The 242,480-nt window shown below is 45.0% G+C and overlaps 1 protein-coding gene across 2 annotated transcripts; it reads left to right on the forward strand.

Annotated features, from left to right (window-relative positions):
• Window positions 1-17,852: 17,852 nt before the first annotated feature.
• On the forward strand, window positions 17,853-138,327 carry LOC143927364 (ninjurin-2-like). Of its 2 annotated transcripts, none has more exons than XM_077451408.1 (5): window positions 17,853-17,903; window positions 18,066-18,190; window positions 47,889-48,041; window positions 82,432-82,532; window positions 135,342-138,327. In XM_077451408.1, exons 2-5 carry the CDS (start codon window positions 18,074-18,076, stop codon window positions 135,478-135,480), a joined length of 510 nt encoding a protein of 169 aa, XP_077307534.1. In that variant the 5' UTR covers window positions 17,853-17,903; window positions 18,066-18,073; the 3' UTR covers window positions 135,481-138,327. The 2 variants fall into 2 exon arrangements, with proteins under 2 accessions (XP_077307534.1, XP_077307527.1); XM_077451401.1 differs by having other exon boundaries at window positions 17,886-17,950.
• Window positions 138,328-242,480: the final 104,153 nt, after the last annotated feature.

Below are 242,480 nucleotides of genomic sequence, written 5' to 3' on the forward strand. Positions count from 1 at the left end.
GACACAACAAAAGCCAATAAAGGGAAAGGAAAACTCTGAGCAAATGTCGGAATTAAGTAAGCCTTTGAAACACTTGATTGTTCTGTGCATTTACCAAGGTTGGTGACCAGGCTTTGTATAAAAATATGCCAGTAAAATCCCCTCGTGAGCCCAACGTTCCATCTAATGAACGTATCCTTTATTGCCACGCCGCTCGTGGTCTGACACTTTGTAGAGGAAGTGTGAGGATAGCACGCTGATTGCTCTAATATGCGGAAACAATATCTCCTGACGCTTTCTCTGTCACTCCGAGTTTTACACTCTCAGCTTTCCCATCACCTCTCAGCCGCATTACTTTTTTAGACATGGAGATTAGAGCGAGAGTTCTGCAATCATTTCTGTTGTGTGATAAGAGATGGAAGTCCTCGGGAAGCCGAGTTTTCCATTGTTAGTCACCACGGAACTCTGAGACAGACGCCAAAAAAGTAGAACTTTCTCTTCCAGCAGCCAATCAAAGAGAATGAAAGACGAAGCTGCATTAGTCATTTCGGGGATTGTCTACCTTCTTGAATCCCACTTTAAAGGGACCTTGTCGCCAACTTCAAAAATCGCAGGTAAAAGCTAAGAAAAATTACTTGTAGCGTTTTGTTTTTTTTCCTTTCCCTAAAGCAGAACTTCAGTTAAAGACAGAAGCTCTGCTATTCTTATTACTCCACCCCCCCCCCTTCTCTGCCACTAATTAATGGAAACTTTTTTTTATGGGGGGATGGGGGTGGGGTGGCAGCGGGTACCTAGTTTGAGCGGTACCCACTCCCACTTCTGCTCAGATTGCTTTGGCCCCTGGTGCCCAACCTGCAGCCCATGTAACACATTCCCTGTTTTATATTGTCTTCTGCTGCATGTCACCAGTAGGGATGAGCCGAACACCCCCCGGTTCGGTTCGCACCAGAACCTTCGAACGGACCAAAGATTCATACGAACTTTAGAACCCTATTAAAGTCTATGGGAATTGAACGTTCGAAATCAAAAGTGCTAATTTTAAAGGCTAATATGCAAGATATGCAACAGACAACACCAGCAATAAGGGGTATCTTCAGGTGTATACTGTGCTGGAGGCACACAACACCCACTTTAACTCCTGCAGATGCCTGTATTAGAGAACATCAGCAAAAAAGGTTAGATACAGGTGTATACTGTGCTGTGCTGGAGGCACACAGCACCCACTAACTCCTGCAGATGCCTGTATTAGAGAACACCAGCATAAAAGAGTAGATACAGGTGTATACTGTGCTGGAGGCACACAACACCCACTTTAACTCCTGCAGATGCCTGTATTAGAGAACACCAGCATAAAATGGTAGATACAGGTGTATACTGTGCTGGAGGCACACAACACCCACTTTAACTCCTGCAGATGCCTGTATTAGAGAACATCAGCAAAAAAGGTTAGATACAGGTGTATACTGTGCTGTGCTGGAGGCACACAGCACCCACTAACTCCTGCAGATGCCTGTATTAGAGAACACCAGCATAAAAGAGTAGATACAGGTGTATACTGTGCTGGAGGCACACAACACCCACTTTAACTCCTGCAGATGCCTGTATTAGAGAACACCAGCATAAAATGGTAGATACAGGTGTATACTGTGCTGGAGGCTCAGAACACCCTCTAAATCCTGCAGATTCCTGTATTAGAGAACACCAGCAAAAAAGGGTAGATACAGGTGTATACTGTGCTGTGCTGGAGGCACACAACACCCACTAACTCCTGCAGATGCCTGTATTAGAGAACACCAGCATAAAAGAGTAGATACAGGTGTATACTGTGCTGGAGGCACACAACACCCACTTTAACTCCTGCAGATGCCTGTATTAGAGAACACCAGCAAAAAAGGGTAGATACAGGTGTATACTGTGCTGGAGGCTCAGAACACCCTCTAAATCCTGAAAATGCCTGTATTAGAGAACACCAGCAAAAAGGGTAGATACAGGTGTATACTGTGCTGGAGGCACACAACACCCACTTTAACTCCTGCAGATGCCTGTATTAGAGAACACCAGCAATAAAGGGTAGATACAGGTGTATACTGTGCTGGAGGCTCAGAACACCCTTTAAATCCTGCAGATGCCTGTATTAGAGAACACCAGCAAAAAAGGTTAGATACAGGTGTATACTGTGCTGTGCTGGAGGCACACAGCACCCACTAACTCCTGCAGATGCCTGTATTAGAGAACACCAGCATAAAAGAGTAGATACAGGTGTATACTGTGCTGGAGGCACAGAACACCCACTTTAGCTCCTGCAGATGCCTGTATTAGAGAACACCAGCATAAAATGGTAGATACAGGTGTATACTGTGCTGGAGGCTCAGAACACCCTCTAAATCCTGCAGATTCCTGTATTAGAGAACACCAGCAAAAAAGGGTAGATACAGGTGTATACTGTGCTGTGCTGTGCTGGAGGCACATAGCACCCACTAACTCCTGCAGATGCCTGTATTAGAGAACACCAGCATAAAAGAGTAGATACAGGTGTATACTGTGCTGGAGGCACACAACACCCACTTTATCTCCTGCAGATGCCTGTATTAGAGAACACCAGGATAAAAAGGTAGATACAGATGTATACTGCGCTGTGCTGGAGGCTCAGAACACCCACTAACTCCTGCAGATGCCTGTATTAGAGAACACCAGCAAAAAAGGGTAGATACAGGTGTTTACTGTGCTGGAGGCACACAACATCCACTTTAACTTCTGCAGATGCCTGTATTAGAGAACACCAGCATAAAATGGTAAATACAGATGTATACTGTGCTGGAGGCTCAGAACACCCACTTTAACTCCTGCAGATGCCTGTATTAGAGAACACCAGCAAAAAAAAGGATAGATACAGGTGTATACTGTGCTGGAGGCACACAACACCCACTTTAACTCCTGCAGATGCCTGAGAAAAGAACACACTGTCCCTGCCTATCTTGCTCTTTCCCTGCACGCCGGAACACATTACACAAGGCCACCGTGGTGGCGGCCTTATATAGTATGTATGGCGTGTACTGAACCCCCTGAGCTATAATTGGCCACAGGCCAAAAAAACCTGGAAGCTGATTGGTTTCTATGCAGAGCTGCACTCCGGAGCATTCTCCAGATTTAGTAAATCAATCCCATTGTGTTTCTGTGTACTGAAATGAACCTTAGTGTATTTATTTTACTAAAAATAAGGGTTGCAACTGTAACTAATTTATTCTCTGGGGTCTCTGGTTTAAAAAATATATATATAATATTTGGGTGTTTTAACATTTAATCTTCAGGAAAAAATTGCGTTTTATTATATGCAAAATATATATGCAAAAAAAAAAAAATGAAAAATTAGGTTAAAAAAGGGGTAAGTGTTTTTGCAATCCAGTAACTGTCGCCTTCTGCTGGACAGCTTGGTCTGCTTGTAAATATGGAGACAAATAGAAATAAAGGCATTTGAAATAATAAAAAAATAATATTTATAAACTCACTACTTCTATTACAGGTGTTAATCCCACAAAGTTAGTAAAAATTATTTAGTATTTTAGTAGTTAGTAATAATTTTTCAATATAAAGGGCCTTAAATAGTAATAAAGTGAATACTAGATACCAGTTTTATACGCTGACGTATTTTTTATTACATTGGAAAATTAATGTGATGGTTAATTTACTGTAAGCCGGACCAAGTTCAACTAAAAGGGGCCCCCGCCATTAATTAAGGCTTAGGTCTCAGAAATGTGTCTTAAATTGTTCTCAATGTTATTATTAGTCTCCCCCCTACTAAATGGATCTCAGACATTTTTCTTGCACGTCTCCGCTTCACTTTATCCGTCCGACTTGAATTACGGAACATGTTTCCTCCCCAGACTCCAAAGCAGATACTTATAAAAATTAAAATCAAATTAATTTGTCTACATTAATCTTGGTAATGACTGTCTAGCAGCCACTGAGGCGCACGTTCGGAATGCACTTTACATATTATTGAGGACAGGAAGCGTTTGGTTCACCCTTTGCTGGTGACAAATGTTTGGCTGGGTGGTAAACGACCGTCTGACAAAACACATTCTCGTTAGCATAAACATGTCAGCTTCACTTTTTTGCTCTATTTTTAGATGGCGGAATTGTCAGGTTTAGGACAAATACTCAGCTGGATGTTCCAACTGCTTCTTGAATATGCATTAACAGGCACGGAACACAGAAGATGGGACAAGGCCAACTGTAAGATTAGAAGACAGGTCAATGCTCCCGAGCTGAGCTAAATGCTTGCACATTTTTGTTCAAGACCATCTTCCAAACCAACCATTCCCAATCATTCCCACCTTATCTACCCATACCCATCCCTACAGTTAAAAACAAAAACACTTAACACATGTATTAACTCAATGGCGTCTACTGCCATACGATCTTCTACAATTAACTCAATGGAGTACACTTTCCTATGACCTTCTACAATTAACTCAATGGAGTCCACTTTCCTATGACCTTCCACAAATAACTCAATAGAGTCCACTGCTATATGACCTGCCACAATTAACTTAATGGGATCCACTTTAATATGAGCTTACACAATGGAGTCCACAATGGAGTCCACATGGAGTCCATTTTCCTATGAGCTTACACAATGAACTCAATGGAGTTCCACTGTCAAATGACATTCCACAATTAACACAATAGAGTCCACTGTTATATGGCCTTCCACAATTAACTTAATGGAGTCCACTTTCCTGAGCTTACACAATTAACCCAATGGAGTCCACTGTCATTTGACCTTCCACAATTAACTCAATGGAGTCCACTGTCATATGACCTTCCACAATTAACTTAATGGAGTCCACTGTTATATGAGCTTACACAATAAGGTCCACATGGAATCCACTTTACTATGAGCTTGCACAATTAACTCAATTGAGTCCACTGTCATATGACCTTCCACAATTAACTCAATGGAGTCCACTGTCCTATGACCTTCCACAATTAACTCAGTCTAGTCCACTGTCTTATGACCTTCCACAAATAACTCAATAGAGTGCACCCACTGCTATATGAAATTAACTTAATGGGGTCCACTTTAATATGAGCTTACACAATGGAGTCCACATGGAGTCCACTTTCCTATGAGCTTACACAATTAACTCAATGGAGTCCACTGTCATATGACCTTCCACAATTAACTCAATGGAGTACACTTTCCTATGACCTTCCACAATTAACTCAATAGAGTCCACTGTTATATGACCTTCCACAATTAACTTAATGGAGTCCACTTTCCTATGAGCTTACACAATTAACCCAATGGAGTCCACTGTCATTTGACCTTCCACAATTAACTCAATGGAGTTTGATGTCATATGACCTTCCATAATTAACTCAATGGAGTCCACTGTCATATGACCTTCCACAATTAACTCAATAGAGTCCACTGTTATATGACCTTCCACAATTAACTTAATGGAATCCACTTTCCTATGAGATTAGACAATTAACTCAATGGAGTCCACTGTCATTTGACCTTCCACAATTAACTCAATGGTGTCCACTGTCATATGACCTTTTCGAGCAATGGAGTCCACTGTTATATGACCTTCCACAATTAACTCAGTAGAGTTCACAGCTATATGACCTGCCACAATTGACTTAATGGAGTCCACTTTAATATGAGCTTACACAATGGAGTCACAATGGAGTCCACATGGAGTCCACTTTCCTATGAGCTTACACAATTAACTCAATGGAGTCCACTGTCATTTGACCTTCCACAATTAACTCAATGGAGTCCACTTTCCTATGACCTTCCACAATTAACTCAATAGGGTCCACTGTTAATTGACCTTCCACAATTAACTTAATGGAGTGCACTTTCCTATGAGCTTACACAATTAACCCAATGGAGTCCACTGTCATTTGACCTTCCACAATAAACTCAATGGAGTCCAATGTCAAACGACTTTCCGCAAAGGCCTCTTCGACTAGTGAAGAATTTTGATTCACTGCTGTAGTCTAGGTCTACAACCAATTGGTTTTGTTGACACCCCTTGCCATAATGTCACCGCAACACAATGGGAAGTGTACACGTTAGCAGGTGAGTAACATGGTGGCCAGCTAAGCTGCCCCACTTTAAAACCTATTTCAGATTCACAATATTGATACAAAATACACAGCAGACACAGGTTTGAGGCTGGGTTACACATATGTCAATTGGATGTGGGTTTCCCCGCATCCAGTTTGCATGACAGGAGAGTGTGTCGGGCTCCCAATGGAGCCGATTCACATAACTCCAGGGCTGCCATGGTCCGCACTAGAAAAGGGTCCTGTGCGTCTTTGGCTCCGTTTTAGGTCCAAACTCAGGCTAAAATTGGGACCTGATTTGCACCTGAAATGGTGTACAGGGATGCACCGGACCCCTGCTGCGAGTCTCGCCCTCAGCTAGTGTGAACCCAGCCTTAAGCTATTTATAATGCACATATATAACTTTTTTGTTGTGTTTTGGATTATTTAATATCTGATTCTTCCATGCTTATTTCTGAGTCCCTACATCTGACTTGACACCTATTCTTAGTCAACAGCAGTTCTCAGCAATCCCGTACAGGACATCTTTGCATAGCCAACAATAATAGGATGTCCAACTTTGCATTCCCATGTCAGGATATTGTCATTTGCCGCTGTCCTCCAAACTCCTAGAGCTGAAAACAATTATGAGAACGTCAATAAATGTCACCTTATGACTCAGATCACACTTGGAGTCAGCGGGGAGTGGAATTTATCAGAGAGAGAACTCATAAAGCCAGTGAGAGTGGTGCCAATATCCCTGTTTTCATCAGGGAATAATGTCACTATAATGGGTGTCTATTTGTAGTCACATTGCTCCAGGGCTGGTCTACATTAGGATTTTTTTTTTTATTAGGAGCAGCCAATTTGGCCAAACGTGATTTAGAAAATATTGATTTTGCCTTCCTTGAAATTTTATTAGTTAGGAAGTTAGCCTTAAAGACCAATTCTGTGCTCCTTGCACCCAATCCTCCCTCTCCTGATCCACTTTGAGGCCTCAACTGGCAACGTTTCCAACTTTTTTGACTTTGTCTTACTTTTTCCGTTGTCTTTTGGGGCTGAGCCTTCTTGGGTGACCAATACCGCATACACACGATTGGAATTTCGTCCAGCAAAAGACCGATGAGAGCTTTTCATCGGAAAATGCGACCATGTTTACGCTCCATCGGAAATTTAGCTGGCCGAATTCCCGCCAGCAAAAATTTGATAGTATGTTCTCAATTTTCCCGATGGAAAAACGGAAATTCCGACCGTGTGTATGCAATTCCGACGCGCAAAAACTCAGGCATGCTCAGATTCAACTACGAGATGGAAGCTATTGGCTACTAGGTATTGAACTTTCTTTTTCTAGTCCCGTCGTACGTGTTGTACGTCACTGCGTTCTTGGCGGTCGGAATTTGGTGTGACCGTGTGTAGGCAAGACAGTTTGAGCGGAATTCCGACGGGAAAACCATCAGAGCTATTTCAGACGAGAATTCCGATCGTGTGTACACGGCATTAGAGATCGGTGGTGTCACAATGACATCAGCGCTTTTACCTGCACCCACACTGTTAGTGCAGGGTGCCATGTTTAGAGGGTGGATCCATGACGTCCTGCACTCACAGAGTTGTTCCTCAGCCCTCCAGGTTGAGTGACATTGGATGTTATTCAACCCAGAAGACTAAGGACATCTCCCGGCAAAGAAGAGGTAGTGCCAGGACATCTCTGGATTGAAGGTCAATATTGCAGACAGAACTGCTATTATTTAACCGCTGTTACATTACAGACATTACAGTCTGTAGTTTCACTTTAAAGTTCATCATTGCAGACTGCTTAGATGAAATTTTCATTCACTATTGCCACACAAGTAGGTGTGCTCGGGGCGCAGCCCACCCTTTCTTTGAAGCCCCAGGCTTTAATCACGTGCTTAAACCTCTCCCCCCGTCCCCATTGGAATTCATGGCCTAGCACCCTGTATGTAGATCAGGGGGCGGGACGCATGGATAGGGAGGGGGGCGGCGCCCCTGTGCCTCTTATGGACAAACAAAACGGAAATCAGCTTTGATTGGTTCTCAGATATGGTAAGCCACATCATGATATCACTTCCTGTGTACTCCGTAACCGACCGCGCCAGTTTTTCGAAAATCGAAAGTATTCAAAAACGCTGATCTTGGCGTTTTGAATGCTTTCAAGTGCAAAGGAGGGGTTTGGGGTCTTATAGAACCCAGATCTCTCCATAAAGAGTACCTGTCACTTGACAGCAATAAAAGTGACCAAGAAACAAAATTTAAGGAACAGTGTAAAAAAAAAAAAAAAAAAAAAAAAAAATAAGGATAAAAAAATTAAAGCACCCCCATCCCTCCTTGCTCGTGTGCAGAAGTGAACACATACGTAATTCACGTCCACATATGTAAACAGTGTTCAAACCACACATGTGAGGTATCGCTGCGATCGTTAGAGCGAGAGCAATAATTCTAGCACTCATCTCTAACTCTAAACAGGTAACCTGTAAAAACTTTTAAACTGTTGCCTGAAGATTTTTAATTACCGTAGTTTGTCGTCATTCTACGAATGTGCGCAGTTTTAAAGCGTGACATGTTGGGTATCTATTTACTCGGCATAACATCATCTTTCACATTATGTGAAAAAAATTGGCCTAACTTTACTGTTTTGCTATTTTTTGAATTCACTAAAGTGTATTTTTTCTCAAAAAATTGCATTTGAAAGACAACTGCGCAAATACAGTGTGACATAAAATATTGCACTGACCACCATTTTATTCTCTAGGATCTCTGCTAAAAAATATATATAATGTTTGGGTGTTCTAAGTAATTTTCTAGCAAAAAAAATACTGATTTTAACTTATAAGCAACAAATGTCAGAAAAGGGCCTAGTCCTCAATCCTGACATGGTGATCAATGGCCTTGTTGATTAATAAACTCAATCCTAATTCTAACTCTTAGCCCTTGTGCACGCGGTTGGACATTCCGACAACAAAATCCGTCAGATTTTGTCCGAAATTGGTGTTGCATACATACGGTCGGACAAAGTTGTCAGAAAATCCGATCGTTCTGAACGTGGTGGCGTTATTTAGTTACGACGGGACTACGTTGAGGCTAGTAGCCAATAGCTTTGGAATTTGATCTGATTATGCGTGGCACTTTGTCCGATCGGAATTCTCTACAAACGATTGGACAAAGTCCCATGGGATCATGTTGTCGGAAAATTTTATAGCCCAGCTCTAAAACTTTGTCGGTCGGATATTCTGACGGAAACAGTCTGATGGAGCCCACACATGGTCGGATTATCCGACAACACGGTCCGATCGGACATTTTCCGTCGGAATGTCCGACCGTGTGTACAAGGGCTAACACTGATATTAACTCTCACCCTAAAGCCTCATACACACGATAGGACTTTGTACAAACTTTCCCTTGGATTTTTATGCTCTTTACCGCCACCTTTGGTCAACTTCTGTATTGTTGTCTGATCTTTTGCATTGGTTCTGAGCATGCCTGTTTGTACTTTGTACAAAAGTCCGATGGTTTTCTGTACACACGATCGGACTTTGCTCCATCAGACTTTTGTTGCCAGAAAGTTTGTCCATTCGCACAGCCAACAAAAGTCAGATGAAAACCGAAAAAAGTTTGTCCGATGGAGCGTACACACGGTCGGATGTTGCTCCAAAACAGCTCATTTGCATGTTTGTTGTCAAAAAGTCTGATTGTGTGTATGGGCCTTTACACTGTCCCTAACCCCATCCACATGACTGTACTGGTAATGAATTGATCTGTTTATCAACAAAGCCATTTCTCAATGTGTCAGTGCTGATATTGAGATCACATGGCTTTGTTCATAAATAAAGAGCCTTGTCTGTAACAAGTGTGACTGTATTTCTCAAGTACACAATAATTGCACCTAGGAAATAGACTTCGTTTTAAAGTAAAACAAAATATATATTAACATTAAGTTAGTAGAGTAGATTTCTCGGCAGGTGGGTGGAGCCTATTGCGCCCCTCCTGCAGTTCTGCTCTCTCTACTTGTGCAGGGTGACTGGTCTTGTCTCCGCCCCCTCCTGTAGTTCACTGCAGGCCGACTATAGTGGGTGGAGCCTACTGCGCCCCTCCCGCAGCTCTGCTCTCTCTAATTGTGCAGGGTGACTGGTCTTGTCTCCGCCCCCTCCTGTAGTTCACTGCAGGCAGCCTGTAGAGGGAGGAGCCTACTGCTCCCCTCCCGCAACTCTGCTCTCTCTACTTGTGCAGGGTGACTGGTCTTGTCTCCGCCCCCCCCTCCTGCAGTTTTCTGCAGGCAACCTGCAGTGGGTGGAACTGCTGGGCCCCTCCCACAGCTCTGCTCTCTGCACAGGCTATGTATAGTACAGTGATGATGTCACAGCTACTTATACAATGTAATAGCTGTATTTGCAAAAGCATTTGGGGCACAGAAAGGGGATTTATATCCATTGTGGCTATTAAGGAATGTATTTAAATGAAAGTCTCTGTGCCCCGAGTTCCCGCATTAATTCCTCATTTATGGCTATCATAACAGCTCGAAACTTCCTGAGCTTCTTCATCCATCCCAGCTCCGCTGTGTTCCTCATTTCCAGCACCACCCCGGTAAAAGTAAAGCAACTTCCTACATTGCAATAATTTGCCTAAACGAGCTCTCTGCAGAAGTCGTTTGAGTTTTTATAGGATTACTGAATAATTCATAGTGTTTGACAAGGGATTATTCCAGATAAGAAAATATTATTGTGTAATCTCCCCATTTGCGTTAGTGTTTCCGTTCACCCTACGCCGTTATTGTTTCATAAGCGCCGCGACATGTCACTGCGTCCAAGCAGAACCCCACGCGGCATACGACGCCTGTCCGTTTCCATTGTAGTGGGGGAGATTTTTATCTCGTATTGATTCTGCTCGATGGCGTGAGGAGCCGTCTGTTTACAAAAGGTAATGATGTATCTGCTCAGTCATGACCGGACCTGTCTCGGCAGCAAAAATTGCAACAAGCCACATTACCATAAGCTTGTGCAGAAAGACGTTTTGTTCCAATCTGTTTCATTGCTCATGTTCGCCGCGTCGCCCAGGAAAATGCTAAGAACATAATATTCAGCTATTGCTGGGAAAAGCAAATAGGGAAAAGGACACGAGGAGTTCAAGGATTATGTCGATTGAGCTTTTAAATGTAATCTACAGTATTAAAGATAATTATCCGATAGGTCCATTATATATTTGGACCCAGACACAATTTTTGATTTTTTTCAGGTATTTCCCAAAACATATTCAAGCTATAGTTATATAATGGATATAGACTGAAAGTGCACACTCTCGGGTTTAATTTGAGGGTATGCACATCCAAATTGGAGGAAGGGTTTGGGAATTACAGCTCTTAAGAATAGACATCCTCTCTTTTTTTCAAGGGACCAAAAGTAATTGGACAATTGAATCAAAAGCTGTTTCATGGCCAGGTGTGGGCTACTCTATCTCTTCAACAATCAAGCAGGTAAAAGGTCTAGAGTTGATTCTAAAGCCTCATACACACGATAGGACTTTGTACAAACTTTCCCTTGGATTTTTGTACAAAGGGCGTCGGCCGTGAACTTGTATTGCATACACACAGCAGGACTTTTTCAGCCAACTTTCACCAAATTATGTGGTTTTTCTGCTCTTTACCGCCACCTTTGGTCAACTTCTGTATTGTTGTCTGATCTTTTGCATTGGTTCTGAGCATGCCTGTTTGTACTTTGTACAAAAGTCCTATGGTTTTCTGTACACATGATCAGACTTTGCTCCATCGGACTTTTGTTCCCAGAAAGTTTGTCCATTCGCACAGTCAACAAAAGTCAGATGAAAACCAAAAAAGTTTGTCCGATGGAGCGTGCACACGGGCGGATGTTGCTCCAAAACAGCTAATTTGCATGTTTGTTGTCAAAAAGTCTGATCGTGTGTACGGGCCTAAAGTGGTATTTGCATTTGGAATCTATTGCTGTGAACCTACATCACACGTTCAAAGGAGCTGTCCATGCAAGTGAAACGGGCAATCGTAAGGTTGCAAAACAGAACCCAATCCACCAGAGAGATAGTAGCAATATTAAAGAGGAAATAAACTCTCCCACTCTGATGCTTCTTTTCATTTAGTCCATTATAATAAGTAATTATTAGACTATAGCCACTGTAATCGAGCCCAAATCGCATATTACTTACCGTTTAAAGAAACTTTAAAAAACTTGTTTCCAGGGGTTAGGCAGCACCATCTTAAGTATTGTTTTCCACAGTCCACAGTGGAGTGAATTTCCGCCCCTTACATTGAGCACTTCCTGTACTGTTAACCAAGCCTCCTTCTCAGTCCAACGTTTCTATGGCAACCCTGCTTCCCTGTTCATAGCTTACTTGTTTATTTCATAGTATTTACTTGTGCCGATGTCTAATGTTTCCCTTTGTCAGACTTATCAGCTTCAGCTGATAAGACTGCAGTAATGGCCAAGTTTAGACTGTATGTCATGTCACATGGTCACATGGTGTGTAGGAGGAAGCTCTGAGTGATTAGCAGAGTTCAGTGTTGTGCCGTAGGAAGTCCCGATAACAGATAGATAAGACATAGAGAGTGTGCCTTAAATCAGGGGAGATCTGGGCATGCTCAGTGACTTCATTCTACAGAACAACAAGGATTACAACAATACTAAGCAAGTAAGGAGATATCTACAAGCAATGTTCATTAGGGTTTTTATGCTGATTTACATGGGACAAAGTTGTGGGGTAGGGTTTACAACCACTTTAAGAGTGGCCAAATCAACAGTTTAGTACATTCTGGAGGAAACAAGAACGCACTGGTGAGCTCAGCAACATAAAAAGGCCTGGACATCCACGGAAGACAACAGCGGTGAATGATCACAGGATCCTCTCTATGGTAACGGAAAACCCATTCATAAGATCCAGACAAGTGAAGGACACTCTCCAGGAGATGGGCGTATCATTGTCAAAGTCTACAATCAAGAGAAGACTCCATGAAAGCAAATACAAAGGGTTTCGCTATAAGGTGCAAACCTATTCATAAGCCTGAAGAATACAAAAGCCAGCTTAGACTTTGCCAAAAAAGCAACTAAAAAAGCCAGACCAGTTCTGGAAAACAATTATTTGGGCGGATGAAACTAAGATTATTCTGTACCAGAATGATGGGTAGAAAAAAGTGTGGAGAAGGCTTGGAACAGCTCATGATCCAAAGCACAGAACGTCATCTGTGGTCACATGGTAGAGCTTGCAGTGTGATGACATGGGCATGCATGGCTTCCAGTGGCACTGGGTCACTGGTGTTTATTGATGATGTGACAGAAGACAGAAGCAGCCGGATGAATTCTGCAATGTTACTATGATATACTGTCAGCCCAGATTCAGCCAAATTCAGCAAAGTTGATTGGACGGTGCTTCACAGTACAGATGGACAATGATCCAAAACACACTACAAAAGCAACCCAGGAGCTTTTGAAGGAAAAGAAGTGGAGTATTCTGCAATGGCCAAGTCAATCATCTGATCTCAACCCAGTTGAGCATTTCACTTGCTGAAGGCAAAACTAAAGGCAGAAAGACCCACAAAGAACAACTGAAGACAGCTGCAGTTAGAGACTGGCAAAGCATCAGAAAGGAGAAAGCACAGTCTTTGGTAATGTTCATGGGTTCCAGACTTCAGGCAGTCATTGCCAGTAAAGGATTCTCAAAAAATATTAAGAATTAATATTTCATTTATAATTATATATTAATTTGTCCAATTAGATTTGAGCCCCTGAAAATGGGGGGACTGTGTAAAAAAAAAATGGTTGCAAAATTGGTACTTGATATTTATGTTCAACCCCTTGAATTAAAGCTGAAAGTCTGCCCTTCAAATTCATTCGGATTGTTTTGTTTTAATTTTATTCTGGTGGCATACAGAGCCAAACGTATGAAAATTGTGCCTGTGCCAAAATATATATGGACCTAACTGTATATACACTCACCGTCTACTTTATTAGGCACACCTGTTCAATCGCTTGGTAACACAATTGCTAATCACATGGTGGCAAGTCAATGCATTTAGGCATCTAGGGATGGTGAAGATGACTTGCTGAAGTTCAAACCGAGCACCAGAATATGAAAGAAAGTGGATATCAAGAGGAGCTGCACCTTTAAAAAAAATCTTAAAAGTCAGCAGCTACAAATACTGCAGCAGCTGACTTTTAATAAATGGGCACTTACCTGTCCCAGGGTACAGCGATGTTGGCAGCAGATGGCGAGCGATCTCTCGGCTGCCCCCACCGCCATCCTCTGTCAGGGAATCGGGAAGTGAAGCATTGCGGCTTCACTGCCCGGTTCCCTACTGCGCATGCGCGAGTCGCGCTGCGCGTCTCCACTGGTCCCCGCTGTGTCCTGGGAACTATGTGTTTCCCAGAACACAACGGAGGGGGGGGGGGGGGGGGCAGGGCATCTGCGGCTAGCTTGTCCTGGAAGTGAGTGCAGATACCTGGATTATACAGGTATCTGCACCCCCCTCCCCCCTGAAAGGTGCCGATTGTGGCACCGGAGGGGGGGAGGGTTCCAGTGAGAAGACCTTACACTTTAGGGTGGAGGTCCGCTTTAAGTGTCTTTGAACGTGGCATGGTTGTTGGAGCCAGATGGGTTGGTCTGAGTATTTCAAAAACTGTTGATATACTGGGATTTTCACACACAACCATCCCTCGGGTTTACAGAGAATGGTCCGAAAAAGAGAAAATATTGAGTGAGCGGCAGTTGTGTGGAGGAAAATGCCTTGTTGTGAACATAGGCCATTGAAATTAATGGGATTTGGCTTGTTGAGTGTTTTAGAGCTATAAGCTTCAAGCGGAAAATCACTCAGGTGTGAACGGGGTTCCTCCACCCCAAACTCGCTCCTCCAAGTCTTTATGGACCTTGCTTTTTGCACTGGTGCAAATAATGTGGTGGAGGGGGGATTATGGTGTGGGGTTGTTTTTCAGGGGTTGGGCTTGGCCCCTTAGTTCCTGTGAAGGGAACTCTTAAGGCGTCAGCATACCAAGACATTTTGGACAATTTCATGCTCCCAACTTTGTGGGAACAGTTTGGGGACGGCCCCTTCCTGTTCCAACATGACTGCGCACGAGTGCACAAAGCAAGGTCCATAAAGACTTTAGGAGCAAGTTTGGGGTGGAGTAACCTGACTGGCCTGCACAGAGTCCTAAACTCAACCCGATAGAACACCTTTGGGATGAGTTAGAGGGAAGACTGCTAGCCAGGCCTGTCATCACAAATGTGCTTCTGGAAGAATTGTCAAACATTCAGATAGACACTAGGGATGAGCTTCGAGTTCAAGTCGAACTCATGTTCAACTCGAACATTGCCTTGAACAGTGAACAATTTGGGGTGTTCGCGGCAAATTCGAAAAGCCACGGAACACCCTGTACAAGTCTATGGGAGAAATCGAAAGTGCTAATTTTAAAGGCTAATATGCAAGTTATTGTCCTAAAAAGTGTTTGAGGACCTGGGTCCTGCCCCAGGGAACATGGATCAAAGCAAAAAAATATATAAAAAATGGCCGTTTTTTTCAGGAGCAGTGATTTTAATAATGCTTAAAGTGAAACAATAAAAGTGTAATATTCCTTTAAATTTCGTACCTGAGGGGTGTCTATAGTATGCCTGTAAAGGGGCGCATGTTTCCCGTGCTTAGAACTGTCCCTGCACAAAGTGTAATTTCTGCAGGAAAAAAAGTCATTTCAAATCACTCGCGGCTATAATGAATTGTCGGCTCCCCGTAATACAGAGAACAGTCATTGAAAGTCATTGATAAAAAAAAGCGTGGGGTTCCCCCAAATTCAATTACCAAGCCCTTCAGGTTTGGTATGGATAGTAAGGGGAACCCCGTGTCAAATTTTAAAAAAATGACGTGGGGGTTTCCCCTAAATATCCATACCAGACTCTTCAGGTTTGGTATGGATTTTAAGGGGAAATCGATGCCAATTTTTTTTTTTTATGGCGTGAAGTTCCCCCTAAAAATCCATACCAGACCCTTTAAATTGAGCATGCAACCTGGCAGGCTGCAGGGAAAGAGGGGGGGATGAGAGAGCACCCCCCCCCCGAACCGTACCAGGCCACATGCCCTCAACATTGGGAGGATGCTTTGGGGGTCTGGGACCCCTCAAAGCACCTTGTCCCCATGTTGATGAGGACAAGGGCCTCATCCCCACAACCCTGGCCAGTGGTTGTGGGGGTCTGCGGGCGGGGGGCTTATCAGAATCTGGAAGCCTCCTTTAATAAGGGGACCCTCAGATCCCGGCTCCCCCCCTGTTTGAAATGGCAAGAGGGTACAAAAGTACCCCTACCATTTCACAAAGAAAGTGTAAAAGAATGTTAAAAAAGACACACACACACCGTTGAAAGAGCCCTTTATTAAAAATAAAAAATATTTAAAAAAGATTCCAGCGGTGGTAATCCACTCTTGCTATCCAGCGACAGATGATCATCTCTCTGGGGTCCAGCGATGGCTGATCTGATCCAGCGACGGGTGATCTCTCCCTCCAGCACAGCGAATCCATCCATCCTCTGTCTCCACTGGCGGAGACACTGCAGGGATCCCGGCAGCCTGACATTTCTTATATGAGGACGGCGGGGCCACCCGTCACCTGACCCCACCCCCCTCTGACGCAAGTCGGAAAGCCTGGCTTCCCCAATGACGTGTGGGTGACCCCATCCCCCCTCTGATGTAATGCACTTTTACACTTTTATTGTTTCACTTTAAGCATTATTAAAATCACTGCTCCCGAAAAAACTTCAGTTTTTTAAAACTTTTTTTTGCATTTATACATGTGCCCTGGGGCAGGACCCGGGTCCCCAAACACTTTTTAGGACAGTAACTTGCATATTAGCCTTTAAAATGAGCACTTTAGATTTTTTTTAACGTTCAAGTCCCATAGACTTTAATAGGGTTCTAAAGTTCACATGAAGTTTAGGTCTGTTTGCAGGTTCCCTTCCTTGAAGAGTTGAAGCTGTTATAGCTGCAAAGGGCGGAGCCAACTCAATATTGAACCCTACAGACTAAGCCCTTGTACACACGGTCGGAGATTTCCACAACCAAATCCGTCGGATTTTGCCCGTCGGATTTTGTCCGTCGGATCTTGTCCAAAACTGTTGCATACACACGGTCGGACAAAGTTGTCGAAAAATCCGATCTTTCAGAACGTGATGACGTAATTTCGTTTCGATGGGACTACATTCAGGCTAGTAGCCAATAGCTTTGATGTAGGAATTTGATCTGAGCATGCATGGCACTTGGTCCGAATCAAAATTCTCTACACATGATCGGAGTATGTCCGATCGGCCCAGTTGGTCGGGAAATATTTCCAACATGTTGGAAAATTGGGTCGGACGGATATTCGGACGGAATTAGTCCGATGCATACCACACACAGTCGGATTATCTGACGACACGGTCCGATAGGACACATTCCGACGGATTCTCAGAGGGCTAAGACTGGGATGCCATAAAAGTTCATGTGCGTGTAAAGGCAGGGCGTCCCAATACTTTTGGCTATATAGTATAACAGAAAAAAGAAAACTCACAAAAGAAAATTACAATAAAATGAATTAAATGTAACACACTAAGCTAAATGTTTTGGCGTCTACTATACAGTAGTGTAGGACTGCTTTGACCCCCTTCAGAGATCGGTAAACAAAACCCTTAATAGTTTTTTTTGGTCTTTTTTTCTGTAAGTTGAAATGTACTATACAGCTAAAAGCTTTGAAACAGCCAGAACATGACAGCATCAGCACGCAGTCACTGTGAATAAAGCCCCAAAAAAAAAAAGGTGGAATCACACAGCCGATACAACGAGAAGGCAGAATTCAGCTGAAACAGAGCTGAAAGGCAAGGTGAGAGATCGTGGGTGTAATACTGAGTGCGAATCGACCTAGATTGAGTATGTTTTATTACTCTGCGCATCCAGCACAACAAACAGCTACCTGCTGAACTTCCCAAGACTTTATTTTTTTTAGTTCTCATCTTTTTTTGTATTCTCTTTTTTTTTTTGGCAGCCGTAGCCATGACCTCAATTTTTCACCGAGCGATGCACAGGAGACTTTCCGAAGAAGACAGCCGCGAGTCCAGCGACGAAGATCCACTTTTCCAACCAGGCCGTCACGATGAAAGCCCTATTAATGTAAGTGGAAACTTCCTAACTTGTATTTTTTTAATGAACAGTGATGGGATTTGAAAAGGAGAGTCCCCGGTTTGTTATCCTATAGCAGGAATAGGCAATTAGCGGACCTCCAGCTGTTGCAAAACTACAAGTCCCATCATGCCCCTGCTTCTGGGTGTCATGCTTGTTGCTGTCAGAGTCTTGCTATGCCTCATGGGACTTGTAGTTCTGCAACAGCTGGAGGTCCGCTAATTGCATATCCCTGTCCTATAGTATATAGTAGAAAAAATATTTGGTTGTGCGCCGTTAAAATATTCTGATTTGGCTACAAGAAAAAGTGGCACCCTAACCACGGGCTGGATCTGGACCGCCAGGTCTTGTCATGTGGCTGTGTTTACAAGGGACGGCTTTGCTCTCTGTGGCTCCCAGATGTAACAGATCCCTGTACGCACTCACGGCAGGGCACAATGGGGACAGATCTCCAGAGAAAACTATCTCCCCTCAAGGTGAGGCAGAGCCGCCTACACAGGGAGGTACTAGAGCCGGGCTAGATCAGAGAGAGTAAAGATATGAGGAAGCACTATGCATAGCGCACCCCTAAACCCTGCACTCTATACACAGTACACAGATCTGTATGAAACGCACTCCGGAACTCTGTAATCTATACGTTACTAACTCTTGAACTCTGTACTCTGTACGTAGTGCACCCCTAAACCCTGCACTCAGTATGTAGCACACTCCTAAACCCTGCACTCAGTATGTAGCACACTCCTAAACCCTGCACTCAGTATGTAGGGCACCCCCTGCAACTGCACTCTATACATCGTACACCCCTAAATTCCACACTCTGTATGTAGTGTACTCCTGAATGCTGCACTCTGTACGTAGCATAATTCTGAACTCTGCACTCTATACATAGCGCACTCCAGAGCCCTTAACTCTGTCCATAGTGTAATCCTAAACTCTTTACGTGGCGTAATTCTGAACTCTGCAATCTGTATGTAGCGCACTCCTGAGCCCTTAACTCTGTACATAGTGTAATCCTGAACTCTGTATGTAGCGTAATTCTGAACTCTGCACTCTGTACATAGCGCACTCCTGAACTCTGCACTCTGTACATAGCGCACTCCTCAACTCTGCACTCTGTACGTAGCCCACTCTTGAACTCTGCACTCTGTACGTAGCCCACTCTTGAACTCTGCACTCTGTACGTAGCCCACTCTTGAATTCTGCACTCTGTACGTAGCATACTCCTGAACTCTGCACTCTGTACATAGCACACTCCTGAACTCTGCACTCTGTATGTAGTGCACTCCTGAACTCTGAACTCTGTATGTAGCCCACTCTTGAACTCTGCACTCTGTACGTAGCCCACTCTTGAATTCTGCAATCTGTACGTAGCATACTCCTGAACTCTGCACTCTGTACATAGCACACTCCTGAACTCTGTATGTTGCGCACTCCTGAACTCTGCACTCTGTACGTTGCCCACTCTTGAATTCTGCACTCTGTACGTAGCACACTCCTGAACTCTGTACTCTGTATATAGCACACTCCTGAACTCTGCACTCTGTATGTAGTGCACTCCTGAACTCTGCACTCTGTACGTAGCCCACTCTTGAACTCTACACTCTGTACATAGCCCACTCTTGAACTCTGCACTCTGTACATAGTGCACTCCTGAGCTCTGCACTCTGTATGTGGCGCTCTCCTTAAAGGAGAAGTACAGCCAACGCTTGTTTTGCTCTACTTCTCCTGTGCATCACAGGAGTTTGTTCTGCACTAGTGTGACCCGTTTTCAGCAGAGCACGTCCAGGCTCGGGAAGTATCGTGAACATATGGTAGGGATCTGCCCACATGCACACTGGGCCTCTGTCTTACTCCACCAGTCCAGCATTTCTCTGCCATCTAACTCCCAGTGATAGAAATAAACTTAAATAGCCCCTCCCCTCCCCCATTTAAGCCTAGCTGGGACCATGGTGTCTTCACAATGGCTGCTCTAGCATTCTTGCCCTAGGAGCAGAGCCCCTGTGTAGGGGTCTCCTCCTGTAGGACATGACCCTGTAGGTACATTGAATAACCCCTAAACTTGCATAGTTTAGAAAATATTCACACTGCATGCAGCTGGTGAGGTCAATGGTGCATGCACTCTTAAGGGACAGCATACTCGTGCTGTCCTTTCAGAGCCCGGTGCCGTGGCTGTGACTTCCTCATGCATGCACCGGAGTGATGTTATCACTGCTCAGCCAATCAGACGGCTACAGCACTTGAACCCGGAAGGAAGACCGGGTGAAGATGGAAGACCTGTCAGTGGTGACAGCGTGCTGCGGGAGGGATTCATTCTAAGGTAAGTATTTCATAATGTGCTAGTATGCGATACATACTAGCACGTTATTGCATTGTCTTGCAGGGCTTTTAAAAGTGCAGTTCACTTATACTTTAAGGGCTCTCCCTCCACCTTCTTTGCATCACCCTCCCCTCCCTGGGATTGACTGGAGTTCCATAGATATTCAGGCTGCCTGTTCTGCTCTTCCTCCCACTGTTATTCTAGAATCCTCTAGAAGACAGGGAAAAGCAGCAGAGCAGCAGCCTGTGAAACACTCAGCAGCCCTAAACAATCAACCGCTTCTCTACTGAGTAAACTAGGAGGGTGCTACAAATTCAAAAAACGGTGGGCTTCGGGGGGCAGAGCACTGCGCCCCGAGTCCACCCAGTTGTGTGACAATAGTTAATTCACATCCGCTATCATTTTCCTGATTCTCCTCCCAGCCAATCAGAAAGCGGGTCCTGAGACCCGATTGGCCGAGAGGAGAAGCGACCATATTGGCCACTGAGGAAGAGACGCAGTGGGAAGCTGCCGAGGAGACACACGGGGGGTGGGTGCATCTTGGGTGGTTTGTTTTCAGCACCCCCATAAAAAATGAAGCACCAGCCACCACAGATAGATAGATAGATAGATGGATAGATGGATAGATGGATAGATGGATAGATGGATAATTGGATAGATGGATAGTGTATAATGGAAATAGCAAATAGGAATCAGTTGGAAAAATTTTTAATTAACAAATTAAAAAGGAATATTTCCTATGGAAGGATCAGATGAGTTGTAGCGGAAAGGAAACCCGTCACTCTGTAGATGCATCAGTGACCCTCAGAGAAGTGAATTAGCAAAGATTTGAGATAATTCCATGTGACAGGAAAGGTCTATGAAAAGCTTTAACCTTGTCGCTTTCATCAAAGTTTAATCTACAATAGACCTAATTGTTCCGATGTGTCATCGGGTCAGCGGTCCAAGAGCTGTTCATCTGTACTACTGATAGAAGCTCCTATAGTGGCATTTCATTAATACGACTCAAATGAGGATCTGCAAAATATGAAATGATCATTAATGATTTAAAACTAAAGTTTAATCTGCTTATACTCTATTTATCCTTCTGTGGCTCCTCCCTTCATCAACCTGTTCGTGACATTTTTCGACTAAGACATTTCTGTTTTCATTATACACCTTGTTGTAGACTCACTGATGTCAGCGATAGGTCTCTGTGCTTCCATATGCAATGCAGGCAGATCACAGCTGGTGGAAGGGACTGCCGGGGTGCTTTCCATAGATACCTGAAAACATCACAGCACCCTGTGCCGGCTCTTATGCAAAAATCAATATCCTTCAAGGGGTGGATGTCAGTCTAGAGGGGTAGGAGTTCACAGAAAGGATGTATTTGCATACAGGCCATATTTACATAGTTAGTAAGGCTGAATAAAGACACCAGTCCATCCAGTTGAACATGAGTGAGTGTCTACAATTGTCCCTACCCCTGTACATTGCACTCTCACATTGGTCCCTACCCTCAAGGTGCTCACAGTCCAAGGTCCCCATTCATATACTAGGGCCAATTCTGGACAGAAGCCAATTAACCTACCAGCATGTCTTTGGAGTGTAGGAGGAAACCGGAGTACCTGGAGGAAACCCACACAGGCAGAACATGCAAACTCTGGGCAGGTACCAGGTAGTGTCGTGGTTGGGATTTGAACTAGCGACCCTTCTTACTGCGAGGTGAGAGTGCTAAACACTACACCACCATGCCACCTATTTGATGCTTAGCCTCCGTGATTGACAGAACAGAAATCCCACGAATGAAAGGGGTGGGATAGGGATAGTCAGGCCGGGGAGGAAAGAGCTAGATGATGCTAGACTTTCTCCATCCAGAAAATGAGGCAGCTCCAGCTGCCCTCCCCTCTTCGTGCAAGATGACTGTATATCTCCCCCTCCAGCCTCCAATGCTTGAAAACATGCATGCAATGATTACCCCTGCTGCCCAGGCCCTTCCCTCCCCCCTATGTTCCCCCCTCCCCGCAGTGCTGCCGGCTTCGCTCCTCCACTCACTAACTAGATGCTGCAGGCAACACCAGGGGATGTTTCAGGATGGAGAGTGGGAGGAAGGGGCTGGTAAATATGTAATTTCCTTTTCTCAATGTACACAGTGAGTGATTGGTACAGATTTCTCTTGTATCCACTGTGCTAACTATGCTTCAGTTTGTAAATGAACAGGAAGCCGAGTAGCACAGAGACTTCCCATTCATTCACTGTGTCCAGTGCAGCAGAGGCTGCAGAGAAAGGGACTGGGGAAATCTCTGTCCTCAGTCTCTTTCTATGTCCCAAAAGGGAGACATATGGGGTCTGTTTAGACCCCTGATATTTGACCAAAGCCCCTCAAAGGAGCTCCTATAAAATTGTAAAAAAGTAATACAAATAATATTGTAAAAAATGTCTTAAAAATAAAATAATAAAAGTAAAAAACTACTGACACCTTCCTCTGCCCAACTAACACCATTCACTGCTCTACTGACACCAACTTCTGCCCCGCTGGCACCGTCCACTGCCCTACTGGCACCATCCACTGCTCTACTGACACCGTCCACTGCTCTACTGACACCGTCCACTGCCCTACTGACACCGTCCACTGCTCTACTGACACCGTCCACTGCTCTACTGACACCGTCCACTGCCCTACTGACACCATCCACTGATCTACTGACATCGTCCTCTTCTCTACTGATATGTTCACTGCTCTACTGACACCGTCCACTGCTCTACTGACACCGTCCACTGCTCTACTGACACCGTCCACTGCTCTACTGTCACCATCCACTGATCTACTGACATCGTCCTCTTCTCTACTGATATGTTCACTGCTCTACTGACACTGTCCACTGCTCTATTGACACCATCCACTGCTCTACTGACACCATCCACTGATCTACTGCCACCATCCACTGCTCTACTGACACCATCCACTGATCTACTGACACCATCCACTGATCTACTGACACCATCCACTGATCTACTGACACCATCTACTGATCTACTGACATCGTCCTCTGCTCTACTGATATGTTCACTGCCCTACTGACGCCATCCACTGATCTACTGACATCGTCCTCTTCTCTACTGATATGTTCACTGCTCTATTGACACCGTCCACTGCTCTACTGACACCATCCACTGATCTACTGACACCATCCACTGCTCTACTGACACCATCCACTGATCTACTGACACCATCTACTGCTCTACTGACACCGTCCACTACCCTACTAACACCTTACACTTCCCAACTGACACTGTTCACTACTCTACTGACACCATCCACTGCTCTACTGAAACCATCCTCTGTCCTAGTAACAAAGTCCACTGCTCTACTGACTAACACCATCAGCTGTGCTACTAACACAAACCTCTGCCCTACTGACATGTCCACTGCTTTACTGACACTATTACTGCTTTACTGACACCATCCACTGTCCTACAGACACCGTCCACTGCAATACAAGCACTCCGACTGCTAGCCTTAGCTGATATTTCAGCTGGTGTGCAGGGAACCATGTGCAGGTCGATTCACACTTCAGACTTCCACCGGTCGAGTTTGGAAAGCCTTGCACCTGAGGAGTAAGCGGGTCACATGACCGTGTCACTGGACAGCAGTGTGCAGAGATCTCTGGAAAGGCCGCTATGCGGTGTAATGACACTTTGCAGTACATAAAGTGCAGTGTACACTCCGGTAATCGGCTCATTGTGCATTAGCGCTCTTCTCCCTGCCGGTTAGTTTACATTAAACAAAGAACAGATTGTAGTCGGGTTTATTGGTATATAAATATCTCTGCCCCCGGGCCTGCTTCCATCATCTCATCCCAGGCACAGTTCAGTGGAGATGATAGACTGCCCCAGGCCCCAGGCCAGCAGCGTAAATACGCCGTTAGCATCGAGGCGACCACAGGCTTTTCCCGTAACGCACCACCCTGTGCTTCATGAGGACCTGTCACACACAGCCACACATTACCATTGCTGTTTTCAAGCAATTGAAAAGTGTCGGGATTATCACTTCTGTAATGTGTTGTTAAATAAATGAAGCTTGAATGAGATACAGAATGAATTAGAAAATTTTATTGTTGTCTGCAACGTTAGAAAAGTCCCCAGCAGCATAAGACCGTTATATGACCTTCTGCATCATTTAGAGGAAGTTTTAACAATAATACGTAAGCCAAAAAATTCAGTACTCGGTAGATCAACCGTTCTCAATCTGTTTACCCCAGAGGAACTTTTGAAAGAACTTTCAGGTCTCTGGGAACCATTACATAAACCAATTCAATAGTGGTCAATAGGAAGAATGCTCCTTATATTAGTGGTCAGTGAGAAGAAGGCTCCTTAACATAGAGGTGAGTGGGAAGAGTGCTCCTTACATTGGTGATCAGTGAGAAGAATGTTCCTTACATTGGTGATCAGTGAGAAGAATGTTCCTTACATTGGTGATCAGTGAGAAGAATGTTCCTTACATTGGTGATCAGTGAGAAGAATGTTCCTTACATTGGTGATCAGTGGGAAGAATGTTCCTTACATTAGTGATCAGTGAGAAGAATGTTCCTTACATTGGTGATCAGTGGGAAGAATGTTCCTTACATTGGTGATCAGTGAGAAGAATGTTCCTTACATTGGTGATCAGTGAGAAGAATGTTCCTTACATTGGTGATCAGTGGGAAGAATGTTCCTTACATTAGTGATCAGTGAGAAGAATGTTCCTTACATTGGTGATCAGTGGGAAGAATGTTCCTTACATTGGTGATCAGTGAGAAGAATGTTCCTTACATTGGTGATCAGTGAGAAGAATGTTCCTTACATTGGTGATCAGTGGGAAGAATGTTCCTTACATTGGTGATCAGTGAGAAGAATGTTCCTTACATTGGTGATCAGTGAGAAGAATGTTCCTTACATTGGTGATCAGTGGGAAGAATGTTCCTTACATTGGTGATCAGTGGGGAAGAATGTTCCTTACATTAGTGATCAGTGAGAAGAATGCCCCTTACATTGGTGATCAGTGAGAAGAATGCCCCTTACATTGGTGATCAGTGGGAAGAATGTTCCTTACATTGGTGATCAGTGGGAAGAATGTTCCTTACATTAGTGATCAGTGGGGAAGAATGTTCCTTACATTAGTGATCAGTGAGAAGAATGCTCCTTAAATTGGTGATCAGTGGGAAGAATGTTCCTTACATTGGTGATCAGTGGGAAGAATGTCCCTTACATTGGTGATCAGTGGGAAGAATGTTCCTTACATTGGTGATCAGTGAGAAGAATGTTCCTTACATTGGTGATCAGTGGGAAGAATGTTCCTTACATTGGTGATCAGTGGGGAAGAATGTTCCTTACATTAGTGATCAGTGAGAAGAATGCCCCTTACATTGGTGATCAGTGATAAGAATGTTCCTTACATTGGTGATCAGTGAGAAGAATGTCCATTACATTGGTGGTCAGTGGGAAGAATGTTCCTTACATTGGTGATCAGTGGGAAGAATGTTCCTTACATTGGTGATCAGTGAGAAGAATGTCCCTTACATTGGTGGTCAGTGGGAAGAATGTTCCTTACATTGGTGATCAGTGAGAAGAATGTCCCTTACATTGGTGATCAGTGGGAAGAATGTTCCTTACATTGGTGATCAGTGGGAAGAATGTTCCTTACATTGGTGATCGGTGAGAAGAATGTTCCTTACATTGGTGATCAGTGAGAAGAATGTTCCTTACATTGGTGATCAGTGAGAAGAATGTTCCTTACATTGGGGATCAGTGAGAAGAATGTTCCTTACATTGGTGATCAGTGAGAAGAATGTTCCTTACATTGGTGATCAGTGAGAAGAATGTCCCTTACATTGGTGATCAGTGGGAAGAATGTTCCTTACATTGGTGATCAGTGGGAAGAATGTTCCTTACATTGGTGATCAGTGAGAAGAATGTTCCTTACATTGGTGATCAGTGAGAAGAATGTTCCTTACATTGGTGATCGGTGAGAAGAATGTTCCTTACATTGGTGATCAGTGAGAAGAATGTTCCTTACATTGGTGATCAGTGAGAAGAATGTTCCTTACATTGGTGATCAGTGAGAAGAATGTCCCTTACATTGGTGATCAGTGGGAAGAATGTTCCTTACATTGGTGATCAGTGGGAAGAATGTTCCTTACATTGGTGATCAGTGAGAAGAATGTTCCTTACATTGGTGATCAGTGAGAAGAATGTTCCTTACATTGGTGATCGGTGAGAAGAATGTTCCTTACATTGGTGATCAGTGGGAAGAATGTTCCTTACATTGGTGATCGGTGAGAAGAATGTTCCTTACATTGGTGATCAGTGGGAAGAATGTCCCTTACATTGGTGATCAGTGAGAAGAATGTTCCTTACATTGGTGATCAGTGGGAAGAATGTTCCTTACATTGGTGATCAGTGAGAAGAATGTTCCTTACATTGGTGATCAGTGAGAAGAATGTTCCTTACATTGGGGATCAGTGAGAAGAATGTTCCTTTCATTGGTGATCAGTGGGAAGAATGTTCCTTACATTGGTGATCAGTGAGAAGAATGCTCCTTACATTGGTGATCAGTGAGAAGAATGTTCCTTACATTGGTGATCAGTGGGAAGAATGTTCCTTACATTGGTGATCAGTGAGAAGAATGTTCCTTACATTGGTGATCAGTGAGAAGAATGTTCCTTACATTGGTGATCAGTGAGAAGAATGTTCCTTACATTGGTGATCAGTGAGAAGAATGTTCCTTACATTGGTGATCAGTGAGAAGAATGTTCCTTTCATTGGTGATCAGTGGGAAGAATGTTCCTTTCATTGGTGATCAGTGAGAAGAATGTTCCTTACATTGGTGGTCAGTGAGAAGAATGCTCCTTACATTGGTGATCAGTGAGAAGAATGTTCCTTACATTGGTGATCAGTGGGAAGAATGTTCCTTACATTGGTGATCAGTGAGAAGAATGTTCCTTACATTGGTGATCAGTGAGAAGAATGTTCCTTACATTGGTGATCAGTGAGAAGAATGTTCCTTACATTGGTGATCAGTGGGAAGAATGTTCCTTACATTGGTGATCAGTGAGAAGAATGTTCCTTACATTGGTGATCAGTGAGAAGAATGTTCCTTACATTGGTGATCATCATAATGCCAATGGTCCCAAAAATGTGTAAAAATTTTCCGATCTGTCCGCCATAATGTCGCAGTCTCGATAAATATCGCTGATCGCTGCCATTACTATTAAAAAAAAAAATCATTAAAAACGGCATAACACTATCCCCTATTTTGTAAACGCTATTGCCTTGTACACACGGTTGGTCATTCCGACAACAAAATCCTTTGGATTTTGTCCTAAACTGGTGTTGCATACACACGGTCGGACAAAGCTGTCGGAAAATTTGATCGTTCGGAACATGGTGACGTTGGTTGCGTATAACGGGACTACGTTGAGGCTAGTAGCCAATAGCTTTTTGGTCTCGTAATTTGATCTGCGCATGCGTGACACTTTGTCCGATTGGAATTCTCTACAAACGATCGGAAAAAGTCTGATCTGACTTTTTTTTCTGAAAATTTGAGGTCTTGTTCTCACATTTTTTCCATCGGAGTTTCTGACGGAAAAAGTCTGATAGAGCCCGCACCCGATCGGATGTTCCGACAATATAATCCGATCGGACCTTTTCCGTTGGAATTTCCGACCGTGTGTTCAAGGCATATAACTTTTGTGCAAACCAATCAATAAACTTATTTTTTTTTTTACCAGAAATATGGAGAAGAATACGTATCGGCCTAAACTGAGGGAAAAAATAAAAATTTTTTAAAATGTTTAATTTTTGGGGGATATTTATTATAGCAAAATGTAACAAAATAATGCGATTTATTTCAAAATTGTTGCTATTTTTTTGTTTATAGCGCAAAAAATAAAAACCGCAAGGGGTGATCAAATACCACCAAAAAGAAAGCTTTTGTTTGGGAGCCACGTCGCATGACCGCGCAATTGTCAGTTAAAGCGGCGCAGTGCCGAATTCGCAAAAAGTGCTCTGGTCAGGAAGGGGGTAAATCCTTCCGGGGCTGAAGTGGTTAACATATGTTTACAAATTTCACATTGAAAAAAGCGCAAGATAAAAAAAATTAAAAAAAATATTTCATTTATAAATAACTTTTCAGTGCCTTGACAGCTGAAGTGTAATTAAAACAGTTGCAGGAAGTAACGGTAATTGGTATCGGTAAATAAAAAAGTATGTGGCGCTACCTCACCGACCCAAAAAAACTATATATAATTAGACAATAAATAATAATAAATAATTAGTGAAAAATCAATTATAAATAAGTGCAAAAAAGGCAAGAATAAATACAATAATAACCATGTGCAAATAGCTGTAGTGCAAACAACGCCTCAAGTGCAATAAAAAAAACACACTTAAAAATGCAGTGTGCAATCCAAACAGCAATAAAAGTGCAAAAACAGTGCAAAAAAAAAATTACATATATCCATATAGCACAAATATATATGGATATGGATATGGATATATATATATATATATATGGATATATGTAATTTATTTTTTGCACTGTTTTTGCACTTTTATTGCTGTTTGGATTGCACACTGCATTTTTAAGTGTGTTTTTTTTATTGCACTTGAGCCGTTGTTTGCACTACAGCTATTTGCACATGGTTATTATTGTATTTATTCTTGCCTTTTTTGCACTAACTTATAATTGATTTTTCACTAATTATTTATTATTATTATTATTATTTATTTATAGTTTTTTTTGGGTCGGTGAGGTAGCGCCACATACTTTTTTATTTTATTTTTAATTTTTTTTGGTGTAGAAGTCACTATTTATGTTGGCAGCTCCCCTTTTTATTTATTTCATTAATAGGCATTTATCAGGGCTTTTAGTTGTGTGGAGCACAATGCAAGAAACCATGAAGGGCCCCCCTGAACCCCAGCCAGGGCCCTTCCCTCCGAGTCCGGCAGTGGAACTCCAGGGCGTGGTCACAGGTATGACCTTTGTGAGCCCTGTAGTTCCACCACTGGCATCAGTAGTTTTTTTTTATTTTTTATTTTTTTTATTTTTAGGTGCCCCATTGGGGGACTGTTCCTAGGCAGGATGGGGTCCCTGTCCCCAGAAGAGATGAGGTCCTTTTCTCCAGGGCAGATGAAGTTACTGCCCCCAGGTGAGAAGGGGTCCCTGTTCCCAGAAGAGATGAGGTCCTTTTCTCCAGGGCAGATGAAGTTACTGCCCCCAGGTGAGAAGGGGTCCCTGTCCCCAGGGGAGATGGGGGTCCCTGTCCCCACGTGAGAAGGGGTCCCTGTCCCCAGGGGGAGATGGAGGGGGTATGTAATGGTGTGTGGGGGATGGGGTCCTCTCACTCACCACGACCAAGCTGCAGGCCGCGCACTCATCCATGTTGGCCTGGGCTCCATCCAGTGTGCTGGACGGACGATCAGCATATCTCCCAGAAAGACCTTTCATCATCTGTGTATGACGGGGGAGGAGGGGGGCTAGCAGACAAGCCTGCAGTGTCCTCCGGGGGGCTCTCATAGGGCTACACTGCATCTGTGTGCTTAAAGTTTGTTTACCCGGGAGAAGTATGCAGTGCAGTGTGGACCGGACTCGAGGGGGGGGCAGGACTCTGGCTGGGGAGAACAGACATCAGACTGAGCGGCAATGCATGGAGCAGGAGAGGGGTACTCTGAGGAGCCGGCCGAGGACACAGGTCATGCAGGGAATGCACAACTAAAGAGCAGCCAGTGCGATAGTCGAGCATGGAGCTCTGCTAGTCACCCTCCACCTCCAGCCACCCGCGTGCATGGTGCACTGGTACCCCTAGCTGCCTATGCTGCTGCCGGCCATATGTAGAGGGCGCTGCATGGGCCCCCTGCAGCACAGGGCCCAGTTGCGGTCACAACTGCTGCACCCCCTATAGATACGCCCCTGGCACTAGTACCTTTGTTTGTAATTGGTATTGGTAATTACACAAAAAAATTTAAAAAATGGTATCACTACATCCCTAGTTCGAACATCAGTACCATGTGTAAGGCTGAATGTTCAGATCGTGACTGTCTCTCTTTAACGCCTTGTAATCTGTCACCATATAAAGCTATCATTCTTTAATAATCCAGACTATAATGAAGGGTAGCAGGCAGTCTCCGGGATACAAAATTGCCTGCCGCAATCCCTTTTAATAAATGACGCCGGGATCACATTAAATACAACCCGGCGCGTTTTCATAAAGCTCCGCGACCGCGGCTTCATCTTTCTTACAGGAGTGATTCGACGTATATACGTTCAGCGGCTCCCTGCGATTACATCTTTTCGGCCCCCCCTTTTCAATCCCGGCAGTAAATGACGGCGGGGGGAAGAAAATACATTATGCAAAATGATCGTAATCACTTAGAAGCCGGAGCCATTTTTAATGCTTATTTATGATGCAGGTATCTTTGTGTTGTGCATAACAATAGCTTCAAATAATTATTTTGTCACATTCGTCGGATTTATTTGGGGAGAAAAGTCACTTCCAAGCGAAACTTTTTGATGCAAAGCGTCGCGCGACACGCTCGCCTCTTGCTCTTGAAATGGAAATTTGAAAAAAAATAAATGTATAGTGGAGTGACATAGAATTTATTTAAAGTGTGGGGTAAATTAAAGGGAAAAAAAAAAAAAAAAGAAGAGGTTTAGCCGGCAACAGATATGAATTTAATTTTCCATATAAATATGGCTGATGGGGCTTTGATGTAAATTTTAAAGAGAGCGACAAAGCCGGTAGAGAAAGCTGAATTGGGCTGTGAAATGAGCAGCTGAAGAAGCTGGAAGTGTCACCCTCGCTGTTCACAAATAATTTACTCTTTTAGCAAAAATTGGAAACTTTGGAGTTTCAGGTTTGAGGATTATTATTACTATTGCTATTAGACCCCTTTCACACCACACCGTCCATAGCGTGGGCGGTAAAACGCCGATATTATTAGCAGCGTTTTATCGACGGATTTGCGGCGCATTTCGGCCGCTAGCTTTTACCCCCCGCTAGCGGCCGAGAAAGGGTTAAAACCGCCAGCAATACGCCGCAATATTACAGTATTACAGCGCTGCCCCATTGATTTCAATGGGGAGCAGCAGTGGAGGAGCGCACCGCTGTAGTGTGAAAGCCCTCGGGCTTTCACACTACATACAATGGTGCAGCTTCTTTAGGGCAGATTGCAGGCACTATTTCTAACGCTATAGCGCCTGCAAAACGCCCTGGTGTGAAAGGGGTCTAAGACCCCTTTCACACCACACCGCCCACAACGTGGGCGGTAAAACGCCACTATTTTTAGCGGCGTTTTACCACCGGATTTGCAGTGCATTTCGGCCACTAGCGGGGAGCTTTTACCTCTGCTAGCGGCCGAGAAAGGGTTAAATAGCAATAGCGGCGTTTTGCCGGCGGTATTACAGCACTGCCCCATTGATTTCAATGGGGAACAGCGGTGGAGGAGCGCACCGCTGTAGTGTGAAAGCCCTCGGGCTTTCACACTACATACAATGGTGCAGCTTCTTTAGGGCAGATTGCAGGCGCTATTTCTAACGCTATAGAGCTTGCAAAACGCCCTGGTGTGAAAGGGGTCTAAGACCCCTTTCACACCACACCGTCCATAGCGTGGGCGGTAAAACGCCACTATTTTTAGCGGCGTTTTACCACCGGATTTGCAGTGCATTTCGGCCACTAGCGGGGAGAAAGGGTTAAATAGCAATAGCGGCGTTTTGCCGGCGGTATTACAGCACTGCCCCATTGATTTCAATGGGGAGCAGCGGTGGAGGAGCGGTAAACACACGGCTCCTTCACCGCTCCAAAGAAGCTGCTGGCAGGACTTTTCCCTGACGTCCTGCCAGCGCATCGCTGTAGTGTGAAAGCCCTCAGGGCTTTCACACTACAAACAATGGTGCAGCTTCTTTAGGGCGGATTGCAGGCGCTATTTCTAATGCTATAGCGCCTGCAAAACACCCTGGTGTGAAAGGGGTCTAATAGTTATTAGTGTTGTTATTTATTACAGTTATTTATATAGCGCCATCAATTTACACTGCGCTTTCCATACATATTATGCCTTCCCTGAAGGAACTTATTCAACCTAAGGTCCCTAATGTCGCGCACACGCGACCGGACTTTCCGGCAGACTAGGTCCGACGGTCTTCCCAACAGACTTTAAGAACGAACAGACTTGGCCACACACAGCAATCACACCAAAGTCTAATGGATTCTAACGTGATGATGTACGACTAGAATAAGGAAGTTCATAGCCAGTAGCCAATAGCGGTTTTCATCCGTCGGACTAGCATACAGACGAATGGATTGTTTGACCGGACTCAAATCTGTCAGAAAGATTTGAAACATTCTAAATCTAAAGTCCGTCTGATTTTTGGACAGCAAAGGTCCAATGAAGCCCACACAGGGTCGATTTGTCCGATGGATTCGTTCCGTTGGACCTTAGCTGTCAAAAAGTCCGGCCGTGTATATGGCATTACTCACAGTCATGCATATACTAGGGCCAACTTACCTACCAGCATGTCTTTGGAGTGCAAGAGGAAATCACATACTTCCCAACCAGTGGTGACCGTTAATAGGGGGCGCAGGGGCGCCACCGCCCCTCCCCCCCCCCCACCCCCAGCTTTTGACAAAAAATAAAGTCACTTTAAGAAAGTCACTTTAAGAAAGTCCAGGCGCCAGACACATAGAAGTCTATGGGTAGCTTCCCAGCTTGCAATCAGCTGATTGTAAAAGCCAAAGGAAACCCAACGCGTTTCGGCGCAGCAAACCTCCCCCTTCTTCAGGACCGAATAAGATCAAAAGCATGAAACCTGAACCAGGCAGTGGTATCAGAAGGAAGGATGTTTAACAATAATCATCTTGGAAGCTTTATGTCTTGTTCTAGTATGGCAAGCTTCACAACTCCCGAAAGGCATTACCTCTTGCTGACCACCCTATAACAGTTTTACTGCTGCAGGGCGGCAGCGGTGTGCCAGATCTTGTGTGTGTGTATGTATATATATATATATATATATATATATATATATATATATATATATATATATATATACGTAATCCTGCACTTCCACTTGCAGCTTGATGGCGGGCAGGCTGCTTATGCTTTCGTTATTCACATCAGAAGCCGATCTGCGAGTGCCAGGCACTCAACGTTTGCCGCCACCTGCCAATAGTCAGGCAGAGACTCACAACTAAGCTTTGCCTATGTAAACAGGGCAGATTTCCTTTCTGAAAGGGGGGGGGGGGGAAGAGATGGATTTTGTGTTCCTGCAAAGCAGGGAATAAAATCCATCTCTTCCCCTAGTAAAAGCAGTGCACATAGTAAACACAAACACTGGCTAGGCACACAGTTAGAAAAAAAAAAAATGTTGAGGATAACAGATCCCCAAAGTTACTTTCTATCGAGACACCAGGGTTTAAGGAAAAATATATATACTTTATTGAAACAATGTGACAAAAATTACATTAGGATAAAAAAAATTAACTGCAGTCAACCCTTTGAGAGTGCCCTAGATGTTTAACCCCTTCCCAGCCAGTGTCATTAATACTGTGACAGTGCATATTTTTAGCACTGATCACTATATTAGTGTCACTGGTTCCCGCAAAGTGTCATAAGTGTCAGTTTCGTGTCCGGTTTTCCGCCGCATATCGCAGTCCCTCTATAACTATCTGATCTCCGCCATTACTAGTATAAAAAAACGCTACATTTTTTGATTTTTATGTTTTATGCAATTGTATTATTGTCAATGTTGGCTGCTTGTATTGTGTTTTGAATTTCTGGTAGCGCAGTTATACTTTATTTTAGTATAATAAAATGTATAAATAAATAGAAATTACAGTATATAGCTCATAGTTTGTAGACATGATAACGTTTGCTTAAAGGGGTTGTAAAGGTTTGTTTTAAATTTTCTAAATAGGTTCCTATAAGCTAGTGCATTGTTGGTTCACTTACCTTTTCCTTCGATTTCCCTTATAAATGTTTTTTTTTTCTTTGTTTTCTTTTGTCTGAATTTCTCACTTCCTGTTCCTCCTCAGTAAGCTGTTCAGTAAGCTGTTCTGGCTGACTAACCACCGCTCGGATGATGGTGAGAAGTTTACTGAGGAGAAACAGGAAGTGAGATATTCAGACAAAGAAAAAAAACATTTAGAAGGGAAATTGAAGGAAAAGGTAAATGAACCAACAATGCACTAGCTTAGAGGAACCTAAGTAGAAAATAAAAAACGAACCTTTACAACCCCTTTAAACCAATCAATAAACGCTTATTGTGATTTTTTTTTTTTTTTTTACCAATAACATGCAGCAGAATACATATTGCCCTAATTTAAGAAGACATTTTTAATTTTATTTTTATTGGATATGTTTTATAGCAGAAAGTAAAAAAAAATTTTGTTTTTTTTTTTGTTTGTTTGTTTTCAAAATCTGTTTTTTTTTTTTTCTTCTTTGTTTATAGCACAAAAAAATAAAAAAAACGCAGCAGTGATTAAAGGGGAGGGCCACCCTGAAAAACAAAAATTTTTTAAAAATTACAAAAAATCTAAAAAAAAAAAATGAAAAAATTTTTTTTTTTTACTTACCAGAAATGCCTGTTGCTAGGCACATTATCCTAATCTTCCTCTTCCTCCTCCGCGGAGATCTTCTGTCTTCTGTCTTCGTCGCGGCGTCTTCTGGGTAATGAGTCGCGCTGTGTTCTGGGAACTGTGTGTTCCAGAACACAGCGCGTCCCATTCAGAAAGCGCTGCGGGACTCGCGCATGCGCAGTAGCTGCGGGACTCGCGCATGCGCAGTAGGAAACGGGCAGTGAAGCCATAAGGCTCCGCTGCCTGTTTCCCTTACAAGGGATGGCGGCGCCGGGACCCGAGAGCCGAGGGACGGGTCGGCCTCGGGCGGCCGACATCGCGGGCGCCCTGGACAGGTGAGTGTGTTTATTAAGTCAGCAGCTGCAGTGTTTGCAGCTGCTGACTTTTTTTTTTTTATAACCGGCCCTCCACTTTAAATACCACCAAAAGAAAGCTCTATTTGTGGGGAAAAAAAATATACATACATTTTATTTGGGTACATTGTCGCACAACCGCGCAATTGTCAGTTAAAATAACGCAGCGCCGTATCGCAAAAAGCGGCCTGATCATGAAAGGGGGGGGGGAAATCTTTCGGAGGTCAAGTGTTTAAATTCTCTTGGCGACTGCAAATAAAAGGATATTCTGGACTTTTATCAATGAAAAAAAATATCACAACTATGCTTTTATCCTTTAGTCAGAATTATATCCCCATTCTATACAAAAGTAAAGTGCTGCTATTCAAAGCAATAGATATAAACATGACGTTTGTAATACAGATAATATAAATGCACAAGTGTCACAGACAAGTATGCACTATTGTAAAGAAAAAAATGTATACAACAATACCAAGATACCACTTAAGAGAGAGATTCCTTGCTGCAAATGCTTACTATCTAGAGCAGGCTTTCTCTCCCTCTTCACCGTGGAAGAACCCATAAAATCATTTTCAGGTCTCAGGGAACCCCTACTAAAAGTTATTATATCACCAACTCTTGGTATATTATATATACAGTACACTCACCTGCCACTATGTTAGGTACACCTGTTCAATTGCTTAATAACACAAATTGCTGAGCAGCCAATCACATGGCAGCAACTCAATGCATTTAGGCATCTAGACGTGGTGAAGGTGACTTGCTGAAGTTCAAACTGAGCATCAGAATGGGGAAGGAAGGGGATTTAAAGTGGAGGTCCACCCTAAAATGGACCTTCCGCTCATTGGAATCCTCCCCCCCTCCGGCGCCACAATTGGCACCTTTCAGGGGGGAGGGGGGGTGCAGGTACCTGTACAGTACAGGTATCTGCACCCACTTCCGGCGTAGATTCTGCACAAGGTACGCCCCTTTCCGCAGAATCTACGCCCCTTTCCGAAAGTCCCGCGCAGCCCGCTGGTAAACACACGGATCCCAGAGACAGCGGGGACCATCCTTATTGCGCAGCGCGACTCGCGCATGCGCAGTAGGAAACCGGGAAATGAAGCCGAAAGGCTCCACTTCCTGATTCCCATACCCAAGATGGCGGCGGCAGCACCCGAGAGACGATCGAGAGATCGGCTTCGGGTGCCGACATCGCGGGCGCGCTGGGCGGGTAAGTGTCACTATTTTAAAAGTCAGCAGCTGCAGTATTTGTAGCTGCTGGCTTTAAAAAAAAAAAAAAAAAAACGGCGGACTCCCGCTTTAAGTGACTATAAACATGGCGTGGTTGTTGGCGCCAGACGGGCTGGTCTGAGTATTTCAAAAACTGCTGATCTGCTGGGATTTTCCCACACAACCATCTCTCGGGTTTACAGAGAACGGCCTGAAAAAAAAAGAGAAAATATCCAGTGAGCGGCAGTTATGTGGACGAAAATGCCTTGTTGACAGTGTTGCCAACCATCAGTATTTTTACTGGCAGCCAGTAAAAAACAGGCAATTTTTTCACCTGCCAGTAAATGCCAGTAAAAGGAAAAAGTTGCCAGTAAAAAATATGTCTGTGATGTTCGGGTCGGGCCAGAGGCGGCCGAGACCATCCGAGTTCCTGCTATAGTGTGATCAGACGGCACTGGGGGAAGCAGTGCCCCGAGCATATCGCGTGATGTCATGGTGCAAGGGAGCCAAGCAGAGTGGCCAAAGCCTTGTTTGTGGGTCTGCAGGACAGGAGCAGGTCGGGAGCGGGACTGTCAGTGCTGTTTAGACTGAAGTAGACTGAAGAGAGCAAGAGTCAACTTCATGTGTGTGCGCCTTCCTATTCTAATTTCTTGACCTCCTGAGTCCTGTCCCTCAGCTACTTTCTTACTATATATATAAAAAAAAAAGAAGAAATATGTTTTTTTGCCCTAATATCTACCTTAAATCACATTGCTAATTGCATATTGTACCTGTGTGTAGCCTAAATACAAAAATCTGCACTTAAAACTGTAATTTTGTAACTTCTGGAAATGCCAGTAAAAACTTGGTTGTGCCAGGAAATTTTCGGTGTCGTGTCAGTAAATTTCAATCTGGTAGGTTGGCAACACTGCTTGTTGATGTCAGAGGAGAATGGGCAGACTGGTTCTAGATGATAGAAAGGCAACAGTAACTTAAATAACCGCTCGTTACAACCAAGGTATGCAGAATTCCATCTCTGAACACACAACACTAACTAACCTTGAAGCAGATGGGCTATAGAAGCAGAAGATCATGCCACGTGCCTGGTCTGATGAGTCTCAATTTCAGACTCAGTAAGTACCTCTCATTAGTGACCACCTGTGGCATGGGTGGAGACCTCATGTTCTCCCATATAGAGGAGTGTATGGCTCCCATGGTTCAGAGGAGCAGGATCTCCCAGTCTATGGATAGTGTAGGACCCACTAATCCTGGGGTACTTTGTCGCAGTAAGTGGGCTTAAGCACCATATAGCAATATGGTGTGACCAAATCCCTATATTTTTTGATAATGTTTTTTTTTGAAAATGTCTAGGTGTTTTAAAATGTAAATGTCAGTTTTGCATGTGTGAGCTGTAATATTTTTGTTCAATTTCAGCTGTGACATTCAGGTAGGGTCAGAATTTGGCATAGTCAACAAGAAAGCATGGATCCATCTTGCCTTGTATCCACGGTTCAGGCTAGTGGCGGTGGTATAATGGTGTGGGGGATATTTTCTTGGCACACTTTGGGCCCCTTAGTACCAATTGAGCATCATTTAAACACCACGGCCTACCTGAGTATTGTTGCTGACCATGTCCATCTCTTTATGACAACAGTGTAGCCCATCTTCTGATGGCTCCTTCCAGAAGGATAATGCACCGTATCACAAAGCTCAAATTATCTCACCACTGGTTTCTTGAACATGAGGTCACTGTACTCCAATGGACTCAAGCCAACAGAGCACTTTTGGAATGTGGTGGAATGGGAGATTCGCCTCAGTACGTATAGTAATAGCGTGGCACCCACTAACCAGCTGGAAAGGTACAGAAGCAGGTCACTCTCTCGGATGACACAGGCTACCCCGGGGTGCAAGGACTAACTGGTGTTCATCAGAGCTTCTGATGGCGGAGATAGATCCCGCGTGTTAGTACCAAGATCAGCCCACCAGGAAGTGAGCAGGGTAGGGGTCCAGTAGCAGATAAGCAGGAAGGGATAAGTAGTCATAAGTGGTCAGCAGGAACCATGGCCAGTGAAAAGAATGCCCTCGTACATTGGTGGTGTAGTAATGCCCGTGTTGTGCAGTCAATATGGGAATTATGCAAGTACCATGATAAGGAAAATCAATCCACCCTGCTCACTCCTTAAGAAACCTCATGCAATCTCTGGAGGAACCTCAGAGTTCCACAGAACCCTAGTTGAGAGAAGTTGGTCTAGAGCAGGGATATGCAATTAGCGGACCCCCAGCTGTTGCAAAACTTCAAGTCCCATCATGCCTCTGCCTCTGGGTGTCATGCTTGTGGCTGTCAGAGTCTCGCTATGTCTCATGGGACTTGTAGTTCTGCAACAGCTGGAGGTCTGCTAATTGCATATCCCTGGTCTAGAGGGACAATGGGAACATGTGGTAGGGATAATTTTTCACATTCAGCTGTTCTATAGGGATCATTTTTTACCACCCCTCCAATAGGCTTGCTAAAGTCAAATAAGTGTTGAGGAAGCCACTTGGATAAGTTGTCTTCAACTTTACAAAACAGGTCCATGGGAATGTGACTAAGCTAGCTATGACCTCAATAAAACAACCCTTTATAGACAAGGAGAGTTCAAGATCAACTTCTACAAACTCAACCTATTTAACAAAGAGGAGCCCTTGAAATAACTTTCTGGTCTCAGGAAATAAAATTACTATACGTACAACTCAGTCATTATACATTAATGTGATGGTCAGTGGAAAGACTGTTTCATACATTTGTGGTCTTTGGGAAGAGTTACCCTCTTACAAATGGCTAAAAAGATCAATGGTGTCAATGAGAACTTATTGGAAAGGCAGAAATTTCTCATTGCTCAAGGTACCCCTCGCAATCTCTAGGAACCCTTGGGTTCCATGAAACCCCTTGTGAGAAACCTTGCCTTAATGACTTGAGTCATCAGTCATGTCTTTAGGTTTGGAGAGCACCAAATAACATGTGCAATGGAATTCTGTGGACGAGGAAAAGCTCTTAAGACATTCTGGAGTTAAGAACGTAAGGGAGGAAAAAAGAGAACATAATAGGCGCGGAGGAGGTTTCACTTTGGATGGTATCTGAAAATGAGTCAGGAGATAGATAGTTAGAGGAAGTTTTAATAAATTCTCAGTATATTTTGCAGCAAGGGGAGAGAGCAACCTTTGAGGACCAAGAATACAAGGGTACATTCAATCCATCCACCAACCTTCACCTAAGGTCATGATGGATAAGAATAAAGTTGCAGGTGAAAATTTGAAGATTTTTTCTCTTTTTCTTCTTTCTCATGGGTTTCCTGAGTATGGTGCAGTATGTGCCAGTGTAGGATAGGAATAATATTTAATTTGGTGTTAATTATGACCCAGTGGAGGGAATATTGTATTAGATTGATATGGAGATCTTCTTATATTTTAGCCCAGGTGAATGGTGCACTCGTAGACCACTGAAACGTTTTGGTTACTTTTTGGATTGTACCCCTGAATTTTAAAGGGATAAAATTGTATCTGGACCTCTTAGCAGTGGTGTGGCGCTTCAGTTAAAATTTTTGTTACATTACACTACAAGCCAAGAAGACTTTGGAGATCCTCTGGGGTGTCGGGGAGCCAGAACATTTACACCAACATCAATACCTTAAGCCCTTGTACACACGGTCGGACAGAAATAAAACTTCTTTGGGCACAATGCCACATAGACATAGACAATTTTATATTCTTTCAGCCTATTAATCTTGAAATTATAAGCCCTTGTACACACGGTCGGACATTCCGACAACCAAATCCGTCGGATTTTGTCTGATGGATTTTGTCCGAAACTGTTGCATACACACAGTTGGACAAAATTGTCAGAAAATCCGTACTTAACGTGATGGCGTTATTTCGTTAGGACGGGACTACGTTCAGGCTAGTAGCCAATAGCTTTGGTCTAGGAATTTGATCTGAGCATGCGTGGCACTTTGTCTGATCGGAATTCTCTACTTATGATCGGACAAAGTCCGATCGGATCATGTTGTCGGAAAATGTTATAGCCCAGATGGAAAACTTGGTCTGTCGGATATTCCGACGGAAACAGTACGATGGAGCCCACACACTGTCGGATTATCCGACAACACGGTCCGATCGGACATTGTCCATCGGAATGTCCAACCGTGTGTACAAGGGCTAAGATAACAATACTAGCAAGATAACCTTACGGGCCTAGCTCTATCTTTCCACTTTCCTAAACCAGCGTAGGAATATGTCAGACTCGGATGTGGCCATAATTTCTATGAATCAATGAGTAGTAGTTGCGGTGGTTTGGTAATCGTTTTTGGATGACCCTAGAAGGTTCATTGTGAGATAGACCAGGTTCATCCAAATGGGAGACCCAGAGCCTACTGGTAGGTTTAAAACTCCTAACTAGCCTGAAAATGTCTCAGAACCCTTCGATAAAGGATTGTACTCTGTATTCAGATGCAATCCAGTTTGGCCTGACCTTGACAGCCTATGTCAGTGGTGCCCTCTGATGTGGCCTGAGGCCTCCTGCTCTGGGATGGCAGGTCAGCAAGCCCAAATCATGGAATCCCGACCTGCCAACCCAGAGCATCAGTGTTGAGAATGGAGCTGGCAGTAGAGGAAGCATGTGGCTGTAGTAGAGAGCAGAGCCGATCCTTCTTGTATAGCGCCGACTCCTGTCACAGATGGAGTGATACCAAATATACTCTGCCCTGGACAGTAACAGCCGGCAATACCTGCAGGGTGATTCCTGAAGTGAAGATTATGTTTAAAGTTCTGTTTTTTTTTGTTTTGTTTTTAAATCACATAGCAATGGGCATACAGTATCTGTTCTAGTTCTGCACTGGTTTCTCTGGGTTGCTTTCAAACTGATCTGCAGGTGCAGCGCAGTGCACCTGTGGGTTACTTGCATTGAGCCATAGACTTCTGTTATTACCTGCAGGTTTGGTGCGATTTCTGAAAGTATACCACACCTGCAAGATATGATAAAATTTTATGGCAAAGTGCAGCTAGCCCGCAGGAAAGTCACAGGTGCACTGTGCTGCACTTGTAGTCCGAGCAAACCGCATCACATCAGTGTGAAAGCATCTATAGCAGCCTTTCTCAACCTTTTCAACACAAAGGAACCCTTGAAATAGTCCTCCAGTCTTGAGGAACCCCTACTAAAAATTAGAAATCTACAACTCATGATACATTAGTGTGATGATAAGTGGGAAGAATGGTCCTTACACTTGTGGCCATTGGGAAGAATTACCTCCTTACAGATAGCTAAAAAGATCAATGGTGTCAGTGGGAATTTATCTGAGAGGCAGAAATTGCCCAATGCTGAAGGAACCCCTAGCAACCTCTGGAGGAACCCTAGGGTTCCACGGAACCCTGGTTGAGAATCACTGATCTATAGGCTCCTTCAGGCATGTACTGGCCATCGGGACTACCGGGAGTTTCCCGGTGGCCCGATGGCTCAGTGGGCCACTCTGATGTAAGGGGGCTGGTGATAGGACACTCTGATGTAAGGGGGCTGCTGATGGGACACTCTGATGTAAGGGGGCTGGTGATGGGACACTCTGATGTAAGGGGGCTGGTGATGGGACACTCTGATGTAAGGGGGCTGGTGATGGGACACTCTGATGCAAGGGGGCTGCTGATGGGACACTCTGATGTAAGGGGGCTTGCGATGGGACACTCTGATGTAAGGGGGCTGGTGATGGGACACTCTGATGTAAGGGGGCTGGTGATGGGACACTCTGATGTAAGGGGGCTGCTGATGGGACACTCTGATGTAAGGGGGCTGCTGATGGGACACTCTGATGTAAGGGGGCTGCTGATGGGGCACTCTGATGTAAGGGGGCTGCTGATGGGGCACTCTGATGTAAGGGGGTGCTGATGGGACACTCTGATGTAAGGGGGCTGGTGATGGGACACTCTGATATAAAGGGGTGCTGATGGGACACTCTGATGTAAGGGGGCTGGTGATGGGACACTCTGATGTAAGGGGGCTGCTCATGGGACACTCTGATGTAAGGGGGCTGCTCATTGGACACTCTGATGTAAGAGAGTGCTGATGGGACACTGATTTAAGGGGGCTGGTAATGGGACACTCTGATGTAAGGGGTGCTGATGGGACACTCTGTTGTAAGGGGGCTGGTGATGGGACACTTTGATGTAAGGGGACTGGTGATGGGACACTCTGATGCAAGAGGGCTGCTGATGGGACACTCTGATGCAAGGGGGCTGCTGATGGGACACTCTGATGCAAGGGGGCTGGTGATGGGACACTCTGATGTAAGGGGGCTGCTGATGGGACACTCTGATGCAAGGGGGCTGCTGATGGGACACTCTGATGCAAGGGGGCTGGTTATGGGACACTCTGATGTAAGGGGGCTGCTGATGGGACACTCTGTTGTAAGGGGGCTGGTGATGGGACACTCTGATGTAAGGGGTTGCTGATGGGACACTCAAAATTTAAGTGGACTGGTCTGGATGAAGGCTAGGGCCAAATATCTGTCCCAGTCCAGCCCTGGGCTCCTTTCACTCAATCTGTCCGCTTGGGTCTACTTGTCCATTTTTCAGACAGACCAAATCGGAACCTCCATTTACCACAAAACAGATCGGCTACAAAAAAAACAGAAGGGGATCCATCCCCCTCTGTCTGGGCGGATCGGAGGGCCCATAGAGTAGAGCGGGCTGTGTCAGTGTTGCTCCAAAAGATTGGGCACCCCTGGTCTACATCAACCATGGTCGGAATAATTGGTAGGAAAAAGTTAAAGGCTGATGATGGTTAAATGTTTTAAGTGCAGTATAACACCATATACAATCATACCAAGGTGTTATTGATCTTATACTGCTCTAACATTTTATTTTATTTTTTTATTTTTTTTAGCAAAAAGCTAAACTAAAGACACATTTGACTTGTAGGTCTTTTCATATCATGTTCTGATGCCATCATATTTTTGAATAATAGTAATCAGCTCTGAAAACTGTACATTTTACAACACTTGTTCTCACATGATTGTACAGCTTCTTGAAATATTCATTTTTTTTTCCCATTGCGAATTCAGATTTTGCTTATTACCATGGCGGAACAATTAGCACTTGTCGAGTGAGGAAAACTTTGCATGTTTAGATGGGAGGTCAGAGTTAGTTGCTAAGTGAAGCACAGGAGAGTGATAGAGGTGCAATTAAAAAATGCTTAGTCCTGATGCAAAGCTGATAGAAATTCCTCCACTTTATTACCACAATAATACCATTTATACACAGGAGTGTTATATACACGGTTTCCACAAAAAAAAAAAAAAATCTGTAAATGGAGTCCCAAGTCCCTGTCCCTGCACACAGTTACATCCATTAAGCTGTTTGTTAACAAAAAAATTAAAGAAAACTTTCAGAAACTTTTTTATGCAGCTATTCTCATTCTAGGTCATGGTCATGGTCAGGGGTCAGGCTTAGAGATTAGTAGCTATGGTATAGCAGTAGAGAGGCTCCCTCCAACCAGCAGGATGGGTATAAAAGCAGGTCACCCTGGCAGATGATGCAAGCTCACCTGAGGGGCGGGGTCTAAGTACTAAGCTATGTTCACCAGAGCTCCTGATGGCGAAGATGTTTTTTTCAGCATGTTAATGTTAGGTTGCGGTCCCTAGGATCACCCCACCAGGAAGTGAGTCACTGAGGATCCAGTAGCAGGTATAGTGGGCAGGGATCAAGTAGAAACGTAGTCAGTAAACAAGCCAAAGGTCAGTAACAAGTAGTTGCAGGTTGGGATCAAGCAGAAGCATAGTTGAGGAACAAGCTAAAGGTAATAGACAAAGAGTGGTTGCAGGTTGGGATCAAACAGAAGTGTAGTAAGTAAACAAGCCTAAGGTCAGTAACAAGTGTCACTGTCTCTGCTTGCTCTCTCCTGCTGCCTCTCCGGTATGAATCCCTCCAACTGTCTCCTGTGGTGGGATCCTTCCAGGCCAGCCTCCTGAGCTCAAGCCCGAGTTAAAACCCCTCCCCGACAGGGGTCCATCAAGGGCCATCGACAGCTTCTCCTCAGCATTGCTTCACCATCTTCCACCCGATTCCTCCTGCTGGCATGGCTCATTCCTATTTATAGGCTTCTCGGTCCCCTGCCAGAACCACTCCTGGGGATTGGCTGAGGGCCAATCGCCCTCCGTCTGGGCGGATCGGAGGGCCCATAGAGTAGAGCGGGCTGTGTCAGTGTTGCTCCAAAAGATTGGGCACCCCTGGTCTACATCAACCACGGTCAGAATAATTGGTAGGAAAACGTTAAAGGCTGATGATGGTTAAATGGTTATGTTGTAAGTGCAGTATAACATATATTCCTCCTGCTGGCATGGCTCATTCCTATTTATAGGCTTCTCAGTCCCCTGCCAGAACCACTCCTGGGGATTGGCTGAGGGCCCATAAAAATTTAAGGCAACTCCTCCTAGCTTCCGCCCACTATCTTCTAGAATGTTCTCCAACATTCTAGAAACAGGGGGAGGAACCAGAGAGCTACCAGGATGAGTCCTCTATCCCTGGCCTTTAATCTCCCTTGGCCAGATTATGCTTTTACCTATGCTCACTACTAGTATCACACACTAGAGGATGCAACATGTAATAAAGGGAGAGAGGAAAAAAAAACATGCTTCTTGTTTATAGTCCTGAAGATGGGGGACTTTCATAACCCCTGTGTTTTGACTCTGTTCCCATTGATGTTTCTGTCTCAATCCCCATTGTAGAGATTTTGAGACAGAAAAAGGGACTGAGGACATAGATTCCCTTGTCCCTTTCTCTGCAACTGCAGCTGCACTGGACAGTGTATGAACGGGAAGTGCTCTGTGCTTCAGTTATGAATGAACACAGTAAGTCATCAGTACCGATCACTCGTTGTGTTAAATAAGAAGGGAAGGGGCCAGTAAATTACATATTTACCGACTCCTTCTGCCACTCTCAATCCTGAAAGCATCCTGCAGCAGCAGGTAGGGAGGGGAGTCAGTAGTGCTATGAAGGGGGGGGGGGACAAAGGGAGCACACAGGGGGACCTGCGCAGCAAGAGCAACAGGGACAGAAGGAAAGATGGGGGCAAAATACATTACACCCATTCAGCTGTAATTTTCTGTCGGTGGGAAGGGGAGGGGGAGTAGGAGAAGCCAGCCTACAGCCAGGGCCGTTTTTAAGGCAGGGCAAAAGGGGAAGCTGCCCTGGGCCCTGTCATTATTGTGGGGCCCAAAGCAGCTGCCTCATACTTGCCAACTATCCTGGTTTAAATTCCCTCGTCCCTTGAGGTTTTAGTCCTGTACTGTGTCCCAATATCTCAGTGTGAAGTGCTGCTACTAATGCTGCCCAGCTCTGCCCTATTGTTGTGTACAGATGACTCACCTGCAGACCCTGTGCTTACATGTGAATTACCAGCATTCATATGTAAATAGCGGTGGCATTAATATGTAAAAGTGGCATTCATACGTCAATAGCAGCAACCAGCGGCATTGATATGTATATCATGCCCCCCTGAGGTCATATCCACAGTAATCTCTAGCAACCAGTCAACAAGAAGAAATCATGTACTGTGACCTCTAGCAACTAATCAGTGAGCCGTAATGTGTGCTGTAACCTCTAACAACCAGTCAGTGAGCAATAATGATACACTGTAACCTCTGGCAACCAATTGCAATAGCTGCCTGATCTGATTCAGTAAACTGATTTTGAGTCTAGCTGCTATTTATTGTATGTCTCAGAGCAGGTGGAGAGCAAAACTGCATGGTAGACATGTGCAAAAGGAAAAAATTTGTTTAGTTTCGTTTCGTTTTAATTCGTTAATTCATTAATTTCGTTTAGTTATATTCGTTAACTTCCTTAAATTTCGTTTTCGGATTTCGTTTAGTTTTCTACCGAATTCGAAAAATCGGCCACATTCGAAATTATTTCTACCGGATTCGAAATGATTTCAACATGATTCGACATTATTTCAACCACATTCGAAAATATTTTGTGACCCGACTTTAGGGCCATGTATCTCGGGGTCACTTGGTGCTAGAAACTCCAAATTTGGATATGTTGTAGTGCTAGTAGACCTCGAGATATGTGGCCCCAAAATGGGGTCGCAAAATGTCATTCTCTGATCTAATAACATTTTGCGACCCGAATTTGGGGCCACATATCTCGGGGTCACTTATAGCTAGAAACCCCAAATTTGGTATGCAAACACAATAATACTACATATACAAATACAACATATCCAAATTTGAAGTGTCTAGCACCAAGTGACCCCGAGATACATGGCCCTAAATTCGGGTCACAAAATATTTTCGAATGCGGTTGAAATAATTTCGAATCATGTCGAATTCATTCGTTATATTTCTTTTGTATTCGTTGTAATTTGTTATTTTTTTATTCGGGCATTCGGATGCATAATTTGGTCGAATTTCGATTTGTTACGAAACGAATTGCACAAGCCTACTACATGGGGGGGGCCCAAGAAAAGTTTTGCCCAGGGTCCAATCAATATTAAAGACGGCCCTGCCTACAGCTGCTGCAGGAAAACACAGTCCTGAACCCAAGTTCGGCTGAAGGCAGCTGTCAGTGCTAAACCAATGAGCTGTGGTCAGGAGATTCAGCAGTTGCATGCTCACAAAGAGGCAGAGAACAAATGAAGATGGTGAAGCTCTTCAGTGGGGATACAGACAGCAATACACACAGAGGTATTAATCTTTCCTTGCTCTATGAAAAACGTATAAATAAAAAAGTTTTGACTTTACAGTTTAATGTTTGACTGGTGTACCTTTTAATTTTGTTGGGTAGGACATTCGGTGGAGTAAAAGACTACATTGTCCTAGCGTCTTAAGCAGTTGCTTTTTACCTGCAGAAAGACTTAATCTGTACACCTCCTTAGTGGTTACATCTATTTCCTCCCTGAACAGACAAAAAAAAATATAGTACAAGTTTCTAGTGAGAACCGAACACACGGCCTGGGATATATCACAGTCTCACAAGTAGTGATGCCGCTGTGCCTTCCATAAAACAAGACGTTGAAGGTCTGTTCGGAACAACTCCCCTTCAGTCACCTGGCATTGTTCAGGGTCCCCCGAGCCACCATATATCTCCGCAACTGAACACAACAGCTGGTGAAGCTTTTACATGATTAACTACCTTGGGGTACAAAAGCTTTTGCTAATATAAGAAATAGTCTGCAGCTTGAAATATTGACGGGCACATGGTGTAACCCACTGATATCCTTGCAGGTGATACGGAACATCAATACCTTCGCCAGGACAAAGACGCTGGCCCAGGGTTTCCTGGATATGGCTCTCTTCACAGCCAATGCCTCCCAAATTAAACATTTGCTCCAGCAAGGGCCTGATACGCCATTCTACTATTTCCTTATTACACTACTGGTAAGTCTTTTTGATGGTCTGTTTTAAAAAACTGTTAAGCCCCATACACACGAGAGGACTTATGTCCGACAGACTTCCGAAGGAGTTCTGCCGGAGTTCCGACAGAGTTCTGACGGAGTTTTCGACTGAGCGGACTTGGCCACACACAATCACACTAAACTCCGACAGAGTCGAACGTGATGACGTACGACTTGACTCGAATAGGGAAGTTCATAGCCAGTAGCCAATAGCTGCCCTAGCGTCGGTTTTAGTCCGTCGGAATAGCATACACACGAGCAAATTTTTCGAAGGGACCGGGTCCGGCGGAGTTCCGTCGGGAAAATTTGAAGCATGTTCCATATTCTAAAGTCCGTCAGACTTTGGTGAATCAAAAGTCCGTTGCAGCCCACACACGATCGAATAGTCTGACGGAATCAGTCCGTCGGACTTTGGATGTTGAAAAGTCCGCTCGTGTGTACGGGGCATTAGAATTTCAAGATTAATAGGCTGAAACAATATAAAATTGCCTATGTCTATGTGGCATTGAGCCCAAAGAAGTTTTAATCCTAATGTGTATTTCTTCCGTGTTGATATAGGTACACATTGCAGACTGTGTAATCGAATCCAATACCCCCTTGAAGTGTAGGACCTGACTGAGGGTCAAAATTTTGTTTGTATTTTAACGGCACTGGAGTCCACTCTACATTTTGTTTTGCACCTAGATTTTCCTTTTCTTCTGATGAAGCCGCAGTTGCAGTGAAACATATTGGGCAGTGGCGTAACTAGAACCTTCAGGGCCCCGATGCAAGAAACCATGAAGGGCCCCCCTGAACCACAGCCAGGGCCCTTCCCTCCGAGTCCGGCAGTGGAACTCCAGGGCGTGGTCACAGGTATGACCTTTGTGAGCCCTGTAGTTCCACCACTCATCAGTAGATTTTTTTTATTTTTAGGTGCCCCATTGGGGGACTGTCCCTAGGCAGGATGGGGTCCCCATCCCCAGAAGAGATGAGGTCCTTTTCTCCAGGGCAGATGAAGTTACTGCCCCCAGGTGAGAAGGGGTCCCTGTCCCCAGGGGAGATGGTGTGTGGGGATGGGGTCCTCTCACTCACCATGACCAAGCTGCATGCCGCGCACTCATCCATGTTGGCCTGGGCTCCATCCAGTGTGCTGGACGGGTGATCAGCATATCTCCCAGAAAGACCTTTCATCATCTGTGTATGACAGGGGAGAAGGGGGCCTGGCAGACAAGCCTGCAGTGTCCTCCGGGGGCTCTCATAGGGCTGCACTGCATCTGTGTGCTTAAAGTTTGTTTACCCGGGAGAAGTATGCAGTGCAGTGTGGGCCGGACTCGGGGGGGGGGCGGGACTCTGGCTGGGGAGAACAGACATCGGACTGAGCGGCAATGCATGGAGCAGGAGAGGGGTACTCTGAGGAGCCGGCCGAGGACACAGGTCATGCGGGGAATGCACAACTAAAGAGCAGTCAGTGTGATAGTCGAGCATGGAGCTCTGCTAGTCACCCTCCACCTCCAGCCACCCGCGTGCATGGTGCACTGGTACCCCTAGCTGCCTATGCTGCTGCCGGCCATATGTAGAGGGGGCTGCATGGGCCCCCTGCAGCACAGGGCCCAGTTGCGGTCGCTGATGATGGGACTTGGGTTGTAGGCCCTTTTTTGTTTTGGAGAAACCATTATTGCTTTCCTCACGTAAGGAAGATAAATTACATTGAGGAGTAAGCAGCCCAATGACTATTCAACCAAAAGATTCCCCAGAGATTGGACAGGATTCAACCATCAGTTTCTGTCAACGTCCTCTTTATATAATTTGCAGGCAGTTGATGGACAAATCTTGCTTAACTGAAAGTTGCTAAGTGATCATGTGGAATAGACTCCCTCAAGAGCTGGTTCGGCCCAGCTCAGTAGACTGCTTTAAAAAAGGCCTGGATTGTTTCCTAATTGGTTCCCCCCACCCCCCCCCCCCTCCCAATCAATACCAGGCCCTTTGAGTCTGGTATGGAGTTTAAGGGGAACCCCATGCCAAAATGTAAAAAGCTAATGCTGTGGGGTCCCCCCACAATCCATACCAGATCCTTATCTGGGCATGCATCCTTATCTGGGCATTACTGGAACTAAGGGGCCAAGCCCAACCCCTGAAAAACAACCATAATCCCCCCTCCACCAAATGATTTGGAGCAGAGCACAAAGCAAGGTCCATAAAGACATGGATGAGTGAGTTTGGGGTGGAGGAACTTGACTGGCCTGCACAGAGTCCTGGCCTCAACCCGATAGAACCCCTTTGGGGTGAATTAGAGAGGAGACTACGAGCCAGGCCTTCTCATTCAACATCAGTGCCTGACCTCACAAATGTGCTTTTGGAAGAATGATCAAACATTACCCATAGACACACTCCTAAACCTTGTGGATGGCCTTCCCAAGAGAGTTAAATCTGTTTTAGCTGTAAAGGGTGGGCCAACTCAATATTGAACCCTACGGGCGAAGACTGGGATGCCATTAAAGTTAATGTGCGTGTAAAGGCAGGCATCCCAACAGTGTTGGTAGTAGAGTGTATGTGCCACAGAAGCCAGGCAAACGGGAATGTTCACTCCTCTGTCTTGGTAAACAGTATAGGAGTTTCCTTTTAAAAGTTTATTGCAGATTAACTTTGCTGCTCCTTGGAGAAGCTGTGGGATACTCCAGAACACTGAACAGAAATGTGAGGAAACTCTTCTCTTTGCAGTCCCTCCAGCAATAGGACATAAAGTGGACAGCACTGGGAAAGTTCCCGGCCAGGCAAGCCTTAATGTTAGTGCAGCTGGGGTTAACAGCAACAACGGTCATTAGGATCCTACACTCAGGTCTGTACTCAGTGTACCTGGGTACTTGGATGCCTCCCTCCAGATTCTTTAGACAAGTGAATCCCAATTGAATCTTCCAGATCTGATCCCCAGTAAAACCCCTCTTTTAGCTCCAAGAGAAACTGTAGCAGGATAGGCCCCCCCAACTATGCACAGCTGGCACCTCAATGAAAGACAGGCAGAATATTTAGCTGAGCTTCCCATGCAGGCAGCAGCACTTTTGGCTGGGAACAGGGACGTTTTTAAGGCAGGGCAAAAGGGGAAGCTGCCCTGGGCCCTGTCATTGTTGTGGGGCCCAAAACAGCTGCCTCATACTTGCCAACTATCCCAGTTTAAATTCCCTTGTCCCTTGAAGTTTTAGTCCTGTGCAGTGTCCCAATATCTCAGTGTGAAGTGCTGGTACTAATGCTGCTCAGCTCTGCCCTATTGTTGTGTGCAGATGACTCACCTGCAGACCCTGTGTTTACAGGTAAATAACCAGTATTCATATGTAAATAGCGGCGACAATACTAAGTAAATAGCTGCAGCCGGCAGCATTGATATGTAAATAAAGGCGGCATTCATATGTATATCATGCTTCCCTGTTGTGAGGAGATGATGTGCTGTAACCTCTAGCAACTTATCAGTGAGCCGTAAAGTGTGCTGTAACCTCTAGCAACCAGTCAGTAGGCAGTAATGAAATGCTGTAACTCCTGGCAACCAATCGCAATTGCTGCCTGATCTGATAGCTGCTATTTATTGTATTGTCTCAGAGCAGGTGGAGAGTGAAATTGCATGGGGGGGGGGGCCAAGAAAATTTTTGCCCAGGGTCCAATCTATATTAAAGACGGCCCTCGCTGGGACCCTCTCTTTCTGGCCAAGAACCCTGATGTCTGAGGCTCCAAACTATTTATGCACTCTCCCCAGCCACCTCCTGAGCACCTTCCCCCAGGGACTGTCTGGAACCACATAAATAATCAGGCTTCTCACCTGACTCTCCCACCCACTATATTCTGGAAGCCTCCAGAAAAACGGGAAAGCAATCAAACCTGAAGCCTGCAGAGCCCAAAGCATTCTAAAGTAATCACAAGCTGCTCACCTGATTACAGGAGAGCCTACAAAGAACGAGATTTCCCTAGCAGCCTATCTGGGAGGATGCTACAGATGTAATACAGAGGACTTCCTTAAAGGTTTAGTTCACCTTTATCAAAAACTATTTTATGCAGTCCCTAAATACCATCCTAGCAGCTGCCCCATCCTAGAAAGAGCAAAGTACAGTGCTTGGAAAACTGTAAGTAGGTTTTTGGGGTAGGCTTCACTAAAGATGGTTTACAAATATGGAAATACCAATAAAGCATATTTGTTTAAAGCTGATTAGTTTAGGGTTAGGTAATGGTATTTAGGGACTGTGTAGGGCAGCCTTTCTCAACCTTTTCAACACAGAGGAACCCTTGAAATAGTTCTTCAGTCTCGGGGAACCCCTGCTAAAAATTTGAAATCTACAACTCATGATACATTCATGTGATGGTCAGTGGGAAGAATGGTCCTCACACTTGTGGTCATTGGGAAGAATGGTACTTACACTTGTGGTCATTGGGAAGAATGGTACTTACACTTGTGGTCATAGGGAAGAATGGTCCTCACACTTGTGGTCATTGTGAAGAATGGTCCTTACACTTGTGGTCATTGGGAAGAATGGTCCTCACACTTGTGGTCATTGGGAAGAATGGTCCTCACACTTGTGGTCATTGGGAAGAATGGTACTTACACTTGTGGTCAGTGGGAAGAATGGTCCTCACACTTGTGGTCATTGGGAAGAATGGTCCTCACACTTGTGGTCATTGGGAAGAATGGTCCTCACACTTGTGGTCATTGGGAAGAATGGTCCTCACACTTGTGGTCATTGGGAAGAATGGTACTTACACTTGTGGTCAGTGGGAAGAATGGTCCTCACACTTGTGGTCATTGGGAAGAATGGTACTTACACTTGTGGTCATTGGGAAGAATGGTCCTCACACTTGTGGTCATTGGGAAGAATGGTCCTTACACTTGTGGTCATTGGGAAGAATGGTCCTCACACTTGTGGTCATTGGGAAGAATGGTCCTCACACTTGTGGTCATTGGGAAGAATGGTCCTCACACTTGTGGTCATTGGGAAGAATGGTCCTCACACTTGTGGTCATTGGGAAGAATGGTCCTCACACTTGTGGTCATTGGGAAGAGTGGTCCTCACACTTGTGGTCAGTGGGAAGAATGGCACTTACACTTGTGGTCAGTGGGAAGAATGGTACTCACACTTGTGGTCAGTGGGAAGAATGGTCCTCACATTTGTGGTCATTGGGAAGAATGGTCCTCACACTTGTGGTCAGTGGGAAGAATGGTCCTTACACTTGTGGTCAGTGGGAAGAATGGTCCTTACACTTGTGGTCAGTGGGAAGAATGGTACTCACACTTGTGGTCATTGGGAAGAATGGTACTTACACTTGTGGTCATTGGGAAGAATGGTCCTCACACTTGTGGTCAGTGGGAAGAATGGTCCTTACACTTGTGGTCAGTGGGAAGAATGGTACTTACACTTGTGGTCAGTGGGAAGAATGGTCCTCACACTTGTGGTCATTGGGAAGAATGGTACTTACACTTGTGGTCATTGGGAAGAATGGTCCTCACACTTGTGGTCATTGGGAAGAATGGTCCTTACACTTGTGGTCATTGGGAAGAATGGTCCTCACACTTGTGGTCATTGGGAAGAATGGTCCTCACACTTGTGGTCATTGGGAAGAATGGTCCTCACACTTGTGGTCATTGGGAAGAATGGTCCTCACACTTGTGGTCATTGGGAAGAATGGTCCTCACACTTGTGGTCATTGGGAAGAGTGGTCCTCACACTTGTGGTCAGTGGGAAGAATGGTACTTACACTTGTGGTCAGTGGGAAGAATGGTACTCACACTTGTGGTCAGTGGGAAGAATGGTCCTTACACTTGTGGTCAGTGGGAAGAATGGTCCTCACATTTGTGGTCATTGGGAAGAATGGTCCTCACACTTGTGGTCAGTGGGAAGAATGGTCCTTACACTTGTGGTCAGTGGGAAGAATGGTACTTACACTTGTGGTCAGTGGGAAGAATGGTCCTCACACTTGTGGTCATTGGGAAGAATGGTCCTCACACTTGTGGTCATTGGGAAGAATGGTCCTTACACTTGTGGTCATTGGGAAGAATTACCCCCTTACAGATAGCTAAAAAGATCAATGGTGTCGGTGGGAACTTATCCGAGAGGCAGAAATGGCCCAATGCTGAAGGAACCCCTAGCAACTTCTGGAGGAACCCTGGTTGAGAATCACTGGTGTAGGGTATTATTTGATAAAGGTGAACTAACCCTTTAAAGATACATTTGTATTCCTAACTCTTAAATAAAAGTTAAGATTTATACTGGCCATGAATAGTTGTGTGAACTGCTCATCTTTTTTTCCTTTTCTTTTTTTGCTGTCAAATTGAATAATTTCCCACTGACTTTTTAAGACTAGATTTATTGATCGAACTTTAGCAATGCACCTTTGAAGCAAAGAATTACCATACGGTTATAGTGTCACAAGCGGCAAAGAATTGTTGGCCTAGAGCAATGTATTTGAAGAATACAAAGGGCCCGGGCAGCTGTCAAAGAATGACGTTAGTTTTTTTTTTGCCACTAAAGAAGACATGGCTCACCCAATGTAAAAAAATATAGGGGGGAACTAAGCATTTCCAGGACCTCTGCAAAGTGTATGTAAAGCCCGTTTCAATAAAGCTAAATCCCTGAACTTTGTACATTATTGTACTGGGGCACTATTCCTCCCACTGACACCAATGATGGGGCACTATTCCTCCCCCTGACACCAATGATGAGGCACTATTCCTTTCATTGACACCAGCAATGAGCCACTATTTCTTCGCCTGACGCCAATGGTGGGTCACTATTCCTCTCACTTACACCAGTGATGGGGTACTTTTCCTTCCATCTACACCAAGGATGGGGTACTATTCCTTCCACCTACACCAATGATCGGATACTATTAATTCCACTTACACCGGTGATAGGGTACTATTCCTTCCACCTAAACCGATGATGGGGTACTATTCCTCCCACTTACACAAGTGATAGGGTACTATTCCTTCCACCTATACCAATGATGGGGTACTATTCCTTCCACCTACACCAATGATGGGGTACTAGTCCTTCCACCTACACCAATGATGGGGTACTATTCATTCCACTTACACCGGTGATAAGGTACTATTCCTTCCACCTAAACCAATGATGGGGTACTATTCCTCCCTCTTACACCAGTGATAGGGTACTATTCCTTCCACCTATACCAATGATGGGGTACTATTCCTTCCACCTACACCAATGATGGGGTACTATTCCTTCCACCTACACCAATGATGGGGTACTATTCCTTCCACCTACACCATTGATGGGCTACTATTCCTTCCACCTATACCAATGATGGGGTACTATTCCTTCCACCTATACCATTGATGGGGCACTATTCCTTACACCTATACCAATGATGGGGTACTATTCCTTCCACCTATACCAATGATGGGGTACTATTCTTTCCACCTATACCATTGATGGGGCACTATTCCTTCCACCTATACCAATGATGGGGTACTATTCCTTCCACCTATACCAATGATGGGGTACTATTCCTTCCACCTACACCAATGATGGGGTACTATTCCTTCCACCTACACCATTGATGGGCTACTATTCCTTCCACCTATACCAATGATGGGGTACTATTCCTTCCACCTATACCATTGATGGGGCACTATTCCTTCCACCTATACCAATGATGGGGTACTATTCCTTCCACCTATACCAATGATGGGGTACTATTCTTTCCACCTATACCATTGATGGGGCACTATTCCTTCCACCTATACCAATGATGGGGTACTATTCCTTCCACCTATACCAATGATGGGGTACTATTCTTTCCACCTATACCATTGATGGGGTACTATTCCTCCCACTTACACCAGTGATAGGGTACTATTCCTTCCACCTACACCAATGATGGCACATAGTCTACTCACACTTGCCACAGTTACATAGTTACATAGTAGGTGAGGTTGAAAAAAGACACAAGTCCATCAAGTCCAACCTATGTGTGTGATTATATGTCAGTATTACATTGTATATCCCTGTACGTTGCGGTCGTTCAGGTGCTTATCTAATAGTTTCTTGAAACTATCAATGCCCCCCGCTGAGACCACCGCCTGTGGAAGGGAATTCCACATCCTTGCCGCTCTTACAGTAAAGAACCCTCTAAGTAGTTTAAGGTTAAAACTCTTTTTTTCGAATTTTAATGAGTGGCCACGAGTCTTGTTAAACTCCCTTCTGCGAATAAGTTGTATCCCTATTGTGGGGTCACCAGTACGGTATTTGTATATTGAAATCATATCCCCTCCAGAGAGAATAAGATCAGTGCTCGCAATTTTTCCTCATAACTAATATCCTCCAGAAACCCTTTATTAGCTTTGTTGCCCTTCTTTGTACTCGCTCCATTTCCAGTACTGAGGACTGGTGCCCAGAACTGGACGGCATACTCCAGATGCGGCCAGACCAGTGTCTTGTAGAGCGGGAGAATTATAAAGCTAATAAAGTCCAGCCCTCTCAAAGGCTGAAGGACAGAAAACATGGCCCCTCTGTCAAGAAAGTGGGGATACCCCCTAAGATACAGTATCATCAGCCAATTAGAGAACATTTCTCATTTGGCCTAACTGCGGTAAATCAAAATCCTTCTTATTGTGCTGTAGCCAGACAGCTATGTCATTTCTAGGGGTTTACTGTTTGCATTGGTTTATTGGAAAAGACTGATTTGTCATTTTCAGAATTTCTTGACATTCCAGCTGTCATCTTGACTCTCAACATTTGCACGGCATAACAGGAAATCTTCATGGCACTACTCAAAAAAAAAAAAAAAAAAACTGTAATTTTACGAGAGCTGTTGTAATGGCAAGCCATAAAAACATAAAGCATGTTTTGTAGCAGTGCATAAAAGCGTAGCATCTCCTAAATAATTTTCCATCGGTGATGAAGCCAGACATTTGATTGTGCCACCAAATAAACCTAAATAAGTCGATCCTACCATCTGATTTCCGCCTATCGTCCCCTCCTCCTGTAAATAAACACTTCAATCAGTCGTGGCGGGGGGAATTTACTGCGCTTGAACGTAAAATGACACAGGTTATCAAGTGAGGGTTCTAAATCACTTACAGTTCACTCTATAATTAGACAATGGTTGATTGCCGGTTCTACGCATGTACTCATAATGCAGAAACAATTAGAAAGGCTTAGTGGAAAGGCATAAGTACATTGAAATAATCTACTCATTGTTCCCCATGGGCATGATTTAGCAACTAAATATTTCTCGGAGTCTTTAGATGCGACTAGCCGTGCAAATAGCAAATGCGTAATGGTGTGTGTGCTGGCTAAATAAAAACTTAAATTAAGATCGACGCTACGGCCCTGGAGAGCAAGTGGTGGCAGGTCCTCTTGGCAGGGCCGCTGATAGAAATCATGGGGCCCCGTACAGCCTACCTGACGGGACCCCCTTCAGCTCCACCCTGGCCCCGCCCCTGGTTCCTCCTTCAGCCCCACCCATTGCCCCTCCCCAGACCCCGCCTTGAAACAAAGTGTAGGTTTGTCTACAAGTGATATTTGTTTTTCTCCAGCCAGTTATAGGTTTGATTATCCAAAATAAATACTGTTTTCAGATGAGAACAGACCTCTTTAATATTTATATGTAATACATAATAAGTATTGGCAGGGTATTGCAGATTATTGCTGGGTATTTCAGAGTATTGGCAGGGTATGTATTGCAGAGTATTGGCAGGGTATGTATTGCAGAGTATTGGCAGGGTATGTATTGCAGAGTATTGGCAGGGTATGTATTGCAGAGTATTGGCAGGGTATGTATTGCAGAGTATTGGCAGGGTATATATTGCAGAGTTTTGGCAGGGTAAGTATTGCAGAGTATTGGCAGGGTATGTATTGCAGAGTATTGGCAGGGTATGTATTGCAGAGTATTGGCAGGGTATGTATTGCAGAGTATTGGCAGGGTTAGTATTGCAGAGTATTGGCAGGGTATGTATTGCAGAGTATTGGCAGGGTAAGTATTGCAGAGTATTGGCAGGGTATGTATTGCAGAGTATTGGCAGGGTACTGCAGAGTATTGGCAGGGTATGTATTGCAGAGTATTGGCAGGGTATGTATTGCAGAGTATTGGCAGGGTAAGTATTGCAGAGTATTGGCAGGGTAAGTATTGCAGAGTATTGGCAGGGTATGTATTGCAGAGTATTGGCAGGGTATGTATTGCAGAGTATTGGCAGGATTAGTATTGCAGAGTATTGGCAGGGTACTGCAGAGTATTGGCAGGGTATGTATTGCAGAGTATTGGCAGGGTAAGAATGCGGGGGATGGGATGATCGGTGGCTGGAGAATAATAATTTTTTTTTTTACATGAAAATTTACTTTGCTGTTGAGGTTGCCCGGGCCCCCCTGCTGGTCAGGCCCGGTACAGCAGGCCCAGTTGTACTGGCCTATCAGCGGCCCTGCCTCTTGGACTATGTTAGGAGTGTAGATCGTTTTGCATTTCGTCACACCTGGATACAGGCTGCTTGATGAGCGTCTCTTGTTTTCATCTCGGAATTCATCTTGTACAGTTGGCCGCCCAACTTGTAAGTTCTTATATAGTTTTGGCGTTCACTTGGCTGACAGCTTCTACATACCCAGCTGCATAAACCCAATGTGTTTCCCGGATATATCTCTAGTGCAGCTATTCCCAACCAGGGATTTAAGGAATACTGGGTTTCTTCCAGTGCCAGGACAAAGGCATCCAGCACCCAGGGCAAAAATGCCAAACTGCGCCCACCTCCATTCACGATGTACAAGATTAAGGGATCTTACACTCAGCAGTCACGCCCTTCTCCTGTCAGCCTTGCAGCAAATGGAAGGCGCCCCATCCCTACAGTAAACCATTGTGCCCAGGGAAATCTCCCCTCCTGCCCACCGTTTGTCCCTGTGTTCTTAAACAAGATCTCTAGATCCACAGAGGCCGGGTGAAGGGGCACGCCGGTGGTAGGCAATTTTTCACAGGCAGTGACTGGTGTTGGCACTTCAATCATCATGGCACCATGGTTGATATGGCGTCAGGGTGATTGAAGCACATTGCTTCTATTGTTACATTCTGATATATAATGAAAGGGTTCAACTCACCATAATGCAGAATCAGTGGGAGCCCTGGGCGTGTCACTTGCCACCGTCGCCTGTTACCAGATGCAGCTTGTTACTTGCCAAAGTCACCTGCCACTAGATGTGGAGTGTCACTTGCCACCTGATGTGAATTGTCACCTGCCACGTCACCTGCCACCAGATGTGGATTGTCACATGCCATGTCACCTGCCAGCATTTGCAGCTTGTCACTTGCCACGTCACTTGCCAGCATTTGCAGCTTGTCACTTGCCACGTCACCTGCCACCAGATGTGGGTTGTCACTTGCCACCTCGCCTGCCACCAGATGTGGATTGTCACTTGCCATGCCAGCCAGTGACACCATATGTGCATTGTCACTGCTGTGGTGGCAGGCTGGCAACACTGGTTCATTTAATGAGGGCAGGAGAGCAGTGATGCGGGGCGGGCAGTGAGAGATGATGTCATCTCGCTGCTTCCCGTGCACCTCCGACATTTAAGAGGCCCTCGTCGTGAAGGTGGAAGAGTGCTGATGTGTGGCAGGCAGTGAGAGATGATCTCATCTCTCTGCTGCCTGCTGCGCCTCGCTCCTACATTGAAGAGGCCCGGCTGTGAGGGTGGAAGAGCGGTGATGTCGAGCAGGCGGAGAGAGATGATGTCATCTCTGCTCGTCCGCCCGCTCGCTTCTCTTCTCTCTTCTGCCTCTCTCATGCAGCCACGGCTTTAGGTTTAGGCAGAGACCCTGTGACAAGACACTATGTGCTATGGGCCCCAGATTCGGGGCTATAGCCCCCATAGCCACCCCCTAGTGACGCCACTGGTAGATGCTATAAGGTTTGCGAAACCAATCAATAAACGCTTGTTGCGATTTTTATTTTTTATTTTTTACCAAAAACATGTAGCGGAATGCATATTGGCCTAAATTATGAAGAAATTAAGAAAATATTCTATTGTCTATGTTTTATAGCAGAAAGTAAAAAATATTGTTTTTTTTTTCAAAATTTTTGTTTAAAGCTTGAAAAATTAAAAATGCAGTATAAGTCGCTGATCGCCACCATTACTAGTAAAAAATTAATTCTAGTATATATCCCATAGTTTGTAAATTCTATAACTTTTGCACAAACCGATCAATATACCGTTACTGGGCTTTTTTTTTTAAAAAAAATATGTAACGGCATACATACTGGCCTAAATTGATGAAGAAACGTAATTAAAATTGTATTTTTTATTTGGAGCTTCCAATATGCAGAGTTCATTCTCTAATTGTAGCAGCAGGGGAGCAAAGGGAAGAGGAGTATATGCAGCTGGTTGAGGCCAGCATAAAAGTGAACCCGTTGCCTTGCATCTCTTTAAATGAAAGTTACTTTCGTCATTCAGAAACAAACTGAAACCCACGGCAGCGTCTGCAGATTCCTTCAGGCACTTCGAAAAAAAGAAAAAAGAGACCAAAAGAAACGAGCTTCTATCCGAGTCCATAGTCTGAAAAAGTGAATCCTTTAAGGGGGTTGTGTGGACAGCTTCATGTCATGTCCTGCAGCCTGTAACATGCTTAATTAGGAACCGCCGCTCTCTGCGGTTTGCCGCGTTCCGTCTTTCTCACGCCGCCCAAGCAGAACCCAGAGCCCACCTCATGTTAAATGCATCTCTTGCCTCTTCTAAATGTTCTCACTTAAGAACACTTGTTAATTACCACAAAGCTATTAACAGATTCATTAACAACTCATCGCTAGCGCATCATCGGGAGGGATACGTGAAAAAAAAAAAAAAAAAAATGTTCCCATCTTTGCAAAGGAGATCTGAGCTGAGAATGAGGGAACAGTACTTACCACCCATGGGAGACTGTCAGAGCTCCATTCACTTAGTCAGCCCCTGTCAGGGGTGGGTATGGAGATCAAGATGCTAAGAGAGCTCCCCTTGTGGCTAAGTGGAGTTGGGGATAAGGAGCGTGGTGCTCGTAGAAGCACAGTTTGCTAAGTGCTTGCTTGTAGTCAGATGAGCTGGCCACTGACGGATGACTGTAGCAGGCCGATAGCAATAGCTGAACTTGCTGTGTTTGGTAAGTGGAGAAACCAGGAGCCAGACCAGAGGTCATACAGGATAAGTCAGTTCGGAGCATAAACAGGGGCAAGCCAGAGGTCATACATGGGAGACAGGAACAGAAACGAAGTCCAGATGCAAGCCAGAGGTCAAACCGAGAGATCAGGAACAGAAGCAAAGTCTAGATGCAAGCCAGAGGTCAAACCGGGAGATCAGGAACAGAAGCAAAGTCCAGATACAAGCCAGAGGTCAAACCGAGAGATCAGGAACAGAAGCAAAGTCTAGATGCAAGCCAGAGGTCAAACCGGGAGATCAGGAACAGAAGCAAAGTCCAGATACAAGCCAGAGGTCAAACCGGGAGATCAGGAACAGAAGCAAAGTCCAGATGCAAGCCAAAGGTCAAACCGGGAGATCAGGAACAGAAGCAAAGTCCAGATACAAGCCAGAGGTCAAACCGGGAGATCAGGAACAGAAGCAAAGTCCAGATGCAAGCCAGAGGTCAAATCGGGATATCAGGAACAGAAGAAAAGTCCAGATGCAAGCCAGAGGTCAAACCGGGAGATCAGGAACAGAAGCAAAGTCCAGATCTAAGCCAAAGGTCAAACCGAGAGATCAGGAAGTGAGGTCGAGGCAAGCCAGGTCAATTACGGGTAATACACAGATCAGGAAACAGAATCACTAGCCACACAGGGAAGCTGAGATGATCCAGCAATGTTCTGTTGCTAAAGGCTGGCTTAAATAAGGCCGTCAGCGCCAGTGTCTGTCACGCCACTTGCACGCTGCCGCGCATGTGGCACACTGGTCATTGCGTCGATGCGCGCCAGTATGCGACCAGTGCGTGTTGATACACAGCGAGCGCTCCTGCACGTCTCAAAACTCTCTGTGGACGTCCATGTTGGTTCTGGGCAACATTGCCAGTTCTGTGACGGCCATGTCCCTGACAGCCACCAAGTCACCATCTTTTCTAATGGGCTAGAGGTCTTCTTATCAACTAGGCCAGGTCAACCGATTCAAAAACTGAAGAAGGAGCAGTTAAGTGTAACCCCCTCCTGGTTAAAGTATAGGATGCTAGATAAATTTAGTCTGGCTTTTCTGTAGCCAGTGGAGCAATTGTTGATTGCTTTAGCCTGCTCTGTGTTTCACAGGCTGCTGGTCTGATTATTTTCTCCTGCATTCTAGAGCAGGCATCCTTAAATGGCGGACCGCGGTCTGAATCCAGATTGAGTCACATCAGGATAATGTATAGAAATTTTACAGAGAGACCTGAACAAAATAATGGAGTGGGCAACTACATAGCAAATGAGGTTTAATGTGTAGAAATGTAAGGTAATGCACTAGGGGGCTAAAAAAATATATAAACTGTTCACTAGGGGGAGAACCAATGGGGGAATCAAGGATGGAGAAAGTTCTGGGGGTCCTAGTAGATGACAGACTGAGCAATAACATGCAATGTCACGCTCCAGTTACCAAGCCCGGCAGAATATTGGCATGCATAAAAAAGGGGATATACTCCAGAGATGGAACGATAATCCTACCGCTTTATAAAACTCTGGTCCGGCCGCATCTGGAGTATTCCGTCCAGTTCTGGTCACCAGTCCTCAGAAGGGGGGTGCTGGAGCTGGAGAGAGTCCAGAGAAGGGCAAAAAAATTAATAAGGGGACTGGAGGACCTTAATTACGAGGAACGACTACAAGCACTAAATGTATTCTCTCTGGAGAAGTGACGCTTGAGAGAAGATATGATGGCGATATACAAATATCTCTACGGTGATCCCAGCATAGGGAAAAAAAACTATTAAGTCCCAGAGAGTGTAAGAGGACACGGGGCCACGCAATGAAATTGGAGGAGAAGCGGTTTAACCGTAAAGCGGAGTTCCACCCGAAAGTTGAACTTCCACTCATTTGTCTCCTCCCCCCCCCCCTTTCAGGGTGGGAGTGGGGACAGGATACCTATCTTTGATGTCACTGCGGAGCTCTATCCTCCTCCCCCTGTCGCCGGGCCAGTAGGAGAGAGGAGAGGGGCCTCGCACATGTGCAGTAGGGTTTCCGGCATGAAGCCATAAGGCTACACTGCCACGTTCCTTAAACCTGCAATGGCGGCAGCACCCGACAGCTGATGGAAACATCAGCTGCGGTGCCGACATCGCTGGACTCCAGGACAGGTAAGTGTCCCCATTATTAAAAGCCAGCAGCTGCAGTATGTGTAGCTGCTGGCTTTTCTTCTTTTTTTTTTTTTTTTGGGTGGACCTCCGCTTTAAGCTGTGCAGGGGGTTTTCCACTGTCAGGGTGGTAAGGATGTGGAACTCTCTTCCACAATTGGTGGTGTCAGCGGGGAATGCTGTATTGATATTTTAAAAGACTTACACCCCCTTCCTGCCCAGGCCAATTTTTAGCTTCAGTGCTGTCGCACTTTGAATGACAATTGCCCGGTCGTGCTACACTGTAAACAAACTCATTTTTTATCATTTTCTTCACACAAATAGAGATTTCTTTTGGTGGCATATAATCTCTGCTGGGTTTTTTATTTTTTACCAAAAAAAACGACCAAAAATGTTAAAAAAAATATTTATTTTACTTAGTTTCTGTCAGTAAATTTTGTAAGTAATTTTTCTCCTTCACTGATGGGCACTGATAGGCTGAACTGGTGGGCATTGATAAGGTGGCACTGATGAGGAGGCACTAACATGCCACACTTATGGACACTGATATGTGGCACTGATGAGCACTGATATGCGGCACTGATGGTCACTGTTAGGTGGCACTGATGGGCACTGTTAGGTGGCACTGATGGGCACTAATAGCCGGCACTGGTGGGCACTAATAGGCAGTACTGATGGGCACTAATAGCCAGCACTGGTGGGCACTGATAAGTGACACTGGTGGGCACTGATAGGCAGTACTGATGGATGGCACTGATGGGCGACACTGATGGGCATTGATCGACAGAAATGATGGGTATTGATGGGTAGCACTGATAGACAGCACTGATAGCCAGCACTGACTGGCATTGCTAATGGGCACTGATTGCTGCCACTGGTGGGCACTCATAAGTGGCACTGGTGGGCACTGATAAGTGGCACTGGTGGGCACTGATAGGCAGTACTGATGGGCACTTATGGGTGGCACTGATGGGCGACACTGATGGGCATTGATCGACAGAAATGATGGGTATTGATGGGTAGCACTGATAGACAGCACTGATAGCCAGCACTGACTGGCATCGCTAATGGGCACTGATTGGTGGCAGTGGTCGGCACTGATTGGTGACACTGTTGGTGCTAAATTGTAATCAGGGCACTGATCATGAGTTCCCCCGATTACATGTGTAGATGTCCCCCTGCGTGGAAATGCCACTGATTGGCTCTCCTCGCCACACACTCTGTCAATGTGAGGCGAGGAGCGTCGATTACCGGCATCTCCGTGTTTACATGTGACTGGCTGTGATTGGACACAGCCGATCACATGGTTAAAGAGCTGCGGACGTGGCTCTTTACAGAGATTGGGGTGGCGTTGTGTCCTAGCAACACGGCGCAGCCGTGATTGCCACACTGTGCACCTCCGCGGGCATGCGAGAGCGGCCGTTCTGGGACGGCGTCATATGATGGGATCCCAGAACGAGAGCCGCACCGCCCCACTGTCATTTGACGGTGAGCGGGCAGCAACTGAATGGATGGACTGTTGTCTTTATTAAACCTCACTTACTTTGTAACGATGTGACTGTCCAGTCCAGACCGCTGCCGGCACATCACTTAAGAAGCCTCTTTCTCCTCCCAGCCTCTGATGCTATCATTCTCATAGAGCAGAGAGAAGGGGGCAGCAAAGCAATGGATGGGTGGGGGGGGGGGGTGAAGGGCAGGGGGCCGTGGGAGCTGCAGGAGTAAACTAGCAAGCCGGTGATTGGTCGCTCACACTGCCCTGCATCCTAGCAACCATCCTAGCAACCATTCACCTGCTGGTTAACTTAAGAAGCTAACTACGCCAGCTCCCGCTCCTCGTCCAGTGCCGCCCGCCGCCCAGAACTCTGCATCCTCTTAACTGTTTGCTCTCGGTGTCCAGGCGTGAGGTGTGGGCAGTAGTCCAGCTTGTTGTCAGCTTTTAGCAGAGTGCAACGTGGAGTTCCTCCACCCCAAACTCACCCATCCATCTCTTTATGGACCTCGCTTTGTGTACTGGTCCAAATCATTTGGTGGAGGGGGGATTGTGGGGTCGGGGTTGTTTTTCAGGGGTTGGGCTTGGCCCCTTAGTTCCAGTGAAGGGAACTCTTAAGGCGTCAGCATACCAAGACATTTTGGACAATTTCATGCTCCCAACTTTGTGGGAACAGTTTGGGGACGGCCCCTTCCTGCCCACCAGTGCACAAAGCAAGGTCCATAAAGACATGGATGAGAGAGTTTGGGGTGGAGGAACTTGACTGGCCTGCACAGAGTCCTGACCTCAAACCTTTGGGGTGAATTAGAGCGGAGACTGTGAGCCAGGCCTTCTCATCCAACATCAGTGCCTGACCTCACAAATGCGCTTCTGGAAGAATGATCAAACATTCCCATAGACACACTCCTAAACCTCGCGGACGGTCTTCCCAGAAGAGGTGAAGCTGTTATAGCTGCAAAGGGCGGAGCCAACTCAATATTGAACCCTACGGACTAAAGCTGGCCATAGATTATACAATTTTCTTATTAAATTTTCTTTAGAAGTTTAACTATGTAGTACAAGGGCGTGCCTGATTGGATACAAATTGAAAGTATTTAGGTTTGACCTCATATTATATGGTTTTGTTAAATCTAAAGGAAAATTGTATAATGTATGTCCACCCTAAGACTGGGATGCCATTAAAGTTCATGTGTGTGTAAAGGCAGGCGTCCCAATACTTTTTACAATATAGTGTAAATAGATTTAATATGAAATAGATAGATAGATAAGATAGATAGATAGATAGATAGATAGATAGATAGATAGATAGATAGATAGATAGATAGATAGATAGATAGATAGATAGATAGATTAGATAAATGATACTAATACCTTGGATTATGAGCATAATTCGTTCCAGAAGAATGCTTGTAATCCAAAGCACTTGTATATCAAAGCGAGTTTCCCCATAGGAAATAATGGAAACTCAGATAATCTGTTCCACAGCCACTGCTTGTCTATGAACATGTGCCACTAGGAAACACTCAAAGATGCTTGGAGATGCTTGGAGACACTGGGAGACCACTCTGAGATGCTTGGAGACACTGGGAGACCACTCTGAGATGCTTGGAGACACTCGGAGACCACTCTGAGATGCTTGGAGACACTGGGAGACCACTCTGAGATGCTTGGAGACACTGGGAGACCACTCTGAGATGCTTGGAGACACTGGGAGGCCACTCTGAGATGCTTGGAGACACTCGGAGACCACTTGGAGATACTTGGAGACACTCGGAGACCACTTGGAGATACTTGGAGACACTCAGAGACCACTTGGAGATACTTGGAGACACTCGAAGACCACTCTGAGATGCTTGGAGACACTGGGAGACCACTCTGAGATGCTTGGAGACACTCGGAGACCACTTGGAGATACTTGGAGACACTCGGAGACCACTTGGAGATACTTGGAGACACTCGAAGACCACTCTGAGATGCTTGGAGACACTCGGAGACCACTTGGAGATACTTGGAGACACTCGGAGACCACTTGGAGATACTTGGAGACACTTGGGGACCACTTGGAGCTACTTGGAGACACTCGGAGACCACTCGGAGATACTTGGAGACACTTGGAGACCACTCTGAGATGCTTGGAGACACTCGGAGACCACTTGGAGACCACTTGGAGATACTTGGAGACACTTGGAGACCACTCTGAGATGCTTGGAGACACTGGGAGGCCACTCTGAGATGCTTGGAGACACTGAGAGACCACTCTGAGATGCTTGGAGACACTCGGAGATCACTCGGAGATACTTGGAGACACTCGGAGACCACTCGAAGATACTTGGAGACACTCGGGGACCACCCAGAGATGCTTGCAGACACTCGGTAGAACGGAGTGTTTCTGAGTGTCTCTGAGCGGCTCCAAGTGCACCTCTGGCCAAATGCGGTACTGCACACCCCAGAGGCTTGAATCCTGCTCATCTTGCTGGACAACGCTCGCAAAAAGAGAATCAGGATTTTTAATTTTTTTTAAAAAACAGCTCATATTGCGAAACGCTCGTAAACCGCGTTACTCGCAATCCAAGTTTCCTCTGTAGATAGATAGACAGCTCAGTTCTAAAATATAAAACGAAGATTTTGCTTTAAAGTTAAGGGGGGAAAAAAAAAAAAAACGATTTTATTATTCCGGTTTACTACAAAATCAATTATGTCGGCGTACTTAAGGAATCTCAGTGAAATTAAAAAGGGCACACTGGCACCGCGCTAATGTAATTAGCCATAAATAGAGCTTGCGTTAATGACAGTAAATATAATAGTTACATAGTGTAATGACTTTAGATGGGACATTAAAATCTGTTACTCAATTTTGTGAAGAATTATATCATGAGACCCCTCCATTCATTTACAGTCTGCCAAACCCTTCCAGAGATAAATTGCACTTTCATTGCCATAAAACGCCCGTTATATTGGTACCAAATTGGAATTTTAAATCTTTGCCGTCATTAAAGAGGAGAGCCAGCTGATGGAGTGTTTGCCTGCCCAGGAAAAAAAAAAAAAAACAGTTTTAAGAACGATCCCTCAAAATCAGAACATTTCTATTGACAGGCTTAACGTTTGATAATATTTATGTACTTCCTTTTTTTTTTAATTATTTTATTTTATTTTATTTCTTTTTTTGCGTTTTGCCATTCTACAGTTCCTGCCTATAGAACCGTAGATAAAACTTTACCGGGAACCCATTACGGAGAACGTCGTGTGTGTGCCTGGACTTGTAGCAGTTCACTAATTAGATAAAGTAACAGGCGCCCGTCAGCGCTCAGATTAATGTTACGATGTAATTATAAATTTGTTCTTGCGGCGGTCATTTTGATTAATTAAGCAGAACTCCAGGCACTTATCAATAAAAACAATGAAGTCTGTGAAGTCAGGGGGAAAAAAAATGCAGCTAGTATAAAGATCTGAAACTGTCTTTGTATTAGGCCAGAGACAGAGGGCGCCTGTTACCCCTACTGCTCCTTGCTGAAGAGTTTTCTATTATGTCCCTCTTGGATTTAATTTTTTTTTCTCCCATCCCAGACACCCTCTACCCCTTGCTCTCAATTTATTGATTTTAACTTGGTCATTGTGCGTCTTCTGTGGCTTCTTCTCCTCGGGTCGGTTGGTCTCGCTTGGCAGTGGTCACTTTTCGGGAAGTTTGACGTGGCTTACACATTTCCAGACTGATTCGTATATCCCCCTGATGAAGCCAGTAGGTGAAACATGTCGGGCTAATATATACGAATATGAAACCTTTGTTTAAGTTGAACATTGCCATATGACCAATACAGCTGGTATAAAGATCTGAAACTGTCTTTGTATTAGGCCAGAGACAGAGGGCGTCTGTTACCCTACTGCTCTTTGCTGAGGAGTTTTCTATTATATCCCACTTGGACTGAAAAAAAATTCTCCCATCCCAGATGCCCTCCACCCCTTGCTCTGAATTTATTGATTTTAACTTGGTCAATGTGCGTCTTCTGTGGCCACGCAGGGCTTCTTCTCCTCAAGTCTGTTGGTCTCCCTTGGCAGTGGTCACTTTCGGGAAGTTTGATGTGGCTTACGCATTTCCCGACTGATTCGTATATATCCCCCTGATGAAGCCAGTAGGCGAAACATGTCGGGCTAATATACGAATATGAAACCTTTGTTTAAGTTGAACATTGCCATATGACCACCTTCATCTTCATATGACCAATACAGCTGGTATAAAGATCTGAAACTGTCTTTGTATTAGGCCAGAGATGGAGGGCGCCTGTTACCCTACTGCTCCTTGCTGAAGAGTTTTCTATTATAGCCCTCTTGGATTTAAAAAAAAAAATTCCCATCCCAGGCGCCCTTCACCCCTTGCTCTGAATTTATTGATTTTAACTTGATCACTGTGCATCTTCTGTGGCCACGTAGGGCTTCTTCTCGGGTCAGTTGGTCTCCCTTGGCAGTGGCCACTTTCGGGAAGTTTGACGTGGTTTGCGATTCGTATATCCCCCTGATGAAGCCAGTAGGCGAAACATGTCTGGCTAATATACGAATATGAAACTTTTGTTTAAGTTGAACATTTGACCACCTTCATCTTGAAATGTTGAATATTCCTGAAATAACTGGCCCTGTTCTGTTTTAACTTTATTCTCATTAAAATGATATATATTTTTCTATATATATATAAGTTTTCCATTATTATCTGTAAGCACCGCGACAATCCCCCTTCTCCTTTCCCATTTCATATATTTGTCTTTGTATTAGCTTCCCCTGTACTCCCCCCCCCCCCCCCCCCCCGCACGGCAGAGCTGGGTCGGGGAGCGGGAGGGACAGAAGTCTAATGCCGCGTACACACGACTGGACTTTAGTCCTTTTGTTTGGAAGTCCGTCTGGAAGACCGTCGGACCTTTTCTAACGGAAAGTCCGGTCATGTGGGCGGCACAGTGGTGTGTAGTGGTTAGCACTCTTGCCTAGCAGTAAGAAGGGACGCTGGTTTGAATCCCAACCACGACACTACCTGCCTGGAGTTTGCATGTTCTCCCTGTGCCTGTGTGGGTTTCCTCCGGGTTTCCCCCCACAATCCAAGGACATGCAGGTAGGTTAATTGGCCTTTGTCCAAAATTGGCCCTAGCATATGAATGGGGGACCTTGGATTGTGGGCTCCTTGAGGGTAGGGACCAATGTGAGTGTGCAATGTACAGGGATCAAAAACATGTAAACAGTGCTGTGCAAAGAATATTAAATGTCCATAATCTATGAGAGACAATCCAAAAAGGTGCAAGTGGATAGATGTAGATCAATAGGTCTGATATTCAGTGATCCCTTCCCCACATAAATGGATGGCCCCTCACCTCCAACCTTCGACCTAAACAGGTCACTATGCAGTGAACGATCGGTAAAACCCACAAATCTTGCGACCTTCTGTCTATTGCAAATCACTATGCAGTGAGCGAACGGTGAAGCCAACAGATCCTCATATCATAGTAATATTGGGATCCAAAGTTTCATAAAGCCGTATGTAAAAAAGAACATACGATCTAACGCTCTCTGTATTGCATCTTTAATAGTATAAAGCAAACGGAATTGCACTTACGAAATGTCGCACTCTAAGCCGAGTGCCAAGCATCCAGGTTACAATGTGTATCAATCCGATGTGATGGCCGCGGGGTGACATCATCCGTAACACCTGACCCCTCGTACGCGTTACGTCCATAGGCGGGACTTCTTCAGGGCAGGGATCAAAAAAGAACATGCGATCTAACACTCTCTGTATTGCATCTTTAATAGTATAAAGCAAACGGAATTGCACGTACCAAATGTCGCACTTACGAACTGTCGCCGAGTGCCAAGCATCCAGGTTTCAATGTGTATCAATCCGATGTGATGGCCGCGGGGTGACGTCATGGGTAACACCTGACCTCTCGTACTTCCTCAGCGCAGGGTAGGGATCAGCACAATTGTAAACACTCACTCAGGTTGAACTGGATGGACTGGTGTCTTTATTCAACCTTACTAACCATGTAACTGTGTGAATGTGGCATAATGGTGGCCATACACGCTTTTGATAAAATTATTGTGGTGGAGACCAGGCGATCATCCCTGTACTAGAACTGGAACTGTCAGTCTCAGCCGCAGACGATCGACCCTTACATAAAGTGGAGATACACTAAGAGGTAGAGTTAAAGTTCATATGTCAAAGGTTATTTGGGATCATGGCTGGAGTTAGGACTTAGGGTTAGGGTTTAGGGTTAGGGTTAGGGTGAGGGTTAGGGTTTAGGGTTAGGGTTAGGGTTAGGGTGAGGGTTAGGGTTTCCCCTAGAAGAACAAGGTTAGGACTCAGGGATTAGAATAGGGACCTCCCCCAAAGGTCAGGAGGCATGTCCCCATAGGTCAAAGGTCAAGTGTCGGGCTGACCCACCCCCAGCAAAGTGTTCTGCCTACACCAACTAAGTCGGGGCATGAAAAAGTCGGGGCTTGAACAAGTCGGGGTAAGTGCTTTATGGTGCAAGGAAGGAAGGAAGCAAGGAGTTTTACCTAATGCAGCAGCATCCACACATGGGACATCCATTGTTCAACCCATTTTAGTTTAAAATAGCAAATGCCCAAAAAAACTGTTTTTTATTCCTAAAGTTCAGCTTTGGCAGAAAAAGTACAAAAAATGCTCAGCAATACCCAACGGAATGGACAATATCCTCCGAAATGAGTTGCTGTAACTCTTCCGCCTCTTTGTGTTTCCACTTTCCAGCAACAAGAGAACTATTCACTAAAACACAAGAGGGGAAATCTCGCAGTGCAATTTTGTTTTACTAAAAAAAAATTGTATATTAGGACCCAATTTATAAGCTGGTAGTGCACTGAGCACTATGTATAACAGCAATTCTATATTCCCCCGACTCACAAGACTTGCCCCGGGCTTCCTCTCGGCATAGACGTCTAATGTGTGATGACGTATTTCTGTTGGCCCCCGAAGAGTTACACCAAGGAAAAGGTCTCGGCATATCACTTCAGAAATTCAAACACTTTATACTGGTGGTGGAAACAATCTGATCTTCATTGAACGGACTGTTACACATAGACTTTATTGTATGTTTTATGCTATATACAGGGAATACATATATTTATGAGCAGCATCATAAAAGTTTTATTTATAGTGTTTATGTGCAGGATGCTTCAAGATATCTGGGCGCTGTTTTCTATAGGATTAACATACATACAGTTACCAGAATACAATTCCTTTTAAAGTGGTTGTAAACCCTTACAAACCACTTTGACCTACAGGTAAGCCTAGATTAAGGGCCGGTTCACACAGCGAGGCGATGCGAGGCGACACGGCTCGCCTCGCCTCGCTCCCGCAAGTCGCCCCCGTTCTGTACAATGGAACCGTTCTGAGAGGAGCGACTCGAGTCGCTCCGACTCAGAAAAAAGGTTCCTGTACTACTTCTGGGCGACTTCGGGGGCGACTTGCATTGACTTCTATACAGAAGTCCTCTGCAAGTCGCCGCTGAGGTCCCCGCAGGTCGCGGCGAGGCAAGTCGGAGACGCCTCGCCGCGCCTCGCTGTGTGAACCGGCCCTAAGGCTTACCTGTGGGTCCAAGAAATATCTCCTAAACCTACACGGTTTAGGAGATATTTACAAAAAGACAACCACCGCTGTCTGCGGCGCATGCGCCGTAGACAGCGGCGTGCAGGCGCGCTGGGCAGGCCGCAGATCACGACAATATGCCGCTCGTGTCGGCTCCCGTGCACATGCGCGGGAATGACGTCATCGCGGCTCCGGCAAATCACAGCGGCGGAGCAGCGAGACCCAGAAGTCACTACATGGCCCGGGATACATGGCAGCGGCGAACATGAAGACGGAGGACCGCTTCGGGGGCTTCGTTCTCAGGTAAGTTATTCATAATGAGCTAGTATGCATATGAGCTAGTATGCCTTTGCCTTGCAGGTTGCATTTTTTTTTTAAGTGCCTTTACTTCCTCTTTAATTTGTCACTTACTACACTGAAGCCATATTGTTATTATGTTGCCCGTGTCCTTCTAAGCCAGGGGTGCTCAACCTGTGGCTTTCCAGCTGTTGCAAAACTACAAGTCCCATCATGCCTCTGCCTCTGGGTGTCATGCTTGTAGCTGTCGGAGTCTTGCTATGCCTCATGGGACTTGTAGTTCCGCAACAGCTGGAGAGCCACAGGTTGAGCACCCCTGCTCTAAGCCCTTGCACACATGGTCAGACATTCCGACGGAAAATGTCCGATTGGACCGCGTTGTCGGATAATCCGACCATGTGTGGGCTCCATCGGACTGTTTCTGTCGGAATATCCGACCGACAAAGTTTTAGAGCTGGGCTATAAAATTTTACCGACAACATGATCCGATCGTTTGTAGAGAATTCCGATCGGACAAAGTGCCACGCATGCTCAGATCAAATTCCTAGACCAAAGCTATTGGCTACTAGCCTGAACGTAGTCCCGTTATAACAAAATAATGTCATCACGTTCAGAGCGATCGGATTTTCCAACAACTTTGTCTTACCGTGTGTATGCAACACCAGTTTCGGACATCCGTCGGACAAAATCCGACGGATTTTGTTGTCGGAATGTCCGACCGTGTGTACAAGGGCTCATAGAGCCTTCCTCAACCTTTTCAACACAGAAAAATAAATTTCTGGTCCTAGGGAACACCGACTAAAAATGACTATACCTACAGCTCATGGTACATTAGTGTGATGGTCAGTGGGAAGAATGCTCCTCACACAGGTGAACATTGGGATAAATTACCCCCTTACAGATAGATAAAAAGTTCAATGATGTCAGTGGGAGCTTATCTGAGAGGCCACAATTGCTCATTGCTCAAGGAACCCCTAGCAACCTCTAGAAGGGCCCTAGGGTTCTATGGAACCCTGGTTGAGAAACCCTGCTCTGATACAGTATCCTGGTAACCTGTGAAGCTCTGGTGACCTCCATGCCCAAGAGGGTTAAGGCAGTGCTGGAAAATAATGGAGGCCACACAAAATATTGGCACTTTGGGCCAAATTTGAAGATTTTCACTTAAGTGTACTCACTTTTATAGGACAGCAAATTTATAGTTATACAAGCTGTACACTCACTACTTTACATTGTAGCAAAGTGTCATTTCTTCAGTGTTGTCACATAAAAAGATATAATAAAAAATGTACAAAAATATGAGGGGTGTACTCAGTTTTGTGAGATACTGTATCTCCCTTAGTATAATGAAGCCAACTTGCCATTATGTTTTCCTCTAGTATCTCACTTACTAAAATAAAGCATCTTGTCATTATGTTAGTTGCCTGTGTCCCTCTGATATCTTCCTGACTAGGTTACAGCCATCATGTCACCACCAGTGTCCCTCTAGTATCTTTATGACTACATTGAAGCCATCTCGTCACACATGTTGCCCAATGCCCACGTCCCACTAGTATCTTCCTAAATACATTGAAGCCATCTTGTCACTATGTTGTCTGTGTGTTTCTAGTATCTTCCTGACTGCATCAAAGCCATCTTGTCACCAAGTTGCCCGTGTTCCTCTAGTATCTTCTCAAATACATTGAAACCATCTTGTCCCCGTGTTGCCTGTGTCCCTCTAGTATCTTCCTGACTACACTGAAGCCATTTTGTCATTATGTTGCCCATGCCATGTCCCTCTAATATCTCCCTTACCACATTCAATCCATCTTGTCACTATGTTGCCCGTGTCCCTCTAATATTTCCCAATACCACATTGAAGCCATCTTATCACTATTTGCCTGTGTCCCTCTAATAATATCTCACTTACTACGTACATTGAAGGCATCTTGCCACTATGTTGCACGTGTCTCTCTAGTATTTCACTTACTACATTGAAGCTATCATGTCACCGTGTTGCACATGTCCCTTTAATATCTTCTTGACCACATTGAAGTCATCTTGACACTATGTTGCACATGTCCCTTCAATATCTTAATTACTACATTGAAGTCATCTTGGTACTATGTTGACCATGTCCCTCTAATTTCTTACTTACAACATTGAAGCCATCTTGGCACTATGTTGCCCATGCTCCCCTAATATTTCACTCACTAAGGCCGCGTACACACGGGCGGACTGTCTGCCCAACTAAGTCCGTCAGACAATCCGACAGACAGTCCGTCCAACTTTCGAATGAACGGACTTGACCACACACGATGAACAGACAGTCCGCCGAAAGCTTGCGCGATGACGTGTACAGCACGTACGACGGGACTAGAAATACGACGTCCAATACACTGCAATGCAACCTTCGGCCGTGTAAATCCTTTCTGAGCATGCGCCATACTTAGTCCGTCGAACTAGCCTACTGACGAGCGGACTGTCCGCTGAAACCAAGTTTGGACGGACTGTATTACGGAAATTCCGAAAGACTTAGTCCGCCAGACTGTCCGCTGAAAAAGTCCGCTGAAGCCCACACACGAGCGGATTGTCCGCTGAAACACGTTTCAGCGGACCAAGTCCGTCAGACAGTCCGCCCGTTTGTACGCGGCCTAAGTTTTAAGCCATCTTATCACTATACATAAACATATATAAAAATTGTAACTTAAATAAAAAGTCCACTTTTTTCTATATAAGTGGGGCACCACTCATGTACTATATCTAAGTTTGCATATTGGCATCCAAGAGCACGGAGCAGTGTGCTATTTGGGCCGGCTTTTATAATTTTTAGCATATTTTTTAATATCATCTTATCACTATGTTGCCTGTGTCCCTCTAATGCCGCGTACACACGACCGGACTTTTTTCGACATCAAAGGTCCGACGGAACAATTCCGGCAGACCATTCGATCGTGTGTGGGCTGCAGCAGACTTTTGATTTGCAAAAATCCGACAGACTTTAGAAATGGAACATTTTTAATTTTTTTCCGCCGGACCCAGTTCCTACCGAGAAATCCGCTCATGTGTATGCTAGTCCGACGGACAAAAACCGACGCGAGGGCAGCTATTGGCTACTGACTATGAACTTCCTTATTCTAGTCCGGTCGTACGTCATCAAGTTCGAATCCGTCTGACTTTGGTGTGATTGTGTGTGGCCAAGTCCGTTCATTCGGAAAGTCCGTCAGAACTCTGTCAGAACTCCGTCAGAACTCCGCCGAAAGTCCGTCGGACCTAGTCCCTCGAAAAGTCCGGTCGTGTGTACGCGGCATAACATCTTCCTTAGTACGATGAAGCCAACTTGTCACTGTGCTACCCGTGTCTATCTAATATCTCACATACTAAATTGAAGCCAACTTTTCACCATGTTGTCCATGTTCCTGACTACATTGAAGCCAATCTTAGCAGTTGGCACTATGTGGGTCCACGTTCCTCCAATATCTCCATGTTTACAGTCAACCTTGTCACAACATGTTGCCCTTGTCCCTCTAATATCCCAATTACTACACTGAAGCTATCTTTTCACTATGTTGCCCCCAGTCCCCACCGTCTTCTTCTCTTCCTGTCCAAGACAAAGACAAATCTCTCTTACACTGTGGTTTTCCTTATTCCATAAGTGCATATAATATTTGATTTTCCTCTGTCAAGCCTAATATGTACTGTGGCTGCTAATAACAGATGGCACCCCATCCCCCGATCCTGGCTTAATGCGCTACAGTATCATTTGTTTTTTAGTTTTTTTTTTTTTTTTTCCTCTTGTGCTATTTAGTCTTTAAGCCACACGCATTTGGAACCGCGCTGCCACTTTGATTTAGTGCACTCGACTAATTTGCTTGTCTATACATGTTTCATCTAAAGAAAAGAAAACAGGCATGATGAAGGGGATGGAGGAGACTGTATATATGTACTTTACATAAAAATTAATGCCTTGTCTTCCAGCTGCATTTGGCTCTGATTTTGTGATCTGACCGTCCTTTCTTGTCAAAACATTCGGCGCATTCCTGGCAGCTAGCGGAAAAAACGTTAATTTGATATGAAAACTTACTAATAAAATAACACTCTATGGACTGAGATAATAATAAAAACAGATCTGTGATTTTCTAAAAGAAGACGTCCAATAAGAGCTGGTATACGCCAACATGGCTATACAGCCAGTGCCCAGATAAACATCTAAAAGCTCTTCTGGTCTCAAGTATATGATACTTGTAGGTTAGAATCCTTGTCCTTTAGATCCAGGATCAAAACTTTTCACTACGAGGGCCACATTGTATATTTTACAAATATTCAAAAGGCCAAAAAATATCAGTTTTATGAATAAATGAAGGATATTTAAATGAAATGTTTTACTTGGAGTTTTTAATGAAATCAGCATTTAGAACAACAGAGAAAAAGTTTTAATTTAAACAAAGCAAGAAACTCCCACCTTACATAGGTGTCTCATCAGAGTCCCACCTACATCAGAGCCCCCTTACATCAAAGTCCCCCCTTATATCGGGGTCCCCCTGTCACGATCTGGAGTCAGGCTCGTTGACCAGGAGCCATAGCAGTAGAGAGGCTCCCACCCAGGAAGACACAGACTCACCTGAGGTGTGGGTTATAAACACTAACCGGTCTTCACTACAGCTCCTTGTGGAGAAGATGGGTTTTGCTGCATGTTAGTACCAGGTTGCGGACCTCAGGATTGTCCCACCAGGAGGAAGCAAGGCCTGGGTCCAGTAGCAGATACAGCAGGAAGGAATCAAGCAGAAGCGCAGCCAGTCAACAAGTCAATGGTCAGTAACAAGTGGTTGCAGGTTGGGATCAAGGAGAACCTTGGTGGAGGATTAGGCCAAAGGTCGGTAACAATTGATAGTAGAGATGCAGATGACAGCAGGATTGACAATTAAGAGATATTGGCTGGAGAGAGAGCACAATAATCTGGCAACCGGGAAGGGAAAAGGCATGGCTTTAATAGAAAGTTCATGGGAGGAGCAAGGGGTACAAAGTTCAAAACAAACACAGTTCAAGACAGGATTATTGAAGGAATTGTCCGGGGATCTGTCCAGCATTCCAGGTGGTCCAACAAGAGGAAGCAAGGCCTGGGTCCAGTAGCAGATACAGCAGGAAGGCATCAAGCAGAACGGCAGCCAGTCAACAAGTCAATGGTCAGTAACAAGTGGTTGCAGGTTGGGATCAAGGAGAACCTTAGTGGAGGATTAGGCCAAAGGTCGGTAACAATTGATAGTAGAGATGCAGATGACAGCAGGATTGACAATTAAGAGATATTGGCTGGCGAGAGAGCACAATAATCTGGCAAACGGGAAGGGAAAAGGCATGACTTTAATTAAAAAGTTCATGGACACCTCCTTATATTATAGTTGCCCTTATATGAGAGTCCCTATCAGTTTCTCTGTACATTAGAGTGCCCCTTACTTGAGAGCCCAAATCAGTGTCCCTCTTTACATTAAATTCCCCATCAAAGTCCACCTTCATTTAGAGCTCCCATACATCAAAGTCCCCTTACAGTGAAGTCCACCTTACATGAGAGTGCCCCCTTACATGAGAGTCCAGATCAGAGGGCCGTTGTTTGGAGACTCCTGCTTTAGACAATTCAACTTATGTTCCCTTTTTCTACTGTTTGCACTAATCAGCATGTCAGTGCCCATGGAAAAACTCACCTCCCATAAAGTCTGTGAACACTGGTAGATAGAAGTTGCAGCAGATGGTCTGACCTTACCACTTTACATGAATTAGTTGGCCACTTGGAGAGTGGCTGGCACTCACAAGAGTGCCTACTTGTTTTGGGTTTCCTGGGTTTTCCTTAACCCCCTGCTGTCAGCTTCCGGAAACCCATTAAGTGGCTGTTGATACCAGGTGACAGAGGCAGCTTCCCAATGAGGCTATTTCTGTCATTTGAGCCAGTCCCACTGTCTCCTGATCATAAACAGTGACCAGGAGCTGTCTTGGACAGCTTGGTCAGTATGCTGTGAGCACGCAATGAGCATGCTCTCAGCACAGAACCTCAGACCCAATAGATGCATAGGTGCAGCAGCTGGGCATACAGTATATGTGTTATGCAATCAGCAAGAGGTTAACCCTTTTGCGCAAGAGCCCCCTTCCCCTTTAAGGGGTTTAAGATGCCGGGAGGTGAAGTGGGGTTTCTGATCATGTGACTGCTGTGATTGACTGTCACAGCAGTCACATGATCGGAACGCTCCGATCGCAAGCAAGTCGGTAACTGTGTCGGGAGCATGCATGGCTTGCACTCTCAGTACAGCTGTTTTTGCAATATTGCACGCAAATGTGCAGCCGCTTGGTGCCAATGCCCACCTGCTAAGATGCTGCATATTCGCGTGCTGTTAGCGCCAACAGATTAAAGAAGATCTGAGGTCTGGAAGCTGTACCCTAAAATGTCGAGGATGAGGGCAAATGACTAGTCACTAGTGTTGCCTGAGGCTTCTCTGCAGCTGATCTTTCCCCATCACTGACTTACCATGCCTTGTTTTGCACCCTATGGAGGAGGCCATCTTGATAGAGGCAGGGTTTTGCTCCCTCAGAGCCGATCCTCCAGCTAGGAGAACAGTAGTGACATCACCCAATCGGAATGAGACTAGCAGTCAGAGGCAGCAGGGTATTAAATCTCAGACCCACTCCCCAGCCTGGGAGTTGGCAAGGAGCATGCTCCTATCAGCATGCTCCTTGGCAACCCATAAACGAATTAGCTTTTTGTGCTGCCTCTTCAAGTGCCAGCCCTGCTGTACAGACAGAGGCTGATATCAGGTCAAATTCAGGTACTTAGGCTGCTTGCATAAAAAAAAAAAAAACTTTTAATTATGTATTTATGATTAGAGCAGCACTTATTTTCGTCTTTTATGTCTGCCCAGAGTTCAGCTTTAACTGTCAAAATACAAGCAAATAATCAACAATGGTAAACAGTTGGCGCTGATATATTCAGTGCAAAGTTTTCGTTCCATAAATAAACCTGTGTTTTGTTCACAGAAAAGGTATTGTGTGACTTAATTATTCTCTTACAAGGTTGCTGTGACTGAGGTGTCCCTTCGTAAAACCGAATAATTAGGGATGATTGACAGGTGGCAATCACGTAATACAATATGTGTTAGGAAATAATGCAGTGATATAAAAGGCGGAGCGCACAAAATTTTCTACCATAAATAAACCACCAGGGAATCTTTAACTCTCTCTGCATCTCGTTTTCGGTTTCACAGTTAGTCGGGGTGTCTAATGGTCCACATCGGAATTCGGTCTAGTATAACTTCAAAGCGTGCCAACAACACAAGAGTTTTGGTGTAGGTTTCGGGAACACGCTAGCCTTCTCAGGATAGACAAAGAGCACATCCTCTATGAAAAAAAATACATATCACAGATCAATAGTTTTCTGCAGAATAATTACGGCTGAAAATGTTTTAGGTACACAAGGTTCCATGCATTGCATTCTGGGGTATATCATTTTCATTATAATTACAGCTTTGTAACTGGAGACATGGTGCTGTCTCTATTGAGATAATTATTATGATCGGGTTTTGGGTTATATTGGGATAGGTTGAACTTAAAGAAGAATTCCAGGTATGGGTAGTTTATACACAGTTATATTGGTCCAGGTTTGGACCAATGTAGCTGTGTATATACCCAGGACTTTTGTTTTGTTCTCTGAGAGCAGGTGCAAGTTCTCTCCCACTTCTGATTCACCCCTTGTTTCTGCCCCCTACCCACCTCCGAACAACGTTCCTTGGTTGTACCCCCTATCAACCTCCGAACATTGTCCCTTGGTTGAACCCCCTACCCATCTCCGAACATCGTTCCTTGGTTCAAACCTCTACCCACCTCCGAACATCATTCCTTGGTTCAACCCCCTACCCACCTCCGAACATCGTTCCTTGGTTCAACCCTCTACCCACCTCCGAACATCATTCCTTGGTTCAACCCCCTACCCAACTCTGAACATCATTCCTTGGTTCAACCCCCTACCCACCTCCGAACATTGTTCCCTGGTTCAACTCCCTACCCACCTCCGAACAGTGTTCCCTGGTTCAACTCCCTACCCACCTCCGAACATCGTTCCTTGGTTCAACTCCCTACCTGCCTCCGAACATTGTTCCCTGGTTCAACTCCCTACCCACCTCCAAATATCGTTCCTTGGTTCAACTCCCTACCTGCCTCCAAGCATTGTTCCCTGGTTCAATTCCCTACCCACCTCCCAACATCGTTCCTTGGTTCAACTCCCTACATGCCTCCGAACATTGTTCCTTGGTTCAACTCCCTACCCATCTCCCAGTTCAGCCCCTTTCATTGAATACAGAACCAAATATCATGTTGTGGTGCTTAGTAGTTTGTATATAATTTGTTAATGATAACAAGAAAAGCAGTAAAAATAGATCTCCCCAGCAATAAACTCCCAACAACAATAGACCGAACCCAGCAACAATAGACCTCTAGATTTTAGAGAAGGATGTATGGGGACTTTAGGACTTTAAAGGCACTAAGTACAATCAAAAGTATAAGAATTTTTTTTTTATATAAATGTATTCAAAAATTTAAGATTGAAAAAACATACATGGTTAAAGAGTTAGAAGCTTAACACAGACAAATTATATCCACACATATATGGGTCTACGTCAGCATTTACATCACAATTCAATATAGTGCAATTCAAAATATATGCAGTGGCTCTTATCAACCAAATACAGTATAAATTAACATATATAGTCACTATAGTGATGAGCTGGTGTAGCATCCCAAGAGTATGCCCGACATGTTTCGCGTTTTTGAAAACGCTTCTTCTGGGGCGCAATAAGAACAGTCTTAAAAATTGAAGAGAAATAGAATGCATGGATTAGATATACATTTCCATACTGATACAAAACACAAGTTGTTACATAAATCTTATGATTTCAACTGGGGGTTTTTTTTTTTTTTTGAAGCACGTGATTAGAGCCTGAGGCTTTACTTGGCTTCAAAAAAAGGATGGGCTCGGGGAGCAGAACTTGTGTGACAATAGCGAATTAATATTTCTTATTGTCTTCCTGCTTGTCCTCCCGACCAATCAGGAAGTGAGTCCTGACACTCGATTGGCCAGGGAGTCTCAGGAACCACTTCCTGTTTGGCCAGGAGGAGAAGCAACGGCACCGCAGCGAGGAGCAAGATCCCTGTCATCTACCTTCTAAGGTAAGGAGGCCTCTGTCCTTCCACCTCCCGCGGGTGGGGGGGGTGGGGGGGAACGAGTTGGGGGATAGCCCTCTTCCCGTCCATCTCCTGCAGGGGGGTTGCAGTGCATCGGCGCCTTCCTGTCTGTCTCCCATGTAAAGGGAGGGTGGCATTGATTTGCCACCCCCCCCCTCTCTAAAATATTGAGCACCAGCCGCTACTGCTAGTAACCATATCATTTATAGTACTATAGACAACAAAACCAATTGGACCACTTTGTGGGTTCAACACCATCTTTCTACTTTCCCAAGTGTCTTTTTATGTCTATCTGTGTCCCTTTTGAATATTTTCTTTCAATTCCTGATTGGTAAACGGTTGTCAAAAGGATGGCAAGGGAAATCTCCCTATGGGATAGCAAGAACACCCAACAGAGGGCCTAATCCTTCTCTTCTCTATCCAAAATTAAAAGAAAAAAGTTTGGGCTGGACATACACTTGAATATCAATCAGTAAGGCAAAAAGTAGCAGGAAACATCAGTTTCTGAACTTCTAAACTCTAAAAAAAATTGTTAAAAATTAAATTTTTCATTTTCGGCCATAGTAATCATATTGTTTTATGTCTTTATAGTGTATTTCCGTCATCCTTCAGCTGATTGTCGCCGCTCTCCTAATCTACAAAGCATCCAAGAACATTGAATGTGACGATCCAGAAAGAAGGCTCAGTGACAGGTACTCAGGTCCAAGGTTGTCGCTGCATTTAAACTCGATATCTGGTACACGCGATCGCGTGAATTTTTACATTTCAACCACCAACGTGAAGATATTTTTTTGATGGGCGAAAATTGGTTTAGCTGAGAAAATTCACATGTTTATTCCACATTAATTACCACTTTTTTTTTTTTACCATGAAAACGTCAGCAGAACGAGAACAATAATCGTTAATTACCACTTATACCAAGACTTACGGAGGTTGATAAAATTAAAAAAAAGTATCACTGAGATAAATAATTTTTCAGTTGTAAATTAATTTCGCCTAAAAATTGAAAGGAAGATGAGGAGCAGATAACTGTGTGATTGTCTTTACACAACATTTATGTGTTTTGTCATTGTGATATCTACATGTCGCTTTACGGCTACTACTGGGAAAAGTAATATGAGTTCACGTGGATGAAATAGAACAGGGTTCTCCAGACTTTCCATACAAAGGGCTGGTTTACTGTCCTTCAGACTTTGGGGGGGACGGAGCGGCCAGTGGAAATAGAAAATGCCTCAGTGGAAGTAAAAAAATGACATGGTGCCCGTAGATAGTAGAAGGAGGAATAGTGCCCTATCATTGGTAATGGTATTAGTGGGAGGAATAGTGCCCTATCATTGGTAATGGTATTAGTGGGAGGAATAGTGCCCTATCATTGGTAATGGTATTTAGTGGGAGGAATAGTGCCCTATCATTGGTAATGGTATTAGTGGGAGGAATAGTGCCCTATCATTGGTAATGGTATTAGTGGGAGGAATAGTGCCCTATCATTGGTAATGGTATTTAGTGGGAGGAATAGTGCCCTATCATTGGTAATGGTATTAGTGGGAGGAATAGCGCCCTATCATTGGTAATGGTATTAGTGGGAGGAATAGTGCCCTATCATTGGTAATGGTATTTAGTGGGAGGAATAGTGCCCTATCATTGGTAATGGTATTTAGTGGGAGGAATAGTGCCCTATCATTGGTAATGGTATTAGTGGGAGGAATGGTGCCCTATCATTGGTAATCGTATTAGTGGGAGGAATAGTGCCCTATCATTGGTAATGGTATTAGTGGGAGGAATAGTGCCCTATCATTGGTAATCGTATTAGTGAGAGGAATAGTGCCCTATCATTGGTAATGGTATTAGTGGGAGGAATAGTGCCCTATCATTGGTAATGGTATTAGTGGGAGGAATAGTGCCCTATCATTGGTAATGGTATTAGTGGGAGGAATAGTGCCCTATCATTGGTAATGGTATTAGTGGGAGGAATGGTGCCCTATCATTGGTAATGGTATTTAGTGGGAGGAATAGTGCCCTGTCATTGGTAATGGTATTAGTGGGAGGAATAGTGCACTATCATTGGTAATCGTATTAGTGAGAGGAATAGTGCCCTATCATTGGTAATGTTATTAGTGGGAGAAATAGTGCACTATCATTGGTAATGGTATTTAGTGGGAGGAATAGTGCCCTATCATTGGTAATGGTATTAGTGGGAGGAATAGTGCCCTATCATTGGTAATGGTATTAGTGGGAGGAATAGTGCCCTATCATTGGTAATGGTATTAGTGGGAGGAATGGTGCCCTATCATTGGTAATGGTATTTAGTGGGAGGAATAGTGCCCTGTCATTGGTAATGGTATTAGTGGGAGGAATAGTGCACTATCATTGGTAATCGTATTAGTGAGAGGAATAGTGCCCTATCATTGGTAATGTTATTAGTGGGAGAAATAGTGCACTATCATTGGTAATGGTATTTAGTGGGAGGAATAGTGCCCTATCATTGGTAATGGTATTAGTGGGAGGAATAGTGCTTCGTCATTGGTGTCAGTGGAAGGAAAAATGCCCCATTGTTGGTGTCAGTGAGAGGAATAATTCCCCACTGTTGGTGTCAGTGGAAGGAATGGTGACCCCCTTGTTGGTGTCAGTTGGAGAAATAGTGCCCTGAGGGCTGTATAAAGAGAAGCAAAGGGCCACATTCTGCCCGCGAGCAGCAGTTTGGAGACTGTTGCAATAGAGCAGGGGTAGGGAACGCCGGCTCTCCAGCTGTTTTGAAACTACAAGTCCCATGAGACATTGCAAGACCCTAACAATCACAGGCATGACTGCTAGAGGCAGAGGCATGATGGGATTTGTAGTTTAAAAACAGCTGGAGAGCTGAGGTTCCCTACCCCTGCAATAGAGGATCAAACATGTTTTATGCCTTGTACACACGGTCGGACATTCCGACAACAAAATCCATCAGATTTTTTCTGATGGATTTTGTGCCAAACTGGTGTTGCATGGACACGGTCGGACAAAGTTGTGGGAAAATCCGATCGTTCGGAACGAGGTGACGTTCGTTGCGTAACGACAGGACTACATAGAGGCTAGTAGCCAATAGTTTTGGTCTCGTAATTTAATCTGAGCATGCGTGCCACTTTGTCCAGTCGTAATTCTCTACAAACGATCAGAAAAAGTCAGATCGGATTTTGTTGTCGGAAAATTTTAGATCCAGCTATCAAACTTTTTCCGTCGGGATTTCCGACGGGAAAAAGTCAGATAGAGCCCACACACACGATTGGATTTTCTGACAACATAATCCGATTGGACCTTTTCCGTCGGAAAATCTGGGGGGCAATACAGATCCTGGGCCCAGGTGAGGTTGTACACTTTCAGTATATATACTGTGCACTATATTGCCAAAAGTATTGTGACGCCTGCCTTTACACGCACATGAACTTTAATGACATCCCAGTCTTAGTACGTAGGGTTCAATATTGAGTTGGCCCACCCTTTGCGGCTATAAAAGCTTCAACTCTTCTGGAAAGGCCGTCTGTGGTTGACGCTTTCCTGGGGGGTACAATGAACCTTACATTATCCATACCTGCCTTAATAGATTTTATGACTTCATGCAGCTGTACTTACCTTTGACAGCTGTAGGACAGGCCGTTAAACCCATATTAAAAGAGACATATATATGTCTATGTGGGTGAACATTTAAGGCACCCCAGCTCCCACTGAGTTGGGACATCAGTGAACTCACTGCAGCAGGGTTCAGCTCACCTGCTCAGAGGGGCAACACCCGTTCAGAATGGCATCTTCTCCTCCTGGACAAGAACCCTGCTGCTTCAGGGCTCAGACTATTTATTTCCTTCTCAGCCACCTACTCTGCACTCCTCCCAGTGATTGGCTGAGACCACATAAATATTCAGGCCCAGGGTCTTCCTCTTCCTCCCACTACATTCTAGAAACAGGTAGAACACTGCTCATAGACAATCACCTTAACTGCTACTCAGCTGCCTCTACAATGAGGTGGGTACCGGCCCTGTTTACATCAGGAACATTCTAGAACCTACATTCCAGAACCTTCTAGAAGGCAGGGAAAAGCAGCTGAGCCTGCAGCTTGTAAGACCCAGAATAGCCAAAAGCAATCACACACCGCTCCCATGTTTAGGAGGAGCCAAAAAGACAAAATTTACACGAACCTCTCTAGAAACCTTGATGTGTGCTACACTAATGTCCCCTAATTAGTGCAAATCAGTGGAAGTCTATGGAACTGAGCTCTTTATAAATCCAAACACTTCAGGGGGAAATGAGTCTCTGAAGACCACAAAGGGACTCCCACACACAAATTACTGGTAATTATTGGATATATCATGACACTTATGTATGTTATGTGTCTTGCCTATCTCACGGATTTTTCTACTTGTATATAAATACAGTAGATTGCTAGTTTTCTATATTTAGGTCCCTTTACTGTATACCAATACATTTCCATTGTTGTATTAGAGCTTTTACCTGATTTCCCAAGTTACAGTAACTTGAAAAAGTATTCATACACCTTGAAATTTTCCACATTTGGTCATGTTACAACCGAAAACGTAAATTAATTTTATTGGAATTTTATGTGATAGACCAACACAAAGTGGCACATCATTGAAAAATGGTTTTCAAAATGTTTTACAGATAAATATGTGGAAAGTGTCGCCCCTGAGTCGATACTTTGTATTCCAGCTGCATGTCTTTTTTGGGGTGTCTCTACCAGCTTTGCACATCTAGAGAGGACATTTCTGCCCATTCTTCTTCTTTGCAAAATAGCTCAAGCTCTGTCAGATTGGATGGAGAGCGCTTGTGAACAACGATTTTAAAGTCTTGCCACAGATTCTCAGTTGGATTCAGGTCTGGACTTTGACTGGGCCATTCTAACCCATGAATATGCTTTGATCTAAACCATTCCATTGTAGCTCTGGCTGTATGTTTCGGGTCGTTGTCCTGCTGGAAGGTGAACCTCCTCCCCAGTCTCAAGTCTTTTGCAGACTCTAACAGGTTTTCTTCTAAGATTGCCCTGTATTTGGCTCCATCCATCTTCCCATCAACTCTGACCAGCTTCCCTGTCCCTGCTGAAGAAAACCATCCCCACCACATGATGCTGCCACCACCATGTTTCACGGTGGGGATGGTGTGTTTAGGGTGATGTGCATTGTTAGTTTTCCCCCATGCATAGTGTATTGCTTTTACCGTATATACTCGAGTATAGGTCGATCCGAATATAAGCCGAGGCCCCTAATTTACCACAAAAAAAATGGGAAAACGTATTGACTCGTGTATAAGCCGAGGGTGAGACATGCCTGTCCATCCCTGTGTGTCCGTCCATCCCTGTGTGTCCGTCCATCCCTGTGTGTCCGTCCATCCCTGTGTGTCCGTCCATCCCTGTGTGTCCTGTGCCTTTGTCCTGTGCCTTTGTCCTGTGCCTTTGTCCTTCTGCAACGATCTGCATGTAAAAACATGCCAGGATCGCCGCACCTCTTCTCGTCTGTGACAGACGGCGGCCATTCCACTGTTCAAAAGCCGCGCCTCCATCTGTGATAGGCGGAACACTCAATTTCCCAGCAGTCAGTGTTCCGCCTATCACGGACATCCTCTCATCCTCGTCCGTAGTATGAGGATGAGCGGATGTCCGTGATAGGCGGACCACTGACTGCTGGGAAATTGAGTGTTCCGCCTATCACAGACAGGGAGGCGCGGCTTTTGAATAGTGGAATGGCCGCCGTCTGTCTGCACGACACGCTGATCGGGTAGACAGACGGCGGTGACTCGAGTATAAGCCAAGGGGGGCACTTTCAGCCCTAAAAAAGGGGCTGAAAATCTCGGCTTATACTCGAGTATATACGGTAAGTCAAAAAGTTCAGTTTTGGTCTCATCTGACCAGAGCACCTTCTTCCACATGTTTGCTGTGTCCTCCACATGGTTTTTGACAAACTGCAAACAGGACTTCTTATGACTTTCTTTCTCCAATGTCTTTCTTCTTGTCACTCTTCCATAAAGGGCAGATTTGTGGAGAGACGACTAATAGTTGTCCTGTGGACAGATTCTCCCCCCTGAGCTGTGGATCTCTGCAGCTCCTCCAGAGTTACCATGGACCTCTTGGCTGCTTCTCTGATGAATGCTCTCCTTGCCCGGCCGGTCAGTTTAGGTGGACGGCCATGTCTTGGTAGGTTTGCAGTTGTGCCATACTCTTTCCATTTTCGGATGATGGATTGAACAGAGCTCCGTGAGATGTTTAAAGCTTGGGATATTTTTTTATAACCTAACCCTGCTTTACACTTCTACACAACCTTATTCCGGACCTGTCTTGTGTGTTCCTTGGCCATCATGATGCTGTTTGTTCACTAAGGTTCTCCTACAAACCTCTCAGAGCGTCACAGAACAGCTGTATTTATACTGAGATTAAATCCCACACACAAGATGGACTCTATTTACTAATTAGGTGACTTCTGAAGGCAATTGGTTCCACTAGATTTTAGTTCGGGGGTATCAGAGTAAAGGGGGCTGAATACAAATACACCCCACACTTTTCACATATTTATTTGTAAAAAAAAATTGAAAACCATTTATCATTTTCCTTCCCAATTATGTGTCACTTTGTGTTGGTCCATCACATAAAATCCCAATAAAATACATTTAAGTTTTTGGTTGTAACATGACAAAATGTGGAAACTTTCAAGGGATATGAATACTTTTTCAAGGCGCTGTAACTTTGGGAAATCAGGATCAGACTGCACTTTTGCTTGCCGCATGCCTTGACTCCTGCCTGGACCTGACCACTCTCTCAGGTGCGTGCCGCTTGCCTTAACCCCTGCCAAGACTTGACTACACTCTCACCTGCCTCCTGCCTTGATCCAGGCATGTACTGGCCATCTGGACTACCGGGAGTTCTTCCGGTGGGCCGATTGCTCAGTGGGACACTCTGATGTAAGGGGGCTGCTGATGGGACACTCTGATGTAAAGGGGCTGGTAATGGGACACTCTGATGTAAGGGGGCTGCTGATGGGACACTCTGATGTAAAGGGGCTGGTAATGGGACACTCTGATGTATGGGGGCTGGTGATGGGACACTCTGATGTAAAGGGGCTGGTAATGGGACACTCTGATGTAAGGGGGCTGGTGATGGGACACTCTGATGTAAAGGGGCTGGTAATGGGACACTCTGATGTAAGGGGGCTGGTGATGGGACACTCTGATGTAAGGAGGCTGGTGATGGGACACTCTGATGTAAAGGGGCTGGTGATGGGACACTCTGATGTAAGGGGGCTGGTGATGGGACACTCTGATGTAAGGAGGCTGGTGATGGGACACTCTGGTGTAAGGGGGCTGGTGATGGGACACTCTGTTGTAAGGGGGCTGGTGATGGGACACTCTGTTGTAAGGGGGCTGGTGATGGGACACTCTGATGTAAGGGGGCTGGTGATGGGACACTCTGATGTAAGGGGGCTGGTGATGGGACACTCTGGTGTAAGGGGGGTGGTAATAGGACACTCTGATGTAAGGGGGCTGGTGATGGGACACTCTGTTGTAAGGGGGCTGGTGATGGGACACTGTGATGTAAGGGGGCTGGTGATGGGACACTCTGATGTAAGGGGGCTGGTGATGGGACACTCTGATGTAAGGGAGTGCTGATGGGACACTCTGATGTAAGGGGGCTGGTGATGGGACACTCTGATGTAAGGGGGCTGGTGATGGGACACTCTGATGTAAGGGAGTGCTGATGGGACACTCTGATGTAAGGGGGCTGGTGATGGGACACTCTGATGTAAGGAGGTGCTGATGGGACACTCAAAATGTAAGTGGGCCGGTCTGGATGAAGTCCAGGGCCTAATTTCTGTCCCAGTCCAATCCTGCCTTGATCCCTGGCTGGACCCTGACTACCTTCTCATTTGTCATGCTTGACAAGGTCTCTGTTGACCTAATCACTCTCTTGTTTAGAGCCTTGTGAACCGTCTCTCACACTGTAGCCTTTCTGATCTGAAAGTTATTAATCAGTTTCTTTGTAGAATTCATCCTAAGGATGATGCCACACGGGTGACTTTGTTGCCAACGAAACATGACAGAGTCACACATACGAGAACATTCACCTCCCTCCATTGCCATGAAAGCTGCTGGACCTGCTTTTCTAACAAGGGGACAGTGAGGGGACAACATCTTGCTGGCCTGAACAGCAAATAAGCAATGCCATAAGGAGGAAGAGTTATGCTGCGTACACACCAGCGTTTGGAAACTTTAAAGGTTTCTCCGATGGGATTCCGACTCAAGCTGTCTTGCCTACACACGGTCACACCAAAGTCTGACCGCCAAGAATGCGGTGATTTACAACATGTACGACAGGACTAGATAAAGGACGTTCAATAGCCGGTAGCCAATAGCTTCCGTCTCACATTGTATCATATTATGAATAGTCCACTGTATTAAAGGTCATTTTCAGATGTGAGACTGACACCCAAAAGTCATGGTTGAGAAAGATATACCGTATTTATTGGCGTATAACACGCACCCCAAGTTTAGGAGGACATTTTAAGGAAAAAAACTTTTAGGAGGGAAGTTTAAGGAAAAAAAACTTACATTTAAATGCCCATCAATGCAGCCTTATCAGTGTCCATCTGAAGCCTTGTAAGTGTCATATGCAGCCTTGTCCATCATTGCACCCTTGTCAGTGTAATTTGCAGCCTTGTCCATCATTGCACCCTTGTCAGTGTCATATGCAGCTTTGTCATGCAGCCTTGTCCACCAATGCAGCCTTGTCCACCAATGCAGCCTTGTACACCAATGCAGCCTTGTCCACCATTGCAGCCTTGTCCACCAATGCAGCCTTGTCCACCAATGCAGCCTTGTCCACCAATGCAGCCTTGTCCACCATTGCAGCCTTGTCCACCAATGCAGCCTTGTCCATCATTGCAGCCTTGTCCCCTTGTCAGTGTCATTTTCAGCCTTGTCAGTTTTATTTTCAGCTCTTCATTTTTAAAAATGGCGCCGCCGAGATGTCCTGTGTATCTCGGCGGCGCTCGGTAGTTCTCGGCCGCCTTCGGCCGTTCTTGTTGGCTTTCGGCCACCTTCGGCCCTTCCCGTCGGCTTTCGGCCACCTTCGGCCCTTCTCGTCGGCTTCCGGCCGCTCTCGCCCATTCTCGGCGGTTTTCGGTCGCAGAGAAGGGCCGAAGGCGGCCGTAAGCCAACGAGAAGGGCTGAAGGTGGCCTAAAGCCACCAAGAAGGGGCGAAAGAGGTCGAAAGCCGCTGAGAAGGGCCAAAGGTGGCCTAAAGCCGCTGAGAAGGGCCAAAGGTGGCTGAAAGCTGCCAAGAAGGGGCGAAGGTGGCTGAAAGCCGCCAAGAAGGGCCGAAAGCTGCTGAGAAGGGCCGAAGGCGGTCGAAAGCTGCCAAGAAGGGCCGAAGGCGGTCGAAAGCCTCCAAGAAGGGCCGAAGGCGGTTGAAAGCTGCCGAAAGCCGCCGAGAAGGGCCGAAGGCGGCTGAAAGCCGCCCAGAGGCTCCAAATTGGTGGAGGATCGGCATATAACATGCACCCGTGATTTTCCCCTGCTTTTAAGGGGAAAAAAGTGCGTATTATACGCCGATAAATACGGTAACCTCCACCTCTACACACACTGCCGCTTACCGACTCCAAATGATCTCCTATTACAGGAGATCACATGCACTTTTGGCTTAATACCCACCCCGGACCTTTAAGAAGTGAAGCGATAATCACAGCGTCTTCCCAGGTATGATCCCCCAAAAAACATAAAAGCTTCTATAGTGTAAAATCTTTGGGGATTTTTTTAGATAAAAAGAGTATTGCACTTACAATTGAAACGATTAAAAGATGCAGTATAAACAAGCCGGCCAACTCTCAATTGCACTCCGGGACCTGCGTAAATGCGGTGACGTCATCATGCTGCCTCCCCTACGCTGTTTCGTCACACCGAACGTCGTCCAGGGGCACTATATACATGATCCGGCTCTTCCTGGTAGGAGGGACGACTCATTGTCTGTCGAGACCTGTCAATCCTCCAGCAGAGAGGCAGAACAGCGGTCTGCCTATGTAAAGAAGGCAGATTGCCGCTCTGTCAGTAGGGAAGGCATGCATCCTGTATTCCTGCCTTCCTCTAGAAAAAGTATCTCCCACAATACATAACCACACTGGCTAGGCACACAGTTAACCCTTTGATCGCCCCTCATGCTAACCCCCTCCCAGCCAGTGTCATTAGTACAGTGACAGTGCACTGATCACTGTGTTAGTGTCGCTGGTCCCCAAAGAAGTGTCAAAAGTGTCTGTTAGTGTCCGAATGTCCGCCACAATATCTTAGTCCCACTATTAGTCGCTGATCACCGCCATTACTAGTAAAATAAATAAATAAATAAAAATAAAAATATCCCATAGATTGTAGATGCTATAACTTTTGCGCAAACCAATCATTATATACTTATTGGGATTGTATTTTACCAAAAACATGTAGCAGAATACATACTGGTCTAAATTTATGAAGAAATTCGATTTTTTAATTTTTTTTATTGGATATGTTTTATAACAGAAAGTAAAAAACATATTTTTTTTTTTAAATTGTCGGTTTTTTTTTTTTTGGTTTATAGTGCAAAAAATAAAAAACGCAGAGGTGATCAAATACCACCAAAAGAAAGCTTTTGTGAAAAAAAAAGGACATCAATTTTATTTGGATACAGCATCGCATGACTGCGCAATTTTCAGTTAAAGTAACGCAGTGCTGTATCGCAAAAAATGGCCTGGGGGGGTAAATACTCCTGGAGGTCAAGTGGTAAAAAAAAAAAAAAAGTTATGCCTGCTTTTGCATTACTTTCGGTACAGCCCTCGTAAATCCGCCAATGGGCGCTGCAGAGTTTCGTTTTAACTCCACGAGCTTACACACGAGGAATCGGCTGGTTGTGCGATCTCCGGTGGCCTCCTCTAGGTGGCTTCTCACGTCTCGCCGCGGCGGGGGGTTAATAAGAGCGCAGACTGACAGCCCAGCGCCTCTCTTCTCACTCCCCTGTGGTTTTTAGCAACAAGGGAACGAAATTAGACAATGCAATTATAGCACTTTTTATCCATGTAAGTCTTGGTAAGCGAAATTATTTTTCCCTCCACGTTGCCATATGTTTTCACCGAGATCATCTCGATAATTATGAGATTTTTTTTTATTTTTTTTTATTTTGAGCTGCTGTTCAAGAGAAAGCTTTCATCTGCTCTCAATCAGCATTCAAGTTGTTATTGTAAAGTTTGCGTGAAAGTAATTTTCTACTTGCTTGCTGTGCCGTTATTTATACGATCATCGATCATACGGTGAGTCGCGGATGCCGCCTCCGGTCACTAGACGTATATTAGACAGTGCAATGAATTTCCTTGCTGAACGCTGCAAAAAAATCAATGGCAGGATAAGCCACCTGTAGAGGGTATTGTTAGATAAAGTCTGCTGAGAAAACTCCCTAGTTTCATAGTTTCATAGTTAGTTAGGTTGAATAAAGACACCAGTCCATCAAGTTCAACCTGAGTGTCTACAATTGTCACTATCCCTGTACATTGCACACTCACATCAGTCCCTACCCTTAAGGAGCCCACAATCCAAGGTCCCCATTCATATACTAGGGCCAATTTTTTATTTTTTTTGACAGAAGCCAATTAACCTACCTGCATGTCTTTTGGATTGTGGGAGGAAACCGGAGTACCCGGAGGAAACCCACGCAGGCACAGGGAGAACATGCAAACTCCAGGCAGGTAGTGTCGTGGTTGGGATTTGAACCAGCAACCCTACTTACTGCTAGGTGAGAGTGCTAACCACTACACCACTGTGCTGCCCTAGTAACTAGTTTAGTTACGAATCAGAACTTTTAATGGTAAAAATATTATAATTCTGTGATCTTTCCTGCGACAAAGTTCTGCTTCTACTCAGCATTCCCATGTGGGCATTACCTAGGGCAGTCTGCAGGGCCGTCTTTAAGGCAGGGCAAAAGGGGCAGCTGCCCCGGGCCCTGTCTTTGTTGCTCGGCCCAAAGCACCTGCCTCATACTTGCCAACTATTTCAGTTTAAATTCCCTTGTCCCTTGAAGTTTTATTCCTGTGCTGTGTCCTGATATCTCAGTGTGAAGTGCTGCTACTAATGCTGCCCAGCTCTGCCCTGTTGTTGTGTACAGATGACTCACCTGCAGACCCTGTGTTTACATGTAAATAACCGGCATTCATATGTAAAAAGCAGCATTCATATGTAAATAGTTGCATCCAGCGGCATAGATATGTAACTAAAGGCGGCATTCATATGTATACCATGCCCCCTGCAGTGAGGAGATGTGCTGTAACCTCTAGCAACCAATCAATGAGCAGTATTACTGTACAGTAATCTCTAGCAACCAATCAACAGGCAGAAATCATGGGCTGTAACATCTAGCAACTATTCAGTGAGCCGCAATGTGTGCTGGAGCCTCTAGCAACCAGTCAGTAAGCTGTAATAATACACTATAACCTCTGGCAACCAATCGCAATCGCTGCCTGATCTGATAAGGTTTAATGATTTTAAGTCTAGCTGCTATTTATTGTATGTCTCAGAGCAGGTGGAGAGCGAAATTGTATGGGGGGGGGGGGCCAAGCAAATGTTTGCCCAGGGTCCAATCAATATTAAAGATGGCCCTGGCAGTCTGCATGCAAATACATCCTGCCTAGGAATGCCCGCCCCCCGCAGACTGACACCCACCCATCAAGAACCATATTTGCAGAACTCCTCTGACCCAGGGATGATGGTTTTATTTGTAGCGTTACCCCCGAAGGGGCCACTGGTGAATGTAGTAACAAAGATAACTGCGCCACAAAAATAAAAATAAAAATAGTAATAATATCGAATGCCCAAAAAAATAGTGAGGACAAATACTGTGCAAACCCGTGAAAGTCTCAGTAATTAGATGGCGCTGAAATAAACAATAAAAATAGTTGCACTGTAATATTCTGAGTTCATAAGTGTAGAAAAAAAGTGGTGATGAACTTGAATAAACAAACTCTTCATATGCCAATGTCCTTAATAAGCCACCGTTGTGCTCCACACTAATAGTGAGTCCCGTCACCGATAAGAAAGCCACTTACCAGATGGTAAAAAGCAAGAAGCATTCATATGCACCCAGCCACGATCATCAGACACAGGGAACGGAACTAGGGTTGCCACCTGTCCAAGATTCACCCGGACAGTTCGGGTTTTGAAGCATGTGTCAGGGTTTCAGTCCACCTGACACCCGGACACGTTATTCAGACCAGGCTGTGGCTCCCCAAGTAACCAAGATAGTCATATGCCCCATACACAGGGTCGGATTTCCTGCTGGAAAATGTGCGATTGGATCGCGTTTTGTCGGAAAATCCGACCGTATGTGTGTGTGGGCTCTATCTGACTTTTTCCGTTGGATTTTTCAAATTTTGAGAGCAGGATCTAAAATTTTCCGAAACAACTAAAATCCGATCGTTTAAATTCTGATCATGTGTAGACAAGTCCGACAAAGTCCGAAAAAGTGCCACGCATGCTCAGAATAAATTACCAGAGGAAAGCTAATGGCTACTGGCCCGTTCATAGTCCCGTCGTACGTGTTCTAGGTCACCGCGTTCAGAATGATTCGGATTTTCCGACAACTTTGTGCGACCGCGTTTATACTCGACAAGTCTGGTCCAAAATCTGTCGGAAAATTTTGTCGACGGAAAGTCCGGCCGTGTGTATGGGGCGTTACACAAATCTGTTGCCACTGTGGGCGGCTGTTTGGGGACAGGTTTGGCATCACTGAAGGGTGTGGTGATGTCAGCATGGAAAATTTGGCCTCACCCACTGGCACGCTCTGTGGGCTACTTTATTACTCTCCTTGGGGCACCCAAATGTGTCCCGGTTCTTTTATAATCCTATAGTGTTTACTGCAAAAAAAAAATTGCCCTGTGCCAAAAACATGTTCGGGTTTGGCTTGAAGAAAAGGTGGCAACCCTAAACGGAACCCTTACAGCCACCTCCCCCTGGATATAAACTCTTGGTCTCAATAATTCATGTAGTTTGTAACAAATGTGTACAAAAAAATCCAAAAGAAAAGAAGACACTGCGCTATCCAGATATCAAGAAGCAGCTAACACACTAAAATTGATATTTTAGTTAGAAACAGTGTACAAATTGCGAAAAAGTGTAGCGCTAAAAAGGAAATATTGTGCATAAATCTGTGAGAACTATCTCATCCACGTATACAGCCACGTAGACTGACGTGATTCCTGTAACTTATGTTACATTAATTGACACAAAAAAAGTGTTATACCACTTCCATATAAAAGTGTGCTTATATATATCCCAATGTGCACATAAATGTAAATAATCAACATGAAAAAGAAAATCATGAAAAAAAGTCCCCTTTTCTTTTAAAAAATAAATAAAAAAGAAAAATTCAAGTCCCACGTGTGCAATTGAACATCAGATGAGCCATCCAATCCTAGACGTACGGCATGCGAACACCCGTGTGCCAATACCACCACCTTAGCAGATGCAGGCTTAACGGATATTCCTGACCCAAAAGAATATATATTCCAAGGGTCATACACGCTTTTATGATAACTGTAGTAAAATCAAAGTCGCAGGTGCTGGAATACCAAGATCAACACAGAAGTTTCTTCCAAACACAAATGATTAAAACAGGTTCTCTCCAATCGCATAAAAGGCCCAACTCCAAATGGTGAACATACAGAATGGAAAGATAAAAAGATAAGGCCATATAGCGTAATTCCGTTTAAAAATAAATTTATTAAAAGAATTGTAGCAAACTCACATTTAAGATAGTTTATCAAGCGCTTTCAATAAAAAATGAGTCCTCCCGACGAGTTTCGTCCTCATAGACATCATCTGGGGTGTCCATCCACTGCAGCCAGACTTACTTTTATAAACAATTGGGCCCAATCAGCAAGATTCCGTCTTCCTGTGTCACTACGCATGAGTTGGGCCTTTGTATTATTTACATTTTAAATAAATTCATTATTAGTACGGCATTACGCTATTGTCCTCTGTTTGATTTATATGGTCCATTCTGTTACGAACTACATAGTACAAATTGCGAAAAAGTGTAGCGCTAAAAAGGAAATATTGTGCATAAATCTGTGAGAACTATCTCATCCACGTATATAGCCACGTAGACTGACGTGATTCCTGTAACTTATGTTACATGAATTGACAAAAAAAGTGTTATACCACTTCCATATAAAAGTATGCTTATATATATATCCCAATGTGCACATAAATGTAAATAATCAACACAAAAAAGAAAATTATGAAAAAAAAGTCCCCTTTTTTTTAAAAAAGAAAAAAGAAAAATTCAAGTCCCACGTGTGAAATTGAACACCAGATGAGCCATCCAATCCTAGACGTACGGCATGCGAACACCCGTGTGCCAATACCACCACCTTAGCAGATGCAGGCTTACCGGATATTCCTGACCCAAAAGAATATATATTCCAAGGGTCATACACGCTTTTATGATAACTGTAGGAAAATCAAACTCGCAGGTGCTGGAATACCAAGATCAACACAGAAGTTTCTTCCAAACACAAATGGTTAAAACAGGTTCTCTCCAATCGTACAAACTTTCCCATGGATTTCTGTACAAAGGGCGTCGGCCGTGAACTTGTATTGCATACACACGGCAGGACTTTTTCAGCCAACTTTCACCAAATCACGTGGTTTTTCTGCTCTTTACCGCCACCTTTGGTCAACTTCTGTATTGTTTTCTGATCTTTTGCATTGGTTCTGAGCATGCATGTTTGTACTTTGTACAAAAGTCCTATGGTTTTCTGTACACGCGATCGGACTTTGCTCCATCGGACTTTTGGTGCCAGAAAGTTTGTCCATTCGCACAGCCAACAAAATTCCAATGAAAACCGAAAAAGTTTGTCCGATGGAGCGTAGACACGGTCGGATGTTGCTCCAAAACAGCTAATTTGCATGTTTGTTGTCAAAAAGTCAGATCGTGTGTATGGGTCTATAGTTACACTAAAGCCTCGTACAAACAATCGAATTTCCGGCAGGGAACTGTGTGATGACAGGCTGTTTGCCTAAAATCCGACCGTTAGTACGCTCCATCAGACAATTGTTGTCCAACTTTCCGCCAACAAATGTTGGATGGCAGGCTAGTAAATTTTCAGCGGACAACGAACTGTTGTCAGATTTTCCTATCGTGTGTACACAAGTCTGTCACACAAAAGTCCAAAGTACAAACACGCATGCTCGGAATCAATGTGGACCAAACAGGACATTAGCAGAAGGTGCTCAAAGGGTGTCGCTCAAGAGCTGAAATTCCACATAGTACGTCATTATGTTCGTGTCTTTTGGCCGACAATAGTGTACCGTTAGTATGCAAGACAAGTTCCTGGCACACGCCCTTCGGACAAAAGTCTGATGCTTTGTTGGCCAACAATACGATCGTGTGCACGAGGCTTTACTCTCTGTCTCAATTCTGCTGATCACCAGTCCTGTTAAAGTCAAATTTGCTAGCAAATTCAGGGGCATGCTGCAAGTTGGCAGGGGGTGTCAATGTAGCTAAACAAGTAAAAAAAAAATCGTTCACATACATAATATGTATTTATTTGCTCTCACTAACAGCTAGCTGTGTTTGGTGGAGAAGATTGTTTCCCTTTCTCTCCGCGGCATTGTTTGATTTAGGCCACCGAGGGAATTTACAATGAAAATTCTGCAGCTCGCCCCAATTACTCATAAACATTGCCGCACAGCCGATGAATAATTGCACCTTTCCTGACCTGGAATCGCAATGACTTGTTAGCTTTCTCCGGTCAACAGGATACGGCAATGCCACAATTACCTATATATAGAACTCCTAATTACAGCCCGATACCAAGCTCATTAACCAATTACCAGTGCCAGCAGCCAATTAAACCATCAATCAAGGAGTCATTTGTGACAAGGCTAACGAGCTGACGGATAACTATATACATTCCTCTGAAGCTGCCGAGACAATGATACAGCCAATTGTTTCTGTTAAGAAAGAAGCAATTGTTGATGAGTTAAAGGTATTCTTCAGGAAAGTAACAAGGGCCCATTTGGACTTCTGCATCATGGAAGGTGCACATTACTGTGAGTCCCAGTTTGCCCTGGATCAAAATTGGGTGAAAAGACTGTGATCAAGGGGAGAACTACACTGAGTTTCTTGGTATGTATACCTGCCCATGCTTATTACGAGGGGTTCCCACCATCCTCACGCTCAGTTCTAGGGCATGCACACCTACTGTGCCTATTAGGAAGAGTTCCCACCATCCCCATGCTGAGTTCCAAGTTCTGCACACCTGCTGGGCTCATTACGAGGGGTTCCCACCATCCTCACGCTCAGTTCTAGGGTCTGCACACCTTCTGTGCCTATTAGGAAGAGTTCCCACCATCCCCATGCTGAGTTCCCAGTTCTGCACACCTGCTGGGCTCCTTACGAGGGGTTCCAACCATCCTCACACTCCGTTCTGGGGTCTGCACACCTACTGTGACCAATATGAGGAGTTCCCACCATCCCTATGTTGATTTCCCAGGTCTGCACACCTGCTGGGCCCATTACGAGGAGTTCCCACCATCCACGCGCTCAGTTCTTGGGTCTAGAAAAATAGATATAGCCTTCAAAATAGTAGTGGTGATAGAAAATGTGTAAAATTTTGTACCATCATCCAGGAGTTTATAGATATACAAAAGGGGAGCCTGGTCCTCAACCAAGCTACCTTAGACAATTTAGACTATTTTAGTACAGGTGAAACCTGTTCCCATTATGGGGAGTTCCCACCATCCCTGTGCTGAGTTCCCAGGTCGGCACACCTGCTGGACCCATTATGAGGAGTTCCCACCATCCTCATGCTCAGTTCCTGGGTCTGTACACCTGCTGTGCCTATTAGGAGGGGTTCCCAACATTCCCATGCTGAGTTGCTAGGCCTACACACCTAGTGGGCCCATTACAAGGGGTTCCCACCATCCTCACGCTCAGTTCCTGGGTCTGCACACCTGCTGTTGCCATGATGAGGAGTTCCCACTATCCCTGGTGTTGATTTCCCAGGTCTTCACAGCTGCTGGGCCCATTACGAAGCGTTTCCACCATCCTCACACTCACTTCCTTGGTCTGTACACATGCTGTGTATTATAAGGCGTTCCCAACATTCCCTTGCTGAGTTTTCAGGTCTGCACACCCGGGTGGGCCCATTAAAAGGGGTTCTCACTGTCCATGTGCTGAGTTCACAGGCCCGTACATCTGCTGTGCCCATTTAGAGGGGTTCCCACCTTTCCTGTGCTGAGTTCTCAGGCCTGTACAACTGCTGTGCCCAATAGGAGGAGTTGCCATCGTCCCTATGTTGAGTTCCCAGGTCTGTACACCTGCTGAGCCCATCACAAGAAGTTCCTACCATCCTCACACTGAATTCTTGGGTTTGCACACCTACTGTTCCCATTATTAGGGGTTCCCACCATCCCTGTCCTGAGTTCCCAGGTCTGCACACCCGCTGGACTCATTATGAGGCTTTCCCACTATCTTTATGCCCAGTTCCTGGTTCTGTACTAAGGTTGCCACTTTTTCTTCAAGCCAAACCTTTACAGGCGCACAGTAATTTTTAAAAACATTTTTTATATACACTATGGAAATGTAACAGACCTGGGACACCTTTGGGCACTCCAAAGATAATAGTAATGTGGTGCACATAGTGCCCCCTCCCCCTCCTGTCAGTCCCTGTTCTGAGCCACATTCCTGACTGAACAATGTGTCTGGGTTTCAGGTGGACTTAAACCCAGACATGTGATTCAAAACCCGAACTGTCCAGGTGAATCCCAGTCAGATGACAACCCTAGTCTGTATACCTGCTGTGTCTATTACAAGGGGTTCCTAATGCCGCGTACACACGGGTGGACTGTATGGCCTACTTAGTCCGTCGAAACACATTTCAGCGGACAGTCCGCTCGTGTGTGGGCTTCAGCAGACTTTTTCAGCGTGCAGTCTGGCGTACTAAGTATTTCGGATTTTTCGAAATTCTGTCCGTCATACTTTGGTTTCAGCGGACAATCCGCTCGTGAGTAGGCTAGTTCGACGGACTAAGAATGACGCATGCTCAGAAAGGATTTACACGGCGGAAGGTTGCATTGCTGTGTATTGGACTTCCTATTTCTAGTCCCGTCGTACGTGCTGTACACGTCATCGCGCAAGCTTTCGACAGACTGTTTGTGCATCCGTGTGTGGTCAAGTCCGTTCATTCGAAAGTATGACGGACTGTCCGTCAGATTGTATGACGGACTAAATAGGCCATACAGTCCGCCCGTGTGTACGCGGCTTTACATTCCCATGCTGAGTTCTCAGGTCTGCACACCTGCTGGACCCATTTTGAGGGGTCTCCACCATCCCATCGCTGAGTTCCCGGGTCTGCACATCTGCTGTTCCCATCATCAGGAGTTCTCACCATCCTTGGGCTAGCCTCCCAGGTCTGCAAACCTGTTGTGCCCTTTATGAGGAGCTCCTTTCATCCCTGTGCTGAGTTCTTGGGTCTGCCCACCTGCTGTGCCCATTATGAGGGGTCCCTACCATCCCTGCTGGATATTTTTTTATAAATTCTATTATGTTTAATGTAACAGGTAGAGCTGGGAACACACATTGATGAGCGAGACACCCAAAACATCGAGCTGAACAGGAACAAGTCGGGAATTGAAGCAGTAAGATCTCTCAAATTGAATATTGAAGATATGTTAAGATCCATGGAGTTACCCATTCCGCCAGGCTCCACCTATGACTAACATATCACGTCTGGCTGGACTAACCCTTTAAATGACAATTATTCCTGTTTATCCTTTTTACTGCAGCAATATCGAGCGACCGCTCTTAGGCAGCTATTATAGCACAGCGCAGTGCCAGTTAAAAGGCATTTGGTTTTCGCCTAAAGAGCCTCTGACTGATCTGCCCTGACAATTTCTTAGTAATTGTTTATTTATTCATTAACTTATGCCGTGGCGTTTTGGCAAAGTACAGTGGAAATGAAAGGCCGCTCTAGCCATCAAAAAACGAGCGCCTGGACAGATGGCATGCTAGATTTGCAAAGAACGGCGAGTAATTAAAAGGAGATTCATCGCAGAAAGATAATCGCGTTTAGCATGATACAGGCCCCGTACAACCGCCGCTTGTTGCTGACTTTTTATTTCGATGGGAAGTATCAGAGTAACGGTCCACCTGAGTCAGGGTTGGTTCATGCTGCATTTCTGCAGATTATTCTTTCAATTCGATTTTTAATTTCCCAATAAATTTGTGGAAATTTCACCATTTTAGTAAACTGCATTGGAGTCAGTGGGAAAGGCAAGATTAACCTCCTGTCACAGCAAAGAGCGTGGGCTTCTTATGCCACGTACACACGATCGGAATTCTCGTTGGAAAAAGCTCTGATGGTTTTCCCCGATGGAATTCGGCTCAAGCTGTCTTGCCTACACACGGTCACACCAAATTCCGATCGTTTAGAATGCGGTGAGGTACAACACATATGACGGGACTAGTAAAAGGAAGTTCAATAGCCAGTAGCCAATAGCTTCCGTCTCGTAGTTGAATCTGAGCATGCGTGATTTTTTTGGCGTGCCGGAATTGCATACACACGATCGGAATATTCTGATAGAAAGTTTTTCCATTTGTAAAATTGAGAACATGCTATCAATTTTTGGCTGGCGGAAATTCGGACAGCTAAATTACAATGGAGCGTACACACGGTCGCATTTTCCGATGAAAAGCTCTCATCTGTCTTTTTCTGGCCAGAATTCCGATCGTGTGTATGCGGCATAACATAGTTCCATACTGCAGTTGGTAAGGTTGAATAAAGACAACAATCCTTCCAGTTCAACCTGTGTAGTTGTGTATACAGCTGCGGTCCATCCATTAAGGGCACACAGGCACCGCCCCTTCTTTCATGCCACCCCCCTACATGCGTAATGGATAGATTCATGCGTAGACTGTTAAGGCCCGTACACACGATCAGACTTTTTGGAAAAAAAACATGTAAATTAGCTGTTTTAAGACAACATCCGACCGCGTGTACGTTCCATTGAACAAACTTTTTCGGTTTTCATCAGACTTTTGTTGGCTGTGCGAACGGACAAACTTTTCGACAACATAAGTCAAAATCGTGTGTACAGAAACCATCGGACTTTACAAACACACATGCTCAGAACCAATGCAAAAGATCAGACAACAATACAGAAGTTGACCAAAGGGTGGCGCCGGAGTAATTGAACGTCCTCTTTTGAAGTGTCGTCAGTACGTTGAAATGTCACTACATTCGTGTTTGTTGCCTAAAAAGTCAGAGTGTATGTATGCAATACAAATTTTACGGCCAACGCCCTTTGTACAAAAGTCCACAGGAAAGTTTGTACAAAGTCCGATCGTGTGTATGAGGCTTTAGACTGACTGGCCTATAGTTCCCAGGAATAGATCTCTGCCCTTTTTTGGTACCACGTTGGCTTTTCACCAATTAGCCGATTCCAATCCTGTCATTATGCTGTCCATGAAGATTAGAAATAGAGGTCTGGCTATAACCTGACTGAGTTCTTTAAGGGCCCTCGGGTGTAAGCCATCTGATCCTGGTGATTTATTTATGTTAAGCTTCCCTAATTCTTTCCGGACTCTGACCTCTGTTAGCCACAAGGGTAGATCCTGTGGCGTGTTGCTAACAATACAGTTGTGGTCGGTATACCCCATCCTTTTCCTGTGTGAAAACTTAGGAGAAGAAAACATTAAATACAGCCACTTTCCCTTCCTCATCCTTTATGGGGCCTATGTGTTTCGTCCTCGCCTTTTTACTGTTAATATATTTAAAAAACTTTTTGGGATTATTTTTACTCTCCTGTGCTATGTGTCTCTCATAGCCTTTTTTTTAGCCGCTCTGATCACGTTCTTACACCTCACATTGCCTACCTTGTATTGTTGGAATGTTGAAACTGACCCCTCTGTTTTGTACTTCTTAACGGCCTGCCGCCGCTCATGGGCAGCTGAGGTTTCTGTTCTCAGAGTGCGCTCACTACACACTCCCAGCACTGTGACCAAGCTGTCAAAGACAGCTCCTTGTCCCTAGTAACAATCAGCAGCCGGCAAGACCAGCTCCCAATCATGTGACCACTGTGGCAGCCTGTAGGCAGGTGCAGTCTAATTTCTCTACTGCAGGTGGCGCTCATCTGCAGCAGCAATGCAAGGGGAATAGGAAGTCAAGAGGAACCTAGTTCCATTATGACCTTCTCAGTTCGATTGGTGGCCATCTTGGTCAGGTAGAGTCTATTTAATACCCTGTTTTTGGCACATTTCGTGTGTGGCTAGAGTAGGGACAGGTCACCCGTCTGGCAGAGACAGTGCTTAGCATTAGGGAGAGATTCCAGATAAGTAGAGGAAAAGTGCAGGGACACATCATCCTTCCTGGAAGCCTCCCCACTTGGGTACGGACTGGTCAGCCCACATTCTGCCCCTCGAAACAGATGCTGTCAGCACACCTGATACCTTCTGCTACTACTGAACGCTGTACACCCTGTGAGTGCACCCAGTCCACCCAGTCAGACTGTCTTCCCACCGGGCTTGTTGTGCATTACTGACTTTCTATTTCAATACTGTTCTGTTCTCTGCAACTGGACTTTGAGTGTTTACTGCCGCGGCACCACGCTGCACCTGCCCACAAGCCAATCATGGTGGTCATGTGAGTGGGCAGTCCTTCCCATTCCTGGGAGTAAAGACCCAATTAAAGGGGAGATAGGCCTGGGCTTAAAGTCACTTTTAAGGGTTCAATGGGCCTTAAAAGGGCTCCTCCACACACGATCGGATTTTCTGACAACAAATGTTGGATGTGAGCTTGTTGGCAGAAATTCCGACCATGTGTATGCTCCATCGAACATTGTTGGCCAACATTTGTGTGACTGTGTGTATGCAAGACAAATTGGAGCCAACATCCTTTGAACAAAAATCCATGGTTTTGTTGTCGGAAATGTTCCATGGGAGCTCTTTGTCGGAAATTCTGACCGTGTGTAGGCTCCATCGGACATTTTCCATCAGAATTTCCGACACAAAATTTGAGATCTGGATCTCAAATTTTCCGACAACAAAATTTGTTGTCGGAAATTCCGATTGTGTGTACACAATTCTGAAGCACAAAGTTCTACGCATGCTCTGAATCAAGCAGAAGATCCGCACAGGCTATTGAACTTCAATTTCCTCGGCTCATCATACGTCACCACATTTTTGACGTTCAGAATTTACGACAACATTATGCAAGACAAGTTTGAGCCAACATCCATCAGAAAAAATCCCATGGATTTTGTTGTTGGAATATCCAATTGTGTGTATGCGGCATTGGGCTTATTGTGCCAACTTTTGCATTTTGAAATCTACTGAACTTGTGTTTTTAATTCAAGATCTGTGCTTCCATGATACATACTGTATATATATATATATATATATATATATATATATATATATATTAAAATAAAAAATGGCACCTGCCCTCCTAGAGCTAACCAGGTTGTAATCTCCGTAGCAAAGACACAGCAAGAGTGCAGCCCAGTCCCCCTTCCCCTACTTTTGATCTACCTGTCCATGTGACCTTCGACATTGGTGAATGCTTTTGGAGGGGTACCCCCAAAATGGAGGTCCCCCTCCCAAAGCTCTTGGAGGATCCCCAAAGGCAAAGGGGGGGGACTCATGTACCATACACCTGCCCAATGCGGGTAGGTTGATAGTTACCCTTTCCTCGGTAAACTGATTTTAGGGTTTGCTGGTAAGTGCGTATGTTGAGGGCATGTGGCCTGGTATGGTTTGGGGGGGCGCTCGCTTGCCCCCCTCCTTTCTTGGCCTGCTGGGCTGCATGCTCAGATAAGGGTCTGGTATGGATTCCACATGTGTTTTACTTTTTTATCTTGGTGTGGGGGTTCCCCTTAAAATCCATATTAGACCCAAAAGGTATGGTATAGATTGGGGGGGGGGCCCACGCAGTTTTTTATGGAATTTTTCATTGCCGCCATTCTTTTGTTTCCATTTCAGCTTTCAGTGGGGAAGCCCGCTGACAGCTGATGAGTCATCAGTTGTTAAGGACGCGGCCACCGGCTTCCCGACTCGCTCCTTAACAACCAGCTATTCTTCACAAAGAAATTTAAATCAGTTTAATCAATTTTTGACCGTTCCGAATCCTAATCGTCCTGAAAATTTGGAATTAGTTAGAAAACAAAATATACAAAATAAAATTAAACACATTTCAACTAAATTTGTTACTATTTCATTCTTAAATTAGAATACATCCGAATCTCCTTGCACAGGGTGACTGGTCTTGTCTCCGCCCCCCCCCCCCTGTCGTTTTTTGCAGGCAGCCCGTAGTAGGGGGAGCCAGCTAGCCCAAGCCCCCCCCCCCCCCCAAAGCTCTGCTTTCTGCACAGGCTATGTACAGCACAGTGCTGATGTTACCAGGTAATATCTGGATTTGCCAAGTAGTGATGGACGAACTTCCGACGGGACGTTTCGCGAAAGCGAAATGCGAACGGACCCAAACGTTCGCGAAACCGAACGTTCGCCGCGGGCCCCATTGACTTCAATGGGAGGCGAACTTTGCAAACCTTCATGTCGAATTTGCGGCCACGTGGTAATTATTAGGGGGTAAAACGTAGTCCCACCATCTGGACAATGACATAATACATGTATGAGGTGAATTTGGGATCGATAACTACAAGCATTTTTATTTTATTTGGGAAATTGTTCTAACAATTCAGGACTATGGAGCTAATGAAGGCAATGGAGGAGAGGGAAGGTCAGGGACCAGGGTAGGCAAAGAAGAGGGTGCAGGAGATGATCACCAGCAGCGTGACATACCGGAATGACACATGCACCGTGATAGAGGCATCTGACAGCAGCACCGTAATACAGAGCACTGACAGCAGCACCGTGACATACAGCGCTGACAGCAGCACCGTGACATACAGCGCTGACAGCAGCACCGTGACATACAGCGCTGACAGCAGCACCGTGACATACAGCGCTGACAGCAGCACCGTGACATACAGCGCTGACAGCAGCACCGTGACATACAGCGCTGACAGCAGCACCGTGACATACAGCGCTGACAGCAGCACCGTGACATACAGCACTGACAGCAGCACCGTAAGCAGCCCCAGGAGGAAGTCAGCACAGCACAGGGATGGTGTGATCCCCTCATAATAAGAACCCCCAGGAGGAAGTCAGCACAGCACAGGGATAGTGTGATCCCTTCATAATAAGAACCCCCAGGAGGAAGTCAGCACAGCACAGGGATATCATAAGCAGCCCCAGTAGAAATATGACACCGCTCAACCTCTTCAAAGAGGAGGGTAGGGGCATATAGTACGGTGTGCTTTTTTGGGTCAAGGAAGTGAGCAGACTGTACGTCAGTCCCTATACCGCTGAAGGACTGCTGCAGTATAGGGCAGCGGTCAGCAGTGGTGCACGTCAACCCTATCTATTGTGGACCTATAGCGGTCCTTACAGAACAGCAGACTGTACCGCACTCAAGCCTATGTACCGTAGCACCCTATACCAAGTTACCAGTCCTTATAAGAACTTTTGTGGACCAAGCAGGTTGTGTATTAGTGTTTAGCAGACTGTACGTCAGTCCCTATACCGCTGAAGGACTGCTGCAGTATAGGGCAGCGGTCAGCAGTGGTGCACGTCAACCCTATCTATTGTGGACCGATAGCGGTCCTTACAGAACAGCAGACTGTACCGCACTCAAGCCTATGTACCGTAGCACCCTATACCAAGTTACCAGTCCTTATAAGAACTTTTGTGGACCAAGCAGGTTGTGTATTAGTGTTTAGCAGACTGTACGTCAGTCCCTATACCGCTGAAGGACTGCTGCAGTATAGGGCAGCGGTCAGCAGTGGTGCACGTCAACCCTATCTATTGTGGACCGATAGCGGTCCTTACAGAACAGCAGACTGTACCGCACTCAAGCCTATGTACCGTAGCACCCTATACCAAGTTACCAGTCCTTATAAGAACTTTTGTGGACCAAGCAGGTTGTGTATTAGTGTTTAGCAGACTGTACGTCAGTCCCTATACCGCTGAAGGACTGCTGCAGTATAGGGCAGCGGTCAGCAGTGGTGCACGTCAACCCTATCTATTGTGGACCGATAGCGGTCCTTACAGAACAGCAGACTGTACCGCACTCAAGCCTATGTACCGTAGCACCCTATACCAAGTTACCAGTCCTTATAAGAACTTTTGTGGACCAAGCAGGTTGTGTATTAGTGTTTAGCAGACTGTACGTCAGTCCCTATACCGCTGAAGGACTGCTGCAGTATAGGGCAGCGGTCAGCAGTGGTGCACGTCAACCCTATCTATTGTGGACCGATAGCGGTCCTTACAGAACAGCAGACTGTACCGCACTCAAGCCTATGTACCGTAGCACCCTATACCAAGTTACCAGTCCTTATAAGAACTTTTGTGGACCAAGCAGGTTGTGTATTAGTGTTTAGCAGACTGTACGTCAGTCCCTATACCGCTGAAGGACTGCTGCAGTATAGGGCAGCGGTCAGCAGTGGTGCACGTCAACCCTATCTATTGTGGACCGATAGCGGTCCTTACAGAACAGCAGACTGTACCGCACTCAAGCCTATGTACCGTAGCACCCTATACCAAGTTACCAGTCCTTATAAGAACTTTTGTGGACCAAGCAGGTTGTGTATTAGTGTTTAGCAGACTGTACGTCAGTCCCTATACCGCTGAAGGACTGCTGCAGTATAGGGCAGCGGTCAGCAGTGGTGCACGTCAACCCTATCTATTGTGGACCGATAGCGGTCCTTACAGAACAGCAGACTGTACCGCACTCAAGCCTATGTACCGTAGCACCCTATACCAAGTTACCAGTCCTTATAAGAACTTTTGTGGAACAAGCAGGTTGTGTGTTAGTGATTAGCAGACTGTACGTCAGTCCCTATACCGCTGAAGGACTGCTGCAGTATAGGGCAGCGGTCAGCAGTGGTGCACGTCAACCCTATCTATTGTGGACCGATAGCGGTCCTTACAGAACAGCAGACTGTACCGCACTCAAGCCTATGTACCGTAGCACCCTATACCAAGTTACCAGTCCTTATAAGAACTTTTGTGGAACAAGTGAGTTGTGAATGTTTAGCAGACTGCAGCAGAAGGGCAGCAGTCAAGTATAATATCCTTTCTATATTTGGAAGAAAGAATATTATACATGTACAAGCCTATTACTGTACCACTGATACCAGTCCTGAAAAGAACCTTTGTGGAACTAATAATAACAGCAAGTCTTTAAAATTACCCTCACTGCCTGACAACACTGCTTCCTTCCTGTCCCTATACAAATTGGCAAAAAAAGAGAACGATTAGTGGTTACTGGAACAGCTCTTTTGTGGACCTTGATAGTAACAGCTAATGATGATGATGATGATGATGATGATGAAAGACTAATCTGGCTGTCCCTGTAGCATACACCGTCCTTTCCCTTTCTCTAAACTAACAAAAGACACTCAGGCTGCTGCAAGAATCAGCAGCACAGCAAACCTATCAACACCTAACACCTATACCAGTCCTGAAAAGAACTTTTGTGTACCAAATAGCTAGTGGTTTATCTCTCCCTACTCCACACAGGAACCTGTCCCTATCGTAACAGAAGAAAGAATGTAAAATGGCCACCGGATCGGGTGTATTTATAGGTTAGGGGGAATGTCCAAGTGTCCATGTGCTGTCATGTCTCAATTGGCTGTCCTGTATCACATGATAAACGTGTCACCAAAGGTTAAAGTTCTTGTATACATTAAACACGTAAGTCCGCCGCGGCGAACGACGGAAAAAGGCGTTCGAACGTGCGGACCGCGAATGTCGGAAATTCGCCGCGAAACGACCGCCGGGCGAAACGTTCGTCCATCACTATTGCCAAGGCATTTAGAGCACATAAAGCTGTTTCAAACTCCCTCTGGTTATTGAAGAATATATTTTTTATATCAAGTTTTTGTGCCCGGAGTTCAGCTTTAAATAATATCCCCAGTTGGCGACGGTTGATGGCAGCTAATATGATCAAATGAGTCATTCCCTTCCCGGCTTTTGTATATCTTCCAACTGCAGAAGATTGGCAGTAGGAAGTGAGATTTACTGAGATTTCAGAGGCTTGGTTTTTTTTGACCACCTAGAGCGCTTTCATTCCGCGCTGTCGAAACCAGCCTGAGAATATTCAAATCTTTCTTGTTTTGCATAGACGGGATCATTCCCTAGCTTGTTACCTTGTATCAAACAGTACGATAAACAACTTCCCAAGGCAAACCGTTTTCACAGGTATCAGTGAATTAAAGACCCAGCATGTGTGTTCCTTCTCTCTACAGGATGCCGGCAACGGCGATGCAGCCGCTCGGTCATTTTGCAGAGGTCGTTTTTACGTCTCCGGTGCGCTTTTGCTTTTTTCTTATATATATATATATATATATATATATATATATATATATATATATATATATATATAATTGTTTTATAGATTCTTTTCTACTCAATGGTTTTGCCCTTTGGCGGGAAGAAGCTAATTATCTTGGCCAAGGGCAATAGTACGGCTTAGTACAGCAAGACATAATTTCAGTGCAGATGAACATATTATTATTACATATTTATAAAGTGGCAACATATTATTCAGCTCTGTACTCTGAATAGTAAAAGGGGGGCAAAATACAGAGTGCAGACTAAACCAATTACAGAGACCATATACAGGATTGGACCTTGCACCTACAAGCTTACAATCTAAGAGCAAGGATCAGCAAAACAGAGTTTTTATTTCACCAAAATTTTGGTAAAATCAGAAAATTTCGATAAAATTTTTCCATTTCGTGTTTTCACACCCATGTGTTTTAAATGACAGTGATTGGTTCTCCACTTGAATGTTTGGTCAAAGTCACATTTTACCCCTAAGTGTATTGATGCCCAGGGTTGCCATATAAAATGAGCTTTTTCAATAACAATAATTAAATTAAACAAATGATAATCATGGGCAGAAAAGAAATGCAAACAGTAAAAAAAAATAGTGTTCTCTTACATTGGTGGATGATGGAGAAAGGCCTTCTTACAGTGGTGGACAGAGGACATGGGTCCTCTTACATTGGTGGCCTGGGCATAAGGGTCTTCTTACATTGGTGGTCAGGGGAGAAAGGTCTTCTTACATTGCTGGTCAGTGGAGAAGGTCCCTCTTACATTGGTGGCCAGTGGAGAAGAGCCCATTACATTGGTGGTCAGTGGAGAAGAGCCCACTTACATTGGTGGAGAGTGGAGAAGAGCCCATCTACTTTGGTGGTCAATAGAGAAGGTCTCTTTTACATTGGTGGTCAGTGGAAAAAGGCCCCCTTACACTGGTGGCCAGTGGAGAAGGGCCCACTTACATTGATGGCTAGTGGATAAGGGCCCATTTACATTGGCGGCCAGTAGAAAAGAGCCCTCATACTTTTATGGTCAGTGGAGAAGGACCCTTTTACATTGGTGCTAAATGGAGAAGGGCACCCTTACTTTGATGGTCAGTGGAAAATGGCCCTCTTACTTTGGTGATTAGCCCATTTACTGTGGTGGTCAGTAAAAAAGGGCCCTCTTACATTGGTTGCTAATGGAGAAGTGCCCTCTTACATTGGCAGTCCGTAGTGAAGGGACCTCTTACATTGAAGGCCAGTGAAGAAGGGCCCTCCTAATTTGGTGGGTAGTGGCAAACGGTCCTCTTAATTTGGTGGTCAGTAGAGAAGGGCCTCTTCAATTTATGGGTAGTGGAAAAGGGCCCTCTTACATTGGTGCCAGTGGAGAAGGGCCCTCTAACTTTAGTGGTCAGTGACGAAGGTCCTCTTACTTGGTGGAGAAGTGAGTCCTTACACTTGTGGTCTATAAATGGTCTTTACATTGGTGTTCGTTAGGAAGAATGCCCCCTTTCCCGATGACTGTAAAGATCATTAGGGCCCTTGGTTACTTATCTGAGAGGCAGAAATTGCTAACTGCCCAAGGAAACCCTAGCAGCCTCTAAAGGATCCCTAAGGGTCCATGGAACAGTGATTGAAAAGAGCTGGTCTTGGGCACTAAAGCTGTCCTTGGGGCAGAAGAGGATGGGTTGAAAAGGGAGTTGAATAGAAACAATACCTTCAATTCACCAAGCTTTAGAAATTGAGAAGGGTCTTAATTTCTAGTCATGTGGCTCTAATTTTCAAATCTCATTGGACTCAGCTATAAATTAAACTCACTTTAAAAAAAGGAATCCTTACCCTGAAGTTGTGGGAGCCTGGAGTGTCAGGAGACGACTTAGTAAAACATTTGTTAGTAGTTTTACTTGACAATGTTGCAATTGGAGTTACAATAAGGGGGTTTACTTTAGAATTCAAAAAAGGAAGGTTTTGTTTTCCCATCCTGGCACCAATGGTAGCCTTGTGGTTAGATGACAACCAATTCCAAAGCATTATGAGAAATGTATATAAAACCCCAGATTGTATTAAACATGTAGGTGGGTGTAGCATGGTGTGGTAGCAATAACACACATTCCAGGTGTGATGAAAGAAATTGTATTTGAATAATGCAAAGACAGTTCACAATAAACCCAAGTGAAAAGACAACCCAACTGGGAGTAATTCAATAGTTCAGCAGCTTGTAGGGAGAAGGTTTCAGCACTTGTGAGGAGGAGCAGAATGCAGGTAGCCTGTCTCATGCTCCAGCAGGAAGATGTCCAGAGAAGTTATGATCCCTATGCTTTCCCTTCTCATCAGGAACCTTTCGTTGCCACTAGTTCTGTCCCTAGAGGGGGGTACCTCTCCCTACTTGCAAAATGCATGCCAAGCCGGGGTCTTAAATAGGCTATGCCTGACCAAAGATGGCTGCTAGAGTTACATGAGACAGCAGCATCCAATTGGATAGCTTTTCCAGTGGCCCAGGAAACCATAGAGGAACCATGTTCCTCTTGACTTCCTCTTCAACTGCAAGGCCACTGAGGAAGAGCACCACCTGCAATGGAGAAAGTAGTCTGAACCTGCCTACTAACTGAATAGACCTTCTGATGTAAGCATTGTTGTAGTGTTTGTATTAGCCCTTGTACACACGGTCGGACATTCCGATCGTTCGTAACGTGATGACGTTATTTCGTTACGACGGGACTACGTTCAGGCTAGTAGCCAATAGCTTTGGTCTAGGAATTTAATCTGAGCATGCGTGGCACTTTGTCCGATCGGAATTCTCTACAAACGATCGGATTATGTTGTCGGAAAATTTTATAGCCCAGCTCTAAAACTTTGTCGGTCAGATATTCCGACGGAAACAGTCCGATGGAGCCCACACAGTCGAATTATCCGACAACAAGGTCCGATCGGACATTTTCCGTCGGAATGTCCGACCGTGTGTACAAGGGCTTACATTGGCAGTTCTCTGTAGACCTAATGTAACAACACACTTAAAGCGGGAGTCCGCCGGGAGTCCGCGTTTTTTTTTTTTTTTAAAAGCCAGCAGCTACAAATACTGCAGCTGCTGACTTTTAAAATAGTGACACTTACCCGCCCAGCGCGCCCGCGATGTCGACACCCGAAGCCGATCTCTCGATCGTCTCTCGGGTGCTGCCACCGCCATCTTGGGTATGGGAATCAGGAAGTGGAGCCTTTCGGCTTCATTTCCCGGTTCCCTACTGCGCATGCGCAAGTCGCGCTGCGCAATAAGGATGGTCCCCGCTGTCTCTGGGATCCGTGTGTTTCCCAGCAGGCAGCGGGGGACTTTCGGAAAGGGGAGTAGATTCTGCGGAAAGGGGCGTGCCTTCTGCAGAATCTACGCCGGAAGTGGGTGCAGATACCTGTACTGTACAGGTACCTGCACCCCCCTCCCCCCGGAAAGGTGCCAATTGTGGCGCCGGAGGGGGGGAGGATTCCAATGAGCGGAAGGTCCACTTTAGGGTGGACCTCCGCTTTAAACTTTCAAGACCGATTTAGTGAAGTGTTAGGTATTCTCGTTATCATACTAGAATTACCACCACTTCACCACCAGTAGGATTCAAACCTTTCCTGAAAGTCTAAATGCGCTTATGTGGAAATAACTTCAGTTCCTTATAGAAGTTAGTTGATACATGAGACCCTGAAATGTTTTGCTTGTTGTTCCGAGCTTTGGCATTAATTTTGGGAAAGAAAATTGCTCTTCAAACTTAACCCCAGTCATTTGAGCCATCATCAGGAGCAATAAGGTTGATGGTGCAGTGGAGGTTCCCCTTTGGCCATCTGGGTCTGATATTAACCTTCTGTGCAGCTTTCTTTAGCAGGGTGGTCATCTCATTACCATGTAATTAGTTCAGTTGAAAGCTTAATGAGGAAAATTTACATAAATAAATGTGGGTCTGAGATCTTGGTGTGTCTAGAGCCCTCTAGGACTTAACTTGTCCTGATTCGTTTCATCAATCCTGAAGTGAAGTCTTCTCCGGGTGATGGGTCAATAACAGCCTTCATAGATTTGTCATATTAAGTTGAGTCTTGTAGCTCAGTGATCTCTTCATCACTGGATGACAATCATACTGACTTTCAAAATGAACAGTGAAGGCTGATTTTTTTTTTTTTTTTTAAGAATACTTTTAATTCTTGTAGACAAGGAGCCAAAAGAACAGACTATTGTTTAGGAATATACCCGCGCAATGGATGTGTGTATTTATACGGCTTTTGGTCAACCAAAAAAAACAAACAAACTAATGCAGGCCATACATGGTCGAAAATTAGAACGAATTTTCTTTTCAAAATCAGATTTTTTTTTTTTTTTGTGATCCGATGATGCCGCCATTGATTTTCGAAATTGGGCCGACCAAGCCTTCAATTTCACCTCATGTTGTTACAGAAAAGATTTTTCTTGGCCAGGAATCTTCTTTTGTCTCCGTAAATTTTCTTTTATCTCCGTAAATTTTCTTTTCTTGTTACATTTCTCGCACGATTCTCCCATCATTGATTAGAAAATCGTTTGTTTTTCAAAAAATTTCCAACATGTCCGATTCCTCAAATTTTATTTCCGCACGAAAATCGGCTGTTGCTGCAGCCGACTAATGGTGCAAAATTCATACGAAAATTCTTAGATACGATTTTCAAAAGAAAATTCTTTCGAAAATCCAAACCGTGTATGGCCGGCATAAGAAATAGGTTTCTGCTGTTATATTGTGTAAAAACAACTGCGAATCTAAACCCCACCTAAACATGTGGGTAACTAACAAACCATCAGACTCTAATGCCGGCCAAACACGGTTCAAATTTCGAAAGAATTTTCTTTCGAAAATCGTATCTAAGAATTTTTGTATGAATTTCGCACTATTAGTGGGGCTGCAGCAACAGCCGATTTTCGTGCGGAAATAGAATTTGAGGAATCGGACATGTTGAAAATTTTTTGAAAAACAAACGATTTTCTAATCAATGATGGGAGAATCGTGCGAGAAATGTAATAAGAAAAGAAAATGTACGGAGATAAAAGAAAATTTACGGAGATAAAAGAAAATTTACGGAGAGAAAAGAAGATTCCCGGCCAAGAAAATTCTTTTTTGTAGCAACATGAGGTGAAATTGAAGGCTTGGCCGGCCGAATTTCGAAAATCAATGGTGGCATCATGGGATCACAAAAAAAACAAATTTTCTGATTTTGAAAAGAAAATTTGTTCGAAATTCGACCGTGTATGGCCTGCATAACAAACCATCAGACTCTCATGCCGGCCATACACGGTTCGAATTTCAAAAGAATTTTCTTTCCAAAATCGTATCTAAGAATTTTCGTATGAATTTCGCATTATGAGTGGGGCTTCAGCAACAGCCGATTTTAGCGCGGAAATAAAATTTGAGGAATCGGACATGTTGGAAATTTTTTTAAAAGGAACGATTTTCTAATCAATGATGGGAGAATCGTGCGAGAAATGTAATAAGATAAGAAAATGTACAGGGATAAAAGAAAATTTACGGAGATAAAATAAAATTTACGGAGAAAAAGAAGATTCCCGGCCAAGAAAATTCTTTTCTGTAGCGACATGAGGTGAAGGCTTGGTCGGCCGAATTTCGAAAATCAATGGTTGCACCATCGGATCACAAAAAAAAACAAATTTTCTGATTTTGAAAACAAAATTAGTTCTAAATTCAACCATGTATGGCCTGCATAACTTTATATATCACATGCAATATCATATTAAAAGATCACCAACAACAACTTGAAAACTGCCTCAAATCAATAGAGGACTGGATGACCACCAACTCCCTCCAGCTGAACCAATCAAAGACAGAGCTTCTTATCTTACACCCAAATCATAATCCCGTAACCAAAACCTCTTGGCCTTCACCCACCGTCTTTGGGCAGACTATCTCCCCAAAGACCAAAGCCAAGAGTCTCGGGGTTATTTTAGACGCACAAATGTCAATGGATGCACAAATAGGAGGAGTAATCAGTGGATCTCATCATCTGCTGTGCATGCTTCGCAGACTCATCCCTTTTATCCCAAAGAATGACAAAGCAGTGGTAGTTGGAACAATCATTAATTCACGACTGGACTACGCAAACTCGCTTTACATAGGATTACCACAATATCAACTTGCGCGATTACAACTGATCCAAAACACGGCAGCAAGGCTGATAACAGGAAAAAAACCCTGGGAATCCATCTCTCCTACGCTGAGGAGCTTACATTGGCTAACCGTAAAAAATCGGATCACGTTCAAGACCCTTTGCCTCACCCACAAATGCGTGCATAGAGAAGCTCCGCAATACCTAATGGAGAAAATAAATCATTACACACCAAACCGCAGTCTTCGATCAGCCAACAAAAACCTCCTCCTCGTGCCCAAAGCCCGGTATAAATCCAAGGGGGATCGGAGATTCGCTGTCCAAGGGCCTCGGCTATGGAATGCTCTACCAATCAACATCCGCCTGGAAGAAAATCACCTGGCTTTTAGGAAAAAACTCAAGACCTTCCTCTTCTAGCTGATGATCAAAGCTCGCCACAGCGCCTAGAGGCGATTCAGTTCGCATTGTGCGCTATACAAATATTTCATTCATTCATTCATTCATCACAAAACATAATTGTCAAATATTATAGCGCATAAATAAGTCCAGTGCGATTAACGTGCCAAAAAATGACAGTCCCACTCCTCGCACGCAGTGCTTCAAAACACGGACCACAGAGACAGGATAATGCTCCACAATGTGTCCTCTCCAGCAGATCCAATGTACATAGATACCACACTGCACTCACCAGAAGGTTTTAACTTCTCGTGTAAACAAGTAGAATCAAAAACAGCCTGTATTTTTATGTCTTCGATGTTGTGACTTCCATGTGCTCAAAAAAAGTCTCTAGCCTACTGTTCTCCCAATTTCAATGGTTATCCCAGCCCAAGTTCAACAAATACTCTGTATCCAATTTAGAAAACATCAATTCCCCTTTATTAAAGATGCCCACCACGTATTTAGGGTGCCGGAAGTATCATCAGACCGGAAGTTACCACCCAAAATGTTTTGTCATAGGAAATTACGTCAGCCTGGCTCCTGATGACATAATTTCCTATGACAAAACGCGTTGGGTGGTAACTTCCTGTAAGGTAAACCAGATTCTTAGCATCAGAAAGCCAGCGCACATTTGTGCTCATTCTTGTGCACTTTGCACACATGCCAATGTTACATATACTGTGCCATTCATCAGGCGCATATTTGTGCAATAGCCCGCACACGTGCGCATACCAGTTAGCACTTGGCGCCCAGTAGCCTATTTAAACTGGTCTATCACTATTAGCAATTGATGAATGGTCTTAAGCTTGTTCCTGTGTTCGCCAGACCTAATCTGCTGTACCTGCTTATCTGTGTATGACTTGGCTGGCCTTTGTCCTTTGCGTCTGCTCTTGCTCTGCACTTTCACTCATTACCCTGGGGACTTCTAGTGGCCTCCTAAACCCTTACACTGCCTATTCTTTCACAGAGGATTTCCCAACCCTAACTATGGCGACATCGGGTGGCCAACTTAGGGAACCACAATGGGCACTCCTGTGTCCCTAACCTACACTACCCTACTCTTCAGTACGGGGGCTTCCAATCCTAACTATGGCGACATCAAGTGGCCAATATGGGGAACTACACCAGGCACTCCTGTGCCTTTACCTTACAGAGGTTTTTAAACTTTAACGACATTATTTCATTTAAATGTAGCTGGCAAACATTTTTCTACTTGCATATACTTAGCCAGGCAGCTTTTGCTCCTGCACATGGTCTGCTTCAGCTACAGTCATATCCTACAAGTAGTATTCATTTTTTTTTTTTTTACTTGGCTGTGTCTATATGCCTGCAATTCCATAGACTTTCATCCGGGAGTGTGCACAGCGCAGTCACAGAAGCACCACCTGACCTCTTGATGTTGGGGTAAATACCCAGGAGCAGAGATTGGTCAATCCAGCTGTTAGTCTACAGTTGGTGGGTGGTGAAGCTCTCTTGCTACTGAGCAAACTGCTACTGAGAGCCTGAACACAGCGTGTCGGGGTGGCTTCGGGGAGACCCCACAAGACATCAGAATCACCTCATAGATGGAAGTGTAATTTCTCAAAATGTCAAATTCATTCCCTGTAGAAGAAACGGCCCTGAGAAGGAAATAATGATGCAGCAAGAAAAAACACATACTGTGCATGTCTCGAATGCATTTTAATTAATGTCTCATGGTTTTAATAACACTTTAGTTGCCAGGTGCTGAGAAATATTTAATGGTGAAATCTTTGCTTGTTTTAAGGCACAGGTGTTCAACCTTTTGATGAGCGAAGGCCACTTCAGTGATTTGGTAACCGGTTGTGGGCCACAATGAATTTAAATGGTTCAGAATTTTGATTTTAATAGCATAATGGGGATTTTAACCGCTTGCCCTCTGCCATATATAAATATGATGTTGGCAAAGTGGTTGCAACAGAGGCGGACTGACCATTGGGCCACTCGGGCACTGCCCGAGGGCCCCATGCCACTAGGGGGCCCCATCAGGGTTGCCAGCCTCAATAAAACCAGGGACAGTATGTAAAAATGTATGTTTTTTTTACATCTGTCTCTGAAATGTCCCTTACCGACATCCTTTTGGTCTAAAAATCCTGAGATTATAGCTGCCCCACCTCTCCAGTACCTTCTCAGCCAATAGAAACATGTCTGTGTATACTGTGTGATTGTATACTGTGTGTGTGTGTGTTTGTGTATACTGTGTGGCCCCATGAGTTGTCAGTCCGCCCCTGAGGTGCAATATCCTGACCGGATGTCATATGACGTTGCCAGGATATTAAGCCGCTGCGCGCCTCCGTAGCGGATATTGTTGCGGTGTTTCAGTCTGACACTCCGCGACTCCGATCTAGGTAAAGAATCTCTGACACAGACTCTTTACCGTGTGATCAACCGTATCCAATCACGGCTGACCATGATGTAAACAGGAAGAGCCGTTGATTGGCTTTTCCTCACTCGCATTTGTCAGACGCGAGTAGAGTAGAGCCGATCTGCTGCTCCTCTGATGGGGGGAGGGGGGGTCTGTGCTGATTGATTATCAGCGCAGCCCAACCCCCGAGGATGCCCACACTGGACCGCCAGGGATGCCACCACTACTCACCACCAGAGATGCCAATCAGTGCCCACAATGGCTCCCAATCAGTGGCCACAATGGGCATCACTGATTGGCAGGCATTATTGTTTGGCACTGATTGGCATCCATCAGTACCATCCATTAGAGTACATCAGTGCCACCTGTCAGTGCCCATCCATTCCCATCTGTGCCACCTATGATTGCTATTACAAGAGAGCTGACCGTCGACTCTAAAAAACGGTTGATGCTTAGAGCGGCATATCATCCCGGTATAACCACTGAACGTTCAGGGATGTACGGGAATCAGTGCCACCTATGTGTACCCATCAGTGCCACCTATCAGTGCCCAATCAGTGCCTCATATTAGTGCCCATCATCAGTGCCCATCAACAGTGCCACCTCATCGGAGCCCATCAGTGCCGCCTTATCAGTGCCCGTCAGTGCAGCCCCATCAGTGCCCATCAGTCAAGGAGAAAATGTACTTATTTACAAAGTTTTGTAACAGAAACCAAAAAAAAACATTTTTTTTTCAAAATTTTTGGCCTTTTTTTTATTTGTTTAGCAAAAAATTATAAAAATCCCAGAGGTGATCAAATACTACCAAAAGAAAGCTCTATTTGTGGGAACAAAATGATAAAAATGTAGTTTGGATACAGTGTAGCACGACCGCTCAATTGTTATTCAAAGTGTCACAGCGCTGAAAGCTGAAAATTGGTCTGGGCAGGAAGGGGGGGGGGGAAGTGTCCGGAATTGAAGTGGTTAACCAACAATCGTAATTATCATTTTCTGTGGGACCTCCCCCATTGGATGTTTATCCGCTGTTCAATCACTTCTCATCCAGCGACATACCTGTACATCCCTGAACGTTCAGTGGTTATACCGGGATAATATGCCGCTCTAAGCATCACCCTGCAACCATTTTTAAGACTAGGTTCAGGTGATAGGTTGCAGCAGTGGGAGCCAGGGCTTACAAAGGGCCCCAAGATGGGAGTAAAAGGCCCTGGAGGGAAGGGCCCCCGGAACGATGGAGAGGGCCCCAGCGGTCAGGGTGCCCTTCATGGTTTCTTTCATCAGGGCCCTAAAGGTTCTAATTATATCTCTGCCCCCCACACCAACATCACAGAACACCTTTCAATGCCATAGAGTGCCCCTTCATGATGCATTGAAACTGCTTCCTGCCACAGGGCACACCCTACACAGGATGTTGTGCCACCGCCCCCCCCTCCCCCTCCCACTCCCACCCCACACTGTAGATATTGCAGCACTGGGTTCAGGGCTGATGTAAAGATTTTTGACACCCTAGGTGAAATCTCATTTTGCCACCCCCCTGGCTCCACCTCTGACTCCGCCCACCTTTGCACTGGCCATGTATGCCCCATCTTTTTAATTAAGTGCCCATCAAATGCAGCCTCACCAGCGCCCATCAATGCAGCCTTACCAGCGCCCATCAATGCAGCCTCAGCAGCGCCCATCAAATGCAGCTTCACCTACACCCATCAAATGCAGCCTCACCAGTGCCCATTAAATGCAGCCTCACCTGCACCCATCAATGCAGCCTCACCAGCACCCATCAAATGCAGCCTCACCAGCGCCCATCAAATGCAGCCTCACCAGCGCCCATCAAATGCAGCCTTACCAGCGGCCATCAAATGCAGCCTCACCAGCGGCCATCAAATGCAGCTTCACCTACACCCATCAAATGCAGCCTCACCAGTGCCCATCAAATGCAGCCTCACCTGCAACCATCAAATGCAGCGTCACCAGTGCCCATCAAATGCAGCCTCAACAGTGCCTATCAATGCAGCCTCACCAGCGTCTATCAACGCAGCCTCACCAGTGCCTATCAATGCAGCCTCACCAGAGTCCATCAAATGCAGCCTCACCAGCGCCCATTAAATGCAGCCTCACCAGTGCCCATCAAATGCAGCCTTACCAGCAGGGCAGCACAGTGGTGTACTGGTTAGCATTTTCACCTAGCAGCAATAGGGTCATTGGTTCAAATCCCAACCATAACACCAACTGCTTGGAGTTTTCATGTTCTCCCGGTGCTGGTTTCCTCTGGGTTTCTTCACACATGCCAAAGACATGCTGGTAGGTTAATTAGATCCTGTCTAAAAATTGGCCTGTGTATTTGTTTTACGGGGTAAAAGGACCATGCTACACCCAGGCAGACACCGGCAGCAAGCGCCCTGAGGCGATTTGGTTGGCATAGGCAGCGCTATACAAGTCACTCATTCATTCATTCACCAGCGCCCATGAAATGCAGCCTACCAGCACCCATCAATGAATGTTTGCTTGCTTCCATTTATTCATTCGGGAGCCAAGACAGACACAGTCCTCTGCCGCCACTGTGCCTCCGACACTATGTGCTGCGAGCGGAGTGGCGGCTGCATGCTGAGACTTATGCCGCGTACACACGATCGGAATTCCCGCCAGAAAAAGACCAAGGAGAGCTTTTCATCAGAAAATGCGACCGTGTGTACGCTCCATCGGAATTTAGCTGTCCGAATTCCCGCCAGCCAAAAATTGATAGCATGTTCTCAATTTTCCCGACGGGAAAACTTTCTATCGGTAATTCCGATCGTGTGTATGCAATTCCGACACGCCAAAAATCACGCATGCTCAGATTCAACTACGAGACGGAAGCTATTGGCTACTGGCCATTGAACTTCCTTTTTCTAGTTGCGTCGTACACGTTGTACGTCACCGCGTTCTAAACGATCGGAATTTGGTGTGACCGTGTGTAGGCAAGACCGCTTGAGCAAAATTCCATTGGGAAAACCATCAGAGCTTTTTCGAGAATTCCAATCGTGTGTACGCGGCATTAGTTGCGTGCTGCAATGAGAAGAGAGTAGGAACACCAATGGTTGGGGGCGCCCTAGGCAGCAGTGCGCCCTAGGCGACTGCCTAGTTTGCCTGGTGGTAGCATCGGTTGAGTGTGCAGTTGGTGTGACGTAACGATATCAATGCAAGTACACTCAACCAACGCCGTGTACTGCGAACTGTATTTACAAATATTATGTAATTTAAAACATAACTGTGACACAACTCTCCAGTTTTGCTGAGCAGATGATGTTATCGGCCTCATTGAGGACTAGCGCCCCTCTATCCGTTCCATCATGTGCTGTTGACTTTCAGCTGTCGGAGGCTTGTCTTGTGCAGGCTGAATGATCAGGCTGCCTGACAATGGACTGATTCATCTTATTATATCCCATAAATATCTCCAATATAACGTTGTACAATGTAGCTGAGATATTGACATTGCAACGTTCGCTCCTCGTTTCATTTACTGGGCTCTCGGAGCTTGCAGTGCAGAGCTTGTCAATCAAGGTGACAGACCACCCACGTGCAGCTTCCCCGCATTCGTGATTCATGGCACAGGCATAAGAAGTGGGTGTCTCCATTGAGTTCTGCTTGTTAACGTTTTTCAGTTCTGCAACAACCTCTTTTTCTAAAGCTGAATATTCCCTGTACAGAGACAGTGGCATACATTAGGACACATTAGGACACAGAGGAAAAATACAGGGGCTTCGTGGTTAGCACTCCTGCTTTACAGCACTAGGGTGATTGAATCCCAACCATGACACTGGCTGCATGGAGTTTGCATGTTCTCCCAATGCTTATCTGGGTTTCCACCCAAAGACATGCTAGTAGGTTAATTGGCTCCTTTCTAAATCGGTCCTAGTATGTCTATGTATGCATGCAGTGGTGGTTGGTGCCCCATTTTTTTTTGGGGGGGGGGCAGAAAACAAACCACTTAACATCCCATTCGGTCACAGCTTCAGGTCCTTCCTGCCTCTCCTTCTAATTCACTATTTTCACACAACTGGGTGGGAACGGGACACATTGCTCCGCACCCCAAGCCCCAAGCCCACCCTCCGGCTCTAATCATGTGCTTAAAAAAAAAAATTTAAATCTATGCGTCCGATGTCCTGCATGGAGATTAGGGGCTGAGTGCATGGATTAGGGGGACTGCGCCCCTGCGCCCCTAGCGGCCAATCTGAGTGCCATTAATTTAGTGTATTTGATTGGAAGCAGGAGAGAGAAGGGAGAGGGGGGAGACATCAGTCACAGACAGAGGATGGTGAACTCACTCACCCAAGGATGGAGGCTCAGGCATGGGCACCTTTAATCTATCGTACCGCTGCGGGCAGACACTAAGGCAGTGTTTCACAAACATTTTTTGTCTTGCGGCACACCAAAAGGATGACACCATTTTTGTGGCACACCTGCATTTGCAATGCAGCCTTACCAGTGCCCACAAATACAGCCTCACCAGTGCGAAATAATGCAGCCTGACCAGTGCCCATAAATGCAGCCTCACCAGTGACCATAAATGCAGCCTCACCAGTGCCCATAAATGCAGCCTCACCAGTGCCCATAAATGCAGCCTCACCAGAGTCCATAAATGCAGCCTTACCAGTGCCCATAAATGCAACCTTACCAGTGCCCATAAATGCAGACTGACCAGTGTCCATAAATGCAGCCTTACCAGTGTCCATAAATCCAGCCTTACCAGTGCCCGTTAATGCAACCTCACCAATTCCCATAAATGCAGCCTTACCAGTGTCCATAAATGCAGACTGACCAGTGTCCATAAATGCAGCCTTACCAGTGTCCATAAATGCAGCCTTACCAGTGCCCATAAATGCAGTCTCACCAGTGTCCATAAATGCAGCCTTACCAGTGCCCATAAATACAGCCTCACCAGTGTCTATAAATCCAGCCTTACCAGTGCCCGTTAATGCAACCTCACCAATTCCCATAAATGCAGCCTTACCAGTGTCCATAAATGCAGTCTCACTAGTGCCCATAAATGTAGCCTTACCAGTGCCCATTAAGGCAGCCTCCCCAGTATCCATAAATGCAGCCTGATCACTGGGGCAGGAAAAATGAGGTGTATGGGGGGGGTGGGTAAGTAGGGGTCAGCTGGGGGTGTCAGGGTGTCTCACCTGGCAGCTCAGCAGGTCCTTACACGCCACAACCTCCTAGGTGGTAACGTTGCTGCCAGTGCCTAGCCCCGCTTGAGCACAGACTACAACTCCTAGAATGTAACAGCAGCCGACCGCCGCGGCTGTGCCCCCAGCCCGACTGTTACAGTGATGGCTCCCTGCCTCCCCGCGGCACACTGGCAAATGTGCCCTGGCCCACTAGTGAGCCAGGGCACACAGTTTGCGAAACACTGCTCTAAGGGCTAGAGGAGGGAGGCTCTCACACCTGGCACACACCTATGGCTCTAAATAATGTGTCCGGGTTTTAGGCAGTCTGAAACCCAGACACGTGATTCAAAACCCGGACTGTCTGATGGGTGGCAACCCTGGGGGGAGGGGGGGGGGGCTGTAGCTACCATAGAGAGTCTGGTCTAAAGACTGAGGGGAGCCAGAAGGGAGTTGGTGGGAAGAAGCCCAACTGTTCTGGGGCTGGCTGAGTAACTGGTCATGCTACACAGAGGAGAAGTGACTGTGGGGTAGTCTATCCCTCCGAGCAAGTGCAGTGCAGCCAGCAGTTTTGTACAGAGGAGCCAGAAGCCTACCAGTCCTCACAGGTCCAGGGTATTCAATGCTCCTCATCCCTATCCAAGCTACTACTCTAAAAAAAAAAAAAACTAGAACCTGAGCGCTCAACATGCTCGAAGATCAGTCTAGGGGTTTCTTTTAGGGAATGGGTCCTCAACCTGTGGCCCTCAAGCTGTTGCAGAACTAAAGGTCCCATCAAGCCTTTCCCTTTGGGAGTCATGCTTGCAATGGTCAGCAGCATGCAATGCCTCATGGGACTTGTATTTCCGCAACAGCTTGAGGGCCACAGGTTGAGGGCCCATTCCCTAAAAGAAACCCCTAGACTGATGTTCGAGCCTGCGGAAGAATGCCAAAAAAATGCTGTGTGCCTGGCTGTGCATGCTGGGACTGGGGCAAATAAGACCAAACTACCAGCGGCTCCTGAGTGAGTATCACTACAATTGTAAGCACCTCTGCCAGTGTTAAAGTGGTAGTAAAGTCATTTTTGTAACTTTTACCTACAGGTAAGCCTATAATAAGGCTTACCTGTAGGTAAAAAGAATATCTCCTAAACCTATACGGTTAAGGAGATATTCCCCTTGCAATGAGCTGCTGGCTTCAGCGGCGCATGCGCACAGGGGATTCTGGGATTAAAGCCCGGCAGACGCCAGAGCCTGCCGAGAAGAAAACTCCCACTGTGAGTGGCCGGAGCCGCGATAACCGGAAGACACGCCGAGGGAACATGTCGGCTCCCTCGGCGTGGACCGTGTGAGATGTTGGCGCCTTGTCCTAAGGTAAGTATTTCATAATGAGCTAGTATGCGGTGCATACTAGCTCATTATGCCTTTTCCCTTACAGGTGTAGAAAAAAAAATGTCAGCAGGTTTACTCCCGCTTTAAATGGTGTGTCCCATCCTTGTAAACTGATAAATCTGGAAGAGAGCTCGTTCTTTTGAAAAAAAACAGGCTAATGCCCCGTACGCACGATCGGACTTTCCCACAACAAAACCGTGGATTTTTTTTTCCGAAGGGTGTTGTCTCAAACTTGTCTTGCATACACACGGTCACACAAATGTTGGTCCAAAATTCCGAACGCGGTGACACACAAGACGTACGACGAGCCGAGAAAAAGGAAGTTCAATAGCCAGTGCGGGTCCTTCTGCTTGATTCAGAGCAATGCGTGGACTTTTGTGCGACGGACTTGTGTACACACGATCGGACTTTCCGACAACAAAGTTTTGTTGTTGGAAAATTTGAGAACCTGCTAGCCAACATTTGAGTGCAGAAATTCCGACAGCAAATGTTCGATGGAGCGTACACACGGTCAGACTTTCTGACGACAAGCTCACAACGAACATTTCCCGTCAGAAAATCAGATCGTGCGTACGCGGCATTACTGTACTCGCCGGACCCCCAGATGAAAATAGAAGAAATATGTGATGGCTGCTTTAGTTTTCTAAGAATTGGTAAGCTGCAATGACATAAATGTTTGCTTTTGGGTTTAATACTGCTTTAATTATTGGGCCATCTATGGGCATCCTAAGCATGCAAGGATTTCCAGGACCACCGATAATAATTCCTTACAGAGCGGCCTTGATATATTTGCATTATCGGGCCACCTATGGACAGGGGCGGACTGACAACTCATGGGGCCCCCGGGCAATAGGAGATTATGGGGCCCCCAGGTAATCAGAGATTATGGGGCCACACAGTATACAAAAACACACACACACAGTATACAATCACACAGTATACACATACATGTACACATAGTATACACAGACATGTTTCTATTGGCTGAGAAGGTACTGGAGAGGATTTTTACATACTGTCCCTGGTTTTACTGAGGCTGGCAACCGTGACGGGGCCCCCTAGTGGCCCAGGGGGCCTCGGGCAGTGCCCGAGTGGCTGAATGGTCAGTGCATCTCTGCCTATGGTCAACCTATCACAGCCAAGGATTTCCAGGACCACCGATAATAATTCCTTACAGAATGGCCTTAAAATATTTGAATTATTGGGCCACCTATAGACATCCTATCACGGCCAAGGATTTCCAGGACCACCGATAATAATTCCTTACAGAGCAGCCTTTAATATTTGACTTATCGGGCCATCTATGGACAACCTATCACAGGCAAGGATTTCCAGGACCACTGATAATAATTCCTGACAGAGCGGCCTTTAATATTTGAATTATCAGGCCACCTATGGACAGCCTATCACAGGCAAGGATTTCCAGGACCACCGATAATAATTGCTTACAGAACAGCCTTGATATATTAGAATTATCGGGCCACCTATGAACATCCTATCACAGGCAAGGATTTCCAGGACCACTGATAATAATTAATTACTTAACGGCCTTCATATATTTGAATTATCAGGCCACTTATAGACATCCTATTACAGCCAAGGATTTCCAGGACCACCGATAATAATTCCTTACAGAGCGGCCTAGATATATTTGAATTATAGGGCCACCTATGGACAGGGGCAGACTGACAACTCATGGGGCCCCGGGGCAATAGGAGATTATGGGGCCCCCAGGCAATCAGAGATTATGGGGCTACACATTATACAAAAACACACACACACACACAGTATACAATCAGTGATCATGTACACATAGTATACACAGACATGTACACATAGTATACACAGACATGTTTCTATTGGCTGAGAAGGTACTGGAGAGGATTTTTGCATACTGTCCCTGGTTTTACTGAGGCTGTCAACTGTGATGGGGCCCCCTAGTGGCCCAGGGGGCCTCGGGCAGTGCCCGAGTGGCTGAATGGTCAGTCCATCCCTGCCTATGGACAACCTATCACAGGCAAGGATTTCCAGGACCACCGATAATAATTCCTTACAGAGGGGCCTTGATATACCCCGATTTATAGGAGCAGAAATGAATTCCTAACCAGATCAAGCTTTTATTAATGATCATTTAAAGGGATTTCTGTTCAGCGAGTGGATGTGGTCACTTTGCTAACAAAGAATGAATCTGATATCTCACAGCGGATCTGTCTGTCTCTGCGCTCCCTGCAGGGAACCAAAACTCTGGCAGACATTAGGAGTCATCAGATTTAGAGATACTTAGAAATATTTAGTACATCGCTCAAACGGTAAATGTAAAGCTTGCCAAAGAAAAGATTAGACCATCAGAAGATTTGTTACAATCGAACAAGTTTTTCCCTTTTTTTTTTTCTTTCATCGTTATTTGCTGGCGAGTCGGAGCGCGGTATAATACGGCGTTATAAAATATTTGTATATGAAGGTCTTATCACCATGCAAGGGGCAATTAAATCCTAAATAAGAGTAACGGCCGGCACTTTGTAAGGTATTCGGCCCTTAATAATGCGGGAGAGTAATTACCGAATGTGACCGTCTTTCCTCACACAAGACAACCTATTTTTCTTTTCCCGGCCAATGGGGCATTTCGCGTCTTCTCCGTCCCGTATATCAGGGTAATGAGTCTTCTTCATTGACCGGTTCAGGCTTAACTCCGTATTGTAGCTTGAATGAAAGCAGCTGGTCTCCGAGCATTAGTGTGCGAAGGGTCGGAAAAATAGATCAAGATTAGAAAGGATAAAGCGGAGGACTTTGGTATAAATCTGCGGGGTGGAGGAACACGAGGGGTTTCATGTTTTAGCCTCAGTTCTATTCCTAGGATGGCGGGATCATAGTTGTGCCCGAGGTTGTAGGGACATTAGGAGGAGGCCGAGGGGCTATTTGTGAATGTGACTCGACTCCGGAATAGGAGGACTCCGAGAGGATCAATACAAGGAGAAGGATTCCAACTCAACTCTCTCCCCTTTGTGTTGGGCTCTAAGGGGGTCATGAACCTTGGTATAGAGTTTTTGCTTGTTAATTGTGTGTCTTGGGTCCCATTATCCACACTGTATAGACGGTCAGAGTGTCCTCAGACTAAGCAAGATGCTTCCCCTAGAACATTCCCCAAATGTCTTTAAATGGAACTAAAAGTATCTTTTATTTTCCATTTCCTGTGTATAATCCTGAAATGTCATCAGCCTATCAGGCCTATGAGAACATTCCGGAAAATTCCTCTCCCCGAATCCCCTGTGTTCCCCTAAATGTGTTTCCACTAATGTAATCTCCTTTTTGTTTCCTTGTGTCTGATCCTCTTCTGTTCTCACTTCTCCTCTTCTCCCCTTTCTTCCCCTCTCATTTCTCCTCTCCACTCCACTCCTCTCCCTTCTCTCCTCTCACTTTTCTTCTCCGATCTTCTCCTCTCCATTCTCCTCTACTCTCCCTTTGCCTCTCCTCATCTCTCACTTCTCCTTTCTTCTCCTCTGCCTTCTCCTCTCTTCTCCCTTCTCTCATTCCCTTCCCCTCCTCTGCACTCCATTCTTTTCTTCTACTCGCCACCGCTTTTACATTCCCTTCACTCCCCTCTCCAATCCTTCTACCTCCTCCCACTTCTCCTTTCCTCTCCCTTCTCCTTTCCTCTCCTCTCATTTATCTTCTCCTCTCCTCCTCTCTTTTTCTCCCCTCAATTTTCATACTCTCCTCTTTCCTTTCCTTCCCCTCCTCTGCACTCTCCAATCCTGCTACCTCCTCCCCCCTCCACTCCTCTGTTATCCATTTCACTCCTTTCCTTCCCACAACTCCTAAACACACCATACGCCTCTTATCATCTCCCTTCTCCTCTCCCCTCTCCTCTCCCTGCTCCTCTCCCCTCTCCTCTCCCATCTTCACTCCTCTCTCCTCTCCCTTCTCCAATCTTCTCTCCTTTCCCTTCTCCACTGCTCTCTCCTCTCCTCTCTCCTCTCCCTTCTCCACTGCTCTCTCCTCTCCATTCTCCTCTCCTCACCCCTCTCCTTTCCTCTCCCTTCTCCTCTCCTCACCTCTCTCCTTTCTCCTCTCCTCTCCCTTCTCCTCTCCACTCCCCTCTCCACTCGCTTCTCATCTACCCTCTCCCTTCCCCTCTCCTCTCCCTTCTCCTCTACTTTCTCTTCTCATTTCTCTTCTCACTCCTCTAACCCTCTCCCTTCTCCTCTCCTCAACCCTCTCCTTTCTCCTCCCCTCTCCTTTCTCCTCTCCTCAACCCTCTCCCTTCCCCTCTCCTCTCCCTTCTCCTCTACTCTCTCTTCTCATTTCTCTTCTCACTCCTCTAACCTTCTCCTCTCCTCTCCCTTCTCCTCTCCTCTCTCTTATCATTTCTCTTTTTTCTTCTATCTCCTCTCCCTTCCCCTCTCCTCTCTCCTCTCCCTTCTCCTCTCCTCTCTCCTCTCCCTTCTCCTCTCCTCTCCCTTCTCCTCTCCCTTCTCCTCTCCTCTCCCCTCTCCCCTCCCTTCTCCTCTCCTCTCCTCTCCCCTCTCGCTTCTCCACTCCCCTCACTTCTCTTCTCCTCTCTTCTCTCATTTCTCCTCTCCTCTCCACTCTCCTCTCCCTTCTCCTCTTCTCTTCCTTCTCCTCTCCTCTCATTTCTCCTCTCCTTTCTCTTCTCTCCTCTCCCTTTTCTCCTACCCTCTCCTCTCCTTTCTCTTCTCTCCTCCCTTCCACTCTCCTTTTTCTCTGCTCCCCTTCTCTTCCTTTCCCTTCTTTCCTCCCCTTAATTTACATGAACCTTGGTATAGAGTTTCTGCTTGTTAATTGTGAGCCTTGGGTCCTCCTATCCACACTGTATAGATGTGTATATTATCCTCGCACTAAGCAAAGCTGCTTTTTCTCAATTTGTTCCAGAAATGTTATTAAATGGCACTAAAAGTATCATTTATTTTCTATTTTCTGTTTACATAATCCTGGTGGTTCCCTGCAGTCTGGCAACTAGATGGCGCTAAGTATAAGGAATTTCCTATGATACTTTGCCCCATCTAGTGTTGAAATGCAGTATTTTCTGGTTTAAATCAATGGTTTACATATAAACAGCACTGGATATAGCCTATTTCCATTCGTTGTTTTTTGCTCCATTTGTACAGAAGGAATGTAATTTGTAAAAAAAAATAAAGAATTCTAAATAAAAAAATGTGTAAAATATCAGTCCGTACACTTATGGTCCAATTTATAAAAACATGGAACATACCAAGTTTGGGCCACTAAATGGAACTAAGTATCATAGGAGATTCATATAACAGCTCCTTCTAGTGGTCAACGTAAGTATTTTCTGTTTTAATTCAATGATTTACATTCAAACTGCACCATTTGTAATCTATGTATGTTTGTTTTTGGCCCCATGTGCACAGGACAAATTTACTTTGTAAAAAAATAAAGAATTGATATGTTTTAATGATATATTTATCAAAAATGTGTAAAATATCAATCTATACCAGGGAAGGGCAAATGTTGGTCCATAGCTGTTGTGGAACTATAAGTCCCATCATGCCTCAGCCTCAGTCATATTTGTGGCTGTCAGGCAATGTCTCATGGGACTTGTAGTTTGATAACATCTGGAGGGCCAAAGTTGGCCTTCCCCTGGTGTATACACTTAACAAAAATACCAAATGTAGCCACTAGATGGAGATAAGTATCATAGGAATTTCCTATAATACTTAGCTCCATCTAGTGGCTAAATGCAGTATTTTCTGATTGAAATCAATGATTTACATTCGAACAGCTCTGAATATTCTTTTTTTTTTTGTATCTTTTGCACAGAATGAATGTATTTTGTAAAAAATAAATAATTTAGAATAATGTGTAAAATATCAGTCTATGCCAGGGGAGGGCAAACTTATGAAAAATACCAAATTTAGCCACTAGATGGAGCTATGACTGAGCACCGTGTTCGGTGTGAAACATGTCAGCGGCTGTGCAGTTAGCCTGTTTACCAGCCTAGATGCTATGATTTTAATTACATTTTTGAAATAAAGTTGAATAATTTGGAGTGCGGCTATCCAGCTACATCTTTTCTACTTCAGTTCCTGTTGCAAACAGAGCCAGCACCCTGTGGGATTGTGGAGACAGCTGTTTTGGGAGAAGTCATTACCTTGGAGCGGTAATTATTTGTATGGCCACTAGATGGAGCTAAGTATCATAGGGAAGCTCCATCCAGTGGTCAAATGCAGTATTTTCTGGTTTAACTCAATGATTTACATTCAACGTTTGCTTTCTCTGGCCTACACACTTATGGAAAATACCAAGTGTAGCCTCTCGATTGGAATAAGTATCATTGGAATTTTCTATAATACTTAGCTCCATCTAGTGACCAAATATAGTATTTTCTGGTTTAACTCAATGATTTACATTCAAACAGCACTGTAATCTGTTCCCCACCCCCCATTTGCACAGAATAAATGTACTTTGTAAAAAAAAAGAATTTATAATTTTTAAAAAAATGTGTAAAATATCACTCTATACCAGGGGAAGACAAACATAAAAAAATGCCAAGTTTAGACACTAGATGGAGCTAAGTATCCTAGGGATTTCCTATAATACTTAGCTCCATCTAGTGGCCAAATGCAGCATTTTCTGGTTTAACTCAGTGATTTACATTCAAAGTTAGCTTTTTATGGTCTATTCACTTATGGAAAATACCAAGTGTAGCCTCTCGATTGGAATAAGTATCATTGGAATTTTATATAATACTTAGCTCCATCTACTGGCCAAATGCAGTAATTTCTGGTTTAACTTAATGATTTACATTGAAACAGCACTGGATATTTTTTTTTTTTTTGTTCCATTTGCATAGAATAAATGTACTTTGTAAAATAAAAGAATTTATAATAAAAAAAAAGTGTAAAATATCAGTTTATGCCAGGGGAAGGCAAACGTATGAAAAATACCAAGTTTAGCCACTGGATGGAGCTAAGTATCATAGGGATTTCCTATAATACTTAGCTCCATCTACTGGCCAAATGCAGTATTTTCTGGTTTAACTTAATGATTTACATTGAAACAGCACTATTTTTTTTTTGTTCCATTTGCACAGAATAAATGTACTTTGTAAAATAAAATAATTTATAATAAAGAAAATGTGTAAAAAATATCAGTCTATACCAGGGGAAGGCAAACATATGAAAAATACCAAGTTTAGCCACTGGATGTAGCTAACTATCCTAGGAATTTTCTATAATACTTAGCTCTATCTAGTGGCCATATGCAGTATTTTCTGGTTTAAATCAATGATTTACATTCGAACAGGTCTGGATATTTATTTTATTTTTTTTGTCTCTTTTGCACAGAATGAATGTATTTTGTAAAAAATAAAGAATTTAGAATAAAAAAATGTATAAAATATCAGTCTAAGCCAGGAGAGAGCAAACGTATGAAAAATACCAAGTTTGGCCACTAGATGGAGCCAAGTATCATAGGGATTTCCTATAATACTTAGCTTCATCTAGTGGCCAAATGCAGCATTTTCTGGTTTAACTCAATGATTTACATTCAAAGTTTGCTTTTTCTGATCTATACACTTATGGAAAATACCAAGTGTAGCCACTCGATTGGAATAAGTATCATTGGAATTTTCTATAATACTTAGCTCCATCTAGTGACCAAATATAGTATTTTCTGGTTTTACTCGATGATTTACATTCTATATAAAAAATATCACTCTATACCAGGGGAAGGCAAACATAAAAAATACCAAGTTCCAAGTTTAGACACTAGATGGAGCTAAGTATCATAGGGATTTCCTATAATACTTAGCTCCATCTAGTGGCCAAATGCAGCATTTTCTGGTTTAACTCTGTGAATTACATTCAGAGTTTGCTTTTTCTGGTCTATACATTAATGGAAAATACCAAGTGTAGCCTCTAGATTGGAATAAGTATCATTGGAATTTTATATAATACTTAGCTCCATCTACTGGCCAAATGCAGTATTTTCTGGTTTAACTTAATGATTTACATTGAAACAGCACTGTTTTTTTTTCCCCATTTGCGTAGAATAAATGTACTTTGTAAAATAAAAGAATTTATAATAAAAAAAAAATGTGTAAAAAAATATCAATCTATACCAGGGGAAGGCAAACATGAAAAATACCAAGTTTAGCCAATACTTAGTAATACTTAGCTCCGTCTAGTGGCCAAATGCAGTATTTTCTGGTTTAAATGAATGATTTACATTTGAACAGGTCTGGATATTTTTATTTTATTTATTTTTTGTCTCTTTTGTACAGAATGAATGTATTTTGTAAAAAATAAAGAATTCATAATAAAAAAAAATGTGTAAAATATCAGTCTATGCCAGGGGAGGGCAAACTTATGAAAAATACCAAGTTTGGCCACTAGATGGAGCCAAGTATCATAGGGATTTCCTATAATACTTAGCTCCATCTAGTGGCCAAATGCAGTATTTTCTGGTTTAACTCAATGATTTACATTCAAAGTTTGCTTTCTTTGGTCTATACACTTATGGAAAATACCAAGTGTAGCCAATAGATTGGAATAAGTATCATGGGAATTTTCCATAATACGTAGTCCCCATCTAGTAGCCAAATGCAGTATTTTCTCTTTTAACTCAATGATTTACATTCAAAGTTTGCTTTCTTTGGTCTATACACTTATGGAAAATGCCAAGTGTAGCCAATAGATTGGAATAAGTATCATGGGAATTTTCCATAATATGTAGCTCCATCTAGTGGCCAAATGCAGTATTTTCTAGTTTAACTCAATGATTTACATTCAAAGTTTGCTTTCTCTGGTCTATACACTTATGGAAAATACCAAGTGTAGCCAATAGATTGGAATAAGTATCATGGGAATTTTCTATAATACGTAGCTCCATCTAGTGGCCAAATGCAGTATTTTCTGGTTTAACTCAATGATTTACATTCAAAGTTTGCTTTCTCTGGTCTATACACTTATGGAAAATACCAAGTGTAGCCAATAGATTGTAATAAGTATTATGGGAATTTTCCATAATACGTAGCTCCATCTAGTGGCCAAATGCAGTATTTTCCGATTGAAATCAATGATTTACATTCAAACAGCTCTGGCTATAGCCTATTTACATTCTTTTTTTATTTTATTTTTTGCCTAATTTGCCAAAACAAACATACATGCATTTTCACAGGGTGAATGGCTATGCAAATTTTTTGTTACTTGAATAAAATGTTGCGTGACCCTTTCATTCATTGGGAGGTCTGTAGGCATATGCCTCTGTTGCCCAGGTATATTGTCAGGTAGGTTGACCGCTCCGATTTTTTTATTTTTTTTTCCATGCCTCCTGCCACAAAGGACAGTAATTCAACTGAGCCCCGATTTATGGTGAATATAGTTGACTAGGAAAACGTCTTTTATCAGACTGTTGGAATTTTTCTTAAAGCCTTCCGAAGGAATGACAGGCGAAACCTGATTATTTCCTGGCTGCTAAACTGCCAACTTAGACACAATTAGGCTTTCTGCTTTTTTATTTATTTATTTATTTATTTTAAATGTGAGTTCCGTGTCTCTGGGGCTTGTGTTAGTATCACAATTAGAGAACGGAGCGTTTTTTTAGTTTTTTTTTCCTCTCTGCTCTCCGTGCCTTTGATCATTGATCCGGCCTCTCTTTTCCTCCTTGTAGAGTGCACCTCCTGAATAACATTGTGACGGGGCTAATCCTCATTATCACAGCTGTCAATGTGTTCATCACCGCGTTCTGGTTCTCTCCTCTCCACGCGACCCCTGAGGATGGCAGCTTTCTCACCGCGGACGAGTGTTAACGGAAAACGCCGCGGCGGAGAGAGGCGTAGACGTCTGCGGGAAGGCTGAAGTGTCTCGCGGGCAATCCTCGCCGAGGACAAGCACGGGCCTCACGCTGTCCGGAGATCAAGTCGCTGCTGGGGGAAAAAAAATATAAAGCGGGATAAGCGGTTGCCGGCTTTAGATGGACGCGCTTGCTGGCTACGGCAAAGATGTGAAAGACATTAAACATAATAATTATGAATTTTGCTACAATGTAACATAAGTAATATATCTTTAAAAAAAAAACTGTAGAACTGTGCTCCTATCTCTAGTTTAAAGGACTTTTTACAACAGTAAAATCAGTCTGTATATGCAGTAAAGCATGCTTGTTAAAATCACTGTGGAACCTAAAAGGTTAATCCTCTGCATTGTGTTGATCCTGTTTTCTCTGATCCTCCCCTTCTTCCACTGTCCCCAATCCATCTGCTGCTAGAACAGAGCCTTGGGGGCACTCTGCACATGCTCAGTTTGATGTGTATTGCTGGAGGGTTTTTTTTTTTTTCCCTTGGGAGGGTGCATGTGATCTAGGGTTGCCACCTTTTCTTCAAGTCAAGCCCGAACACTTTAGCGGAGCACGGCAATTTTTTTTATAGTATAAACTATACATATATTTTGCCATTAAATAACATTTCTAATCATATGAAGTTAATAACAAGAGTCCCGCTTTACATCAGAGTCCACAGAGTTCTCCTTTTACATCTGAACTCGCAGAGTTTCACTGTAAGGGGGGTCTCTGCAGACTCTGCAGACTCTGATGTAAGGGAGAACTCTGGGGCCTCTAACATAAGCAATTCTCTGAGAACCCTGATTTAAGGGGGAACACTGAGAACTCTGATGTACAGAGAGGACTCTGATGTAAGGGGGAACACTGTGGCTTCTGGTGTAAAGGGGAACTGTGATGTAAGGGGTGCTCTGAGAACCCTCATTTACCTCAGTGTATTCACTCAGAGGCAGGAGAGAGAAGGGGGGGGGGAGACTTCAGTGACAGACAGGGACGGATGGTGAGCTCACTCACCCCTTGGCTGTCAGCACCTCTCACCCAGATGCATCCGAGGCTGCTGAATTGAAATTTATGGCCCCACCTTTCCTTTCTGAGGCACAGCACCAGGGATTGGAGTGTGGGCAGACACAGAGGGGTAGGGGTGGGAGGATGAGGTGCTGATGTAGCCCTCTCTCCTCTGTGTGTGTGTGTTTGGGGGTGAATTGTTAGTGATGGCTTTGGGCAGTGTGAAAGAGTGTAACAGACACTCTCAGCCTAGACAACTGCAGCCAGCAACCCTGCTGGGAAGCCATAGCCAGTTAAAATAATGTATCCGGGTTTCAGGCAGTCTGAAACCCGGACGCATGATTCCAAACCCGAACTGTCCGGGTGAATCCTGGACAGGTGGCAACCCTAATGTGATCAGCACCGGTCCAATCAGCACTGTCCAGACAGAGGGTCAGGGGGTCCTGCAGCCTCATAGGACAATCAGAGGAGAATGAAAACCATAGCTCCCAGCTGTCCCTGATTTTGAGGGACTGTCCCTGATTTGGAGCAATGTCCCTCTGTCCCTCATTCCTCCTCATTTGTTCCTCATTTTGGTCTGATCTATATAGTTGTATATAAAAAGCACTTTTTATCTATCAAAAAAGTGTTTCCCAGCGCTAAACCTTTCATCTGATTTCTAAATTGCTGCATTTGTAAATTCCAGAAGCCAATATAAAGGAATAGCAGTGGTAAAAAAAGAACTTGTGGGTTTAACCAATGTTGTTTTTTTGTACAATTCTCCTTTAAGGGGGCGTGGCAAAGGGTGTGTCCTATGCCTGCATACTTTTGCTGATAGGTGTCCCTCATTCCCATCTCAAAAAGTTGGGAGGTTATGTGTAAACTACTATAAGCTTTAACCAGACACTGATAGAAGTCACAAGACTGCTATATACTGCTGATGAGAAAAGGTGTTTAGCAGTTCATATTTACTAAAATAATTGCATTTCCATATTCTGTGTACTGTGGGAGACCAGATATAGTGAATGCAGGCTCCTGGGTTTAGTAACACTTTAATCACTTTGTGGCTGCAACAGGAATCTTAGTCCTCCCATACAATGCCCTGTCCAAAGAGAACATTCATTAAGGCGGAACTCCGGCCTTCCCTTCAGTTTTTGCACAGTTGTACCGGCTCCGCTCCTGGACTGACATTGCTTACTCTGATTTCACTGCACACTGTGAGCTGCTCGCAATGTGCATTAGAAGCTGCCCACCTCATTTCCTGTCCGGAGGACGTCCAGCATCATCCAGCTTTTTCCTGCCCAGCCTAAATGTGTCCCTGGGCCAGCCCCTTTCATTCATTGGATTTCAGTTAGTTCAATCATTGAGGGTCAGGATCACATATGGGCGTTGTCTAGGAATGCTCACTCCTCCCGAGTGCGCAGCCCACTGCTTGCATTAAAGTCTTCAACCCTTCTCTCTACTCACTTCCAGGCTTTGCCATTGGCTCCCTCTACTGTCAATCAAAGCCAGTGAAAATAGAGCAGAGGGCGGGGCCAAGTCCTGCTGTCTGTATCTATGGACGCAGGTAACGGGGCTTGGGAGTGAGCCCACATGCGCGCCTCAAGAGGAGGGGCTTACTATGGGGGCACTTAGCTGAGAGGAGGAGTGGAGAACACCAGCAGGGGACCAGAGAAGAGAAGGTAAGTATAAGAGCAGGTAAGTATAAACCTGTTTGTTTTTTTTTAAAGGTTTAGTAAAATGAGCACTGAAGTACTGAAGGTTACTATGTAACTGATTTCCTTTGTATAACTCATTACTGTAATAATATAATATATAATAAATGCAAAACTAAAATGTACCATAAGAGATTGTCAACATTTTTTTCTGCCACTAGATGGCCTTGGTCTGATATCTAGCATGATTCAACTCACTTCCTCTGCACCCAGGTCATCCTGGACCCGCCCCCAGCCTGTGACTGGACAGTGAAAAGAGAAGCAGCACTTTTTCTACAATATTCAGTATGCATTCAACATAGTCCAGTGATATAGAGTGTTCTTAAAGTGCATAGAGGGCACTGAGAGCACTTTATAGGATTCACAAAGCACTTTAACTGCTTAAGGACCGCCTCACGCCGATATATACGTCGGCAGAATGGCACGGCTGGGCACAATCACGTACCTGTACGTGGCTCTTTAAGTGCCCAGCCGTGGGTCACGAGCGCGCCACCGGCAGCACGCTTGCGACCCGGTCCTGAGCTCCGTGACCGTGGCCACGGGACCCGCAGACCCGATCGCCGCTGGTGTCCCGCGATAGGGTCACAGAGCTGAAGAACGAGGAGAGGTCTCTGTAAACAAACCTCTCCCCGTGCTTTCTAGTGTGGCTGTCACCGATCGTCTGTTCCCTTTTATAGGGAAAGACGATCAGTGACATCACATGTCAGGCCACGCCCCCTACAGTAAAAAAACACATAACATCATACATAACGCCTACACTGCCCCCTAGTGGTTAACTCCTTCACTGCCAGTGTCATTTACACAGGAATCAGTGCATTTAAATAGCACTGATTGCTAAATAAATGACAATGGTCCCAAAAATGTGTCAAAAATGTCCGATGTGGCCGCCATAATGTCGCAGTCACAATAAAAATTGCTGATCGCCGTCATTACTAGTAAAAAAAAAAAATATTAATAAAAATGCCATAAAACTATCCCTTATTTTGTAAACGCTATAACTTTTGCGCAAACCAATCAATAATCGCTAATTGCGATTTTTTTTTTTTACCAAAAATATGTAGAAGAATACGTATCGGCCTAAACTGAGGAAAAAAATGTTTTTTTATATATTTTTTGAGGATATTTATTATAGCAAAAAGTAAAAAAATATAGAATTTTTTTTCAAAATTGTCGCTCTATTTTTGTTTATAGCGCAAAAAAATAAAAACCGCAGAGGTGATCAAATACCACCAAAAGAAAGCTCTATTTGTGGGGAAAAAAAGGACGCCAATTTTGTTTGGGAGCCACGTCGCACGACCGCGCAATTGTCAGTTAAAGCGACGCAGTGCCGAATCGCAAAAAGTGGTCTGGTCTTTGACCAGCAAAATGGTCCGGGTCTGTAAGTGGTTAATCAATTGGACAATTTGTTGCACTTTATTTGTATTTTGCACAACTGGTAGCACTTTATTTATTCCACAGTGAGTGTCCTCTATGCACTTTAAGAACACTCTATATCACTGGACTAGGTTGAATGCATACTGAATGCATCACAGTGTCATCACTAGGAGTGCACTTTATATAAACGGATGCTGTATTGGATTATTATATGCACTGTTGTTAATGCACTTTATTGTTTATGCACTTTATTAGCCTTTATTATCATTATTATTTTCAGTGATTTATTTAATCAATTTGGTGGTCATTGGATCACGCAGGTTATGCTCTAAGTCATATACATTTCTATGTATTCAGCTCTTTTAGTTTTATGTGATTGGTGATCACTTTCGATTTGGCAGCATTTCCACATATTTTGTTTAATTAGTTGTGTAGGAGCGCAGAAGTCCTCTTTTATATTATTGTAAAAATAATGGTATCGGTGCATCCCTAGTTTTAACCCCGTCTGCGCCATTGATCATTTACTAAAACCCAACAGGAGTTCTAATCCTTCCCCACTATACCCCAAGCTAGAAAAAAAAAAAAAGTTTTGGTTGGACTTCCTTTTTTGGCTTTAAAGAGGAAGTAAACTCTCCCTCTTTGATGCTTCTTTTTATTTAGTCCATTATAATAAGTCATTATCAGACTATAGCCTCTGTAATCCAGCCCAAATCACATATTACTTACTGTTTAAAGAAACTTTAAAAAACTTGTTTCCAGGGGTTAGGCAGCGCCATCTTAGGTATTGTTTTCTGAGTCCACAGTGGAGTGTATTTCCGCCCCTTACATTGAGCACTTCCTGTACTGTTAACCAAGCCTCCTTCTCAATCCAACGTTTCTATGGCAACCCTGCTTCCCTGTTCATAGCTTACTTGTTTATTTCATAGTATTTACTTGTGCCGATGTCTAATGTTTCCCTTTGTCAGACTTATCAGCTTCAGCTGATAAGACTGCAGTAAGACCCCTTTCACACTGGGGCGTTTTTCAGGCGTTTTTCATGCACTTTAGCGTTAAAAAAAGCGCCTGAAAGAAGCTGCAACTGCAATCCCAATGTAAAAGCCCGAGTGCTTTCACACTGAGGCGCTGCGCTGGCGGAGCGTCAAAAAAAAGTCCTGCAAGCAGCTTCTTTGCAGCGCTTTTGGAGCGGTGAATACAACGCTCCTAAAATGGCCCTTCCTATTGAAATCAATGGGAAGCGCTTGTAAAACACCCGAAAAATGCTACTGGCAGCAGCATTTTGTGGGCACTTTTAACCCTTTATTTGGCCACTAGCAGGGGTTAAAAGCGCCCCATTAACACTCGAAAAACGCTGGTAAAGCGCTGCTAGTTTAAGCAGCGCTTTACAAGCTTTTTTTGGAGCGCTGACATTTCACATTGGGACTGCAGATGAGGCTTCTTTCAAGTTCTTTGCAGGCGCTTTTTTTAACGCTAAAGCGCTTGAAAAACGCATGAAAAACGCCCCAGTGTGAAAGGGGTCTAATGGCCAAGTTTAGACTGTATGCGAGGTCACATGGTCTTATGGTGTGTAGGAGGAAGCTCCGAGTGATTAACAGAGTTCAGTGTTGTGCCGTAGGAAGTCCTGATAACAGATAGATAAGTACATAGAGGGTGTGCCTTAAATCAGGGGAGATCTGGGCATGCTCAGTGACTTCATTCTACAGAACAACAAGGATTACAATACTAAGCAAGTAAGGAGATATCTACAAGCAGTGTTCATTAGGGGTTTTTTATGCTGATTTACATGGGACAAAGTTGTGGGGGAGGGTTTACAGCCACTTTAACTCCGTTGTTTGCTGAAGCACTTGAAACAGATTTTGCTACGTTTCGCTCTAAGCCCGCCAGACCCGCAAATGAGGTGCAATACAGCCTGGAGCATTAGTCAGACCCATCCCGGGCTCCGAAGTTTCCAGGGAGGGATCGCGGGTTCGGCGGGGCCGTCAAATTGCACACAAGCGTGGCGTTATCTGTCCGCCGGCCAAGCTAATTCTCTCAAAATGATTGTGTCAGGTCCGGCCAAATACTCATTTAATGAGTCAAAATCAAAAGTAAATATTAGCCATCTGTTCTGCGGCTTTATATATTGTTTTCCTAAGATCTCATCTTTTTTGTGCCACTGCCAGGGCAGAGCTGGTTTCAAATAAAAAAAAAAAAAAAAAAAAAAAAAAAGCTTCTTCTCCGCAACTAAACGCGGGCGGGTTTTAATATATACACATACGCGGCGGTACCTTGACGCTGTTACGTGATCGATGCTTTTTTCGGAGAGGTGATGTGCATATTTATATGTACACAGCAGCTGCAGGGTCCTCGCAGGGAATTAGCAGATTAAAGTGGGGTATAAATTCAATTTTCAAGTCAGATGATAAAGCAGTAATTTAGCACGGAGCGTACACCTATAGCAAGCTAATGACCCTGCTGTGATGCTAAGCGAGTTCCCGTGGCACTGCAGTCAGGAGAAAATTGTCTGCAAACTTATATCATGCAGTACACCAGAACTGAGATTGTAAGGGGTCATTCCACGCTTTTTTGGTAGGTGTTGGAGAAATAAACCCCCACGGACAGGATTTTTCTATTGCTCCGAGATTTTATTGGTGGGATCTTTGTACTTCCCAAATCTATACACGCCTGCTGTAAAACATTGTATCTAACATAGAAGGCAAGATAGAGACTCAAACGAGGAAGCCAACATATATCGTTCAATGTCGCCCCCTTCATCAGGGCTGCAAAGACCCAATAAAGGAAAATTTGGGTAAAAAAAAAAAGCGTGGTTGCTACAGTACTCTAGGATCTGTGCCTGTACAGCCAGGGGCGTGGCACGTCCGGTCCATATCCCATGTGTCATGTGTAGCACCCTCTAATGCTAGAAGAAGAAATAGGTTTTTGTTTTTAGCACAGGTAAATTTTACGCAGGCTTGGCTGGTAGCCAAGCCTGTCTGTTTTTGTTTCCTGGGTTGGACAGAAATTCAGGGAGAGCTGGATGACTCACAGGCAGTGTCACTGAGACCTCTCCCCCCCCCCCTCTTTCTAGAATGTACAGGAACCTTCTGGAAAGATAGGAGGAGAGGTAAGGTGGAGCTGCCTGGAGTATGCTGAGGGCCCTGACCAATCCCCAACTTGGGTTGGCCCCCTCAAATACTCAGGGTCAGTCCAGCTGGGTAGAAGTTGTTCGGGAGGAAGCTGGAGGTGGAGCTTTGGCCTTTTAGGAAGCCCCCTGGGGGGGGGGGTGGGTGAAAGTGGGCCTGGGTTAGGGAGCAGGATGGGACCTTCTCAAAACCCATGGAGGTGTCCTGGCTGGAAGGCACTGGGAGCAAGGATAGGACAGCAGGAGAGCACTGTCAGGAAAGTCTCCAGGAGAAACAACAAGGTCCAGCCAAGAGGGCTGATGAGTGGCACACAGTCAGGAGAACTAGGAGGCGCGCCTGAGAGGACTGGGTGCAAGTAGTCTGGGATGGGTGCAGAGCCAGTAAGGAGGACTGTGGTGGCACGTGCAGTGGAAAGATGCAGCTGCAGTCATGAGGGCTGGCAGAGCCTGAAGAGGTGGTACTGGGATCAGTAGCCACGTGGGACAGCTAGCACTAGGGCTACCATATTTTGCTATACCATAGGGGCCTGCAGTCCCTGCCTGCAAAAGGCATTTTTCTTTGGGCCTGGCTGAGCCAGTGTCAGGCCTGTAATTCAGTGCTAGGTGGTCCTGGGATTTGTAGTTCTACAAGCAAGTCATTGCTGGAGAGAGAAGAAAAGTTGTGTCCCTAACTAATTCATATTGGTCCACTGGGTATCCCATATGTCCCCTTTCCCCATCAAAAGTTACTACTTTCTTGGCTGTCGCCCACCTTGGCCTCTGCCTGGACCCTGACTATTTTCTTGCCTGCTGCCTGTTTTGAACTCTGCCTGGACCTGAACAATTTTCTGCCGCCTGCCTTGATCTGACTATTCTCTTGCCTGCTGCCTACCATGACCTCTGCCTAGACTCCCACTATTCTCTTGCCTGCCTCCTAGCTTGATCTCTACCTGAGCCCTGACTACTTGCTTGCCTGCCACCTACCTTGATCTCTGCCTGGACCCTGACTATCCTCTTGCCTGCTGCCTGCTGCCTGCTTTGAACTCTGCTTGGACCCCGACTATCCTCTTGCCTGCTGCCTGCTTTTAACTCTGCCTGGACTCCAACAATTATTTTGTCTGCCGCCTGCCTTAAACTTTACCTGGGCTGTGGCTACTAGCTTGCCTGCTGCCTGTCTAGACCTTTGCCTGGACCTGACTATTGTCTTTCCCGCTGCCTGCCTGGACCCTGACTATTTGTTTGCCTGCCTTGATCCCTGCTTGAAACCTGACTATTCTCTTGCCTGCCTGTCTTGGCATTTACTTGGACCCTGACTACTTGCTTGCCTGCTGCCTACCTTGACCTCTGCCTGAGTAATAGGGGGATGATATAAATGTACAGTATGTAAATATGTAAATTGTTGGCATTATATACTGTAAATTCATGCCATAAATAATTAGGAGTAAAAAAGGGGCTCATTAAAAATGTACAGTATTTAAAATGTTGGTGTTACATACTCTAAATAACTGCAATAAATACATACAAATATAGAAAGGACTGATGGGAATGTACAGTATGTAAATGGTTTGCACTATATACTGTAAATAACTTCAATAAACAAATAGGATTATAGGAGGGAAGCATTAAAAATGTACAGTATGTAAATTGCTGGAGCTATATACTGTAAATAACTGAAATAAATGAGTATAGGAGGGACTAATGTGAAAGTACAGTATGTAAATGGTTGCAACTATACACTGTAAATAACTGCAATAAATAAATAAAAGTTTAGAAAGGATTGATGTGAATGTACAGTTTGTAAATTGTTGGTGCTATATACTGCAAATAACTGCAAATAAATCAAATAGGAGTATAGGAAGAACTGATGTGATTGCACATTATGTAAACTGTTGGTACTATATACTGTAAATACCTGCAATGAAGTATAAGAGGGACTCATTAAAAATGTACAGTATGTAAATTGGGGGTATATACTGTAAATAGCTACAACAAATAAATAAGAATATAAAAAGGACTGATGGGAATGTACAGTATGTAAATTGTTGATATATAGTGTAAATAACTGCAACAAATAAATAGGAGTATAGGAGGGACTAATGTGATTGTACAGTATGTAAATCATTGGTGCTATGTACTGTAGATACCTGCAATAAATAAAGTATAAGAGGGACTTTATTATTTATTATTAAAAATGTAAAGTATGTAAAAAGTTGGCATTATATACTGTAAATATCTGCAATAAATATGGTATGGGAGGTACTGATGTAAATGTCTAGTATGTACATTGTTGGTGCTATATACTGTAAATGCCTACAATAAATAGGAGGAGTATAAGAGGGGCTCATTCAAAATGTACAGTGTGTAAATTGTTAGTGCCATATACTGTAAATACCTGCAATAAATAGCGTATAGGAGGGACAGATGTGAATGTACATTAGGTTAATTGTTGGTGCTATATACCATAAATACCTGTAAGGAATAAGGAGTATAGGAGGGACAGATGTGAATGTGCAGTAAGTAAATTGCTGGCGCTTATATACTGTAAATACCTGGAATAAATAAAGTATAAGAGGAACTCATTAAAAATGTAAAGTATGTCAATTGCTGGTGCTATTTACTGTAAATACCTGCAATAAATAGAGTATAAGCGGGACTGATATGAATGTACAGTATGTACATTTTGGGCGCTATATATTGTAAATGGCTACAATGAATAAAGTATAAGAGGGACTCATTAACCACTTTCAGACCGGACCATTTTGCTGGTAAATGACCAGAAGTCTTTTTACAATTTGGCACTGCGCTGCTTTAACTGGTAATTGCGCGGTCATGCAATGTTGTACCCAAACAAAATTTGCGTCCTTTTCTTCCCACAAATAGAGCTTTCTTTTGATGGTATTTGATTGCCTCTGCGATTTTTATTTTTTGCGATATAAACGTAAAAAGACCGCAAATTTTGAATTATTTATTAGAAAAATCCAATAAACTCAATTTTAGTCATACATTTAGGCCAAAATGTATTCAGCCACATGTCTTTGGTAAAAAAAAAGTCAATAATTGTATATTTATTGGTTTGCGCAAAAGTTGTCACATCTACAAACTAAGGTACGTTTTCTGGAATTTACGCAGCTTTTAGTTTACGACTGCCTATCTCATTTCTTGAGGTGCTAAAATGGCAGGGCAGTACAAAACCCCCCCAAATGACCCCATTTTGGAAAGTAGACACCCTAAGGAAATTGATAAGTGGCATGTTGAGCCCATTGAATATTTTATTTTTTTGCCTTAAGCGATTGAATAATGACAAAAAAAATTTTTTTTTTTTTTTACACAAAGTTGTCACTAAATGATATATTGCTCACACATGCTATGGGCATATGTGAAATGACACCCCAAAATAAATTCTGCTGCTTCTCCTGAGTACGAGGATACCACATATGTGGGACTTTTTGGGAGCCTAGCCGCGTACGGGGCCCCGAAAACCAAGCACCGCCTTCAGGCTTTCTAAGGGCTTAAATTTTTGATTTCACTTCTCACTACCTATCACAGTTTTGAAGGCCATAAAATGCCAAGATGGCACAAAACCCCCACAAATGACCCCATTTTAGAAAGTAGACACCCCAAGCTATTTGCTGAGAGGCATGTTGAGTCCATGGAATATTTTATATTTTGCCACAAGTTGCGGGAAAATTACAAACTTTAATTTTTTTTTATTTTTTTTTCACAAAGTTGTCACTAAATGATATATTGCTCACACATGCCATGGGCATATGTGAAATGACACCCCAAAATAAATTCTGCTGCTTCTCCTGAGTACGGGGATACCACATGTGTGGGATTTTTTGGGAGCCTAGCCGCGTACGGGGCCCCGAAAGCCAAGAACCGCCTTCAGGTTTTCTAAGGGCGTAAATATTTGACTTCACTCCTCACTACCTATTACAGTTTTGAAGGCCATAAAATGCCAAGATGGCACAAAACCCCCACAAATGACCCCATTTTAGAAAGTAGACACCCCAAGCTATTTGCTGAGAGGCATGTTGAGTCCATGGAATATTTTATATTTTGCCACAAGTTGCGGGAAAATTACAAACTTTTTTTTTCACAAAGTTGTCACTAAATGATATATTGCTCACGCATGCCATTGGCGTATGTGAAATGACACCCCAAAATAAATTCTGCTGCTTCTCCTGAGTACGGGGATACCACATATGTGGGACTTTTTGGGAGCCTAGCCGCGTACGGGGCCCTGAAAACCAAGCACCGCCTTCAGGCTTTCTAAGGGCGTTACAGTTTTGAAGGCCATAAAATGCCAAGATGGCACAAACCCCCCCAAATGACCCCATTTTGGAAAGTAGACACCCCTAAATTTAGGGGTACACTAGTGAGACTAGGTAATAAATGGCGGGTGCCCTGAAACTATAAAAAAATAACTAACCAACCAGCGTCACCTGTAACAGTTATATGGTGATCACTGGTGAAAGGGTTAACTAGGGGGCAATCAGGGGGCTTTATGCGGTAGTATATGGGGGTCCCTAGCGCTATAAAAAGCTGCGGCGAACCTAAATACCTACCTGCCTAACTAGCGTCACCTGTGACACTAATACAGCGATCAGAAAAACGATCGCTTATTAGGCTGGGTTCACACTGGAGCGATGCGGGAACGCCACGAATCCGCGGCGGGTTCCCGCATCGCATGCCTCCCGGCGGCAGCTCACACTGCCCTATGCGAACTGCTGGGAGTGTCAGTGAAATGTTAATGACACCCCCAGATCAGTTCGCATATCGCAGTGCGATCTGCAAACTCGGATCGCATGGTGTGAACACCCATGCGATCCGATTCTGCTGCGGACCAAAAAAAGGGTCCCGTGCGAATTTGCAGCGGGTGCGGCGGGTGCGGCGAATGGCTGAACTCGAATTGCAGAGATCGGATGTGATTTGCACTGCAGTGCGGTGCGAATCACATCCGTTCTCATAAACCGCTGCAATGTGAACCCAGCCTTAGTGACACTGGCGACGGGGGGTGATCACGGGGTTAAACCTTTATTGGGGGGGTTAGGGGGGTACATTAGAACTAAAGGGGGCTAACCCTAACTGCCCTAACAGTTATTACAGTCACAAATGACACCAATGCAAAAAAAAAAAAAATGCATTGGTGTCACTGTGACTGGGGGGGCAGGGGTAATTGGGGGAGTGATCGGGGGGGTGTGAGTGTGCCTGGCATGTTCTACTGTGAAGTGTCGTGTTGGTGCAACTCACCGATCCTCTCTCCTCGGTGCCGGAACGAAAAATACCGACACGGAGGAGAGATTACATCACTTCCTCTCCTGTGTTTACATTACAGGAGAGGAAGTGATGCAATGCTTCACTCCCATTCGTCAGGAGCGATCGCGAGGGGGTGGCCATGAATAAATGGCCGCCCCCTCATCCCGGATCGCTCCTGCACGGATACCGACCGCCGCTGGCACCGGGGGGGGGGGGGGCCCGATTGGGCCCCCCACCCGCGGGAAGGCAGGGACGTACAGGTACGCCCATATGCCTGCCCGTGCCATTCTGTCGACGTACATCGTCGTGCGGCGGTCGGGAAGTGGTTAAAAATGTATAGTATGTAAATTCTTGGTGCTATATACTGTAAATACCTGGAATAAATATGGTATAGAAGGAACTGATGTAAATGTACATTAGGTTAATTGTTGGCATTATATACTGTAAATACCTTGTATTATTATTATTATATAGGATTTATATAACGCCAACAGTTTACGTAGCGCTTTACAACTTGAGGGTAGACAGTACAAATACAATACACTTTAATACAGTAGGAATCAGAGGGCCCTGCTCCTTGGAGCTTACAATCTAAGCCCTTGTACACATGGTCGGAGATTCCGACAACCAAATCCGTCGGAGTAATTCCGACGGATTAATTCCGGAAGAGGTCCAGAAGTTATGTTGTATACACACGGTCGGATTAAATTGTCGGAAAATCCGATTGTACATACCGTGATGACGTTATTTCGTTATGACGGGACTACGTTTAGGCTAGTAGCCAATAGCTTTGGTCTAGGAATTTGATCTGAGCATGCGTGGCACTTTGTCCGTCGGAGTAGGCTACACATGATCGGAGTATGTCCGATAGGATCATGTTGTTGGAAAATTTTACTGGCAAGTTGGAAAACTTGGTCCGTCGGATATTCCGACGGAAACAGTCCGATGCAGACCACACACAGTCAGAATTTCTGACAATACGGTCCTATCGGACACATTCCATCGGAATCTCCGACCGTACAAGGGCTAAGAGGGAAGGTCAAGAGATATAAGAGGTATTAATCAGTGTGGGCGATTGAGAAGATAAACGTACAGTTGTTGGGTGGGGGTCAGATAGGCTTCTCTGAAGAGGTGAGTTTTCAGGGATCGTCTGAAAGTGGATAAAGTAGGAGAAAGTCGGACAGATTGGGGTAGAGCATTCCAGAGGATGGGAGAGGCTCTGAAGAAGTCCTGAAGGCGAGCATGGGACGAGCGGACAAGGGAGTTTGAGAGCTGGAGGTCTTGGGAGGAGCGAGGAGAACGATTAGGTTGGTATTTTTTAGACTAGGTTAGTGATGTAGCTGGGGGCCCAGGTTGTGGATGGCTTTGTAAGATATAGTTAGTATCTTGAATTTAATTTGGTGGCTGAGTGGCAGCCAATGGAGGTATAGCAGATGCTGAGAAGTTTGTAAGGTGGATGAACGGGGCAGCAACGTTCATGATGGACTGAAGTGGGGATAGCCTATTTAGAGGTAAGCCAACGAGGAGGGAGTTGCAGTAGTCGAGGCGGGAGATGACCAGGGAGTGGATTAGAAGCTTTGTGGTGACGTTGCTTAGCAAGGGGCGTATCTTGGAGATGTTTTTGGAACAAGTTTTGGATAGCGATAGGATGTGGGGACAAAAGGTTAGTTCAGAGTCCAGGACTACACCTAGGACCTTGGCGTAGGGCAGTGTTTCTCAATTCCAGTCCTCATGGCCCACTAACAGGTCATGTTTTCAGGCTTTCCATTATTTTGCACAGGTGATTTGATCAGTTTCACTGCCTTAGTAATTACCCCAGCCGTTTCATCTGAGGGAAATCCTGAAAACATGACCTGTTAGTGGGCCATGAGGACTGGAATTGAGAAACACTGGCGTACGGGGACAAGTTGATAGTAATTGATATTGACAGAGAAATCAGGGGAAGTGGCACCTGCGGGAGGAAATATCATGAGCTCGGTTTTGGATAGGTTGAGTTTGAGGAAGTGACATCCAGGTCTGCTAGTAAGTTGGTGTTAAAGGACCAGGGGCGGTCTGACAACTTATGGGGCCCCCGGGCAATAGGAGATTATGGGCCCCCAGGCAATCAGAGATTATTGAGCCACACAGTATACTATCACACAGTACACACAGACATGTTTCTATCGGCTGGGAAGGTACTGGAGAGGTGGGGCAGCTATAATCTCTGGATTTTTAGACCAAAAGGATGTCGGTAAGGGACAATTCAAAGACAGATGTAAAAAAAACTAATTTTTTACATACTGTCCCTGGTTTTACTGAGGCTGGCAACCCAGATGGGGCCCCCTAGTGGCATGGTGCCCTCGGGCATTGCCCGAGTAGCCCAATGGTCAGTCCGCCCCTGTTGAGGAGACAGATGGAGAGAGGTGGAGCGATAAATTTGGGTGTCATCAGTGTAGAGATGATATTTAAAGCCACGGGAGGCAATCAACTGACCCAGGGAGGGGGTGTAGATTGAGAAAAGGAGAGGCCCAAGAACGGAACCTTGGAGGACCCCAATGGAGAAAGGAAGAAGAGAGGAGGAAGTAGAGTTGTAAGTGACACTGAAGGAGCGGTGGGAGATAGGTAGGGTGAGAACCAGCGAAGAGTACAGTCACGGAGACCAAAGGAGTGGAGTTTATTGGGGAGGAGGGGGTGGTCCACTGTTAGGAATAAATCAGAGTATATGAGGGACAGATGTAAATGTACAGTATGTATATTGTTGGCGCTCTGTACTGTAAACACCTGCAATAAATAAATGGGAGTCTTTGGTATAAGATTGGTGATTATCAGCACCCGCCGAGCAGGTAAGGAATCAAGTCAGCACTTCTTGCCTTCTTTTTTTTTGCCGGCTAATTAAAATAGACTTATTGTAAGTCTGGCACCCCTACCAAAGTAATTAGCTGGAAAATACACCTTTGGAGATAATTCATAGCGAGTATTAATACCGAGGGAGAGCTTATTGTCTCCATAATGTCACCACTGTGATAGGATTATCTGTGTCACCAAATACACTGACCTCTAGCTAAGCACAATCAGATCTCTATGTGGGCTCTGCCGTTGACGGGTCCGCGGGAGGGAAGGAAATGATTCTTCTGCTGAAACATGGAGCGAGACAAATTATACGGTAGAGACGCCGCCGCGCATGAATCGAGAAATCATCAAGGCATCCTACGCAGCCCTTAAAGGGGCAGCAAAAAATAAACCCCCAACAGTCAACTACTTTTATTTTCATCTTGTTTGGTCTGTTATATATACACCGATAAATGCATTTTGTTATATGTGTTCAATAAATACAAAAAATAGCCATTGATCCTGACAGAAATTCAGAGGGCTTTCCTGTGCTCATTGCAGTGCGGCACTCTTGTCAGTTACATCGCTCCCAGTTTTCTCTTTGGACTACAAAACAACACCCCCTTTGCCCCCCCCCCCATGTTATGGAGAAAAGGACAGGGAGGAGGCAGTCTGTAATCCTAACACTTCCTGTTCTAGGGTGACAACGCTGCTTCCTTATAAATACATTACAGTGAGTGTTGTCACCCTATGACAGGAAGTTTCAGGGATGGCCAGGGAGGGGGAACTAGGACTGGAATCAGGGCTGGTGCAAGGATTTTTGACACCCTAGGCGAAACCTCATTGTGCCACCCCCATTGGCTCCACACCTGACCCCACCCACTTTTCCCTGCCCATGTGACAGGAGGCGGCGCTATACAGGAAGGACTCTGCTTCCCTAATAACACTACCTGAAAGACGGGGCAGCTGCCTGAGACTGAGTTAGTTACATGCTGCAGCCTGCAGACCATGCAGACGTGGAGGGAAGTCAGCTGCCAGGCGTCCCTAGGCAGCAGTGTGCCCTAGGCGGCTGCCTAGTTTGCCTAGTGGTAGCACCGGCCTGGACTGGAATCAGGAACAAGGGGAGCAGGTTTAAGGCAGCAGGGTACAAGACAGGGGCAGGATCAAGCTCAGGATTTAGCAGCAAGCATGCATCTGGCTGGCAGACAAAACACTGAAGCACAAGGGAACGGAAGAGGGGGAACTAAATACTCTCCCAACAGCCAGCACCAGGTGGACAATACCCCACAGATTCTCTATGGGGTTTGGGTCAGGCAAATTTGCTGGCCAATCAAGCACAATGATACCATGATCATTAAAGCAGGTATTGGTGCTTTTGGCAGTGTGGGCAGGTGCCAAGTCCTGCTGGAGAATAAATCAGCATCTCCATAAATCAGCAGAGGGAAGCATGAATTGTTGTAGAATCTCCTGGTAGAGCTGCGTTGACTTTGTCTTGATAAAACACAGTAGACCAACATCAGCAGACGACACGGCTCCCCAAAACATTATGGATGAACAAGGAGCAGATATGAAATGAAAGCAGCTTCATCACTAGGTTTGTGTGTGTTTTTTCTCTTTAATGAAGTTACTGTAAGAACCTGGATCTGACATAGTATCAGCCTCTTGCAACCTCCTATACAGCATGTCTCAGACTGGGATTGGGGGGGACGATTGAGAGCCAACCAAGTTTGCATGTATTCAAATGTGCTGACAGTTAACATGCTGAAAGGAGGAGTGAGCAGAGGGATGACCTGATCAGTCTTCTGCTCTTTCACTGTCCATTCTGCAAGTTGGGAGTGGAGAGTGGACCCCACTGTATTTCTTTACTCTAATGCCGTGTACACACGACTGGACTTTCTGGCAGGAAAAAGTCAGACGGAATCATTTCATCGGATATTCATGATCGGATCGTGTGTGGGCTTCATCCGACTTTTTTTTTCAAAAATTCTGACGGACCTAGAAATAGAACATGTTTTAAATCTTTCTGATGGAATCAATTCCTATCGGGAAAACTGTTCGTCTGTGTGCTGGTCCGATGGACCAAATATGACGCAAGGGCAGCTATTGGCTACCGGCTATTGAAGTTCCTTGTTTAGTCCCGTTTACGTCATCACGTTCAAAACAAACAGACTTTCGAACGGACTTAGTCTGGTCGTGTGTGGCCAAGTCCGTTTCATTCAGAAAGGGCGGACCGGAATCCTTAGGACAATTCGATCGTGTGTGGGCTCCAGCGGACTTTTTTTTCCCCAAAAGTCAGATGAACCTAGAAATAAAACCTGTTTCAAATCTATCCCATGGACTCCAGTCCGACGGACTAAAAATTGGGAAAATCGTTCGCCTGTGTGCTGGTCCGATGGACCAAATATGACGCAAGGGCAGCTATTGGCTACTGGCTATTGAAGTTGCTTGTTTAGTCCCGTTTACGTCATCACGTTCAAAACGAATAGACTTTCGAACGGACTTAGTCCGGTCGTGTGTGGCCAAGTCCGTTTCGTTCAGAAAGTCAGTCGGACCTCCGCAGAAAGTCCGTCGGGAAGACTGTCGGACCTAGTACATCGAAAAGTCTGGTCGTGGGTACGTGGGCATTAGAGGGGCAAAACAGCTTTCTTATATAAGTATATTCCATCTATGTATTTAGTTGTTTGCTGCTTGGAGTTCAGATTTAAAGGGGGGGTGGGGGGGATTTTGGGGCCTATATATAAAGTTTTTGGTGTTAAAAACCTAAATAATTTTGTTGAAAATTTATAAGACATTGTGAGATCACAGCTGCTTCCGGAGCCGCTCTCCAAGGTGCTGAAGTTACATGAGAACTGACTCCGGGCCAACACCAAGTTTCATTCCAAGTGTACTCTCCACGACTTCTTCTATAGAGATGATTATTGAGCCTTCGCTGATTGAGCCTCTCCTAATGAATACTTCCTAATGATTCACAATCAATTCTATTAATCACAACACGGTGCAATTAGGACAACACAAGGTCCTCTCCAGACTTCATTGTATCAAATGGAGTGCAGAGATCTTCTCTGCCAGTCTGTGGGGTTGGGTCAGTTTTGTCATAAAACATTCTATGTAGGTAACAGGGGCATTCCCAAAATATTATTTTAGTCAAATAAAATCCATGCATGAGAATATTAATATTTACAATCAGAATCCAACCCCGGAAGGAGGAGAATGTGGAAAAAAGTATGGAGGAGAGGATGTGAGGAGAAAGGAAAGATCGGAGGAAGGATAAAGGGAGGAAAGAAGGAAGGAATGAAGGGAGGAAGGATGGAAGGAAGGGATTAAAGGAGAGAGGAACTAAAAAGAAGAATGAATGAAGCCAAAAGAGGGAAAGGAAAAGAGAAAAGGGAAGGAAAAGGGAATAAAAGGAAAGGGAAAAGAAAAGAGGGTAAAAACAGGAAGGAGGGAAAGAAGGGAGGGGGGAAGTTGAAGCAAAGAAGGGAAACAAAATGGATAGGAGAGGAAAGAGAAATGAACGGGAAGTGAAAGAAAATGAAAAAAAAAAAAAAGGTAACAGAAAGCAAAAAGCAAAGGGAAGGTAGGGGCAAAGGAAAAAGAAAGGGAAAGAAAAGAAAAAAGAGAAATTAATGGAAAGAGAAAGGAAGGGAAAGATAAAGAAGGAAAGGAAAGATGAAAGGAAGGGAAAGAGAAAGGAAGGGAAAGAGAAAGGAAAGAGAAAGGAAGGGAAAGAGAAAGGAAAGAGTAAGGAAAGGAAAGAGAAAGGAAGGAAAGAGAAAGGAAGGGAAAGAGAAAGGAAGGGAAAGAGAAAGGAAAGAGTAAGGAAAGGAAAGAGAAAGGAAGGAAAGAGAAAGGAAGGGAAGGGGAAATGAAAGATAAAGGAAAGGAAAGAGAAAGGAAAGGTAAAGGAAAGAGAAAGGAAGGGAAAGAGAAAGGAAAGAGAAAGGAAAGGAAAGAGAAAGGAAGGGAAAGAGAAAGGAAAAGGAAAGGAAAGGAAAGGAAGGTTAAGAGAAAGGAAGGGAACGAGAAATTAAAGGAAAGAGAAAGAGAAAGGAAGGGAAAGAGAAAGGAAAGGAAAGAGAAAGGAAGGAAAAGGGAAAGGAAAGTAAAGAAAAAGGAAGAGAAAGAGAAAGCGAAAGAGAAAGGAAAGGAAATGGAAAGTCAAAAGAAAAAAAGGAAGAGAAAATGAAAGGGAAGTGAATGAGAAAAGACAGGGAAAGATAAAGGTAAACAAGAAAGGAAAAGTGAAAGGAAAAGAGAGAAAGGAATGGAAAAGGTAGGGAAAGAGAAAGAGAAGGAAGGAGAAAGGGAAAGAACGAGAAAGGAAAGAGAAAGATAAAGGGATAGGAGAAGAAATGGAAGGGAAAGAGAAAGGAAAAGAAAAGACAAAATGAAAGAGAACAGAAAAAAAAAAGGGAAAGAGAAAAGCGAGAGATAGAGAAAGGGAAAATGAAAGGAAAAGAGAAAGGAAAGGAATGAAAAGGAAAGGGTAGGGAAAGAAAAAGGGAAGGGAAAGAGAAAGTGAAGGGAAAGGAAGGAAGAAGAGGCAAAGAAGGGAAAAAAAGAAAGGGAAAGAAGAAAGAGAAATGGAAAGGAACCTGGCTTCCAGTTCCTGCCATACTACCACGTGAGCATAAACCACACCTGGGTATTTCAGACCGGGAAGCAGTTATTCAGCACATACAGACGCTGTGGAATCACTCCTGGACCTGTATTTAGGTAATACAATTTCTTGTTTCGTTGCCTGTCCTGTCTCCAGAAAAAACATAAATCTGACCCCCCCGACCCATCTGTCTGTTCTGTCTTATGACCTTATTTCCTGTCACTATCTATGGAGTTGTCATCCTCGTTGTAATGGCCCCAAGGGTGCCATACCTCCTGCCTTCACCCCCCGCTGTTTGTTACATCTGTGTGCATCACTTTGTCAGGTTTAGTCCCCGTGTACCGTCTGCTTTCCAACTGCTAATTCAGCTGTTTGAAAAAATAAATTAAAAAGTGATATTTTTTGGTGGCTGTTGTTGCCTTTAAGTAGTGTACAAAGACATCAACACATAGATAGCATAAAAAAATAATTTGATGTCCTTGTACAGTATCAATAAAGTCCACAACAGCCTCCAAACAATATACCTTTTTTAATGATTCTAGGATGTAGGTCTTTATATCTGTAAGACTTTTTGGCACAAATATTTGCATATGTTTGGAAAGAAAAAGCTAGAAATAGTGCTAAAGACAAAACAGACTATTTTTATACAGCAACACAGGAACAATTATCAACAAATGCAATGTATTTAGAAAGTACATAAATAGTTCATCCACCTTTCCCCATACTTTGCCATTCTAGGCTATGGGGCTGTGTGTTTCTACTGCTGTACACAGTGTAGAGAGACACAACTCTAGTCCCTGTATGCATTGGTGGCTCCATATCAGCATGGCACAATGCACCATAATATATTGCAGGACATTACATTAGAAATGTTGTGAGCTGTCTGACTTTTGGGACATTTTGGTGCATTAGCATTAAAGCGGAGGTCCACCCTAAAGTGGAGCTTCCGCTCATTGGAACCCTCCCCCCCTCCGGCGCCACAATTGGCACCTTTCAGGGGGGAGGGGGGTGCAGGTACCTGTACAGTACAGGTATCTTCACCCACTTCCGGCATAGATATCTGCAGAATCTACGCCCCTTTCCGCAGAATCTACGCCCCTTTCCGCAGAATCTATGCCCCTTTCCGCAGGTCCCCCGCTGTCTGCTGGGAAACACACAGATCCCAGAGACAGCGGGGACCATCCTTATTGCGCAGCGTGACTCGCACATGCGCAGTAGGGAACTGGGAAATAAATGAAGCCGCAAGGCTCCACTTCCTGATTCCCATACCCAAGGTGGCGGCGGCAGCACCCGAGAGACGATCGAGAGATCGGCTTCGGGTGCCGACATCGCGGGCGCGCTGGGCGGGTAAGTGTCCTTATTTTAAAAGTCAGCAGCTGCAGTATTTGTAGCTGCTGGCTTTAAAAAAATAAATAAAATGGCAGAACTCCCACTTTAAGCTGCCCTAACACAATGGAGACCTATGAATGACTTCTTTAGCTGAATTACTGTATACTGATGGGCTGATATGGGGTGTACTCTATAAATGCATCTATGGGACGTTTGTTATTGCAATTTGTCATTGAATGTGCTTTTAATGAAGCACTGCCTCTCTCTTTTGGGCCCATTTATATGTTGTGGTCATCCATGTTGCAGGCAGGTCCTTCGTACACAACTTCTCACAGATCGGTGTAAAGAGCCAATCACAGCTGAACACAGTGTAGCCCTACAGGGCCCACAAGTGCTGCCAATCTGTACCTATCATTGCCCCTCAGTGAAGCCTATCAATGCCATCTATCAGTGACCATCAATGTCCATCAGTGGCACTTATAAGTGTCGTCCATCAGTGCCACCTATCAGTGCCCATCAATGTCCATCAGTGCCACCTATCAATGTCACCTATCAGTACCACCTATCAGTGCTCATCATTGCCACATAGCAGTGCAGCCTCATCAGTGTCCATTAGTGCCACCTCAATGCCCATCAGTGCCGCCTATCAGTGCCCATCAATGTCCATCAGTGCCACCTATCAATATCGCCTATCAGTACCACCTATCAGTGCTCATCATTGCCACATAGCAGTGCAGCCTCATCAGTGTCCATTAGTGCCACCTCAATGCCCATCAGTGCAGCCTATCAGTGCTCATCATTGCCACATAGCAGTGCCATCTCATCATTGTGCCTTAGTGTCACCTCAATGCCCATCAATGTAGCCTATCGGTGCACATCAGTGAAGGAGAAAAATTACTTATTTAAAAAAAAATTCTAACAAAAACTTTTTTTTTTCAAAATGTTCTTTTTTCGTTTGTTTAGCAAAAAATAAAGAACACATTGGTGATTAAATACCACCAAAGCTCTATCTGTCTAAAAAAAAAAAACAGTAAAAATTTTGTATGGTTACAGTGTAGCACGACCGCGCAATTTTTTTTGATTGATTTGTGGACTTTTTAATAAATGAATCTTGGTAATTAAAAATACTGCACCATGGGAGCTGCTTTTTGTTCTTTCTGAGGATCCATCATATCGCCAGAAGCCATAAATATAAAGGGGATTATCCTGGGCATAAAGAATATGGAGCAGTGAAAGGAGGAGGTCGAGGTGAACGGAGAGACAACCGGACACCGAGGGACTACATGCACTTGAACCCTTTGGGGTTTAGGGATTTGGTGAGTGAGGACCCGAGCGGGTGGGCACGGAAGTCACTGGATTACCTTGATCAAGCAGTAAAGTAACCTTTAACCTGTTTGATTACCTTCGATCTACCTCATAGTTCCTGTGAACTGACACATACTGACCGAGCACATTATTTATATATATATATATATATATATATATATATATATATATATATATATATATGGCTGAAAGCTTCATGTGCCACATATAAAATATTTTTTTTTGCACATGTTTTTTGTACTTTGTTCTTTATGGACACAAGAGATATATGGTTTTGCACTAACTTTGGACTCTATTGATTATTGATTAATGGTGGATGCTGCTCCTCATTTTTCTCTTATATATACTGTGGACTAGTTGGTTGATAGAGGGGCCTCCTTATTGAGTATTTGCACGTATATATACAATTCTTGATATTTTTGATACTTTTATCATTCTTTATTTTATATATTATTATTTTATTTATTTATTTTTATTATCTTTTAATTACCTTCCATTCATTCAATTCATCTCAATACTCTGTAATTGCCTTATATAACATTATGTGGTAGTGTGAACATATAGGACGGCGTGTTCAGTTCTAGCCTATTTAAAAAGTGTATGGTGCGCACTAATACAGGGTAAATTTCATGAACATGATTTGATATCCATATTGGACATTATAACCTAATATATCTAATTCAGTGTGAGGGGACACTCACTGTATGTTTTTCCTTGTGTTTTCCAACATTAGAGGAGACATAGCATGACTCTGTCTCCTCTTCACCTAGAGGGCTTTTTCCTCTGAAGGTTATAGTTTCTGGGGAATAGTTGGTTTTGGAGACCCCTTTAATACCGATATAGCTCACAAAATTTGAGGCAGTACCCTGGCCCCTATTCTTTCCATATATAATACTTGTATATCAACAGTCTTTTTGGGGGCTGTAGATATTTAGGGCGGCAGCAACCACTTCTAGACCAAAGCTCGGCCATTTATACTAATTTTTTCTTGAGTGGACCAAATATTGGTTGCTTTATTAATCGTGACCAATTATGTCATATGCCTTTGCTGCGGGAGCTCCAGGAAAATAATCCAAATGTTTTGTGGAATTATCTCCGGATGGCAGACCCCTGCTTTCACCAACTCTTGGCATTGTTGACCCCCAATATTAAGAAGCAGGACACATGCATGAGGCTTTCATTTTATTTTTTGGTTGAATAATAATGATTTGATTTGGTATATTTTCTATATTTTTGGATGCATATAATGTACTTTTTGGTTAAGTTCTATTGGCAGATAGCATGTTTAATTATATTTGTTTTCTTTTTTTAATGCGCAATAAAAAACAATTGTGGAGAATAATACTTGGCTATGTGTTTTATTTCAAATGACAGTTGGGGAGTCGGCAGTTACATTTAAAAAAAATACAATGTAAAATTGACATGGGACACCAACATAGTTGTAGCTTTGATCTTAAAAACTACAGGATAATGGTGTTGTGGTAACTTGCACCAAAAAAAAAAAAATAATATATAACAAGGATAATAATATTATTCTTGATATCACTAGAAACAAAAGCCTTTGAAAATGAATTTGCAATAACTCCATCAGTATCACCAGCAATGCAGCTTCATTATTATCCCATTAAAGAAGAAGAGAATTGTGCGCTGCATTTCCAGATTTCATAATTTGCCGCGTCACAAATGTTAATTCTCCATTACGAAGGCCAGTTTACAAGACCGACCCATTCCGTCTCGTCCTTGCTTCCGAGCATGCGTGTTTGTACTCTGTGGACTTTTGTCCGATGGACTTGTGTACAAACGATCGGAAAATCCGACAACACACATTTGTTGGTGGAAAATTTGAAAACATGCTAGCCAATGTTTGTTGGCTGAAAGTCCGCCAAAAATTGTCCGATGGAGCGTACACGCGGTCGGATTGTCCGACAACAACCTCACGTCCAATATTTTCCGTCTGAATATCCGATCGTGTGTACCGGGGGGCTTTAGGGTCACATTTGGCCAGTAACATCTGACAAAAGACCTTTCCAGAACGTCAAGCACGTTTTTATTATGCGTGAAGCCCCACAACACCTTCAAGTAACCCCCTACATGTTGATGAGGACAAGGGCCTCTTCCCGACAACCCTGGCCGTTGGTTGTCGGGGTCTGCGGACGGGGGCCTTATCGTAATCCGGGAGCCCCCTTTAATAAGGGGGCCCCTGGATACCGGCCCCCATCCCTATGTGAATGAGTATGGGGTACAATGTACCCCTTCCCATTCACCTGTGAAAAAAAATGTAAAAAAAAAAAAACACAACACAGGGTTAAAATAGTTTATTGCACAGCTCCGGGGGTCTTCTTCCGTTTTCGGGGGTCTTCTCGCCGGACTCCTCCGCTATCTTCTGCTAGCTCTTTTACTAGCAGAGGAGCCCGGCTTTCTTTTTCGCCGCTGCCGCCCTCTTCTTCCGACTTCGGGGGTCTTGTCCCCCTCTTCGGGGGTCTTGTCCCCCTCTTCGGTTCTTCTTGCCGGGCCACCGCGCCTTCTTCTAGCTCTCTTACAAGCGGTGGCCCAGTCTTCTGACGCCTCTGCCGTCTTCTCAGGGCGACTAGGGGCGACCTGAAGTGGGATCTGAGTCGCCCCTGTGTGAACCGGCTCTGAGGAGATATTTCTTGGACCTACAGGTAAACCTTAATCTAGGCTTACCTGTAGGTCAAAGTGGTTTGTAAGGGTTTACAACCACTTTAAGCCACCAAAAAAATGGTTAAAAACTCCAGTTTTGCGGTGCTTTCAAATCGCTGTCTATTTATGCCAATGGGTAGGGCGTTCTGGGAACACTAAATACAGCGCTCCCAACCCGCCCCAAAGATGCAGCTTGCAGGACTTTTCAGAATGTCCCGCAAGCGTACCGCCCCCCCCAGTGTGAAAAGTCACACTGGATTTAATGGGAGGCAGTTTTCAGGCGCTTAGCAGAGGCTATTTCCAGCGCTAAAGAGCCTGAAAACCTCTCCAGTGTGAAAAGGGTCTAAGGAAGGGGGTAAAAGTGCCCTGCAAGTGGATAAAGTAGCGCAGTGCTGAATAGCAAAAAATGCCCTGGTCATAAAGGGTCATCTCAGAGGTCAAGTGGTGTGATACTGCTTTAGGACAACGTTCTCTAATTTTTGTCTGAATTTTTCTAAATAAATTACAAAAAGTGTCAACATCTGCCCTAAATCATGGAAGTGATCCCCCCCCCCGTCCCCGACCACCAGCACGGCCACCTTTAGTTATCCAGAAAAGTCCCTTTGCCTCGTTTGCTATGTATTGCCTGGCATTACTTATTCATTTATTTGTGCCATTGTGTTTTCATACTCTCTGTCTTTGTGTTGATACGCGTTCTTCTCTTTATTAGAATTGTGCGGCTTGATAAGCTAATTAGCGATTGTCTGGCTTTCCCGGAGAATAACCACAATGCGCACAATGACACCTCCAGACAAACAAACTAGAAAACAATGACAAATGCAGGAATAACTAAAAAGCATTTTTTTTTTATTATTTTTGTTTTTTTTTGCGATAACGACTTAGCCTGCCAACCAGTCTTCTCTTCCTTTCTCCGCGTAATTATGATATACATGGAAGCCATTACATTGTCACAATTTCTCCAACAACAATGAGCTGAGACAATTATTTCAGCTACATCGTTAACTTAATTAGAGATGGCACCTTTCATGTGTATGACGCCATGACCTTTAATTGCACAATATAAGACAGGTAGTAAAACTCGAAAAGGAATCAGACCGGAGGCATTTATCTATAATTATAGATTAAGTGGGGTTTAGTTCCCTTTGAACACATCCGTTTCTTTAATATATAAAAGTCAAACAAATTTGCAAGTAGAATCTTTTACCTTTATGCCTCTGTCCCCGAATACAAGTATTGGGAGTGGGACGCCTGCCTTTACACACACATGAACTTTAATGACATCCCGATATTAGTCCGTAGGGTTCAATATTGAGTTGGCTCCGCCCTTTGCAGCTATAACAGCTTCACCTCTTCTGGGAAGGCCGTCCACAAGGTTTAGGAGGGTGTCTATGGGAATGTTTGAACGTTCTTCCAGAAGCGTATTTGTAAGGTCAGGCACTGATGTTGTACGAGAAGGCCTGGCTCGCAGTCTCCCAAAGGTGTTCTATCGGGTTGAGGTCAGGACTCTGTGCAAAACCGTCAAGTTCCTCCACCCCAAACTCGCTCATCCATGTCTTTATGGACCTTGCTTTGCGCAATGGTGGGCAATCATGTTGGGGCCATCCCCAAACTGTTCCCACAAAGTTGTTAGCGTGAAATTTTCCAAAATTGGTCCACCCCCAAAGTCTCTCATCCATGTCTTTATGGTCTTTATGAGTTTGGGGTGGAGGAACTTGACTGGCCTACACAGAGTCTTGACCTCAACCCGATAGAATACCTTTGGGATGAATTGCAACAGAGACTGTGAGCCAGGCCTTCTAGTCCAACATCAGCGCCTGACCTCACAAATGCACTTATAGAAGAATGGTCAAACGTTCCCATAGACACCCTCCTAAACCTTGTGGACAGCCTTCCCAGTAGAGTTGAAGCTGTTATAGCTGAACCAATATGGCTGCCTCCACATGGAGACATAGAGCAGAACATGGCATGGTTAGATGTTGCTGGAGGCTCTGACACAAGGAAGTAAAACCAGGCTGTGACAGACCTGTCTGGGACCGAGGCTCTTGGAGGGGACTGAATGTGAGTAACACCACCTCAGGGGTCCCCAGGCATACAGCTCACAAAGAGCACTGTTCCCCCAAATGCGAGGGCCCATAATCGCAAGGCAAGAGGCTCGCATTCAGTCCCCTCCAAGAGCCTCGGACCCAGCTAGGTCTGTCACACAGGCCTCTACCAAAATGGCTGCCTCTACACAGAGACATAGAGCAGAACAAGCCATGGTTAGCCCTTGCTGGAGGCTCTGACACAAGGAAGCAAAACCATGCCTCTACCAAAATGGATGCCTCCACACGGAAACATAGAGCACAACAAAGCATGGTTAGCCCTTGCTGGAGGCTCTGACACGAGGAAAAGCCCTGCCTCTACCAAAATGGCTGCCTCCACATGGAGACATAGAGCAGAGCAAAGCATGGTTAGCCCTAGCTGGAGGCTCTGACATGAGGAAGCAAAGCCCTGCCTCTACCAAAATGGCTACCTCTACATGGAGACATAGAGCAGAACAAGGAATGGTTAGCCCTTGCTGGAGGCCTTGCCATGAGGACACAAAGTCCTGCCTCTACCAAAATGGCCTCCTCCACATTAAAACATAAAGCAGAGCAAGGCATGGATAGCCCTAGCTGGAGTCTCTGACATGAGGAGGCAAAGCCCTTCCTCTACCAAAGTGGCTGCCTCTACACAGAGACATAGAGCAGAACAAGCCATGGTTAGCCCTTGCTGGAGGCTCGGACACAAGGAAGCAAAACCATGCCTCTACCAAAATAGATGCCTCCACACGGAAACATAGAGCACAACAAAGCATGGTTAGCCCTTGCTGGAGGCTCTGACATGAGGAAAAACCCTACCTCTACCAAAATGGCTGCCTCCACATGGAAACATAGAGCAGAGCAAGGCATGGTTAGCCCTTGCTGGAGGCCTTAACATGAGGAAACAAAGTCCTGCCTCTACCAAAATGGCCTCCTCCACATTAAAACATAAAGCAGAGCAAGGCATGGTTAGCCCTAGCTGGAGGCTCTGACATGAGGAGGCAAAGCCCTTCCTCTACCAAAATGGCTGCCTCCACATGGAGATATAGAGCAGAACAAGGCATGGTTAGCCCTTGCTGGTGGCTCTGATATGAAGAAGCAAAGCCCTTCCTCTACCAAAATGGCTGCCTCCACATGGAGATATAGAGCAGAACAAGGCATGGTTAGCCCTTGCTGGTGGCTCTGATATGAGGAAGCAAAGCCCTACCTCTAGCAAGATAGCTGCCTCCATGCAGAAAAACTGTGCAGAACAAGGCATGGTAAAATCTGTGATGGGGAAAAGTCAACCACAGGCAAGACTGGTGACTTGTCCTTTGCCCTCTATCTGACAATTTTTGGGCACAGTTTCTAGAGTGGCATTTAAATAAGGATCGACTTCTTTGAAAGATCCAAAGTCAGCTGGAGACTTTAAATTCCCACAGCATATCTGTTCTTTAAAAATAATCATGTCGCTGTTTTGCACTGAGCAGAATAAGTTGAGTCTTCTATTGTTCTTTAAGTATTAGGTATAGTCACCGCAAATATTAAAGGCCATGCATATCTTCGTCCCCTGTGCCACATGTGATTGAGAACTCTCCACCAATCAAAAAGGGAATCGGACAGAATTTTTGGATAAGCATCAGGCTATGTTTGCTTTTTTTTCGAGGTCAGATGGCATCAGAGTTTTGTTCATCTTCACACAGCAGAAAGAATTTTTGAGAGGAGCTTGCATGCAAACACACAATTTCCACCATAAGCAAATAGCGAAAGCGTCTCGGTAATTCCTGACCCCTCCGGTAGAGCAGTGTTTGTATTGCTTTTTTTTTTTTTTTGTCGAGGGCCCCCCGCGACCCCTCTCCACGCGTTTCACTTATCGAGACGCTGTGCCCACCGAAATGACTTTCAGCCTTATTATACCAAAAACATAACCAATCAAACGGCTCGTAGTTGTGTTTATGCCTCTCCTTGCCTGAAATTGCTTTGAGACCGCTCTAGACTTGGAGTCAGGAAATAGGAAAGTAATTGTGTATATTGAAAACCATGCAAGGCGGCCCTTTGAACTCATTGCCGGCGCGACCTTTGCTGCTTCTTTTGGGAAAAGGATAGGCTGCGGCTCCGATGTTTTTTCGTTTGTTTGTTTGATGGCGAACCAATTCTTGTCGCAAAGGAGAAAAAAAAAAAAAAGAGATCAGGTTAACACAACGAGGTTGGATGTTAAGTCAATGACATTTGCGAAAAGCAGCCGAGCCGGTAGGCAGCTGTTATTCCGATGGTTTGTTTTCTGGTCAGATTTGATGTTTAACGCTCTGGAGGAAAAATAAAAATGAGAATACGTCGGCAGTGTTCTGGTATGAGGTCCGGCTGATGGATAGGGGATGATGATAAAAGGCGTTGGGTCATTTAGCTCATACAAATTCAATAACTACTAAAGAGGACAGTAAGGGGGGCGCCAACGGGGTCAGATTGGAGCTACGACCTCTCTGCAGAGATCTGTTAAAGTCTAACTCTAGAAATAAAAAATAAAAAAAGCTAACATTGCCAAATATATACAGGTATGTGTGGGGGGCTGGGCTGGCATATATACAGGCAGTGGCGGTGCGCCCAGGGCCGTTTTTAATATTGATTGGAAAAACTTTTCTTGGCCCCCCCCCCATGCAGTTTTTCTCTCCACCTGCTCTGAGACATACAATAAATAGCAGCTAGACTCAAAATCAGTTTACTGAATCAGATCAGGGAGCTATTGCGATTGGTTGCTAGAGGTTACAGTTTATCATTACCGCTCACTGACTGGTTGCTAGAGGTTACAGTGTATCATTACCGCTCACTGACTGGTTGCTAGAGGTTACAGTGTATCATTATCGCTCACTGACTGATTGCTAGAGGTTACAGTGTATCATTACCGCTCACTGACTGGTTGCTAGAGGTTACAGTGTATCATTACCGCTCACTGACTGGTTGCTAGAGGTTACAGTGTATCATTACCGCTCACTGACTGGTTGCTAGAGGTTACAGTGTATCATTACCGCTCACTGACTGGTTGCTAGAGGTTACAGTGTATCATTACCGCTCACTGACTGGTTGCTAGAGGTTACAGTGTATCATTACTGCTCACTGACTGGTTGCTAGAGGTTACAGTGTATCATTACCGCTCACTGACTGGTTGCTAGAGGCTAAAGCACACATTACGGCTCACTGATTAGTTGCTAGTGGTTACAGCACGTGATTTCTGCTTCTTGATTGGCTGCTAGAGATTACTGTGGGTATGACCTCCGGGGGGGCATGATATACATTTCAATGCCGCCGGCTGCCACTATTTAGATATGAATGTTGTCGCTATTTACATATGAATGCCGGTAATTGACATGTAAACACAGGGTCTGCATGTGAGTCATCTGTACACAACAATAGGGCAGAGCTGGGCAGCCTTAGTAGCAGCACTTCACACTGAGATATCGGGACACAGCACGGGACTAAAACTTCAAGGGACGAGGGAATTTAAACCGGGATAGTTGGCAAGTATGAAACAGCTGCTTTGGGCCCCACAACAATGACAGGGCCCAGGGCAGCTGCCCCTTTTGCCCTGACTTAAAAAGGCCCTGGGTGCACCCATTAAGGGCGCACGGGCACCACCCCCTCTCTCCAGCCACCCACCTCTATGTATCATGGATAGATTCATGCATTGCATTGCTTGAATCTATCCATGGTGGATGTAGCCACCCCCTATCCAGGTGTCCAACCCCTTTTTTGGGCGCTGGGCACCTAAATTACAGCGGCGGGCGTGTATTTTTGAAGCACCTGATTAACTAGTCCTCCCGAGCAAGCGATGTCTGTGCAACCCTGCGGGTCGCGCGCGGCACGCTCTGCGATCACCGAGTCTATGAGACTCGGCTGGTCACAGATCCGAGTAAGGGGTCGATCCCGGCCCCTTACCACGTGATCAGCTGTCAGCCAATGACGGCTGATCACGTGATGTAAACAGAAGCTCTGTAATCTGTAGTTTTTTTTTTCCTCACGCTGTTAGCACGAGGGAAAAAAATAGGCGATCACTATCTTCTGTCAGAGGGACATCGGTCGCTCACTCAGAAAGCTGTGGCTGTGCCCATCAGTCATGAAATAGAAAAACTCTGGACAGCTGCACTCCGGATCGAACAAAGTAAACTGTGCCTTTATTGTCTCAAATAAAAAACCTCACATCACACAAATCACAGCAGCAAAGGCAAAAAAATTAGAACAAAATACTGATGCGTTTCACGCTAAAATTAGCGCTTGCTCATAGCTAGTGTTTGTTCTAAGTGAGGAGCAAATATATACTATACAAGTGTCATCATGTGATAGTGTAATTAGGAAGTGAATAGCCGTGACCGCCGGTAGCCGATCATCATGAAGTCTCCACACATGTGATTCCAACACTCAATCACTGAGTGATAAAACTAAAAAAAAGTGGGTTGAAAAAAAAAAAAAAAAAGGAGGAAAAAGGAGGTGTTTAAATACAAATGATCTTAATCAATGAAAAAATAAATAATATATAATATCAAAAATATGTGTAAAAAAAAAAAAGTGAATTATTCCTTACAAAAAAACATATTAATAAATGTATATGGCTGAAACCAAAGGTGAAAAATATATATATATGTGAATTTTAAGATGCTCATAAAGAGATATGTAAAAAGCGATTCTAAGCCGGTGTCTTGTCATATAACGTCCTCCATCCGATAGTGTCCGCTGCATACTGCGCATGCGCAGTACACAGCAACACAGATTCCGAAAATTGCCGAGGATGAACGGCGCCTGCGCCGCGAGTCCAGGTTCTAGCCCCACCATCCAAGTGGACATAGAGTAGGAATAAAAAAAGAGCCGAGCGCAGCGAGGCCAAGCCCGAAGCGTGGCGAGCGAAGCTCGCCCGCGAGGGGCCCTCTAATATTCACAACCCTATGTCCGCTTGGATGGTGGGGCTACCACCTCCACTCACGGCGCAGGCGCCGTTCAGCTTCGGAGATTTTCCGAAGCTTTGTCTGCTCCGTACTGCGCATGCGCAGTACGGGGCGGACACTATTTGATAGCCGGACACTATAAGGCAGAACACCGGCCCTATAAAGTGGAACATAGAGAAAAGAAATCAAACTCATCTCAACAATGCCGTTCGTTAAATGTTGTTTATATAAACTGCCAAATTGTAAAAAGTTATTATTGTGATGAGTTGGCTGCATGTCTGGAGATCCCAAGACTCGGGGCAAACCACCATCGCCGGTCACTAACAGAGGCTCACATACACGATTCAACCTTGAGCAATTATCGGTAATAGATGTAACCAAACAAGTACATAATTCACCATGTTATAATTGTAAATACATCTAAAAGAGAACAGGTAAATTGATAATAGATAGTTATTATACATGGGATAAGAAAACCATTATATTTTACAAATTTAAGAAAAACACACAATAAATGTCACCTCCCACTGTGCCACCTACCAGTGCCACCTATCAGTACCCACCAGTGCCACCTATCAGTACCCACCAGTGCCACCTACCAGTGCCCACAGTGCCATCCATCAATGCCCATCAGTGTCTAATCAATGCCCATTGTCTAATAATCTGTGCCACAGATCATTGCTGCCTATCAGTGTCACCTACCAGTGGCCATCAGTGCCACCCATCAGTGATCATCAGTGCCGCTTATCAGTGCCACCTATCAGTGCCGTTCAGTGCCACCTATCAGTGCCCTTCAGTGCCACCTACCAGTGCCACCTCATCAGTGCTCATCAGTGCCATATATCAGTGCCCTTCAGTGCCAACCATCAGTGCCACCTCATCAGTGCTCATCAGTGCCGTCTATCAGTGCCCACCAGCGCAGCCTATCAATGCCCATCAGCCCAGCCTATCAGTGCCCATCAGCCCAGCCTATCAGTGCCCATCAGCCCAGCCTATCAGTGCCCATCAGCACAGCCTATCAGTGCCCATCAGCCCAGCCTATCAGTGCCCATCAGCCCAGCCTATCAGTGCTCATCAGCGCAGCCTATCAATGCCTATCAGCACAGCCTATCAGTGCCCATCAGCCCAGCCTATCAGTGAAGGAGAAAAATTACCTGTTTTCAAAATATTATAACAAACTATGAAACTGTTTTTTCAAAATTTCGGTCCCTTCTTATTTTATTTAGCAAAAAATAAAAACCTAGCAGCAATGAAATACCACCAAAAGAAAGCTCTATCTGTGTGAAAAAAAAATGAAAAAAAGTTCATTTGGGTACAGTGTAGCATGACCGCGCAATTGTCATTCAAAGATTGACATTCCTGAAAGCTGAAAATTGGTCTGGTCAGGAAGGGGGGGAGGGGGGGGGGGGGGGTAAGTGCCCAGCAAGCAATGGTTAGAGCCATAGGCTTCAAAAATACACTTCAAAAAAGGTGACCTGCGAGTGCAGAGCATTGAGCTCGCAGTTCCCCAAGGTGTGTTAGAACAGCAAATTTATATTCACTTTTCTAACACTGAACCGCCTGTGTTAGATAGTAGAAGTCCGTAGGGTTCAATATTGCGATGCCAAATCTTGCCCCCCTTCGTTATGTGCGAGATTATGAGGAGGAGGGGGAAGAGAGAGCACAGCCCGCACCTCCTCCCGGCTCTCTCCTCCTCTCCTTGCTGCTTCCAGCACTGGGCTGACAGAAGTAGTGATGCCGCTGTCACTACTCATGTCAGCCTTATAGTAGAAGGAACTTGTGGTTGCCTCCCCCATCCCTACAATACACTCTGCGCCCAGGGCAGCTGTCCCTTCTGCCTGACCCCTTGTCCTGGCCCTGGACACCTCCCTCAACAGTAGATCCCCTAGCAACAATAGACACCTCTCTCAACAGTAGATCCTCCAGCAACAGTAAACCCCCCCAGCAACAATAGATCCCCCACTAGTAACAACAGACTCTCCCAACTATAGACCCCTTCCAACAACAATCGATCCCCCACCAGTAACAACAGACCCTCCCAACTATAGACCTCTTCCAGCAACAATCGATCCCCCACCAGTAACAACAGACCCTCCCAACTATAGGCCCCTTCCAGCAACAATAGATCCCAAACTAGTAACAACAGACCCTCCTAACTATAGACCCCTTCCAGCAGCAATAGATTCCCCATTTGTAACAACAGACCCTCCTAACTATAGACCCCTTCCAGCAGCAATAGATTCCCCATTTGTAACAACAGACCCTCCTAACTATAGACCCCTTCCAGCAACAATAGATTCCCCATTTGTAACAACAGACCCTCCCAACTATAGACCCCTTCCGGCAACAATAGATCCCCCACTAACAACAGATTCTCCCAACTATAAACCCCTTCCAGCAACAATAGATCCCCACTAGTAACAGACCCTCCCAACTATAGACCCCTTCAAGCAACAAAAGATCCCCCATTTGTAACAACAGACCCTCCCAACTATAGACTCCTTCCATCAACTATGGATCCCCCACTAGTAACAACAGACCCTCCCAACTATAGACCCTTTCCAGCGACAATAGATCCCCCACTAACAACAGATTCTCCCAACTATAGACCCCTTCCAGCAACAACAGATCCCCCACTAGTAACAACAGACCCTCCCAACTATAGACCCCTTCCAGCAACAATACATCCCCCATTAGTAACAACAGACTCTCCCAACTATAGACCCCTTCCAGCAACAATAGATCCCCCATTAGTAACAACAGACCCTCCCAACTATAGACCCTTTCCAGCAACAATAGACCCCCCAGCAGCTAGCCTCAATAGATCCTTCAGCATATCTTAACACCCCTTGTCATTACATACATGCAGTGCTAGAGCTGCCGGATCTGCGTTCCCCAGCAATCCCGCTGAAAATAAGCCCCGCATAGCCCCATGCTCCTGTCATTTTTAACTTTGACGGGGAAAAGTGTGCCCCCCCCCCCCCCCCCCCCTAGTAAACCTTTAAGGCCCAACAGTTCTTCTTTAATTCTTTAAAAAAAAAAATTGTATTTATATGTGTGGAGTGAGCTTTGTTCAGTATAATCCTCACTTCAATTTCTATCCATGAATAGCAAAACAGAAAAATATATAAATATAAAAAGCACCAAAAAAAAAAAAAAGAAAAAAAGAAAGCCTCTTACTTCAATGCGTGAACCCCGCTGTGTCTTATGGAAGGTAGAAAGCTGATTTGTACCAGGAATGTGAGATTAAAGAGTTTTAATATTGTTTGCATTCAGAATATTGTTTACAACAAGGGCTGCTACACATATTGCCGCAGCTGAAAAGCGATGATTTATACGTCTTGCCGCGCTCGCTAAAAACTGTTTACGCTTTGCCATAAAATAATGACATGCTTTTTATTTCAATTATATAGTGGGTGTTCTAAGAAAGATATCGCTAAGGCTTCATATACACGGGGACGTTTTACAACCTCCCCTGAACGATTTACAGATACCCTGTTTCCCCTAAAATAAGACCTAGTGTGATTGTCAGTGATAGCTGCAATAAAAGCCCTACCCCCCCAAATAAGCCCTAGTTAAAGTCCTTGTAGGTCTTCTTTTCAGGGTAGGGCTTATTTTTGAGGAAACAGAGTAGGGCTTATTTGGGGGGGTAGGGCTTATATTGCAGCCATCACCGACAATCACGCTAGGTCTTATTTTAGGGGAAACGGGGTAGTAACCCACGTTAAAAAAAATTCCGCTTTTAAATGTCGCGATTAGCGGCGTCTTGTGGTGTTTTTCCCACGTTTGCATTTAGAAATGTTTTTTTTTTTTTGTTTTGTTAAATATATATAAATATATATATATATTTTTTCAAAATAGTCAAAAATGAAAAACGCCTGTAAACGAAAGGTGGTTAAACGCGAGTTACCGCGTTAAGCCACGTTAAGCCACGTTTAGAATGCCTCTAAACTCAGCAATTCTCGCAGGGAAAAAAATCTTTCACGTTGTACAAAAAAAAAAAAAGCTGCACCAAAATGTTAGTGATCCCTCACTAGTACAAATGTAAAAAAACTTATAAATTATTAGTGCGCTAATATCAATAACTTGGTATCGGGTAATTTTAACTTTTAACCAACATATATATATATATGTATATATATATATATATATATATATATATATATATATATATATATATATATATATATATATATATATATATATATATATGTATATATGTATGTATATATATATATATATATATATATATATATATATATATATATATATATATATATATATATATATTGGTTTCAAGTTAAAATCTTTTTTTTTTTTTGCTAGAAAATTACTTAGAACCCCTAAACATAAGTGATTTTAACTTTTAACCAACATATATATATATTGGCTTCAAGTTAAATTTTGGGGGTTTTTTGCTAGAAAATTACCTAGAACCTAAATTCTAATACATTTTCTAGCAAAAAAATGGAAAATTCCTATCAAAATACTTACCGTAATTTTCCTTTCCTGATGGACTCCATGGCAGCAACGTGTGGGTTAAGTCCCGCCTCCACTACCCATAGGACACTACTCCCATAAATCTTTGCTCCCTGCCCCTGGCCGTGTTCGGTAACTAGCCTACTCCAGCCATTTGGGAGGGAACTCCTGCTGCCATGGAGTCCATCAGGAAAGGAAAATTACGGTAAGTATTTTGATAGGAATTTTCCATTTTCCTGACAGACTCCATGGCAGCAACGTGTGGGAAATAACTCGCCAAGACACACCCGGGTGGGCAAAAATGCTGAACAAAAGATTTATTTAACACTGTCGGCCGACAGGACTTTCAAACCAAAATCAACAGAGGATAAGGAAGCTGGCTCAACACAATAGTGAGACATGAAAGTATGAATAGAAGACCAGGAGGCCGCTCTGCAGATTACATCAGGTGCAACGTGGCGCGAAGCCGCCCATGAGGTTGAGAGACTTCTGGTAGAGTGAGCTGTAACCGCCTCAGGAGGAGCCAAGCCCTTCTCTCTATAAGCCCATTGAATTGCCTGAACCACCCAAGCAGCGATGGATCTAACGGAGGCCTTGGCGCCTCTACTTTTCCCGTTAAATAGTACGAAGAGGAAGTCAGATTGACGAAAAGAAGCTGTAATATCCAGATATTGTTTTAGAGTAACTCCCAAATCGAGTGGATGTGGATCTTGACTTCCAGCAGAATTGAAGGTAGGAAGAGTGATTTCCTGGTTTTCATGGAAAACAGAGGTCACCTTGGGATTTGTCCCCAACATCGGAATTAGGACCACCCTATCTGGAAAGAAGGTGAGAAAAGGTTCCTTTGTACCTAGAGACTGAATTTCGGAGATTCTCTTCGCCGAAGTTATGGCTACCAGAAAAGAGGTTTTAAGGGTTAATTCTCTGATTGAGAGCGTTCTGTCAAGTTGAGAGAAGAAATCTAGAACCAATGGAAGGTCCCATTTGGGGAATCTAGGCTTCCTTTGTGGCCTAAGCCTGACTGCTCCTTTGAAGAATTGTTGGACCAAGGGATGATTGGCCCATGCGACTCCAGAAAAAGCTGAAATTGCTGAAACCTGGACCCGGAGAGAACTAACCGAAAGGGAGATATCCAATCCTGATTGCAAGAAGCTTAAGACGTCCCGGACTGTCAGGGTATTACAGGAACTGGACCTTGAAGACAAGTGATTTGTAAACTTCGCCCAAATTCTCTCATATACCCGGTTAGTACTGCTTCTTCGAGCACTAAGAAGAGTGGGAATGACTTCTTCAGGACAGCCTAAAGCCTTCAACCGTCCCCTTTCAAAAACCAAGCCTTTAGGCGCAGGAGATCCGGGCAAGGATGTAATCTCGACCCTTGGGACAGAAGGTCTGGCCTGGATGGTAAAGGAATTGGATCCATGACACTGAGGAGCATCAGAAGCGGAAACCAGGGTCTGTTGGGCCAATAGGGAATTATGGCTATCACTTCTGCTGACTCTGACCTGAGTCTCCTCAGGAACTGATGAATAATAGGAGTTGGGGGAAAGGCATAGGCCTTGTGGAACCACCATTTCTCTGTCAAGGCATCCACCCCGTAGGCTTGAGGATCCCTGTACCTTGAATAATACTTCTCCAGTTTTTTGTTGCAAGGGGAGGCAAACAGGTCGACTTCTGGGGAGAGCCCCATTGTCAGGATCCAGTTGAACACTTCCTCGTGGAGAGACCACTCGTTGTTGTCCAGAAGTATCCGGGAAAGAAAGTCTGCCTGAACGTTCTGAATCCCTGGGACATAAGATGCTGTCAGATCCTTCAGGTTCCTCTGAGCCCAGGTCATGATCGGTTCCACCTCCTGGAGAAGGGATAGACTTCGGGTACCCCCTTGCCTTCTTATGTACGCCACTGCTGTGGTATTGTCTAGCCTGAGTGAGACCGAGGCTCCTGAAATCAGATGCCGAAAGGCTAGCAGAGCTTGAAAGGCTGCCCTTAACTCCAGGATGTTCTACACCGTCCCTCTGGAGGGGAGAATCCAGGTGCCCTGAGCCACTTCCGCCAGACAGTGGGCGCCCCAACCCCTGTTGCTGGCATCTGTTGTTATGGTGACCCATGAGATGGGGAGAATGGAATGGCAGTTGCAGAGATTTTCCCGTTGGAGCCACCACAGAAGGGAATTCCTCATGGATAAGGTGATCCGAATCAGCTGGGTTTTGTTGCCTGACCATTGATGAAGGAAACCCTTCTGAAAGGGCCTCATCCTCCACTGTGACCACCTCACCATCGGGATTGTCGCTACCATAGTGCCTATAATTTTCAGGCACTGGAGAGCCTGGAGATGAGAGGCAGAGAGGGCTGGACGGATTCTGTCCCTGACCACTGACAACTTCTCTTCTGGTAATGAGATGGTGCCTCTGACAGTGTTGAATAGGGCCCCTAAGAACACCAGCCGCTGAGATGGGACCAGCTGGCTCTTCTCCAAGTTCAAGATCCACCCGAATTCCTGTAGGGTGGAGATGACCTGCTTTCTGTGTACTAGAAGTTGATCCTTGTCTTGAGCCAACAACAGAAGGTCGTCTAGGTAGTGATGTAGACGAATCCCTTTGGTTCTCAGAAGAGCTACCACTGCCAACAATACTTTTGAAAATACACGAGGAGAAGTTGATAGCCCGAAGGGAAGGCAAGTAAATTGAAAATGGCTTTCGCCCACGGAGAAGCGGAGATACTGCTGGTAATTTTCTGCAACTGGGACATGAAAATAGGCGTCCCTGAGGTCTATGGAGACCATCCAGTCCCCTGCTTGGACAGATTGTTGAATTGTGGATAAAGACTCCATCTTGAATTTTTCTTTTTTGATAAAACTGTTCAAGTGGGTTAGATCTATGACCGGCCTCCAGGCCCCGCTCTTTTTCCGGACCATAAACAAAGGAGAGTAGATTCCCATGCCTCGCTGAATGACTGGAACATGGATAATGGCGCCTTGAGCCAACAAAGATTCCACGTAGGCTAGAAGAATTAGCCTTTTTTCGTCTGAGGCCGGGAGAGAGGTGGGGACCCATCTGAGTCTGGGAGATTCCTTGAAGGTCCAAACATGACCTGAGGAGACGGTCTTGACGGTCCAGAAGTCTTGGATCGAGGCCGCCCAGACATGGCGAAAGTGGAAAAGACGAGCCCCCACCTGCCCTGTCTGAGCGGGCCCAACCTCAAAAGGATTTAGTTGGTTCCCTCTCTCCCTTCAAATCACTTTTTGTAGATTTTTTAAAAGAGGATTGTCTTGATTTCCAGGACCTGTAAAATTCACGGCCTGGTCTGTAACTGCGAGCTTCCCTGGCTCGTTCCTGGTACTGTCTCTTTGGAAAAGACCTTCTCTGGGCTTGCAAACGCCGGTCCTGGGGGAGGAACCCCGACTTCCCACCAGTGGCTCGGGTAATAGCCTCATCCAACTTATTGCCGAAAAGGGAGGACCCTTCAAAGGGGATGCGGCACCATACTTGTTTTGAGGCTGGGTCTGCCAGCCAGGGGCGGAGCCAAAGAGCCAGTTTAGCCGTAACAGAAGAAAGCATCACCCGAGCCACCAGGCGTATAATGTCGATAGAGGCCTCCCCAAGAAAGGCGGAGGCCAGCCTAAGCTCTTGGATAGGCGAGCTCTTAGCTGTATCTTCAGAGATATTTCTAAGTGTCTCTTCTACACTATCTGTCCATATCTCCATTGCTTTGGACATAGCGGCCAGAGCTAGCGCTGGCTTACAGGCCATTCCTGCTGTGAGATACACTCTCTTCAAATCAGCATCAATTCGTCTGTCCAGAACGTCCTTAAAAGACACGGTATCCTCTAAGGGAAGAGTGACATGTTTCACCAGCCGCATGACTGCTGCGTCTACCAATGGCGCTGACTCCAAATGCTTCACCTCTTCTTCATTGAAAGGATAGAGTTTCGAAACCTTTGATAGCATGGAATTTTTCTTCTCCACCTTGCCCCATTCATCTGTGATAATCTCACCTAGCTCAGAGATAAAAGGAAAATTAATCCGTTCCTTCTTTAATTGCTTAAAGAATTTTCTTTGTTTGGAAGGAGCAGCCACAGAATCTTCCCAGTTCAGTGTCTCTCTAACAGCTCTGACCAGAGGAGGCAGTAGAGCGAAATCAAAGCCCACACAGGGATCACTTTTATCAGAGTCACTGTCAGATATGGCAGCTGAGGGGTGGCTATGCGCAGAGGATTCCCAAGTATCCTGCAGCTGAGTCTCCCTTCCTGGAGAAAGTGGCGGCTCTGCCGGGGAAACATAGGACTGGCCCTCAATATTTCTGAGGGACTCCTTAACTTTTTCCACCAGGGTTTTAAGTTGTTGATCCGCGTCACCCCTTTCATTGGAAGCCTTGGCGTAGCAAGGGTCGCATAAATATTTTCCTGCCGGTACAAGAGCTCTGCACCCCCAACAGGCACTAGCTGAGTGACTAGATTGAGTCCTCGAGGAGTGCGATCTTTCTTCACTACGGTGTCCTGATCTTGAGGAGGAACCATAATGTTTAGATTTGGAAGAGGAGTGCCGGTGATGCGACTTGGAGGAGTCGCTCCCTCTATGAGAGCTGCGATGCTGTTCTGACCTGGAAGGGCTGAAAAAGGAACAAGACAAGAAACCACAAGAGACAAGACATCAGGACAGAGCTAACAGATAAATACCCCTCCCCCACCAGACCTTCAGGTGATCATTAGAAATACCTTTTATGAGAGGGCTGGCCACAAGCAGGCGGTAAGGAATCCATGTCCTCAGCGATATCCATACGCGCTGAAAAGATGACAAGGGATCAGTGCAAGGGACAGGGAAGGGATAGCCTCCCTATCCCAGAATGCCACTTACCAGTGGATGCAACACAGAGGCAGGGGGAAGTCACCGCAACAGCCCGCAAGCATTCCCAAAGCTTGCAGACAAATTCCACATTTAAATAGCCCGCCCCTGTGATGTCACCGCCGTGCCTGTGCGCATGCGCGAAACAGCGGCAATTTGCCGCTATCGCGCATGCGCGAAACCAAGCCTCGATCTCAACCGCGTTCGCGCATGCGCAGTACGGCCGAAAACGCAAACCCGGAAGTAGAACGGCGGCTGGAACGCGGAAGAACCAGCCGCCATGCCTGCACATACAAACAAACAGAAACAAACGAAGACAGATAATAAGATACAAAAACTGCTGCCATAAAGAACTTTTAGAACCTCTCACCACTCCCACCACGATCGATCACTCGGCCGAAGATAAGGTAAGATGACACCGGACTTTCCAGGGGGCAAAACAGGTCACCTGCTAATAGCTGGCTATCCGACCAATGCGCAGCCTGCCTGCCAGTGGCCAGGACATGGGCTTCTTCACAGCGCCTCTTCCACTGCCCACTCCATACCCTGCTAATAGCTAGGGCTTAGCGGAGTAATGCGACTTTCCAGACCCAGAGTCGCAGACCGGCCGACCTCGATCGTGGGGATGATAAATCTTCAGGTAGGAAGACCACTTCTGGGTCCTTCGGAGGAGGACAAAAAAAGAACACGGCCAGGGGCAGGGAGCAAAGATTTATGGGAGTAGTGTCCTATGGGTAGTGGAGGCGGGACTTAACCCACACGTTGCTGCCATGGAGTCTGTCAGGAAAAATTATTTTAATTTGAAACCAACAAATATATTATATATATATATATATATATATATATATGTTGGTTTCAAGTTAAAATATTTTTTTTTTGCTAGAAAATTACTTAGAACTCCCAAACACACACACACACATATATACATATATATATATATATATATATATATATGTATATATATATATATATATATATATATATATATATATATATATATGTATATATATATATGTTTCAAGTTAAAATCTTTTTTTTGTTTTGCTAGAATTTTTTTTTTTTACTTGAAACCAATATATATATATATATATATATATATATATATATATATATATATATATATATATATATATATATATATATATATATTGGTTTCAAGTTAAAAAAATTTCAGAAAAAAGGTTTAGTGTTTAAAGCAGAGGTCCACCCTAAAGTGAATCCTCCCCCCCTCCGGCGTCACAATTGGCACCTTTCAGGGGGGAGGGGGGTGCAGTACAGGTATCGGCACCCACTTCCGGCGTAGATTCTGCAGAAGGTACGCCCCTTTCCGCAGAATCTATGCCCCTTTCCGAAAGTCCCCCGCTGCCTGCTGGGAAACACACGGATCCCCGAGACAGCGGGGACCATCCTTATTGCGCATGCGCAGTAGGGAACCGGGAAATGAAGCCGAAAGGCTCCACTTCCTGATTCCCATACCCAAGATGGCGGCGGCAGCACCCGAGTGACGATTGAGAGACCGGCTTCGGGTGCCGACATCGCGGGCGCGCTGGGCGGGTAAGTGTCACTATTTTAAAAGTCAGCAGCTGCAGTATTTGTAGCTGCCGGCTTTTAAAAAAGAAAAAACGGCGGACTCCCGGCGGAACTCCCGGCGGAACTCCCACTTTAAGTGGTTAAACTTCCCTCATTTACACACCAAAGTGTATTCCTTTGATCTAAAGGACAAATCGTTACAATGTTTATACTTAAGTTCTACTGCTAAAGAATGTTGTGATTCTTGGGAGACTGCCCTTTTTTTTTTTTTTTTTCTTTCTTTTGACGGCTGTCGGCTTCAGCAGAGCAGAGAGGACTCTCTGCATAGAAAGAATCGGGAAATACTTTGTCAAGATCACAATGGAGGAAAACAAATCGCAATAACGATTCTTAACGATTAATCATGCAGCTCTACTGCCTAGAAATGACTGTACACGACCCTGTGTACATGGACTGATAAGATAACATAGAGGGGAGTTCAGAAGCAGTTGGAAAAAAAAAAAGCCCAACTGCTCCTAAGGCTCAACATTTTTTAACATTTTTGCAATAGCGTTTATTAGCGATTTTTTAACATTAGCATTAGCGTCTTTTAGCTTTTTTATTTTTTATTTTTTTAGGCTCCATGCAAACTGAAGCTCAAAAAAAGCTTTTTGGATTGCTGGCAGAAAGCGCTGGTTGATAAACGTGCTTTTAACAGCGTTTTGTACTAGCGTTTATGAGCGTTTTTAATAAAAATACACAGAGGACACTCCAAAAATCCCACAATGCATTCCAAACTCCCACAATGCATTGAAAAAAATAGAACTCCAAATGCTAATTAACACGCATTTATGAGCGTTTATCGTTTTTGGGAGTTTTTTTGGTGGTAAAAAACAGCACTTTGAACGCAAATGTTTGGCGTTTAGAAAAAAAGCCCATAAACTCCACTGCTCATTAAAGCTAAAAAAAATGTCCACATGTGCATGGACACATAGGCTAAAATAGAGTGGAGTTTATGGGCTTTTAAAAAAAAAAAAACGCCCAAACTCCAATAAACTTCAGTTCATGAGCTCCAGTGTGCATGGAGCCTAATGGATCAAAGCCATTTAGGCTCCATACACACTGGAGCTCATAAACAGATGTTTTTTGGCGTTTGGGCATTTTATTTAACAGCCCATAAACTACACTTTATGTTATCCTATGTGTCCATGCACACGTGGACGTTTTTTAACTTTTATCAGCAGTGGAGCTTATTGGCTGTTTTCTGAACGCCATAAAATCGCGTTCAGGAGTCGTTTTGCTGACCACAAAAACCACTAAATGCTCATTAACGCAGAGAGGGGAGGAGTGTGGAGTGTATGGTGGTGGGTAGTATGTGCAGGGAGAGGAGTGTAGAGTGTATGGTGGAGTGTATGCTATCGGGGCAATCTTTATTGTTGATTGGACCCTGGGTAAACATTTTCTTGGCCCTCCACCCAGGGCCGTCTTTAAGGCAGGGCAAAAGGGGCAGCTGTCCTGGGCCCTATCATTTTTGTGGGGTCCAAAGCAGCTGCCTCATACTTGTCAACTATCCTGGTTTAAATTCCCTCGTCCCTTGAAGTTTTAGTCCAGTGCTGTGTCCCGATATCTCAGTGTGAAGTGCTGCTACTAATGCTGTCCAGCTCTGCCCTATTGTTGTGTACAGATGACTCACTTGCAGGCATCGCGTTAACATGTAAATAACCGGCATTCATATATAAATAGCGGCATCCATTGGCATAGATATGTAAATAAAGGCGGCATTTATATGTATATCATGCCCCCTGCAGTGAGGCGATGATGTGCTGTAATCTCTAATCAGTGAGCAGTATTACTGTACAGTAATCACGACAAGCAGAAAACATGTGCTGTAACCTCTAGCAACCAGCCAATAAGCGGTAATGATACACTGTAACCTCTAGCAACCAGTCAGTAAGCGGTAATGATACACTGTAACCTCTAGCAACCAGTCAGTAAGCGGTAATGATACACTGTAACCTCTAGCAACCAGTCAGTAAGCGGTAATGATACACTGTAACCTCTAGCAACCAGCCAGTAATCGGTAATGATGCACTGTAACCTCTAGCAACCAGTCAGTAAGCGGTAATAATACACTGTAACCTCTAGCAACCAGTCAGTAAGCGGTGATGATATCCTGTAACCTCTAGCAACCAGCCGGTAAGCGGTAATGATACACTGTAACCTCTAGCAACCAGTGAGTAAGCAGTAATGATACACTGTAACCTCTAGCAACCAGTCAGTAAGCGGTAATGATACACTGTAACCTCTAGCAACCAGTCAGTAAGCGGTAATGATACACTGTAACCTCTAGCAACCAGTCAGTAAGCGGTAATGATACACTGTAACCTCTAGCAACCAGTCAGTAAGCGGTAATGATACACTGTAACCTCTAGCAACCAGCCAGTAAGCGGTAATGATACACTGTAACCTCTAGCAACCAGTCAGTAAGCGGTAATGATACACTGTAACCTCTAGCAACCAGTCAGTAAGCGGTAATGATACACTGTAACCTCTAGGAACCAGCCAGTAAGCGGTAATGATACACTGTAACCTCTAGCAACCAGTCAGTAAGCGGTAATGATACACTGTAACCTCTAGCAACCAGTCAGTAAGCGGTAATGATATCCTGTAACTTCTAGCAACGAATCACAATCGCAGCCTGATCTGATACAGTAAATTGATTTTAAGTCTAGCTGCTATTTATTATATGTCTCAGAGCAAGTGGAGAGCGAAATTCTATGGGGGGGGGCCAAGAAAACGTTTGCCCAGGGTCCAATCAATATTAAAGATGGCCCTGCCCCCGCCATGCAATTTCGCTCTGCATGCCAACATACCCCTAGAACAACTCCATACCCCCCCCCCCCCCCGTAACCCCCAGCATATCTCTATATACCCAGCACAACTCCATACTCCCCAGAACATCTTTGTACCTCTAGAAGACCTCCACACCCCCTAGCACACCTCTGCACCCCCAGCACTCTTCCATTTCCATATAGCAATCCAAGATTACATTTCCAAATGGAAACCACTGCCAGGTTTCTAGCTCAGGAGTTGTATGGGGAAGACATGTCACCCCAATGGGAAAACCCAGGATCAGTACCAAGTGCTGACGTGTGAGTGGGCAATCATCCCAGACATGACCCCATGTCCCATAGGAAGAAGACCTGGAGGGACCTTGAGTCATGCCTGGGATGATTGCTCACTCACACGTGTCATAACTTGGTAGATTTATTGGTATCAAAAAAAATATAGCAACAAAATAATCAAAAACACCTAAACCCCAAAATGGCAGAAAAAGCATAAACTGAGGGGAATACCCCCCCTCGCATCAATAACCTGTACATAATCAATAAATTTGTTTATCAATAGTGATGGACGAACGTTTCGCCCGGCGGTCGTTTCGCGGCGAATTTCCGACATTCGCGGTCCGCACGTTCGAACGCCTTTTTCCGTCGTTCGCCGCGGCGGACTTACGTGTTTAATGTATACAAGAACTTTAACCTTTGGTGACACGTTTATCATGTGATACAGGACAGCCAATTGAGACATGACAGCACATGGACACTTGTACATTCCCCCTAACCTATAAATACACCCGATCCGGTGGCCATTTTACATTCTTTCTTCTGTTACGATAGGGACAGGTTCCTGTGTGGAGTAGGGAGAGATAAACCACTAGCTATTTGGTACACAAAAGTTCTTTTCAGGACTGGTATAGGTGTTAGGTGTTGATAGGTTTGCTGTGCTGCTGATTCTTGCAGCAGCCTGAGTGTCTTTTGTTAGTTTAGAGAAAGGGAAAGGACGGTGTATGCTACAGGGACAGCCAGATTAGTCTTTCATCATCATCATCATCATCATCATCATTAGCTGTTACTATCAAGGTCCACAAAAGAGCTGTTCCAGTAACCACTAATCGTTCTCTTTTTTTGCCAATTTGTATAGGGACAGGAAGGAAGCAGTGTTGTCAGGCAGTGAGGGTAATTTTAAAGACTTGCTGTTATTATTAGTTCCACAAAGGTTCTTTTCAGGACTGGTATCAGTGGTACAGTAATAGGCTTGTACATGTATAATATTCTTTCTTCCAAATATAGAAAGGATATTATACTTGACTGCTGCCCTTCTGCTGCAGTCTGCTAAACATTCACAACTCACTTGTTCCACAAAAGTTCTTATAAGGACTGGTAACTTGGTATAGGGTGCTACGGTACATAGGCTTGAGTGCGGTACAGTCTGCTGTTCTGTAAGGACCGCTATCGGTCCACAATAGATAGGGTTGACGTGCACCACTGCTGACCGCTGCCCTATACTGCAGCAGTCCTTCAGCGGTATAGGGACTGACGTACAGTCTGCTAATCACTAACACACAACCTGCTTGTTCCACAAAAGTTCTTATAAGGACTGGTAACTTGGTATAGGGTGCTACGGTACATAGGCTTGAGTGCGGTACAGTCTGCTGTTCTGTAAGGACCGCTATCGGTCCACAATAGATAGGGTTGACGTGCACCACTGCTGACCGCTGCCCTATACTGCAGCAGTCCTTCAGCGGTATAGGGACTGACGTACAGTCTGCTAAACACTAATACACAACCTGCTTGGTCCACAAAAGTTCTTATAAGGACTGGTAACTTGGTATAGGGTGCTACGGTACATAGGCTTGAGTGCGGTACAGTCTGCTGTTCTGTAAGGACCGCTATAGGTCCACAATAGATAGGGTTGACGTGCACCACTGCTGACCGCTCACCTATACTGCAGCAGTCCTTCAGCGGTATAGGGACTGACGTACAGTCTGCTAATCACTAACACACAACCTGCTTGTTCCACAAAAGTTCTTATAAGGACTGGTAACTTGGTATAGGGTGCTACGGTACATAGGCTTGAGTGCGGTACAGTCTGCTGTTCTGTAAGGACCGCTATCGGTCCACAATAGATAGGGTTGACGTGCACCACTGCTGACCGCTGCCCTATACTGCAGCAGTCCTTCAGCGGTATAGGGACTGACGTACAGTCTGCTAAACACTAATACACAACCTGCTTGGTCCACAAAAGTTCTTATAAGGACTGGTAACTTGGTATAGGGTGCTACGGTACATAGGCTTGAGTGCGGTACAGTCTGCTGTTCTGTAAGGACCGCTATCGGTCCACAATAGATAGGGTTGACGTGCACCACTGCTGACCGCTCACCTATACTGCAGCAGTCCTTCAGCGGTATAGGGACTGACGTACAGTCTGCTAATCACTAACACACAACCTGCTTGTTCCACAAAAGTTCTTATAAGGACTGGTAACTTGGTATAGGGTGCTACGGTACATAGGCTTGAGTGCGGTACAGTCTGCTGTTCTGTAAGGACCGCTATCGGTCCACAATAGATAGGGTTGACGTGCACCACTGCTGACCGCTGCCCTATACTGCAGCAGTCCTTCAGCGGTATAGGGACTGACGTACAGTCTGCTAAACACTAATACACAACCTGCTTGGTCCACAAAAGTTCTTATAAGGACTGGTAACTTGGTATAGGGTGCTACGGTACATAGGCTTGAGTGCGGTACAGTCTGCTGTTCTGTAAGGACCGCTATCGGTCCACAATAGATAGGGTTGACGTGCACCACTGCTGACCGCTGCCCTATACTGCAGCAGTCCTTCAGCGGTATAGGGACTGACGTACAGTCTGCTAAACACTAATACACAACCTGCTTGGTCCACAAAAGTTCTTATAAGGACTGGTAACTTGGTATAGGGTGCTACGGTACATAGGCTTGAGTGCGGTACAGTCTGCTGTTCTGTAAGGACCGCTATAGGTCCACAATAGATAGGGTTGACGTGCACCACTGCTGACCGCTCACCTATACTGCAGCAGTCCTTCAGCGGTATAGGGACTGACGTACAGTCTGCTAATCACTAACACACAACCTGCTTGTTCCACAAAAGTTCTTATAAGGACTGGTAACTTGGTATAGGGTGCTACGGTACATAGGCTTGAGTGCGGTACAGTCTGCTGTTCTGTAAGGACCGCTATCGGTCCACAATAGATAGGGTTGACGTGCACCACTGCTGACCGCTGCCCTATACTGCAGCAGTCCTTCAGCGGTATAGGGACTGACGTACAGTCTGCTAAACACTAATACACAACCTGCTTGGTCCACAAAAGTTCTTATAAGGACTGGTAACTTGGTATAGGGTGCTACGGTACATAGGCTTGAGTGCGGTACAGTCTGCTGTTCTGTAAGGACCGCTATCGGTCCACAATAGATAGGGTTGACGTGCACCACTGCTGACCGCTGCCCTATACTGCAGCAGTCCTTCAGCGGTATAGGGACTGACGTACAGTCTGCTAAACACTAATACACAACCTGCTTGGTCCACAAAAGTTCTTATAAGGACTGGTAACTTGGTATAGGGTGCTACGGTACATAGGCTTGAGTGCGGTACAGTCTGCTGTTCTGTAAGGACCGCTATCGGTCCACAATAGATAGGGTTGACGTGCACCACTGCTGACCGCTGCCCTATACTGCAGCAGTCCTTCAGCGGTATAGGGACTGACGTACAGTCTGCTAAACACTAATACACAACCTGCTTGGTCCACAAAAGTTCTTATAAGGACTGGTAACTTGGTATAGGGTGCTACGGTACATAGGCTTGAGTGCGGTACAGTCTGCTGTTCTGTAAGGACCGCTATCGGTCCACAATAGATAGGGTTGACGTGCACCACTGCTGACCGCTGCCCTATACTGCAGCAGTCCTTCATCGGTATAGGGACTAAGAGTTTTGTCACAGGGTCATTTAAAAAATGACAGGCAGAGGAAGAGGCAGGCCCTTCCGCAGGGGTGGTAGGGGTAGGGCAGGAGCAACAGGCTTGAGCCAAAGTGGGAAGTTGCAGAAGGTGCGTTCAATTACTTTAAAGGATGCACCAGACTTGGTTGAGTGGCTCGCTCAGCCTTACTCTTCTGCACCCTCCTCATCCTCTCGATCTGCACCCTCTTCTTCACTCTCTGCTATGTGCACCCCCAAAGACACTACCACCAACAACACGACCACCACCACCACCACCACATACCTTCCGCTTGAGTCACTGGAATTATTTTCCGATCCATATCAAGAGGACATTTCTGATGCGCAGCCACTCTTGGTATTGGATCAGGAAGAGGAGGTAGCAACAAGCGCTACTCAGCAGTCTGACGCCAGTACCCAGATCAGCCCAAGGAGGAGGTTGGTCCCCGGTGTTGCTGCCTACTCCGAGATCTCTACTTATAGCGGTGGGGAAGGTGACGTTGATGATGACGTGTCTAGTGATGTCACGTGGGTGCCCACAAGAGAGGAAGAGGAGGGGAGTTCAGAGGGAGATATGGACCAGCAGATAGGGAGGAGAAGCAGCAATGACTTACATTGCACAGCAGGGACAAAGCAGACTGCAAATGTATCAGGAGCGAGTCATCGACCATGTACGGTCACATCTGGCGCTCCCAGGACACCGGCACATGGCTCCGCAGTGTGGGCTTTTTTTAACGTGTCCGCTGCTGACAATAGCGTTGCCATCTGCAATCTTTGCAGTCAACGCGTTAGTCGCGGTAAGCCCAATACTCACCTAGGGACGACCGCCTTAAGAAGGCACATGAGCAGCCATCACCGAGCCCAGTGGGAGCAACGAAACACACAAAGCCACACTGCAGGCTCTCACCGTCCAGCCTCGTCTTCTACTTCTCCTTCTCCTCTCTCCTCACAATTGTCCTCCACTCCACCTTCCATCACGCCAAGCTCACATTTTTCTGCAAAAAGGCAGGCTTCCGTGGGCCTAATGTTTGAGCGTAAAAAAATGATGACGCCGGATAACCCTCTTGCCCAACGGTTGGCGGCTGGCTTGTCAGAACTCATAGCCCGCCAACTACTGCCATATAAACTGGTGGACTCGGAGGCCTTTCGCAAATTTGTGGCCATTGGAACACCACAATGGAAGGTCCCAGGAAGGAAGTATTTCTCAGAGAAGGGCATCCCAGAGCTATATGGCCATGTTCAGCGGCAAGTGAATGTATCTCTGGCACACAGTGTCGGTGCCAAGATACATCTGACCACAGACACGTGGTCTAGCAAACACGGGCAGGGAAGGTATATCAGTTTTACTGCCCACTGGGTGAACCTTCTGACGGCCGTCAAGCATGTAACCCGTGGCACCCGTGTAGATTTGGTTTTACCGCCACGGATTGCATGCAGGCCTGACTCTTCTTCTCCTCCTCCTACTCCATCCTCCTCCCTCTCCTCCTCAGCTGCCTCCTCCTTTTCCGCTGCTAGCGTCTCTTCCACTGCACCGCCCAAGCTCCCCAGAACCTATTCCACATGCCAGGTGAGACGTTGCCATGCCGTGCTGCGTCTGTTGTGCCTGGAAGCAAAGAGCCACACTGGCCCGGCACTCCTTTCAGCTTTGCGTTCACAGGCAGATGAGTGGCTAACACCGCTCAATTTGACAGTTGGTAAAGTGGTGTGTGACAACGGTGCCAATCTGCTTAGCGCATTGAAACAGGGCAAAATCACGCACGTGCCGTGCATGGCACACGTCTTAAACTTGGTCGTGCAGCGATTCCTTGTCAAATACCCTGGGGTCCAGGACATCTTGCGGCAGGCAAGGAAAATCTCGGCCCATTTCAGAAGATCTTACACGGCCATGGCTCGCCTTGCTGACATTCAGCGGCGACACCATCTGCCGGTCAGACGTCTTATTTGCGATTGCCCGACGCGATGGAACTCAACCTTCTATATGCTTGATAGGCTGCTCCAGCAGAAACGTGCAGTTAACGTCTACCTGTATGAACTCTGCGAAAGAAACGGTTCTGGGGAGCTGGGTTTTTTTTCACCGCGCCAGTGGCTGCTCATGCGCGACACATGCAGACTTCTGCGGCCATTTGAGGAGATCACCAAACTGGTCAGTCGCAGCCATGGCGCCATCAGTGACATGGTACCTTATGCCTTCTTTCTGGAGCGTGCATTGCGTCGTGTCATTGATCAGGCTGTGGAGGAGCAGGAGCGGGAAGATGAGGAAGTCGCAATGCTGGATGAATTCCCAGGGGGGGCTACTCTATCTGAGACAAGTCAACAACAGGAGTCTGATGAGGAGTCAGAGGAGGATGGTGCCGGGGCGGATGAGCAGGAGCAAGAAGAGCATGCTTTAAACCTTTCTGGGATCCCTGTTGTGCGAGGATGGGGAGAGGAGAATGAAGAGGACGACATTATCCTGGATGATGAGCAGGAGCCAGGCCACCACACCGCTTCCACTTTAGTGCAAATGGGGGCCTTCATGCTCCAGTGTTTTAATAGGGACCCCCGTATAAAAAGCATGAGGGTCAAGGACCAGTACTGGGTGGCAACGTACTTAGACCCCCGGTACAAACACAAAATGGCGGAAATGTTACCGCCGTCGCAGAGGGCTGTCAGAATGCAGCACTTCCAGGCCTTGCTTCGAGAAATGCTGCATTCTGCTTTTGCGTGCGCTGGCAGAGGAGCAATTCCCACTCCCAGAGAAGGATTTGCGGGTACCAATCCAACAGCGCCTGCAAGAAGAGGCCGGTTTGAAGATGTGTTGGTGACTTCGGATATGAGGTCATTCTTTCAGCCGACCCATCGACAGGTGTCATCCGGATCCAGCATCAGGGAACGCCTAGACCGTCAGGTGTCCGACTACATTGGGTTAACGGCCGATGTGGACGCTCTGAGGAGTGATGAACCCCTAGACTACTGGGTGGGCAGGCTTGACCTCTGGCCAGAGCTTGCCCAATTTGCAATCGAACTGTTGGCTTGCCCCTCATCCAGTGTCCTGTCCGAAAGGACGTTCAGCGCAGCAGGGGGGATTGTGACCGATAAGCGTACTCGCCTAGCTCACCACAGTGTTAACTACCTCACATTTCTAAAAATGAATGAGGCATGGATCTCGGAGGAATTCAACACATGTGACCAGTAGACCATGTATATGTCTATAAACTATTTTTTTAATCAAGCACACAGACCTTCTTAATTCATTTGGCTCACTTCCTTGACCCAAAAAAGCACACCGTACTATATGCCCCTACCCTCCTCTTTGAAGAGGTTGAGCGGTGTCATATTTCTACTGGGGCTGCTTATGATATCCCTGTGCTGTGCTGACTTCCTCCTGGGGGTTCTTATTATGAAGGGATCACACCATCCCTGTGCTGTGCTGACTTCCTCCTGGGGGTTCTTATTATGAGGGGATCACACCATCCCTGTGCTGTGCTGACTTCCTCCTGGGGCTGCTTACGGTGCTGCTGTCAGTGCTGTATGTCACGGTGCTGCTGTCAGTGCTGTATGTCACGGTGCTGCTGTCAGCGCTGTATGTCACGGTGCTGCTGTCAGCGCTGTATGTCACGGTGCTGCTGTCAGCGCTGTATGTCACGGTGCTGCTGTCAGCGCTGTATGTCACGGTGCTGCTGTCAGCGCTGTATGTCACGGTGCTGCTGTCAGCGCTGTATGTCACGGTGCTGCTGTCAGCGCTGTATGTCACGGTGCTGCTGTCAGCGCTGTATGTCACGGTGCTGCTGTCAGCGCTGTATGTCACGGTGCTGCTGTCAGCGCTGTATGTCACGGTGCTGCTGTCAGCGCTGTATGTCACGGTGCTGCTGTCAGCGCTGTATGTCACGGTGCTGCTGTCAGCGCTGTATGTCACGGTGCTGCTGTCAGCGCTGTATGTCACGGTGCTGCTGTCAGCGCTGTATGTCACGGTGCTGCTGTCAGTGCTCTGTATTACGGTGCTGCTGTCAGATGCCTCTATCACGGTGCATGTGTCATTCCGGTATGTCACGCTGCTGGTGATCATCTCCTGCACCCTCTTCTTTGCCTACCCTGGTCCCTGACCTTCCCTCTCCTCCATTGCCTTCATTAGCTCCATAGTCCTGAATTGTTAGAACAATTTCCCAAATAAAATAAAAATGCTTGTAGTTATCGATCCCAAATTCACCTCATACATGTATTATGTCATTGTCCAGATGGTGGGACTACGTTTTACCCCCTAATAATTACCACGTGGCCGCAAATTCGACATGAAGGTTTGCAAAGTTCGCCTCCCATTGAAGTCAATGGGGCCCGCGGCGAACGTTCGGTTTCGCGAACGTTTGGGTCCGTTCGCATTTCGCTTTCGCGAAACGTCCCGTCGGAAGTTCGTCCATCACTATTTATCAATATAAATAAAAATGGTATAGTCGTCCCCTATTGCATGGAAAACAAAACCATACCATCAACAGGAAAATAAAAAAATAAAAAACAATATTATGAAAGTTCAAAATTACATAAATGTTCCTAATAAAGTAAACCGTACCGATACATTGAAAAGGTGAGTGAGTATCTTCAAAGAGCAAATAATAGAAAATCTGAACATAAACATTAACGAGTCGCAGATTGGACCCCGGCCTACAACCAAAAACAATCATTCAAATCATTATAAATGGATATATGCACTGTAAAGTATAAATAAGGGCAAAACTTTATTTTTTATTTTTTTTCTAGTTTTGGATAGAGTGGAGAACAACCAATGACGGTCTAGGGCCAAAACGAAGAGCATCATTTACTGCTACGGTGTTGGCGCCCAGCCCGCCTCCGCCGCCGCCATGGCAACTTCATGATGCTGTTCCAGAAGAGGTGACATGCAGGCCACCCCCAGCCTTCAGTATTCACTCTTCATCTACCCGGCATTTCCAAGGCTCTTTGTTTCAGTTAACACCGGGACACGCTGATCTAAGCGCCGCGCACCGTCTTCTCACAAGTCCTCTTTTATTGTACAGTAGATAAATATGAAGTTCTTTTCATGTAAATGACGGGCAATTTCCCGCACGTGCTGCACGAAGGTCGAGGACATCGTCGTACTCGGTCTCTATGGAAACAATTGCTTTTTAAACATTGTCCTTCGTTTAGACATTTGTAATTATATTGTTTCATCTTGCTTCCAAGTCAATACAAACCTTCCATAATGGATCTGTACCGCGCATGCTGATCGGAGTGCGGGGACTATAAACAGCGGAAGATTTGTAGCCTTTTGCTCCAAAGATACTTTTTTTTCATTAGCAACAAATCATAACAAAATCTACAGCCCTTATACCATCAAACCCTATATATATATATATATATATATATATATATATATATATATATACTCACTGGCCACTTGATTAGGTACACCTTGCTAGTCCCAGGTTGGACCTCCTTTTGCCTTCTTTCTTCATGGCATAGATTCAGCAAGGTATTGGAAACATTCCTCAGAGATTTTGGTCCATAGTGACATGATAGCATCACGCAGTTGCTGCAGATTTGTCGGCTGCACATCCATGATACCAATCTCTCCTTCCACCACATCCAAAAGATGCTCTATTGTATTGAGATTTGGTGAGTGTGGAGCGCTATTGGATTAAGATCTGGTGAGTGTGGAGCTATATTGGATCGAGATCTGGTGAGTGTGGAGCTCTATTGGATCGAGATCTGGTGAGTGTGGAGCTCTATTGGATCGAGATCTGGTGAGTGTGGAACTCTATTGGATTGAGATCTGGTGAGTGTGGAGCTCTATTGGATTGAGATCTGGTGAGTGTGGAACTCTATTGGATTGAGATCTGGTGAGTGTGGAGCTCTATTGGATTGAGATCTGGTGAGTGTTGGAGGCCATTGGAGTGACGTGACCTCATTGTCCAGTGGTGAGATGATTGGAGCTTTGTGACATGGTGCATTATCCTGCTGGAAGGAGCCATCAGAAGATGGATGGTGCAAAATATCTTCGAATTTCTGAGGAAAATCTGCTGCCCTCTGCCAGAAAGTTGTCAATGGGAAGAATGTTTACCTTCCAAGATGACAATGACCCAAAGCACACAGCAAACATGACCACATAGTGGTTGAAGGAGAAAAGGTGAACGTCCTTCCATGGCCTAGTCAGAGCCCAGACTTAAACCCCATTGAAAATCTGTGGAATGTCTTGAATAGTGGTGGCCCATCCATAAGTGATGCAGCCCCCCCCCCCCCCCCCAATCCATGCACCCAGCCTCTAATCTCCTTGCAGAGTGCTAAACGCATGGATTTCAATGTTTTTTTTTAAGCACATGATTAGAGCCTGAGGCTCTAATTGGCTTAAAAAAAGGGTGAAAATGGGAAAAAATACTGATCTCCTAACAGCCTAATAAAAACTAAACAAACATAAAAAAAAAGCAGCAGCTACTAAAGTGTGATGCACACCAAAAATGCAAAGAAAAAGAATATAGCTGCGCTGATAGTGCTTATCACCCCTAGGGGCAAACCTCAATTGATATATAAGTAACATGATGGGAAAAGGGGAGGGGGAAATTTTGGGACTTTAAATGAGGTCATAGCCTCCATCCCTATCAGATATAAGATATAAAATTAAAAACAAGAGCTAAGCGGGACTTTAAATGAAGTACGGGGTCTTTTATTGAAAAAAAAGGAGAAATATTGTTATGCGATTATATGATGCGACAAAATTACATGTATATTAAAGAGGTGCACAGACAGACACATTATTAACATTGACATTTTGTTTTATATAATCTTACTGACCAATACAGAGTAGGTTATAAAAGCGCACCTCCATTATATACATAAGACAACCAAATATGGAAATAAATTAAACAAATAATACAATGTAGGCAACAACTTTGAATCTATGACTTCTTGGTTGTTGCAGTGGATTAGTAAAGAAAAAAACAACATAGTTGATGCAATTTTTCAAGAATTGATGCTAGTTGAAATTGGGGTACCAAAATACACGGCGATTATTGGCTCTACGCGTTTCGCGGCTTAATACCGCTCGTCAGGAGCAAGCTCGTGATTGGTCTGAAAATACAGAGTAGTGGTAAATTAATGTTTGCAATGATGGAACATGGGGAGATTGAAATACCCCTACCTAGTGGTCACTTACACATAGCCATGCAGTCAAAAGTGCAGCGCCGAAAGCCTAGGCACCCAAAGCGATGATACGGGAGTTGAGGATATATAAATCTCACAAGTGATTAAGCATTTATATGAGGTAGTGAATATGAATAAGAAATATTAAGTTAACTAATTGGTGAAAATTATTATGAAAATTACTAAATGAATTAATTAAATTAATTAAATGAATATTTAAATCAGTGAATCTATATATATATATATATATACATAAATATAATTATAAATACAGATGAATTGTATGAGGGTTTAAAAATAAATCGTGATGAAATGACCCAAATCCAAAGTGAATGAAACTCAAATATAGTCCAGTTAGTGTTTGAAACAAATTGTGCAATCTTCCGTCACCAAAAAGTGAAAACACCACAAAGAATGCACACTTACCAGATGGCAAGCGCCTATAGCTCACACAAAATACACAGCAGGATCTCCGTAGTGGGTCTCAAGTTAATAGGACTGCCAGTCAAGATTAGACTGGAATCACACCCAGGAAGGCTTTCAATTGTGAAATGTGAATCTCTCAAAATAAAAAGCAGAGAGGCTTCCCATAGCGTAAATCTGATAAGCAGCTTTATTAGAAGGTAAAAATACTTACAAACACAATAGTTAAAAACAACGTATATGCCGGCCGGCAAGCGAGCACCCGTTCGCTCAGATCCTACGTGACTGCGTCAGTACGTCCTAGCCACCCGACGCGCGTTTCGTCACACGATGTCGTCATCTGGGGTACGGGCGACGCACTGACGCACCACATATAAATACTATTCATAATAAACCAAGCCTCGCTCTGAGCTGAGGGAGAAAAAAAATGTAAACAAACATGGCGGATGTAAGGATGTCGTGTCCGCCATGTTACAAGTGGGCAATAGGAATGGAAAATACTAAACACCCATAATATAAAAATTATGAACAGATATGGCGGACCTAAGAATATTGCGTCCGCCATGTTGGAAGTGGGCAATAAAAATAGCAAATACCTATAATATAAAATTAAAACTTCAACCCAAATAATGTATGTGCCTAACCAAAAAGTTAATTGATACTATTACGGTAGGTTGTTTTCTAATAGCCAAAAAATATTTCCATTATTAATCTGGCTAATTTCCCAAATGACACAATACATACCCTTACCTAAATTGAAAAACTATTTTATCCTCAAGAGTCCAAACACATGAGGAGAGATCTATTGGCTGGAAAGTCTCCCCGCGTTCCAGTAGTGAAGATTTCTCCGCCTAACAGTGAGGAGATGCGGTACTGCGGCAGTGATTGGCCGGGTGGCCTGTCCATCTTCTCCCGCAACGCCAGTGACGGTGGATGCTGATCGGCCACCTTCGGAGACCACCGGCAGAACTCGGGATTACCCGAGTCATCCGAATACAGGGACGTCCTACCGGCCCGCTTCCGGATACTTTCAGAGGAAAGTGTGGGTACGGAGGATTTGTTCACCCCCGGAGAGGGTATCTCCGCACATGCTGTTGACTCCACTCCACTCCGGTAACGACCCACACTCCAGCAAGCGCTGTCTTCCAAGATTTGCGATAAACATCTAATCTGATAAATGGATTGAAAGTTTATCTTTACACTTTTGTTTTTTTCTATATTTAAGTTTTGAATCACTGTCACCATTCATTCAATTCTTGGATTGATATAGGACAAATTTTTGGTTGTTTACGTGGTTCATGGACTATTCACAGGTTTCATGTGTGCTCATTTACCACTAAAATTAAGCTCATTGGGAGTGTTTATAACACTCATATTCAGCGCAGTAATATTCTTTATTTTATGTTTGTTTTCCATGGTGATATTTAATGGTGTTTTGCTGAAGCTTTTTCTTTTTTTCTGTAAAGTTTTTTTCTATCATAGTATTGTATTCTTTTTATTTATCCTCAAAAGCTGGAATTCTAAAAGGAAATTAATTGACTAGACGCGATCGGTGCGGCCATGGCCCCATAGTTTATATATACAAAGAAATAATAATAAATTAAATAAAATGAAATTAGAAAAATATATTTTTTTCTTTAAAATAAAAAGGAATATAAATAGATAAATAAAATATAAAAATAAAATGAAAATGAAAATGAAAAAAATAAAAATAAATAAATAAAATGAAATAAAATAAAAAATAAGAAAAATAAAATAAGAAAAAGTAAATAAATAATGTACATAGGCACAAACAGGGCCACAATACACAACATTGTAAATCGTGAGTTAGCTGAACATATAAGGGAAAAATGATCACCCCACTCCGCTCAAACCAAGTTTACAGGATATCTTCCAATAGATAAATCAAATATTAAAAGCATAAATAATAAAATCATCAAAGCTCATATAAAAACATAGATTAAAAAAACCTTATAAAAGAAAACTAAATAATCAAAAGCCAATAAGTATCCACAAGTATAATCTAATCTAGATAATTTAGGAATTGTCTATAAATGAATTAACGTCCCCATCTATGTTAAGGCCAAAAGGGGCATAACACTTTAACTGATGGATCCAAGACATTTCCAGCCTCGATATGCCCCTAACAAGAGAGCTGCTCCTCCAATGTACATTATATTTATCTATACCTAAAAATATTGTTTTGGCAGGGTCCTTATTATGGCTCTCAAGATAATGTCTTGATACTGAGTGTTTAGGGAAACCATTTTTAATATTAGTAATATGTTTTTTTAGTCGAACAGACAGGGGTCGTTTAGTCCTCCCTACATACTGAAGTCCGCAAGGACATTGGAGTAATTAGATGACCCCTTCAGTTGAACACGTAATAAAAGGTTTGATAGTGTGCTCACGTAATGTACTCGAAGAAACGAATATATGAGTTCATCTATGGGGGCAACCATTAAGGGAGCAAACCCGGCATCTACGGCACTGATTAAAAAAATGTCAGATTTTCAAAGAAACCTCTTTTTGAAACGGGACGGTTTAAAACATTGAGAGCCAACCTATCTCTGAGAGATGGGGCCCATTTGTATATAACCCGAGGTCTGTCCGGTAGAATGGTGTTCAAAACTGGGTCATTATTCAAAATGTGCCAATGTTTGTTAATTAATTTCTTGATGCCGTAATGTTGCACCGAATAGGTGGTTACAAAAGGAACAAAACCAGTTTGGTCATTGGAGGATGTTTTAACCTTCTCTCTTAGGAGGTCCCTTCTGTCTATAGCCATTACATTTTCAAGGGTAGTTTTTAACAAATCTTCTTCATAACCCTTATCCAAAAACTGCCTGGACAGAATTTCAGCCTGAGTCAGAAACTGTTCTGACTCAGTACTATTTCTTTTAATCCTCAAAAACTGATTCTTTGGTATCGACTTCAGCCAAGATTGGTGGTGGCAGCTGTCAGTTGGAATATACAAATTCCTTTCTGTGCTCTTAAAATAAGTAGAGGTAACAAATCGATCTGAGGACTTAGAAATAGTTAAGTCTAAAAAGTTAATACTAGATTGACTAGCCTCGAAACCTAAACTAATCCCCCTAGTGTTGGAATTCAGAAATTCCATAAAGACGTCTAGATCCACACGGTCCCCTTCCCAAAGGAGGAGGATGTCGTCGATGTACCGGGCCCACAGCTTGAGCTGGGGCCTATGGCAAACATAGACGACATCCTCCTCCCACATGGCCATACAAAGATTAGCGAGACTGGGGGCATATTTAGCCCCCATAGCCACACCTCTATCTTGATGAAAAAACTTTTGGTCAAACCAAAAGTAATTGTGTGTAGCTGCAAGTCGTAGAAGTTCCATGATGAAACAAATCTGTTTATCAAAAAGACCAGAATCCCGCCTAAGGTAGAATTCCACTGCCAAAAAGCCCAACTCATAAGGAATTATAGTGTACAAAGATGCTACGTCAGCTGTCAAAAAAGGGTGGTCTCGATACGCAGAGCACTGTGCCCCGAGCCCACCCAGTTGTGTGACAATAGCGAAATAATATTTGCTATTGTCTTCCTATTTCTCCTCCTGGGCCAATCTTGAAGCGGGTCTTAAGACCTGATTGGCTGAGAGGAGAATCGACGGCATTGGCCACCGAGGAGGAGGAGATGCTGGGTGGGGCCGCCAAGGAGGAAGCCACAAGGAGGAGGAGACGCGGAAAGGAGCCGAAGCTGCTTGTGACCTAGATGGGGTAAGTGTGGGGAAGGTGGGCGGACGAGCGAACAATAGGTGGTGGGGGGGGTTTGACCGGTCGAATGACCGACCAAATGGGAGGGTGTTGGTTGATTTGTTTGCCGCCCCCCAAAAATGGAGCAACAGCGCCACTGTACTTGAAGACTACAGCGGGGGGATAATTTAACCACATGCCGACGATATGCGTTGGCACAATGGCACGGCTGGGAAAATGGGCATACATATACGTCCCCTTTAAGATGCGGCATTGTGGTTGCAAGCGCTACCATGTGCTCCATAAGCGTGACCGTGGGACCCGCAAACTCGATGTCCGCCGAGGGCCTGTGATCGTGTCACAGAGCGGAAGAATGGGGAGATGCCTTTGTAAACAAGGTTCTGCCTAGCAACATGACAGGGATCTACTGCTCCCTGTGATCAGGAGCAGCGATCACTGTCATATTGTACTGAGCCCATCCCTTGCACAGTTAGAATCCCTCCCTAGGACACACTTAACCCCTTGATCTCCCCCTACTGTTTAATCCCTTCCCCGCCCGTGTCATTTAGTAATTAGTGTATTTTTATAGCACTCCCCTGTCACCGGGAGCGGTGATCGCTGTCATGTCCTAGGTAGCCCACCCCCCCCCCCCCCCCACTTAAAATTACAGCCCTAGGACACACTTAACACCTTCATCGCCCCCTAATGTTTAATCCCTTCACTGCCAGTGTCATTTACACAGTAATCAATGCATTTTTATAGCACTGATCGCTGTATAAATGACAATGGTCCCAAAATAGTGTCAAAAGTGTTAAAAATGTGTCCGCCATAATGTCGCAGTCACAAGAAAAATCGCAGATCGCCATTACTAATAAAAAAAAATGATCAATAAAAATGCCATAAATCTATCCCCTATTTTGTAGTCACTATAACTTTTGCGCAAACCAATCAATATAGGCTTATTGCGATTTTTTTTCAACCTGTGTACAACCAGCCTGCTGTTTTTTTTTTTTTCCCCAAATCCTGCACTGCTCACTGTCAGAATACAATAGCCCAGCGGGAGGGAAATGACTTGATTCCACCATCTAAACATTCAATGAGGATGAGAAAATCAAGTCTTTTTTTTTGTTTTTTTCAGGTTGAACGAAAAAAAAAAAAAAATAAATGAACCATGTACTGAGCATTCATGGACTGACCTTATCTGACATCGCTGGACTGGAGGCTGATTGTTCGGAGCTGGGTGGATAAAAATAGTTTTTTATTATAAATTGTGATTAGGTATATTCTGTATACACAGTGTGTGTGCGGATTAACGTTTGAAATAATGACAACGTTACCAGTATTATTATTGTTATTATTATTATTATTATTATTATTGCCGCTCCACAATGGAACCGTCTACAAAGAAGACATTACCGCCGGGGGTCATCTTGGCATCAAAGTGGGCGGGACAATTCCGCGGCGAGATGAACAGAAGACGTTGGGTGCCGACACACAAGTCAGATGAATAAAGTTATGCGGGGATTCGTTTCGGATGACGATTGACCTCGGCTTTGACCTTCTCTTCTTCTTCAGTCTGTATGTGAAGATCGTCTTCAAAAGAGAGCCACCCAAAAATGGAGCAACAGCGCCACTGTACTTGAAGACTACAGCGGGGCGATAATTTAGCCACATGCCGACCAGCGCACGACGATATGCGTCGGCACAATGGCACGGCTGGGAAAATGGGCATACATATACATCCCCTTTAAGATGCGGCATTGTGGGTGCATGCGCCACCATGTGCTCCATGAGACACTATTCCTCCCACTGATACTAATGATGGGGCACTATTCCTCCCACTGATACTAATGATGGGGCACTATTTCTCCCACTGACACCAATGATGGGGCACTATTCCTCCCACTGATACTAATGATGGGGCACTATTTCTCCCACTGACACCAATGATGGGGCACTATTCCTCCCACTGACACCAATGATGGGGCACTATTCATCCCACCAACACCAATGATGGGGCACTATTCCTCCCACTGACACCAATGATGGGGCACTATTCATCCCACCAACACCAATGATGGGGCACTATTCCTCCCACTGATACCAATGATGGGTCAATATTCCTCCCACCAACACCAATGATGGGGCACTATTCCACCCACTGACACCAATGTTGGGTCAATATTCCTCCCACCAACACCAATGATGGGGCACTATTCATCCCACTGACAACAATGATGGGGCACTATTCCTCCCACCAACACCAATGATGGGGCACTATTCCTCCAACTGATACAAATGATGGGGCACTATTCATCCCACTGACACCACTGATGGAGCACTATTTATCCCACTTATACCAATGTTGGGGCACTATTCCTCCCACTTATACCAGTGATGGAGCACTAATCCTCCCACTGATATCAATGATGGGGCACTATTCTTTCCACTGACACAAATAATGGGACACTATTCCTCCCCCACTGATACTAATGATGAGGCACTATTACTTCAACTTTCACCAGTGATGGGGCACTATTCATCCCACTGACACCATCAATGTTACTACTGTTAAAACCAACAATGCTGGGACATTTTCTACTCCCATTGGTCACAGTCCGGCCCCACTTAACCACTTGCCTACAGGGAACTTAAACCCCCCTTGTGACCAGACCAATTTTCAGCTTTCATTGCTCTCACATTTTGAATGACAATTACTCAGTCATGTAATACTGTAAGCAAAAAGGCGGCGCTTTGAAATATTTTCACAGGTTACCAGTTTAGAGGTACAGAGGAGGTCTAGTGCTAGAATTGTTGCACGCGCTCTAACGTACGCAGTGATTAGGGATGAGCTTCGAGTTCGAGTCAAACTCATGTTCTACTCGAACATTGCCTGTTGGCCTGTTCAGCGAACAGTGAACAATTTGGGCTGTTCGCAGCAAATTCGAAAAGCCGGAACACCCTATACAAGTCTATGGGAGAAATCTAAAGTGCTCATTTTAAAGGGTAATAGGCAAGTTACTGTCCTAAAAAGTGTTTGGGGACCTGGGTCCTGCCCCAGGGGACATGGATCAATGCAAAAAAAAGTTTTAAAAACGGCCGTTTTTTCAGGAGCAGTGATTTTAATAATGATTAAAGTGAAACAATAAAAGTGTAATATTCCTTTAAATTTCGTAGCTGGGGGGTATCTATAGTATGCCTGTGAAGGGGCGCATGTTTCTGGTGCTTAGAACTGTCGCTGCACAAAGTGTCATTTGTGCAGGAAAAAAAGTCTTTTAAAATCACTTGCGGCTATTGTCGGCTCCCCGTAATACAGAGAACACTCAATGAGTGTTCTCTGTATTAGCCGACAATTCATTCATTCATTGATTAAAAAAAAAAAAAAAACGCGGGGGTTCCCCTAAATTTAATTACCAGGCCCTTCAGGTCTGACATGGATATTAAGGGGAACCCCGTGTCAAATTAAAAAAAAAATTGATGTGGGGGTCCCCCTAAATATCCATACCAGACCCTTCAGGTCTGATATGGATATTAAGGGGAACCCTGCATCAAATTTAAAAAAAAAATTGACGTGGGGTCCCCCCTAAAAATCCATACCAGGCCCTTTATCCGAGCACGCAACCTGGCAGGCCGCAGGAAAAGAGGGGGGGACGAGAGAGCGCCCCCCTCCCTCCTGAACCATACCAGGCCACATACCCTCAACATTGGGAGGATGCTTTGGGGGTCTGTGACCCCTCAAAGCACCTTGTCCCCATGTTGATGAGGACATGGGCCTCATCCTCACAACCCTGGCTGGTGGTTGTGAGGGTCTGCGGGCGGGGGGCTTATCAGAATCTGGAAGCCCCCTTTAACAAGGGGACCCCCAGATCCCGCCCCCCCCTGTTTGAAATGGTAAGGGGGTACAAAAGTACCCCTACCATTTCACAAAGAAAGTGTAAAAATGGTTAAATAAGACAAACACACTTTTGAAAAATTCCTTTATTAACGGAAACCTGCGTTACATCAGAGGGGGCGGGGTCACCCACACATCACTGGGGAACCCCTGGCTTCCCTCTCCAGCGTCAGAGGGGGCGGGGTCAGGAGACGGGTGGCCCCGCCCTCCTAATATAAGAAACGTCAGCGCTGGGATCTCCGCAGTGTCTCCGCAGTGGAGACAGAAGACGGATGTATGGACAGCGCTGGACTGAGAGATCCCCCGTTGCTGGATATGATCATCCATCGCTGGACCCCGGAGATCCGTCGCTGGATAGCAAGAGTGGATTAGCACCGCTGGAATCTTATTTTAATTTTTTTTATTTTTAATAAAGGAATTTTTCAAAAGTGTGTTTGTCTTATTTAACCATTTTTACACTTTCTTTGTGAAATGGTAGGGGTACTTTTGTACCCCCTTACCAATTCAAACAGGGGGGGAGGCCGGGATCTGGGGGTCTCCCTGTTAAAGGGGGCTTCCAGATTCTGATAAGCCCCCCGCCCGCAGACCCTCACAACCACCGGCCAGGGTTGTGAGGATGAGGCCCTTGTCCTCATCAACATGGGGGCAAGGTGCTTTGAGGGGTCACAGACCCCCAAAGCATCCTCCCTATGTTGAGGGTATGTGGCCTGGTACGGTTCAGGAGGGAGGGGGGGCCGCTCTCTCGTCCCCCCCTCTTTTCCTGCGGCCTGCCAGGTTGCGTGCTTGGATAAAGGGTCTGTTATGGATTTTTAGGGGGACCCCCACGTCAATTTTTTTTAAATTTGATGCGGGGTTCCCCTTAATATCCATATTAGACCTGAAGGGTCTGGTATGGATATTTAGGGGGACCCCCACGTCAATTTTTTTTTATATTTGACACAGGGTTCCCCTTAATATTCATGTCAGACCTGAAGGGCCTGGTAATTGAATTTAGGGGAACCCCCACGCTTTTTTTTTTTTTTTTTTTATCAATGAATGAATGAATTGTCGGCTAATACAGAGAACACTCATTGAGTGTTCTCTGTATTATGGGGACCCGACAATAGCCGCAAGTGATTTTAAAAGACTTTTTTTCCTGCACAAATGACACTTTGTGCAGCGACAGTTCTAAGCACCAGAAACATGCGCCCCTTCACAGGCATACTATAGATACCCCCAGCTACGAAATTTAAAGGAATATTACACTTTTATTGTTTCACTTTAATCATTATTAAAATCACTGCTCCTGAAAAAACGGCCGTTTTTAAAACTTTTTTTTTGCATTGATCCATGTCCCCTGGGGCAGGACCCGGGTCCCCAAACACTTTTTAGGACAGTAATCTGCATATTACCCTTTAAAATGAGCACTTTAGATTGTGAACGTTCGAGTCCCATAGACTTTAATAGGGTTCTAAAGTTCACACGAAGTTTAGGTCTGTTTGTAGGTTCTGGTGCGAACCGAACAGGGGGGTGTTCGGCTCATCCCTAGCGGTGATACCTCACGTGTGGTTTAAACGGCGTTTACATATGTGGGTGGGACTTACATGTGCGTTCGCTTCTGAACGTGAGCTACCGGGGACAGGGGCGTTTTACTTTTTATTTTGATTTATTTTTTTACTTCATTTTTTGATTTTTACACTTTTGTTTTACATTTTTTTTATCACTTTTATTCCTATTACAAGCAATGTAAACATCCCTTGTAATAGGAATCTATTGTGACAGGTCCTCTTTATGGAGAGATGCTGGGTCAATAAGACGCCACATCTCTCCTCCAGGCTGGAAAGCATCATATTAAGAAAAAAAAATCACGATCTCATGCTGACAGCCGCGACCGCGGCTTTGTTTACTTCCGGGAACCCGGGCGTGACGTCATAACGTCACACCCGGGCCTCCGATGGTCATAGAGATGACTGGTGACCATCTGGACACCGGAAATCTCTATGGTCATCATGCGGCGCCGGCCGATTCTTTCTCCTCTGATGGCACGGGAGAGGCCAGAGAAGCACCGGATGGCAGTGGGAGAGGGGGATGTCTTCTCCCGTCGCCTATAAGAACGATCAAGCAGCGGAACTGCCGCTATGATCCTTCTTATCATGCACAGAATCGCCGGCTGGAAAGAATGATATCTGAATGATGCCTGTAGCTGCACCCATCATTCAGATGTCGCCTCACAAAGTCAAGAACGTCATATGACGCCCTAAGGTATTGAAGTGGTTAATATCACTTTAACCACTTCAGCTCCAGAAGATTTACCCCACCTTCATGACCAGGCCATTTTTTGTGATACAGCACTGCGTTACTTTAACTGACAATTGCGCGGTTGTGCAACGTTTTTTTGAAAAATATATATATATATATTTTTTCCTTTCTGCTATAAAACACATCCAATAAATTTTTTTTTTTAATCTAATTTCTTCATAAATTTAGGCCAATATGTATTTTCTTTTTTCCTGAAATACCGCAATCAGAAAACTACCACGTTACAGCCACTAGAAGGAGCTGATCATAGTAATTCAACACATTAACCGCTTCCCGACCAGCGCGCGCCAATATATGTCGGCAGAATGTTGATGTCCGCCGGGTGCCCACGATCGTGTCACGGAGCGGAAGGTCGGGGAGATGCTTTTGTAAACAAAGCATTTCCCCGTTCTGCCTAGTGACACGGCAGAGATCACTGCTCCCTGTCATCAGGAATAGTGATCGCTGTCATGGGAGTTGTAGCCCCTCCCCCCAGTGTTAGAATCACTCCCTAGGACACACGTAACTCCTTCATCGCCCCCTAGTTTTAACCCCTTCACTGCCAGTGTTACTTACACAGTAATCAGTGCATTTTTATAGCACTGATCGCTGTATAAATGACAATGGCCCCAAAATAGTGTAAAAAGTGTCTGTGTCCGCCATAATGTCGCAGTCCCGATAAAAATCGCAGATCGCCGCCATTACTAATCAAATAAATTAAGTAAAAATGCCATAAATCTATCCCCAATTTTGTAGACGCTATAACTTTTGCGCAAACCAATCAATATACGCTTAATGCCCTGTACACACGGTCGGACATTCCGACGACAAAATCCGTCAGATTTTTTCCAACGGATTTTGGCCCAAACTTGTCTTGCGTACACACGGTCGCACAAAGTTGTCGGAAAATCCAATTGTTCAGAACGCGGTGACGTAGAACGCGTACGACGGGACTATAAAGAGGGCAGTAGCCAATAGCTTTCGTCTTGTAATTTATTCTGAGCATGCGTGGTGCGTGGCACTTTGTCTGTCGGAATTGCCTACACACGATCGGAATTTAAAGCGGAGGTCCACCCTAAAGTGGACCTTCCACTCATCGGAACCCTCCCCCCCTCCGGCGCCACAATTGGCACCTTTCAGGGGGGAGGGGGGTGCAGATACATGTACAGTACAGGTATCTGCACCCACTTCCGAGATAGCTCTCTGCGGAAAGGGGCGTAGATTACGCCCCTTTCCGCAAGTGCCCGCCCCTTTCTGCAAGTGTCCCGCTGCCTGCTGGGAAAACACACAGATCCCAGAGGCAGCGGGGACCGTCCTTATTGCGCAGCGCGACTCGCGCATGCGCAGTAGGGAACCGGGAAATGAAGCCGAAAGGCTCCATTTCCTGATTCCTATACCCAAGATGGCGGCGGCAGCACCCGAGAGACGATCTACAGATCGGCTTCGGGTGACGACATCGCGGGCGCGCTGGACAGGTAAGTGTCACTATTTTAAAAGTCAGCAGCTGCAGTATTTGTAGCTGCTGGCTTTTAAAAAAAAAAAAACGCGGAGTCCCGGCGGACTCCTGCTTTAAACGACCGAATTTTGTTGTCGGAAAACTTTAGATCCGGATCTCAAACTTTGTGTGTCGGAAATTCCGACAGAAAAGGTCCGATGGAGGCCCACACACGATCGGATTTTCCAACAACACGATCCGATCGCACATTTTCCGTCGTGTGTACGGGGCATAATGCAATTTTATTTTTCTTTACCAAAAATATGTAGAAGAATACGTATCGGCCTAAACGAGGAAAAAAAAATATTTTTTTTTATATCTTTGGGGGATATTTATTATAGCAAAAAGTAAAAAATAATGCGTTTTTTTATTTTTTTTTTCAAAATTGTCGCTCTTTTTTTGGTTTATAGCGCAAAAAATAAAAACCACAGAGGTGATCAAATACCACCAAAAGAAAGCTCTATATGTGGGGGGGAAAAAATACGTCAATTTTGTTTGGGTGCAACGTCGCACGACCACGCAATTGTCAGTTAAAGCGACGCAGCGCCGGATCGCAAAAAGTGCTCTGGTCAGGAAGGTGGTGGGGGGGGTAAATCTACCGGGGCTGAAGTGGTTAATCAAAATATGGGCAGAACGTGTGATGACTGGGCGAACGCTTGTGACATTTGTCCAACGAATGTGATGCACATAGACACCAAGGTTCAAGTGAGAACACACGCCTCTATCCCTCTATCGCCTCTATCCTTTGTAGACAATATCTGCTTAGGCCGGAGTTGAGCTTTAAACCGAATTCTCCAGGGCTCCGCATTAAAATGAAATAAGGAAATTGAATGACTATTTGCAGATGTGTTGTGTTGTGTCAACGAACGAAACAATCCCCGAGCTCCGTCAGTGCAAAGATACCCCACCCATAGTTGCCCCCCGGGAGGTTGCTGCCTATCCACATTAGATGAATCAGTCATTCCTTTCTCATCATCAACGCAGCCGTCCCGCGAGACGCAGAGACGCCGCTCTTAGATTTTTCATTCTGTGCCTGAGGACCGGCCTGTGAACCGGCGGACATCCAATTTGTCTCCTGACTCACCTGGGGACCAGGAGGCCTATTAATTCCCAGGCCCCCGAGGCCGACCATCTTCCCCCCCCCCCGCGACGCCGCATTACCTGGCGGCGCTATAACCCTACGACGGCGGGCAGCCTTGGCTTCTACGCCGAGGCAATTTGTGTAATGCTGCTTTGGGTGCGACGTCCTCATCCTTCATCCGTTTCTGAGCCGGCGTGACTCCCCTCCTCCGTGATGTAGAATCTACAGGATGCTGATAGTCCTTCGAGGGGCATTGGCTGTAGGTGTGGATTGTCTACGCTGAGGAGAGATGCAAATACTATATAGGGGCGCAACATAAAAAAAAAAAAAAAAAAACATCTAACGCTGCCACTGTGCCCATCAAACGCTGCCACTGTGCCCTCAATTGTAGCCACTGTGCCCATCAAACGCTGCCACTGTGCCCTCAAATGTTGCCACTGTGTCATCAATTTTAGCCACTGTGCCCATCAAATGCTGCCACTCTGCCCATCAAATGCTGCCACTGTGCCCTTCAAATGCTGCCACTGTGCCCTCAAATGCTGCCACTGTGCCCATCAAATGCTGCCACTGTGCCAAACGCTGCCACTGTGCCATCAATTGCAGCCACTGTGCCAAACGCTGCCACTGTGCCAAACGCTGCCACTGTGACCATTAAACGCTGCCACTGTGCCTATTAAATGCTGCCACTGTGCCATCAAATGCTGCCACTATGCCCATCAAACACAGCCCCTGTGCCAATCGCTGTCACTGTGCCCATCCAATGTTGCCACTGTGCCATCAAACGTTGCCACTGTGCCCATCAAACGCTGCCACTGTGCCATCAAACGCTGCCACTGTGCCAAACGCTGCCCCTGTGCCCATTAAACGCTGCCACCGTGCCTATTAAATGCTGCCACTGTGCCATCAAATGCTGCCACTATGCCCATCAACTGCTGCCACTGTGCCCATCAAATGCTGCCACTATGCCCTTCAAATGCTGCCACTGTGCCCTCAAATGCTGCCACTGTGCCCATCAAATGCTGCCACTGTGCCAAACGCTGCCACTGTGCCATCAATTGCAGCCACTGTGCCAAACGCTGCCACTGTGCCAAACGCTGCCACTGTGACCATTAAACGCTGCCACTGTGCCTATTAAATGCTGCCACTGTGCCATCAAATGCTGCCACTATGCCCATCAAACACAGCCCCTGTGCCAATCGCTGTCACTGTGCCCATCCAACGTTGCCACTGTGCCATCAAACGTTGCCACTGTGCCCATCAAACGCTGCCACTGTGCCATCAAACGCTGCCACTGTGCCATCAAATGCTGCCACTGTGTCATCAATTGTAGCCACTGTGCCCATCAAACCCTGCCACTGTGCCATCAAATTCTGCCACTGTGCCCATCAAATGCTGCCACTGTGCCATCAAACGCTGCCACTGTGCCCTCAAATTCTGCCAGTATGTCATCATTTGTAGCCACTGTCCTTATAAAACGCTGCCACTGTGCCCTCAAATGCTGCCACTGTGCCCATCAAATGCTGCCACTGTGCCAAACACTGCCACTGTGCCCTTAAATGGTGGTGCCACTGTGCCATCAATTGCAGCCACTGTGCCAAATGCTGCCACTGTGCCCATTAAATGCTGCCACTGTGCCATCAAATGCTGCCAGTGTGCACATCAAACACAGCCACTGTGCCCATCAAACGCTGCCACTGTGCCCATCAAACGCTGCCAGTGTGCCTATCAAATGCTGCCACTGTGCCCATCATATGCTGCCAGTGTGCCCATTAAATGCTACCAGTGTGCCCTTGAATGCCCCGAGTGTGACCCCCACCCGCTCGCTGTCTGCCAGGCACTTACCCTGTCTTGGTGGGGCAGCGAGTGACGGCATTGAATGGGGTCCTTCGTGCACCTCCTGCCGTCCTCATCTCCCGTCCTCTCCTCCTGATAGGTGTCCAATAGCAGCGCCTGTTGTTTCAGCCAATTAGGTGAGAGGTAACAGATCCGAGCACCTGATTGGCGGAGAGGCGGTTTAGTGTTAGGAAAGCGAATATTCGACACAGCTGAGTGACCTGCGAGCGCCCAGCATTGCGCTCGCAGGTCACCATTTTTGACGCCTATTAGAGCCTATGGCTCTAATCAGGTGCTTCAAAACCACCCAGGTTCGCCATGCAGCCCCTTTTTTATTGTTTCCTCCGTTGATCGTCTCTGAAGTGAACAAAGTTTTGTTCCATTAGGAAAGAAACAACCAGCACTGGAAAAATCTGATAGCGCTGGATGCCCACGGACAGTGAGTCAGCTCTGTGTGTGCCAAGTACGCCAGCAGTACAACATCACAACCTGGGAAAGGCAGTCTTAATTTCATTGTCAGCTCCATCCTGACATAGGGAGAGAAGAGGAATGATCTCATAGTATATATACAGTATCTCACAAAAGTGAGTACACCCTTCACATTTTTGTAAATCTTTTCATGTGACAACACTGAAGAAATGACACTTGTCTACAATGTAAAGTAGTGAGTGTACAGCTTGTATAACAGTGTAAATTTCCTGTCCCCTCAAAATAACTCAACACACAGCCATTAATGTCTAAACCGCTGGCAACAAAAGTGAGTACACCCCTAAGTGAAAATCTCCAAATTGGGCCCAATTAACCATTTTCCCTCCCCCGGTGTCATGTGACTCGTTAGTGTTACAAGGTCTCAGGTGTGAATGGGGAGCAGGTGTGATAAATTTGGTGTTATCGCTCTCACTCTTTTATACTGGTCACTGGAAGTTCTACATGGCACCTCATGGCAAAGAACTCTCTGAGGATTTGAAAAAAAGAATTGTTGCTCTACATAAAGATGGCCTAGGCTATAAGAAGATTGCCAAGACCCTCAAACTGATCTTCAGCACGGTGGCCAAGACTAGTGATGGACGAACGTTTCGCCCGGCGGTCGTTTCGCGGCGAATTTCCGACATTCGCGGTCCGCACGTTCGAACGCCTTTTTCCGTCGTTCGCCGCGGCGGACTTACGTGTTTAATGTATACAAGAACTTTAACCTTTGGTGACACGTTTATCATGTGATACAGGACAGCCAATTGAGACATGACAGCACATGGACACTTGGACATTCCCCCTAACCTATAAATACACCCGATCCGGTGGCCATTTTACATTCTTTCTTCTGTTACGATAGGGACAGGTTCCTGTGTGGAGTAGGGAGAGATAAACCACTAGCTATTTGGTACACAAAAGTTCTTTTCAGGACTGGTATAGGTGTTAGGTGTTGATAGGTTTGCTGTGCTGCTGATTCTTGCAGCAGCCTGAGTGTCTTTTGTTAGTTTAGAGAAAGGGAAAGGACGGTGTATGCTACAGGGACAGCCAGATTAGTCTTTCATCATCATCATCATCATCATCATCATTAGCTGTTACTATCAAGGTCCACAAAAGAGCTGTTCCAGTAACCACTAATCGTTCTCTTTTTTTGCCAATTTGTATAGGGACAGGAAGGAAGCAGTGTTGTCAGGCAGTGAGGGTAATTTTAAAGACTTGCTGTTATTATTAGTTCCACAAAGGTTCTTTTCAGGACTGGTATCAGTGGTACAGTAATAGGCTTGTACATGTATAATATTCTTTCTTCCAAATATAGAAAGGATATTATACTTGACTGCTGCCCTTCTGCTGCAGTCTGCTAAACATTCACAACTCACTTGTTCCACAAAAGTTCTTATAAGGACTGGTAACTTGGTATAGGGTGCTACGGTACATAGGCTTGAGTGCGGTACAGTCTGCTGTTCTGTAAGGACCGCTATCGGTCCACAATAGATAGGGTTGACGTGCACCACTGCTGACCGCTGCCCTATACTGCAGCAGTCCTTCAGCGGTATAGGGACTGACGTACAGTCTGCTAATCACTAACACACAACCTGCTTGTTCCACAAAAGTTCTTATAAGGACTGGTAACTTGGTATAGGGTGCTACGGTACATAGGCTTGAGTGCGGTACAGTCTGCTGTTCTGTAAGGACCGCTATCGGTCCACAATAGATAGGGTTGACGTGCACCACTGCTGACCGCTGCCCTATACTGCAGCAGTCCTTCAGCGGTATAGGGACTGACGTACAGTCTGCTAATCACTAACACACAACCTGCTTGTTCCACAAAAGTTCTTATAAGGACTGGTAACTTGGTATAGGGTGCTACGGTACATAGGCTTGAGTGCGGTACAGTCTGCTGTTCTGTAAGGACCGCTATCGGTCCACAATAGATAGGGTTGACGTGCACCACTGCTGACCGCTGCCCTATACTGCAGCAGTCCTTCAGCGGTATAGGGACTGACGTACAGTCTGCTAAACACTAATACACAACCTGCTTGGTCCACAAAAGTTCTTATAAGGACTGGTAACTTGGTATAGGGTGCTACGGTACATAGGCTTGAGTGCGGTACAGTCTGCTGTTCTGTAAGGACCGCTATAGGTCCACAATAGATAGGGTTGACGTGCACCACTGCTGACCGCTCACCTATACTGCAGCAGTCCTTCAGCGGTATAGGGACTGACGTACAGTCTGCTAATCACTAACACACAACCTGCTTGTTCCACAAAAGTTCTTATAAGGACTGGTAACTTGGTATAGGGTGCTACGGTACATAGGCTTGAGTGCGGTACAGTCTGCTGTTCTGTAAGGACCGCTATCGGTCCACAATAGATAGGGTTGACGTGCACCACTGCTGACCGCTGCCCTATACTGCAGCAGTCCTTCAGCGGTATAGGGACTGACGTACAGTCTGCTAAACACTAATACACAACCTGCTTGGTCCACAAAAGTTCTTATAAGGACTGGTAACTTGGTATAGGGTGCTACGGTACATAGGCTTGAGTGCGGTACAGTCTGCTGTTCTGTAAGGACCGCTATCGGTCCACAATAGATAGGGTTGACGTGCACCACTGCTGACTGCTGCCCTATACTGCAGCAGTCCTTCAGCGGTATAGGGACTGACGTACAGTCTGCTAAACACTAATACACAACCTGCTTGGTCCACAAAAGTTCTTATAAGGACTGGTAACTTGGTATAGGGTGCTACGGTACATAGGCTTGAGTGCGGTACAGTCTGCTGTTCTGTAAGGACCGCTATAGGTCCACAATAGATAGGGTTGACGTGCACCACTGCTGACCGCTCACCTATACTGCAGCAGTCCTTCAGCGGTATAGGGACTGACGTACAGTCTGCTAATCACTAACACACAACCTGCTTGTTCCACAAAAGTTCTTATAAGGACTGGTAACTTGGTATAGGGTGCTACGGTACATAGGCTTGAGTGCGGTACAGTCTGCTGTTCTGTAAGGACCGCTATCGGTCCACAATAGATAGGGTTGACGTGCACCACTGCTGACCGCTGCCCTATACTGCAGCAGTCCTTCAGCGGTATAGGGACTGACGTACAGTCTGCTAAACACTAATACACAACCTGCTTGGTCCACAAAAGTTCTTATAAGGACTGGTAACTTGGTATAGGGTGCTACGGTACATAGGCTTGAGTGCGGTACAGTCTGCTGTTCTGTAAGGACCGCTATCGGTCCACAATAGATAGGGTTGACGTGCACCACTGCTGACTGCTGCCCTATACTGCAGCAGTCCTTCAGCGGTATAGGGACTGACGTACAGTCTGCTAAACACTAATACACAACCTGCTTGGTCCACAAAAGTTCTTATAAGGACTGGTAACTTGGTATAGGGTGCTACGGTACATAGGCTTGAGTGCGGTACAGTCTGCTGTTCTGTAAGGACCGCTATCGGTCCACAATAGATAGGGTTGACGTGCACCACTGCTGACTGCTGCCCTATACTGCAGCAGTCCTTCATCGGTATAGGGACTAAGAGTTTTGTCACAGGGTCATTTAAAAAATGACAGGCAGAGGAAGAGGCAGGCCCTTCCGCAGGGGTGGTAGGGGTAGGGCAGGAGCAACAGGCTTGAGCCAAAGTGGGAAGTTGCAGAAGGTGCGTTCAATTACTTTAAAGGATGCACCAGACTTGGTTGAGTGGCTCGCTCAGCCTTACTCTTCTGCACCCTCCTCATCCTCTCGATCTGCACCCTCTTCTTCACTCTCTGCTATGTGCACCCCCAAAGACACTACCACCAACAACACGACCACCACCACCACCACCACATACCTTCCGCTTGAGTCACTGGAATTATTTTCCGATCCATATCAAGAGGACATTTCTGATGCGCAGCCACTCTTGGTATTGGATCAGGAAGAGGAGGTAGCAACAAGCGCTACTCAGCAGTCTGACGACAGTACCCAGATCAGCCCAAGGAGGAGGTTGGTCCCCGGTGTTGCTGCCTACTCCGAGATCTCTACTTATAGCGGTGGGGAAGGTGACGTTGATGATGACGTGTCTAGTGATGTCACGTGGGTGCCCACAAGAGAGGAAGAGGAGGGGAGTTCAGAGGGAGATATGGACCAGCAGATAGGGAGGAGAAGCAGCAATGACTTACATTGCACAGCAGGGACAAAGCAGACTGCAAATGTATCAGGAGCGAGTCATCGACCATGTACGGTCACATCTGGCGCTCCCAGGACACCGGCACATGGCTCCGCAGTGTGGGCTTTTTTTAACGTGTCCGCTGCTGACAATAGCGTTGCCATCTGCAATCTTTGCAGTCAACGCGTTAGTCGCGGTAAGCCCAATACTCACCTAGGGACGACCGCCTTAAGAAGGCACATGAGCAGCCATCACCGAGCCCAGTGGGAGCAACGGAACACACAAAGCCACACTGCAGGCTCTCACCGTCCAGCCTCGTCTTCTACTTCTCCTTCTCCTCTCTCCTCACAATTGTCCTCCACTCCACCTTCCATCACGCCAAGCTCACATTTTTCTGCAAAAAGGCAGGCTTCCGTGGGCCTAATGTTTGAGCGTAAAAAAATGATGACGCCGGATAACCCTCTTGCCCAACGGTTGGCGGCTGGCTTGTCAGAACTCATAGCCCGCCAACTACTGCCATATAAACTGGTGGACTCGGAGGCCTTTCGCAAATTTGTGGCCATTGGAACACCACAATGGAAGGTCCCAGGAAGGAAGTATTTCTCAGAGAAGGGCATCCCAGAGCTATATGGCCATGTTCAGCGGCAAGTGAATGTATCTCTGGCACACAGTGTCGGTGCCAAGATACATCTGACCACAGACACGTGGTCTAGCAAACACGGGCAGGGAAGGTATATCAGTTTTACTGCCCACTGGGTGAACCTTCTGACGGCCGTCAAGCATGTAACCCGTGGCACCCGTGTAGATTTGGTTTTACCGCCACGGATTGCATGCAGGCCTGACTCTTCTTCTCCTCCTCCTACTCCATCCTCCTCCCTCTCCTCCTCAGCTGCCTCCTCCTTTTCCGCTGCTAGCGTCTCTTCCGCTGCACCGCCCAAGCTCCCCAGAACCTATTCCACATGCCAGGTGAGACGTTGCCATGCCGTGCTGCGTCTGTTGTGCCTGGAAGCAAAGAGCCACACTGGCCCGGCACTCCTTTCAGCTTTGCGTTCACAGGCAGATGAGTGGCTAACACCGCTCAATTTGACAGTTGGTAAAGTGGTGTGTGACAACGGTGCCAATCTGCTTAGCGCATTGAAACAGGGCAAAATCACGCACGTGCCGTGCATGGCACACGTCTTAAACTTGGTCGTGCAGCGATTCCTTGTCAAATACCCTGGGGTCCAGGACATCTTGCGGCAGGCAAGGAAAATCTCGGCCCATTTCAGAAGATCTTACACGGCCATGGCTCGCCTTGCTGACATTCAGCGGCGACACCATCTGCCGGTCAGACGTCTTATTTGCGATTGCCCGACGCGATGGAACTCAACCTTCTATATGCTTGATAGGCTGCTCCAGCAGAAACGTGCAGTTAACGTCTACCTGTATGAACTCTGCGAAAGAAACGGTTCTGGGGAGCTGGGTTTTTTTTCACCGCGCCAGTGGCTGCTCATGCGCGACACATGCAGACTTCTGCGGCCATTTGAGGAGATCACCAAACTGGTCAGTCGCAGCCATGGCGCCATCAGTGACATGGTACCTTATGCCTTCTTTCTGGAGCGTGCATTGCGTCGTGTCATTGATCAGGCTGTGGAGGAGCAGGAGCGGGAAGATGAGGAAGTCGCAATGCTGGATGAATTCCCAGGGGGGGCTACTCTATCTGAGACAAGTCAACAACAGGAGTCTGATGAGGAGTCAGAGGAGGATGGTGCCGGGGCGGATGAGCAGGAGCAAGAAGAGCATGCTTTAAACCTTTCTGGGATCCCTGTTGTGCGAGGATGGGGAGAGGAGAATGAAGAGGACGACATTATCCTGGATGATGAGCAGGAGCCAGGCCACCACACCGCTTCCACTTTAGTGCAAATGGGGGCCTTCATGCTCCAGTGTTTTAATAGGGACCCCCGTATAAAAAGCATGAGGGTCAAGGACCAGTACTGGGTGGCAACGTACTTAGACCCCCGGTACAAACACAAAATGGCGGAAATGTTACCGCCGTCGCAGAGGGCTGTCAGAATGCAGCACTTCCAGGCCTTGCTTCGAGAAATGCTGCATTCTGCTTTTGCGTGCGCTGGCAGAGGAGCAATTCCCACTCCCAGAGAAGGATTTGCGGGTACCAATCCAACAGCGCCTGCAAGAAGAGGCCGGTTTGAAGATGTGTTGGTGACTTCGGATATGAGGTCATTCTTTCAGCCGACCCATCGACAGGTGTCATCCGGATCCAGCATCAGGGAACGCCTAGACCGTCAGGTGTCCGACTACATTGGGTTAACGGCCGATGTGGACGCTCTGAGGAGTGATGAACCCCTAGACTACTGGGTGGGCAGGCTTGACCTCTGGCCAGAGCTTGCCCAATTTGCAATCGAACTGTTGGCTTGCCCCTCATCCAGTGTCCTGTCCGAAAGGACGTTCAGCGCAGCAGGGGGGATTGTGACCGATAAGCGTACTCGCCTAGCTCACCACAGTGTTAACTACCTCACATTTCTAAAAATGAATGAGGCATGGATCTCGGAGGAATTCAACACATGTGACCAGTAGACCATGTATATGTCTATAAACTATTTTTTTAATCAAGCACACAGACCTTCTTAATTCATTTGGCTCACTTCCTTGACCCAAAAAAGCACACCGTACTATATGCCCCTACCCTCCTCTTTGAAGAGGTTGAGCGGTGTCATATTTCTACTGGGGCTGCTTATGATATCCCTGTGCTGTGCTGACTTCCTCCTGGGGGTTCTTATTATGAAGGGATCACACTATCCCTGTGCTGTGCTGACTTCCTCCTGGGGGTTCTTATTATGAGGGGATCACACCATCCCTGTGCTGTGCTGACTTCCTCCTGGGGCTGCTTACGGTGCTGCTGTCAGTGCTGTATGTCACGGTGCTGCTGTCAGCGCTGTATGTCACGGTGCTGCTGTCAGCGCTGTATGTCACGGTGCTGCTGTCAGCGCTGTATGTCACGGTGCTGCTGTCAGCGCTGTATGTCACGGTGCTGCTGTCAGCGCTGTATGTCACGGTGCTGCTGTCAGCGCTGTATGTCACGGTGCTGCTGTCAGCGCTGTATGTCACGGTGCTGCTGTCAGCGCTGTATGTCACGGTGCTGCTGTCAGCGCTGTATGTCACGGTGCTGCTGTCAGTGCTCTGTATTACGGTGCTGCTGTCAGATGCCTCTATCACGGTGCATGTGTCATTCCGGTATGTCACGCTGCTGGTGATCATCTCCTGCACCCTCTTCTTTGCCTACCCTGGTCCCTGACCTTCCCTCTCCTCCATTGCCTTCATTAGCTCCATAGTCCTGAATTGTTAGAACAATTTCCCAAATAAAATAAAAATGCTTGTAGTTATCGATCCCAAATTCACCTCATACATGTATTATGTCATTGTCCAGATGGTGGGACTACGTTTTACCCCCTAATAATTACCACGTGGCCGCAAATTCGACATGAAGGTTTGCAAAGTTCGCCTCCCATTGAAGTCAATGGGGCCCGCGGCGAACGTTCGGTTTCGCGAACGTTTGAGTCCGTTCGCATTTCGCTTTCGCGAAACGTCCCGTCGGAAGTTCGTCCATCACTAGCCAAGACCATACAGCGGTATAACAGGACAGGTTCCACTCAGAACAGGCCTCGCCATGGTCCACCAAAGAAGTTGAGGTCACGTGCTCAGCGTCATATCCAGAGGTTGTCTTTGGGAAATAGACGTATGAGTGCTGCCAGCATTGCTGCAGAGGTTGTAGGGGTGGGGGGGGGGGGGTGAGCCTGTCAGTGCTCAGACCACACGACACACGCTGCATCAAATTGGTCTGCATGGCTGTCCTCCCAGAAGGAAGCCTCTTCTAAAGATGATGCACAAGAAAGCCCGCAAACAGTTTGCTGAAGACAAGCAGACTAAGGAGATGGATTACTGGAACCATGTCTTGTGGTCTGATGAGACCAAGATAAACGTATTTGGTGTCAGATGGTGACAAGCGTGTGTGGGGGCAACCAGGTGAGGAGGACAAAGACAAGTGTGTCTTGTCTACAGTCAAGCATGGTGGTGGGGGTGTCATGTTCTGGGGCTGTATGAGTGCTGCCGGCACTGGGGGGCTACAGATCATTGAGGGGACCATGAATGCCAACATGTACTGTGACATACTGAAGCAGAGCATGATCCCCTCCCTTCAGAGACTGGGCCGCAGGGCAGCATTCCAACATGATAACCACCCCAAACACACCTCCAAGATGACCACTGCCTTGCTAGAGAAGCTGAGGGTAAAGGTGATGGACTGGCCAAGCATGTCTCCAGACCTAAACCCTATTGATCATCTGTGGGACATCCTCAAAAGGTGGAGGAGCGCAAGGTCTCCAACATCCAACAGCTCAGTGATGTCATCATGGGGGAGGGGAAGAGGACTCCAGTGACAACCTGTGAAGCTCTGGTGACCTCCATATCCAAGAGGGTTAAGGCAGTGCTGGAAAATAATGGCGGCCACACAAAATATTAACACTTTGGGCCCAATTTGGAAATTTTCACTTAGGGGTGTACTCACTTTTGGGAAACCTGCCTTAACACACATGACCATTAATGGCACCCCAGTCTTAGTCCGTAGGGTTCAATATTGACCACCCTTTATAGTTATAACAGCTTCAACTCTTCTGTGAAGGCCGTCTACAAGGTTTAGGAGTGTGTCCATAGGATTGTATGACCTATCTTCCAGAAGTACATTTGTGAGGTCAAGCAATGATGTTGGATGAGAAGGCCTGGCTTGCAGTCTCCGCTCTAATTCATCCCAAAGGTTTTCTGTTGAATTGAGGTCAGGACTCTGTGCAGGCCAGTCAAGTTCCTCCACCCCAAACTCGCTCATCCATGTCTTTATGGACCTTGCTTTGTGCACTGGTGCGCAGTCATGTTGGAACAGGAAGGGGCCATCCCCAAACTGTTCCCACAAAGTTGGGAGCATGAAATTGTCAAAAATTTATTGGTATGCTGACGCCTTAAGAGTTCCCTTCACCGGAAATAAGGAGCCAAGTCCAACCCTTCTTGTCCAACATCAGTGCCTGACCTCACAAATGCGCTTCTGGAAGAATGGTTAAACATTCCCCATAGACACCTTCCTAAACTTTGTGGACGGCCTTCCCAGAAGAGTTGAAGCTGTTATAGCTGCAAAGGGCGGAGCCAACTCAATATTGAACCCTACGGACTAAGACTGGGATGTCATTAAAGTTCATGTATGTGTAAAGGCAGGCGTCCCAATACTTTTTACTATATATATATATATATATATATATATATATATATATATATATATATATAAATATATATATATATTTTTATTATTTTATATATATATATATATATATATATATATATATATATATACAGTATATGTGTACATCATGAGAAAGAGAGTTTATAATGTCCTCTTTATAAAACATGGACAGTCCAATGGGCCCCTGGGGGTCTAGGTCAGCTCCAGCACTCCAGAAAGAATCAGTGGACTCTTCAGGATAGAAATGCATCATCTTCTCTTCCTCTAATGGGATTAATTAGGTTACGCTGGACCGGGGCTTATGAATGTAGCTGCACTTACCTATTACATTAACCTGTCACCCTGTGCACTGCTTACATCTGTCATACTGTCAGCAAGATTCAGGCATCCCGTACATGGGATAATACTCTTCTCACTCCGACAAAAAGGATGAGAGAAAGAGAGGAGAACCGGAGGAGAGAAAAGAAAGGAAGAATAAGAGAGAAGAGGGAGACAGGAGAGAGAGAATGTAAGAGAAGAAAGGGACAGAGAGAGAAGGGAGAGAAAAGAGAGAAAGAAGAGAGACAAAGAGAAAAAACGAGAGAAAAGAGGGAAAGAGAAAAAAAGAACCAGAAAAGAGAGAATAAAGAGAGACGTGAGAGAGAGAAAGAAAGAAAAGACAGAGGGAGGAGAGAAGAGAGAGAGTGAACCAGAAGAAAGAGAGACTAAGTGAAGATAAAGAGAATAAAGGGCCAGGAGAGAGAGAGAGAAAGAGAAAAAAAAGGGAGAAAGAAAAGAGAGATGGGAAAGAGATAAAGAGAAGAGAGAAAGAAAAGAGAGCGAGAGGAGGGAGAGAGAAAGGAGAGGAGAAATAGAGAGAGAGAGAGAGAGAGAGAATAAGAAAAGAAAGAAAGAGAGTGAAGCAGAGAAGAGAGAGAAAGAGAAGAGTGAAAGAACCAGGAGAGAGAGAAGAAAGAAAAAAAAGATAGGAAAGAGATAAATAGAAGATAGAAAGAAAAGAGAGCGAGAGGAGGGAGAGAGAAAGGAGAGGGGAAATAGAGAGAGAGAATAAGAAAAGAAAGAAAGAGAGTGAAGTAGAGAAGAGGGAGAAGGAGAAGAGTGAAAGAACCAGGAGAGAAGAAAGAGAGACATAAGGGAGAGAGAGAAAAGAGAAAGAAAGAGGAGAAAGGTAGGAGGGAAGAGAGAGTGAACCGGAAGAAAGAGAAGAAAGAGAAAGAAAGAGTAATAGAATATAGAGTGAATAAAGGGTAAGGAGAGAGAGAGAGAGAAAATAAGAAGAGAAATAAAGAGAGTGAAACAGAGAAAAGGGAAAGAGGAGAGAAAAGGAGAGAAAGAGATGAGTAATAGAACCAAAAGAGAGAAAAGGAAGAGAAACAGGAGAGAGAAAAAAGGGAGAAAGAAAAGAAAGAGAGATACAAGAGAAGAGAAAGAGAAGCTAAAAAGAAGAGAGAGAGAGAAGGGAGAAAGAAAGTTGAGAAGAGAGAAAGAGGACATATGAGAGAGAAAGAAAAGCGAGAAGAAAGAGAGACATGAGAGAGAGAGAGAGAGAAAGAAAGAGAAAAAAGAGGGAGGAGAGAAGAGAGAGAGAACCAGAAGAGAGAGAAGAAAGACAGAGGAAGAGGAACAGACAGAGAGAAAGAGAATAAGAAGAGAGAGAAGAAAGAAAGAAGAGAGAAAAGGAGATAGAAGAGAGAGAGAACCATAATAAAGAGAAGAGAGACAGGAGACACAAAGAGATAGAAAGTGAAAAGAGAGAGAAGAGAGAGAGGGAAAAAGAGAGCGAGAACCAGAAAAGAGAGAAGAAAGAGCGACAGGAGAGAAAGAGACATATAGAAAAAGAAAGGAGCATTTAGAAGGAAAAATAAATGGGCGAGATGCAAAAAAAGATGGGCAGATGGGAGAGATATATAGAGAGAAAGGAGATAGTAAGCTATGGACAGGTTCATAAATAACCTCAACACATGAAAAATCACACAAACACACAAACATATAAGTATGTTCGCACACATTCACACATTCACACATTCACTTCTTTTGGGCAGCCCAGTGTACCGCCCTGCACGGAGCATTCACATGTGTGTGTTGTGCTGCCCTGCAGTGCACATCTTATGCCGAGTACACACGGGCGGACTGTATGGCCTACTTAGTCCGTCATACAATCCGACGGACAGTCCGTCCTACTTTCGAATGAACGGACTTGACCACACACGGATGCACAAACAGTCTGTCGAAAGCTTGCGCGATGACGTGTACAGCACGTACGACGGGACTAGAAATAGGAAGTCCAATACACAGCAAAGCACCCTTCCGCCGTGTAAATCCTTTCTGGGCATGCGCCATTCTTAGTTCGTCGAACTAGCCTACTGACGACCGTATTGTCCGCTGAAACCAAAGTACGACGCACAGAATTTCGAAAAAAAAACGAAATTCTTAGTACTCCGGACTGCACGCTGAAAAAGTCCGCTGAAGCCCACACACGAGCGGATTTTCCGCTGAAATGTGTTTCGACGGACTAAGTACGCCATACAGTCCGCCCGTGTGTACGCAGCATAACATGCATTACCATCCACTGAAGGAGGTGACTCCGGCCTGAAGGTCTTATTGCAGCAGTCTGCTGAATTTACAGCATGAATCTCATATTATTGATTTTTCGGGAGTTTTGCATGTTCTTGTCAATTCACAAAGATTGTGCTCTTTGCTTCTAAAAATAAGGCTGGCATAATAGTGATGTTGTATGAGATGTCTGCAGAGAAGGGGCAGGAGGTGCCATCGCAGCTCCAGGTAAAATAACAGTTCCGAAAATACATTTCTGGTTCACAAGGCTCTCATGGTTCTATAGCCGCGTCTCTCTTCTGTAGGGACTGGAGCCTTCCTAGCTACAATTAGTGTGTTTGTTGCTAGGCTGTAGCCAGCCTGAGGTTTGTTTATATTTTCTGCTCTTTCTCCAATATTCAAGACCTATTGATTATTTCTGCCTTCTACTTTTGAGTTGTCTCCAGTACTTAGTGTTAGCGGTAACAATGTATGAGTTATATCCACCTGTATGGAGTGTCTTAGCCCTTGTACACACGGTCGGAGATTCCGACTGAATGTTTCCTATCGGACCGTTTTGACGGATATTCCGACTGTGTGTGGTCTCCATCGGACTGTTTCCATCGGAATATCTGACGGACCAAGTTTTCCAACTTGCCGGTAAATTTTTCAGACAAAATGCTCCTATCGGACATACTCCGATCATGTGTAGCCTACTCCGACGGACAAAGTGCCACGCATGCTCAGATCAAATTCCTAGACCAAAGCTATTGGCTACTAGCCTGAACGTAGTCCCGTCATAACGAAATAACGTCATCACATTATGTACAATCGGATTTTCCGACAATTTAGTCCGACCGTGTGTATGCAACATCACTTCCGGACCTCCGTCTGAATTACTCCGACGGATTTGGTTGTCGGAATCTCCGACCATGTGTACAAGGGCTAAGAGTAGGCCTGCTATGGAAGATGGAGTATCTTTAGAGTTGTCTGAAGAGACTTCTAGAGGGCTTCAGGGAAACTTCAGCCGGTAGAGACCTCATTGCTGAACACATTTAAGCTATCTCTAAACGCTTGCATAGGGTCAAGTGGCAACTTATATTAGAAGGCTACTCTTAAAGGCTACTTTTTATTAGAAGGTTAATAGGGCCAATAACAGTTGTCACCAGGTGTCCCCATTGCAACGATTTACACTTATTTCCTGATCTGGTGAGAACTGTAAAATTTTGGATTTCCAAAGAGAATGAATTTCCCCAACAAGGGCACAAAGAGCAATATCAACCTTCTCCCCTCAACACAAAAACAAAACAAAAAATGCCTTTGGCTGGAAATACACTTTAAAGCATAACTACACTTTTGGGTGATCTCTGTACATTGCAGGGATTGTAGCAAACTTTGCTGCAGATTTCTACCTTTTGTTAGTCTGAAGAAATCACTATTTGTTCCTCTGTGTCCCTGTGCTAAGTGAATCTAATGGGAATGGTTTCATAATTATCAATCAGTTGCTGCAGCTGTAAAGCTCTAATGAGAAAAGTGTCAGTGTCAGCATCCCTTTAGATGGGATTTCCTTTTGGGAGTATCTCACAAAAAACAAAGTTTTTGTTGCAGGGGATGCCAATGTAGTGGTACCCCCCCCCCCCCCCCCCCAGCCACATTCATTTCCAGACACACTTCAGTCTAGAAACAGTCCTTGTACTTTTCTTTGTTTTATTAGGGGAATAGAACTTGGATGGGGATGAGATGCATATAGGATGCCCACTTGCTTGAAGATAGGAAATTTAGGGCCTGAAAACTATATCCACCCCCGGTATATAAAACCTCTTCTCTTCATTTCCAGCTCCAACACTTGCTTGCAGACTATCACTCCCAGGACCAGCTTGCACTGTGGTTTGGGCCTGACACTGACTCAGCCAGACCCAAAGCAAATGCCCTTTGCAGGCAGGGACCGCGGGCCCCATGGTGTTGCAAAAATAGATAGTCCTTAGTACTAGCTGTCCCATATGTGGCTACTGCTCCCAGTACCACCTCTTTAGGCCCTGCCAGCCCTCCTGGTTGCAGCTGCCTATTTCCACTACCCGTGCCACCACAGTCCTCCTTACTGGCTCTGCACCCATCCCAGACTGCTCCATCCCAGTCCTCCTGGGCGGGCCTCCCAGTCCTTCTGACTGTGTGTCACTCACCAGCCCTCATGGAGACTTCCCTGATGGTGTTCTCCTGTTGTCCTCCTTGCTCACCCCAACCCCCCAGACTGGGGAGCTCCCTTTTCTCTTGCTGTCCTCCTTGCTCCAGTGCCTCCTGTCCAGGACACCTCCATTTTAGGAAGATCCCATCCACATCCGAGCCCAAGCCCCCAAGGTCACCACCAGCCCCCCCCCCCCCAGACTGAGGAGCTCCCTTAAAGGCCACAACAGCCTAACACTCCATCTACAGTTTCCACCCGAACTCTCCTCCCCAGCTGGGCTGACCCTGAGTATTTGAGGGGGCCTGCCCCCTGCCAATCCAAGTTGGGGATTGGTCAGGACCCTCATAATACTCCAGGAAGCTCCACCTTACTTCCTCTCCTATTCTTCTAGAAGGCACCAGAACATGCGAGAAGTAGGGGGGAGTTCTTAGTGATGCTTCTTGTAAGTCATCCAGCTCTCCCTGGATTTCTGCCCAACCCAGGACAAAACACGCACACAGGCTTGGCTGCCAGCCCCGTGCCTGCACAAATTTACCTACTCACTACTTTACCTACTCACCTAACCAAAGAAAAAACCCTGTCTACATTTCTAGCACTAGAGAGTGCTACCCCAAAAATCTGACTTGTATCTTAGTGCAGCCTTCTAGGAAAATCAGCGAGCCAATCACACAAGCGGAAAAATGATGTTTCTGGTGGGCGTTCTGTAAACATTCTCTGTACAGAACACCTTCGGGTGGCCATATTGTATTCTACATAAAATTACAGTGGCTGCAGATTGAGAAGAAAAGGTAATTTTTAATAACGTTCAATTAAAATATGACTTGTGTCGCAATTGTATACGCCAGTGGTTCTCAACCTCAGTCCTCAAGTACCCCCAGCAGGCCATGTTTGCAGGTTTTCCTTTATCTTGCACGGGTGCTCTAAATCAGAGTCAATGGCTTGGTATTTTGGACAGCTAATTTATCTAAGAGAAATTCCCAAAACATGGCCTGTTGGGGATACTTGAGGACAGGGTTGAGAACCACTGGTACACACTATATATATATATATATATACATGTCCGGTGCTACCACTAGGCAAACTAGGCAGCCGCTTAGGGCGCACTGCTGCCTAGTGGCATCGGTTGCTGGCTTCCCTCCACGTCTGCATGCTCTGTAGGCTGCAGCTTGTAACTAACTCAGTCTCAGGCAGCTGCTTTGTCTGACCGTTAGTGTAATTAGAGGCGCCGCACTGGAGCCAGCGATAGAGGAAGCAGAGTCGATGCTTCCGCTATAGCGCCATTTTCTGTCACATGGGCAGGGAAAAGGGGGTGGGGTCAGGGGTGGGACCAATGAGAGCGGCAAAATTAGATTTTGTCTAGGGTGTCAAAAATCCTTACACCAGCCCTGTATATATATATATATATATATATATATATATATATATATATATATATATATATATATATAATTATTTATTTTATTTTTGCTATTTTTTCCCATGGAAGTGGAGTTACCCTTTAAATAGTAATTTCATTTGGAGAAGATTCAGGATACAGATTCAGGACCCATGCTATATTTCTTTTAGGGAATTGGGCAATTTTGATACAAAAATGGTCATAAAATAAAAGGATCTCTTTGTGCTTCTTTGTGAATTGCCTCCATTGAGGCCATTAGATCAGCAACAGTCAGCTCTGGTTGTTAGAAAACAAAGCCGGCTCTTTCCATATTTCTGTCAGGACAGGTTTGCTTTAAGGCTGAATTCGTCAGCAGGTGCGCATCTAGATATACCAAAAACTGCTGACTAAATACACATTAGAGCTGGAGCGTCTCCAAATGCTGAATTATTCCTGCTGCTGTGACACGATGGGCGAGTGCAGGCGAGCGGCCGCTTACACGTAGAGGTCCCTTATGGCAGCGGATCTGCTCCGCACTCCTTAGCATGTCGACCAGAGAGCAGTGGCCGGTCTCCTTATCAGTAAATGCATTGTTATTATTATTAATATTATTATTATTATTATTAATATTATTATTATTATTGGTGTGGATATTGTTATTATTATTATTATTATGATTATTATTAACCACTTCAATACAGGGCCCTTCCCCTCTTTCATGCCCAGTCATATTTTCAGCTTTTACCACTATCACATTTTAAATGACGTGACGCTGTACCCAAACAAAATTGTTATCGTCCCCCCCCCCCCCCCCCCAACAAATAGAGCTTTCTTTTTGGTGGTATTTGAACACTACTGGGGTTTTTTATTTTTTGCGCTACAAAAAAGATCAAACATTTTGAAAATAAAAAAGTTTTTCTTTGTTTCTGTTATAAAACTTTGTAAATAAGTGATTTTTCCCCTTCACTGACAGGCGCTGATGAGACAGTACTGATTGGCACTGATGAGGTGGCACTAATGAGGTGGCGCTAATGATGGACACTTATATGCAGCACTGATAGGTGGCACTGAAAAGCAGCACTGATGGGCCCTGATATACAGCACTCATAGGCGGCATTGATGGGTACTCATAGGTGGCACTGGAGGGCACTTATAGGCTGCACTGATGGGCAGCACTGCTAGATAGCACTCATAGGCAGCACTGATCAGGAGGCACTGACAGGCATCACTGATGGGCACAGAGTGGCATTCCTAATGGGCACTGGTTGGCATCCCTGGTAGGCTCTAGCGGTCTTACCTGGTGGTCATAAGTGGGCATCCCTGGTGGTCATGGGTGGGCATCCTCAATGGGTCTGCACTTATAATCAATGCGCTGATTATCAGCGCAGACCCCCCCCTGTCAGGGGGCCAGCCAATCGGCTCTCCTCTACTCGCAACTGTCAGTGCGAGTGGAGGAAAAGCCGATACATGGCTTTTCCTGTTTACACTGTGATCAGCTGTGATTGGACATGGCTGATCACGTGGTAAAAGGTCTACGGCTCTTTACTGAGATCGGAGATGCGGTGTGTCAGACTGACACACCACACCACTGATCACCGCGCCACGCGCCCCGACGGGCAATCACTAGCGGCTTATCTTGATGGATGTCATATAATAATAATAATTATTCTGTTATCCTGACTGGGCATAATAATAATAATTGTAATAATAATAATATTACTATTATTATTATGCCCAATCAGGATAACAGAACCACTTTCCGGCCGTCATTTTTCTATATTGCGGCAGGAAGTGGTTAATAATTAATTTCTTGTTGCTATTATTAGCATTATTATTGTTGTAGTTATTATTAAAATAATTATTATGGCTATTATTAGTAATATTATTACTATTACAATTATTAATATTATTATTATTATTTTGTAGTTAATATTAAAATAATTTATATGACTATTATTACTAATATTATTATTATTACAATTATTAATATTATTATTGTAGTTATTGTTAAAATATTTAGTAGGGCTATTATTACTAATATTATTATTATTACAATTATTATTATTATTATTTTTGTTGGCCAACATTGTCATAAAATGTATAGGTACACCATTTTTTCTGTAGGCGGAGTCTTGTTATAATTAGGGGTTTTGAATGCTTTCAAGGGCAAAGGAGGAATTTGGGGTCTCATTGACCCCAGAACCCTCCATAAAGAGCATCTGCCACTGCCTGTTACTGTCACAAAGGATATTTACATTCCTTGTGATGGCCATAAAAGTGATTAAAAAAAACAGCTGTGCAAGACTGAAGGGAAGGGAGGTCAGATTTAAAATACTTCTAATATAGTTACATAGTAGGTGAGGTTGAAAAAGACACAAGTCCATCAAGTCCATCCTATGTGTGTGATTATATGTCAGTATTACATTGTATATCCCTATATGTTGTGGTCGTTCAGGTGCTCATCTGATATAGTTACATAGTAGGTGAGGTTGAAAAAAGACACAGGCCCATCAAGACCAACTTGATTTTTCTGTACTGTTACCCACAATTTATTAAAGCGGAGTTCCACTCACTTTTACAACTTTATCTTAAAGGAAAGACCACCACTCGATTTTGGATAACAATTTTTTTTTCTTTATTACTTGCCTTTTCTGAAGTACTGAGGGAGGGCGGTGTAGCACCCTGGTGTTTAGACAGGGTCGCTAACAAATTTAGTTTGCCAGGTAGTAATTGTCCTGGCTGATTGATAGAAGATCCACTGATTCCTCCCTAAATTCTGTAATTGCTGCACCATTTTTCTCTTCTGTCACTAGGTGGCACTGTGGCAGGTGACATTAGATTGACAAGGGCTTAACAAGGTCAGATCATGAATGGCTGGGGTGTCTCAGCCAATTGGCGGTGGTTTCTTTCAGTCCCTTGGCCTGCTGGGAGGGCCTATTTATTTTGGGTGGAGTCAGGTGATCGGTGTTCTGTGCCCCCTGGACGGCTGTCTGGGTGGACGCGTTTTATGTCACCCCCTGGGTTGCTAGGCCAGAAGCCAGAGGCCTATCCCGGGGACACCTGGCTGCTAGGCTGCTTGAGGCCTATCCAGGAGCAGGAGAAGCAGCGTAGGGTTGGGACTGCAGGATTGGAGTCCAACCGAGTTGCGAAGGTTCAGACTATGGTCGGAGGGGAAGCTGTCACCACTAAAGCCTCGTACATGGACTTTTATCCAAAGGGCGTTGGCCCAAACTTGTCTTGCATACACACGGCAAGGAATTGTCGGTCAACAATCACGAACGTAGTGACGTACTACATGGTTTTTCAGCTCTTTAGCACCACCCTTTGGGCTTTTTATTTAGTGCTTTTCAGTTTGTTTCTGAACAGCCGTTCGTCAACCAGACATGTTGCGGAATCCGAGGAGATAACGCGTTATTTATTATTGGCCTTGGAGTTATTGTTTTGACATAATTTTTTTTGGTTGAATAATGATTTGATTTGGTATATTTTCTATATTTTTTGGTGCATAGAATGCACTTTTTGGTTAAATTCTATTAGCAGATAGCACGTCTAATTTTATTTGTTTTCTTTTTTTAATGCACTGTGCTGCCCCAACGGGGCATAGAATTTATCATAGATTGTTTTCCTTAACCATTTTCTATGGACTTTTATATTTAGTTCACATACTGCCATCTAGTGACCTTTTTGTGGTAATGCACTTGTTCCTTATGTTCTTTTTCCCTTATGTTATGACACACTTCCTTTATTTGTAATGCTCCACCCTTCTTCCTGTTATTGTACTTCCTGTGTCATGGATGCAGCTACAAGCCACATGTAGCAGGGCACATGTATTCTGCATCATAAGCTACAGACAATATTGTTTTTTTTATTTTATTTTTATTTTTTTATTTTTTTAGCCATACATTTTTTATTTTTTCAAAAGAGAACATCATCTTTTGACCGCATAAATACTACAACCTATTCCTCTCTGTTTGCATCCTGTCATCTGCTGTAACCTGATGTTCAGAATAAAAGCATCTTGTGGATGGAATCGGTATTTGGTGAGTTCAAGCTATCTGATGAGGATTGTCCTCAGTGATTATATCTTATACAGGCCAGGCATAGAGATCTCACAAGGGATAGTCGATTCACAACAATCGGAGTCAGAATATGCAGTATAAAAAAAAATTGTGGAGAATTATGCCCTGCACACACGGTCGGACTATCTGATGGAAAATGTGTGATCAGACCTTGTTGTTGGAAAAAAATCCGATCGTGTGTGGGCTCCATCTGGCTTTTTCCATCGGAATTTCAAAGTTTGAGATCTGGATCTAAAATTTTCCAACAACAAAATCCAATCGTTTCAATTCCGATCGCGTGTAGACAATTCTGACGGACTAAGTGCCACGCATGCTCGGAATAAATTACGAGACGAAAGGTATTGGCTACTGCCCTCTTTATAGTCCCGACGTACGTCTTGTACGTCACCGCGTTCTGAACGATCGGATTTTCCAACAACTTTGTGCGACCGTGTGTATGCAAGACAAGTTTGGGCCAAAATCCGACGGATTTTGTCATCGGATTGTCCGACCGTGTGTACGGGGCATAATACTTGGCTGTGTGTTTTACTTCAAATGACAGTTGGGGAGTCGGCAGTTGCATTTAAAAAAATACAATGTAACATTGACAAGGGACACCGACATAGTTGTATCTTTGATCTTAAAAACTACAGGATAATGGTGTTGTGGTAACTTGGCCAAGAAAAAAAAAATAGCACAATAATATTATTTTTGATATCATTAGAAAAAAAACCTTTGAAAAATCAATTGCAATAACTCCATCAGTATCCCCAGCAAAGCAGCTTCATTACCACCCCATTAAAACCACTTTCAGACCGGACCATTTTGCTGGTCAAAGACCAGACCACTTTTTGCGATTCGGCACTGCGTCGCTTTAACTGACAATTGCGCGGTCATGCAACGTGGCTCCCAAACAAAATTGACGTCCTTTTTTTCCCACAAATAGAGCTTTCTTTTGGTGGTATTTGATCACCCCTGCGGTTTTTATTTTTTGCGCTATAAACAAAAATAGAGCGACAATTTTGAAAAAAACGCATTATTTTTAACTTTTTGTTATAATAAATATCCCCCAAAAATATATAAAAAAATTTTTTTTCCCTCAGTTTAGGCCGATACGTATTCTTCTACATATTTTTGGTAAAAAAAATTGCAATAAGCGATTATTGATTGGTTTGCGCAAAAGTTATAGCGTTTACAAAATAGGGATAGTTTTATAGCATTTTTATTAATAATTTTTTATTATTTTTTTTTACTAGTAATGGCGGCGATCAGCGATTTTTATTGGGACTGCGACATTGTGAGGGACCCATCGGACATTTTTGACACATTTTTGGGACCATTGTCATTTATACCGCAATCAGTGCTATATAAATGCAGTGATTCCTGTGTAAATGACACTGGCAGTGAAGGGGTTAACCAGTTGGTGGCAGTGTAGGGGTTAAGTGTTCCTAGGGGTGTGTTACTAACTGTGGGGGGGTTGGGCTTTCATTTAGTGAACACTGATCTCTGCTCCAATCACATGGAGCAGAGATCAGCGTCACTAGTTGCTAGGCAGAATGGAGAAATGCTGTTTACAACGGCATTTCTTCATTCGGCCGCTCCGTGAGACGATCGCGGGGATGCCCGCGGCGATCGAGTCCGCGGGTCCCGCGACCGGACTCACGGGGGTCCCGACCAGCGCGGGAGCGCGCCGTCGCCGCCGCGCTCCCGATGGCAGGGCGACAAATTTAAAGGGACGTACATTTACGCCCATTTGCCTGCCCGTGCCATTCTGTCGACGTACATCGTCGTGCGCTGGCCGGCAAGTGGTTAAAGAAGAAGAGAATTGTGCGCTGCATTTCCAGATTTCATAATTTGCCGCGTCACGAATGTTAATTCTCCATTACGAACGCTCGTTTACAAGACTGTCCAATTCCGGCTCGTCCTTGCTTCCGAGCATGCGTGTTTGTACTTTAGACGTTCGTCCGACGGACTTGTGTACGAACGCTCGGAAAATCCGACAACAAACATTTGTCCGGGGAAAATGTTAAAATCTGCCATCCAACATTTTTTTCCGTGGAAAAATCCGACAACAATTGTCCGATGGAGCGAACACGCGGTCGGATTTACCGACAACTAGACATGTGCGATTAGTTTCGTACGGATAGAAAATTCGTACATTCGTATGAATCCGAAATACGAATTTTTATGCATACAAATTCTGTACGATATACAAACTTCAGATCCAAATTTTTTTTGGGGAGGCGGGGATTCTTGCTGTCACATAACGCTCAGACATCTTGGGTGGGCACAGTTTGGCATGTTGGCATGCCCACAAATCAGGGTTGAGAAACTGAGAGTTATAGTAGTAAAAGCAACACACTTTACACATCATTAGGCACACATTTAACCCTTTGATTGCCCTTGATGTTAACCCCTCCCCAGCCAGTGTCATTAGTACAGTGACAGTGTATAGTATTATCACTGATCACTGTATAAGTGTCACTGGTGATGTCAGTGTCAGTTAGTCAGTAACTCCCCAGTGTCAGTTAGTGTCAGATTGTCCGTCAAAGTCTATCACAGTCCCATTATGATTGCCGCCATTTGTAATAAGAATTTCAGTATACAGTGCCTTAAAAAAGTATTCATACCCCTTGAAATTTTCCAGATTTTGTTGTGGTATGTTACATCCAAAAACGTATATTTGGGGGGTGGGGTTATGTGATAGACCAACACAAAGGGGAACATAATTGTGAAGTGGAAGGAAAATGATAAATGTTTTTCTACATTTTTTACAAACAAATATGTGAAAAGCGTGGGGGGGGGGGGGGCATTACTTTGTAGAACCCCCTTTCTCTGCAATTAAAGCTGCAAGTCTTTTTGGGGGTGTCTCTACCAGCTTTGCACATCTAGAGAGGACATTTCTGCCCATTCTTCTTCTCTGCACAATATCTCAAGCTCTGTCAGATTGGATGGAGAGCGTCTGTGAGCAGCAATTTTCAAGTCTTGCCACAGATTCTCAATTAGATTTAGATCTGGACTTTGACTGGGCCATTCTAACACATGAATATGCTTTGATGTAAACCATTCCATTGTAGCTCTGGCTGTATGTTTCGGGTCGTTGTCCTGCTGGGAGGTGAACCTCCGCCCCGGTCTCAAGTCTTTTGCCGACTCTAACAGTTTTTCTTCTAAGATTGTCCTGTATTTGACTCCATCCATCTTCCCATCAACTATGACCAGCTTCCCTGTCCCTGCTAAAGAAAACCATCCCCACCACATGATGCTGCCACCACCATGTTTCACGGTGGGGATGGTGTGTTCAGGGGGATGGGCGGTGTTAGTTTCCCCACACATAGCGTTTTGCTTTTAGACCAAAAAGTTAAATTTTAGTCTCATCTGACCAGATCACCTTCTTCCACATGTTTGCTGTGTCCTCCACATGGCTTCTCACAAACTGCAAACAGGACTTCTTATGACTTTCTTTCTCCAATGTCTTTCTTCTTGTCACTCTTCCATAAAGGGCAGATTTGTGGAGAGACGACTAATAGTTGTCCTGTGGACAGATTCTCCCCCCTGAGCTCTGCAGCTCCTCCAGAGTTACCATGGACCTCTTGGCTGCTTCTCTGATGAATGCTCTCCTTGCCCGGCCCGGTCAGTTTAGATGGACGGCCATGTCTTGGTAGGTTTGCGGTTGTGCCCATACTCTTTCCATTTTCCGATGATGGATTGAACAGAGCTCCGTGAGATGTTCAAAGCTTGAGATATTTTTTATTATAACCCAACCCTGCTTTATACTTCTCCACAACTTTACCCCTGACCTGTCTGGTGTGTTCATTGTCCTTCATGATGCTTTATGTTCACTAAGGTTCTCTAACAAACCTCTGAGGGCTTTACAGAACAGCTGTATTTATACTGAGATTAAATAACACACAGGTGGGCTCTATTCACTAATTAGGTGACTTCTGAAGGCAATTGGGTCCGCTAGATTTTAGTTAGGGGTATCAGAGTAAAGGGGGCACCATACAAATGCACGCTACTCTTTTTATATATTTATTTGTAACAAATGTTGAAAACCATTTATCCTTTTTCCTTCCACCGCACAATTATGTATCACTTTGTGTTGGTCTATCACATAAAATCCCAATAAAATACATTTACATTTTTGGTTGTAACTTGACAAAATGTGGAAATTTCAAGGGGTATGAATACTTTTTTCAAGGCACTGTATTTGCCATAGTCTGTAGATGCTAGAACTTTCACACAAACCAATTAATATACATGTATAGGGATTTTTGTTATCATGTAGCAGAATAAAATTTGGACAAAATGTATGAAGATTTTTATTTGTTTCATTGGTTTTATAGCAAAAAGCAAACAATATTGTTGTTTTTTTTTTTGTTGTTTTATTTTTTATTTTTTTTATTTACAGTCTTCGTTTATATAGCAAAACATTAAAAACCCAGTGTCAATACCACCAAAAGAAGAAAAAACGAAATAAATTTTCATGTGGGAACAGTGTTGCTTTTTTTTATTCTCATGCAAAGCAATATATACAATATATTCAGTGTGCCGCAAGAATATTCCTTTATATTAAAAAATGTTCCATAGAATCCTATTCAAGGTTCTTTGCTTTTCTTACAAGGGGTGTCAGTAATGCATTTCCCTTAGTTCAAATATTTCTATGTAACTTTGTACTTTGTGTATCTTCTCCCCCGTGTTGTGTTATACTCATGTCATGTTGTTGATATACATTGTTACATTGTATTCTGCTGCAGGTGACATCGGGGATCACCTCTTTATGGTGGTTGGTATGAAATTTCTCTTGGAAAGAAACATTGCTGCGGCATGTATTGTTTCATTATGTGCTCATTATATAATAATAAGTATTGAACACGTGACCATTTTTCTAGGTAAATACATTGCAAAAGTTGCCATTGACATGAAATGTTCACCACGGTGTCATGCAATCCATACATACAAAGACACCAAAACAAATAAGTTCAGAAATGAAGTTTTGTGTAATAAAAATGGAAGGACACAGGGAAAAAGCATTGAACACGTGAAGAAAGGGAGGTTCAAAAAGCTGAAATCTATCAGTAATTAGAAAGTAATCCTGCCCCTTGCCGGTGCAAATTAATATCAGCTGGTTCAGTCTCAACTGATGGAATTAGCAGGTACAATTTAGTGGCTCTTAAGCCTCATACACACGATAGGACTTTGTACAAACTTTCCCTTGGATTTTTGTACAAAGGGCGTCGGCGGTGAACTTGTATTGCATACACACAGCAGGACTTTTTCAGCCAAACTTTCACCAAATCACGTGGTTTTTCTGCTCTTTACCGCCACTTCTGTATTGTTGTCTGATCTTTTGCATTGGTTCTTTGTACAAAACTCCTATGGTTTTCTGTACACACGATCAGACTTTGCTCCATCGGACTTTTGTTGCCAGAAAGTTTGTCCGTTTGCACAGCCAACAAAAGTCCGATGAAAACCAAAAAAGTTTGTCCGATGGAGCGTGCACACGGTCGGATGTTGCTCTAAAACAGCTAATTTGCATGTTTGTTGTCAAAAAGTCTGATCGTGTGTACGGGCCTTTAGCCTGGCAATCTACTTAATGTGAAACTCCCCCACTCCTCTATCAGTGCCAATCAATGCTAACCAATGCCACCTATCACTGCAACTTGTCCACGCCAAACAAATGCCACCAATCAGTGCCACCTGACAGCGCCAATCAGTGCCAACCAATCTCACCTATCAGTGCCCCATGTCAGTGCAAATCAATGCAACCTATCAGTGCCAATCAGTTCCACATGTCAGTGCCAACCAATGCCACCTATCAGTGCCACCTGTCAGTACCAACTAATGCCACATATAAGTGCCAACCAATGCCACCTATCAGTGCCAATCAGTGCCAACCAATGCACCCAATCAGTGCCACCTGACAGTGCCAACCAATGACACCTATTAGTGTCAATCAATGCCAACCAATGCCACCTATCAGTGGCACCTCTCAGTGCTAACCAATGCTACATATCAGCACCACTTGTCAGTGCCAAACAATGTCACTTGTCAGTGCCAATCAGAGCCACCTATCAGTGCCAATCAGTGCCCATCAGTGCTGCCTATCAGTGCCCACCAGTGCAGGCAATCAGTGCCTATTACTGCCACCTATTAGTGCCAACCAATGCCACCAATCAGAGCCCACCAGTGCTGCCTATCAGTATCCATGGGTGCTGCCTATCAGTGCTGCCAATCAGTTCCCATTAGTGCTCCAATCAGTGCACTGAGTGCAGAGATGGGGAAATAAACTCAGCAAATAGGCTCATGGGGGACCGGCCTGGTGGGGCACAACTGAAATCTGGTGCTGTTTAATAATGCCACATGTCGTTCTTTTGTATAATAGGTAATCACCACACTACTATTTACAATAAACTATTGAATCTAAAACATAAAAGTGTCAGTAAAAGCACTGTTATGTGCTGAGCACTGTTATGTGTTCCCACACCACAAAAAAGAAAAAAAAAAAGTGCTAACTTAAGAAAAGCCTAAAAAAGAAAACGAATGCAGCCATCACATCTGAGAATTGGTAAGCTGCAATATAATAAATGTTTGCTCTTATGTTTTATACATTAGGGGCTAGTGATGGCCGAACGGTTCGCCCGGCGGTCGTTTCGCGGCGAATTTCCGACTTTCGCCGTCCGCGGGTTCGAACGCCTTTTTCCGTCGTTCGCCCCGGCGGACTTACGTGTTTAATGTATACAAGAACTTTAACCTTTCGTGACACGTTTATCATGTGTTACAGGACAACCAATTGAGACATGACAGCTCATGGACACTTGGACATTCCCCCTAACCTATAAATACACCCGATCCGGTGGCCATTTTACATTCTTTCTTCTGTCACTGTAGGGAAAGGATCCTGTGTGGAGTAGGGACAGAGAAAACGCTAGCTATTTGGTACACAAAAGTTCTTTTCAGGACTGGTATAGGTGTTAGGTCAGCAGCCTGAGTTTCTTTTGTCAGTTTAGATAAAGGGACAGAGCGCTGTATGCTGCTATTTTAGGGACAGCTCAGCCAGATTAGTCTTTCTTCATCATCATCATCATCATCATCATTAGCTGTTACTATCAGGTCCACAAAAGAGCTGTTCCAGCTAATCGTTCCAGCCTACTCTTTTTTGCCAATTTGTATAGGGACAGGCAGGAAGCAGTGTGTCAGGCAGTGAGGATAATTTTAAAGACTTGCTGTTACTATTAGTTCCACAAAGGTTCTTTTCAGGACTGGTATCAGTGGTACGGTAATAGGCTTGTACACGTATAATATTCTTTCTTCCAAATATAGAAAGAATATTATACTTGACTGCTGCCCTTCTGCTGCAGTCTGCTAATCATTCACAACTCACTTGTTCCACAAAAGTTCTTATAAGGACTGGTAACTTGGTCTGTCTAGGGTGCTACGGTACATAGGCTTGGGTGCGGTACAGTCTGCTGTTCTGTAAGGACCGCTATCGGTCCACAATAGATAGGGTTGCCGTGCACTACTGCTGACCGCTGCCCTATACTGCAGCAGTCCTTCAGCGGTATAGGGACTGACGCACAGTCTGCTAAACACTAATACACAACCTGCTTGGTCCACAAAAGTTCTTATAAGGACTGGTAACTTGGTATAGGGTGCTACGGTACATAGGCCTGAGTGCGTTACAGTCTGCTGTTCTGTAAGGACCGCTATCGGTCCACAATACATAGGGTTGCCGTGCACTACTGCTGACCGCTGCCCTATACTGCAGCAGTCCTTCAGCGGTATAGGGACTGACGCACAGTCTGCTAAACACTAACACACAACCTGCTTGGTCCACAAAAGTTCTTATAAGGACTGGTAACTTGGTATAGGGTGCTACGGTACATAGGCCTGAGTGCGTTACAGTCTGCTGTTCTGTAAGGACCGCTATCGGTCCACAATACATAGGGTTGCCGTGCACTACTGCTGACCGCTGCCCTATACTGCAGCAGTCCTTCAGCGGTATAGGGACTGACGCACAGTCTGCTAAACACTAACACACAACCTGCTTGGTCCACAAAAGTTCTTATAAGGACTGGTAACTTGGTATAGGGTGCTACGGTACATAGGCCTGAGTGCGTTACAGTCTGCTGTTCTGTAAGGACCGCTATCGGTCCACAATACATAGGGTTGCCGTGCACTACTGCTGACCGCTGCCCTATACTGCAGCAGTCCTTCATTGGTATAGGGACTGACGTACAGTCTGCTAATCACTAACACACAACCTGCTTGGTCCACAAAAGTTCTTATAAGGACTGGTAACTTGGTATAGGGTGCTACGGTACATAGGCCTGAGTGCGTTACAGTCTGCTGTTCTGTAAGGACCGCTATCGGTCCACAATACATAGGGTTGCCGTGCACTACTGCTGACCGCTGCCCTATACTGCAGCAGCCCTTCATTGGTATAGGGACTGACGTACAGTCTGCTAATCACTAACACACAACCTGCTTGGTCCACAAAAGTTCTTATAAGGACTGGTAACTTGGTATAGGGTGCTACGGTACATAGGCCTGAGTGCGTTACAGTCTGCTGTTCTGTAAGGACCGCTATCGGTCCACAATACATAGGGTTGCCGTGCACTACTGCTGACCGCTGCCCTATACTGCAGCAGCCCTTCATTGGTATAGGGACTGACGTACAGTCTGCTAATCACTAACACACAACCTGCTTGGTCCACAAAAGTTCTTATAAGGACTGGTAACTTGGTATAGGGTGCTACGGTACATAGGCCTGAGTGCGTTACAGTCTGCTGTTCTGTAAGGACCGCTATCGGTCCACAATACATAGGGTTGCCGTGCACTACTGCTGACCGCTGCCCTATACTGCAGCAGTCCTTCATTGGTATAGGGACTGACGCACAGTCTGCTAAACACTAACACACAACCTGCTTGGTCCACAAAAGTTCTTATAAGGACTGGTAACTTGGTATAGGGTGCTACGGTACATAGGCCTGAGTGCGTTACAGTCTGCTGTTCTGTAAGGACCGCTATCGGTCCACAATACATAGGGTTGCCGTGCACTACTGCTGACCGCTGCCCTATACTGCAGCAGTCCTTCATTGGTATAGGGACTGACGCACAGTCTGCTAAACACTAACACACAACCTGCTTGGTCCACAAAAGTTCTTATAAGGACTGGTAACTTGGTATAGGGTGCTACGGTACATAGGCCTGAGTGCGTTACAGTCTGCTGTTCTGTAAGGACCGCTATCGGTCCACAATACATAGGGTTGCCGTGCACTACTGCTGACCGCTGCCCTATACTGCAGCAGTCCTTCATTGGTATAGGGACTGACGCACAGTCTGCTAATCACTAACACACAACCTGCTTGGTCCACAAAAGTTCTTATAAGGACTGGTAACTTGGTATAGGGTGCTACGGTACATAGGCCTGAGTGCGTTACAGTCTGCTGTTCTGTAAGGACCGCTATCGGTCCACAATACATAGGGTTGCCGTGCACTACTGCTGACCGCTGCCCTATACTGCAGCAGTCCTTCATTGGTATAGGGACTGACGCACAGTCTGCTAAACACTAACACACAACCTGCTTGGTCCACAAAAGTTCTTATAAGGACTGGTAACTTGGTATAGGGTGCTACGGTACATAGGCCTGAGTGCGTTACAGTCTGCTGTTCTGTAAGGACCGCTATCGGTCCACAATACATAGGGTTGCCGTGCACTACTGCTGACCGCTGCCCTATACTGCAGCAGTCCTTCATTGGTATAGGGACTGACGCACAGTCTGCTAATCACTAACACACAACCTGCTTGGTCCACAAAAGTTCTTATAAGGACTGGTAACTTGGTATAGGGTGCTACGGTACATAGGCCTGAGTGCGTTACAGTCTGCTGTTCTGTAAGGACCGCTATCGGTCCACAATACATAGGGTTGCCGTGCACTACTGCTGACCGCTGCCCTATACTGCAGCAGCCCTTCATTGGTATAGGGACTGACGTACAGTCTGCTAATCACTAACACACAACCTGCTTGGTCCACAAAAGTTCTTATAAGGACTGGTAACTTGGTATAGGGTGCTACGGTACATAGGCCTGAGTGCGTTACAGTCTGCTGTTCTGTAAGGACCGCTATCGGTCCACAATACATAGGGTTGCCGTGCACTACTGCTGACCGCTGCCCTATACTGCAGCAGTCCTTCATTGGTATAGGGACTGACGTACAGTCTGCTAATCACTAACACACAACCTGCTTGGTCCACAAAAGTTCTTATAAGGACTGGTAACTTGGTATAGGGTGCTACGGTACATAGGCCTGAGTGCGTTACAGTCTGCTGTTCTGTAAGGACCGCTATCGGTCCACAATACATAGGGTTGCCGTGCACTACTGCTGACCGCTGCCCTATACTGCAGCAGTCCTTCAGCGGTATAGGGACTGACGCACAGTCTGCTAATCACTAACACACAACCTGCTTGGTCCACAAAAGTTCTTATAAGGACTGGTAACTTGGTATAGGGTGCTACGGTACATAGGCCTGAGTGCAGTACAGTCTGCTGTTCTGTAAGGACCGCTATCGGTCCACAATACATAGGGTTGACGTGCACTACTGCTGACCGCTGCCCTATACTGCAGCAGTCCTTCAGCGGTATAGGGACTAAGAGTTTTGTCACAGGGTGATTTAAAAAATGACAGGCAGAGGAAGAGGCAGGCCCTTCCGCAGGGGTGGTAGGGGTAGGGCAGGAGCAACAGCCTTGAGCCAAAGTGGGAAGTTGCAGAAGGTGCGTTCAATTACTTTAAAGGACGCACCAGACTTGGTTGAGTGGCTCACTCAGCCTTATTCTTCTGCACCCTCCTCATCCTCTCGATCTGCACCCTCTTCTTCACTCTCTGCTATGTGCACCCCCAAAGACACTACCACCAACAACACCACCACCACCACATACCTTCCGCTTGAGTGCAAATGGGGGCCTTCATGCTCCAGTGTTTTAATAGGGACCCCCGTATAAAAAGCATGAGGGTCAAGGACCAGTACTGGGTGGCAACGTACTTAGATCCCCGGTACAAACACAAAATGGCGGAAATGTTACCGCCGTCGCAGAGGGCTGTCAGAATGCAGCACTTCCAGGCCTTGCTTCGAGAAATGCTGCATTCTGCTTTTGCGTGCGCTGGCAGAGGAGCAATTCCCACTCCCAGAGAAGGATTTGCGGGTACCAATCCAACAGCGCCTGCAAGAAGAGGCCGGTTTGAAGATGTGTTGGTGACTTCGGATATGAGGTCATTCTTTCAGCCGACCCATCGACAGGTGTCATCCGGATCCAGCATCAGGGAACGCCTAGACCGTCAGGTGTCCGACTACATTGGGTTAACGGCCGATGTGGACGCTCTGAGGAGTGATGAACCCCTAGACTACTGGGTGGGCAGGCTTGACCTCTGGCCAGAGCTTGCCCAATTTGCAATCGAACTGTTGGCTTGCCCCTCATCCAGTGTCCTGTCCGAAAGGACGTTCAGCGCAGCAGGGGGGATTGTGACCGATAAGCGTACTCGCCTAGCTCACCACAGTGTTAACTACCTCACATTTCTAAAAATGAATGAGGCATGGATCTCGGAGGAATTCAACACATGTGATCAGTAGACCATGTATATGTCTATAAACAATTTTTGGAATCAAGCACACAGACCTTCTTAATTCATTTGGCTCACTTCCCTGACCCAAAAAAGCACACCGTACTATATGCCCCTACCCTCCTCTTTGAAGAGGTTGAGCGGTGTCATATTTCTACTGGGGCTGCTTATTATGAGGGGTTCCCACCATCCCTGTGCTGTGCTGACTTCCTCCTGGGTGTTCTTATTATGAGGGGCTCCCACCATCCCTGTGCTGTGCTGACTTCCTCCTGGGGGTTCTTATTATGAGGGGCTCCCACCATCCCTGTGCTGTGCTGACTTCCTCCTGGGGGTTCTTATTATGAGGGGATCACACCATCCCTGTGCTGTGCTGACTTCCTCCTGGGGCTGCTTACGGTGCTGCTGTCAGCGCTGTATGTCACGGAGCTGCTGTCAGCGCTGTATGTCACGGAGCTGCTGTCAGCGCTGTATGTCACGGAGCTGCTGTCAGCGCTGTATGTCACGGAGCTGCTGTCAGCGCTGTATGTCACGGAGCTGCTGTCAGCGCTGTATGTCACGGAGCTGCTGTCAGCGCTGTATGTCACGGAGCTGCTGTCAGCGCTGTATGTCACGGAGCTGCTGTCAGCGCTGTATGTCACGGTGCTGCTGTCAGCGCTGTATGTCACGGAGCTGCTGTCAGCGCTGTATGTCACGGAGCTGCTGTCAGTGCTGTATGTCACGGAGCTGCTGTCAGCGCTGTATGTCACGGAGCTGCTGTCAGCGCTGTATGTCACGGAGCTGCTGTCAGCGCTGTATGTCACGGTGCTGCTGTCAGCGCTGTATGTCACGGAGCTGCTGTCAGCGCTGTATGTCACGGAGCTGCTGTCAGTGCTGTATGTCACGGAGCTGCTGTCAGCGCTGTATGTCACGGAGCTGCTGTCAGCGCTGTATGTCACGGAGCTGCTGTCAGCGCTGTATGTCACGGTGCTGCTGTCAGCGCTGTATGTCACGGAGCTGCTGTCAGCGCTGTATGTCACGGAGCTGCTGTCAGCGCTGTATGTCACGGAGCTGCTGTCAGCGCTGTATGTCACGGAGCTGCTGTCAGCGCTGTATGTCACGGTGCTGATGTCAGTGCTCTGTATTACGGTGCTGCTGTCAGTGCTCTGTATCTCCTGCACCCTCTTGTTTGCCTACCCTGGTCCCTGACCTTCCCTCTCCTCCATTGCCTTCATTAGCTCCATAGTCCTGAATTGTCAGAACAATTTCCCAAATAAAAAAAAAATGCTTGTAGTTATCGATCCCAAATTCACCTCATACATGTATTATGCTATTGTCCAGGTGGTGGGACTACGTGCTACCCCCTAATAATTACCCCGTGGCCGCAAATTCGACCTAAAGGTTTGCGAAATTCGCCTCCCATTGAAGTCAATGGAGCCCGCGGCGAACGGTCGTTTTCGCGAACGTTTGTGCCCGTTCGCGTTTCGCGTTCGCGAAACGTCCCGTCGGAAGTTCGTCCATCACTATTAGGGGCCAGTTCACGATACATGCAGTCCAATGCGGCTTTTTGTTCTGTATCAAAAACGCACTCGAACGCATCAAAGCGTGTTAAAAAAAACACGCATGCAGAAAAGCATCTGAAACGCATCCGGATTGCATTTCTGGCCCTAAACCTAAAGCAGAAAAAGCTGCATCTGCAGCCTGATTTTGACTGTATTTTATGTAGTGCACATGTAAACGTTTTACCACCTAGTACCTCTTTGTTTAGATTTCCCCCTAAGGCCCTGAAGAAGTGATAAGCATGGCATTGGCACAGGTACAGAATGACTGAAGACCAAGATGATTCTGCTCCTGCGTCGCCTAGAGAATGACTCATTCAAGGGTAAGTCAACATTAACAAAGCAGCGTCAGGAAATTTAGGAAAATTGGAAATTTTGGAAATTCGAAAATCCGAAAATTTGAAAATCCGAAAATAAGAACGAACATCAAAAAATTTGAAAAGCCGAAAATTCGAAAATCTGAAATAATAACCAACTAATAATAACGTAACTATTAAAATATAGGTATTGGAATGTCCTTTAAAATGTGGCTGTAATCATAACGAATACGAATTTATTCTAAATTACGAATTTATTCGAAATTACGAATGCCGTAGGTAAACTAATCTAAACGTATCTAATCTAAAATCATGTATAATAATAATAATAATCTAAACGAATGGAACATAGCAAATTATTAGTAATAAATAACAATAATAATAACATTCATTTTACAAATTTACGAATTTTCAAATTTTACGAATAAACAAAGTGTAAGCAGCAGCAGTGGAGCAGGCACAGAATGACTTTGGCCTTCAGTCATTCAGAATGACTAAAAGTAGGGTTGCACCTATACCACTTTTTTAAGACAGAGTACAAGTACCGATACTTTTTTTCAAGTATTTGCCGATACCGATTACCAATACTTTTTTTTTTTTATGTCAAGTGACAGTTTTCTGAGCACAATACACAGATACACAATACAATACAGACAGTGATGGTTGGCACTGATAGGCGGCACTTACTGACGGGCACTGATTTGCAGCACTGATAGGTGGTATTGACTGATAAGCAGCGATGTGTGGCACTGATAGGTGGCACTTACTGATTTGCAGTACTGATAGGTGCACTGACTGATGGGCACTGATGGCTGGCACTTATAGGTGGCATTTATGGGCACTGATAGGTGGCACTGGTATGTGGCACTGACTGATGGGAACTGATGGCTGGCACTTATGGGCACTTATAGGTGGCATTTATGGGCACTGATATGTGGCACTGACTGATAGGTGGCAATTATGGGCAATGATAGGTGGGAATTGATTGGTAGGCAGTGGCACTGATAATTGCTGGCAGCCTGGCATTAAAAAATCTAATTTACACTATAAAGAGAGTAACTATACAAGAGCCCATCTTGATACACCCTGCACTTGGCCTCAGTAAGCCTAGTCAGAATGCAGCTGCATGCCGGGTCGGTGATGTCACAAGGAGGTCGGTGCCGCCAGGTGGCCCCACCCCTTGCCTATTTTGGAACTGTCAAACAGCAGGGTAGGCATTTTGTGGTCAGCCTTCGTTGCAGGCTGAAGTAATTAGTACAATAAATAATATTCGAGGGTGGTTATGGATTCCCTCTATTTATTGCATTTGTGTATTACCTTGTCTATTCCTATAGTTAGCTAGTCTATTAAAACTCTGATCACATGTTATTGTTGATATCACAATAATACAAGGTTAGCTATGAAACCAAGCACACTGCTTAATAAAACAACTTCTTATTTATTTCCCAAGAAAATAGAAAACGCTAACATGAAAATACTAAAGAAAAATATTACAAAGCGTATAACTACAGAGCATATAATACAAGAACATCAAAGATACTTATCACAATGCTTTCCTCAAGATGTTGGCAAAAGAGAGGGAGCTCTCTAACTCGTTCAGCCCTTTATACTTCAATCATACACCATCCAGACCCAACCCCATTGCCATCCCATCTAGACTTTTGACAAATCACAGTACTCATGGGGCAGTCCCACTCAATAAATTATATTACTGTCCGTCCTGCTGTATTGGCCTCTAGGGGCAGCATTGTCCATGTCAATCTTCAATGCCTTTGATCTTCTGTAGCAGGACATTCATCAATCATCTTGTCAGCTTTCAAGTTTGCTTGCATAGCGCCATAACAACAGACGATCCGGAGCC

The sequence above is a fragment of the Lithobates pipiens genome, unplaced genomic scaffold (genome assembly GCF_037356315.1).
Source record: "Lithobates pipiens isolate NorthernLeopardFrog02 unplaced genomic scaffold, aLitPip1_a1.2 Scaffold_10, whole genome shotgun sequence".
NCBI classification, from domain to species: domain Eukaryota; kingdom Metazoa; phylum Chordata; class Amphibia; order Anura; family Ranidae; genus Lithobates; species Lithobates pipiens.

What these genes read in the sequence shown, in the direction of transcription:
- LOC143927364 (XM_077451408.1), top strand. Translation starts at nt 18,074, where the DNA reads ATGACCTCAATTTTTCACCGAGCGATGCACAGGAGACTTTCCGAAGAA. An exon ending in ACGATGAAAGCCCTATTAAT is followed by an intron (nt 18,191 to 47,888) that starts GTAAGTGGAAAC and finishes ATATCCTTGCAG; the next exon opens with GTGATACGGAACATCAATAC. An exon ending in GAAAGAAGGCTCAGTGACAG is followed by an intron (nt 82,533 to 135,341) that starts GTACTCAGGTCC and finishes TCCTCCTTGTAG; the next exon opens with AGTGCACCTCCTGAATAACA.